The sequence below is a fragment of the Pteronotus mesoamericanus genome, unplaced genomic scaffold, assembly GCF_021234165.1.
Source record: "Pteronotus mesoamericanus isolate MK-2021 breed Mesoamerican mustached bat unplaced genomic scaffold, CSHL_Meso_final contig_123, whole genome shotgun sequence".
Classification (NCBI taxonomy): domain Eukaryota; kingdom Metazoa; phylum Chordata; class Mammalia; order Chiroptera; family Mormoopidae; genus Pteronotus; species Pteronotus mesoamericanus.
This window is the reverse complement of record NW_026555049.1, coordinates 2,532,965-2,821,322: the sequence shown is the minus strand read 5'-3', so window position 1 is coordinate 2,821,322 and position 288,358 is coordinate 2,532,965. Positions and strand designations below refer to the sequence as shown.

General features: G+C 47.4%; 2 protein-coding genes and 1 pseudogene across 2 annotated transcripts; all 3 read right to left on the bottom strand.

Moving 5' to 3' along the window:
• Positions 1-29,176: 29,176 nt before the first annotated feature.
• Positions 29,177-51,774, bottom strand: CRTAM (cytotoxic and regulatory T cell molecule). Its single transcript, XM_054587467.1, has 10 exons — positions 51,729-51,774; positions 45,137-45,298; positions 42,879-43,031; positions 41,014-41,157; positions 39,875-40,036; positions 36,835-36,915; positions 34,922-35,005; positions 33,013-33,159; positions 31,341-31,427; positions 29,177-29,484 (listed from the first exon to the last, which is right to left on the bottom strand). The coding sequence occupies exons 1-10, from the start codon at positions 51,772-51,774 to the stop codon at positions 29,351-29,353; spliced, it is 1,200 nt and encodes a 399-aa protein (XP_054443442.1). The 3' UTR covers positions 29,177-29,350.
• A 10,379-nt stretch (positions 51,775-62,153) lies between these two features.
• Positions 62,154-203,784, bottom strand: UBASH3B (ubiquitin associated and SH3 domain containing B). Its single transcript, XM_054587683.1, has 14 exons — positions 203,592-203,784; positions 104,258-104,311; positions 103,309-103,495; positions 101,866-102,064; positions 99,634-99,803; positions 95,111-95,319; positions 91,263-91,395; positions 89,599-89,719; positions 88,652-88,774; positions 77,498-77,590; positions 76,135-76,279; positions 68,269-68,375; positions 66,452-66,561; positions 62,154-65,246 (listed from the first exon to the last, which is right to left on the bottom strand). Exons 1-14 carry the CDS (start codon positions 203,750-203,752, stop codon positions 65,109-65,111), a joined length of 1,950 nt encoding a protein of 649 aa, XP_054443658.1. The 5' UTR covers positions 203,753-203,784; the 3' UTR covers positions 62,154-65,108.
• Positions 203,785-208,025: 4,241 nt separating this feature from the next.
• LOC129081882 (40S ribosomal protein S25-like) lies at positions 208,026-281,584 on the bottom strand (annotated as a pseudogene).
• Between the last annotated feature and the right edge of the window lie 6,774 nt (positions 281,585-288,358).

Sequence of the window (288,358 nt, the reverse complement as noted above, 5' to 3'; positions counted from 1 at the left end):
TGAGGAGAAGGTGCCCTTTTTTCAACTCTGACAACTTCCCAGGCCCACGGGCTGTATTTCTGTTCCTTCCGGTGGTTATGGATCCTTTGGATGTACTTCCAGACAAGAATCCCCAAGCAGGGACAAGCCACGTTTTCTTCTTCCACCTGATCCAGGTGTTCTAGGCTGTGATCGGGTGACGGAGCAGTTGACAGAGGAGGGTGTGGTTCTGTGCACATGGCTGTGTTCTGTTGCGAACGTTGGAAGATCTGCTGGAGTATCCGATGGTGGAAACAGGTGCATTGTGTCCTTTGCAATTGGGTGATAGTCCCTCTTTTCCAAGGAAATTTCAACTCGTTTCTGTCATGTAGGCATGACTGAGGGAGGATAATTTTCCTCTGTCTCCAAAGATTAAAGATTCTCCGGTTGTCTCAGCTATGGCACCAAAGCACAACCCCGCCAAGGGAGCAGGCAGCAATGAAGCAGGGTGTTACTCCTGCCTCCAGTCGGGATAGATCTGGACCATTGAGAATTCCTGTAATTCAGGGGACAGCCGCCAGGGGGCGTCGCGGACACAATTAGCGCCTAGTTTCCTTCCCTGGTTCCCTGAAAGTGCGATTGTCCAGCTGGCCACAAGAGGACGGGCTGGTGGCCTTTCCTGACGCTGGGATTTGGGAAGCGCAAACTTCAGGGCCTTGGTTTTCATTGTGGTAGTTCTCAGAACAGACACACTGTCACCTCGTGGCCCCACCGAGCAACTTGGAGCTGCTGTAATAATGAGCAAAACACCTTCCTCTAGTGGCCCCGACTGCTGAACCCCGAGCTTTACCCGGGGCACTTGCCTTAGGAACCAACCACAGAACCTCGCCCTTTCTGCCCTTTCCGAGTCTTCACCTTTACTTTTGCACAAAAACTCCAGGGAAGCCATTTGCACAAAGGATCCATTTACTGAGGGCGTTGAAGCTGGGAATCAGAGGATGTTTGTTCCTTTTTACAGATTCGGGGCAATTTCTGCGCAAGATGCCCGCAGATTGAGAGACAAGAGTGAGGAAAAGGTGGGGCGAGTCTGGACCATGTTGGGGACGCTGTGGAAGGGAATTCGGGTGTGGCCATCAGGGGACCCGAGCCCAGGAAGAGACCTCCTTTTCCAGGAAGAGGTTTTTAGACTTTTATCGTGATTTTTCAGAATTACAATGTTACACCAGTAAAGAAAAACTCGAAAGTGGGATCATTAAAGGAGCATTTCCTTTAACTTTTTAAAATATTAAAATATTTTAATATTGAATATAAATATCAAATGTAAAATTTTTAAAATATTTTAACATTAAAATGTCATTTTATTAAGCTCTTTAAGATATGTAAATATTTTAATATTAAATATCAATATAAAATTTAAAAATTTTTAACATTCAGTCTTTTTAAATAGCAGGTATTAAACTTCAGCTTACTTAAACTGTATTGATTTATACCAAAACAGGAATTTAATGTTACTTTTTTTGCTTAATTGAATGGGAACACATTAGGAAATTCAAAATTACTTGTTTTTAATGAACAGTATTGCCACATTGGACACTTTGTCATGACTCCATGACAATATTGAATAATTTTTCTTTAACCTCGCATTACTGCAATGTCTTCACAGGACCCCACCTGTGGGTGCCAGATACAAGGCACAAAGCAGACCCACTGCCTGCTGCCAGAGCTCCTTCCAGGCTGGTGGGGGTTGGTAATTGAGCCCTCAGTAAAGTCAGGCTCGTGCAAACGACACTAGCGGGGGATCCCAGGAGCATGTAAGTCTTGCAGGGTCAGGGAAGGCTTCCAGGGCAAGCCGCTGCTAAGCTGGCCTCCCCAGGATCTGTTGGGTTTAGGCAGGTAGGTGCATGGTAGCCCTTTTGGGGCATGTAAAGGGCAGGTACCCTAGGGCAGCAGCTAGAATACAGGCCTCCTGTTGGGAGACGTGACTGAGTCGAGACGTACATATGGAGTCATCAGCACAGACATGACACTGGGAACCATGTGGGAGGTTGAGGCTGTATGTGCAGACGGGATGAAGTGTGGCGCCTGGCTTAGGATTTTGAGGAACCTCAACATTCCCTCAGATGAGAGGGGTCAACAAATGAAAGAGGGAGGAGGAACGGAGAAGCAGAAGGTGGTGAGGACAGAGAGGCCGGGTGGAGGTGAGGCTGCAGTGGAGGGTGCGGCCAGTGTCGGATGCTCCTGAAATGCCACCACGGCCGCCGGACGGTCGTCTCTGGCCTGGGTGTGGCGTGGCTTGCTGTAAACGGCCCCAGCAGTGCAGGACAGAGAGCAGGGAGGCTGAAGGCAGCTCGCCGTGAGCGGAGAGATGAGCTGCATGTGAAGAACGGGGGCCAGATACGGCAGAGAACGTTCAGGAAGTGTAGGTGTGAACAGAATGGCAGGCGCAAAATGATGCAGGTGGGTGCAGGACTGAGTAATGGTCGTATTTGGATTGAAGAAGGTGAAAATAAAGCATGTTTAATGTTGATCCAGCAGCCAGTCCCCAGGAAGATGTCCTTCAGTAGAGAGGAGGTACCTGATAAAGCATCAGCACCTTACTAAGGACCCTCTGCGGTCCTGCCAAGGGACCCCTCGAGGGCTGAGCCTTCGAGAATTGTCTGTCTGTGTGGTGTCACAGAGGCTTTGCACTGTGGCACCGTGCGCCACGGGGAGGTGCAGGAAGTGACTTGAGGCCTGCGCGGGAGGATGAAGTGGGGGCGGAGGCCGGTGGACCTGCAGCTCAGGCAGGTCAGTTTTCTGCAGGTGCGCTTACGGATGCTGAGGGCGCCAACACTGTTTGATGAAAAATTTAAACAAACTTTCAATAGTTCTTTAAAAATATGAAAACGGATTCTCTTCTAAAAAAATTAAAAATGTACCTGGCATACGAAAAAATTTCTCATCGTGTCGATAAGAACCTTTGCATATTCGGTGACTGTGACTTAATTTTAGTATCATGAATTATCAAAATCAGACATCAAATTGAGGTGAGTTTTGTGTTTTTGATACCTCTCACATCACATGTTAAGTCTGGGTGTGCCCACTCATGATAATCTTAAACATTTATAGAAATACATTGTACTAAGGAAAAGATCTTCAGATCAAACAAGTGTAAAATTAAAAAGGCGTTTAAACTGGATTCACCCGTGAGTTCTTTCTGTCCTTATCAGCTCCCGTCTCGCAGGTATTACGCACCCACTTTTACGTTGTGGAGCTGGCGGTTCTGCTAAGAAGCCCGACGAAACGGCCAACTGCCTCAAGAGCATCTTTCCCTGAGCCCGGAATTGAAAAGGAAAATGTTTTCTGCCTGGCCTATTCAGGGGTGGTAGGAAAATAGGTAAAAACAATTTTGACCCTGGAATCAAGTAGGCCCTTTTTCTTCATTAACAAGTGGACAGGAAATCTCAGGAATGAGGAAAGCCGTTTTAACGCTCGCGGTGCTGAAAGGCAGGGACCCTGGCGACGGAGGGGCGGGGAGGGGGGAGGCGCGTGGCCCCGGGCTGAGCCCGCTGCCCCTTGCTGACCGGGGCCCATCACAGGAACGTCGATGCCAGCACTCAGGCCAGGCCGTTGCTGCGGAGCTGCTGGCGGATCGGCCTCTCGCGGTTTTTCAAAAACTAAAGAGTAAAAATTACCTTAATGATTTGCATGGAAATGTCCTCCGTATCTTTTCATGGCTTGAGAGCTCATTTCTTTTTAGCATTAATATTCCGTTGTGTGCCTGTACCAAAATGTACTTATTCAGTCACCTACAAATTTTTTTTCTCATTCCTCTTTTAAAAAAGTTTTTTTTTCCAATTAGTTTACTTTCAATATTATTTTGTATTAGTTTCAGCAGAAGAGTTAGACCATCTTATACCCAAGTGTCCCCGGTTTTTCCAGTACCCAGCTGGCACCATACATAGTCCTTACAATGTTATTGACTATTTTCTATGCTGCACTTTTATCCCTGTGACTATTTTGTAATTACCAATCTGTGCTTCTTAACTGTACACCTTTCCACTCAGTCCTCTAAACCCCTCCCCTCTGGCAACCATCGGTCTATTCTTTATCTATGACGCTGTTTCAGTCTTGTTTGTTCGTTTTTATTTTTCTTTAGATTCCATAAATAAATGAAATAATAAGGTATTTGTCTTTTGTGACTGACTTATTTCACATAACATGACACTCTCTAGGTCCATATATGTTGCTGCAAATGGTAAAATTTCTTTTTTTTTTTTTGCGGCCAAGTAATATTCATAGTGTATAAGTACCACCACTTTTAAATCCACTTGAATATTGATAGGCACTTGGGTTTTTTCCATAGCTTGGCTATTGCAAATAACACTAAATGAGCATAGAATATATTATTCTGAATTAATGTTTTTACTTCCTTCAGGTGTATACACAGAAGTTGAATCTCTGAGTGATAATACAGTGCCATTTTTGATGCTTTTGGAAACCTCCATAATTTTTTCCCACAGTGGCTGCACCAATCCGCATTCGTACCAACAGTACATAAGGGTTCCCCTTTCTCCACAAGCTGACCCCCACTTGTTGGTGATAGCCATTCTGAGAGGTATGAGGTGATATTCCAATGTGGTTTTAACTTGCATTTCTCTGATGATTAGTGACATTGAGCATCTTTTCATACGACTACTGGTTATCTCTACGTCCTCTTTGGAGAAGTGATTATTCAGGTCCTAGCCCATTTTGTAGTTGGTTTGTCTTTTTGGTGTTGAGTTGTATGTTCTTCATAAATTTCGGATATTAACTCCTTATCAGATATATCACTGGTAAATATGTTCTCCTGTTCAGTGGGTTGTCTTTTCATTTTGTTGATGGGTTTCTTTTGTTCCTAAAGCATTTACCAGCGAGCCTGCCCCCTGGCGCCATCCAGGCTGGGACACCGGACACTCTCCCCTGCCCCGGGACTGGGCAACCTGGTCCTGTCCCCCTCAGCACTGCTGGCCGGGCCCAGGCAGCTTCTGTTCCTGTCTGACCCCAGAGCGGCCCCTGGTTTCACAGATGCCGAGGGTCCTCGGGGCAGGATTTACTATGGGGAAGATAAGGTGACACCCATTTGGGTGGATCAGGGTGAGTCTGAGGCCAGTTAGGGAGGCTTTCGGTTCTTAGTTATGCCGTCCACCGGGTGAGAAAACATCAACTTCAATTTCTGAGAACCTTCACAGACACGGTAGCTCAGCCTCTTGATGGGAACTGTGAGGCAGGAATTACGTGGTTTGGTTCAGAGATTAGGTACCTTGCCTGACATCCCCCATCCAGAGAGCAGTGGAGAGTGGCTGCCTGAGACACCAGTCGATGTTTGGAGGGGACATGGGGTGATGGCAGGGACACAGTGAGCATTTGAAATTGAGATGCCCTGGGCACACCACCCCCGAGCCTGCTGGTCTGGGGGCAAATCCCAGTAAGACGCCGCCTTCAGGACGGTGGCAGCTCTTTACGGCAGGAGGAAGGCAGCAGCGGTAACAACCAGGCCCTGCTCAGGGCGGCCTCCGGGCGGCCGGAGCGCTGGTTACTGATGGAGAGGATGGCCTCCGGGCTGCCTGGGGGTGCCCCTGGAGTCCAGCTCCCCGAATGAAGACTTCCCACCTGGCCCCTCTTCTCAGCGCCAGGCCTTCCGCGGCTCCGCTGATGTCAAGTGCTTCAAGAGTCCTCAGCAGTTCTGCGGGGCCGCCCTGACCCTTGTCACCGCTGTCCTGCTCTGCCAGCCCTTGGGGGTCACATCAGTGCTGCTAAGCCAGTCACCTGGGTTCCATGGCCTCCTAACAGTCCGTGAACTCTCTCTGCTGTCTCCCTTGTCTTTGTGTCCCTGTCATTCTATGAGGACTTGGGGAACTGCAGGTGATAAACACATGGACCAGTCAGCCATGGCACAAGGGGCCAATGCCGTCACTGGCCTGCCCGGAACAGATGCCCGGCCCAGGGTCAGAGGCAGGGCTGGGCTTGGGGTTTGAGGCCAAGACCTGACAAGCCCATGAGGTCGGGGCCAGCAGCCCCGCATCCTCCCCGGGACCACACACCATGTCCAGTGGCTGTGGCCCTCTCCCCGACAGCCCCGCTCCAGGGGGAGCAGCAGTGGGCCAGGTGGAGCCATGACCTTCCCTTAGCCTGCGCGGGCAGCGGGCGGCCGCGGAGAGGTGAGGGAGGCCCCTCCCACTGTGGTTCTCCAGGCCGCATCTTGTGGGGAGAGGCCCTTTGGGTTTTGCGCCCTGGGGCGCAGTGAAGGGGGAAATGGAGGCCGTGTGTCCAGCCCTCGCTTTAAGGGGTTGTCGCACCTGTGCTGGGACCTATGCGCATTGATTTCATGGCCTAATTCTCAGAGAAGTTTCTCAGACGTGGGTTCTGAGTCTCAGAGGAACAATGGAGTCCCTGAAGCCCTCCGGGCGAGCCCTGGGCTGGGCCAGCCCTCCTTCACGTGGGGCGTTTGGGCCAGGTGAGCTCTCAACACCTGCAGCCGGGACGTCCACACTGACAGGGCCCAGAGAAAGCCCTGGAGGAGGCCTCCCTCCCTGGCGGTTTCCCCAGCTCCTGAGTCCCATTTGCCTCATCTTCCCCTAAGGAATGGAGGTGTCAGGGGTGGAGCGGAGGCTGTTCCAGGAGGGCCAGCGAGGGCAATGTGCCACCGGACCCTCCACCTGTTCACGCAGGCCAGGCCTCAGGTGAGCACAGCACCGGGCGCTGCCCTCACCCCTGTCCCATCATTGATTGGGAAACACAGAGGTTTTCTGAAGCGCCTGATGCCCAGCAGGCAGACAGCGTTGGAGAAGGAGAGAGGACCCTCCAGCAGAGGGGTGACACAGAGACCCCTCCCCCAGCCCTGGGCGCCCCGGCCCCTGCAGCCTAGCCTTTGCTCGGAGAGGCCCCAGAGGGCCAGCAGATTGCCATGTGGCCCGCTGAGCACAGTCACAAGCTATGTATGCCCGCTCTCCTTTCTTTGGAAGTGTCACCTCTCAACCTCATGGCAGAGAGTCCCCATGAGGGCAGAGACCCAGAGACAAAGTCCCTTGTCACCCGAGGACACTGGGAAAGCCGTGGCTGTACAGAACCTGGAACCTGAGACTGGGTTCAGGCCTGGGTGCTCGGGAGGTAGCGCCGCAGCCTGGATTGCCAGCCCCCACGTGTGTCCCGAGTCCCCGCACGGCTCCCCTCAGTGAAGACTCTGCTCAGGACCCTCCCACGGGACCCTCAGGCAGCTGCAGGCCAGTTGCAGGGTCAGTCGTCCAGCTTTCCCCTAAAGCATCGCTCCAGGCAACACACCTATGGAACTTGCTTCTGGAAGCTGATGAGCTCTCGAGCCACTCCACACAGAGTGTGGTCCGAGACCCAGCAGTGTGGGTATCACGCGGGGCCAGCTGGCCGTGCAGACCCTCAGTCCCCACCCCAGACCCACAGCATCGGAACCTGCCCTCAGCAGGGGCCCAGGTGACTCGCGGGCACCACAGTTGGAGGGGCAAGGGTATCTTCAGCCACGACGCTCGGGTGGGAAATGAACGTCGGGTGGCGCACGTGCCCACCGAGCCTCCCAGTGCTGGGATCTGGGAGTTCAGAGGGTGCTGGACGAGGTCAAGGCCTCCTGGCTCCTGCAGAAGCCAGGCTCCCACACAGCCATGGCCACGCTGACAAGCTGGTGCTGGGAGAGAAGGATATGCCAAAACCCCTTAGGTGTGGGAAGCCCCCCATGGGACAGGATCTGCTTCATGACGTTCCTCTAGAGGTGGGGCCAGAGCTGGGGCTGGGAACAGGCAGCCCCATGGTGGGAAAAGCTCAGAGGGAGCCTTGCAGAGCGGGCAGCAGGCAGCAGTGGCACTGGTGGGTGGAGACAAGGACCTGGACGCTGGCTTCAGGGCAGGGGTGGGGGAGGGCCGAGGCTGCGCCTGTGCTTCCCCAGCCCTCACCTGCTGCACCACCGGCGCCCAGTGAGACTGATGGCAGCTCAGCAGGTGACAGGGCGGGCATTACCCACTCCCGACATCAGGGGGAGCAAGAAGACAGGTTGCTGAGACCCACCCGCTGTTTACTGGGCCTGAGGCAGGTGGGCCAGGGCTGAGCTGGGGCTGGGCTTCCCCTGCGGGGCTCAGGAAGAGCTTCAGGGGGAGCAGCCTGGTGTGGGAACAAGGCTGCCGGGATCCCCTCCTCAAAGCCCTGGGCACCCTGGCGTGGCAGGCCCTGGGTCTCCCTGCGTCGGTCCGCACTCCTGTCCCCACAGCCCTCCTGTACAATGGGCTCTGTCAGCGTTTGCTGAGTGACTAAGCGATCTGACAACTGGGCCAGGGCCCCCACCCGCAGAGGAGCCTCAGGCACTGGGTGCTGCCGCCCCCTGGTGGCCGTGGCCGGGAGGCCGTCCCGGGCTGGGCTGGCTGCACCCCTCAGGTCGCCGGGAGCCGGTTTCTGCGCCGCTGGGGCCTCCGTCACACAGGAGCTGCCTGTCCCGCCCACCTGACAGGTGGGGAGACCGAGCCTGCGGGAGCACCGCACTCTTCGCGAGCCGCCCAGGCTCCGGAGTCTGAGCTGGGTTGCCGGCGCCCTGGACTCGGAGGCCTTGTCAACAGCGCAGGCAACTAAATTTGAATTTCAGATGGACAACAAGGAATCCTTCCGGATCCACGTGTCTCAGGCGGTATTTTCTGTCTGACGGGCTGTCCCCGGCCGCCCTGCCTGTCAAGCCGTGGCGCTGAGCCTACATGGCCCCGGGCAGGTCAGGAGCTGGAGGGGCAGCGCCCAGGCCGCCCCCAGGGCCGGGGCACGTGGCCCCCTGGTGGAGCCGCCCCTCGTGCCTGAAGACTGCGCCCCAGGCCAGCTCCTGTCCCTTGGGGGCCCTGGGTCCCCGCTCAGCCCTCAACGCCAGGACCACCGTTGAGGAAGGTCATCTCGACACAGGTGCCACCTCAGCAGCCCCTGCGGCCAGCGGCGCAGGCTGCCCGTCATGACCTGACGTCACTGTGTCCCTGGGGCTGTCCCTGGAAACCCCCAACGAAACTGGAGGGGCGTGGCTGCGGGGGGTGGTCTGGCAGCGGGCCAGCGGGCCGGGGGCTTCAGGAGGGGCCGCCCCACGCACCGCCCGACGCCCTGCAGGCCTGCGGCCACGAGCACGTGGCCCGCGAGCTGCCCCGACTTCCAACGGCCGCAGCTCCCGGTCCCCCAGGAAGGAATGAACGGAAACTCAAACCCGAGGGAATAAGTTCACCAGGATTGTCACAACCTTGGGAAGGGGGTCCCCCAGCCACATCGGGAGCAACACCAGGCGGAACTGGCCACCGGAGGCCAAAGGGCTGGCGTGTGGGGACAGGGTCGAGGGACAGGAGGCACGTCCTCGGGTGACCTGTCTGCAGTCGGAAGCTCTCCCGCCGAGGCAGCTCACAGAGTGACAGCTGCATCTCTGAACCAACAATTCACACGCGGGTTTTGACAAAAAAGGAAGATTATTTTTCATTGGTGAATTTATTTGTTTGGGATGTCCTAATGAGGTGGAAGGAATCATATGTATCACAAGGTTAATGAATCAGTTTTATTATAAAAATGAAATTGTATGGAATCGGAGAAGAGCCCTTCGTCACTGAACTCCTTCAACGCGCCTGCGCCGCCTGCTCCCCTGGGGCCTCGCTGCGCCTGGGCCTCGGGGGCGGGGCCTCGCAGGCCCGTTTCCGGTGCCGAGAGGGGCTGAGAGGCAGGCAGGCGAGCTGGAGCGGCGCTGTGCTTGGGGAGAGGCACGGGCTTAGGCGCTGCGACTGGGTGATAGGGACGGAAGATCCTGGTTGTCTATCGCGGCCCTAACACATGGCCTCAGACGCCACGAGGTGTGGCATCCATCGCAGGAGCTGTGGGTCCGGGAGGCCCCTTCCCCTGCTCAGGCGGTGCCGGCAGAAGCCGCTCCTTTCGGGACAGCTGCCTCCCTTGTCCCTGCCAGAGCCACTCCTGGATTCCAGGCACCCCGAAAGCCTTGGCCCGTGGTCCCTCCATCCAGCCTCAGCTGGTTACCTTGGCCCCCCTGGGTCACCAGGGACGGTTCACCTCCGTGACCTGTCTCACCATTGTGACCTGTCCTAGCTCTGTGACCTGTGCAGGGAGATACCCCCCAATGGTGGGTTGGGACCTCGGCCGTCACTGCCCCACAGGGTCAGGGAAGGGCTCCCCAAGATCTTAGCATACTCAAACTCAGACTTGGCTGTGGAGACACGGCTGGCCACGTGGACAACTGGGGAAGCCTCCCCTAAAGGGACAGCAAGTGCCCCCAGGGCAGGGACAGCCAGGCTGGCGGGGGGGCAGGGCCGGGCGGGTGGGTGGATTAGGGGCCCTCGGATGGGCTGAAAATGCTATCACAACCGTGAAGGCTTGTAGGCATGAGAATGCTAGCATCTGATTTTTATTATTTAAAGATCACGCTGTGATTTGACATCTAAAATCGTATTTGAGATGTGTCCTGAGAGCACAGGTAGGATTTAGACAGATGGGGACGGTGAGACAAGTGCTTCAGGGACAGATACCTGAGCACGCGGCCCAGAGGCAGGAGACATGAAGACCAGAGACCAGAGCACATGCCAGGAAGAGACCTGTGAGTGACGGACGGGGCAGGGGAACAGAAGACCCTCCATGGAAGGGACAGGGAAGAGTGGGTAGAGGTCTCTTCATGAGGGGGGCAGTGTTGGGGGATATGGGACCCTCCATGGAGGGAGCAGGGCAGGGGGACAGAGGACCCTCCTTGGAGGTTACAGGGGAGGGGGCAAGACAGAGGGTATAGGGGACCCACCATGATAGGGCAGGGTGGCAGGGGTCTCTCCATGGAGGGGGCAGGGCAGTGGGCCTAGGGGGCCCTTCATGACTGGCATAGGGTAGGGATGACAGGGTCCTTTTATGGATGGGAAAGTGCAGGGGATGGGGGACTGGTGACAGGAGATACTGCCCCATCCATGGAGGGTCTGCTGTTTCCTCTTCCCTGTCCCTCCCAGGGTCCCCTGTCCCCCCTGCTCTACCCCTCCCCAGTCCTCTGTTCCCCTGCCCTTTTTCCTCCATGGAGGGTCCCCTGTCCCCCTCCCTTAATCATAGAAGGTCTTCTGCTCCCCTGCTCTGTCCCCTCACTCACAGGCCTCTGTGGGGCGGCTGCCCTGGTCTGCTGGCCTCATCTCTCCGGCCCCCTGGCTGCATGTCCACTCTGTAGGTGAAGCACACCTCACCCTCTTCATCTGGGCAATTTTCTTCCAGTGTGCCACGCAGGTTTTTAAAACATGAATTACCTGACTATTTAGTCAGGGACACTGACCTTTTTCCCTTAGACTGTCAAATTTAAAAAATGACAAGCAGGAGCCTAAAGAAACATCTTTCTGCTCTGGCTGGTGTGGCTCAGTGGACTGAGCGCCGGACTGCAAACCAAAGGGGCACAGCTTCAATTCCCAGTCAGGGCACATGCCTGGGTTGTGGGCCAGGTCCCCAGTTGGGGGCACATGAGAGGCAACCAGACATCGATGTTTCTCTCCCTCTCTCCCTCCCTTTCCCTCTAAAAATAAGTAAATAAAATCTTAAAAATAAAGAAATGTCTTTCTATGGTCTGTTGGCCATTTCAGAACTTAGGAAATGTAATAATGGTCAATTCATTAGAAACATCTAAGAAAAAAGAGAGAGGAAAAAAGGAGAAATGAAAAAAGGAAAGAAAAAGAAAAGAAAAAATGATAAAAGCCTTGAAAAGAGACCAGTGCCCCTGACTAAATAATCAGATAATGCATGCTTTAAAAATTCTCGCAGCACACCAGGGTGCCGCGGCACACCCGTTGAAAACCACTGGTCTAATTCCTACCTACTCTCCAAACACATCTCAAATATCATTTCACATGTCAAATCAGAGTGATCTCCAGAGGAGAAGGCAGGGGGGAGTGGAGAGGGTACAGGGGAGAATAAATGGTGGCAGGAAGAGACTTGGGGGTGTACAGATGATGCATCAAAGCATTGTACACCTGAAACCTGTATAATCTGATTAACCAATGTCACCCCAATAAATTCAATTAAAAACAGATAAAAGGTCAGAGCCTGTGATAGTGATTAGATCATGAGGGTGAAGCCGTCATGGATGGGATTCATACCCTTTTAAAAGAGACCCCATACTAGATATTGGGGGGACCACTTTGTAAGTTTTATAAATGTCTAACCACTATGCTGTACACCTGAAACTAATATTGCATGTCAAATCCTATTTAAAATTTAAAAAATTACTAAAAATATAAAAATAAATGAAAGAAAAGAAATAATAATAAAAATATATAAACAAAATATATAAATCAGAGTCATCTTTAAAAACATAAATCAGATCACGTCATTCCCGTGTCTGAAAGCCTTCCTGGCTCAGCAGGAGTCACCTGTGCAGACGGACTCCCCGCTGGGATGGACTCACACTGCGGGGACAGGAGTGACCTGTCTTCTCCCTCCTGGTGCCTCCGTCACTGTGCTGGTGGCATCTGGCTGGGGTGCAGGCAGGACTGTGCTTCCTTGAGCGTGTGCTAAGCATTCACTTTGGCTGCTCAGGTCTAGTGTGGGAGAAGACACACACACACACACACACACACACACACAGATTTTCTTTAAAAGCTTTAACGGTTCTGAGAGCATTATGCACCCACCCCAGAAAACTCCGTGTGCTCCCCCCCCCCGCACCCCCATCCTCCCTGGCAACCCCGGCCAGCCTGGCTCACCCAGCCCTGGGGGCGGAAGGCCATGCCGGTGCTGCCCAGGCAGCCAGGGAACACGCATCTGGTCGGATGTCTGAACAGAACTGCTGTTCTCTAGGAAGGAAACGGAGGGAGGCACCTGCTAGAATCAGCCACACAGAAGGTGATTAAACTTTTCATGACACAGTGACAGGATTACAGCAGCCTGACCCCACCAGACTCTCATTCCATTGCCGCATCCCAGGGGACCCGTGAGTCGCCCACAGCGGAAGCACCTCCCTGGCCTCTGAGAACCCACGGACCCTCTGTGGAGCCCCGGAGCTCCCACGGCTCATCTCAGACTACGGGTCCTGGACACCTTATGTCCTGGGATGTGGCCTGTTTCAACCTTTCAATTCCACTCCTACAAAGAAAGCCAGGTCTGGGACCTTGTGTGCTGCTCAAAGATGTGTGAGCACCCAGCGGGGGGCAGCTAGACCCTGGACCATCTGCTGAGGGTCTTCAACACTGACACCGAGTTCAAACCTGTATCAGTGTGGTGGACACCACTCGCCTCTCCCTGGTGGCTCACTGAGAACCTGCCTCATGTAAGCCAAGTACTGCCAGGGACTCTTTCAGGGACTGGGCCTGACAGGCGGCCGGCAGGCGGGGGCACATGGAAGCCGACCTTGAGGTACCTCGGGACATCTGAGCTGCCCCAGGGCCCGGGGCTGGTAAAAGCCAGCCATGGTGCATGGCTTGGACCTTCCTGCGCTCACGCAGGCCCAGCAGAGGCAGCCAAACTGTGGACTGCTTTGGAGCTCAAAGCAGGTGGCCCAGGGCCAGGCACAGGAAGCACCTGCCATTGGCCAGCACCAAAGTCCACCGCAACAGGCCCCAGAACCAATGCACCCAGTGGCCAGCTTCAGACATCAGAGCAGATCCAATTAGCCTCACAAGTGGCACATCCAGAGGAGGCTCAAGACAGACACTGGACTTCACTGAGGCAAATTCTGCTCCACGCGGTCAGCACCTGCACAGCAGCTCATACACTGTGGTCAGTGTTGAGCCTCACAGTCAGCCAGACTGACGGTCGACCCCGCACGTGAAGCCAAAGCACTCAGGACTCTCTTACAACAGGAGGGCCCACGTAACCCCCATAAGGGCATTCCTGGAGCACCACTGGATCCCACGGGACACCTGCTACATTAGGCCACCCTATCAGGACTGGGAGCCCTGGCAGATCCACTTACAACATAGAAACAAACACAAAGAGGTAGCCAAAATGTTAAGACAAAAATATGTGCCTCATATTAAAGAACAGGATACACCTCCAGAAAAAAAGCTAAACGAAGAGGAGGCCAGCAATTGATAGATATAGAATTCAAAGCAATGGTTATAAGGATGCTCAAAGAACTTGGGGGACTAATGGATAAGATCAGTGAGATCATAAACAAAGGGCTGGTAAGTATGAAAAAGGACAGAGAAGCAATAAAAAAGAACGGGTCAGCCCTGGCCAGGTCACGGGTTTGATTCCTGGTCAGGGTACACACGTAGGGTGAGGGCTCACCCTCTGGTCAGGGAATGTACGAGAAGCAACCCATCAGTGTTTCTCTCTCACATCGCTATTTGTCCTTCTCTCTCCCTCCCTTCCCCTCTCTCTAAATTCGGTGAGCATGATCTCGGGTGATGATTAAAAAAAAAAACCCAAAAAACCAGAACTAAAAAATACAATATCTGGATGAAACAGAGGATTGAATCAGCGATTAGGGAGACAAGGTAGCAGAAGGCACCCAATCAGAGCAGCAAAAATAAAAAGTAAAAAGTAAAAAAATAAAATAAAGATGAGGACAATTTAAAAGACCTTTGAGATAACATGAAGCATAACAACATCTGCATCACAGGGCTGCCAGGAAAAAGAACAAAGTATTGAGAACCTATTAAAAGATAATAACTGAAAATTCCTCTAACCTGACGAGGAAAAAAGACAAGTCCAGGAAGTCCAAAGAGTCCCAAACAAAATGAACCCAAAAAAAGCCCACACCAAGACACAGCATAATTAAAATGGCAAAGCTTAAAGACAAACAATCATCTTTTTTTAAGATATTTTATTTATTTATTTTTTAGAGAGAGGGGGAGGGAGGAATAAAGAGAGGGAGGGAAACATCATGGGAGAGATACACTGATCAGTTGCCTCTCTTACGCCCTCAACTAGGGGCCCAGCCTCAACCCAGGCAAGTGCCCTGACTGGGAATTGAATGTTATTATCCTTGCTTTTCCAATGGGAAACTAGAGGGAGAGAGAAATTAAATTTAACTAAAACTTACTCAAGGTCACATAGCATATATGCAGCAGAGTCAGGATTTGAACCCAGAAGTGTGGTTCTAAATGTTTGCCTTTAAAACCACTTTACACACTGATTAAACCTGAATGTTATTAATAAGAATACATAAAACATGAGAGGCAAGGGAGAAATTAACATACCTTTTATTTAATGAGAAATTCTTACACACAATGCCATAATTTGCTCATTAATTATAAAACCCTGTGGATTATTTTGAAAAATGTAAATGCCAACTATCTACATAACAGGTACTTCCAATCGTTTTGTTTTCAATTTTACCTTATAAACATAGACAACCTATATTTTAGGTCTTAACAGCACCAATGTGTGCTTTTGTGTAACTATATGAATAACCACTTGCCGATGTAAAGGTCATCTGTTCATCTCCCTTAGAAATAAAAAACACTTATAATACTATTTAAATGCCACTTTTCCTCTTCATAGCATTTTACTCACAGTAGATAATTAATTTTCCAACACCCCATGGAAGGCAAGTACTATTATTTCCACTGTATAAATAAGGAAGCCAAGAAGGTGATTACTAGCCCAGAGAGCATTCAGTTTCAGAATCCGAACTCAGGCTGCCCAGCCTTTCCAGCCCCTGGCTCAATTTAAGCCTCCTTGTGAAATTCACAATATCCAGAGCTCGCCCCTGGTTCACACAGGCAGACAGGAAACACACCCCAAGAGGCCCAGCTCACCTCAGAAGGTCTGCCAGGGGAACTGGCTCTTCCGGCCAAAGTGGCAGCAGAAAGCAAGTGTCTTTGGCACAGTCCCCTTCACAACCCCCTTTTCCTTTCGTAGTGTATCCTCGACTCCATCGACTCCATCGAGAGACCCAGAACAGAGGGGGGCCATTTCTGGGGGGATGAATGGGGGTTTTAAAAAGTACAGGTAACTAGTGTGGAGAAGAAAAGGAGAAAAATAATGAAATCCAAAGGGGCATTTTAAAAGATGTTAAAGGGCTCTGTCCGTGTAGCTCAGCTGGCCAGAGCATTGTCCCCAAATGCCATGGTTGTGGGTTCGATCCCTGGTCAGGGCACATACAAGAATCAGCCAATGAATGCATATATAAGCGGAACAACAAATTGATGTCTTTCTTTCTGTCTCTCTCTCCTTTCTTCTCGAAAATCAATAACTTAAATATCTTAAAATCGTGTTAATTGATAAAATCTTTATAAAGACCAATTTAGCAAGAAAGCCATGATGGTTTAAGAGGAAACTGTCCAAAAAGGCAACGGTTGATTCCTTGTGGGAGTTGAATGGACTTGGATACTAAAGAGAGATTCGGTTTTAATTTTTCATAGTGACACAAGCAATTTTTCGAATAAATAAAAGGACACACCATTACAAAGCAAGGCACAGGGTGTGCCACTGCCTGGACCAGGCCCCAGCGTCCCTGTCCCGTCCCTGTCCCGTCCCTGAGGAGCTCGGCCACCGCCAGCCGAGGCGGTGCCCCCTCCCAGTCCCGCCCCCCCCCCCCGTGGGGGGCATTTCTCTCCCCTCCCTCGCTCGCTCAGCACTTACCCCCCTTGTTCTCCGGGCCACTCTTCTGGGTCTCAGCGAATGACGGGGAACAGCGTCTCACCCCTCTTGGGACTTGCATTCTAGTACTGGGAGACAGTCAATAAGCCAGAATATGATGACAGTTGACGGACGGTGGTAAGTGTTACGTGGGAGAACAGCCCCCCGTGCAGGCAGTGGGTGCTCATAGAGGCCGCCCTGGGAGCAGACCTGAAGGGGGGCAGAGCGGAGTCGTGAGGATGTCACGGAGAGCCCAAGGGCAACAGCAGGCGTGAACTTGAAGGGACAGGAAGGAAGCCGGTGGGGGGAAGGTGTCATGTGGGAGGGGACCGTGGGTGACCATCCAGGAGCGAGTGAGAAAGCACAGCATGCAAGGCTCCATAGGCCCCGATTTGGGCTGTGGATTTGATTCTCTGAGTGTGAGAAGATTCTGGAGACTGTGACACAGGGAGCCACGTGCTCCGATTTCTGTGTCCACAAGGCCCCGCGGCGGCTGCGGGAAGGACGGCGTCCAGGGCGGGCGGAGCGGCCCGGGGCAGCGGCGCCGCGGGGAGGCCGGCTCGGCTCCGAGCACGGCCCGAAGACGGAGTCGGAAGGGCTTCACCACTCAAGTGCTGGGGGGGAATTCTGAGAGAGAAAGTGAAGGCAAGCAGGAGTCTATGGGTTTGGGCCTGAGGAACAATAGCGAAAATCCATTTACTAAGACCAGGAAAATGGCAAAAGAGCAGGTTGGATGAAGTAAACCAAGATAACAGGGGTGCACGTGGTAAGTGTAACATGTTACTACACGAGCAGACAGAAACGTTGCTTAGGTGACTGTGGAAAGGTCTGCAGCTCAGAGGAAAGGAATTTTAGAGTCATCGGGACACAGCTGGTGCTTTAGGCCACAGGTGAGAGTAGAGAGCAAGCAGGACTAGGAATGACTCTGAGCTTCTTGGACGAAAACTCTCTTATTCCTCAAAATCCCCTTTCCCAGATCTGGCACGCCCTTTCCGGACAGCGTTTATCGGTGACTGAACTGTCCCTGTCCCTGCCCGCTTACTGTCCAGCTCTGCCCACGGCAACCTGAGCACCTTGAAGACAGACAGCCCTGCCCGCCTGTGTGTCCCCAGTGCCCAGGACAGGCCCGAGCACACAGCGGGAGCCCAAGAAATACTCGGTGATGGACAGATCTCGCAGTTGTACTTCTAAGATTGTCATCCTAGTGAAACGGCCTTTCAAACGTGCAAAGATTCAGGTCAAGGCATGTTGTAGCAGCCCTGCGTATAATAATAATTTTTTTAAAAAACCAGTTAAACAACCTAGGTGACAGAGTTAGACATTTAATTAAATAACTCCAAACCATGGATACGATGTGATGATATCTGCAATGTTTTAAGTCAGCTGTCAAGTAGCTTCCCTGGAGGACCCCCAGAGAACTGACTTGGAAAAGCCGGGCGCCTCTGTGTTCTAAGAAGCCCTGCAGGTGTTCTGACGGATGCTCAAGTTTGGGGTGACTGTTTTTAAAGATATATAGGACATAGATTGCCATAAAATATAGAAAATATTACGTTAAGATATATGTAATAGTATGTACATAATAAACATGTAGGAGGTTCCAGCTAAGAGGGCAGGTTGAAAACACACATTCTCTGCTCTGTTTCACTCCAACAATTACAAAGGCAATTTGAAGAGATAAACCCAAGAATAACTAACCTGGAAGCGGAGACAAGAGCAATAAAATTTTAAAAGCTGGAAAGCATACGGACAGGTGATTCCTGCCTTAGCCGTCCTGAGGAGCTGGAGCAGGGCCAGCGGCAGGGAAAGCCAAAGCCAATCTCATTTGGCCCAGGGGAGCTGTAAAGAAGGCCCAGGAATCGGTTAAACACGGCACCCCTAGACACTGAGTGAACGTAGGGGCAGCGCCAGGAGGGTTGCTTGAAAGTCTGATTATGAAGCAGTTAGACACTCAAATCACTACCCCACTCCATGCAGCCAAATAACTGCCCCTCCCTCGTCTTGGCAGAAAACGGGAAGTTTCTCCTCTAGGGAAAGTAAAAGGAAGGGTCTCTGGAACACGGACCCCGAGTCACATAGTTGAGAGCAGGGGTGTCCTACTGAAGACAGGAGGGGCATGCGAAGACTTCACACATGGAGTCTTGAGACCACCCCACTCCCGGGCCCCCTTCCTCCTGCCCGCTTCCCAGGACGGCCCGGACTGCACCCTCCGACCAGAAGGCCCCAAGAGAGTTCTCTGGAAAATCTGAGCAGCTCGAGGGGAAAAAGATGTCAGGATGGTAATGCTGGAGGTTCTCTAGGAAAGCACCCCAGCTGGGTCACCCTCGCAGGCAGAGCAAAGGTGACAAGGTTCACCGTGGGGACAGCGTTAAGTCGCCTTTAGTCTCCATTCTTAAACAGGACTGGACATTTGAAGTAAGCCTCTGATACGGTCACATGTCACTTACCAAGGATGTGTTCTGAGAGATTCATGTCAGGGGAACATCATAGAAGGCCCTTACACAACCCCCGATGGCAGTCAGCCCATTGCACACCTAGGTGGTGCTGCGGGTGGGGGAGGGGGTGGGGGGGGAGGCGCCCTGGACAGGGGAGTGAGGAGGGAGGGGGGACTGAGGAGGGAGGGGGAAAGGAGAGCGGAGATCCCAGGAGGCCCAGAGAGATTAAAGCTTGAGACAAGAAATAATAAAAGGGAGAAAGAGACACAGAGAGGCAGAGAGAGAAGAGAGAGGAACAAGCCTTGGAGGAGAGAGAGAGAGAGAAACAGACCTGCAGGGAAGGGGAGGGAGACTGGGAGCAGGGTGTGCAGCAGAGGGCGGAGTGGGTAGGCTGCCCCTCCTCCCCAGCCCTTCCTCACTGCCTCCAGGTCTGGGGCTCCGCCTCCGCAGGCCCAGGCAAGCAAGCAGCACCCTGAGCCACAGCCTCCCCAATTTAAACCACTCGGAGCTAGACGTCAATTCAGGATCAGAGTTGGTGGCAGCCTTTCTCTTCAACACTGAAAACCTTTGGCTTACAGTCCATTATAATCATACGGGACCTCGGAGCATGTTCACCAAAATGTCGAAATGTCATTATGCAGTGCGTGACTGCAAAAAAGCAGATGTGAAAACAATCCAATTGGGGGTGGGGAGGATATCGTTAATATCCTCAGCAAAATAAGAAGACGCTCCACAAAAATGAGGGAATAAGCCAGACAAGATGAACAGAGATCAAGGAAATAAGGAATTTAACAAATGAGAGGTGACCGAGTGGTAAAAAGATCCCAAAGACAGCCGTGTCGCCGGTCCAGAGAGACATCAGTGTAGATCGGAGCAGGCCAGGAGCCGCAGGAGGACTTCCTCCAGAAGATCAACTGACAGGGCACCTATGGCATTGAGAGACCTTTCTTCAGAGCTGGGAGGAAGTGATATATGACATTAGTGATACGTTATAGAACAGTTATAAACAGATAGAAAACTAAACAAAGGAGACAATTAGTAACAGTACAAAACCAAAGGATACACAGAAAGTGTAACCATGGTAAGTTATGTGGCTCAGTCTGAGTAGCACTTATACACTTATAATAGTTTCAGCACTAAATATTGATCTAGTTAAAAATTGTAATTATGCCGGGAGGACAGAGAATGAGAAATGCAGAGTTGTGAGCTGTGACTAGTGGGAGGAGGGCCGTGAGGGACGTGGGGAGGAGCGAAGACTTGATCTTCCACAGAGGGAACTGAATAGCTAAGGGCCCCAACCAGACATCACGATGCGGCACTAGAAGAACGACACAGAGCTACGGCGGCTGCAGACAGACAGCGAAAAGCGATATTCCTTCCTGAGGGTAGGCCATTTAGGGGAAACAGGAAACAACAATTTATTTTTACAATTTTTTATAACAAGACTTAAAAATATATTTGAAATACATACCTGTAGAATTTTGGTTGAAAATGTAAATAATGAAGAAATAGTTCACTTTTTTGTACAAACAAAATAATAAAACTCTTTCCCTTTCTCTCTATATCTACATGAAGAAGAAACTTTCTGGAATGATCTACTACAGCCATAGTGGTTATTTCTGGGTGGTACAATAGCTGCTGATTTTATTTTCTTTGAGACTATCTGTATTTTGTACTTCTGTAGTAAGAGTTACATTGTACTAATCGATACTTTTAATGTAAACACTAAAATACAGCTCTAAGGACCGCAACTTGCTAGAGAACAAACACAAAAATTAAACCTAGGTAATGCATCAATCCATCTTGATGCTTGAAAAGGCCTGATGGCTTCAGAGTCACAGTCCCCTGGGAACGTGTGGGGGCAGGCTCGCAGGAAAGCACGGAGAGGAAGCTCCAGGGGCTCACAGCTGCCCAGGAACGCTGTGAGGCAAACTTCACTTCTTTGGACAGAAAAGTAACTTACCCAATATCTTGAGCTCGCAAAGAAGGGGTCCTTACAAGAAATGTTTAGCTGATGGTTGTAGCGACCACACCTACCCAGAGTGCAACAACACCTGGCCCCAGAGGGTCGGGAAGCCAGCTCCTCAGCGACTCCGCAGTGCACCCCAGCGCTAGCACTCCACCCCACAGCCTGGCCTGTCTTCTGAGGTCTGTTTCCTACCTTGGTTTCTTTTTTCTTTTTTCATGTTGTTTGGAAACAACTAAAATTATGAATAAATGCTTTGTGAAGGTCTATCAGCTGTAACCTTCAGCAGACCCCTTATCTCTTTTAAATTACACAACTAAATCAGAAAATAACATGTGTAGTATGGTTTTATTCAGCTGGCCCTGGCCTATGCTTAGAAATTGGGCATGTCGTCTTTGACTCTTGCCTACCTTACCCTTGGGCTAAGTTCTAGGCTTTTCTGCTGCAACTTTTCTTTGGAAATTCTGAGCCCGTACATACATATGGTCTTTATTGAGTTGGCCTCCTCCTTTCTGGATCCACTTACTCTTTCGCTCCCTTGAAACATCACACAGAAATAATCATGTGGAGACAATGTACCTTCTTGGAAATTACACTAAGATTTCATTGAACTTACCTTTTTCTTAGCCATGTGATTATGGTAGGCGAACTTCCTTTCCTTGGAATATGAAGAGCTCAGGCTACATTATTTTTAAGATGCAGGGCCAGCTTTCAAGGTCTAGGTCGCAGTCTGTACCTCCCTTCAGGCTGACCGTGACGCTTTGCCAACGGGGAAAGGCCGAGACTCTGCTCCGCCGTCGGCAGCAGAAGGGCAGCTGAAGTCACTCGGCAGCTCAGGCTCACTGTCCCAGCCTGAACGACCTGGATTAGCTCCCAAGACCTATCTGCAAAATAACACAAACAAAGGGACTGCAGGGGAATTTAAAGCTGCAGTTCATTCCCTGAACTTAACTCCTGACCTTCACAAACACCATCCAGAAGCCACTCTTGACAACTGTCCTGCTCGCTGGTCCCCTGAGACCCAGACACCTTCACCTGGGCCACGGCGGGCCCCCAGCGCTGCTCAGTGGAGGGCCGCGAAGGGGGCGAGCCAGGACGCCCAGGTTTCCCTCTCCCTGGAAAGGCCGCCTCTCCTGTAGCTGTAGTTTCTACACCTACAGAAACACCCGTGTCCACGATGACTCCAAGCACAGTGCCCGCCCCTGATTCCCGAGTCTACCTGGGGCACCTTTGCTGACTCCATGGCTCCTGCCAGGATCCTCCTTCCTGCTGCACCTCTCCAACTCATCCGTGACGCTGTCACGCCATATTCCCAACAGCTCTTCTTCAGTGAGTTCTCATGCCCTTGATATCCTGTGGTGCTTGCTGTTTAAAACACTTAATGGAAGGGGTATACTATCTCATGCCCTTGTTTAAATTTTCACACACGTATTGGTGAATGGTGGGTAACGTGTCCCTGGGAAGGGTCAGCCGGCTGTGGACCTAAAGGTCTCATTAACTGAAATGAACCTGGGAGGAACTGATCACAGAAAAAGGGACATGCTCTCAGCCTTGCATGCCAAGAAACTCGATCTCATCAAGAAGAGACAAGACTTGTGTTAAGAAAATTCACAAAAGAATAAAGAAAAAAAACACAACAGGGAGATGATGCCTGTGTCCTCTGTCAAGCACATCCGCTCTTTGAAGGCAAGCAGGTGAGATGCAAGGTGCACTCACAGCGGCAGGTGAGCACGCACTCCCCGGGAAAACTGAAGTGGTCAGAAGGAAACGTCCACAGGCTCCTGCAGGCAACTGCCTGCCAGCCCCTGACCAGGTACTCCCCTGTCTGACTCTCCCGCTGGATGTCCAAGCTTCCTCTGAAGCCACTTTCTTCCTTTATTGCTGCAGCCCCATCCTCTCTCCACTCACAGCTTACCATTCACTTGTACTCTCTCCTGCATCACTCCTACCAGTGCACAAACATGCTCTCATTTATCCCACGGAAACACTTCCCTGGACTCCAGCTACAATGTGATTTCTTTGTACAGTCAGACTTTGTTATATTGCATTCTGCTTTATTGCGCTTCACAGATGTTGTGCTTTTTACAAATTGATGGAAAGACCCTCCACTGGCAAAAAAGATTATAGCTCGCTGCGTATCAGTGGTGTGGAACCAAACCCACAGCATCTCCGAGGAATGCCTGTGCTCCTTTGCAGCAAAACGCCTAGAAAGCGTTGTCCAGACCTGCCGCCCCGACTTGCTCTCCTCCTGGTCTATCTTAAACTCCCATTCCAATAAAAGTTTTGATCCCACTCTTCTGCTCATCGATTCTTTTTTTAGCCTTATCTGAGGACATTTTTTTCATTGTCTTTAGAGAGAGAGGAGGAAAGAGAAACATTGATGACAGAGAGAAGCATTGATCGGTTGCCTCCTGTATGCACCTGGACTGCGGCTCGAACACACAACCTAGGTTTGTGCTCTGACAGGGAATTGAACCTACAACCCTTTGGTTACTGGATGACGCTCCAACCAACCGAGCCACCAGACCAGGGGCACTTACTGATTTTTCGCCCCCTTCCTTTCTACCCAGGCGGCAGCATTTCGCACAGTTGGTCGCCCCCCTCTTCTTGAAAGGCTTTGTTCCTTAGTTTCCAGAATGCTCCCCTCCCTCCCTTGGCTTCCTCCTGCTTCACCAGCTGTTCCTCAGACTCCTTTGCCAGTTCCTCTTTTATCCCGGGCATCTTAACTCTCTAGGGGCCCAGAGCCCAGTTCTTGGTCCTCTCCTCTGTCTTCACTCCTTGGGGATGTCATGTCATCTTGTCTTGTGGTTTTCAATGCTATCTACTATACTGTTTTCAATTCTATAATAATGATGCCTGTTGCAAATGATGGCATTATACATCGGATGATTACATTCTCAACTGACAGCCACCAAACGTATGCCTCCTGCCCAGACCCTGCTCCTGCACTGAGGACTTGTGTATCTAGTGAGTACCTGGCGCTTCCTCTTGGATGTCTAATGGCCCTCTCACACTTCACCATCCCAAGATGAACTGCTGTCCTGCCTGCCCCGCCTGCTATTTCAGTGCACGGTAACTCCTTCCTCCAGGGTGCTCAGGTCAAAATCCCATGGGGTCATCCTTGGTGACTCTCTGTCTCTCACCCTGCATCCCATCCATCGGGAAATTCTGGTGGTTTTATGCAGAGATGACCTAGAATCCTACCCCTTCTCACCCCCGTGCTGATCACCTGGGCCCAGCAACTATCCCTTCTCATCTAGGGCTGTGCTTCTCTAGCCTGAGTGCAGAGAGGAAGCTCCCAGGAACTATGCTACCTTCAGACTCTGACTCGGTGGCTCTGGGTGAGGCCTAAAACTGCCCGTCTCCCCGAGAGGTCCTCCTGGCTTGCTCTCTGACTTCCTTAAGACCCCTCACCAGGGACACCCCATTTTCTATCCCCCCACCCTGATTCATATACTTGCTTGTTTGTTTGCTTTTTCTGTAAGTTTTAAGTACTTTCTTTAACCCAAGATCACACAAGTTGAAAGTGGTGGAGCCAGGTTTCGGATGCACTCCTCTTGCTACTCTTGGAACAGTTATATCCAAAGCACGAAGAACATATTTACTCAACATTTGAGAAGACTAAGCTTCTACTTTAAAAGCAATTGTTCTTCTTTTCCTTCCAAAGTAGAGCATAGCTGTACTCTTTTGATAGAATTTATATGACCAATTTATATATATATATATATATATATATACTTATATATACTTTATATACTTATAAATTGGTCATATAAGTTTCATCAGACTTCGATGTCTGATAAAACCTCTCTGGGCCTCAGTTCCCTCCTCTAAGATACAAAAGAATTGCTCTGAATCGGTGTTTCCCAAATTGTGTTCTTCAGAACATTAATGTTCCCAAAATAACTATTTTATAGTTTGGGAGCTGAACGTAATTTAAGATCCAGTTCACATGGCTTAGACAGCGACAACACGGGGCTCTTCATTTCACTTGAACACGCAGCAGTGCAATGAAGCCCTCAAGGGCTCCGCCCGGTCTGCCTCTTCCCTGCGGCTCCCTCACCACCTTGGCTGGGGTTCCTCAACAGGAAGAAAACGGCGGGGGCAGTGAAGCAGGGTGCTTTCAGTCTGAGTGTCTCCTTTTATTGTTTAGAAACATTTTCCTCAGGTGTCTGCTAGGAACTCCCACCTCAATGGCCAGCCCTGCTTTCCACGCCCAGGCCGGCCCTTACCACCTGCAAGGGGAACCGGACCACCACTGGTGCAAACCAATCACGAGAGCCCCTTGCGGGGCGGAGGGGGGGTGGTGAGGCCCACCTCCCCTGAAGCACAGGATGAGAATAGGGGGATAGGGGGCAGGTACTAGGACACACTTACAGATCCCCTAGAAAGCAGAAAGACAGCAGCGGATGGCGACTGGGCAGGCGATGACCACGAATCGCTCTGGATGTCTAAGGCTGAGCTTTGCCGGGTTAGACAAAGCTGAGCAGGTTCCCTTGTGAGAAGACCTCGAGGCCTTTGCTAGGCTGGTGCGCGCCACCGCTGCGAGGGAGATGGAGTGCTCAGCACAGCTCAAACTGACTTAACCATAAAAAACTCCCCCCCCCAGAACACCCGTTAACATTTCTAGCCCATGAGTGTTCCCCAAAATACAATCTAGGAGATGCTTGAGGTGAACTCTAAGATCCCTTCCAATCATAATATTGTGCAACTATGTAAAAAATTTGATTCAGATTTGTTGAGATGCAAGAGATCTACAGATATTTAAGTAGCTCGCATACTGATGGGGGCCTCTGAGGGAAACCGGCGACACCCCCAAACTGGGCAATCTGAGATTTCATAAATGAGCTAGTTAACAAAACTGTGGAACCACAAGAGAGTGCGGGATCGCTCTAGACGTGACGAGGTGAGGGAAGCAAGTAGATTCCAGAACCAGAGGCGGAGAGCTGCCTGACAGGGGCTGTGACGCGCAGTCCGGGGGCGCGGCAGCCGCGAGCCCCTTTGCACACGCGCCTTCGGCGGGCGCCCCGGTGCCCCGCAGCCGCACGAGAGCGCGGCGGACGGGCCTGGGGCTGCGGCCCGGGGCGCCGGCCCCGCGGCGGGCGGAGCGGGCGGAGGGGGCGGGGCAGCAACGGGCAGAGGTCGGGCACAGCCGCCCCACGCCCCCTGCCCGCGGTCACCCTGCTCCAGCGCTCGCAGGGGAGCAGCGCTGAAGCCAGGCAGAGGCCGGCCAGCGTCTGGGCTCCCGGAGCCGTTGTGTAGAGTTCGAAACATCTCCAAGTGTCAAACGTGCACAACAGCGATCCTGCGAGATCGCTACGGTGATTGAATCAGATTACCCGTAAAAAGCGTCTGGCTCAGAGCGGGTCCTCCAGGAACGTTGTTTTACTCTGTTCCGTGTCCCCGACCCACCGGAGAGGCCGGCGCAGGCCAGGCGCTCTCTAGGCCGGGGGTCCTCACCGCAGAAAGCGCGGGGCCTGGGCCCGCGGGCGTAGCGCCGCGGCGGGCGGACTGGGCGACTCACGTTCCTGTCTCCAGGAGAATGCAGTGTTTCTAAACACTATTTCTAATTCAGCTTTAATGACACCATTTCTACTTCAGCCGGGATTTTAAAATTTTCGTTTGTGCTCCATCAGGGCCCCCCAAGCTGTTGGAGCGACCCAAGGAGCTTTAAGGCGCGCAGCCCCCGACGCCCGGCCCGCAGCCCGCTGAGCGCGGCCCCGAGCACCAGCCGCGACTCCGCGCGAAGCCCCGCGGGCGCTCGCTCCGACCGCGGCCGAGCCGCCGGCCTCCCGAGCGGCCTGCGGACGCCGACTCGGGCGGCCCCAGCCGAGGCACCGCGCCGTCGGCCGCCACGAGCTCCCCGGCAGAGCGACGCGGCTCCGCCCTCGGCGTTTAGTCAGGAACACACTGGGCGTGTGAACGGTCTCTGCCTCGGAGCTGCTACGAAAGCTTGGCGGCCCGCGCCACCTGCTGTCTTCGTCCAGGAAGACTCCCCTGGAAACCGGGGCGCCGGCGCACGTCCCTCTCCGCACACCGTGCGGGCCCGAGGGCACCGGGGCGGGGCGTCCGGCCGGGGCCTCCGCGTGGGCGTCGGGGGGCGGGGCGGGGCCGCGTCCCAGGGGAGCGGGGAGCCTGGGCTGCCGGGCAGCGGCGCGGGGGCAGAGCCCGAGCCCGGGGCGGGGCCCTCCCCTGGGGGGCGACAGGCACCGCGGGGCGGGGCTGGGGCAGGAAGAGGGGGCGGCAACGCCAGGAGAACGGCGGCGGCGGAGCCGGGAGGCTGCTTACACGCCGGGCGAGAGCAAGGGCGGGATGTGTTAAGAGGCACGAAAGCCAGGCTTCCCAGAAACGGTGCTTACAAGTACAGAAAGGAAGATAGCCTAATTGGTTTTCAACAGATAAATTTAAATACTGTATACACACACACAGGCGCATTTATACCTGTATGTATAACTATATTTCCTAGTTTTCTCTACTGAGATGACTTGAAAACAATGATACTTCAAAGGCAATGAGTACACCCAGCCCTTGGGTCTTGCCTTTTCCATACCGTTTTCCAGTCAGTGGAACCAGGGGCCTTGGAGAAATGGCTGATTACAAGGCAGGAGCAGGGACAATCTAAGATAAGTCTGGAAAATCTTGTGCCAGAAAGTAAGAAAGTGCTCGGAAATTGAGAACAGGACACAAGGGCCTGTTTCCACAATGTGATCAGCAATTAGCAACAGATTAATTTGATAGTAACAGATGGTAACCCACTGAGTGACAGAGGAAACCAGGACTCCATACAGATAAATAATACATGAATAATGTGAAGTTTGATGAGGAATATGGTATCTACGTAGTTTTAAAGCATCACCCCATACAATATTGTCTTGGAGGAGAAAAGAGTAACCATGTGAGAAGTCTGGCAGACACCTTAGTCAACTGATCAAAGTACCCATCACCAAGACCGGGATAGATAAAATGCAATGTGAGGAGACATTGCTTCTTCAATAGTCCTGTCAAAATTGCATGACCTGAATATAATCATAAGGAGCCATCAGACAAAGCCACACTGAGGGGCAGTCTACATAATAACTAGTCTGTAATCTTCAAAAATGTCCAGGTCATGGAAGTGAAGGAAACACTGTGGGACTGTGCCAAAAAGTGTGACACTAAAATGAAATGGGGTTCTCCAGTGGGTGCCCTGGGACAATGGGGGAACCATGAGCGGGGCGGGGTCTGAGGGCTGCTGCTAGAGATTCCGCTGTGCTAACTTCCTGATTTCGGTGGTTGCCTTGTGGTCCCACAGGACAGGATTCTCATTGGTGGGAAGGACACACTCTCATACTTGGGGAGTGATGGAGCATCGTGTCAACTTACTTTCAAGCCGTTCAGAGGGAAAAGTGCTTTGTCTCTTTACATCTTTCAGTAATTCTGTGATTGTTAAAAAAAAGTTATCGAGAAAAAATGAGCTCAACTGGATCTGACCCTGTAACAAATTACAGACTCATAATATGAGTATGTGTGGTAGCTTGGGGGCGCATATTAGCATATTATTTTAAGATTAGTTTATTCAGATCTAAGCTATGAGAAATGTCATAAATGTCAGATTTTACTCTACCTTAAATGATAGGGGAAAAAGATATGTCACTTTCACATGTGAAGGTCAAAGTAGGAAATAGAAGGAATACAGCCAGTAGAAAAACAAATATATTCTGCTCTTTGTTAAATAATTTTTAAAAAGCATCCATTAGGTTAATAATCATTTAATCAAACACATTATTTTTCTTTGGACATTTTTGTAATGAAACATCATTTAAAAACTGTCACCAGATCAGCTTCTGTGATGCAGTGAGAAAGCTCGAGGGGGTGGAACCTTGGGGCCCACCTTGCACTCACACGTGTCTTGGGGTGCTCCTGGGCGCCTGGCTCACCCGCTCGCAGGCACTCCTGGGCGCCTGGCTCAGCCACAGGTACGGCCCCTTCTTCCTGGCAGAGTACCTGCTGGTTCCATCCTAGAGTTCATCTCGAAACCAAGCTCCGAGGACTGGAGACAGTTTTTAAGACCTTTTCACCTCAGAATTCTTTATTTGGAGACCAGAAGGAAAGATTTTCTTTTAATTTTATTTTTTTAAGGAGTTCCACCAGTTTCATCTAAAAACTGCTGTTTCTTTCACAGTAACATGTTAGTGGGTCACGTTGACCCAGAACCCGGGGTTCAGTGGCATCTTCGTGCTCTGAAGTAGTGTCAGGGTAACAGGTTATTTAGTTCTTAAACTATGAAGCTTTATGTCCGGGGTTTAGGCCTCATCTTGCTGCCCTGAATCTGGGGCCGATGTCTGTGGAAGGACACCATCTTGTGCTGCAGTCAAGGCATGTTTTTCTGGCACAGCAATCGCGCTGCTTCCCACAGGCTGTCCACAGAGCGGACGATGTGGTTGCCCTGAAATCACGTTTTCTCTTGCGGGAGGCACTACACAGTGCTCTCTGGTATGTGAGCAGCATGCTGTCCATTTAATTTTGAATGCGGTGCGTTTTCCTTCCTTTTTGTTTTTGCTTCTGAGTACAGCTGTGTGATGTAGTCCATGCAGCTCCTAGAACGAGACGCTGAAAGAGAAACATGTTGAAGATGAAAATTTATTTTGAACAGCATCGCACCCCTTTATTTGAAACACTGCACATGGTATTTTTAGGCCTACATGTTAGTCTTAAAAATTGAATCTTAAATTCATGGATCTGAATGCATTGTTATAGTCTAACTTTTTTTTTTACAAGATTTTATTTGTTTATTTTTAGAGAGAGGGGAAGGGAGGGAGAAAAGGAGAGAGAGAAACATAATGTGAGAGAGAAACATCGATCGGTTGCCTTTCACACGCTCCCCTACAGGGACCAAATCCCCAGCCCCGGCGTGGCCCGGGCCTGACCGGGAATCTAAACGGGGACCCTTCGCCTTGCAGGACGATGCCCAGCAACCTGAGCCACACCAGTCAGGGCTATCGCCTAACCTTTCAAAAGTCTTTTGAAATAAAAAATATATTCACAAACTTGAAATAAAATATACAGACATTTCTGCTATAAAATAACATGGGTCGCTGGGGAACAGATACATTGTCTTCAGCAAAATTTCAAACTGTAAGTAGCAGGGCTTATGGGGAAAATCACACAGGGCTGGACCTCTCACAGCCTCTGCGACTCTCTCCACAGACTGAACGGTGCCAGGGGGCATCTCATAAAAGGCAAAACCTAATCTAGTTGAAATGCTGGGTCTGAGGCACGGAGAGCGGGGGAGGGTGAGGAGGGGGAGCGGAAATCAGAGCCCAGAGGAAAGGGAGCCTCCCCCAGGCCTCTGGATGGAGCTTTCTGAGGAGCAGGTGCTCACTGCAAATGTTCTTAAGGCTGAACTGCAAGGACTTCTGCTTGTTCGGCAGCTGCACTGAGGGCTGTCCTTTTCCTGCTAAAGGCTATGATTCTACTGTTTGGGTTGGCCTTGCCTAGGAAAATGGACCCGGGAAGCAACACAGCTCACACATTATGCTGACATCATTCTCCTGCTTGCCAGGCGAGTGTGGAGACATGGGCGACAACACGGCAAACGTGTGTGGCTCACACACATTTTCTCCTGCCGCCCTCAGGCCCCACACAGTCCATCCCGGGCCCCCTCCCTGCTGGTGCAGCCATCTCCTTCCGTTTCCCGCCCTGCCAGGTCAAAACAAGGCAGCAGTGCTGTGAAAGACATGTTTCCTACAAAAACCTCAATAAAACCCACAGAAACTAGCTGCGAAGCTCGTTGCATTTCTCACAGCTAACTTGCATGGAGGAAACAACATGGTTGGAAGGTATAAGATTATTCCTTTACATCCACGTCTGTCTGCTGGGTCTCTGTCGAGAATTCTCTCTTTCTCTCTCTCCCCTTTCCTGTTAGGCCCTTTAAAATTTTTTTCTTTACATAAAACTTTTCTTTCTTTCCCTGAGAAATTGCAATGAAGTCATCCCAAAACTGACACATTTCTGCTTGAGTTAGTTAAGCCTTACATTCATTTATTCAATATAAATTAATCAAACGCTTCCCTTGTGCCAAGCCCTGTGATAGGATCGGGGGTGCACAGAGAGTAAACCCGCCGATTTGCCACCTGAAGGTGTACTGTCGCAGCTAAACCGATACGCCCAAAATGACAGCGAGGCGTAGGGCTCCATGGGTAAGGACGAGTGTGGGCCACTCTGGGGCACGAGAGGACACCGTACAGAGCTGTGCCTGTGTGTCGGCGAGGCCTTGGGGGTGGCTTCCAAAGTCGTCGGCTACGCGAACTGAACTGCTCTTCTCATTGTTTAAGATGCGCCTCCTTAAGTTCTACAAGGCAGTCGACTTTCTAGAGCTAAAAATCAAACTTTGATTTTTACCCTCCCCCTTAAAGATAAATCAATGAAGCTTATTTTTCAAATCTCAGGTCACAAGGTTGACTTACTGTGTCCATTTTTCTCTTGGGATGATGTTTCTTCATTATTTGATCTTGATTTATAACTTTCTAGAGTATGTTCTGAAATTTCATTTTCTGCAAGAAAAAAAAATAATTCATTAATTTCAGGTGCCACAGATATCATCTATATGTAGAAATGTATGTATGAATAATATACCCTTGTTTTTATACAATAGTGGGCTTATCATTCCCCCTCCCATACCTCATGTCCTCATTCATTCAACAAATCATTTTTTCCTCTTTACTATGAGTCGTCCAGGCATGTGGGCATGTGCTAGGCAGTATAAGAATTGTGGACATCAAAGAACAGCAGTTAGAATCAAATAGTGTCCTCTGGAAAGGAACTATTTCAATAGCCCTTGAAGAACTCTGGGGATGAAGCATTAATGGGATGTCAGGAAACCACACTACAGCATTTCCTATTGTGCAGGTGCACCAAAAAGCCAGACCCTGTTTCTAAGTCTACTTATCATGAGAATATTAGTCCTTCTGAATATCTAGAGAGATTGATCTTAAACTCCGATAAGTAGTACTTTTAAAAGGATTAGAGCTATTCAAAGATGTAATGTTTTGCCTTGAGACATAATGAGTTCTCGGTCAGAGAGGTGTTGGAGCTATGTGACGCTGAGTCAGCACTGCCTAACAGCACTATAACGCAAGTCACACATGCAACCTTAACTTTCCTAGCAGCCATGCTCAAAGAGGAAGACGAAGCAGGTGAGATTAAGTTGGTAACACATTTCATTTAACTAGTAGACCCCATATATTATTATGAGATATATTATGTTCTTGTGTACGTGTGCGCATGTGTGTATGGAGTCTTCAGAACTGGGTGTGTGTATTATCCTTATGGGACATCTCAAGAGGGACCAGCCACGTTTCAGGTGCTCAGCAGCCATCCTGTGGCTGCTGACCACAGAGGGCTAAGTAACTGCTCGGAATTAAAGAGGGGACTTAATCCTGACACACGTTTATGGAACAAATTAAGTAGATGGGCTATTGTGGATAGCTTCGAAGGTCCCTTCTAGCTCTGATCAATGTTGAGTCTATGTATTTTAATAGGTATTTTCTATGCTAGTTACATATATTTTTGTATCTAATAACAACTTTTTAATCAGTATGCTTAGGAAAAAAATTACATATTATGGTTGAGGGAAGTCGAGTGCATCCTTTCAAAGTAAAAATTGGGCTGAAACAGCCCATTATGGTGGCCCTTTGATTGACCACTCCTAGAATTGGAACTTTGAGAGTAGGGGCCTGGTCTGTCTGTGGACAGACAGATCCCCAGGGCTTGGGAGAGTGCAGGGCTTGGAAGAACCACGGCTCAGGGAATGCGTATTGGGTAGATGGGTGGATGGGTGGGTGGATGGATGGACAAGCTCTCTATTTTGGATCCTTTTGTGAACAGAAGATTTTATGATATAACTCCAGTTCCTGGAGCTCCTCTAATTTCTCTTGGTCTTGCGCTCTCTCCCTGTAGCTCCTGGAGGTTCACATCCCTTGTCTACTGTAAAGCAAACAGCTGCTTATTTGAGTGGCAACACTGAGCAAATAGATTTGTGCATCATATAACGGAAAAGTTTTAGTGCACAGAATTTTCCTCTTTGCTCGCCAGCCGTTCTGCATCCTGTGGCCTCCATCTGGTTCTCTGCCTGCTCACCTTTCTTCCATACCATGTGTGCTTTCCGAAGCTTCATGATGAAGAGCTGGACGATGATGAAGAGTATGAAAAGGAGGATGGACACAAGAGAGAGCAGCAGTACGCCACTTTGCGTCTTCATCAATGCTTGAAACTGAGGGTTTGCGCCTATGAGGACAATGAAAAGAGTTTAGATAGTTTGAGGTGTTTTCTCTGCTCACTGAGGAGCATACCCGATACTTCCACAGTGCAGTGCAGGCGAACACACGGCCTGGATGAAGAGATGAAGAGGAGCTTTACCCTGAAGGTAAAGAAACCCATCCTATTCAGTCTCTGAAAACAAGACTACAAACAAAGCCATTTTGTGGGATGACTTGAAAAAGGTTTTCAAGTTATATAGATATTGAGTGTTATTTTTCATTTATGAAGAAAATGTGAGAATATTGACTTAAATTATAGTCAGGGGGTTCAAAACTATAAGGAGTAATTTTCTCTTTTTAGCAAAGTGTTGTTTAGCAAGAGAGGTTGTTAAGAAGTTTGAAAAACTATGCAAATAAAGTGAATATTTATTGATCGTGGCTAAGTTAAATGTGGTCTCACACAAAGGCTTTTGGAAATAGACTAGTCGAGCCCCTAACAGTCTTTCTGAACCCAGACTTCTGACGCCTTGGGCTCTGGCTTTGCTAACTGCCCTGGCTCCCTCACTTCAGCTTCACGCCCTCAGGGGGAGCCAGCCTGTGGGGGACATCAAGCTTGGAGCTGCAAATGGCACAATCCCTGTTATTTGGGAATAGTTCTCTCTATGAGTAAACAAAGAGATGAATGAAAACAAACAGAAGGTATCTATGCCAAATTTTAGACCCACGTGTGTTAATATAATAATGTGTTCAGGGATTCAGAGCAGGACAGGTTCCTGAGTTGGTCAGGAAAGTGTTCCGTGAAGATACCGACATTTAAAAAAGGGGTAAGAAGAGGACTGAAGAGGACTTTCTTTTCATTGGGGCCAGTTAGGATAAACGAGGGCAGGGCCATCAAAATGAGGTGACGTTTTCAGAAACAGGCGTTCTCGCCGGGACTTGAGAGACAGAACGGTGGAGGGGGCTGGTCGGGTGCACCTTAAGGGGGGTGTTAAGGCTCATGCTCTGCATCGTAGACTACGGGCAGCCACTGCGGTTTCCTGAACACAGGTGTAAAGAGTGCCACGGGATGTCTGGATGGTAAGGGGCTAAAAATGCACTACAAAAGGAGGCGCGGAAGTCACAGTTCCGCACGCCGGAGACGAGGAGGGTCTGGGTCAGGGCGGTGGCGCTGGGAGTGAGCAAAGCACCTGGAAGCAAAGACTCAGAAGTCCTTGGGGACTGACTGACCTCACGGCGTGTGCAGGCGCACACGTGCACAGGCAGCAGTGAAGGAGGACACCGAGGGGTGGGCCTGCTTTAGACAAGCTGGTTTTGTGGGAGAAGACGCTGTTCGGTTTTTAGCAATGTGGGATTTGAGGAGAAACAAAAAATTCAGCTAGAGATATGTAGGAAATGGAATGAAACAGGGACTAATGCTCAGGAGAATGTTCTGGAAATACAGGTAAGACATCTACTGCCTGACTGCAGCAGGCGTAATCTTAGGAATGGGTGCGCGCTTTAAGAATTCAGGAAACAACCAAGGACCAGCAAGTGCAGTCAGAAGCACATGTGTCTATAAGCAGCGAGAGGAGGAAGGGAAGTTTGCTCATGGACACAGAGAAGGAGGGGTCAGCAAAAGTCACAGGACCAGCAGAGCGTATCACAGAAGCCAGGGGGCAACGAAGTCATGGAGCGAGGGAGTGATTAACCAGCAGAAGGGCCGAGGGAAACAAGGACTGAAAAACACTACTGGACTTAGTAAGAGGTGGAACCCTCAAGTGTTTACTCTAAACGCGGAGGGGGACGCTCACCAGTGGTCAAGGCCGGTTGTGGAGTGGTTTGTTCTTCCTTTTCCTTGTCAGTCTCCGACGTCCCAAAATCTTCCATCACCGCGACTGAGGAGAAAGAAACAGGTGATCTGTACACACGACTGTGCATGCACCGTGTGTGTACACAGAGTCATCCACAGCAGCAAAGCAGCTTGGGAAACCAAACTAAGTGATCCTCACAAAACAACAAGGTCCTTTTGGAACTCCTGACTTCTTCCAAAATTAATTGTGAATGGTCTGGCTTACTTCCCTTATTTTTTAAGGCAAATGTTTATTGGACATTTACTCTCTTCCAGGCCTGAGCATTTGGTATATGTTATTTCTCACCACAGCTCTGGGCAAACAGTTTTGGAGAAGTTAAGCAAATTGTCCAAAGTCCTGCTGCCAACAGTGGCAGAGCCAGGAAACTCAGAGCCCGAAATTAAAGCCATCGTTTTACACTTCGCTCCGGAACCAAGCCTCTTAGAGAGAAGACCCTCGGGAGGCTTTGAGATAACAACCGAACAGTTAAGAAGGGCATCCCGAGCTTTAGGGAAGGAAGCCTACAGCCCGAAAGGCACGGAGCGATGATTTTTATGTTGAGGAGAAGGCTCAGCTGTCATTCAAACCTCTGCTTGTCCCCTCCCACCCTGCCCCAGGAGTGGGATGCACTGTGATGTTTTTGTTACATAAGAAAAATGATAAACATCACACAATTTTTTTCTCATTTTGTTGTTTTCCTCTATATTTTTTTCTGTTGCATGAAACCACCCATCTTCTATTGAAAATGGGCATTATTAGCAGAAATAAAATTGTAGAAATTAAAAGCTGAAAGGAATTTTAGAAATCATATTTTAAAAACCTGTGTTACATATGAAAAGGCAGAGCAGATAGCTGAGTTGTTTGGTGATGGTATAAGCCAATTTAAAGACAGCTAGAGTTTAAACATTTGTAAAATACTGGATTATTAAAGCAAGAAATGTGGCTGTTTCACTTCACAGTATTTTCAATTTCCATTGTCCTTCAAAAAAGCATATGGTACATATACCTATCAGTTTTTAAAAACTCCAAACATTTACTTTTAAATATTATTCAAGATAAAAAATGTTAAATGTGATCTGATACTCAGAACAAGGGACAAGGTAACGACATGAAAGCCCTTGTCCCACCGCGTCAGACTGTTGCCGAGACTGTGCCTGGACGGGGAGAAGGGCAGGCATTTCTGCCCCCTGCCGGGACCCACAGTGCGGCTGCCAGCGACGGGGGTGATTGCGCCCGCACTGCATTTTCTGAGTGCCGGCCGGTGCTGGGGACTGGGCTGGGTGAAATACAACTACAGATGAAATAGAGGATCGTTGTCCTGGGTTCACTGTCTGAAAAACTGGGATTATAATCTCGGCCTTCTAAATTGTTCTGCATTTATAGTTCAATGCTGTCATCAAAAGCTGCCTGAGTTCTCACAACCAAGTAACTGATGAAATTTCAAACATGAGTTTGTGACAAAAACATCAAGTCTCCAGGTCCTGCTTCTTTGCTCTTTGTTGATACAAAGTCTTTATTTTTTGTTTGGTTTCTTCTACATGGACAAAGAAAGAAACAAGTCTCCCCATCAGTGACTTCTACCTTGCCCTTTGCCACAGTGGAAACGGCAATGTCACCGTTGTGTGTGTGTGTGCGAGAGAGAGAGAGAGAGAGAGAGAGAGAGAGAGAGAGAGAGAGAGAGAGAGAGAGAGAGAGAGAACTGCTAATGAACCCCCTGATGGTTAACTGTGGCGCTTCTCGAGGTCACCACAAGGTGGAGGGAGTCCTGCACCGTCTTGGTACAAATTAAAAGTGTCTTTAAAACTTAGAATTGGAAAACTGGCTTCCCGAAGAGGCATGCTTTTTTAAAAAGTGTTGATGACGTCCACACTTACCGGTGCTCATGGACGGCCCGGGGTCTCGCAAGGACGCAGAGCTGTTCTCCAGGACGCCCGAAGCTGTCTTCTGAGCAGTCACTAGGAAAGGGGAAAGCCAACATTTTGCAACTACAGAGGAGAATGTGGCTCACACTGTGCTCAGTACAACAGGTTGGAGAGTGGACTTGGCTGCCACCCGCTCCTGGAAGTTTTGCAGAAACTTGCCAACTGCGCGCTCTGCGGCTCGGGCCGCCCTGGGAGCTTGTGCGCTGCTGCTGCGCGTGCGCGGAGCGGCCTGGCTTGGACGCACCGCTCTGGGACCGGGTGGCCCTCAGCCAACGGCTGTCACTGCCCCTCCTGCCCCAGCGGTCCGTCCCCTCACGTGCCTCGCTGCTCTAGCTGCCAGGTGGCTTTGCAGTCAGGCTCAGGCTGGGTTGAAATCCAGTGCTGTCACCTGCTTGCTGATGAGTTTGAACGAGATACCTAATCGCCCCAAAGCTCATTTATTTTTAATACCTGTAATATGAAGATACTAACAGCACTAACCTCTTGGAATTCTTTTTGTGAAAAATTAATGAGTTCATTCATACAACATGGTTAACACAATGCCTGTCTATTTACTAAGCACAATGCTTACTAAATGTTATTGGATGATAGAAAACAATCCTTGGAAATGTTTCCAAAGGTTGAGCTTAGCACAGAGGAGAGCAGCTTAGGAAAGACTTGCAACCAAGGAATCCATTGAAAGGTGCCTGCGCATTTGCAAATATTGATACTGATATGTGATAGGTGTGTAATGTTTTTATAAAATTGGTGAATACTTCTCAGCTTTTTCTTTAAATTGCTGTGGTTTTAAATTTATTGTCTTAAAATTTTTTTGAAAATATAAAAAAGCCTGAATTGCATGCAGGAGCTCTGAGAAAGGAAGAAGAACTAAGGAAACATTGGAGAAATAGTAAAATAGATGAGCTCTTCTAGAATAATGTACTCTATGTAAATTTAGATAATTATATATTTATGTACAAAACTGATTGTATGTAACTACATTATATATGCTGTTGGGTATATAATGTAGTTACATACAATCAGTTTTGCACATAAATATATAATTATCTATATTAAAATCCAACAGCATATATAATGTATGTATATGAGTATATATAAGCCATATATTGCATATTCAATATATTTTATAATATATATGTTATTTTAATGTTTTATACAAAAGTGTGCGTGTGTGCGTGTGTGTGTGTATCTCACTAGAGTTTGTATCTGCTCTGCTTCGCCCTCTGCGCTGACTCGGTGCACCCGCTCCGACTGCCGCTGTCATCGGGCGGATGCTGGAGCGTTGTGACGGATTTATCTTTCGAGTCGGTCAGGATGTCACAGTCCTCTGCTGTATCAGTTTAATGTCTACCAGCTACAACGACTATTTATAACCGCTAAATAGCAAAGATTTATTAATTTTATAAATGTTAAATAATATTAAAAATTTAGCTCCACAGTTGCTGAACTTTTTGTTTGTATTCCCTCTTCCAATAAGCAATAGGAAAGCAAGACCCCTGGTTTGAAACACGAAAGAGATGAAACCAATCACTGCGAAGACCGTGCCTCACGTCTCCTTTCTGGCCTCGCACGTGGCGCGTCAATCAATGTTCTTGGCTCTCTTATTTAACGACCTGCTTGTCCTTCAGACGCGCCAGATAAGTCAAGTCTCCTTTTCCTCTTGGTGACCCTGCCGTGTCCCCTGTGTGCCCCACGTGCCCCTCCTCGGGTGCGGGCGAGGCTGGGAGGCCTATACCCTAACAAGGCAGCGCCTTTCGCGTCAGATCGCAGCCTGGCCCGTCTCCGCGTTGTGAGCCCCTACCTGCAGCTGCCTCGGGAAGTGCCCGGGTCTCGGGGGGAGCGGAGCCGTGGAAAGCCCGCGGTAGAGATGGGGGACGACACAGGGCCCAGCAGAAGCTGCGCCTGCCGGCGTGGGGTTGCCAGGGTAATAATATGGGTGTGATGACTTACAGTTTTAATTTGAACATTTCACCTGAAATGTCACATGGTGTGCTTGAGTGTGATACTATGTTACAGAATTACATGCTTATGACTTTGTAATAAAAGGTTTTGTATTAAAAAAGGGGCGTTGTTTGTGCCAGACCCTGCATCACCAGAGCAGGGGAGCCCGAGGCAGAGCGGGGACTTCTGACCAGGGCAGCAGCAGCCCGGGCAGCCCAGCAGCGTCCCACGGTGAGGTGGACGGGCAGGTGCCTTTCACGGGCAGCTATTCCGTCTGACAGATGCTCTTCCAGCAAAGGCACCGCCATCCAACAGGCTCCCCCTTCACTGGCGTGAGAGGGGGTCCTGCACTTCGGGAAGTAGTGACAGATGTGGGGTTTGTGCTACTTACAGGACGCTTCTCAGCTCAAAAAGTTTTATGTAGTTTAAAAATGATTTCTTTCGCTTATGGTGAAGGAATCAGAGAACAGAGATTCTGAAAATGGAAGCAACTCCGCATTTAATACTTGATGTGTTGTTCATTTTTATTATTTTGTGTTTTGCTCAGAATATTAGCATGGTTAAACCATTGTAAAACCTTCAAAGCCGTTTTAACAAGCTATATCTAAAGAACAATGATGACCTAAGGTCACTGAGTGAGTGCTTTAGGTTAACATAAAATGATCGAGACAAGTTTAGTTAATATTATCTCCTTTTCAGCCAAATATAAAGATCACATGCTTCACATGATCTCTCCCCAAGCAAGACTACAATAAGACGATGTAAGGCCAAGTTCTGCTAGCTGCCACTCTCAAAAAGCAAGCATGACACCGTCTGCCCCTGACACTGGGCTCGGCGTTCTGAGCGACCAGGCTTTTTCTGAAGGCCGGAGCAGCAGCAAGCCTGCTGCCCGGCTGGAGGAATTTCAATCATTGAAAGAGTTTGCTATTAAGGAGAGTTTTGTTGACAGTAATCTCACTCTGAAAGACTTTCCCGCTCTATTTAATTTTGTGTGATAGTGTAATACTGAGGTAAATTAAAAATGAGTGTAGATGTCATCAGTTGTTCTTACCCAAATCTTCAAACCGGGAAGATGCTATCAGCCTCCGTCCTTGGAAACCCGGGTGTCGGACGATGCAGCCCACGGTGGAGTCTTTGCCATGTGCGTGGACTCTGAGTGTGCTGCTGCTGTTACACTTCTTCCCGTCAGCTTCAAACTGATGAGACGTTTCACCTGTGGGGCAATTTAGGGTGGTGCATGAGGTTGTGACTATTTGACGCTATGGGATGGGTTTGGTTCTTCAGAAACCAAGGGCCTTGACATCTTGGCAAACCTGTTAGATTTCTAACCTCATCCTGAGCACAGGCAGCTGCGTGGTATGTACCTGGCCCTTGTCACAAAGGGAAGCAGGCGAACAGTGTGGATGGGTTTCTATAAACCCTTCACGACTGAGACAACAATCCCAAGCTTGCAACAATATGCACGAGGGACAGCCTGACATTGTTGTGAAGTGCAAAGACACAGGTCACTCTGATTTAATAAATAAGGCAAATTAAAGGGAGATCTTTAATGTTGTAGATTTGACCCCGGATGAGAACCGGATCTGGATTTTAGATGTTTTCTGTCTAAACTCCATTTGACCTTTGGTTTCCTTAACAACAAAGGATTCCTCCCAGCTCCAAGGACCAATGATTATGTAAAATCAAGTGTAACGTTTATTAAAATATGAACAAATTATAGTTTCCACACATAACAAATTATCTGCTTCAAACAAAATGTTTAGATTCTTTGTTACCATAATATTTGTATTTGTCATTGAGGGTATGACACAGTGCTGCACTCTATAAGAAACATCATGTATTAAGTTAAATGTATTTTCAATTTTAAGCCTACTAAAAAGTTGATGCTCAGAGTTAATGGCTCTATTTTATCTTTCATTTCATAAAATTTTGTCAGGTTTTAAAGGTAATAAAATAAATATTACATTTTAGATTTCTACTTTGTTTTAAGTGAAACAAGTAATCATGTTATTTGAGATTAGCCTTTCAAGATTGAGAAGTAATACTGATTGGCCATAAGAATAATTTGTCTGGAAAAGAACTGATGGATTATTGAATGGCATTGTCTGCCACCAGAGGGTGCCAGAACATTGAAAAATCCTCTGGAAATTGAGGAAGGAACACGAAGGAGAGAGCCCTTTCTCCACTTACCATAGAGCTCCACGCCGTTGCCCAAGAGCCAGGTTATCTGAGGAGGGGGCTTGCTTCTCGTGGTGGCGCACCTAAGGATAACATGTTCTTCTCCGCTTTGCGTTCTGATGACTGAAGCTTCCAGGCTCGACTTGAAAGGAGTTGCTAGGGGGGGAAAATGGATTTTTTTGTGCTTACTACGTTGGTTTACGTATCCCAGCAAAGCACAAAGCCTAATAATCTGCAGGGGCCATTGCAGGGAATGGTCTAAATCACAAGCCTGTTTTTCACTTCACCTTTCCCAGAACCCAGCTGAAGGGCTGTTCGGTGCCTGTGAAGCTACTTCAGCTATAGTGAGAACGTTTGTTACCCAGTGTGCGATTAGTCCCTGAAAATTCCCAAACTGTTACAAAGCACTTTTTACATTTGATATATGACTATATTTCATTGGTTGAACACTAGGTAAGGAATAGGGACCTGAATTCTAGCTCCACCTTTGTCACCAACCAATTGTAGGAACTTGGTTTAGTTCCCCTATTTCTTGGTTTATTGCTTTCTTTGTCTGACATGAAGAAATTGGCTTATGAGTTTATCAGCTCTAAACCTTGTGAGTCTATGATTCACTTCGAGGGAAGTTACTTCTGTCTTCTCCCAACATCAAAACTCCATCTGTCGTATAAAAGAGTTGATCATTGATCAAAGGGGTCATTGATCCCTTTTTCTCCTACTCTTGTGTTGGAAATACTTTTTAGTTAGACTTCTTGCTCCTCCCCATTCTCCTTCACACTGCGGTCCAGACCTGCACCCTCCCACATTTCTGCACAAATCCACCTGCTGTGGAGACATTGTAAAGCAGGCTCCACGCGTGCACTAGATGTGTCAAATGCTGGCGATATGAACATGGAAAAAGCAAAAGCCTGTTAAAGAACTAGGAGCCTGGTGATAGACTTGGCCCCTGAAGTGTTCATTAAAAGCCCGTGTGCTGAAGTGCAGTGAGGGAGGCATGCGCGTGCATGGGTGTTGCGGTCGCCCGGAAGGGCACACAGCCAGCCTGGGCCTGAGTGCCGGCAGGGGAGGCCGGGGGTCGGGCAAAGACAGCCCCTGGGCTGAGTGACGCTGGTTCTCAACCACCTCCCGGGCCCACGCCTTTCCTGACACTTGGTCACCGTGTCATTACTTTGTGGAAGGCACCACATTGTACTACGATAGGAGAAATTTAAGGAACTCCTGTGTGTGGTATGTGGAATTATGTTTTTAAGTGAGCCGTTCTGCCACAAAAAGCAAAAATGTAAAGATAGTAAGACTTGAGCAGAGGCAAACTGACCGTATATACAGAACCTAGCAAGTTCCAGCCAATCAGGAGGCTGCCACCCCCTCCCCTTGTCTCCCGCCCCACCCCCACTCCCAAAGGAGGAGAGGAAATTGCTTGGGCAGAGGATGTGAGCTTACTGTCCAGCACAGTTACATGTGAATTCCTCTGCCTTAGGGTGTGCTGCCATAATGTCCTACCTTATTGACACGCATGCTCGGCCTCCCTAAACTAGTGTGCGACCTCCTGATGGTCAGAGGGTGGGCAGAGGTGGCGCCGCCGTCCCCTCGATTCTCCAGGGCCAACGCGGTGCTGGCACGTAGGCCCGGGGCATCAAATAGTAATTCTCTCTTCTCAGTTCCTCAGAGAGAATATTTACTTGATGCCTAAGATGAATTTCACGAATTCACGTTTTAATCTAGGGCTTGCGACTCAAAGTGCTCCTCTCTGTTTCCTTTCAACAGAAGATGGCAGAGGTGCCCAGGTACTAGCTTGATGGAGGTCACATTTTTAAACTAAAATGTCAAGTGTAACATGCGACCTCAGGCTGCGGCTGTGCCGGCGTCGAGGCCCTTACCCAGCACAGTCACCTTCACTTCCTTTGTTCTCACGGCGTTGCCGTACTGCAAACACTTGTACACGCCTTCATCCTGCGGGGTCGCGTTCTGCAGGCTGATGGAGAGCTGGTTGGTGGAGTAATGAAGAAGCTGGTATTTGGTACTTTTTAAAGCTGTAGGGGGCGGAGGGAAGAGTTGTTATGAAAAAAGGCATCGGATGAACGCAGACTCTCAGCGGAGCGATTACTCTCAGGGACGGCTCTTGAATTCCACCTGCTAAAGGACACAGGGCACACCTTACACTGAGTTCACTTACTAAGTGCAGTTCGCTTACTAAGCACAGAAATGAAATATTTTGATGCTGGTTTCTGTGAAATAAACAATTTGCTTCATTTGTGTTTGTAGGAAATTAAGCATACTATGCTGGGGGAGGGTTCAGGTTGCAGGACAATTTTAAAGAATTTATTTTTACATTATGAAAAATGCCCCTCTATGGTTTACTTTTTTTGAAATCTGATTTATTTGATGTTGTCTTGTCAGAATGAATGTAAAGAATGGAATATAAATGCATTGATATTCATTGCTCCAGCTGGTGCTTTTTATTTCTAATTTTTAAAAGTTCATTATTATTTGAAGTTCTCCCAAGATTATGACTTAGTCTTTCCAGGTATTAGCCAATGGGGGATTTAAAAAAAAAAGAAAGAAAAAAGGCAAGCTCCGGCCAATAGCAAGTGTTCCTCTTGATTCTCTATTAACCTGGGAAGTTCATCTCAAGTCAAAGGTCCCTTAGCTAATCCTCCCATCTTCTCTCCCTCCATTCCTTCCTTTTTTTCTTTTCTGTTAAGATTTACAATATGAGCAAGCCTAAAATAGTTAAAACCTTGAATGGCTGATCAAGGAAGGCTGTTTCTCGTCTGGAACCACGGTTGTGTGTCCCAATGTGACATGAGCTAGAATTGCGGAAATCTGGGCGGCAGCACCGCTGACCTCGGGGTCCGTGCCTCCTGGCTGCGGGCGCTGCTCGGCGCGCTCTAAGGTGTCCAACGCGTTCCTGGCCTCTCCGCTCGCTGGGCGGCGCCGGACCCCGCCTCCCCTCCGCTGCTCTCCAGCTACAGCCAGAGTCACCCTCGGCCGGAACCACTGAGCCAGGTCCAGGCATTCGGCTATGGACACTTGATCATGTCCATCTCCTTTTAAAGTTTAAAAAAAAACCCAAACAAAACAAAACAACAGAAAGCATTATATAACAGAATGCTTTCTCCTTAAAGGTTTTCTGTGAGAACTGTTAACAATTAGTATCGATTGTACTTTATTGTGATCTAGTATTAATAGTTAATTTAGCTTGAAATAATTATATTTAGTTATTTTACATGTAACATAGCAATACCTAATAACGTTTTCAAAACATTTTACATTTTCTAGAGACTCTGCTTTTTAAATGCAAGATGAAATTTGCTGTTTTGAAGACTTTCCAAGTATGTGGCAGTCAGACATACTCAATGGAGAAATAAAATGATCTCATTATGCAGGGGAGGGTGTAATAAAATCCTGCTCAAAGCGATGAGTTAAACAGACTTTTAAGAACCGTGCAAGGAAAAAAAAAAAAACCAAAACCAACAAAAGTAGCTACGCGGGGGTAATGGGTGTTAACTAAACTTTTTGAGGTAGTCATGTTGAATACATACATATATCCATTCCTTATGGTGTGCATTTAATGTTATGTGTCAATAAGATCTCAGTAGAACCGAGGAGAAAGGCTCCCTTCCCACCTGGTAAGGGAAGGCGCGTCCGTGGGGCGAGGGGCCGGCCTTCCCTCGCAGGGCGCCGAGGGCTGCGCAGCGCCCTGGGTTTAGCGCAGGCCTCGTGGACAGAAAGCAGCGGGCGCGTGGCGGTGGGGCTAGGGGTGGGGGTGGGGGTGGGGGTGGGGCTGCGTGCGCGCACAGGGCCGTCAGGGGCCACCCGCCACCACTCGCCGCTTCACGGTCACCGGGACTCAGGAAGCGACCTGCGGGCACGGTGGGGGCGAGACGGAGGCACGAAAAAGTGCCTTGTAATGGGAGCCCCCTTCCCTTTCAGGCCTCCCTTCCAAAGAAGGGGCCGGCGGCGAAGTAACAGGGGCGGGGCGTCGGGGGGCAGGGAGTCAAGTGCGCCGGTCGGTGGGGCCGAGCACCCCCCACCCCCGCTCGGGTGACTCATGCCGGCTTGGAGTCCCCCCGCTGGCCGGTCTGGAAACCCCTCGGGCCGAGGCCCAGGGGCAGCGCGCTTCGCCCTCACTCACCAGGACGCTCGTTCAGAAAGATGGTGAACCCCGACGGGGCTACCCACTGCAGCGCCTCGGTGCCGGCCCGCGCGCCCGCGCAGCGCAGCGCCGCCGCCTGCCCTTCCTCCACCGTCACCGTCTCCGTCTCCGTCGGCTCCGTCGGCTCCGGGACGACCGCCTCTGCGGGGAACAGCGGGGCGGTCAGCGGGCCCGGCCCCCGCCCCTGCCCGCCCCCAGCGAGCGGAGGCAGGGCCGTGCCTGCCCCCGCCGCGGTCACTGATTCCAGCGCGTACCGCGTGTTTCTTAAGCAAACAAGACAGGAGCCGACACCGAGCAGCGCGAGGCGCGTGGGAGCCGCGGAGGCGGCGTGGAGGGGTCTTGAGGGGAGGAAGGGGGTGTTGAAGAACGTCCCTGGGCACTTGCTCTGTCATATGCCGGGACCCTTGTCAGGTCCTGTTACCTGCATTTAACTCTCCAACTGACCCTACCTACAAAGGAAGAATTATTTGGCTCAAGTCTGCTGGTGAGGGCCGAGAAGCTCAAGGTCACACAGGTCTTGGAGCCGGGGTCTGTGTCCAGGCCTGTGGGCTACGAAGTCCATGCCCTTGTAACTTGGTTGGACTCGAAGTGATGACACCCCCCGGAACCTGAGCCTTTCTGGCCTTGGTTAATAAAACGAGCGCCTTGTGCCTCCAAGTACAAGTCTAGGTGCCTAAGACAGAGCGTCACAGTCACGGGCTCTCGGGAACCACGGCGCTGCCCTTCGGAGGGGCTGCCGCCCACAGGGAGGGCGTTCTCGGTCCCTCCCAGCCTGCAGTCCACCGCAGCACTTTCTCCAGGCAAACGTGCAAGTCACAGTCCCCAGAGGAGGGTAAACAACTGATTTTAAGTAGTTGCAAGTTCATTTCCCCAAAAAGGATAGCGATAAAAAATTAAATTGGCCCATTTATTATTTCTTCAAGTTTCAATTAAAAAAAATTATTTTCTGAGGTCGACAATTCTTATCCATGAAAGTGCAGAACGCTTCCATAAACATGGGAATACTATGGGGTTAGAAATTGTGAATAACAAATATGATGAGTTTTACTGCATTATTTTACATATTAAAAAAAGAAAGAAATGAAAAGGGAGTTATTTGTTTGTGATAAATTTCAAGTATTAGGAAAAGTACTTTTGGAAAGCTCTGGAGATTAATAGCAGACTTTTTAGGTTGTTTCACTCTTAGGTCATTGATTTCAATCCAGCCTCTGGCAACAATAACTCAATTACTGTATTGTATTCATTCTGACTTTCCTGGGAAAACAGTTTGCCTAAGTCCTAACGGAAAAATACTCTTATCATCAGCCAATACTATAAATGAACAACAAACGGTCAATAAAAGAGTTTGTTTTCTCAAAAAAGCATTGAGGCATAGGGCCAGAATTCTGCTTAGGTTGGGTCATTTAGAAATATTCTAATCTGTAAAATCAACCCATAATGGAGTAGTAAGAATAGTAGCAGAGAAGTTTTAAAATGAGAAGAATTTTTTTGTACGATTCAACAGCTTCTGAGTCTAGAATTGGAATCTAGAACTAAGTTCCATCATTTCCATAACCATTTCATTGTAGTTCTTGCTTTGCTCTCTAACTCCTGTGCATTATCTTGCTTCCCACAACAGACTGAAGTTTCTAGAGGGCAGTGAGTATGCTTTATATTTCTCTAAAATTCATCCCTTACAGAAACTGTCACAGTGTGAGCCTGAAAAGTAATGGTTTGATGTCAGTTGTCATGATGGCACTATAAACCTTTGCTCTCCTGCAGTTAATAAGAATACTGAGAGTCAGGAGGGAAGTTACTACATTGAATCAATAATTGAATAAAAACTAGAACTAATCAACGTGCCCTGATTTCATCCTTTGGGTCAGAAGTTGATACTTGGAAATTTTGCCAATGTTCTTTCCTTTGGTAAAATGCTTGTCTAGACAGGAAGCCTGCCTTTGGGGACATGGGCGTGACAAGGCTTATGCGCCGCCTGTTTATGAATAAATTCCTCTCATTTTAAAGATGTGTATCTTTACAATCCTCAGATGTATAAAGATATCATTGTCTTTTTCTTGGGATGCATGCTTATGAATTACACCGTGTCATCTAATTCTTCCAATGTCTTAAAAATTGTGATGAACTGTGGTATGTATGGCTTTTTAGCATGTGCTAAATAATTGTGCCTCCTAAGATTGGCATTTGCTCTTGCTGCTGTTCTTCAGCATCAGGCTCTGGCCGGGCTGACCACATTGCAGATGCCTGAGGTTAGAGAGAGGGGCTGTGCATGAGGCAGAAAATTCGTTTTCTTTCTGCTTTGCTCCAAGCCTTGCTTCTGGGTGTACAAGCCTATTCACCTGGCAGAGTTATCTTGTAGACCCTGTGTCTGGTTGAGACACAGGTAATCACTGTGGAAAGGAAGACGAGCCTGCATGAGAAGCCACTGACCCGCGTGGCTGCAGCTGCAGTGCTTGAAAATAATGCTCAGCGTGTCCAGGGGATGTCAAAGGGTGAAAGGCGAGAGCTGCACCTAAGTTTTGACGGCACACCTAAATAAAAGTTCCCCGTGGTCCTCTCACTGACATTGAAAACTAAACTGGCACTCATCTTTCAAATTGTTTTTCACCTAAGTTTGGAGTCAAATTTTTACCTTCTTCTTCAGAGGGATGGGGTGCGGGGCATCCTCTCTGCCCACCACATCCTCCCTGCAGGCTGTAAAAACACGTACACCTTATTCACCCTTCCTTCCGTAGACCCGAGAGCTGTGCCTGCCTCTTCGTGGTCCCCAGCTGAGCTTCACAGTTCCCGCCCACAGAGTCGCTCTGCGTGGCTCCGCAGTGCTGGGCAAGCGGAGCTCAGCAGTGAGTGACTGTGTAGCCTCTGTTGGAAGGTCAGCTCACTAAGTGGGGCTATTGATTTCGGGGCTCGGTTGCTACTCCACGACTGGATTCATCCATCCATGCATGCCATGTGTGATGAGGGTGCTCATGGAGTCTATGAGGGCTGTGGACTGTGAGTGCTTTGCGCATATGGAACCTGCGATCTTCAGCACTCCCCGCCCCTCCCCCCATTAACTAATTGTCCTAACAATGGAGTGGCTTCACACCAAAGCACATGCGGCCAATCCTCAGGCCACAGGGCAAGCAGCCATCACAGCCATGTACACATAAGTAAAACCTAGGCATTTCTAACGATTCCTTGGTTTTTCCCAAGGTTTGGGGAGTTGCAGTGTATGGTCTCCACCTCTACTGTAGGTCCTCACAGGAGACTGAAAAAAGTATTCTTTCTTTTTTCTTTAGTCACTTAAATTTGTATATGATAAATTTAAAAGCTCCAGTAAAGAGCCTGTCCTGCAGGACCCTACACTGGCCACATACAGTTGGAATGCATTACTTCTCTGCTCCTTGTGTTATATGCACACCTGACACAGAGAGACACCTGCCTCATTCCAACCTTTCCTTGTGTCTATGGATGTCATCACCAGCCACTGTACACTGGGTATCTGAGAGTCACCTTCTCTCTCCAAGCCACCTCTTTAATCAATTTATTCCTCTTAAAAAAAAATTACTCTTGCTGCCTTAGTTGAGTCCTCCATTGTTGCTCGCCTTCCTGGACCATGGCAATAACTTCCTTTTAGTCTCCACTCCCTCTAAGTTATCATATTCACCTGCTTCTAGAATTACCTTTTCAAAACATAAATTTGATTGTGTGTGTGTTCCTTTATTAGACTATTTGTTAAGGCTCCCATTGATTATAAGAATCAGACCAAAATTTCAGGCTGTCTTCTCCTCCAGTATCATTTGCTTATTCTCCTATTCAGACATTCCATGCAAATGGTCATTCACTGTTTCCAGAAAGTTCCAGGCACTTTGCTTTGGTCCATGCTGTTCTCTTGGCCCAGACGCCTTGCTTATCTCCTTCAAGACTCAACTCCCGTCGCCCACCTTCTATCACACCTCCCCAGAGGAGTCCTTGGGCTGCGTCCTCTGGGCAGTGACTCACCCACTCTCCCCTCCAGACCCCCGAAGGCTTCGAGGAGATTTCTATTATAGCACTTAGTACAGTGCTTTATAATTATTTGGTTACAGATTAATGGCTAAAAATGAGTAACTGTACAATGTATATATTCAGTAATAAGATGCTAACTTTGTCATTGTTATATTAAGTAATGAAGACTAGTGCTAAGTTAATTCTCTAAGCTGACAATGAGTTAAGTCTCAAACCAGAGCCTTATTTACATGACTATTATAAGGTAGCAGGCAATATGTGCTTCTATCAGAACGTTACAAAAAAGAAGAATTATTATTTCTAGATAGAATTAATACACAAAATTACAAATATGAAAATGAATCTTTGTCAAAATCAAATTATTTCCAGTACAACTTTAAAGAAATTGTCTCAAATATGTGTCAACAAACATGTGATTTCTTCCTTGTCCAAAGAAGAATCTACAAGAACCTGCTCAATTTACAACTGGTCTTTCTGTTTCCTGTACCCTACTGTCCACTGAACAACTAGAATAGAGGGTGCAAATTAGTGGATTTTCATCATCCACGATGTAGGTCAATGGGATTAATTTTGAAAAAGCTTTTCATTCTTACTGTGTTTTAGCTATCCTAGTAGATATTTATGCCAATGGTAGCCTTGAAAAGAGTGTAGGCTACAAGGTCATGGGATTTTCTGGTTTATAAATTTTTGGCAGCCTTAGAAGTTGCACAGTAGAAGAAGGTAGAGTGATCTTCCCATAATTCTATTAGCCAAAAGCAGCGGATGATTTACTGCAGTGCCAGAATTGATGATGTGTTGCCTTTTAACCAACAAGAAAGCAACATGGTCTGCTCCTTTCTCATTTGGGGCTCTGATGGGCCCAGGCGAGGTCAGGGCGGAGTGGGCAATCCCTGCTCCGGCACCGAGGCGACCGGGTGCCCTCGGGGCGGCCCTCAGGGTGCCCTTTCACACTGGGATCTTTCAATAATGAATCTTCCAAGTCCTGTAAGTCAGTGCCTTTCAAACTTGTGATCCACGTTAAGAAACACGTTTTCTGTCACAACCCAGTGTGCGCACACACACACTCACAACTTCATGAGAAAATACTTTTACTGTGTGCTTTGTGGGCTGATATTTATATTGTTACTTACTATTTGTGGAGACATAAGCAGGTATCTAACTTCTTTAACCTCAAATTTTCTCATATGTAAATTAGAGATATTAATACCTACCTTTGTATCATTGCTAAAATTCAATGTAATGAACAAAAAGTACCCAGCGCTATGTACTACATAATAGATATATTTCTGTTTTCTTTATAAATAACATTTGATTATATTTCTAAAAAAAACCTGCCTTTGGTCTACCATTAAACATGGTTATTGCTGTTTCTATTTAAAAACTTGTTTTTGTGAGGTATTTTGATGAAACAATAACTTGAATCCTGGAAAAGTTAAGGTCAGTTGAAGGCTTTACACTTTAGAATAATTGAAAGCATTCTAAAGCTGTCAAAATTTATTTTTTTCCAAATAGTAGCTGTTCTTTAAGCCACTTGTTAAAGAAACTAATGTTATTTATTACCAAAATTGAATACTTATCACACGTTTTAGGGTACAGGGATGAAACCACAAGGCACAAATTGAAGTGTAGAAAATAAAAAATTGAAGTACTATGTAAAATAGGAAATCTGGTTTTTAAATAATATCTTTCTGATGAAATTCTATGGTGATGCAGATTTAGAAGGTTAGGTGCATTGCCTGAAACAACTCCAGGCTCAGTACTGGGAAACGCGCACACACGCGCACACGCACAAACAACAGGCAAGCCATCCATTGTGTGGTTTCCTCTGCCGAGTCGGAGTTGCGATCAGATCTCCAGGGACACCTGTACCCCTGCCCCCGCTTTTGGGTAGGAATGATTTCACCTGTGCTCTGAAGGTAACTGAGCCTTTCTTTAATCTCCATATTGCTACTTCAGTATTAAAAAACCAAAAATAAAATTTGAAAATTATAATAAAATGTATAGCTGACTGTTAAGAAATAAGCACAAGGTTTAGTTTGGCTCCTTATTACCTTTAAACTAATTAAGAGCTGTTTGGCATTTGGTCACTTTCAAAGTGCTTTCATGCTTGAAATTTGACTCATAACAATCCAGGGAGTTTCGTGGATCAAACATTGTTATCACCTTAATTTCAAGATGGAGAGACTGAGTTTCAGATAAATTACATTTTTTGGTTAAGACTTAAGACTTATACAGAGCAAGGAAATTTTTAAAATCCCAAACTAATGCTCTTTCAACTGGTACACTCTTAAAAGATCCAGAAAGCTTGTCACATTTTTCCATAATATAGACCCCACAGAGATGCACACTGCAATGCTCCTTTGTATACTCTTTGCTAATTGAACAAGAGATTAAACAAATGCAGTAACATCCCTCAGATGTGTAAATTTGGTGTGACTTGGAATGTATTAGGAGTGTAAATGAAACCAAATTTACCTGGTTGTCCTCTGTAATAGGTCCTCTGAAAATGCAGTTGATTGACTGGTAGATTTGACAAAACAGTAGGTCAACTGAGCAGCAAAAAACATGAGCTCGGAGTGCTTACCTTGTAAGGGTAACCAAATCAGCAAGCTGCAGACTCTCCACCACATTCTGCGCCGTGCCGCTGTCACGCTTTGTCAACTTCCTCTAGACTCTGAGGCAAACGGGGCAAAGTGGTCTCTTTTGAAGGGGGAGAGGCAGAGGCTCTGTGACCTCATGTGTCTCAGCTCCTCCACCTACTCTGGAAGGCCCCTTCGTTCTTAGCTGCCCCCAAAACACCTCCCGGTGGAACATTTCGTGGACCACATGTGTCATCTGCGTTGTGGAGAAGTGTGAGTGATGTGTTGGTAGCACACATCATTCTATTACCCGTGGGCAGTACTCGTAAGCCATGTAGTTGCAAGGCTTCGGGGGAGTGGTGTGGGAGAGAGATTAAAACATCCCTGTGAAGCAATGCCGCCTCATTTTTACTTTTCTAGTTTATTAAATAATTATGATCAGACAAGTTTTGCTGAAACCTTGGGAATATTTTATATTTCTAATTCTGGCAACAATTTATAACGATGGCCAGAATTCATCCTAGATCAGAATTCATTCATTTACATATTTGCTCATTAAAAAAAAAATCTGTACATCTTCCCATGCATGATCTACCCATCACACATCCATCTATCCTTTGATCTGTTCAGCCATCTAGCACACATTATTTTAAGATAGAATCAGACACAACAGATAAATCCTTGTTTTTAGGAGAATGTGATCTAGTGGGAGTGATAATATACAGATGAACAATTTTGGTATTTAATCTTTAATAATCGGACAAATTGAGGTACACTTGATTTCACTTTTCCAGGGACACACAGCAACATACTAATAAGCTTATGTTTAGAAAATACAGGCTAATCTGTAATGTTTGGAAAATTGTAAAGGAAATGATATTTACTGGTTCTAATTGACATGAGTGTTAATATTCTGTAAATGTGTCAATTGTTTGGATAGGAAAAATTCTGTCCATCAAAAATGTCTTTAAAGTATTTTACCTATTTCAACGGGCAGACGGAGAATAAAAAGAGAGAAAATGGAGCTTTCTTAAGAGGTTTAGCACCATCTAGTATGTCTCATATTGTATGGCGACGTGAATGCCTTGGGACTTTGGCTGTAAAGTGCAGGTTGCTGGCGTCAGCCTGGATTGCTGAAGTTGGAATCTCACTGGGACGAGGAGCCACCTGTCCGTTCAACAAGCCCTCTAGGTATCACGAGGCAAGTTTGGGCCATACTGGCTGTGAATGTTCTGGAATAGAGACCGAGGGCTGTGGGAGCGAGACCTGACTCTGCAACCCGCGAGTGTGGCTAGGATCACAGAAGGTTCTCCTAGGAATTTGTTGACTATATTGAGATATATCGACTTGCTTATGGAAGCAGAGAGTGAGTGTGGCATTGTACCATTTTTAAAGTAAAGAATTACAGAGTTCACCTGAGGTGGCACAATGAGTCTGTGGCAGAACTGAGAATAGAAACACTTTTGAGTCTTCTGTGTGATTATGATTTTTTCCTCATAAGATTCCACTCCATGGACTCTAGTTTTTATAGTTAAGACTCCATGGGTGTCTGAGTGTTTGATTTTCCTGCTAATGCTGTGTCCTTGCTTTGGGGCAAGGCCTTATTTCTGTACCCTGTCTCATTTCCCCTTAAGAAAGCCCAAGGACAGGGCACATGCAGTGTCTCTCTGCACCTCTCATGGGAGGCGTGAAATGACCACGGCTAGTAAACAAGCTCTCACATTTGCGCCTAGGAGAGTGCTGTTCTCGAAAGGATTTTCTAACACTCCCAGTCAGAGCACAGGAGGAGGGGCGTCCCCTCCAGAGCGGCTGGGTGGGGCGTTGGGGGTCCGCAACACGCCTGGGCAGAGGTGTTGGTTGGTGCTTCATATCTGGAGCTTATACAACTTGAATCTAGAAGGAGAAAAATAAAATAACTTTTACAAGAAAAAAATTAAAATGCCGTCATGGGACTTTTTGTTTTAAGCCAGTGGGGGAAAAAGTTGAACCAATTTTGAAGTAAATTCAGGTAATGGGCCTGCAAAAGGGTCCCTTTGCTTCTCTACTTCTAATTACGGTTTTCTGAAAATTTTCTGTTGGGTAAAAAATGTATAGAACCATAAGTGAAAACAGAATGAATACAGGACTCAGGGGACCAGAGACTGAAATATTCTGAGACTGAAACTTAAATTTACAGTGCAATCTATCCCAAATCTATTGATTTAATATGGTTTCAGTGCAATACCTATGAAAGATTCACATAAAATTTGCCAGGTGTTCATTTAACTGCAGGCAGGTAGACTTTCTCTTATATTCCATTCTCTCTCTAAAACTCAAATTTGATACAATTCTTCTACTCAAAACTCTCGGTGGTTTCCTTCTGCCTGAGGGTTACAGCGCAAACCATTAAACAAGTCACTCGCGGCGGCTCACGCCCTGGCCTGCCCGCCCGCCCACCCCACTTTCCCGCTCCCAGTGTGGGCCCCCTGGCCAGTTCTTGCCACGTTTCAAGCACAGTTGTAGGCACACTGTGTTGTAACTCACAGGCCCTCTTGGCCAACAAATGGCCTTCTCTTCCCGGGGAGATTCGATTCATCCTCCAAGGCCCAGACCAAATGCTGCACTTCTCGGAGTGTAGCAGTAACTAGAGAGTACGAGGATGGATTCTGGAACCACAACCTCAGCTTCTTCACCGGTGAAATAGGTACAATGACAGGCCCCACCCATCAGGCTGTTAGAATTAAAGACGTTACATGTGCTTTAGTGACTGGCACACAGTAAATGCTGTATGAGTTAGCTGTTACTATCCTATATACTCCCAGAAAAAAATAAGTTCTCTACTTTTTTTGCCCCCACAATAGTTTCAATTGTAAGCCATACTAGTTTTTCTTTTGGTTTGCATTATATTTAGTTGAATATACATCTGTCTCCTTTCCTAGCCTCTGAACTCCCTGAAACCAATTTGTTTCCTATTTACCCCAGTGTTCCCAAGGCCTGGCGAAGACACATTCACACTGGAGTTGTTCTTAAAATAGCTTTATTGGCATCTGTTTGACAATGACCTGCACATATTGGAAGTGAACAATTTGGTAAGTTTTGACATATGCGTATACCTATGAATTCATCATCATAATCAAATAACCATCACCCTCGAAAGTTCTCCCTTTCCTTTGTATTATTTTATTATTATTTTAATTGAATTTAATGGGGGTAACATTGGTTAATAAAACTACACAGGTGTCAGGGGTTCAGTTCTATAATATACTGTCTGTACACTGTGCTGTGTGTTCACCACCCCAAGTCAAGTCTCCTTCCATCGCCATTTAGCCTCCCTTTACCCTCTTCTAGCTCCCCTGCCCCCTGTCCCTTTGGTAACTCCTGTGCTGTCATCTGTGTCCATGAGGGTTTTTTGGGGTGGGGGGTGCTTAATCCCTTAGGCTTTTCACCCAGTCCCGCAACCTCTTCCCTTCTGACAACTGTTAGTCTGTTCTCTAGCTAAGATCCCGTCTCCTTCTTCTTTTTCTTTTAAATCCTCACCCAAAGATATAGCCATTGATTCCGGAGAGAGAGGCGGGGGAAAGGGGGGCGGGGAGAGAGGGCGGAATCCCGTAAACTTTCAGTTTACAAGATGCCATCCAACCCACAGCCACACCGGCCAGGGCCTCACCTCCCTTCTTAAAATGACCACTGATCTGCTTCTTTCATTATAGATTAGTGTTGATGTTGCAGAATTTTACGTAAGTGGAATCGTACACTATGTGTGTTCTTCTGTCTGGCTTCTCTCACTCAGCACATGTGTTTGAAGCTCCATCTACGATGCAGCGTGTGCAGAGGGCTCATGCCTCTCTGTTGGTGAGGAGCAGTTCCGTGAGGACTATGCAGCAGACTGTTTACCCATTCACCTGTACATGAACTTCTAGGCTGTCTACCATAGTATAGTTTTAATACCTGCTTATTAAACTAATCAATTGTAGGAAAACTTTAAATAACGGGAAAGGGGTATGTTCCCACATTTGCTTTTCATGATACTCCCCTAACTCAGAAAAAGGTCAAGGTTAGCAGGAGCAGTTAAATCTAACGCTGGTCCTTAATTGGCGCTTAGGGTATACACTCTGATGTATTGCTCAGATTCTCTCTTGATCCCTCAGAGGCTGGAGAGATGAGACAGGTCAGCGGGGTTCGTCTGAGAATTCAGTGGAGGAGGACCAACTCACCCAAGGTGGCATGTCCTCCATGGGGCACCCAGCATGGAGCTTAAGGTCCTGTCCCCTTGCCTCAAAGAGGAGCAACTCTGAAGGGAAGATTCCAACCCAGAGCTCCCACGAGATCCAGATCAGCTGAAGTGTTTGTTGTGACTGCATTTCAGTTCCGCTCCTCTCTCTGCCTGATCTTGCTTCCTTCACAAATATTGTCCCCAGGGCAGCCTGCAATAGGCTCCCACACGCAAATCTCCCTCTCTGCACCTGGCCCTGGGAGCCGGACCCACAGCAGCACTTGACACATGAGTGAGTCACATGAGTGAGCGAATGAAAGAGTGAAGGAATTTCCATTCGAGATATAAACACTGCTCTTTTTGCTCTGAAACCTAAAAGGTTGCCTGACTTATAATTCTTCCAGAGCATTAAATAAAATCTTACTTTAAATTTCTCTGGGCAATGATAAGTATATCTTTTTCACCCATGGGTATGATATGCAACTGGTCACAAAATTTGATAAACGTCGCGAGAGTTTATTGGACTCAGAATAAAAACGGGCCGTGGAGGAAATGCTGCAAGGCAGGCTCGTGAATGACATACACTTGTGGTTTCCACGGTCTTTCCGACTCTTTCATCACCCACACTTCAGCCTGCAGCGCACGGTGGGTTTAACAGGGGCAAATGGTCAATGTGGCCGCTTAGCAGAGAACAATGACGGGAGGGAACAATGACGTCGGAGCACAGCGGTCAAGGAGGGACCTTTCACCGTTTCCTAATGGAGAAATGTCCATTGACCACCTCCTCTGGGGGAGGCCTTGTAACTGACAGCTAGTTTGTCATTTTGATCCCATTTCCTGAAAGTATCCTTTAATGGGGTGGTGGTGTGCGGACGGATTTTACAGAAATAAGCAAACACGCTCTTTGTCTCCTATCATCACCTTGGTCAACATAGATTGTCAGGAGGGAAACACTGGAAAAGTAGACGCTTACTGAGTAGGTGAAACGCTGACTGTTTTAGGGGCACACAAGCTAGGGGATTTCCTCATGGGTAGACGCCGCTGGGTTTTCGCTGCAATTGTGAGAGAGAACTAAACTTTCTTCTTGCCCTTTCATGGCTTCTGTGAAGAACCCATGGCCTTTCCCAAGGCCTGGGCAAGAGGGGCCTCACCTGCATTTCCCAGCAGGTGCTGACAACGGCCAGTTGATGCCCAGGCCTGGGGTTTTTCGGGCGTCACTGCAGCCTCACACCAAGTGTCAGTGGAGTTTCTAAGCCAAAGCCCTTTGCGATTAGTCATTGGTTGAGAAAAAGGCTTCCTAGGGGCAGCAGAGCTTCAGGGGGATGCGCATGGGGGTAGGAGACAGGCCTAGGCTTGTCACCTGGGCCCTGTCGCTAGTAGCCGTGTAGCCTGAGCACACGGCTGGCCCCAAGGATCAGTTTCCTCTTATGTGAAATGGGGTGAACAGTTACAGCACAAGGTGATTGGGAGATGTGGATTAAACATAGCACCCAGAGATCTCCGAACGTTCATCTGAAGGCCTCAAATGCCTGGAGCGGGTCATGTCCCCACAGGAACCGGGTAGGTCAGATGTGTCTAGAAAAGGACAGAGACTATACACTTTTGTTCTTAAGGCTTCTGCCGAGAACTCAATCAAATTAAAACACCCCTGGTACGAGCTGATAGCACAAGGACACTGTGGTGTGGGGGATGCACCACAGGACAGCAGGCTCCAGCGTCAGGGCTCGCTCCTGCGCTCTCCCGGGACACGCCCGTTTCCCCAGTGTCTCCATCACAAAGCGGGGGGCGGGGCATGAGAGCAGTGTGTCCAAGCCTTGTTCTGAAGGACGCGGGCACCCCCAGCTGCCTCAGTGTCCTGCAGTATTTTCTTTAAAATTTCTTTAGGAAAATATTTTAAACTATTGATCCAGGTGCTAGAACCAGGCTGACAAGGCTCAAATATCAGCTCTAACGCTTATTAGCCATGTGACTTTGAGCAAATTGTTGAATCCTCCTAAGACTCAGCTTCCACTTTGTAAAAAAGATTTTTATTTATTTACTTTTAGAGAGAAGGGAAGAGAGGGAGAAACGGGGAGAGGAACTCAGTTGGTTGCCTCTCATACACGCCCTGACCAGGGACCAAATCTACATCCCAGGCGTGTGCCCTGACTGGCACCGAAACTGGTGACCTTTTGCTTTGTGGGATGAGCCCAACTGAGCGGCTCCAGTCAGATCTTTTTGGTAAACTGGGAATAATAATAGTGTCTACTAAATAAGGGTGATGAGGAAATTTGAAAAGTGTGCACGTGTAAAATACTTAGAAAAGTGCTGGTGTCACTTTGCCAGCCACTGGCCACCACCAATCTACGAATTTGTTGTGCTAAGGAAAATGGTTTCTCTGCCCGACTCTTTGGACTTAGAACAAAGCTTAAATGCTTCATCCTCATCTACAAGAGAGGTCAGCAAACTTTTTCTGTGAAGAGCCAGGTAGTAAATAGTTCAGGCTTTCAGACCATACGGCTTCTATCACTGACTTCTGCTCTTGTATCTTGAAAGTAGCCACAGGCAATATGCAATTGAATAAGTGTGACCATGTACTAATAAAACTTTATTTATAGAGATTGGAATTTGGGTTTCATATGATTATCATGTGACATAAAATAATATTCTCTTTTTGATGTTTCTCAATCCTTAAAATGGAGGGTCTTACAAACACAGGCAATAAACATTCTTTGCTTGTGGGATGGACAAACGTGAGCTGTGGCCCACGTTCTGCTCGTGGGCAACAGGTTGCCAGTCCCTGGTGCCCGGGGCCGCATGGCTTTGCGTCCCTGCAGCCTCATTTCCTCTGCTTCCTGCCATCCTCACTGAGCTTTAGTCCTCTGAGCCCTTCTGTTCTAAGCCACTGGCTCCTCTCTGCTTGGGGACTTCTGCACTCCCTTCTTCCTGGAGCCTTCCTCATTTAGCCCTTCAGCACGACCAGCTTCCATCCAGCCTTAACTGTCAGTTTAATTGCCGCCTCCTCAGGGACGCCACACCTGACCATGAATTCTAAGGTATTGCTCCTGTCTCACGTATCTCTTTATCATAAAACCCAGGGTATTTTTTTTCCTATACAGCATTGATCAACAGCTGTGATTTTGTATCTTGTCTATTTGTGTGTTCATCGTCTCTCTCTCTCTGCTGCATGGGAGCAGGTATGTTGCTTTTCGTATTTGCGGAGGTAACCCCAGCCTGCCGCCCTGCTAGGAGATGTTCGGTGAGCATCGTAGGATGACGAATGAGTCCACAACCTCCGTATCTTAGCCTCATACAACGAGTTAATGATAAGCATTCACCTCCCTATCTTGTGAACTTGTGATGAGAATAAAACAAGAATGTGTTTTTAAGATTCTATGAAGAGTCATACAAAGGGAAAGTGATAAATCATTAAGGCAGCCTCCTCGACAAGCCGCAGAACTCAACCAACACAGCCACTTTCACCACAGAAGCTAACTTATGGGGAGAACAGTAATATTAGTTTGAATGAGGCCATTTTCGTTCTTTGTCCTTGATAGTCCCCATAAACAAGAAAATAGCTATATGTGTAATTATTACCTTGGCCTTAGCAAAAGCTCTTATTTATTAGCATGTAGTAGTAGGTATTTTATATTCATTGTCCCATTCGATAGTCACAACCAAACTGTAAAAAAATCATTGTGTGCCCATTGCGCAGGTGAAACGAGTTTAAAGTGTCCAGGAAGCAGCTGAGCAGGACCCTCGCCAGCTCCGCCTGGCTTCTCTGGGACTGGATCGGACTTCCCCAGCGATGCGGGCACCTTCCGGACTGCCCCACCAGCATGCTGGCCACCAGGTCGCCAGGGGAACCTCGGTGTCTTTGCAAGGCCAGGAGCAAGCCGCCTGGGCCGGGGTGGCGGGCGGGGGGTGGGGGGGGGGGCCGCGGGCGGGGGGGGGGCGGTGGTGGTGCACGTTGATTTCTGGCAAAATGAAGTATTTTGTATTATCTTTCTTCCAAAGGCGTTTTCGGTCCTCGACTTGAAAAGACATTTTGTTGAACAAATCCGAAGCCCACTGATTCATTGTCTCTGGATGTTTGCAGGCAGCCTTTACATGTATCGGAAGGGGGCCAAGCGAGTTTGGGAACCTGTCAGGCAGACCGCGGCGAGCCAGCCGCGAGGCTAAAGCCAGCTCGGCCCGCTGCCGGCCTGGGCTTAGCGGCTAGGCTTCCTCAGGAAGTTAACCTGCCAGGGCGGGGGTGGCCGAGCCCGTGACAACCCGCACTCATTTCCCGGGCATCGGTTTTCCTACGTGGTTTATTGAAAATCTATTCGATTAACATATCCATACTTTAAAAGCCGGGCCTGTGTAGGAAATGCACAACAATAACCAATGCTGAACTAGAACAGCTGTAACAACACACTGCAGTTAAGTTGCACGGACAGGAGAGCAGCCGGCCCGCGGCTCCGGAGAGCGGCCCAGTGCGGGGGTGGGGGGGGGGGGGCGGGGGGATGGGCTCCTTTCCCTCCCACCCACGCCCTCCCTCTGCGAGGGTCCCTGCCGGCCTCGCGGGGCAGGGGCGCACGAAGGTGCGCGCACGCGGGTGGCGGATGGGGGCCTCGGGAGCTCGCTTTCCACTCCCGGATCAGGGGAGGGATGCCTGGCTGGGAGGGCCCGGGCCTCAGGGCTGCCCGAGCACCGCCCCCCTCCTTCCGTCGCCGCGAGGGCCCCTCGGGGAGGAACCGTGCTCTTGGTGGACGTTCGTGCAAGAGTAATGACCACAGTAATGCCTGCAACCATGGTGTAACTAGAGACCACTCAGAATTTAGCGTAGGGTCGCTCTGGATTAACTGAGGACAGTTTCTCTTCATTGACTCGCTGACCAGCCACGTGGACGGAGCTGCTGCTGGGATGGGACGAACCCATCACAGGGGGCGCGAGCTGCGGCCGCGACGGGTCGCCGCCCGGACAGCACAGGCGCCACGGGTGGTTCACAGGCACCTCGGCGGTAGGAGTCGGCGTAGTTTCTCGTTCACGCAGGCTTGCCTCTTCCAATACACTCGAGTAACGTAGGAAAAAAGGATGCAATAATAGCCTTATAAAGGAGAAAGGAACCAATATACCTCCAAGAACCGAAGGTTTGGAATGGCCTGCGCGTTACTTGGATGGTGTTCTCGTGCCGAGTGGCCATCAGAGAGGGAAGCAGGACGGTTTCCCGCGCGTTTCCCGTGCGTGTCCTGCACAGAGTCCAAGCACATAGCTCAACAGCTGCAAAACTTCAGTGTCTGCGGGAGTAACGGCAGCTCAGTGGTGCCGTGTAAAACATTCATACGAACTGCTTGTATATTGTTTGACTACTCATCACTTTAATTTTAAACCTACATGCACTGAACATAATAGTACATGTATTTAAAAATCAAGTTATTTCCTCTGTATTACAGAGGCAATTTTTTCCTTCCCTCGACTTGGTGTAATAGCTAGTCACTTTCCTAGGAAAACTCAATATGCTGAAGTATTAAAGAGAAGCAAATCTCATTTTAATCCCTTGTTTAAAGATGAAAAACATCTGCCATCACCTAAGAAAACATTCCCCCTTCCCCTCTGTATTAACCTCCATAGGTGCTAAATCGCTCCTTTCCCCAGCCTAGCAGGCCAGTTTCACCGTTTTGGGCAAGGCAGCCAGCAGCTCTAAGTCCTCACCTGGGCAGGACTACACTTCAAATGCAAATAACCTTGTGCCTCGTTATCCAAGAAGTTCTGCACGCACAGCCCTGTTGTGACAGAGCCTGTGAAAATGAGGGGAGGTTCATCTGCATTCTGACACAGGCTCCTGTGAATAAACGCAACGGAGCAACTCAGCACTGCTTTCCAATTCAACACAGGGCAGCCGGGCGCCTGGGTCGCCAAGGAATGTCTCCGTTTTCACTGCACAGGGGCGCCCTTCTCAAAGGCAAGGAGACAGGAACTTCCCTCATTGTAGCTCTTCAGCCAGTTCCCAACAAGGAAAGAACAGGCTTTAATACAAGCAGCTAGTTGAGTAGAAGAGATACACTGTGGTGATCCCGAAGGCCACCGCAGGGCCACCCGTAGGCATCCAAACATGACGGACAGGAAATGACCGTATGAGCCTAAAATGCAAGACATTAGCAACGGCGATTTACCAAACTGACATCACTCCAGAAAATATTATTTTTTATTTTTATTTTTAGTTTTGCAAAATCATCTTTCAAATATAAGGTTATTTTAAAATAATTCTTTGGTTAAAGTATAATTCAAATAAAAAGTAGAAACTCCTGGAAGCCCTTCCTACAGGGTGGAAAATACCTCCCTCTTTCAGCCACCAGATGGCCATTTAATCAGCCACTCGGACTCTATGAATCCAAATGTCACGGAAAACACTGTGCTCTGCAGTCCAGGCCGGGGCGACACGCTGAGCTCCTAGCTACCCCTGCAGCGGGGGCGGCCGGGCCTGGAAACCTACAACTCTAGTTTGTGCATGAAAGTGTGCCGATCATTCTCGTCCAGTGAGGAGCAGATGGGGCATTTTAGCCTCACGGGAGCCGAAGTCCTAGCTCTGGCTAGTGCCGGGGTGAGAAGACCGACGTGGCGCACCGGCGCATGCGGTGAAGTGTTCCAGGCTCTCAGTCCCACCTGAGGTCCCCGAGGCAATTTCACCTCCGTTTGTCTCAGATAACTTTCCACATTAAAAAAAAAACCTTCTCTGCAAGAAAACATTGGGTTTTTGTTAGCTGGCATTTCCTTCCTCCCTTCTTTCTTCTCCCCTACCCCATCAACATTTATTCCTAATAAGCATCAGGCTCAGATCAAAAATAGCCAGTCTGAACTTAAGATTGTAATAGCAATCTAGAATATTTGGACAAGTATGGAATCATGTTTCTTTTATTATTCAACATGATTCCCAAGGAATTTCTCATTTGGAGCTCAAGTTTAGTTGTTTAAATAGGTAGATATGAAAAGAGAATTTAATGTGAACTCAGATATTCAGGCCATTTTGAACAACAATCTAGGTAATTCAAGCACAGGAATAAGTTCTTGGTTTACTCAGGGTTTTCCACCTAAATTGTTCAGAAAACCACTTCCGACCTCTACCTCCTTTTGCTCACGTAGACAATCGCCCAAGGCTCTGTCTGCACTGGACTAGGGACCACGGACAGTAGCCCAGCTACACTGACCTATCAGGTCACCATGGGACGCAGACAACGCAGAGGGAGGGAGCGGGGCAACCCATTCTGAACTCTGTTCTGTGTAAGTACAGACACAGACCAGAACATACTGCTATTATTTTCAAGGAAATTGCATCAGAGGTATTCAAGCATGATTCTGAGCACTGAAAGCCCATGAAAATTTGCGCAGAATCTAAGAAACATTATAGATCTGATTCACTTCCTTGTAGATAAAAGAATGAATGGCAGCAACATTACATGAACCGTAATGTGATGTTTCTCTGAAACCCTTTAATGAGAGTGTTTCACCAATTTTAAGGTTAAAACATTTATATTAATCAATGATGTCAGCACAGAGTTACTCCTGTACTCAGAGCCGGGTGGTGTTTGTGCAATGCCAGGTGAAATCAAGATTTGTTCCTTAAAATGTAAAATGCATGGCACGTTCCTTTAAGTGACTTTGAAAACCCCTATGATCTCCTTGCCGATCAACACTCATGAGCAGCCTCCTTTCGCTCCTCTTCCTTCCAGGGATCGGCACATTCCCATTTCCAGTAGGCACGCAGGCCTCTTTTTTATACACCACATTTTATGCATCTGGGTTTTGAAGCTTATTCGATGCTACGATATATCTCGATTTGCTTTACACCAATGCTCTTTAAGTGGCTGGGGTTCCATGGTGCACACACCCGCTGTGCGTCCCAGAGCAGGCCCCTGTCTGCTGCTGGCAGCGCTCAACTCGTCACAGCATTAAGCAGACATTGATAACTGATGTTTTGGCGTGATTGTCATTTATTTTCTTTAACTAAACTCCCTCTACGTTCAGGAAGCAGGTCTGATGGGAAACCACAGGGTGCACTTCTCCCAACTCCCCTTACGTGGCCCTGCCTACGTGTTCACAATTATTGTAGAAAAACAAACACAGGAGGACAGCGCACGCGGCAGTGCCGCTGTGACTATCATCGTTTCGGTTCGCTCCCTGACCTCGTTACACACCCCTGGTATGACCGGTGCGTTTGTGGGTGTCCTGTTATGACTGACATGTGCTGTATGTAAGTGGACGATGACCTGACCCTTGGTATGGTTTCTAGATGTCCGTATTGCACAAGAACGAGCTTTTTGCTGACTCAAATAATGGATGTCACGTACATCCTTTGAAAAGGTCAACTGCCTTAACCCATTGCCATAGTCCAGACTCTAGGGCCAAGGACAAGCCACCACGGTGATTGAGAAGTGCGGTGGCTCTTTCAGTCGCAACATGGATACTTTAGAGTCACTTTATGTTTTGCAAGTTCTTTGCTCCTACAATTGAATACTTCACACATTTATCTTATTTTCCTCCTGAGTAGCCGAAAGTGCTTTGGAGAGCAAGCAGGACTTGCCTCCCCATTTCACAGACAGAGGCAGCTGCTCTGGAGAGACCTGGCAGCACCAGAGAGAACGTCCGGGTCGCAGGCCAGGTGTCAGGAGCCAGCGGCACGGCCGTCACGCCGCGAGCAGAACTGGGTGTGTAACCCAGGACAATGCTCTGCAGGGCATGTTTTCTGAGAGCCTGGAAAGAATCCTTCAGCGTGGCTTTGTCTGACCAGAACGTGGAGTTAAAAAGAAAATCCATCCCCAAGTTGGCAGCTTGGTGTTGCTGCAGCTGGAACCTGGACGCCCTCCTCCTTCCTGCATCCTTCCTTGGGACAGCGGGCGCCCCCACGGGCAGACTCTGGGGCCTTGGTCGCGCAGGCGGGAGGAAGGATACAGCCTCTGCCACTGTGGGTGTGTTAACTTAGGACGATAATCCTCGAAAGCCTTGTTAGCTAGGTAAGAGTCCAGAGAGAGAGAATAAATTTTATCCCTGAATCAAGTTTGTTTCTTATGCACACAGTCTCATCACAAGAGTTTTAAAGCATCAAAGGAAGTATGCAAATTATTCTTAGCTGTCCACTTATAACGGGGTGCAGACTTCTTCACTGTTCTAAACACACAAAAAGACACTTCTCCAAAGGCTTTATCAAGCCCCTTTCCTTGTTCACTGGTGTGCTTCAATCTTGTAGCAAGGTCTCCCTCCAGTTGAAGCCCCCAGTTGGCCCATGGGTGAGAGGAAGGATGGGTGGGTCTGTCAGCTGCCATATTCCAGTTTCTCCCAATTCTTCACAGGAACAAAAGCCCAAGTATGGAATCTGCAGTAACAGTAGTAAAGAAACAGGAAGTAGGAAACAGGTTTAATGCTTCAGCTTTTACCTAGATACAGAGAGCTGCAGGTGGCCCTCGAGAATCAGGAATATCCATAGGTCTCAGTAGGGGCTTGACAGACAACCATCCCCCCAAAATCCATATAGAAAATGAAATGGGAGAAGCTGATAAGTGAGAGGGAAGAGTATTTACATTGCAAGAGGATTCAGCAGATGGACTCATTAAAGGGCGAGCTCCTCTGCCTGGTGCAACTACTTGATTAGAGCCGGCTTCTTAACAGGGAGGGGGCAAAGAGGGCAATGGAGGGCTAAGCCGCTGCGCGTGATCTCCTAACTTCCTAACTGCAAGTCAAGCTAAAGCTGCTGCTCACACATTTCTGACATGATACTCAGACAGTGGGAAAGGCGACTCAGTTTTTGAAGGGTTGTTCATTTGTTTTACCCAGCTTCATTTATTTACTTATTTCCACGCGCATCTGTAACATCCAAAGTGGGAGCTGTGGCCTTCTTCACCTCAGTGTTTACGGCATCTAAGAGCTTATTTTGTGTGTGTCCTGAGCTACATTTATAAACAAGACACAAATCTCTGCCCTCAAGCAGCGTACAGAGTAAAGGGAAAGAGACGCATAAATGAGCTTTTAAAAAGTGAGAAAAGAATTGCGATCGAGTTTGAGCCAGCGTCTCTGGGGGCGCCTGGAGGAAACGCGTCGGTCAGCCCAGAGGGAGGTGAGTGGGAGGGCGGCTGACAGAGGAGAGCCCAGATGCGCGGTCGGCCTCGGCCTCCAGGCCTGTGGCTTTCTGCCCCGTCCTGGGTTTGCCTCTCAGTCTGACATTTGAAACCGCTGCTTCCTGGGGCCCACCAGGGACCCACTCCGGATGAGCTGTCAGAGGCTGTGCTTGCCCCGCCCCCTTCATCCAATCCACACTCAGGCAAAGCCAGGCAATTTGCTTTTAATTTTTAGCTACTTCCTAATTTTTAGCTCTAAGAAACTAGAGCTAGGTCAAACATGTCTTTTTCCCTTAGACAAGGCCTAAGAAAGGGCCTCACACAGAGCCCATCTTGGCTGAGTGAATCAGTGAGGGCGCCTCCCCGGCTACCAGCACATGCTTCAGGGAACCTAGCTGTCAGCCAGGCCCTGAGCTGCGCCACAATGCCCAGGCACCGCGGGCCCCTGTCACACAGGGCGAGTTACCTTTCGGACCATCTGTACAAAGTCCCTGGAGTTCTGAGGTGACAGGCCCTGAAGCTGGCAGGTACATGCTTCAAGGGAAGATGCATGGGCCACAATCAAGATGTTATTTCCTGTGGTAAAAAAGCAAGGACTGAGAAGACCATTTCTATACAGACATATGTAAGCTCTCTGAACCCTGGAAGCCAAATGTTCTGTGGGGGGCAAACAGTCTCAAGAAGGAGACAATTTGGCCAAACGATATTCTGAAATGCTTTGTATTGTTAAGGCAGCCTCATGTCACTAAAAAGCCCATTAATCTTAAACTAATTATAGATCCATAGGAGGTTATAAATATAGGTCACATGTATATATATAAAATTACTGTTGGCTCCTGAACGACATGAGTTTGAACTGTGTAGATCTACTTAGATGAAATATTTTTCATTAAATATTGTAAATGTATTTTCTCTTTCTTATAATTTCCCTGATAACTTTCTTTTGTCCAGCTTATTTTATTGTAAGAATACAGTGTACAGTACATAAAACACAGGAAATATGTGTTAACTGGCTGTTTGGTAACGCTTCCACTCAACAGTAGGCTTTTCATAAAGTTTTTGGGGAGTCAAAAGTGACAGGTGGGTTTCCAGCGATGTGGAGGTTGGCGCTTGCAACCCTGTGTTTGTCCAGGGTCAACTTTACGTATTGTATATGTACAACACAACTGTATATGACACGTGCCATTTATATCAGACTACATATACATACACATGGTGTGGGTGTGTACACAGGGCAGGCACGCTACATGTACACACATTCCAGGAAGGCCCCATGAGCCCTTTGCCCAGTCACCGCCAACGGCAGCGTCTTGCCTCACTGGCACGTTATCACAGTCAGGAAACGGACACTGGGACAATCTACATGGCATATTTAAGTTTTACTAGGTTTACTTAATTCTGTCACATGTGTAATGTTTTGTAAACACCAACAGAATCAAGATACAAAACTGTCTTTGCCTAAAGTTCTCTCTGCTACGCTTAATATAGTTTTCAGTGCTTCCATGTGGACCTGTGAGCACTGGCGACTTTCTGGTTGGCGCCACCCACTGGGGATCATTACAGTAGGATCACGGACGGGTAGCAGTGTGAGTGCCTTTGGGAGTGGCTTTGGGAGCCGCAACTCACAAACATCCACAACACTGTTGACCAGGGGTCTCCACTGTTAACATTTCAGTGCATATAATTCCAGGCTTTGCTCTATGAAGATACATATTTTAACTTAAAAAAGCAATGGGAATGTTTATACTCTTTTGTAACCTGCCTTTTTACTAAAAATTTTATAGTGAATAGTCAGTTTTACACATCATTAACTATTGGAGTTCAATGTTTATAAAATTCAATAGCAAACAGGCTGGAGCCTTCTAGAACACTTCTTGGTTGGTGCTAACAGTGGCAGCGTGTGTGTTTGTGTAGGTGTATTTGTGTGCAGATGTTCATGCTCTGGATCCATATGAGAAAAACAATGTTATGTTAAAGAACTTCTAGAAATTGTAGCAGGGAACCTCCTTCACAGAGTGCAAGATAAATAGCTGTCATGCCAAAATCTAAATTACTTCATTTTGAAACTAAATCTGGTGTATTTCCATGGAATACCTACCATTTTAGATATTCAAGAAAATATTACAAATTTAACATGAAAGTATCTACAAGAGGGGCCTGGAAATATTTTTTATTTACTAAGCAAGTCTGGCAAAGCAAGTTGAAACATCTTGTATAGCCTATTAACCATGATGGAAAAATGGTCACCTATTTAAACACAGAGTCCAAAATAATACCACTTACCTTTACTTTTACATTCACTTATTATTTCTTTTGTTACTTGAAAACTTCTATTGATATAAGTGTCATAGGATTCTGAAACCACTAATTTGCTGACTGGAATGTGAGGTCTGTAATAGAAAAATAAAGAAAAAGCAATAGAACACTTTGAGTATAAGACAAAGCAATTAATATTACTCTGTTTCATTTCAAGACCCTTCTAAAGTTTCCCTAATTCTCTTTATCCATTTCCCTAGAAAGGAAGGACGTAGAGCACTTCCACTATATAGACATGGGGTTGAGTATATAAAAATGTACAGAAATAAAGGCCATGGGGCAGAGTGTCAGAGTGACCAGTTGAAAAATGAAATATTTGGTGCACGTTTTACATGCAAGATGATTCATAAGCAGGTCATTATATCCAATAGAAAGCAGAGCGGAAGTCAGATCTTACTATCTATTTAGAGCACCAGATATTTCCTAAGCCTCTCTTCAGTAGCTTTACAAACAATAACCTATAAGGATAGGCTTTATTTTTAACATTTTTCCAGATTTACTGTGATATAATTGACATATAATATTGTGTACAGTTAGAGTGTACAGCATGTTCATTTCACACACATATATTGCAAAATGATCATCACCATAGCCTTAGCTAACATGCCCAACATGTAACACAATTACCATTTCTATTTTTGTGGTGACATTTAAGAGGTACTTTCTTAGCAACTGTAAAGTACATAATATATCATTAACTATAATCAGCGTGCTGTACATTAGATCCCCAGAACTTATTTATCTCATAATGTGTAGTATGCACCCCTTGACCAACATCTCCCCATTTTCCCCCAGTCCCTGGTAACCACCATTCTACTGTTGGTTTCTCTGAGTGTGGTTTTCGTAGGTTCCACATAAATGATATGTACACAGTATCTCTTGTTTGGGATCCTGTTTTCATTTCCTTTGGATATATACCTAGAGGTGGAATTGCTGGATCATATGGTAGCTCTATTTTCAATTCTTTGAGAAACCTCTGTTCTGTCTTCCATAGAGGCAACACCAATGCACAATCCCAAGAATACTGTAGAAAGGTTCCCATTTCTTCACATTCTTGACAGAACTTGATAGTTCTTGGGTTTTGATGATAAGCATTCTAACAGGTGTGAGGTAGCAAGCAGCATACTGTTTTGATTAGTATAGCTTTGTAGTGTAGTTTGAAATCAGAAGTGTGATACCTCCTTTTGTGGTTCCATACAAATTTTAGGATTGTTTTTTCTACTGAGTGAAAAATGTCATTGGAATTTTGATAGGGATTGCATTTAATCCATAGATGCCTTGGGTTGGTACGGGCAGTTTGACAATGGCGCTTAACAATGGAAGAATATTAATTCCAGTTAACAATGGAAGAATAATAATTCTTCCAATTTATGAGCATAAGATCTTTTCATTTGTTTGCGTCTTTAATTTCTTCCATCAATGTCTTATAGTTTTCAGTGTACGTATAATTCATCTCCTTGGTTAAATTCATTCCTAAATATTATATTGTTGATACTATTGTGATTGGGACTGTTTTATTTCTTTTTCATATGTGTCATTGTTAGTGTATAGAACAATTGATTTCTGTAAGTTCTGTAACTTTACTGAATTTGTTGATTAGTTCTGACAGTTTTATGGTGATGTCTAGGATTTTCAGTATATCCTACTATCTGCAAACAAAGACAATTTTACTTATTCCTATTCAGTTGGGATGCCTTTTATTTCTTTTTCTTGCCTTATTTCTCTGGCTAGGATTTCCAGTATTATAATTGGAATGGTAGGAGTGGGCATCCTTAATCTTGTTACTAATATTAGAGAACAAGCTTTCAACATTTCACCATTGATTATGTTAGCTGTGGGTTTGTCATATATGGCCTTTATCATGTTGAGGTATGTTCCTTCTATACCCAATTTGTTGAGCATATTTTTCATGAAAGGATGGTGAATTTTGTCTAATTTTTTTTCTGTATCTATTGAAATGATCAAATCATTGTGATCATCCTGCTAATGTGGTCTTTCATGTCTATTAATTTTCATATGTTGAAATACCCTTGCATCATAGGGATGAATCCTGCTTGATTGTGATGTATAATCCTTTTAATACGCTATTGAATTTGGTTTGTTAATATTCTGTTGAGGACTTTTACATCTATATTCATCTGAAATATTGGTCTCTAGTTCTCTTTTCTTAAGGTGTCCATATCTGGCTTAGGTATCAGGGTAAAGCTCACTTTATATGATGAGTTGGGGAGTTCTAAAGATGGTTTAAAATGCAGATGTAAGGTCCCTTTACTATTTAAGAGTTTCTGGTCTGTGAGACGTTTATCTTATTTTGGAGTACAATTATATTTTTTGTTTTCTTATTGTGTCTTTCTGATATTTAGGGCACCGTAAGTGAAGGTGGTAGTGAGTTCTCAAAGTGAATTCACACAGAATCTTGATTAGAATACATTACTCGGTGACTACTACAAAGTACACACTAATAGTAGGGAATTTTAACACCCCATTGTCAAAAATGGACAGATCTTCCAAACAAAACATCAACAAGGATATTGTGGAGCTGAATGACGTACTGAATCAAATGGACTTAACTGACATATATAGAACCTGACATCCCAAAGAAGCAAAATACATATTCTTTTCAAATGTTCATGGCAGTTTTTCAAAGATAGACCACATGACAGGACACAAAGTAAGCCTCAGAAAATTCAGGAAAACTGAAGTAATACCAAGCTCTTTCTTGGACCACAAGGGCTTGAAACTGGAAATCAACCTCAAAGAGAAACCTCAAAAACTTGTAAACTCATAGAGACTGAACAGTAGACTATTAAACAATGAATGGGTCAATAATGAGATAAGAGAAGAAATCAAAAAGTTTCTGGAAACAAATGAAAATGAACAGACAACAGTCCAAAACCTATGGGACACAGCAAAGGTGGTCCTGAGAGGGAAGTTCATAGCAATGCAGGCCTACCTCAAAAAGATGGAAACATTTCAAATAAAAGACCTAACACTACAACTTCAAGAATTGGAGAAACAACAACAAATAAATCCCAGAGCAAGGAGAAGGGAGGAAATAGTCAAGATTAGAGCAGAACTGAATGACATAGAGACAAAAAGAACAATTCAAAGGATCAACCAATCCAGGAGCTGGTTCTTTGAAAAGATAAATAAAATCGACAAGCCTTTAAGCAGACTCATGAAGAATAAAAGGGAGAGGACCCAAATTAATAATATCAGAAATGAAAGAGGAGAAATAACAACTGATACCACAGAAATACAAAGGATTGTCAGAAACTACTACGAACAATTATATGCCAAGAAATTTGAAAACCTGGATGAAATGGACAAATTTCTAGAAAAGTGTAATCTTCCAATATTGAAGGAGGAAGAAACAGAAAGCTTGAACAGACCGATAACAGGTGGGGAAATTGAAGCCGTAATCAAGAAACTCCCAGCACACAAAAGCCCAGGGCCCAACGGTTTCACAGGAGAATTTTACAAAACATTTAAGGAAGAGCTAACCTCTGTCCTTCTCAGACTATTCCAAAAAATCCAAGAAGAGGGAAGACTCCCAGACTCCTTCTATGAGGCCAGCATCACCCTGATCCCAAAACCAGATAAAGACTCTACAAAAGAAAGAAAACCACCAGCCAATTTCGCTCATGAACATAGACACTAAAATCTTCAAAAAATACTGGCAAACTGCATCCAGCCATACATTAAAAAAATTATCCACCATGATCAAGTGGGATTCATCCCAGGCATGCAGGGATGGTTCAATATACGCAAATCAGTAAACGTGATACATCACATAAATAAAAGACAAACACCACATGATCATCTCGATAGATGCAGAAAAAGCATTCGATAAGCTACAGCACCCATTTATGATCAAAACACTCAGCAAAATGGGAATAAATGGGGCATTCCTCAATGTAATAAAGGCCATATATGAAAAACCTACAGCGAACATCATACTCAATGGGCAAAAACTAAAAACTTTCCCACTAATATCGGGAACATGACAAGGATGTCCGCTTTCACCACTTCTATTCAACATTGTATTGGAAGTCCTAGACAGAGCGGTCAGACAAGAAAAAGAAATAAAATGCATCCAAATAGGAAAGGAGGAAGTAAAACTATCATTGTTTGCAGATAACATGAGAGTGTACATAGAAAACCCTGTAGACTCCACCAAAAAACTACTCAACCTGATAAGTGAATTGGGCAAAACAGTGGGATACAAAGTCAATATTAAGAATTCAAAGGCATTTTTGTACACCAGCAATGAAATAGAAGAAGAAGAAATCAGAAAAAAAATACCATTTGATATAGCAACAAGAAAAATAAGGTACCTAGGAATAAATTTAACCAAGAAGTTAAAAGACCTCTATGCAGAAAACTATATAACATTGAAGAAAGAAATTAAGGAAGACACAAATAAATGGAAGCATATACCGTGCTCATGGATTGGAAGAATTAATATCATCAAAATGTTCATACTACCCAAAGCAATTTATAGATTCAACGCAATCCCTATTAAAATACCAATGACATATTTCACAGAAACAGAACAGACATTTCAAAAATTTATATGGAACCATAAACAACCCCAAATAGCCGTAGCAATTTTGAGAAAGAAAAACAAAGTAGGAGGGATCACAATACTGGACATCAAACTATATTACAAAGCCACTATACTCAAAACAATCTGGTACTGGCACAAGAACAGACCCATAGACCAGTGGAACAGAATAGAAAGCCCAGAAATAAAACTAGGTCTATATGGGCAACTAATATTTGACAAAGGGGGCAGAAGCATAAAGTGGAGTAATAATAGCCTCTTCAACAAATGGTGTTGGGAGAGCTGGACAGCTACATGCAAAAAATTGAAATAGGATCATCAGCTGACACCATACACAAAAATAAACTCAAGATGGATAAAAGACTTAAATATAAGTCACAACACCATACAAGTCCTAGGGGAGAACATTGGTAGGAAACTCTCAGATATCCCACGCAGCAATTTTTTCACCGGAATGTCTCCTAAGGCAAGGGACATAAAGGAAAGAATAAACAAGCGGGACCTCATCAAAATAAGAAGCTTCTGCATGGCAAAAGAAAACGTCAGCAAAATGAAAAGGGAGCCAACTGTGTGGGAAAATATATTTGCTAATGATATATCAGATAGAGGCTTGATCTCCAAAATTTATAAAGAACTCACATGACTCCACTCCAAGAAGACAAATGATCCAATCAAAAAATGGGCAAAAGACCTGGACAGACGCTTTTCCAAGGAAGAGATACAGAGGGCCCAAAGACTTTTGAAAGGATGCTCAGCATCACTAGCCATCAGAGAAATGCAGATCAAAACCACAATGAGATACCACCTCACACCGTTCAGAACGGCCATCATAAACAGATCAACAAACAACAGGTGCTAGTGAGGCTGTGGAGAAAAGGGAACACTAGTACACTGTTGGTGGGAATGCAGACTGGTGCAGCCATTGTGGAAAGCAGTGTGGAATTTCCTCAAAAAGCTGAAAATGGAACTGCCTTTTGATCCAATGATTCCCCTGCTGGAACTATACCCTAAGAATCCCAAAACACCAATTCAAAAGAACCTATGCACCTCAATGTTCATAGCAGCACGATGTACAATAGCCAAGTGTTGGAAGCAACCTAAATGCCCATCAGTAGATGATTGGATCAAAAAATTATGGTACATTTACACAATGGAATACTATGCAGCAGAAAGAAAAAAAAGAACTACTATGCTTCGCGACAGCATGGATGGAACTAGAGAGCATTATGCTAAGCGAAATAAGCCAGGGGATGAAAGACAAATACCATATGATCTCACCTATAAGTGGAACCTGACCAACAATACAAAGATGTAAGGAAAATAAGACCAGCAACACTGAAAGGAAAGAAAACAACAGAGACAAGAGGGAAGGAGGGAGGGGTGGGCGGGGGAAAAGGAAGGGAAGGGGCAAGTCAAGGAACATATAGCAAGGACTCATGGACAAAGCCAAAGTGGGGAAGGATTGAGGGAGGGAGAGGGGGAGGGGAGCAGGGAAGAGTGGTGGAGGCAAGGCAGAGACAAATGTATCTGGAAAAATAAATTAATTAATTTAAAAAACCCACAATGAGATGTCACCTCACACCCACTAGGATGACTAGAATCAAAATCTCAATTATAACAAGTGTTGGCAAGGATTTGCATAAATTGAAACTGTAAAAAAAAAAAAAGTTTCTGGTCCGTGAGACATTTATCTTGTTTTGGAGTTCAATTATGATATATTTTTTGTTTTCTTATTGTGTCTTTCTGATATTTAGAGCAGGGTAAGTGAAGGTGGTAGTAGGTTCTCAAAGTGAACTGACAAAGAATCTTGATTAGAATACATTACTCGGTGACTACTACAAAGTACCCATTGGCCCCCCGCAAATCTATTATTACTACAAAGATTTACTGAGACGTTCCCATGGGACAGGCTCTGTGCAACGTGCCTCCTTGCACTCTTTGAATGTAGCCCTTCTAGCAACGCTTTTGCAAATCCTGACTTTACAGATGATAAAAACGAGGCTCAGAGAGGCTGCCGAGGACTTGCCTATGCTTTCACCATTAGCAGCTCTGAGAGCCTGGATTTGAGATCAATGCCTGTAAACATGTTCTCCACTTTGGACCACTTTTGACAGCATCCACCACACGGCTGCCTCTTTGTGCACTTGGGCATATTGTCCTGAGAGAAAGAATGCTGTCCCGTTTGAAGGAAACTTGCCCTCATCTATACAACATTTTCTCAACAAATATACCTCCTAGGAAACAGCCTTCTGAATCTCATGAAACCTGGGGGCTAGGGAGAGACATGGATTGCCACTTGCTAAGGACGTGCCTCGTTTCTCTGCAGCAAACTCTTTCTCCCCACCCAAACCTCTCATCCAGTTCTGTTATCACTGATGTCATTGGTCTCACAGCTGTTCCCCTCTCCCCTGTGAAAAAAGTCCTTTTTGTATGGTCCAGAGAGTCATTTCAAGAGTGAAACCCTGCTGTAATGTATGAGCTGTTGGTATCCAGCTCACCCTGGCCGGCTCTTGCCTTGGGCAGTTCTTGGCTTCAAGCTGAACCTATGAATGTGTTCATATTTGAGCCACCAGGCCTGATGGAGGTGGAACAGAGCCAAAGTTTTCTTACCCCTGTCAGTGGCATGTGTCACACTCTAGCCACACCTGCAGGACACATGTACTGTACTCGGAGTCAGCTGGGCCTCCAACCTCCAGCCAGACCGGGAACCCTGAGCTCTGGGGGCTCAGGAACCATCTCTGGAACATTATTCTTCCCAGTAAACTCTCCTCCTCACCTGCTTGGGTCTAGGCTTCTGCCTTGAGCCCCACAGTGAACTTTGATTCATTGCCCCTCTAACACACCAGATCCATGTCCTCTCCACCCCCGCCGCCCCCCACCACTCCCCAGCGCACCCAGTCAAGACCCTATTCCTAAGCTCCCTCTGGCTGGGGGGTGTGTGTGTATGTAAAACACTGTCATTTCCTTCATCTCCCAACTGCATCACCAGCTGCTCCCGGAACGCCAGGTGGTTTTGTTATTCACTGGAAGAGATAGAACATGGTCAGGAAAGGCCAGTGTGGGGGAGGATATCATCTACACTAAGCTAAATACAAGGGAATGCTGGCTTTCTCCAGTTTGAGTTTTAGAAACCATAGCTTGACTTCCAGTCACATGGAGAACCGCCTGTGGGCGATGCCTGGTGCTGCTCCTCCTTCAGGAGCTGGCCCTGGTGCAGTAAAGTACTTCCACGTGGGCCCCCGCACGCAGCAGAGCCAGAGGGTTACCTGTAGGTTGTATCAACACTCAGGTTGGCTGCAGCTAACTCTGATGGAGGTATCCACGCAGGTAATGTGTTCCCAGCAACCCACTTTGTCCACTCAAACAAGCCAGGCTCTACACGGATCTTCAAGTGATTTTCCTGTTGTAAACCTTAGAGGTAAGACAAAATGAAGATGAAGGAAATGCCACTATGTTCTCAGTGGAAAAGTTAATTAGAGCCAAACTGTCATAAACATTCTGGTAAATCATCTATACTCTTTTCAACTATATGCTATAGAGTGAAAAGGAAGTGGAAGAATGTGGTTTTGGACCAGAGTTTTAAATTTTTGTGTGTTTCAAATTTATGACCTTAACACTCTGGCCACAGCACCAGGAGAGGATGTATGTGGGTTAAGGAAAAAACCACAAGTCATTACCCCCATAATTTGTGGAGTTCTATGACTGCTGCAATTCCTTTTTCTAAAGTAAGCTCCAAGGCTGCCTCATGAAGAAACTTGAGAGATTCTCTCAGTATCCACTAGTCTACAATAGCTTACATCGTACGTGAATATCAGGTAAACTACTCATTTTCTCTATCAGAATATGCAGGGTTGAATATTTACAAGTGTCAGTACACAATATTCCACTCTTTATCGCTGTGCAATGACCCTCGGCATCGGAACTGTCCCTGTTTAACTCTCTTTACAGCGCCTTAAGCCAAGTTTTTCTATAATGCATTTTAACACATAAATGCATTCTGGTTTACTTAAGATTAATGAATAGCAGTCTCAACTACAGTGTAGATTCTTTGTTGGCTCAGCTATTTCTGGCTCATTTGTTTGGTATGAGTAACAGCCCAACGTTGTTTCTTCTAGGTTTCTTTCCAGTGAAATGAGAATGGCGATCCCTAGAACTCAAGTTTCCATGGATTTTAGGATGGAAGTTCAGTGTCTTTATAGCAATGGTGTTTTTAAAGCTATTCCACTAAAGAAACTAGGATAATTAAGAGTGGCAGACACCTCAGAGCATCATTGCTACTGTAAACAAGAGGCAAACAGAGCAGAGTGGGAGGATGTGACTTCACTGTTTCATGAGACATGCTCTGTAGGTTCTGAATTATTGCCAGACAACAATATTTTGCATGCTTACAACTCATCCAAGGAAAAATTATTCAAGAAAAAAAATTATTTGTATACTTCCTTTCATCATGCTTATGCTGCTGGAGTATGGTTTTGGGACTTTTGTAGAGATATCTTCTGAAAGAATCGCTGCTAAAAACCCCAAATTTGAGGCTTTCCCTTGGCTAATGCCCCAGGAGTCTACGGTAATTTAAGTGCAGTGCTGCCTGGAGACACCGGGATGGACTGGCTGACCTTCATCAAGTCTTACCTTTCAAGATGTTGTATGCCGTCTGAACACAGCGCAGGGATGGGGAACAATAGATGTGGTCAATAATGGTGTTACTTTCCAATAAAGCTTCACCTGTAAAGAAAACCAAAGGATGATCAATCTGATGGGCTCGGCCTCAGCTGGACACTCCCTGTGGGCAAAGATGCAGTCAGGCCTGCGGACCTCTCTTTGTCAGCAAGGGATCACACGGAGTCAGCAGCCTCAGCCCTTTTTGTTTCCAACAAATCCTTGATAAAGAGAGACTTATTTCTAGGAAAAGAAGCCAAATAAAAGAATCTTTCTTGTTTTTTCCTTTCCTTCTGCTTGGTGCTAACAAGTGGCAAAATGTCTACCTAGGAGAAACCTAGAAACACAATAATGCTTTGATTTCAAGTTTGTAATAAAAGTAGGAGTGTTTAAACTGTTTTAATTGTATGCTGTGCTAAATAAAATTTCAGTTTGTCACATTCTGGGTAAACCTCAACACCGGATACCACAACACTTTCCTCATGGAATCCATGTCTTTCCTCTGCTGAATAAAGTCCAAACACTTTGATATAGAGGTCAAGGTCTTCCACAAACTTGTCTTTATTCCTCTTGCCAACCTCATCTACTGCCCTACTCACAATCTATGCTCTACAAACAAGATAGTTGTTTCCTGTGCACTCTTGATGTGGTTTCTCATGCCTACAACTTTATGTTGTTCTTCCCACTGAGAACGCCCTTCCCTCTTCCTGCTCCTTCTCACCCGGCTGACTTTGACTTCCGGTCTCAGCTTACTTTGCTTCTCTTATGTCTATTTTTCTGCTCCCATACTTCTTCTTCTTCTTCTTCTTTTTTTTGAGTTAGAAGGGTGAAATCAATGTAGGGTTTTTAATTTTTTTCAATTACAGTTTATAGTCAGTATTATTTTGCATTAGTTCCAGGTGGTGGGGCTTCCATTCAAGATGGCAGCATAGGTATACACAGCTCACCTCCTCACACAGCCACATCAAAATTACAACTAAACTACAAAATAACCATCATTCATAACCATCAGAAATCAAGCTGAATGGAAGTCCTGCAACTACAAATTAAAGAACCACACTGAGACCATAAGGAGGGACAGAGATGCGGAATGGGCTAGTCCCACAGCCACATGGGGTGGGCAAAAATTGGGAGGGATAGCTTGGGAGTAAGGGGTCCCAGCCGCACACCAGGCCCCCAAGCCCAGGGTTCAGTGCTAGGAAGATAAGTCCCCATAACTTCTGGCTGTAAAAACCAGTGGGGATTGAGACTAAGGAAGACAAACTACTAGAGTCTTAGGCAGTCGCTCTTAAAGGGCTCATGCACAGACTTACTCAGACTCACTCCTCCGGAGCTTCAACATGGGGGCAGCAGGTTGAAAGACACCAGAGAATATACAGTGAGGAACTGAATTGCCCAGCATCAGGGCAAGAGCTGGTGGAGGCAGGGGCGGGGGCAGCTTTCTCCCATACAGAAATGATGGCAGAGGCCATTGTCCCTTTTCTGAGCACTCCCACCACAGGGTCACAGGGCTGGAAGGTGGGTGCCATATCTGAGACTCCATCAACCTGGCTCATACTGTTTTCCCCACCCTCGTGATTCCCTGAGGCTCCACCCCACCCAACTTTCAGGGCCAGGCTGTTTCCAGTGGCTTTTACAAATATAAATGTCTTGTCTTGGCTTATGCTTTAGATTTTCTTGAAATCTCTCAAACAGCATCTGGCCTCAGCATGCCCCAAGTCTATTGCTAAGTGGCCCCAGGTTCGACACTAGCAGCAAAGCAGCTGGCCTTGGTTCACAGCTTGGACTCATTTGGGCACCTCCAAGCCTAGCACAAGTAGCAGCCAACTACAGATTGATTTGTAGCTTATTTGGGTAGCCCTGGACAGAAAACAAGGGTGGCTGATCTTGGCCTGCCATTCCCAGGAGGCGCCAGAGCCTGCACACCCAGAACAGCTGCTGACCACATCAGAGCACCATCACCCAATCACCTCCACAAGCAACACACTCAAAGGGAAGACTCAGTGGGCACCAGCTGTGCTGAAGTAAGTCCTGCTCTGTGGAGCTGTGCCCTGCACAGTTGATCCGCCAAGGTGGTTGGAAGATGGCAGTCAGTGGTCAGTGTCATTCCTTACTGCTGACTGGCCTGGCTAAATCCCTCCCATTGACCTGCGAATGGCAATCACACTTTGCTGCAGGATGGGGGTATACACAGCCCACACAGTGGGTGCACCTCGAGTGCCCAGCTTGGGTGACAGAGGAGGCTGTGCAACTAGACCATATGGGACACTTACTACATTAGGCCAGTCAACCAAGCTGTAGAGTTGTAGCAATGCTACATATTATGGGAAAACAAACACTGGGAGGCTGCCAAAATGAGGAGACAAAGAAGCATGGCCCATGAAGAAACAGAGCAAAACTCCAGAGGGAGAACTAAACAAAATGAAGATATGTGGTCTGCTAGGTGCAGAGTTCAAGACAATGGTTATAGGGATGCTCAGTGAACTTAGTGAGGACCTCAGCAGCATAAAAAAGGGCACGGAACCATGAAAAGATCAGTCAGAAATGAAGGATACACTAACTGAAATGAAGAACAATTTATAGGGAATCAACAGTAGAGGGGATAGAGCCAAGAATCAAATCAGTGATTTAGACTATCAGGAAGCAAAAAAAACAAAAAAAAAACCAAACCCCAAAAACAAAACAAAACAAAAAACCCAATCAGAACACAAGAAGAAGAAAGAATCCAAAAAAATGAGGAGTGTAAGAAGCCTTTGGTACAACTGCAAGCACACCAACATTCGCAACATGAGGGTGCCAAAAGGATAAGAGAGCAAGAAATTGGAAACCTATTTGAAAAAATAATGACAGAACGTCCCTAACTTGGTGAAGGAAGTAGATATACAGTACAGGAAGCACGGAGAGTTCCAAACAAAACAAACCCAAAGAAGCCCACACCAAAACACACCATAATTAAAATGCCAAAGCCCAAAGACAAAGAGAGAACCTTAAAAGCAGAAAGAGAAAAGCCATTAGGTACCTATAAGGGAGTTCCCAGGACACTGTCAGTTGATTTCTCAAAAGAAACTTTACAAGCTATAAGGGATTGAAAAGAAACATTCAAAGTGATAAAAAACAAAGACCTACAACCAAGATTATTCTATCCAGCAAAGCTATCGTTTAGAATCAAAGGACAGATAAAGAGTTTCCCAGACAAGAAAAAGCTAAAGGAGTTCATCGTCACCAAACCAGTGTTATATGAAATGTTAAAGGGTCTTTTCTGAGAAGATAAAAAATATGAACAATAAAATGGTAATAAATACATATCTATCAATAATTGAATCTAAAAAACAAAATAAATGAACAAGCGGAACAGAAACAGAATCATAGATATAGAGAATGTTTTGATGGTTGCCAGATGGGAGGGGGGGTCAGGGGGATGGGCAAAAAAAGTGTAGGGATTAAGAAGTAAAAATTGGTTGTTAAAATATAGTCATGGGGATCAGAGTACAGCTTAGGGAATATAGTAGCCAAAGAAAATATATGCATGACCCTTGGACATGGACAACGGTGTGGGGATTGTCTGATGGAATGGAGGTGCTAAGGGGGGAAAATTAAGACAATTGTAATAGCATAAACAATAAAGTATAATTTAAATTAAAAAAAAGAAAAATTAAAAAAGTAGTTTCAGGTGTAGAGCATAGTGTTTAGACCATGATATACTTTACAAACTGTCCCCTGCGCATACTTTCGGTACCCACCTGGCACCATAAGTAGTTACTACAATATTCTTGACTACATTACTTATGCTATACTTTACATCCCCGTGACTATTTTGTAACTACCAATCTGTACTTCTTAATACTTTCATCTGTATCACTCAGTCCCCCAACCTGCCTGCCCCATGGCAACTATAAATCTGTTCTCTGCATCTATTGAGTCCGTTTCTATATTTTTTTTTGTTCATTTATTCTGTTGCTCAAATTTCAGGTATAAGTGAAATCATATGGTATCTGACTGACCGACTTCACTTAACATAATAATCTCTAGGTCCATCCATGCTGTCCAAAAAGTAAAATTTCATTCTTTTTTATGGCCTAGTCATATTCCATTGTATATATGCACCACCTCTTTTTTATCTACTCATCTACCAATGGGCACTTGAGTTGCTTCCACTCTTTGGCTATTATAAATAATGCTGCTTATATTCTTTCAAGTTAGTGTTTTGCATTTCTTCAGATATATTCCCAGAAGGGAAACTGCTGAGTCATAAGACAGTTCCATTCTAAATTTTTTGAGCACCCTCAACATTGTTTTCTACTGTGGCTGCACCCATCTGCATTTCCAAAACAGTACACAAGGGTTCCCTTTTCTTCACATCCTTGCCAACAGCTGCTTGTTGATTTACTGATTTTATCAATGAAAGTCATTCTGAATTCTGACTGCTGTGAGGTGATATCTCATTGTGGTTTTAATTTGCATTTCTCTGATGATTATCATCATTGAGCACCTTTTCATATGTCTATTGGCCATCTGATGTCCTCTTCAGAGAAGTGTCTATTCAGGTTCTCTGCTAACTGGATTTTGTTGTTATTTTTTTCGTGTTGAGTTGTATGAATTCTTTACAAATTTTGGATATTAACCTCTAATCCCATGTATCATTGGCAAACATATTCTCCCATTCAGTAAATTGGCTTTCTGTTTTGTTGATGGTTTCCTTTGCTGTGCAAAGACTTTTTAGTTTCATGTAGTCACATTTGTTTATTTATTTATTTTAAATCCTCACCTGAAGATATGTTTATTGATATTTTAGAGAGAAAGGAAGGGGTGGAAGAAAGAGAAACATCAGTGTGAGAGAGAAACATTTTTTGGTTGCCTTCTCATACATGCTTCTACTGGGGATTGAACCCACAACTGGGGTATGTGCCCTGACCAGGAATCAAATGGTGACTATCCATCCATAGGATGACACTCCAACCAATTGGCCCACACTGGGCTCCTTTATCAAATATTAATTGACCATATAGCTGTGGGTTTATTTCTAAGCTCTGTAATCTGTTCCATTCATCTACATGTCTGTTTTTATGCCAGTACATGCTATTTTTATTACTATGGACTTGCAGTGTATAGTGTGGTAACTCCAATATTTTTCTTGTTTTCAAGATTTCTGTGGCCATTTGAGGTCTTTTGTGGTTCCACATAAATTTTTGGTTTGTTTGTTCTAGTTCTGTGAAAAAATGTCAGTTGGTATTTTGATATAAATTGCATTGAATCTATTCATTCCTTTGAGTAGTATGGACATTTTAGTGATGTTAATTTATCCTATCCATGAGCAACGCATATACTTCTATTTATATCTTCTTTAATTTCTTTCTTCTTTTTAGAATTTTCTGAATATAGGCCTTTTACCTCTTGATTAAATGTATATTAAATGTATTACTAGGTATTTTATTTCTTTGAGTCAATTGTAAATGATATTGTTTTCTTAGTTTCCCTTTCTAATATTTAATTATTAGTGTATAAAGTGAAACTGATTTCTGAATATTTATTTTGTATCCTACTACACTACGGAATTCATTTATCCATTCTAGTAGGTTTTTTGATGGGCTCCTTAGGTTTCTCTATATAGAATATCATGTCATCTGCAAATAATGACAGCTTTACTTCTTCCTTTTCAATTTGGATGCTTTTTATTTCACCTTCTTGTTTGATTGTTATGGCTAGGACTTCCAATACTATGTGGAATAAGAGCAGTGAAAGCAGACATTTGTGCCTTGTTCCCAATTTTAAAGGATATGCTTTTAGTTTTTCCCCATTGAGTATGATGTTGGCTGTGAATTTGTCATATATGGCCTTGTTTATGTTGAGGTATGTTCCCTCTATGCCCACTTAGCTGAAAGTTTTATCAGACATGGGTCCTGGATTTTGAAAAATGTTATTTCTACATCTATAGTATGATCATGTGATTTTTATCCTTTATTTAGCTTATGTGGTGTATGATGTTAATTGATTTGCAGATATTGTACCAACCCTCCAGAAATAAATCCCACTTAATCATGATGTATGAGCTTATGCTGTATTGCTAAACTAGGTTTGTCAGTATTTTGTTGAGGATTTTTGTATCTATGTTCATCAGGTATACTGGGGTATAATTTTCTTTCTTTGTAGTGTCTTTTTCTGGTTATGGAATCAGGATAATACTGGCCTTGTAAAATAAGCTTGGGAGTCTTCTCTCCTCTTGAATTTTTGTAATAGTTTGAGAAGCATAGGTGTTAGTTCTTTCTTCTTTGAATGTTTGGTAAAATTCACCAGTGAAAGCATCCTATCCAGGAGTTTTGTTTGATAGTTTTTTTTATTACTGCTTCAGTTTCATTAGTTGTTATTGGTATGTTCACATTTTCTGGTTCTCCTTGATTCAGTCTTTGCATATTGCATGTTTCTAGGAATTTATATATTTTTCAAGATTGTCCCATTAATAGAATGTAGTTGTTCGTAATATTTTCTTATAATACTTTGTACTTCTGTGTTATCACCTTTCCTCTTTCATTTCTGATTTTATTTATTAAGGTCCTGTCCCGTTTTTAAAATGTGTCTGGTTAAAGATGTATCAATCTTGTTTATCTTTTGCATTTTTTTAGACTCTATTTCATTCATGTTTGTTCTGATCTTTATTATTTCCTTCCCTCTACTCACTTTGGTCTGTCTGTTCTTTTTCTACTTCCTTTAAGTATAACATCAGAAATTTTTTCTGTTTCTTGAGGTAGGACTGTATTGCTATGAATTCCCCTCTTGGACTGCTTTTTCTGTATCCCATAGATACTGGGTTGTTGCATTTTCATTTTCATTTGTCTCAAGATATCTTTTAATTTTTCCCTTTATATCATTGTTAACTTTTTTTAGTAAACTGTTAATTTGCCTTCATGTGGTTGTATATTTTTCCATTTTTTTCTTGTAATTGATTTCTAGTTCCATATCATTTTGTTCAGTGATTTTTCATATGGTTTCAATCTTCTTAAATTTATTGAGATTTGTTTTGTGGTCTATGTGGTCAATCCTGTAAAATTTGCATATCCACTTCAAAAGAATGTATATTCTGCTTGTTTGGGGTGAAATTATCTGAATACATTGATTAAACTCATCTGGTCTAGTGAGTCATTAAGGTCACTGTTTCCTTTCATTGTCTTTTGTCAATGGGGTGTAAATGTACTGTACTATGGCAGTATTACTGCTGATCTTTTCTTTAAGTGTATCAATATTTGTTCCTGTGTTGTTCCATAAATGGTTACAGGGATTATATCCTCTTGTCAGATTGAACCCTTTATCACTGCATCTTTTCTTGCTCCTTTTAAAAAATATTTTTTATTGTTCCAATACTTGTCTCCATTTACCCACCACCACTCTCCCCTGCCCCACCCACCTCCACATCTCTTATATCCTTTGTTATAAAGTTTATTTTTTAAAGATTTTACTTATTTTTAGTAAAATAAGGGAGAGAAACATCAATGTGAGAGACAAACATCAATCAGTTGCCTCTCCAATATGCCCTAACCAGGGACTGAACCTACAGTCAAGGCATGTGACTGCAAACCAGCAATCTTTCACTTTGTAGGATGACACCCAATGAAGTGAGCCATACCAGTCAGTTCTATAAAGTCTGTTTTGTCTAAGTATTGCTACCCCAGATTTTATTGTTTGTTTGTTTCCATTTGCATGAAATACTTTTTTCATTACTTTCAGTCTGTTTTTTGATCTGAAGTGATTAAGCTATCTCTTGAGGACAGCATATATATGGGTCTTGTTTTCTTACCCATTCAACTACCTTATGACTTTTTATTGGGGTATTTAAACCATTGTCATTTAAAATCATTATTGATAGGTACATATTTATTGCCATTTTGTTATTTATATTTATATAACTCTTTTTTCTTTCTTCTCCTTTTAGAAGTCCTTTAACATTTCTTGTAATACTGGTTTGGTGATGATGAACTCCTTTAGCTTCTTTTTTGGGAAGATCTTATTTCTCCTTTAATTTTAAAGGAGAGCCTTGTTGGATAGAATGGTTTGTTTGTAGGCTATTGTTTTTCATCACTTCAACTACTTTGTGCCAGTCTCTCTGGTTGGCAAATTTTCTGTTGAGAAATCAGCAACAGTCTTATGGGATCTCCCTTGTCCGTAACTGTTTTTCTCTTGCTGCTTTTAAGACTCTCTCCTTGTCTTTAACCTTTGGCATTTTTGTTATGCTGTGCCTTGGTGTGAGCCTCTTTGGGTTCATCTTGTTTGGGACTCTCTGTACTTCCAGGACTTGTGTGTCTTCTTTTTTCACCAGGTTAGGGATGTTTTCAGTTATTATTTTTTCAAAGAGGTTCCCAATCTCTTTCTTTTCATCCTGGCACTCTTATGATGCAGATGTTGTTACACTCATGTCCCAGAGGTCCCTTAAACTATACTCATTTCTAAAAATTCTTTTTTGTCATTGCTTCTCTCATTGGGTATTTCCTCATCTTCCAAATAGCTGATTTGATCCCTGCTTCATCTAACCTGCTGTTGATTCCTTCTAGTATATTTTTCATTTCAGATACCGTGTTCTTCATTTATGAGTGGTTCTTTTTTGCTTTTTATGTCCTTTTTATGCTACAATCTCTCTTCGTTGAAGTTCTCATTAGCCTCATCCATTCTTCCCCAAAGTTCCTTGAGCATCCTCATAACAATTATTTTGAAATGTGTTTCTTGTAGATAGCTTGCCTCTAATCCATCTAGTTCTTTTTCTGGGGATTTCTCCTGTTCTCTTATTCTGGGTATGTTTCTGTGTCTCCCCATTCTGAGTGTCTTTCTATATTTTCCTGTGTATTAGGTAGATCTGCTTTTTCTCCCCGTCTTGGTAGTAGGTGTCCTGTGGCACTCAGTGGCACAGTCTCCCTGATCACCTGAACTAGGTTTTCCCAAAATGTCCCTTGTGTGGGTTATCTGAGCCCTCCTGTTGTAGTTGAGTCTCAAATGTTTTTGGCCCATCTGTGGGTGGAATTGACCCTCAGGATGGCTGACTGTGAGGGTTGACCTTGACCACACTGTACTAACTGCTGTGCAGGGGCTGAGCCCATGAAGCAGATTTGCCCCAGCAGGGTCTGCTGTTTGCTGAGATCTCCATTTTGGCTGTGCTACGTGTGGAGCTAACTGGTTTGTACTCTGATGTCATTTGAAGCCTACTATTTTGTGTGTTGGTTCTGGGGCCTCTTGGGAGAGACTCCAGTACAGGTCAATGTCACACCTTGGACTTCCTGTTTGGAGCTACAAAATAATCCACAGTTTGTGGCTTCCTCTGATGGACCTAGGTGTGCATGGGAGGGGCTAAGCAGTACACCAAGACCACTTCAACCATTATCGAACCCTGGGGAAGGTCAGCAAAAAGCCCAAGTACCTTCAGATCTGGCTCCACCTTCCTTGCCTGCCAACTCCCTGTTAGGCTGAGTCACTGAAAAAGCCTCTAGCAGTAGGTGAGGTGAGTGGCAGTCTCAGTGAATCAACGGGTAGGTGCAGTTGGTGTTTATCAGATTGAAACAGATTCAAACTTGGCCCTGGTGCTGCATCAGAGGCTACTTAGCAAAGGATACAGGGTATACCACGAATAGCTGCCAACCGCCGGGTACCCGCTGACCTTTTTATTGGGTTGTAGTCTCGGGGTCATAAGGGTGAGGCCAGCAGTCATCAGGCCTGAAGAAAGATTTGCCCTGTGAAGGTAGGACTCTGCACAGGAACATAGCACCAGTGGGCGTGTGAGGGAAAACTGGCCCCTGCCACAGAGCCACAGAACTCAGCATCTCCCCAAGGTGGCCCGGACCTCCTCAGCGCCAGCCAAGAGGGTCTGCACTGAGGACTGCGGCGGGCCTGAGCTCAGCAGCCTGGGCCACGGGGGCCAGGGGCATCAGACTATGGCGTCTCCCCAGGCTGATGGCATCTGGAGGGAAGTGCTCCACCCAGGAAAGGTGGCCTCTGCGGGTAGCGTGGGAGAGGGACTCAGCACAGGGACTATGGTGACTGTCCCTTCAGCCCTCTCTCCGAAACCACAGCCCAGTCTATCCTCACACAACTGCAGCTCTGAGCCACCCTCCTGCTGTGGGAGCCCAGGGTGAGTGGCTGAAAATGAGCTTTTGTGTGTTGCCCCTTTAAGAGGGTTCCTGCGTCCCTAGCAGACTCCCCTCTCTTCTTGGTGGACAGAATCCTTGCTGATTTTCACAGCCAGATGTTATGTGGGATCTTCTTCCTGGCTGTGGTGCTCTGGGCTGGAAAGTCCAGTATAGGGTGGAGGCCCTAAACTCCTCAGGGGCGACCTTGGCAGCTCAGATAATCCCCCAGATTCTCAACTGCCATGCATGCGCGAAGGGCCAGACGTTTTTGCCTTTCCACCCTTCCTACTAGTATAGATGTAGCTTCTTCTGTAAAACCTTGGTTGTAAGACTTCTGTTCAGCTAGTCTCCAGTTGGTTTCAGGCTCATTGCTCCATACTTCAGTTGTCATTCCAGGCTGGCCCTGGGAGGAGGCGACTGCAACGCCCACCTGCCATCCGGGCCCCCTGTGCTTCCACAGCGCCGTGCACACTGTTTGTGTTGTTTTCCTGTGTGGTTTTATTTTGGATACCAGATTGTAAGGTATTTATGTACTTACAAGTTTGTTGCCCTGTGGGTGGGGAGTCATGCTTGGATCCCCAACACTAGCACGGTCCCTTGCACAAAGAACCGATCAATCGACACACATTAGCTAATTGAATAGGACAAAGCTGCTCTCTCTGTGTTGCAGGTTCTCTGAAAAGAACTGGGTATCTTCAGAGGATTCATGGGCTTCCATACATTTGGCCGCTCCAAGGTTCCCTGCTCCCCACCGTGTGCCAGAAGCTGATCTCTCTGCCGCCCCAAGCCTTACCTCGCCCCATCAGTGGACCATATGCCCTCAACAGAAATCACACATTTTGGTAAACCAGCCCTGTGCCAAGCACAGTGTCCTGAACTAAATGGTTACATAAGAAATCCCTTGAGGAAATTTACTACTTGTAGAAAAGTTGTAGAGTCTCTTAGGAAGTGTCTTGTCATGCCCACTGGAACCAGAGCTCTCAAGATGTGGCCCGGAGTGGCTGCGCAATTACCCCCAGACCCTTACCCACTAGTCGTGCTTGCATACATCCAAACACAGTGATCGGAGCATCTTTCTCGTAGTCCCGGAAACCACCACTCCGCTGAGGTAAGCTATGAGGCATGTTCAGGTTGGTGCGTATGTAGCGGCCTAGGAAAAACGTCATACAAAGGCTATGTGAGTTTCTTGTTTCCTTAGGACTTCTGCTGATCCTGACACCCTCTCTATGTCCATAGATTTTTGGCCAAAGGGACTAAATTGAGCTTTCTAGAAAATATCAAGGCTGACACTTTTCCTTTGTTAGAATGTCTTGGAATCTACTCCTCTATTCTTCTGACAAAAGTGACACGAGATTTTTTTTAAAAGATTTTATTATTTATTTTAGAGACATGGGAAGGGAGGGAGAGAGGGAGAGAAACACTGATGTAAGAGAGAAACATTGATCAGGTGCCTCTTGTATGCGCCCCAACCAGAGACTCAACCCACAGCCCAGGCACGTGCCTTGATTGGACCTTTTGCTTTGAGGGATAATGCCCAACCAGCTGAGCCACTAGTCAGGGCAAGAGAGTTTTTAAGTAGAAATAGCAAGCAGACTCTCTGAAGCAGGGGGCTTCTCTCTGATATGTAAGCATCCCTATCTTCAACAGGTTACTCAAAGGAAAATGGAACCAAAATGAATCAGGGTGAATTCATGCTGGGAAATCTGCCCCTGCGTCTGATGTTGCCATATGACCAGGGGCAAGACATTTACCTTTGGTACCCAGTGTCCCAGTTTATAGGACGCACACAAGAACACTCTCCTCTTCCCTAGCACTCAAGGCAATCAGGGAAGGACTTATGAATGTAATACATTACAGGCTTTTCTACCGCCCACCTAACCATAAATTACTCCATCTAGATAAATGTAGCTTGACTGTGCCCCCTAGAGGCCATGATAGGAACAGCAATGCTGAACAAGCCAACCAGCCGCTCACCTTTGGCATCAAAGCACTGGGACAGCCAGTACTTCCCAAACACCACATCCATCCTCTCACCATGCCGACACACAAACAGGCATCTCTTTTGGGGGCCAGGCTGGCTGTTGACCCTCAGAGGCTGCAAATACAGAAAAGTTATTAGTTGGGAAAACATGAGAAAGTAGACATGTCCTGGTACCAGGTACCAGGGGAGCCGAGTTCTAGAGCAGGCTTTGCTAATGTACGATATGACTTGGCCTATCTGTAGAATGGGGGTAGTAGGACTCATCCTACAGACCCCAAGTTATTTTGAGGTTCAAATGAGATGAACTGCAGGTGTTTTGAAAAATAAGAAGGGTTATTAACATGGTATTATCATTGCTATTGCTGTGGTTAGTAAGAGTAGTGTCTGGCCAATACTAACATGAACACCACTCGAGTTACAGCTCAGAGGTAAAACTAGCCAGCATGCAGAGAAAGCCATGTAGTGGGACAGCGTAGCGTCCTCCCCTAAAGAGAGGCTCCATCGACTTCTCAGGGGGCGAGGACTTTTACTATCACAAACATGCCTGCCTTACCTCTCTAATGTGCGGTGGTTAGACCACATGGTCCAATGGCCTCTTCCAGCGATGAGGCCCTGCTTCACCTATTCTAATCATAGTTTAGGCTCTGTCATCAAACTACATACATGTTGGCGTCCCCAGAAATGGTTCTGGGGGGACAGCTGCCACTCCGGGGCGATGAGACAGGCAAGTCTAGTCAAAGGCCTGTCCGGATGACCTTGGTTTCTAAAACTGCCTGTGGCTCGTTATAGATGTTTCCATGTCTTCTTTCTGACAGAGTCAGCTATTCTCAGTTTCCTTAGTGCTGCCAGCTCCGTATTGGCAGCATTTCCAGTAGCTTCCAGCTGCCCTGAGAAAGTTACTACGTGGGACGTGGCAGGGCCTTTCCATCTCCCCTTTCACTCTCCCCTAATTCAAGCCCTGGGCTCCAGCCAAAGCGACCTAGTCTCTTGATGCCCAACAAATCTGAACTTTCAATTTGCCTTTGTATTGTTCAAACTACTCTGACTCTTTGTTCTGCAATTTCTGGCGATATCAAGCACACATACACTAAACACTCATTATCCACCAGCTACTATGCCAAGAGCCTTATTCTTATTATTTCCTTTACAGTATTTTTCATGAAAATATAGTGGACATACAATATTATATTACCTTTAGGTGTATAACATAGTGCTCCGACATTTATGTACCTTATGGTATGATCACCATGGTATATCTAGTAACCACCCGCCACCAAACAAAGTCATGATATTATTCACTGTATTCTCTGTGCTTTGTATTGCATTTCTATAACTTATTTATTTTATAACTGGATTTGTACCTCTCATTACTCTTCAACTTTTTTTTCACCCATTCCCCCACCCTATTTCCTTTAATCTTCACAATGACCTATGAACTAGATAAACTCTTACTATTGTACAGGTAACATGTTCTCCTCTCTGCAGAAGAGCCCTCCTTACCAGCCTAGGCCCAGACGCTGGGAGTCATCGTCACAACCACCCACCTGACTCCTCTAGTCTTGAATTTTTGTATCTACAGGCTTCATACTAGCCAACGGGTGCTCGTCTTGTGAACCCTGAGTGCAGCCGAGGACGGGACGCCGGCGGTCTGCCTTACCTGCGCAGGCTGGCAGATGACAGTCAGGGGCGCCATCTCCCCGGGGCCCTGGTCCTCATACAACTGCCGCTCCAACATGCCTTCACCGAACGAGAGAGCGGGGGAAGGTGCTGTACTTAAGATCGAGTAAGAACTGCGGGGGAAGGGAAGGAAGAAGTCAGTGGCTCTGCCCAGGAGTCACCAGCACGTCACGCTGGACAAACAGGGTATGGAATCGGCGGAGACGCCCCCTGGGCAGTGCAATGGTTGGGAGAGTGGGCCTGGGGCGTACCTTCCTGGCGAGGGGCGCCTTGTTTTATTCTGAAGCCCTGCAGTATAATTAGGGGTAGATGGACTTCCCTACTTGGATTAGATGAATTCATCCCTCTGGGCAGGGACAGGGCGTCTGAGTTTGTGCTTATTAGGATGCCACAGGCATGGCTGGCACCAAAGTCACATTAAAGAATAATGAGGGATCAGTTTTGTGCCATTGTTTCCAGCTACTTTTCTGCTCAAAAAAAAAAAAAAAAAATTCCTGTTGCCTTTTCTCTGCTCTATGGTGACTTCCACCTGAACGCACACATCATAGGGAGCGTCTGCACTGCCTCCGCGGCTTCGCCTGCGGCCCTCGTGGCCCAGGAAGCCTCGCGGCCATTATCCCCTGTTCCACCTTCTTCATCCTCAGCACCGCCTCCAACGAGATCACTAAATACAGAATCACTCCAGAGACAACGCTCTCACGAGAGGTGCAGAGCCGCAAGCCAAGCACCCATTCCTGGGTGCAGCACTGTAACTACAGAAACCCCAGGGAGGTCTTGCTAAACGGGAGGAAGCAAATGGTGCCATGTTTAAATCATTTTGATCAGTTAAGGCCTCCAAAAAGCTTCCTCGAATAAACACTGCAATTTAAGTACGGTTGTTAGGTGAATCCTGTGACTATCTCCTTCCACCTCGCTGGGCAGCAGCAAGGGAGAATACTTAAGTTTTAGATTTCTCGCTTCTTTACAACTAACCAGGGTGGCCACAAGGCCCAGTTTGTCCAGCGCAGTCCTGGTTTATATCCATTTACCCAGGAATCTGCAGTTTAACATCAGTTCTGGGTTGTTTATTTTTAACACATTATTCTTAGAATTTTCATTTTAAAAAGAACTTTTTATAGTCACCGATTTAATAAAGCTAACTGGTTGCTAATAAAAATTTTTCAGAAAAACTGTATGATTTTAATAACTTCAGCCCCCTCTCACTCTCTAAGGTGTCCCTTCCTGTAAGTGTGAGGAGAATCACCCTGCTGCCGCACAAAGGTCGTGGAAGCCTCGAACCCTAAACAAGCGCTGCCTCAGCCGTGGCGGATGTGGGAGCCCGCAGGGAGATCTAAGGAATATGCATGCCGCAGGGCCCACTCCTCCTGGGTTACGATAGAGCAGGTCTTGGGGCAGGACCAGGAATCCAGTTTAACAAAGCTCCGTCAGTTAAGTGTGATGGGTGGCCAAATGGGACCTATTTTGGTAAAATTAAGTAACTATAAATAAAGGAAATCTTGTGCCATTTACACAGTCTAATAGACTCTGGCTGTTCTCTTTTGTTTTAAATTGAGACCCTCCGAAACATCACACAGTTAAAGAAAATTCAATTTCACTCTCTGACTCATCAAAGATTTAGGGCCTGAAATGTCTGGATGGAATTGTCCCAACATCGTGCTGTACCTGCCCCTTAATTTCTTCATTTATCATCGCCATGAAGACACTGAGAGAATCCCTTCTCTCTTTCCTTCTGCTCAGCTGGCAAGGAGAAAGCCACCCCCTTTCCTTAACGGTCACTGTGAGCAAATGACCTGACTCACTGTGGGCCGGTCTGGACATCAGCTCCAGTAAGACAATAAACAGTCAGATGCTTTGTGTCAGGAACAGAGGAAGGAGGGAGCCGACCCTGACACCCAGAACACCTTCACGAGGACCAGGGAGGCGGTGGCATGGCCCTAGGACACACCAGCCCTGAGTACCGGCCCACCCCGATTCAGAGCACACGGTGGGCTCACCAACGGGCAGATGTCTAGGGTTACTCAGAACCAGGCAAGATGCTCCAGGAAGGGCGGAAGGACAGAACACCCTTGTGAGGTAACTGCAATTAATTATCATCTTCATTTTATGGATTTACAAACAGAGGCTCACAGAGGTAACGTCACTTGGCTGAGGTCACACAACTGGTAAGTGGGAGGGTTGGAATTTGGACTGAAGATTATTGGAATAAAAAGTCAAATTCTTAATTACAATGTCTAACACCTAATGTTAGTTATTTCCCCACTCTCAGCAGGTGGGCTGTGGAAACCGATAGTTTAATTTCAGACATGGTTCTTAGGAAAACAGCATCACTAGTAACCTCTCGAAGTAACAGGAGACGACACACAGCTCTCCCTGTGATGGGGGTCTGCGCTCAGAGGTTCCCCCGTGGCTCGGCCTGAGCCCTCCCGTGGGCAAGGGTGGGCTCGGGCACCGTGGTCCGACACCGGCCAGCAGAGCGTCTCAGTGCTCTCCTGCAGGGAACCCTACTTCTAAGAATGCGAGCTAAGAGCTGCACATCGTCAAAGAACCTTCTAGCTCTCAGTTTATTCATGTGTGTTACACTTCACTTGTCTTCATAGGGATAAAAGAGTAACTTTGGAAACCCAACTATTTATTTCCATAGTCAGAAACATTTCTGAAGAAGCAAATGTTTGGGGAACATGAAACAGTTTCGCACTTCCAATCTGTGCCGCCAAATGCTGATGTTCACTGGGTAGGGGTGGGAGGTGCCAAGGAAGGAAGGGGGAGTTGCTGGGAACTGAGTGATTCAGGAAGGAAAAAGATGTTCTTTTCCATCTCTGGGTTTGTGGTTTGTCTGCTTGCTGCTAACCAGGGTAGGGGAACTTCTCTTCTTTCCTCCCTGCAGGCAAAACGCTCCCTGAAATCGCCCTTCTCTGCTTCTCCTTCGTGGGGACAATAGCAGCGTTAGACACATGCAGCTGCCGCCCAGGCTCCCAGCTCTCAGCCACGGCGGCACATGGCAGGGACACCGGGGAGGAAAACAACCAGCATGTTCACGCTGCTGAGCCGCCTGTGTGTGCCAGGGAGGAGCTGGCCTTGCATTTCTCTGCTTAAGAAAGAGAAGGTGCCTTTTATTTCTATTTTGTTTACTGGGACAAAGCTAACTGTACCACACAGGCCACCTGAACAGGGAAGCAGTTTGGTTTCGGGAAGGATCGCTGGAAAGTCATCACTCTAAAGGTGCCTGGGGGACCAAGAGTCTCTTTAGGGGTCTGGCAGTTGCCCATTTCCTTAAACACATTCCATGAATGCAAATATCATGCAAATACCAAGTCTGAGGACTTGCTCAGCGCCACCTCTTAAAGGAGGGTGTTTAGGCGTCCTGACACTTGCCACCCCCTTCCTCACTGGCCTGGCTGGTGTGGTGCCAATCTGCCTGGATGCTAGGCAGGCGGGCGGGGGGCGGGGGCGGGGCACAGGACCCCTCTGAGCAGTGACCCAGCACAAAGTGGACAGAAACCTGAAAGCCATTTAGACTCAGCGCTAGGATGACCATAAGAGATGGACCCTGAAGCAGCCCCAGCGTAGTCTCCAATCCGACCTCAGCCAGACCGTCACGTGGGCTGGGGCAGGCAGAGTGAAGCGGGGCGACCCTTGGCTCACTGCTCCTAAGCCCCACATCAGCCCTTCCCGGAAGTCACGGAGCAGCAGAGCTCTCCTCCCCATGGCCTCTCCTGACGGTAACTGCTGCCCTGTGTGTCTACAGTCAAGTCCACGTCCCCCCCCCACCTCTGAAAGTCTGCAGTGGTTTTCAAAAAACAGCAGGCAAAAAATTTGGCATCCGCTCACCTATGAAATACCCAGGTGCTACATTCATCAGCCTTGGTGATGTAATTCTCAGGCAGGAGTCCAGAGCAGCCGGTGGTTAAGGACGTGCCGTAGACCCAGCCCTCACTGGTGCTCGTCTGCTCCATGGGGGACATGAAGATGAAGTCCCCAGGGACCAGCTCCAGCTCATCATCATTCTGTGGGGTGTAGGGGTAGATCACCTGCAACGTCTGAAAGAGAGGATTCGTGAGGCCCACGTCCGGCCCATCCGCCCCAGTGCCGCCAGGGCAGACCTGCGCGTTCCGCTGTCAGAGCGCCCACATCCAGAGGCAGGCATTCGTAGGGCCCCTGAGGGCCACAGACTCCGAGCAGATTTGGATTCAGATTAGAAAGCATTTTCTTTCCTTCCTTCTTCTTCTTCTTCTTCTTCTTTTTTTTTTTTTGTAAAGTGGGTGTGTGCCTGCTGTTACTGGATGGTTCCAGACTTTCTTTCTGGCATATCTTTGCTTCTTTTCAGGGTTCATAGATGGTTTTTAGAAATATCTGAAAGCCCGTAGGCTCTTCTGTAAACTGCTGTACAAACTGCTGTACACACTCCAACCTGGTTTCCTCTGCTCAGTGCCAGGCAGGCACTGTAAGGGACACTTGGGACCAAGCTCATGAAAAGTCAGTCTTCCACGAGGGGGTTATGGACGGGCCAGAAGCAGAGGCTGCCCGCAAGCAAGGCTGTGGGAATGAGCACTTCCCTTTCTGTGTAACTCAGCTGCTTCAACAACACTGGGTGCCCAGCCTCAAAGCTTTCTTTAAACGTGCACCTTTAACAAAGAGCTTGAAAGGAAAATCTCTTTTGTAGTCATCAGCGTGTAAGTCTGTGTAACAGCTTTCACCAGGAAACAGATGAAGACCTCCTGTTCCTTTTCTGGACTCAGAAAAAGCCCCCTGAGCCAACCGGAGGCCATGCTGCTCAGTGGCTCCATTCCGCTGTTTGCTTCCTTTCCTGGTATATGTAAACATCATAGGCACAGGCATATGATACTTCAGAACACATTCATTTTACTATTTTTTTTATCAACCACCAGAGACTTCAGTAGTAAGGAAAACACTTCCCATCCCATTTGCTTCACAAGGGACACTAAGGCGGAGATTCTGTAACAGCCTTTCCTATGGCTCTGAAGCCACTCGGGACGACCCTATCTCCTGGTTCCACTGTCAGGCATTTCACTTTGACTTCAGCCGTCTCATCTGTAAAATAATGCCTGGACAGTAAAAGTCAAAAGAGACCACCTAAGAAAACGCCTTAGCACAGAACCTTGCGCCCAGAAGAGGCCTGACTGTTTCTATGGAGCCACGACGCCTCCTTTTCCAGGTGCCGTCTTCCCTCCTGACCGACCTGCCCCAGACCCCGTGCTGGGAAGGCCTGTGAGTGATGCCGGGACTCGTCCGAACAGGCTTTAGAGGAAGGCTTTACTTCTGGAACCCTCGACCGCAAGGGGCCAGTAAAAACGTGATTTTTCTCAGAGAATGAAAGTGATGATGCACAGAACTCGACGGCACCACCGGTTTCTGATTATCCTTTTGTTCAGGGTGCCATTCCTCTCCCCATGCTGGCACCCGTCAGCCCTACGTCTTCTTGGCCCTCCCCGATCACCTCTCCACTCCTTTCCCTTCCCACTGCCTCACACACACGCCAAACCATGTCCACAAACTACCCCGGGAGGTTTTCTGCTAGGTTGTTAAAACAGCTGAAAGAAAAAAGGTATTCAGGAGAAACCTCTGAGTCAGGTATGGGATGATCCACCCAAAGGGTCATCCTTTCCCTGGAACAGGGTGAAGCGAGGCCCCGGACCATGGGGAGCAACTCCAGACTCGCGGTCCTTAGATGCTCAAGCACAGCAGAGTCTTGGCTAAGGGTGCCTGTGGCCCCTCCGTGCCTTTTCTCTCAGAAATTCTAAATGACTTCAGAAAGGACCTCACTCCAGGGAAATGTAGGGGCAGCAAAGGAGCCTCAGAGACCGGGTGTTCTAGGCAGAGAGTGGACAGACAGAAAGCAGATTTGACGTACTGGATAAGCAAAGAAACAACACAACACAACATGGAGGCATTGCAGCAAATCTAAAACTGTGAGTGGTGTGCACGCCCCTCCTCCTCCGAAGCACACACACAAGAGGCAGTCTGAGTTTGAGAGATCAGAACGCAGGCGTCGATTTCCTCTTTGGTTTGGTATCTGTGTGTAAGAGTTCTTGAGTCGGTCTCAAGGACGCTTCATCTCCCTTCCCACACAGGGACTAAGCACACGGGTTGTGACTGGGCTCGCGGGAAGGACAGGAGCAGCCCTGTGTGATGGCAGACACTGAACTTCTTTACCTTCAGAGCCCTTTTTCTTAGTAACAGCAATAGCTGCAGCTTCAGTCGTTGCTGTTGTTGCACCTGCTCTGTGTCAGGCCTTCCCACAGATCCTTTTATTTAGTCCATGCAACAGTCCAGCAAAATACCATCATTTTACATGTGAGAAACTGAAGGACTGGAGATACAGAAATTGTAAAAGTGACTCAACAACTGCGGGCTGACAGAGCCAGGATTTGAAGCCACGTGTGCTGGACTCCAGAATTTTTTTATGTACAAGTCTGTCCTTCCTCTGGATTTCTGTTGCTCAGCATGTACAACTTGCTTGGCCCACGTGTCACTACGATGGCATTTCCAAGTCCCAGTGGAGGGAGACTCCAGACGGCAGCGGGGTGAGACGCAGCAGTTGTCCTGTGTATCACTGGCTGGGTGTACTTGCCTACACCACTTTCTTTTCTGGGCATCGTTAGTTCATTGGAATGACCTAATGTTAGTTCATTGGAATGACCAATCAAACGTGCCACCCAGGAACAGAAGAGAAAAGGCAAGAAGAGGTTTACGTTTGCAGGGGCTGAGGTAAATCCAAATGACCTCAGAGAAAGAGCTTGATCAGAGGGAACAGTAACAAACGAGCTTTAACAAATAAGAGATAAAAGAGGCCAAGTTATTTTTAGAAAATAATTCATGTGCATGCTCGCTGCCTGCTTCCCTCAGTGCTGATTGAGCACAATGTGGGTCAGGCAGAAAAGCAATTACCCTTTGGGTTAACTGGAGGACAGTGTTGATTAGAAAAGATTACTTGTAAAATTCCATTGCCACCTTCCTTCTGCTAGAAAGACCACTTCTCGGAGTCCATTTGGATGAATGCAACCCTTATTTTTTTTCTTTGCTCTCAGAAGGGAAGAGTCCAATCAGCCAAACCTCTTGTTATATTTAGGGCTCATTCTCAGTAATTCCAGGAGAAGTCAGAATTCTTAAGTAAGATCGAGCCCAGGCTCCTGTGTCTTCACAGAAACTTTCATCGAATGACTCAGAAGGAGGACACAGCATTCCTGCCAGCAGAGTCGGATGAAGCCCCTGTCCCTGACACTCACAGGCCCCACAACGAGGCCTGGGCCTTGGGTGCACGGCTGGCTCTCCCCAGCACTTCCAAATCGATGATGAAGTTGCCTGGTCTAAACCCTGAGGTTCTATTTTTCATATTAAAAGAAATACCTAAAAGAGATGTTAAAAGGCTATGTAAACTTTAAAAAGTCAGTTCTTCAGTTGAAAAACTAAGAAACAAATATGTGTTGTTTAATAAAGGTAGTTAAACTGGATGACAAATTTTTCATCCAACTATGAGGTCCCTTTTGTGATGGACTGTGCATCTTTATTGGTCTGCATGCCCAAATTCTGGCTTCAGCACTGGTCCTAAATTACTGTTTAGCTTTGAACCAGCCACTTAATCTCTTTGTGTCTCAGCTTCTCCTTCAGGGATCAAAAGGACTATGTTACCTTTCAGAGATGGCACACGCTTGTCCTGGAATGCAACGTGGGTCCCCTCCAAACAATAATGCAAGGACCATGCCAGCCTTTCCGCCTGCACTGGGATTCAGATTTCCCGCTCATGCCTCCCGTGTGACGCACTGAGACCCTCACGGTGTTTACGCTGTGCTGTCATTTCACGCGTGCCTGTTGTCTCTCCCCTGCTGCACTCAAAGCTCCTTGAAGACAGCACTGCACTTTAGAATTTTAGTATGTTCCATGGTACCTTGCATGTTGCAGATAGTCAGCAAATATGTGTTGATTGTGCGTTCACAGATTTTTTTTTTTTTTTTTTTTACTTATGTGCTCTTCTTCTCACCTAAGATCAGGATGATGTCTGCTATTACCACCATGAATTGCTAGAATATTTAAAATTTTCCAACCTACTTTTCCACCTCCTCTCCCATTTCAATTCTGTGTCATTCCAATAAAATTGGCTGGGCAGGAGAACCATGGGGCTAAGACACAGATGGGCCGCTTGGCACCCAGAGAGGAAGGATGCAGGCTCACAGCTTCCTACTGCATCGCACAGAGTCCTGGACAAAGTCCTGGGCCACAGGCATCTCATCTGGTCTTGCCTCACGGGCTTGCTTTGGGGCCCACGTCCCTGCCGCAGTGAGCTGCTGACTGCACCTGTGGTGCTGGGAGTGGCGGGGGCCACAGTGAGACATTACCTCATGGTTCGCAAACCGGATATCCCGAGAGAATATGGTGGCCACCCAGTCGCACCCTAGTTTGACATCGATGTTCTGGGCAAGTTTCTCTAGGGTAGGCAGGTGGCTGGCCTGGAAGTGGTAAGCCAGGGTCACATGCAGCTGCTTCTTATGAGGTTCCACGTGGACTTCTGGAAGAGGAAGGAAACAGCCAGTTACTCGGATGCGGGGATCATGGCAACAGGGGAGGCTTCCACAAGAGCATGGAAACCGGCTCCCCAAGAACAAAGGACGGGGTCCACTGTCAGACAAAAGCTGTTTCTCTCCTTCACAGCAGCAGAATAAAGGGGGTGGGTGGGCAACAAATCCTGAGCCCACCCACAGTTTGAGAGAGAAAGAGCAACACTTCTGTAGGAGCCATGGATCAGCCGAGAGGTGATCATTCGGTTTGGCTCCTCCTCACAACAACTCCGATGATCCCCATCCCTACCATTCAGATGCAGAAACTGAGGCCTGAGGCGGCAACAGATTTATGCAGCAATAAAGAGCAAATTTTGTAATCATGTGATTCCCAAAGGTACACTGCCTTTGTTTTGAAATCAAGTCTCTTAGCTTCTGGGTGGCTCTGATGGAGAAATAAAAGAAAAAGAATATTTTCAAAGTTTAAAACAGGATTCTCAGAGCATTTGGGTCAAATAATTATTTGTTGTGCATTGCAGGGCCTTAACTGCCTCTGTGGCCTCTACCCACCCAATGCCCATAGCACCCCCCAGGTTGGGACAACCAAAATGACCCCAGACGTTGTCCATGCCCGTCCCCTGGGGCAAGACTGGCCTGGTTGAGAACCACTGGTTTAAAGTAGACAGACTGTTATTCTAAGGCATCCTCAGAAAGAAAATAAAGCCAACCAATCTACCCTCAGAGGACCAGCTCTTATCTCTCTTTTGTACATCTCTGCTGTCCAGGCTGGACACAGAGAAGACGTGGCCAGAGGGAGTGTGGGGAATTTGAGAGATAAGGGGCTTATTCAAGTCACTCAGAGATGGAAGCAGAGGCTGGTCCTTTTGGTTCCGAGGGCTTTTTCTATTATACTGCATTGTATTTCTTTGGTGTGAGCTCCAAGAGGCAAGGGCTTTGGATCTTGTTCACGCTGTATCCCAGGGCTAGCACAGACAGGCTCTCAGTACTTGTTAAATAAACAAAGATACACGTGCGTGAATCTCCTTATAGGACCCAGGATGGAGGATAACACTCAGTCCACTTGCTGAAGCGACCTGGAATACCAAGGCATAAGGTGCAGGGAAACGCCAGAACGGCCTCCTCTCAGGCTGGAGGAGCCAGGCCCGCGGCGCAGGGCGAGGCCGGGCCCCCAGTGCTCCCTGCCACCACCAGGGGGCGGGCGAGGGCGGAGAATCCAGCCTGCCGCGCCCGGAGCCTCGCGTCTGGGCTGGGGAACCGCGCCCCCTTCCCGCAAGGAAAGCCTGCCGGCCCGCCTGCCTCTCCCTCAGCAGGGCCTGGCTGAAAGCTGTTTGACTCATTTTGAGTGAAGAGTTTGGGTTTTGTGGCTACAACGTTAGTTTTGTTTTTTGGAGCGTTGTAGTGGTTTTGACAGTAGCTGCTGGGGGACGACAAAGCCCTTTCCCTGAGACACAGAGACAAAAGCAGGACGTCATTTCCCTCCTGCGATGCCATTCTCTGAGCAGCAAGCTCCTGCGAACCGACAGGCTCCCCCGAGGCCAGGGGGCGCTCGCGCGCCCGGAGAAGAGCGAGCCGGCGAGGGCTCTGCACGCCCCCGCCCCACACAGAGGCCGTCCTGCAGGCCTGCAGGTCATCCGGAGCAGAGACCTCACCAGCTCGCTCAGCGATGCCAGGCTTCGCCACACCCTCCCCGCGGCCCGGCCCCGTTTAGGGCTTTCCTCGCCAAGAAGGAGGCAAAGCAGAAGCCCCTAGATGGGGATGAGAGAGGAGCAGAAAGGGGCACAGGCAGGTGAGGTGGAGGCCTAAGGTCAGAGGCAGGGACACGGCAGGGCTGCACTCAGGCCTCCCGTCTCTGCGCCGGCTGCGCCCCCTGTGCTCTGCAGGCCCCTATGCTCTGTGCGCATCCTGCTCCTCCTGCCTGGGCCCCCAGCCCGCACCCCGCGGCCTCCCTCCGCCTGAGGACGGAGAGGCCCCACCCCGTGAGCGAGTCGCCTTCCTGCGGCAAAGGGGAGCCCCCGGCCCCCGCAGCAGCACGAGGTCGGGGCTGGCGCTCACCGGTTTTGGACGCAGCCTCCGCAGCAAAGTCAGCGGCAAACTTCTTGAGACCCTCGGCGCTCTCCTCCTTCACGAAGAGGCCGATGAAGTTGGACGAGGTGTAGAGCTCCAGGGGCAGCGGGGAGGAGAACTTGCACCGCCAGCGGCCGACCGTGGTCTGCAGCGCCTCCGCCAGCGCGTCCACCTTGCTGTCCTCGCACTGGGGAGAGCGGCAGCTCCACTCAGAGGCGGGAGGGCCCACGGCGCTGCGGCGCCGCGTCCTCTGCCCCGAGCGGGCTGCGAGCTACTGAACTGTCGCCTCTGCCCAGGAGGAGGGAGAAGAGCCGCCAGCCCCCAGGTATCTGGAAGTGGGCTACCTCACTGGTAAATTAAACGCGGCAACGGCCGACGCTCCGCTCCCTCCCTGCCCCGCCGTGACCCTGGGAACCCCGCCTGACCCGGGCTCCGGTCCGCCCAAAGAGAACGTCCTGGGAGAACACACAGTACCCTAGGGTACCTTCTTATGTGTTCTCTACTCTGGGCATCATCCATGCTTTTCCCGCCCCTCCCAGGTGGTCGGGGGTTGGCTCTGCTTCCACTCCTGTGACCGTGGGCGGGGGCAGGGGGCGGGGGGCGAGCTCACAGAGCTGTGGCGGCCGCCCGCACCCGGCTCCAGGGCGCTGGAAGGAAGACTGAGTGTCTCTAAAACCCTGAAAGGTTGTCACACAGCCAGGGTGACTAAGAGGAAGTGATAATCATTTTAATTTTTGAGTGAATGGTAAGAAAGTGTTAGGAACATGTTTTTATCTAAGAGAGAGAGGGAGGGGACAAAGAGAAAATAAACAAAATATTAAAGCACTACCATTCTGCCTTGTCTTGAATATACCTGTATAAATCAATCCTTTCACATCTCCACAGAGAGCTAAAGTAGATTGATGCATTTACTATCGGGACAGGGATTTAATTTGGTCATCAAATAAACTTTGTGGTAGCTGGGATTATGGGCTAGGGTACGGTGCCAGGTGAAAGGTATCTGACATCTCTAGAGAAACCTACCGAGACAAAAGCTGTGGATGGTGGCCACGTGGCTCACATGGCTTTCTCTGTCTATAGACTATGTTTTTCGTTCCTAGCTCCCTAACTTCTACTTTCCTTGTTGTAAGAGGGAAAGGCAAGGGCGAAGTGGCTCAGTGAAGCCATTCCCATGGTGGCTGCCAGACCAACGTGTCAGCAAGTGGGCCAGGTTTGTCCCTAGGGTCTTGAGGCGCACACGGCATCCTGACGCCACACGGAACCCAGGTGCCCTGGCCCCAGGGCGTTAACAGGAGGAGCTGTGGGCCTCACTGATTCCCCGAAGGCCCACCCGAGGCTGGGAGCCCATGGCTATTTCTGCCGGATTCCCGAGAGTCTCCCGGCTGGGGCTCCAGGTCCGAGAGGCAGGCTGGGATGGGGCTCCAGGCTCACCATGAAGAACTGGCAGAGGGTGATGTGGGGGAAGATGTTGTGCGCCTTGTTCTTCCCGCAGATCTGCTTTGACTGTTGCCAGAAGTCGGAGAGCTTCTGTGCCAAGGGGCCCGTCGGGCGGAGGTAGAGCACATACTCCCGGGGCAGGGGGTCATCCAGGAAGGGGTCACCCACGTGGGAGAACAGCCTGCAAGGGAGAAGGAGAAGAGAGCTAGGCGGGCCTTGCTTGAGAATGATGGAAGGGAAGGGAGACTTCACAGAGACAGGCCCGCCCTCTGCATGAGTGACACTCCAGACACTGCAAGGGGAAGGGTTTCATTTTTGTGCTTTTACAAAAACCTAGCCCTCGAAGCTCCCACTTGGTAACCAGCCCTCAGACCCAACAACCTCTTTCCTGCCTGTCTTACTGCATCTGCCCCCCACAACTCCCTGTAAGAACCTGAAGTCATTCTATAGGAAGCCTTCTCAGATAAACCCCCAATCCTTTCCTCGTCCACCAGTTCATTTTCAACCTGGCCTGGTCCTTCGGTTCCATCTACAATTAAACCCATGTGCCTCCACAACACAAGGGAAGCTTGGGAGCGTCACCTTGTAGGTGGCCTGCATGGCGATGTCCTGGAGGGTAAGTAGGCTTTTTCTAAATTGATTTGCCCAGCAGCCTCACACTTAAGTGTATCTTTAAGTGGCTGGAGGGAGGGCAGATTTCATGACAGGGACTCTCCTTAGAAGTACTTTGAACTTCCATAACCATTGCTAAAGGGAAGCACGGTCTGGGGCCAGGGCAAGAAGGCCTCTGCCGGACAAACCGTCTGGTCACATGGCCTTTTGACTCAGCGGCCCCCCTCAAAAAGCCCCCTCCCCCCAGGACTCATTAAAGAGGGGCTGCTCATCCGCACATACTTAGAGTTGATTATATGCTATTTTCTCAACTTATTTATTTTATACTAACCAGTCACATGCTGCCTGAACACTTCTTCCTCCTGTGGATGCCAAGGCTTTTTGTCTGGAAGAAATCAAATTTCTATTGTTAGTATTTTTAGCCTCGTATCAGCTTTTCTCATCACAGTGGCAAGAGCTGAGTGTGAAGCGAGAGACATCCCAGCCTCCTCGGCGGTGGGGGGAGAGCGGGGCAGCGGACTCCCCCCGGGTCCCAGCTGGCATAAGGACACAGCACTTGGAATTAATTTCCCTCTGATTAGCCCTGGATCTGCTTGCAGCCTGACAGCCCCTGCAGCCCATTTTCAGCAGGTTCCACAATAGTTTTATTTCTGCTTCCCTGAAGGTCGTTGTGTCTTGGTTTCTCCTCCTTCATTTTCATCCACCCGCCCTTACGGACCCAGATCCCTTAGGGACCCAGATCCCTTACGAACCATTGTTTGTTTATCAGCAGCCCCTTGGCAAAGTGTGTCAGAACGCGGGGCTGACCGCCCACAAGGACATTTGGTTTGGTTCAGTTCGGGGCCTCCTTCCACCCCCCTCCCAGCACCACCGCCGGTGTCAGGCTGCATCCATCATCTCCAATACTTTACAGACCTCTCTGGGGTCACGGCCAGGGCTGCCGTCACCCCACTGCTGGAGAAGCAAGGATGGTTCAAGAGCAAGACCCTGTGTACAAGCACAGCAGAGCACTGTGGAAAGTTCAGGCTGGTCTCCAAGAGCCAGAGGGTCCTGGGTTTGTAACCAACTTTGCTGTTTGCCCATCCATTCATACATTCATGCTTATGTTTATTCAAGAAACACTTATGGAGTTGCCGTTACTTTGTCAGCGCTGTGCTAAGCTCTAGGAGTTCAGCGTAAAACAAGACTTCATGGTCCCTGCCCTCCTGGAGAGTTCAGCCCAGAGTCATGAAAATGCTCATTATATAGGGAATTAGTTAATTACATCTGTGGTCAGGGCAAGGAAGGGGAAGTACAGGGAACCATATCATAGGACAGGGAGACCTAACTTAGGCTGACAGGTCGGGGACAGCTCCAGTAAGGAGGTGACACTGCAGTGAGACCTGAAGGTGTAGACTCCTCTGGGTAGGGACGGGTGGGGTTTGCATGGGGGCTGTGGCAGCGAAAGACACCTGCTTGTATGGTGCGTGACACACAGGAGGTGACCAATGCACAGTCATCCCATCCTTTCATGCTACACTGATTCTGGGTCCCAGGGAGAGAGGAGGGAGGGGAGGAAATTCTAGTTAAATCAACACTTTCTCAAAGTCTCCTTCTCCTAATTGGCTGCTGAACCCAACTCCTCTCTCCTTTTCCTGGTCCCTCTATGGCACAATGGGAACGGCGATGCTGTGAGGATCCTGGAGGGACCTCAGAGGTCATATGCAACCCAAGTTCTTCATTCTACACAGGGGTGGGGGAGGGAAGTCAGGTAGCTGCCCAGAGCGAGGGCCAGGCTGCGCCGCTCCGCCCCACAGCCCGCAGTAAGTCCAATGGCTTCCTTTCCCCCCTGGGAATCTGAGCACAAGTCCCGAAGGATCAGGATGAAGAAATCCGCACAGCAAAGGAGAACAGCGTCACGGAACAGAAGCCTGTCTACAGCAAGAGGGAGAATGAAGGAGCCAGGTTGACGCCATGAACCCCTCAGAACAGAAGCTGCTGCGGAAGAGACTGGAAAACAGATATTCCTCCTCCCCCACTCCCACATAAGGTGCTTAATGGCAGCCCTGTTGCCAGCCCTGTGTCCTTTACTGTCTCCTCGGCAGGCGGAGGCCACACACCTTGCCTGTCTTCGGATCCAGAAGCCACACACCCAGCAGAAGAATGCAGATCGCAGTGTTTCAGAAGTTAGAATCTCTGAGGGATTGAATTAATCAAAAAGACTTACCGATTCAAAAACAGTTGAGAAAAGGAAAACTCATCTGAGGTACAATGTGCTATTTATACAAAGGATACACTTTCTTTTTTTCTATGCCCTTCCCCCAATGAAATATATCCTGCTGAAATTTGCTTTTCTTTTAGCACTAGGAGTACCCTCTGGAAATGAAAGAGCTCATTAAGTCATGGTCTTTCTAACTCAAAAGACAAGTTTTGGAGAGGGTTCAAAACTACAATTGAGAAAGATAACAAAAGGTTTGGGTAATAAGGCTATGATACAAGTTTATGGAAATCCAAATTCTCTCTGAAGGAGAAAAGCTAGAGAGATCTTTAATTTTATGGAACTAATGCCTATTCTCACACTATTTCAAAAAATTCAAGAGGAGGGAAGCCTCCCAAGCTCATTTTATGAGGCCAGATTATTCTGATTGCAAAACATGACAAAGACATTACAAAAATAGAAAAGTATAGGACAATATCCTTGATAAATATAGATGCAAAAATTTTCGTATTAGCAAAGCAAATCCAACAATACATTAAAAAGATCAAAATAGCATGGTACTGGCGTAAAAACACACAGGTCAATGGAACAGAATAGAGAGCTCAGAAATAAACCCACGCCTACATGGTCAATTACTATATGACCAAAAAGGCAAGAATATACAATGGGGTAAAGACAGTCTATTCAATAAATGGTGTTACAAAAATTGGACAGATACATGCAAAAAAATGAAACTAGACCACCTTCTTACACCATATACAAGAATAAGCTCCATATGGATTAAAGAGTTAAAAACCATAAAACTCTTAGAAAACATAGACAGTAAACTCTCTGACATTTCTCTTAGCAATATTTTTCCCTGAAATATTTCCTTGAGCAATAGAAACACATCAAACTAAAAGTTTTGCACAACAAAGGAAGCCATCAATAAAACAAAAAGACAACATGCTGAATAAAAGATACTTGCCAATGGTACATCTGATAAGGGATCAATAACCAAAATTAATATAGAACTCATACAACTTAATACCATAAAACAAACCATCCAATTAGAAAATGGACAGAGGACCTGAATAGACATTTCTCCGAAGAGGACAAACAGATGGCTAATAGACATATGGAAAGATGTTCAACATCACTAATCATCAGAGAAATGCAAACTAAAACCACAATGAGCTATCACCTCACACCTGTCAGAATGACTATCATCAGTGTATCAAAAACAAGTGTTGGTATGTGGAGAAAAAGGAACCCTTATGCACTATTGGTGGGAATGCAGATCGGTGCAGCCACTGTGGAAAGCAGGTTGGAGGGTCCTCAAAAAATTAAAAATGGAACTGCCTTAGGACCCAGCAATTCCACGTTTGCGTATATGTCCAAAGAAATCCAAAACACTAATTTGAAAAGACATATGCACCCATGCTCATTGCAGCATTATTTACAATAACCAAGATATGGAAGCAGCCCAAGTGTCCACTGACTGATGAATGGATACAGAATATATAGTATATATGAAATAGAATATTACTTGGTCATAGAAAAGAATAAAATCTTACCATTTGAGAACAACATGGATGGACCTAGAGGGAATTTTGCTAAGTGAAATGTCAGGGAAAGACAAATACCATATGATTTCATTATGTGTGGACTATAAAGAACAAAATAAACAAAACAGAAACAGACTTGAGATATAGAGAACAAATGAATGGTTGTCAGAAGTGAGGGAGTTAGGAGATGGGTGAAACGATGAAGAGATTAAGAAGTACAAGTTGGTAGTTACAGAGTTGTCACGGAAAGGTAAAGTAGAGCATAGGAAATATAGCCAATAACATTGTCATAGCTATGTATGGTGCCAAGTGGGTATTTGAATGACCTGGGGATTCACTTTGTAAATTATCTAATTGCCTAGCCACACTGCTGTATATCTGACACTAATATAAAATAATATTGAATGTCAATTGTAATTGAAAAGAATAAGGTTAAGTAGCCCTGGTCAGTGTGGCTCAGTTGGTTGCAGTGTCATCCTGCAAACCAAAAGGTCGTGGGTTCAATTCCCTGTCAGGACACATGCCTAGATTATGGGTTCTGTCCTCAGTTGTGGCACAAATGAGAGGCAACCAATCGGTGTTTCTCTCTCACATCGATGTTTCTCTACTTGTTTCTCCTTCCTTTCTCCTCTCTCTCTAAAAAAATAAATAAATATCAAAATATCAAATAAGCATGTCCTTGGGTAAGGATAAAAAACTTTTATAGAAGGTTATTGTGCACCATCTCTAATAAAAGTTAGCCAAAATAAAATAAGCTATATCTGTAGCTCAAAGGGCTCAAGTTAGTTATCAGAAGGAACTTCTTGGCAGTACGTGCTATAAAGCTGTTCTGTTTTTCGTTTTGAAAGTTTCTGGAAAGCAGTTCCCAGTCTGAAGCAGAGGTGTGTGATTCCCTAAGCAGGAGGTCCTGGGAGGTGAGAACCCCAGCTCCTCTAAGGAGCCAGGGGAACAGCTCTCCTGCTCCTTCACCCACCCTCAGGCCGGGGAGATCCACGTTCATTTTGTTCCCAGAACTCTGCCCACAGAACATACTGGCCATGGTTGCCACAGAACACGTCTCCCTCTTTGCACCTTGCTGAGGAAAGACTGGCGTAGAGAGTCCGCCTCCACAGTCCATGCCCACAGGCCCCAGCCATGGGCTGTGGGGTGGGCAGGGTGAACCCAAACATCAGGCTGAGCCTGAGTGGCTGCTAACCTTAGAGGGACTCAGAAGTTGGCTGAGGCTGCTGGGGACCTTGAAGAGATAAAAGAGGCGTAGCCCTTGAAGCCCAAAGCTGAGAAGTCCGGCCGTTGAATTATAGTAGCTAATCATGTCAGTAGGACCTCGGTAGTTAGACTCAGTGAGACATATGAACGGCTGATGTCCTCTCACATGGGAGCGTAAATTTGACTTCTGATCCCGGTCCTACCTAACCTTCCAAATTATGTTTAGGGTTTATTCTTAGCAGAATGTGAAAGAAAAATAATGCAAATTTTCATCCCCTGCTAATGATTAAGAAGAACAGCACAAAGTAGGTAAAAGTAATTGCTCATCGAAAACTCACGCAAGCAGCTGCAAGGAAATCAGCCCAATGGGAAAGAGCAGCAGCACCTGCAGGGTGGTCTTGCTCCCCTTGCTGGGAAAGCTGGGTTGCCTCCGTGGTTTGCCCTCAGCTCTGTTCAATTTTGGTCCCAGGCTGGCCTGGTCCCAGGGCCGCAGCTCTACCCAACCACCTTCTACAAGGGTAGAGATGCCCTTGTGACTTTAAAGGAGGTTTGAAAAGGAAAGCTCCCGTTCCACTCAGCACAAGACACTTCCCTCTCTCCCTGCTTTCCTTCCTTCTTTTCATTCTTCCTTTCTTTCCTCCTCTTTCTTCTCTCCTTTCCACCCCCCTCCTTCTCTCATTTCCTTCTTCCCAATCTCTTCCTCCTTCTCCTCACAAGAAACTTTTACTACGAAACCAAATGAAAGTCCGAATCCATCAGCTACAGCTTTGTGATCTGAAGGTGGTGCCCCCGGAGACAACAAGCCCCTGGCCGGATTCCCTAGGCTGGACTCACGCCCGACGGGGCAGCTTCAGGTGGTCCTGGTTCCAGGTCCAGCAGAATTCTCACTCCCTCTCTAAACCACAGGTTTTGAGCTTGGCTGGAATTTCCTGTTTAGTTGTCATCCAAGCTGACTTCTTGTGCAGCCACCCTAGTTCCCTGGGGTCCACTGTGGTTCTGACCCTCTTGGTAGTTCAGTTCCTCTGAGCTGAACACCAGCTGTATGCTTGATGCTGTGTTATCACTGGAGATAAATAGAAAGGGGAAGAAAGGTGCTTGCCCTTATCCAGGGGTGGGCAAAAGTAGGTTTACTGTCTGCAAAACAGTTGATTTTTGTACCATTATTTATTAATATCATATTATTTATTATTAACCTGCTTTTGCCCACCCCTCTAGAACTCAGAATCTTAGAGGAAGAAGCAGACACGAGAGCAGCTTCATGCTGTGATGGCTGCGACCGAGCTATGCTGAGTGAGCTGAGGTGGCTCAGAAAGGGCATCCTAACTCAGCGAGAGGGTCCCTGGGGTGGAGGTTCTCAAACTGTGCACGAGGCTACTCCAGCTCAGGGTGCCACAGCAAACAAAGAGGTGCCATGTGGTGCTTTACATTTTTGAGGGAAGCATAGCAAATACTCATCATCCGTTGGGCATCCTATAAACTACGTGCTCAAGGCAGTTACAGTTTCAATATTAGGCTGTGTTGCGTTCTGCCTGATGTCTCATCTTTGTGAACTGGGGCTTGGCAACCGCTGTGATGAGAAGCAAGTGCCCGTGAATGCTCACGCGGAGCAGGAAGTGAGAGTGGCAGTGTCCAAGGCAACCCTGAGGACCGAGCAGCTGTGCAGTGCCCAGAAGACACGTACCTCCTGCTAGTAAGTATTAGCTGTGGTTATTTAAAAATGAAATGAAAATACTACTTTTCTTTCACTTGTATTATTTTTTCACATGGCCCTTAAGTTGTTAGGAGATGAATCCTTACTAAGTTATTTGGATCTAACTACTAAATGAACTATTAGGCATTGGTGTTGACCTATAGTCTCTATCCAAAAATGACAGAGACACTCAGGATGCTGTGAACTGAGAAGGTTTGGGACTCTGTCCTAGAAGAAATGCTGCTTGATCTAGTTCTGAGAAGCAGATTGAGAGCTGCCAAGAGGAAGAGGGCAGAGAAGAAAAGGCATCTGAGGCGCAGAGCGTGGCAAGAGCCAATGCACGAGGGCAGCAGACAGCCCTGCGTGTGCTGGGGGGTCAGGGGTTGGGGACGCTGCAGCCAAGACAGTCAGGCTGGGAGAAGGCAGAGATGAAGCTGCAGGGGTCGGCAGGGGACCGCTCACGAAGGTCCTGTGCTATTTTAGAGAGCTTGGATTTGATTCCCTCACATAGCGGGGAGCAATAAGGATGGTGTGTCGAAGAGCGGCAATCAGATTTGCATGTGAGGGACGGTCTTAAGGGGGACTACTACTATGGGAGAATGTTTACAAAGACTTGTCAGTGTCAGAGTGGGGCATTGAGAGGTTGAAGTATAATGAGGACAAAATGTTGGTGAGGATGTTTGGGTTGTTGATTGAATGAATCTTGGAGATTGAATGAGAATTGTAGCTTGAAGGTATGCATGGATGGTAGGGATGCCCCTGGGTGAGAACATAGGAGTACAGGCAAGCTTGGGTTTGGGGGGGGGTGGGCGGGAATGACTTCAGTTGTTGTTTCATGGAAAATCCGGGGCCGTGGGCTAACAGCTAGAGCAAATGTCATTAACAGACAACCGGCCTGCTTCTGGGGTACTATGTTCCTAAATTTTCCTGTAAGCTTGATTTTGATTCCTAGTCTCTTTCTGTTTGTAAGCCAGATACTTTTCTCAGACTACCCGTTGAGCTCCAATCTCCTGTCTAAGGAATCCCTTCAGGCCTCAATTCAGTCACTACTGAGGTCAGAAAATACTGAAGCCACCCCTAGCTCAGGTGGGTAGGTGAACACAGACCCCCGGGGGAGACCACGACACACCTCCCACGTGCCTTCAGAGGACAGTTCAGTCTCTATTTTATGGAACTTGGCAAAACCCAAGTATCTGAAACCTGAAGTAAAAAGCAATAGGGAGTATATACACTGATAGAAATCAAAGTATATTCCCTCAAAATAGTAGGACTTTGATTCAATGAAGTAGAAAACCAATTTGTTGGGCTTTCCAGTGATTTGAACCTGTTCTCTCCTTGGCTTTGGGTTGTTGGTAAGACGTGTACTCATGTAGCCATGGCTGCAGGGCCACCCTTGCTCTGAGCACTGGTTCTCTGGCACCAAGAACTTGTCTGTTCTTGCAGGAAAAGAGAAGATGAGGGTCAAGTACAGAACCCTCTGAGCGGAGGAAGCTCCCTACACAACCACAATTACATATTACATTTCTCTCATGCAGCTAAGAAAATCTCAAATTTAGAAGCATTTAATGCTAACTGTAGGATTCTTAAAAATGTTCTTAACTTCTAGGATATTAGTTGTTAAATTTTCCACATCTCATACTGTGCATTCAATTAAAAGACTACCTAGTTATTCAGATATCTTACTCTTTTCCCTAGATCTTCCCTGGGCTGGGGGGTGGGCAAACTTAGGTAGCACCCAACTCCTGTTCTTCCTGGTTGGCATGTTCAGTCACATAAAGAGGCCGCTGGGACCACTAAGCAAAGCCAAAAGATTCTTTTAGGGTCCATTTAAGTAACAGATGCTATTTTGTACGGTGGTTTTGAGTAGGAAAAGCAGAGGCTTTCACTGTGTTCACGGGGTAACATGAGGCAGCGTCTAGGCCGTCCTGAGGTGACAGCTGTCCCAAGAGCAAAGAGCAAGCGCTGGCCTGGAGTCGGTTTGTTCCCCCAGCAGGAGCAGCACAAGAATGAGGAAGGTGGTGAAGTCGGAGACCCCCACGCCCCCGGCACTTACAGACCGGAACCCTCGGGACCATCTGCGAAGCTGGCGCCTCTCAGGGCCTGGCTGGCTCCACCCTGTCAGCTGTGCAGCCTCCTCTGTGGCCTTGCCCATCCAGGCTGGGTGGGTGGGTGAGTGTGTGTGTGTCTCTCCCCCGCACCGCTGAGCCCAGAGCACCTCCCTGAGCCCGGGACACACCCTAGCGAGCGGCCTCCCAGCGGCCTCCTCTCTGGAAGCCCAGGGAGAAGTGGCCCCTGAACTTTCCCGGGGTGCCATCACGGACACCGGCTCCGGACTCCTGGGGCGCCGGTCGGGCTGGTGGGGCTTCTCGTCAGGAGAGAGCGCCCCCGGCGCGCGGAGCTCCCCGTCGGGAGCAGTGGGGGCTGCGGATGGAATGGACAAGCACAAAGGAAGGGCAGGTGCCAGCCGGGGCTGCGGGGCTTGCAGGGCTGCGGCCCGGCAGCTTCCGACGCGGGCACCTCCCCCTCCAGGGCCCGTGACGCCCGTGCAAGTCCAGTGCCCTTTAAACTGATGGCCAGAGCCCCACGGATGTGGGGACGCCTCTGAAGCGCTGCCGAGAGCCACACAAGCCAGCGAGGGGCCTAGGCGGCGTCGCAGCTAAGCCTTCCGGGCTCAAGTAAAACCAGGGACTGGCCGAGCCCTGCTGCCCAGAGGGGCCTTGCCGCAGTCTCGGCGGCGGCCTGGTTCTCGGGTGCCCTTCCCTGAAGGGAGTCGTTTCTCGATTTGGTGCTCTGGCTTTTTCGTCTTCAAAGAGGAGGAGATGAGTGCGCAGACAAGGAGGTGAGAAAGAGATATGACATTTGTAAAGTGTTTTGGGGTCCTCAGGAGCAATCATAAGGGATAGAAAACAAAACAAAAAAATAACAACACTGTGATCTGCGGCCGCTGAGGAGGCTGAGGCCGCCCTGTTCCTTGCTCGGTGCGACCAGAGCAGACGGCGGCCCTGCAGGTGGCACCCGAGGGGCCCTCCCTGTCCTCGCAGGCGCTGCGGAGCGCCGGTTCCCGCCGGTTCCCGCCGGTTCCCGCCGGCTCCGAGGACTCCGCGGGCTGGCGCGCGGGAGTCTCCCACCTGTGCCCACACTCATGCTGCCTGCTCCGCCCCTGGTGGAGTTGATCACTGTTTCCCTGTTGACAAAATAATGTGTCCTGTCACGTTCACACGAGGAATCCAGCGACTTTTGGTCACCAAGGCCAGCGAGGTGGGCCTTGCCCATCCGCTTCACGGTGTCGCCTGCCGGCCTCGGCCCTCGGCCTCCCCTGGGCGCAGGAGGCAGGGAGGGCAGGCCTGTCAGTCAACCGACCTGCGAGGGCCCTGCCCCTTCCCTCAGAGGAAATGGGCCCAATGGAGAAAGATGTATCGACCAGAAAGACCCGGTTCCAGGGTCCGACTCCCGGCGGCGAACCCTCTTAGTCGGCGAAGCTGATGGCTGCGCACCCACCGCTGTGGCCGCGCATCCACAACTAACAGGGCGCCGGGCAGCCCTGGCTCTCACGTGGGCGGCAGCGACCGGCCCACGGCAAGGAAAGGGCTGTGGGTTTCATTTTGATTTTTAATAATAAAACTAATCAGAGAAGGAAAAAATGCCGGGCTATTTGGGAGCTGAAGAACTGCCAGTCGAGGACAGCCTGCAGCGACGCCCCCCCCAACCCCCAACCGCCACCGGTAGGGCGGACTCTGCTCCACCCTCCCCAGCCCCCCGGGCCGGGGGGCAGGGACTTGCGTGTGGCCGGCAGCCCACAGCCTGTGCCCAGGGGCCTCGTTCTGCTCCCGCTGAAAAGGCGCTGGAGCCCTGGCCGGGGCTGTGGAGGCGGCAGCGTGGAGCGCGGAAGCCAGCCGTTAATAGACCAGGGACGGTGAGCTATGAAACCCGTCCACTACTGAAGGAATCCAGGGGAAAACAGAGGCCCTGCGGGGTGTCTGCAGCCTCAGGCACGGGGAGGGCCGGCCAGGTCCCCTCTTCCCTCTGACAGCCTGGGTCTCTGCGCTCCCTGAGGGGCCTTTACTCCCCACCGTGCAGAGTAATACCATCTCCTCCTCCCTGAACTACCTCCCCAGGAAACGGATAAACGTTTCAAAAGTTCAATCTATTTATTCTACATGATGAACTATTATTATTATTGCCTGAGAAACAGGATCAGAAGCTGCCTCTGGCCTGAAGACCGCAGGAAACTGGGAACACAGGGACCCCCGATAGATTAAATGAGATCAAGAGCACTGCGCTGGCCCTCGCTTGGCACAGGGCCTGCGGGAACGGGGGCTCAGTAAAGAGGGCTGCGCTTCTGTCCTGATGACTGTCTCCTCTCCAGGACGTTGCCATCTCTGCGTGCTTTCCTGCACTTTTCCTCCCCCAAGCAGCACCCGAGACGGAAATGTGGGTGAGTGCTCTAGCTAGCAGCTCAGTTCAGTTTCACGTTTAAGGCATCGGTCCTTCGACTCATTGTCAGTCCAGGAGATTCTGTGTCTAGGTCTCAGGTTCTATAGAAAACCACGGACCCTGAAAGAGTGGTGTGTCTACTGTGCAGAGTCTCTGTGTCCCTGAGGAGGAAAGTCCAGCTGGTCTGGGGGCCAAGAAGTCCACGGAATAGAAGAGGCTCTGTCCCTGTGAAGGCCTCTGGGGGCTGGGGTGGCGGGAGGGTTAACACAGAGACACAGGGAGTCCCAGATGCTTTCAGGCTGGTGCCCATGTGGAAGTGCTCCCAGGTGTGCAGAGGGCAGGGGAGCCAGGTGGAAGTGCTCCCAGGTGTGTGGAGGGCCGGGAGCTTCGGCAGGAGGACACAGAAAGCCGAGAGGTGGTGGCTGCATGCAGAGAGGCAGGATGCGCCAGGGAAAAGGCTGAGCTCACCGGCAGAAACGGCGCGTAGCACGAGCACTGCTCCTATATAATCATTTATAGATCCTCCTGAGCACAGTGAGGGAGGCAGGACATCACTTATTTTTATTTCACAGATGAGGAAAAAAGGCAACAGAGAGGCTAAGAGACTTGTTCAGCTCATAGCATAGCCCGAGGTGACTGAACCCTGACCTGCTCGTTCTTGCCCAGAAACCTGAGGGACATGGGTCTCGGGGAGGGAAGGACAGGCAAGGGTGCGTGCAGTCAACCTCTGCTGCAACAACTGGCAAGTGAGGTTTAGACTATAGGACTATGGTGGGGGGAGGGGTACTCCCCTCAAAGGATCTGGGAGAAACAGGTGAAAATAAGGAGTCATTTCAGGTTCCAGAGACTAATTTCTTCCTCTTCCCATTCCCACCTCCATCCTCCCTGAACTGCTGAAATCAGCCAAAAATACTTAAACATGAATGATTTTTAGTCCTTCTGAAATGGTTTTAGCCCAAAGCTACAGGAAAGGCTCTCACTCACAGCCATGATGGGTCAGGGAGGAGTACCCAGACCAAGCAGAGCCGTTGTCACCATTCTGCACCTTTTCACACAAGCAATTTATTAGTTGATATGGATTGAGTGTCCTGGGGAGGCAGGCCCTGTACTGAATGTCTTAAATAAAATGATCTCATCCAGCCTTGCTCAACCCTTTCAGGTAAGCACTGTTATTTCCCTTACTGAACACGTGAGGAAGGCAGGGCTGAGAGAGACCACAGAACCTGGCCCAGGGCCCACATCGTCCTGAGCAGAAGGACGGAGACCAAGCTAGCAAAAGAATGGCGCAGTCTGCATACACGCGTGGCCTTCAGAGCTCGCTGAGGAACTTGCTGCCACCCTGGGCTCGATGCAGGGCACCCCCCTCCCTGTGAGGACCTCTAGCTCCAGAGGCTGTCAGCCCCTCCCCCAGCACCGTGGGCCCTCCGTGGCCTCCCTCCTGTTTGCTCTTCAGCTTCGCCACCACACACTCTGTTCCCGGGCTCTTGTCTCACACTCAAACCTTCCTTCTGCTTGTCACTTTGGCTGCAAGGCCCACGGCCCCCTTGGTGACCTGCCTCTTCCAGCTGCTGGAGCCCCTCTTCTTCAGAAAGCTGTGACTGCCCTGTCCGGGCTCCTGGGACAGCCTACCTGACTGTCGCACGCCTCCACAGGACAGTGAACAATCTGTCCTCCACAAGGGACTGGGAGCCCTGAAAGTACAGGCCACCTCTCCTTTGTGTAGTCCTACTTGCTGGCATAGTATTTAGCACATAGTAGGTACTGATTAATTTTTTTAAAAGTGAACTTTATGAATATGTTGAAGGTATAGACCAGTGTGGCAGACAGGCCCTAACATCCTAGTGATGCTGCCCCCTGGATTCAGTCCTCTGTGCCACCTCCTGGATTCAGTCCTCTGTGCCACACCGTGTGCTGGAGTGGAAGTGACAGCCAAGGTGTGCCTCTGTCCAACAAAACACGGCAGAGGGGGCAGAGGTCAATCCTGCGGTTCCACCGTGACACACACATGAGGCTCTAATGATTCACCGTCCTGCTGGCCCAGCTGTGACTGGTCCATGGAGCCTCTCATCAGGTAGCCACGGGGGCCTCCAGCACCTGCAGGTGGTGGCTAGCCACTGCCCAGCAGAAAGCCGGGCCCCTAGTGCTATCACTTCACGGTGCGACTTCCGCCAGCGACTTGGGGGTGGATCTGAGCCGGGGGCCCCAATGAGAAGACACCGGCAATAGCTGCCTCCAGGCAGGCTAAGAAGTGACCCAGCTAAGCCTGGATCCCAGGCCCACAGAAACTGTGAGGTTATTGATGTGTGAGTTCTACGTCACTGAGTTTCTAATGTTGACCAGTGGAAACAGACACAGCCTATTTTTCAGGAAGGGCAAATGGGCAGAGAAAGAGCACTGCCAGAGCGCTGGCTGGCAGGCACTGGGGAGACAAGTCTCCGCATTAAGGAGTAAAACAGGCCTTCAGTGCAGGAGATGGGAAGGACCAATCCCAGACCCAGCTGAGAGGGGCTGATCTGATTTCCTTATGAGGAATACACCCTCGTCTCATTCCTGACACCAGTTAAATGTGACTGAGGCCATTTGTGGCTGAGAGTCATAGCTTGGTACTTGGAGGCCAGGGGTGTAGAACACAGTGGCCAGGATAGAGACTTGGAGTCAGACAGAGTGGGTTGGAAACCATAGCTGCCCCCCTAGAGCTGTAAGACTCTGGGTAAGAGGCCTGACTTCTCTGAACCCATTCCCCACCTGCATGACTGAAGGCTGATTACCCTGCTCTGTGTATCATGTGAAATGGCATAAAGAAGGAGCTAGCTCGGAGCCTGGCACAGGTCTGCCTTCCCCAGACCCAGCTGCCCCCATAGCTGCCGGCCCCGACTTTCCCCAGCTCCAAGGCTAAGCCTGCACTGGGATTTTCTGGGAGGAAATCCCTCAGTGACACAGCTCTTGGCTGGCTGTTTGGAGGTTTACGCTGCAGCTGAAATCCCAGGAAGTTCTGCCCTACCTACCTGTTCAACACCGCTAAGTTGCCGGGGGTCAGGCTCGGTTTCCTGAAATGACTTAACTGCTTCCTCTTTTATGGGGCACTTTCTCTGTTATCAACGGGGCTTTACCAAACACAGCGGGAAATGAGAGAGATCCCAGGCTCTCCAGGCCGCCATTTATCTATGGTCCTACTCTAGTGCCCCAGGTCAGTGCCCCCATGCCACATCGTCTCCTCCCCTACTCCTTCGTCCCTGGAACTCAGGGAGTCTGGCCTCGGCAAGCAGCAAACACGATGCGTCCCTTGTCAGCCAGGGACCCTGAGGGTGCCTTGTTCAGGGGAGTGGCTTTTCTTTTCTTTAATAAGTTCTTGTCTTCCCACTGGGCTTCAGAGAGCGTAGAGGTCCCTACACCTCAGAAGCCCTCCTGCCTTCACCCGAGGAGGGCAGGACACAGGGGCCGGAGGGCAATCATTCCCTTATATTGTGGATGGAGCATACAGCTTACTTGTCTGATATCCCACAACCTGCAATATCTAGATTTATCAGATGTCTCTGAGTGGCCACCCCTTCGTCCGGCCCCTCTGAATGTGCTAGTGTGCCTGTGCACATGTGGGTCTGCCATTTCAGGGTGTGCTAACAAGACGCTCACAGGATTTCACAGCGTTGAGATCAAGATCATGCCCTTGAGGCCAGGTTTCCTAAGTCCCCAAACTGTGTCCCAGGCATGTCACAAAGCTGGGCCTGCCTTTCCTGCTTAGACTGTGCTGCTTAATTTCTTTCTATCTAGTGCCCTTCCTGAGCCTCTGGGCAGTGCCAATTTGCTGAGAGGTCTAGAGACCCTCTTCATAGGGAGCAGCACCTAGAGACAACCTTTCAGTTTCCCGTGGGTCCCACAGTGTGACCCTGGTGGGACAACTGATGTCCTGCTCCAAGGCCTCCTTTCTTTGGCCTCCTCCACACTGAGTGTGCCAGACCCTACCACTGGCCTCCACACTGGGGCACTACAACCTCTGAGAACAGCTAGATTTATGAGAACGCCCATGATGTGAAGGGAGGGGAGTGTGCAAACAGCTAGCCATGTCCCCTTCCCTGAGCTTTGGGAACTGGACAGTGAAAATAAATGGGTGCAGTGGGAATGAGGGGGGACAGGAGGAAAGTGTATGGAGTCCTGAGGCAGCTCTTGGTGACTCTGCATGGGCTTCAAGGCAAAAAGCCAGTAAGTCTTTTTCACACAGTTCATTCCTACTGCCACATTCAAATGTCCCCATGCCCTCCAGCGACTGTAGTGGGCCTTGAGTCCTCTTAGGCCAACACATGGCAATGCTTATGCCTAAATGTCAAGCTTGACTCCTTCCATCCTAACTACCTGACCCTCTCGTTAGCCACCTTGTGAGCTGCAAAGAAATACCTTGTCCTGTGTCCAGCACCACCCTGGTGGAAATAGGGACTGGACCTGCGGTGTTTAGATACAGATGATTTTTGCAACAGGCCCCAAGCCCCATGAAATAGACAATCAAATTAACCAGTGAGTAAGGAAACCGAAGCGGATGACAATTAATTACCCATGTTTAGACAAGGTTTGTCTTTAGCCATTAGATTTACAAAAGAGCTTTTTTTCTAAATACAAGTCCAGTCTTAGAATTGTAGGACCTGGAGGCAAAGTGGACAAAGGCTAAGTTGAGTTGTCGCCAGCTCAGAGGAGGATCCTACAGTAAATGATTCATGTCCTGCCTGCCTGCTTCCCCTCAGCAGATAAGGCCTCCCTCTCGGGGTGGGCAGGCAGCCACAGCTGGACTGAGGCCACTTTGGCATCAAGCAGGAGCAGAGGGCATGTCTTGCTCTGCAGAACAACTCCCACTGACATCGGAAGCTTTTCTCAACCTGGCTGGGGAGAGTCCCTTGGTGCCAGACCATCCCCCCAAGTGGCCACTCTGGGCCTCATTACCTCCCACAAACCAAAACCTGATCTTCACTTTACTTAAAAAAAAAAAAAAGAGTGAAAACGGTTCAGGCCTTTTCCACTGAAGGCACCAAGTGGAAAGGTCATTGCCATCTGGTTTATCCGAGTCCTTGTGGTGGTGGGAAGCTGAGGAGTAGAGAGGAAAGGGCTCATGAATTAGGCTGAATTCAGTGGTGTGCAGTTTGAGGTGACAGCAGGTACTGACCTCATTAAATGGGCATCATGGAAACCCATGCAAAGATAGTTGCCACTGGACTGGGAAGGGAGAAATCATGTGGTCTAACTTCTCCATCTCAGAGGACCAAGGCTTAGAGAAGGAAGACAACTTCTTTCAGGTTGGGATGAGTTGGTGCAGGGCTCAACTTAGAACCCAGGACTTGCAAATCCTTGGCTTGCCCTACTCCATCCTTTCAGCCTTGGTTTCTTCCCACCCCATGCCTGGTGTGCAGTCCTGGGAGAAGGACCAAATGGAGGTGCGGCCGGGTTCTAGTCCGGCTCTGTCAGTGACCCTGAGCAAGTCCCTTAGCTTTCTGGGATCCTGAAAAAGCAAAAGGGACTTACAAGGATCTCAAAGGCCCCTTCTTGTGAGCATATACTGTGGATTCTCCCCTCTTTCCATACCCCGGGGGCGGGGGAAGTCACGCTGTTTCTTTACCCTTAGAAAGCAATGAGGGACACAAAAAAAGATACCAGGCATTATACTAGGTTTGGGCTGATCATGAAGTGTGCCCTGCTAGGGAGGCAAGGAGAGGTCATGGACCACCCTCAGTGGGCACCGATGCCACAGGCCAGAGCAGGAGTCATACTCGCAAAACCCAATGCCACGTCAAGTGGTTATTTTAAATGGCAGCCTCTCCACAAGCTTCATCCCAGCCTGAAGGAACGATATACTCTCTGTGTCCAGACCAACCCCTGCTTTGTCCAGTCCCTTCACTGGTTCTCCCAGATGCAACACAGGCCAAGTTCCCTCAACTACTGTTCTGTGTTCAGTAGTTAAGACCCAAAGAGAATAATTCTTCAGGACAAGGAGGTGCCATTTTTGGCTTATAAGGAAGACAATTTCCTTGAGGAGAAGAGAGAGGGCCAAAAGTCCCATCTGCACCTCTGGAGTGGTGGCGGTGTGCCAGAAAGGGACTCTCCAGCATGCCAAGGGAAAGACTTATTTCCCCTAAAGTTTGCCTTTCTTAGTGATTGGATTTAACATTTGGAATCCCCCTCTTGGTTGTCTATAAAACCATTCTATGGGAGCTGCAGCCAATAGCCACATACTAAATAAAACTAAAATGTTGGCTATGCAGATATGAGCATGTTCATCATTACAGAACATTTGCTTGGACAGTGTTACTCTAGAATGTAAGCTCCCCAAGAGCAGGGACTTGGCCTTACTTGTTTCTAGACCTTAAGGACATAGAGAAGTGCCTGGGACTCGACTCGCACTTAATTTACTGAATGCATCTATTGAATCATGGGTAGGCATGTTAGAGGGGGTACAGAATACAGTACTGTCAGTACATTTTTGAAAGTAATTAAAAATTGCACAGCAGACTTCTTCCAAGAAACCAACCTCTCCTGCTGTTCATTCTCTAAGAAGTTTTTGAGCACCCAATGGTCCTTCCCTAGGCTGGGTGCTGAGGGATATGAAGGATAACAATAAGAAAATAGGTAGTTGAATGTGTTGGAAGGGAGAAAAGACTGCGAAAGAGAAGACTCAGCTCACTGAACACAGCCCAATCAGAAGGGCAAGTGGGGCTGAGTCCGTTAGCCCCTCTGAGTCTTGGTCTTTTCAGCTGTAAAATGGGAGTAATAATAGCATATCCCTAAGGAGTTATGTGTATGAACCAAATGGTATAATACAACTATATTATACCCACTTCAAATCCCACCTGCCATTTTGCAGCTGCCCCAGGAACGCTGGTGTTCTTAGCGCCTGTCTTCTCTTGTACATTGTGACATGTTCTCGCCACATGGCCTACTCTCTGGCTGTTTTGTGTCTCATTTCCCCTACAACACTGCACACCACTCAAGGAAGGTGACTGTCCTTGGGCCGGGGCTTGGTACCTTCAGGGCACCTGGGATGGTTGAACAGCTTTCCAGGCCTGGGCTGAAATGGGGCCAGGTGTGCAGGGGACAGGGAAGCCAGGAAGAAAATGAGGTTTGAAAAGATAGCCCAACCAGCTTCGTGTATTTGGACAATGCTTTTCCTACAATGGATTCCGTGGTTTAATATAAAACATTCCAAATATCTGGGTTTGTTGAGTAATAATTGATTCATTTCCCCACTTTGTTGTACTTTAGGTTGACATACTCTCAGCCTGAAGGAACAACAACTGTTAGTTGAGGCTCTGCTTGAGAGTCTTGACTCCTTTCGGTTTCCGTAACTGGTTTCACCCTGACTCAGACCTCCACGGCTCCACCATTCACCTAGGGCTCCTCACACAGCTGGAGGAGGAGGCGGCGCGGCAACGAGGGCTGTGCCGTGGAGCCCCGTGTCCTCCAAGGGCGTTCTGAGGGAAAGCGGAGCGCCAGCATCCAAGATTGCCCCGGAAGCTAAGCCAGCACCCAGTCCGCTGCAGAAGGCTGGGGCGTGTGTCCCGCCTTCATCCCCCTGTAATAAACACCGCCTTCCCAGGGGAGGGCAGCGCTGCCGACAGGGCTGCAGCCCGGCCTGGGCGAGGACTGCGGGAGCGCGGCACTTCTGACTGAGCTCAAGCAGAGCGCCCAATAAAACCCCTACTTCCAAGGCAGGCCGGGAGCGGCAGGTCAGGCTCTGCTGCTGGCCCTGAGGCCAGCTGGCAGCCGAGCTGCCAGCCTCCCCAGATCAGCCGCCGGAGGTTTCAGACTGGAATGGACCTCCCTGAGGGCCGACGCGCCAGAGGGTGGGGAGGGCAGACGTCTGCAGGAGGGAGAAGGCACGCTCTGTCGCTTCATCCCTCCGAAGGCCTCCTCCCGAAGAACAGCGAGGCAGCTTCCCGAAGCGCCAAAGGGGAAGAGGCTCCTTAGTGCGAGAGAACCGGGATTTCACTTCCCTGGGACCCAGCTGCCTCTTCTCCAGAGTGGACTATCTAATCACAGCGTTACTGTGAGATACATGCTGCCAGGAATAACAGAAAAGCTCTTCGCTCTTGACTAAACTCCACAATTGATTATATTCTTTCCCCAAAAGTGGGAGGCAGGGACGTGTGGGGAACAGCAGTGGCCCAGAACCTCCTGACAACCACAGGTGCTCCCGCCTCTTGCAGTCACTGAAATGTTGATTCCCACTCAGCTCTACCTCACACATCGCACTGTCAGTGCTAATATACCTCCCTCAGGGATTCTGAGGGTAAAATGAGTTTCTGTGCTACCTTTCCTCCTAGGATCTCAAAGCGCGGTTCACATAGCTGTCTATTATTCCCACCTTCCTAAAGAGTTGGCTGGAGAGGTAAACGCCTGCATGTTATTGGTGGGTAATGGGGGCTCTCTGTTCAAGGGACTCGCCCCAGCTCCCGCAGGACAAATGAGGGAGAATCTGGGCTAGCCCCTTGCAGTGCAAGCACCGAGATCCTCTTCTTGAAGTCCATGAGGTTTGCTTTGCGGCACTGTGGAAAGTGGATGTTCGAAATAGAGAACAGAAATGAACAATTACTGGGGGAATTCCAGCGGTGCCTGGATTTTAAGCATCCTGCAATCATTTCACTGGCCTCCTTGGGGTTGCTGCTCATACTTCTCCCTCTGCACTATATTAGGATGGATGGGATTTGGTCCCGCACCTCATGGATGGTGATACAATCAGTCAAGTATCTTTAGCTCACATCGCAATGGCTTAGTGAGTGGAGGAGGCCTCTGTAGCTTCGGGGGTTTAGGTCAAAAGCACGACAATGTTATGTGAGTGTAACTGATGGCACACTGCACAGAAAACACCTTGCCCATCTCAACCAGCCTGAGCAATATGCTTGGACCGCACCTCGGCAATGGGGAGCCCGCCCTGGCAAGCCCGTTGCCTTAGCAGCCAGACACTATCCGACTGAGGGAAGGGACTTGCACCAAGAAATGCACTGCATGCTGGTCAGAGGATCTGCCTTGGGCCGTAGCTCTGCTCCTTGCTGTGACTCAGGGGAAACCTCTTTGGGCCTTGGTGTCTTATCTGTAAAAATGGAAAGATAATGATTACCTCACAGAGCTATTATTAGAGTTAAGAGACAGTGCAGCCAAGGGGTCAAAGTCATGGCCTGGAGAGAAAGACAATGGACCTAAATTCTGTTCCACCACTTACTAGATACATGACTCCTGGGTGACTTACTGAATAGAGCAAACCCCTAGTTTTCTCATCTGACACTAGAGAATGGTAACAATACTGAGAGGGTTGTCTGGAGGTTTTCACTGCCACAGGGCCCAGTGCACAATGGGTACTCGATAAACTGTCCCTGTTAAGATTACAGATCTAAGACATAAAGCACAATGAACTGCAAACAACTGTCATTATTTCCTAGGCTTTGGCAAGTGTTGCCAGCACATGCGGTGCTTTGCACATAGTAAATGCACAGTAACTGGCTGCCACATGTAATTAGCAGCAATTTCACTCCGGCATTCAGCTCAGAGATTAGTATCATTAGTAATAACTGCCTTCCAGGCTGCCAGCCCGACAAATTAGACCAACTAAGACATGCAACACATGATTCGGCGGGACTTCAGGGGAGGGTTTCCGGGTGACTTGGGAAGCGGCTAGAGATCGGGCCTGAGTGCAGCTGATGTGTCGGCAGAAGGCTCTCCCTGTGACAGCGAGGAAAAACCCTCTGCTGTGTGCGGCGTGGGCGCACACTGTGCAGGGACCACTCTGGGACCAGGAGGACACAGCTATCTGACGTTTCAGCAGCAAAGCCTTTCTCTGTGTCAGTGCAGCTGAAGTTGAGGCCCCGCCCTCTCTCCCTCCCTCCATCCCGGAGCTCTGCTCATTAGGTTCAAATTAGCGTTAAGCACTAGTGTGTGCAAGTGCCCCGGGGAATAGCCCGTGAGGGCTGCTGCTGTTTGGCCCAGCCGACCACTGACCTGCAGGACGTGAGTCCAGAATTGCCCGCACTTCTGGCATGATGGATTTCATCAGTTTTTACCCACGGTGTACGATTCCTCTCCCTTTCCTTATTTGCCACAACATATTCCTCAAGTACAGGGAGGTATTCTTTCACGTAACACTCACAACAGTCAGTTTACGATCATCATTCCCATTGGACGAATGAGGACCCCGAGGCTTAGAGACGCTAAGTAGCTTGTCCATGGCACGGTCAGGACCCTGAACAGCAGAGGCAGGACTGGGACCCGGCAGCCTGCCTGGGGGTCTCCCGGCCCCGGGGCCCCCTTTGCTCTCTCCAGATCGAAGAATCCAGTATTCTCATTGTGGCTGTATGGAAACCATTCCACCCCGCGTGTACCCCGGTGCCCACCTCCGGGCCTTCTCCGGCCTTGGGTGTTAACCACTCCACATTACTCTGGGTGCTGACCCTATCGTTTCTAAAAAACTTGAGAATGTCCTGTTATTTTATTCGGACAGGAGTCTCAACGCAGCCCAGGCAGGGCAGACCACTGTCCATGGTCGCAGAGCCGTGGCGTAGCCCGGGGCCCAACACTGACCCTGTTTTCTCCTTTCCTGTCTGCTGTCACTCCCAGGTGTCCTGCTGAGTGCCCTGCAGGGCCAGTGCGAGAATGACATTTCCCACAGATGGAGCCAGCCGGCCAGTCCCACTGCCGAGGTCCCTCTGGGTCCAGTCCTCTGTTCTACTCTCCATACATAGGCTCTTACTTAGATGACTTGAGAGGTTCTCCTGGCTGCTGGTTTCGCCCTCCCTTTTATTCCGCCAATTCCCAGCCCACCCCCCCATTGAGGCCGGAAGAGTCTTCCTAAAATGATGACCTGGATCATGCCACTGTCTTACTTAAGGCCTTTCAGAGGCCCCAGGTCCCTGGCCACAGCCTGTGCCAGCATCTGCCAGCCTGGCCGCCTCTCCTGTCATTACCCCTCCCCCAGCCACATTATCCCCACGCCCTACCATGCAGGCTCTACTTCGGTCATAGGAGCCCCACACGGCCTGAAAACCCCTGAAGTTCCCTCTATTCAACCTTTGCCCAATTTGCTTTGCCTACTGGGGTTTCTCCACACCATTTGCTTTCTGTCTGGTGAACTTAAGGAGTCACTTTAAGCCAAAACTGCATCTCTTCAGTGGAATCCTTCCAGAACTTCCTTTCTGAACCACATATCTTCCCTCACACCAACCCCCTGACTTTTTATTTCTGTATATCCCCCACTGGACTGTAAACTCTTTGAAAATAAGGCTCCACATCTGTTTAACTTTGTGCCTTTGGAATATGGCACAAAGAAAATCCCTGAAACGTTCCTTAAATAGGGAAAAATGAATGAACCATCCCCTGCTGTTCCCACCCCTGGTAGGTGTCTTATGAGGTCTTACAGAATTGTCTAACACTCTCCTAGCAGCACGTGTAGTCTTATCTCTAATTATCTTTTCTTATTTCTATCTCCCCACGATCTTAGAAATGTTCTTCCTCATTGGACTTTGATATCGTTCAAGGATGGGAGGCACCATCTTGAGCACAAAAGCTAAGCACAGGAGGTGCTTAGCTGACCGAATGGAGCCACCCCCAGGCCCGTACTCTTTCCTGGGAGCGCTAATCACAGGCAGGTGCCCTCTTACACCTCAGACAGCCTCTTCCTGAAAGCAGTGGCTTGAACTGGCTCGCACTGAAGCCCCCTTCCACTCGTCTGCCAACTCACACCTTAGGAGTCGATCCCACCGGCAGGGCCCAGAGCTCTATGTCATCGCAGACATGTGGGTTTCCCTCTGCCCTTCCTTTTCTATAATATTTATAAAAATGTAACAGAAGTGCAGACTCAGCAGCAGCCACTGTTAAAACTCCCCAGTCCCTGGGCCTCAGTCCACATGCTCCCCTGGGCTGATAGGTCTTCAGTGTCTGTCGAACATTCCATGATGGGAGTGGGGAACATCCATCTAACCACCCATCTGGCCACCCACCCGTCCTCCCATCGCCCACTCGTGTCGGACATCTGAGAAGGACCGGGCTTGTGCCAGGCTCTGGGAATTTTAGGGATAGACAAAACAGAGTCCCTGACCACAAGGAGCTCAGTTGAGACAGAACAGAAATCTGGAGCCAATAATCACAATGCCCCGTGGCACTCACGCTCCTGGTCATTTAAAGCGTTCAGGCGGATCATCAAGCGAGAGCCGTTAAGTGCCCACAGAGGGGGCGGGATTGGAGCTGGGCCGTGATGGGGGAGCAGAACCTTACCATGCAGACAAGAAAGGAGAAGGGACAGTAGGTGTGACGTGGGAAAGGCAGGGAGGTGCTAGAAGCTCCCCATGGGCCAACAGTGGGTGGAGAAGGGCAAGAGAGAAGCCTCACCCATTCATCTTTTCTCACTGGGGGAAATTTGTTTCCAAAAAACTGTGGGTCGATGTTCTCTTTGTATGTGAAGAAAGGCACATTGATTATGGCCTCCCCTCTGTTAATAGCCAGAAAAAGCCAGAAAAAGCCAGGGCCTCATCTAAAGAGCCACAGAAAGAGCTTGAAGAGAAATCTATCCTTTCATACAAAGCTAACAGCACCTGCCACATTTAGATGGGTATTCATGGGACTGCAACTGTCTTCCCTGAATGACTGAGAACTGCCTGAGACCAGACACTTGGCTTTGACCTGTGTTGACTCCCAGGAGCCCTGAGCAATCCTTGGTTCTTCTGAGCACCCATGGATTCCTGCTTAATCCCTGGGACTCCCACTACCACCAGGGACTGTGCGAGGTACTGGGGACAGAGACGTGAACTAGACACAGTGCCTGCCTTTCCAGCTAGGTCTGTTACATGATTTCGTTCCTTGGGAAGTCATTTCTGGATGGGTGAGACATTATTTCTGTTTTAAAGTTTGAAAGAAAAAGAGCTTTGTACAAGCTGAGAGCGACAGGGAAGGCCTTGGCAGCCGCCCCTGGCCCTCCTCACCGGCAGCCCTGGAAGGGCAAGCCTTCTGCCCCAGCTGCCTGCCCAGGCTGTGTGCTGCACTCACGCTGACAGTCACGCGCACACACACCGGCATCTCACAATGACACGCAGAGACACGCACATTCATGCTCATCATGCTTGGGCTCATACACACATGATCACAGCCACACATGGTTACTCTCATACAACATGCTCATATACACAACACACACAACACATGCTGACACACATCATGTGCTCGCACACATGTCCACACACCATGCAAGCTCACACATGCACACAGCACACACTTTCACGCAACTGATCACTCATACAAACGATCACACACAACACATGCTCACACAGGCTCACACACATGTTCACACACAATGCAAGCCTACACATTCACACAGCACACTCACCCACACAACCAGGTCACACATACACACAGAGTCTGAGCCATCAAAGTGGTAGCACTCACATAGTCTGTCTATTGGTGGTTTTAAAACAGGAAGCCAGAGCGAGGAGGGTGGTGAAGAGAGGCTGCGTGGAGAGGCCCAGGTGCGTGTGCTCAATTCAAACAGGCACGTCGCTGGCACCTGTCCTCCCCACTGGCAGGAGCTGGGCTGCAACGCCCAGGTTGGCCCGGCCCCTGAGCAGCCTCAGTGCCGCCTGAGGCTGCCTCTCGGTGAAGCTGCGGCCACGCAGGTCAGACAGCTGCTCTCCCTCGGCCAGGGCTTCGCGGGGAGGAAGAAGGGAGCACCCTGCACCTTCTCCTGCCTGCGCGCATGGAGCCCCGCCTCTTTCAGAGACCGCCTCTTCCAGGAGCCCTGGGGGACGAGGTGCTCCACTGACCCCTCGGGTCCCCCGCCTGTCCCCAGCCCTGCTTCCTCGCAATGGAAATGTTCTCTTCCGAGCTTGTCCCCAGCCCATCTCTACGATGAAATAAACCGGGACCTGTCCTCTAATATCAATCCTGGTAGCACTGTGCATTTTACGAAGTTTGCATAACCAGCACTTCCTTCAATTTTTAAGTCAGCTCATGAGGTTGTTAGTCTACCCACTTCACAGACGAGGAAGCTGGGATCAGGGGACTGAGTCACTTGTCCCAGGGTTGCAGGAGCAGACCCTCTGCTCCCAACTCTTCATTTGTAATAATGTCGCAACTCCCACCAGGCTTTGAACGTGAGTGTGTCTAAGATAAACGGCTACATCAGAACAACCGGTGCAAAAACTGATGGCGGGAAGGGAGCTGAAAGGGCAGGAGACTAAGAGAGAAGGGACAGCCCGCAGGCAGGCGGCGCGCGAGCCTCCAGGCCCGCTGTGGGGCCGCCCCTGGGCCCGGCCCCGCCCCCGGGCCCGGCCCCGCCCCAGGCACGTGCGCACGCCCCGCCCCGCACGCGCAGCAGCCAGCCCGGCTGGCCCAGCAGCACGAGGTGAGGGAGGGCCGCTTACACACTTTAACTGCCCGAGGCAGTTGGGGCTGAATTCTACACGTTACCAAGACAGACTGAGGGGAAACCGTAGAGAGATGGCATTTCTGGGGGTCAATGACATTTCTGGAACTTCATTTTTCCCTCCAAGAGAAGTGATTAAAAACATTCCCTCGCCCCGCCCCCACCGCAGTAGTGACCTTGCAGAGAAAACCGGCCCCCCCCCCGCCCCCGCGCTCTGAGGCTGAGGGGGACGCGCACGCACAGCCCTGGGCCCTGCACTCCTGCCAGAGGGTCTCCAGGGACGGGGTGTCGGCGGGCTGCTCCCCCAGCCAGCCTGGGAGAAACAGACCTCCTGACAGTGCTCCTGCGCAGCCCGGAGGCGAGGGGACAGGAAGCGAGACGGGGCTGGACTTTCTGCCAGGCCAGCGCTTCGTCCGACCGTGACCTCTTTTTCACGTTCCCCTTCCTCTAGGGCCTCAAGTATTTAGCCAGGGGTCCCAGGAAAAAGGAGGGTTTGGCTCAAGGGAAGCCCTGCAATCGCCTCTCCTGGAACTGTCTTTCCCAGACACCTTCAGGACGGAAGTGAGGGACCCTGGGCTGGGAGGATTTCTGGCTCTTCTTGGCTTGCTTTGCTTCTCGGGTCTGGAATATTGGCCCAGTCGTTCTCTCTCTTTCTCCCACTCCCGCCCGTTTCTTAAAAAGGATTTAGTGCTCCCAGAAGTCAGACTGTGACCAGTGGAGTCCCGCTGACTGAGCGGGGCGGGGGGAGCGGAGCCTGCGATGACCTTGGGTTCCACCAGCTCCGCAGCGCCTGCGGCCACCGGGCTGTTCCGGCTGAGGGGCGGGCAGGGCCTCTCAGGGCTGCGCCGCACCTCAGACCAGAGAGGCCAGACTTCGGCTGCGTGGGTGGTGGATGCGCCCGGGGCCATGCGCAGCTGGACTGCTTGGGTGGGTGAATTGCTCAAGGCTGGTTTCCTTGGCTAGTGAAAGGCTCCAGGAAGCAGAGCCCATGGGAGGGAAACTGGGCTGCTCACTGCAGAAGAGGCCCTAAGTACCGGGGCCACCCAAGTTCAGCAAGTTCATCTTGGTGGGGCCTGGAAGACACGGGGGCCTTGTGCAAGGGGAGCAGCTGGGCTCCGTGCTGCGGGCCTGCGCTTTTCCAAGCAAAGCCTCACTGGGACTCGGAATCCAAACGGGTCAGGGGACCAACCAAGGTTTTAACTTCGGAGTGTTCGGGTCCTTGCGCAGCTCCCATGACGTGGGAACTTGAGTAACCACTATATGAACTGACTTATCTTAAAGTGATTGACTTGAAATGAAGCCAATATGATCTCCAGTTATGCTCATCAGCTAAATTCTGACATGAACCCAAACATCCCTTTATTAGTAAACACCAACACATGTGTGCTGTTTTTGTGGTTATATTCTTATTTATTTTGGCTTATTTTTGCTTTTTGAAACACTTCATGACTATATTCAAAAATCAAGTTGATAATTCTTAAAATCCACTGTTAGGAAAAAAAGGCAGAACATAAAAACATTCTATGAAATGAAAGTAAATTGGAGAGATTTTTTTTCTGTTCAAGTTTCTACAGAAATCTGAATCACCTAACAACTTCAGTCTTTAAAATAGTTGGAGATTTAAGCCAATCTGAATTCCTTGATTTGCTTTTTAATAGAAAGTAAATTTCATTATTTTCAAGGTAAAAAAAATGAGTAATTTGAGAGTACTTTTACATTATTGGGGTTTATGTTGAAGACTGAAAATCAAGTTAGGTATTAGTGTGTATTTTTTCAGGTAAAGAAGACTCAAAATTCCTAAGTACAATTTTTTTTTAAAGATTTTATTTATTTATTTTTAGAGAATGGGAAGGGAGGGAGAAAGAGAGGAAGAGAGACATCAATGTGTGGTTGCTTCTCATGTGCCCCCTACTGGGTACGTGGCCTGCCACCCAGGCATGTGCTCTAGACTGGGAATCGAACCAGCAACCCTTTGGTTTGCAGACGGGTGCTCAATCCACTGAGCCACACCAGCCAGGGCTAAAATTCCTAAGAACAATTTGGTTTTTAAGTTAGATTTTTAATGCTAATCCTCTTGTCTCATTTACACAACTATTTCCCACTAAAGCAGGAGTTCTGCTAAATGAGTGTCTAAATTATGGGCTCTGTTTTACTTCAACAGAAATCCGATTGAATTTTATTTAAAATAAAACGGTAGAAATACATCTACCAGCCCCAGATGAGGAGCCAGTGCCGCAGAGCTGGCCTCAGCAATCTTTGTGCCTCGCCCACGCCTCATCCTCTGCGCTGCACCCAGCCCCCAGCTTGCAGATTGCGGTGGCCCACAGACTCCGAGACCCAGTATGGGGATGGCTTGTGTTCAAGTCACAGCTGTGTCACTGTGTGATTGTGGGAAAGTCTCTAAACATCAGTCACCTCCTGGGTAAAAATGAGAATAATAATAGGACCTGCCTCATATGGTTGTTCTGTGAATGAAGAAAAATAAAAACCAAAGCACTTAGCACCCTGCCTGGCACATCTAAGGTCTCTGAACATCTGCTGGCATCCAAATCCTGGGATGATAACCAACTCACTCTTCTTGGGCCAGATGTTCCCTCCCATATCACACGCTGTTTCATCAGGAAACATGTCAGGAAAGCTCATCTCCTTTCCTTCATCTGGGAAAACCAAGCTCACACTTCAAGGCTCAAACACCCGTTTGGCTAAAACTTTTTCCTGACGCTCCCTATCCCCCACCCACTTTAAAACTAGTTAGTAGCTCCTAACCACAATCTACTGAAATTATGTCTTTTGGTCTTGCTTTTCCACAAAATATGGAAGCATTTATAGTACAGAACTGAGCATTACTCCTCTTTGCACTGCAGATGCCAAGCACCAAGCAGGCCTCTATAAATATTTATTGAGCGAATGAAACAAAATGGAATCAAACGGCATCTGTGTGGCTGTTAGGATGTATGGAGCATATGGCTTTAGAGGATGTAACCCAGATTATATCTTTTCCAGAAACCAGTTATTTCTAGGTATAAATGAATTTAACCAAATCAGGTGCCATGGAAAATGGGATAGAAAGAGAATCTGGAGGAGAAATCAGGGTTTTGCCATCTGTCCAGGAAGGGCATGTTATCCATCTTGCAGGTTAAGTGCCTGAAAAGCTTAATGGGAAAGGGATACTCTCAAGCTACTGCCCACCTCCAAGTACAAAAACTCTTGCATCAAGATATTTCGATGCAAGATACATTATGCAAATAAAGCAACTAAATTATGTCAATTTGCCAAATCAGGGAGTGAAAAGAGATGACAATTTACCCTACTCTCTAAAAAAACCTTTTGGAAGAGAAGATTGTGATTTTATTTTAGGTAGGAAGCAAAGTTGCATCTCTTAAAAAATCAGGTGAGGACAAGACTTCAGGCACAGCACCGACAGTGGCTGGGGCGGGAAGGGTCGGGGACGAGGAGCGGGAAGGGAGTCGGTTGACGTGTTCACTGTATGCCAGACACTGAGGCGCTTGACACAAAATTAATGCTCGGAGGAGCCTCAGAGAAAAACATTATCATCCCATTTTATTGGTGGGGAAATTGAGTCGTGATGAGGTTAAGTGGCCAAACCAAGGTCAAACGCCCCAGTGACTTTTTTGCTCTGTAATAAAATTTCTCCACCAGCAACCACAGTATGGACAGCTCTTACCTAATCCTTCTCCCCTATAATCAACCCATCCTTCTCTCTACTGTTAGGGTATTTTTCCTAAAATGAGTCCAGTTAAACTTCCCACTGTTTTTTAAAAATTTTGAATCATTTTTTTATTGTTATCCTATTAAGGTTGTTGCAGTCTCCCTCCCTCTGCCCTCCTCTGCCCCCCCCACCCCGCGCTCCCACAGTCATTCCCACACTGTTGCCCACGACCGTGGGTCAGCCATCCGTGTTCTTTGACTAGTCCCTTTCCCTTCCACTCTTTTAAAACTGTCCATGATTCCCTAACATTCACAGAATAAAAATTCCAACACTAAGACTCATTGACTCATTACGGTAACATTCTTAGTAGGCTCAGCTCCCACTGCAGCCTGTCCTGCGTCTTCCTGACCACCACACTTGACCGTGTTTCTCACCATGCTGTGTAACGTCGCACCTGCTTCCTTGGCTCACGTCTGTCCTCTGTCATTTTGCTTTATCCTCATTGAAAGCCAATTCATCCTTCTGTATCTTCCATGTCTTCCTCCCTGCAAAGTGCTCGTTTACACTTAAACGATCTCTTCCGCATCCTCAGTCTCACTTTTCCCCCTGACTAAAAGTCACTATAATTGGCACCTCACCACTAAAATCGCTCCCCCTGAAGTCTCCCATAGTCCGTCATGTCAAAAATAATGTGAAAAGGAATGCCTAATATTTACTGAACGTTTAGATACTGTTCTGAATACTATACAATCATGCAGATTTATAGGTGAGGCTCAGAGTAAAATTAAGTACCTTGCCTCAAGGCACTTGGAGAGGGCAGTGAGAATTCAGATCAAAAAGCTTATGAATTTCAGTTTCTCGAGGCCTCCAAACAGCCTTCCGCAGACGCTGCTCCCTTTTTTTCTTCTGCTGTTTTCTTTAGCTGTTCCTTCTCAGTTTTCTCCATAAACTCTGACTCTTCTACAGTCGCATTAATTGCTTGCATTCCTCAAGAATCTTTCTTTCCACATTCTGTTCACACCTCTAGGAGAGCTCAGGGTGGCCTGGCTGTACCCCTCACCTCTGCAGGCTCATGATGCCCCAACCTGTGTGTTGCCCATTGCTTTCTCCTTAACCTCTGGGCTTCCCCAACATGTTCCCTGCTGGGAATCTCCACGTGAATACCTTGCTTGATTACACACAGGTGTTTAAAAAACAAACTCATCTTCGTGACTTCGAACCTGCTTCTCTCCAGATTGTCTTAGTTGATGACACACCACTCAATTTCCCAAGTCAGAAACGTAAGGTCAACCCTTGACTTCTCGCTCCCTCTCTCTCACCTCATACCCAAGTAATCACTAAAGCGGTCCAAGTCTACAATCATCACACCGCTCTTCTGCTTAAACCCTCAAGAGCTTCCAACTTCCTTCAGGATAAAATTCCAAAACCTTAACATGGCCAACAAGTTTGTATGATCCATTTTCTGGCCCCTCCTAGACTTCCTTAAGGCCACTCCCCCTTTTCAATATACTCTCGGCACATTAGATTTCTTTCAGTTTCTTGAACACACTACATCTTCCCACCACTGAGCGCGCAAACATGACATGTTTCTTTGGGAACAGTCCTCCATCCCTGACGCCGATGTCACTGTTCACCTTCCCTGTCTTAGCTTAAATCTTCAGGGGCTGCTTTTTCTGATCCCTCAGATGAGTATCTCAGCTACTTATCTCTCATGACACCCTGCGATTCTCTCTCCCAGTACTATTCATTCTCTTGGTCCTTACTTATTTAATGTTTGTCTTCCCTGATAGTGTACATTATGACTACTATTCTCTGTGGCGAGGGAAGTTCAAGGCACATGGCAGATGCTCAGTAAGAATGAGCAGCCTGCCTGGATCACCTGTGTGAAATTCTGAATTCTCCCAGCCTTCTCTAAGGCTTCCAGAGCCCTTTAGTTTCAGCCGGCCTTGGTTAGCGTTTCTGTTTTACCTCACTTTCTCCTCCACACACGCAGGATCTTCTTGAGGAAGAAAACTTAACATCTAGCATTGTGATGATAATGTTCATTAAATTAAAGAGGAAAGAGTATAAACCTAAGTATTCTGCATGCGGAACGTGGGATGAGGTCATGTTCCCAAATAGCTAGGGGTGGGTTACCCATTTCTGAAGAGATGGAAGAATAACGATAAACTGCAGGAACGGTGCCTTAGCAGTTAGATGTCCTTATCTATACATTTCAAAAATGGCCATGCCATTGAAATAAGTAGAAATGAGGAATCATTCTCAACTTCCCCATCTTTCTCATACCCTCTCCTTGCTCAGCGACCCTACATGTCGCTGACTGCTCCTCCTCTGCTCTGCCTGCCCGTCCTCTGCCTGGGCCAGGACATCTTCGTCTCTCACCTGGCACATCTGCTCTGGTCTCCCTAGTCCTCCTCCCTCTTATATACCAACGGCACTGCTGTCACAGTTATTACTCTGGAACTCGCATCTGACCATATCACCTCTGCCTAAGCCTTCAGAGACTCCCTATTACCCACAGGACAAAATCTTTTCCAGATGGCATCCAAGGTGCTCCACGTTGGTGCTCAAAACCCACCTTCCTAGGCTCAACCCTGTCATTTCCCTCCCATGCCCCTGACATCTCTAAAACCCTAAGCTCTCCCTTCCTTAATGCAGTCTTTCCTTCTTAGTCTTTGCGCACGCTGGGCCGTCCGCCCGGAACACATCTCCATACATGTCTGTCTTCTCCCTACTTTTCTATATCCAGATCAAGTACTTCTCTGTGTCAGGTACTGGAGTCAGCTGTTCCTACCAGGGCCTCACAGGCCTGTTTGGATATCTGTCACGCTGTGTTTTCCATTACCAAACCCAAGAAGACAGGGTAATGCCTTTTGCTTCTCTGACTCTCTGGCACCTATTATATACTAGGTGCTCAATAAGTGTTGAATAAATAAAGGATTGAAGTCCAGGTCTTTGAGTCAGGCTGGTGGAATAGGCCTTCTTGTCTATCTAGGTTTTTGTTTCTTTCCTTAATTAGAAGATTATATATATATTAATGATGAGTAGTTCTTGTTAGAGAAGAGTTATATTACACTAGTTTTCTGTTACCCACAGATCAATGGGTTATCTACTGTAAATTTTGTTGAGCATCTATAATATGTATAAGAATTACGAATGAAGGCAATTTTGTGTGCTGAAAACAAGATCTTAAGTATGTTCAAGGGCAAATTAAAAAATGGGGAATATATGCCTTTGTTATTAACTATGTGATTGCTCTAATGTAATTTTGCTGATAATTTATGGAGTTCCCCTTCTCTGTTCGACTTCTTAAGTGCAAATAATTGAAAATTGTCAAAACATTTTAAATAACTGTGACCTTCGTGTGCACTGTCAATAAGAAGGTGCAGAAAAAGTGTTGGCCTCCAAAAAGGGGAAAAGTTTATTCCTGAATAGCTTAAGAGATGACAAAATGAGTTTACATAAAGCTTGACAGGAAACAGGAAGGTTTAAAAAAAAACACTGCGATAAGGAAAGCTGTAAAGAGAAATGCTGACCCAGAAAAGACAGATCTGAAAATGACACAGATGCAGGATCATTCCTCTGAGGGATTTGTTTTTTAAGATAGGGATAAAGAAGTGAGAATTGAACTCATCATAATTCTGTAAGACAAGCATGTCTGATGAGGGGGGAAATGATTATTCACTCTACTGGAATTGCTTTAATGGAAACTTCTTGATGAAAGCTGCATCTTAAAATACTCATTCAGTGATGAGGAGTTATTTCAAGATGTGAATCACGGCAGTGGTTGCAGTGAGGTTTGCATGTGAAGCACGCCACATCTACAGGATGTTGAGTTGAGCCAAATGAGCAATGTGCTGACAACTGGCCTTTCTAGACAGCTGGTTCCCAACCCAGCGGCCTGTGAGAAGCCATCAACAACTGGTGAAATCTATGAATACCACCCAAGCAGAAGGGTGGGGTTGGCCCTTGGGCCCTTGAGCCCTTTCGTTTCTCCCGGGTAATCCCCGTCTGCCCAGGCAGTCCTTCCCAGGCTCAGCCATTCTAAACACCTTCCAGTCCCCTCTCTTCACTGTACCTGAGCAAGGCCCCCAGGTGATCTTCAGGCTTTCATCCCTCTTTTTGTGCTCACGAAAACCAAAGGTTTCGGTGCAAATCTCTAAGAGGAGAAATTAAATTTCAGCTGCCCAATTCTGCTGTCCCTGTTCTTGTGTATCATTTAAGATTGAAATCAAATGTCACCTCCTCTGATAACTCACCCAATTCTCCCACGCAGCCAGACGCTACTCCTGCATCCATACATTTCCGTTCCTGCCTCTATTGTTATATACTCTTATCGTTACTATGATACTCTGTTTACATACCTTGGATGCCTAAGGCAAGGACTGCATTTATAATCAGTCTCCCTTCCCGGAAGCCTAGCACAGAGCTACTCAGTACATGTCTGTGGAATAAATGTATGAATGAATGCACTTCTAAATGAAGGACAATCGTGAAAAGGACACTTTGTCTGTTGACGCCCACTTAGAGAAAAGAGCCAAACACGTTGGATGGCAAGAATTGCCAGCCTGGCCCTGACCGGTGTGGCTCAGTTGGTTGGCCTTCTCCTGGTGAGGTGAGGAGTTGCCAGTTTGATTTCTGGTCAGGGCGCGTGCCTGGGCTGCCCTGGTCAGGGCGCGTGTTTGAGAGGCAAACAGTCGATCCTTCTCTCTCACATCGATATTTGTCTCCCTCTCTTTCTCCCGCCCTCCTTTCCCCTCTCTCTAGAAATAAACAGAGTTGTTTTAAAAAAAGAATTGCCAATGTGAAATTTGAATTTGGACTGAGGTTTGGTGCAAGGCGCTTGAGCCACATAAAGAAGCGAACTGGCTGGCTGGGATTCGTTCCCGTGACTAATCACGGCCGTCTGTGCGGATGCTAAGGCTCCCTTTCCGAAGTCAATGCCCTCACCCCGGCACTGCCAGGATCTTTCCCTGATGCATTTAAACTGGGAACCAGGGACCTTCAGAAATAAGGGAGCTTGAAGAAAGCGCTTTGCATTTGTGATGATTTGGATTAAAATTTAATCGGGATGTGAGGTGGATTGAGTAGGAAGCTGCAAAGGGTGGTCTTTCAGTGCACAGGGGAGTGCATTTTCTCAGGGTGCGAAACCACTGTTGTTCACCCCAACCCTACACTAACCCCACAGAGCCGCAGTCCTCTCTCTTTCCTATTTAGCCCAACGGCTTTGGGTCTCTAATGACAGAAGGACAATTATATAACCAACACAGGTAGGAGGCATTTATTCTGATATCCCAAAGGCCTTTAAAACCTTCTTTTGATATTAGGGAGCTATAGTGATGGGTGTGCCACCGTACGTCAGGATTCTCAACACGTCACTTTGGCAGAGATGAAACCAGGATGGAGGGCGGGAGGAAGAAGGAAGTTTGAATTCTGACACTATTTGAAGAGGAGGCGCCCTTTTGAGAAACTATAACTTAAAAAATAACTCACCTTTTTGGGTCTTATGGCTAAAGCTATTAAATGGAGTCCAGAACACTGCCGGTCCCTTTGAGTGGACACGGGAAATTTCAAGGGAAGCCCTGCGGCCACACACGCGCGGCCTCGCTGCAGGGCTATTTGGAAATAGCTCGCTGGCGTCTGTAACTGCAGCTCGTTGCAGTGAGAGGAGGAGTGGTGGGAAGCCCAGCCAGGACTCCCTCTCCGTCGCAGACGGAGATCAGTGGTGCTACAGCAGAACTGCGCAAGCTGCGTTTTACAAGCCGCAGGAAACACCGTGGGAGAACATAAGCTTACCTAAGGGGGAGTGAAGTCCTGCTGGGAGCAAAGTTCCCTGGGTTGCATTAGGATACAGGTACCTAAAATGAGCGGGGGCCTGAGCAAGGCTGTAAAGAGAGGCCCACCGACCCAATGTCTAATGTTTACAAGGAACAACTCAAGTGAGCAAACTGGCAAATAAAATAGGTTCATCCTCCCACTTCACATATCTGCCTTCCCAATGGCCTGGTAATATTTCCCAGACTCCTTGGCATTTCATGCAAGAACATGCAGCCTGGTAAGAGACAGCAGCCGGCAGCCCCTGGCCCCTCCCTGCACCGCAGTCTGCCCCCACCCACGTGGTGCCCTACCCCTGGCTGCTCGGGGTACCAGGAGAGGCCTCACATGAACATATCTGGGCACCTCAGGAGCATGTCAAGTTCTGTCTCCACCCTTACAGACAGCTGCTCCTTGCTCACCCTCAGGGCCCGGGTGTCTATCTTCAGGAGGCTGGCACAGGGGAGGAACCCAGGAAGCAGCCTCCTAGTCATTAGGATCCCCAGCACCCGGTATGTGGGGTGTGTGGGGGAGGAGGCTACACAGACTCCAGGTAAGCTCGTCTCCCTGAACCTACGGCATCTTTACTTTGTACTCAAGGACATGGCCATAAAAAGATCAGAATGGAGCCCTCTGGTCTAAGAGCAGGGTGGGGTACAAAACCTTCAAATCTAAAATGAACAAACAAAGCAGAGACAAACTCACAAAGAACGAACTGATGGTCACCAGACTGGAGGGTGGTTGGGAGGAGGGGTGAAAAAGCAGAAGAGATTAAGAAGTACAAATTGCCAGTTGTAAAAAGAATCATGAGGATTTCAAGTACAGCAAAGGGAATATAGTCAATAATATTGTAGTAAGTATGTGGCGGTGTCAGCTGGGTACTAGACTTATGGGGTGACCACTTTGTAAGTTATATACAGGGTAGGGCAAAAGTAGGTTTGCAGTTGTTCATATGGAAAATAATACAATAACTAATAAATGATAATCCAAGATAAACTGTGCTTCACATAGTCACAACTGTAAACCGTCATTCACCCCGCCCTGTAAACGTCTGATCACTGCACTGTGCACAGACAGACAGAGGGAACACAGGCAGCTGGCGGTAGGGTGAGCGCCCGCCGGCTACTCCAGAGGGTGACAGCATGGGGGCTGCGCAGAGGATGCGAGTGCCCTGGGACCCAGGGGTGCCCCGCAGACTCCAGCCAGGGCGCCTGGATGTGTGGGCACTGTGTCCAGCACCAGGACGTGGGCTGAGGGCGGCGGCACCTCCAGGCTTCCTGACAGCGGGTCCTGCAGGCCAACAGGACTGTAGGCAGTCAGGGGGCAGCGGGGAGCCTCCGCCAGAGGCCAAGAGGGCGCGGTGGGGCGGGGGGGGGGTCTTACACTGAGGGGGCCAAAGGAAGAATGTACCGGGCCCCCGTGTGCCAAAAGCTAGAATGATAATGGACAGGGCCCAAGCCCCGAAACCTAGCGAGATCACTGGATTTAAAAAAGCCCTCCTCTCCCTTCCCTCAAAGAGCCGTGGGCCTGAGCAGGGAGGAGAAGGTCTTTGAGAAAGGAGCCCACCCTTCTCCCAGGTCGTGACACCTGAATAAACCCCTTTCCTTTTACACCAGCACCTCCCTCACAAGTTTGGCTTTTGCTGTGGCAGGCAGCCAACTCTGGGGTTGCAGGTTTTGGAGTCTCTCTGTTGGGACAGTGTGGACCTCAGCAGGTCCCGGATGGCCGGGGTGCGGGTCCCAGCTGCCTGTGGCAGGCCGACCCGGAGCAGGGCTGTGGGGACCTTCCAGCAGCTGCTCCGAGCTTTTCCCAGGAAATGCCCTGCTCTCCTTCTCCAGGTGTCAGTGCCTGAAACGCGTGGCTGGGCCCGGGGAATGGGTGTCCGGGGACCAGGCAGACTCCAAGGCTGGGTCCGTCAAACGGGCATGCGCGCCCGTGCTCCTCTTCCCCGCCACTTGGGCTTTGTGCCACTTGGGACTGGTTGGGACCATTTATAGTACTGGTTGGCAGGCTACCTCTGCTGCTTGGGTCCTGTTAGGACCAACTGCAATGCCGGTTGGTAGGCTATCCTAGGCAATCCCTGCCACTTACTTGGGCTTTTGGCCACTTGGGCCCAGTTGGGACCATGTGCAGTACCAGTTGGCAGACTATCTCCACTGCTTGGGCTTTCTGCCAGTTGGCTTTGTGCCAGCTGGGCTTTGTGCCACTTAGGTCCAGTTAGGACCATTTGCACTACTAGTTAGCAAGCTCTCTCTGCAGCTTGGACTTTGTGCCTCTTGAGCTCTGTGCCCCTTGGGTCCTGTTAGGACCATTTATGATACTGGTTGCTAGGCTATCCTAGGCTGTCCCTGCCACTTGAGCTTTGTGTCATTTGGGTCCAGTCAGGACCACTTGTGGTATCAGTTGGCAGGAGATAAGATGCTAGGATTTGCTTGTGAGGATGCATTTGGACAAGTGGAATTATGGATGCAAGTTTTGTCTATATGTTTTCACTTTATTGGGGGTCTTTCTTTGGTTGTGGTTTTGGGGTTTCCCTTTGTGCCATTGGGGGTTCTTCTATTTTGATTCCTGAAGGGAGTCCACTGAGCTAAATTTTAGTAGACTGGTCCATGTACAGCTATGATCCAATGACTAAGAAGGAATTGGCCTTCTATTGTAACACTGATTAGCCTATGTATACTTTACACTATGCAGGAAAACAGCTCCTAAATGGTTCCCTAAGTCACTATATTAGCATACAACTGGAATTGTTTTACCAATGGTCAAAGAAATGGGACAAAATCTCTTATGTCAAGGTGTTTATGTTAACAGTAGAAAGATCTGGCAAAAAAAGGGAAAAATTAATGATGCAGAGAAGAGAACTGGCTTTAAAACCCCTCCCTGATAGTAAGACATAGGAAACAAAGGAAAATAAGAAGCTAAACCTCTCTCTCTCTTTTTAAAGATTTTATTTATTTTTAGAGAGAAGAGAAGGGAGGGAGAAAGATAAGGAAACATCAATGTGTGGTTGCCTACTGAGCACCCCCTACTGGGGACCTGGCCTGCAACCCACACCTGTGCACTGACTGGGAATCGATCCAGCGACCCTTTGGTTCGCAGACAAGCACTCAATCACTAAGCTACACAAGCCAGGGCTGGAGATAAGTTTCTTTAAAATGTCCTGAACCCAGGGGGCCCAGGATTAGCAGCAGGAAGATTCTTCCCCCAACCCCTGCTGCTAAATACCCCTGAAAAAGGCCCAGAGGGGCAACAGCTGCACCTCTGTATGATGAAGAAATGGTATCCCCCTTGCAGACCCGGCAGGGTACCGAATTAGGCCAGGGAGCACCCCTACCTGGAGTGGGACAATTCCCTTTGAGGCAAGAATACCCTATTGGCAAAATAAACCCGGAAGGCCAGCCTGCTGGCCAGTGCGGGACATACTCTATTTTCCACTTCAGATCTACTGAACTGGAAGAATTCCAACACCTCGTACGGTGAGTATCCTCAGAAAATGGCAGATCTTAGCACCTCTATTTTTGCCACTCTCCACCCAAACAAGGCAGATGTGCAGGCTCTCCTTAGCATCCTGCTCATGGCAGATGGAAGGCGGCTAGATATAGATAAGGCTCATGAAGAGGCTCATCCCCTCCATCGAGAGAATCCCAATGGAACCCCAGCCCACTGGGATGATTGCCTTGATAGAGCCCAACTGGGACCCGAATTGAAGGGACCTAGCCGCCCTGGAACATGACAAAAGGTGCATATTGAAAGGGCTTAGGAAAGGGGTGCCTAGCCCTGGCCGGGGTGGCTTGGCTGGTTGGAGCGTCACCACTTGCACCGAGGAGTTGCGGGTTCAATTCACGGGCAGGGCACATACCCAAGTTGTGGGTTTGGTCCCCCGTTAGAGTGCAAGTGGGAGGCAAACAATCTGTTTCTCTCTCACACTGATGTTTCTCTCCCTCCCTTCCCCCTCCCTAAAAAATCAATAAGTACATCCTCAAGTGACAGTAAAAAAAAAAATGAAAGAAGTGCCTCAACAAAAGAGCCTGAATATGGTACAAGCCATTCAACATAAACCAAGTAAAGATCCTTGTGAATTTTTTGGAAGGCTCTATCAGGCCCATGGAAAGCACACTGATGCTGACTTATAGGCACTAGAAAATGTCCGGATGGTAAACATGACTTTTATTGGGCAAAGTGCCCCAGGTATCAGTAGGAAGCTCCAATGCTTAGACAGGTTGTTGGGAATGAATCCCTCCAGCTGGTGGGCAGAGTCTTTAAAGTTTACCATGCATGCGACATAAGGACATTAAAGCAGGCAACCATTTTCTTAGAAACAGTGTGGGGAAACCAGAAGGAGAGGTGGGACCCAAAAGGAAAAGGGAAAGACTCACTAGTCGCTAATCCATGTGCCCATTGCAAGGAGGGCCACTGGAGAAAGGACTGACCCGAACTCAGATAGGGTTCCCCCGGCCTTGTCAGAATTTAAACCCCATTACACAGAATGAGATGAGGAATGGGCTTCTCTACATGGACCCTAAGTCTATGTGGTAGATCAACACCCATGATCTGATCTTATTCCCTGAAGCTCTAGTACATCCCATCCTCAGATACCTACATGAAGGGGCCCATTACAGAAGAGATGCTTTGATGGACATCATTAGACCAAATTTGAAGGGCCCTCATTTGCAACGGGCCGCTCAGAAGATTGTCCAAGCCTGCTGTGCCCCAATAGGAAAGGGAGTACAATATATAGGGATATGCCCATTTGAGGACTGGCAAGTTCACTTTACAAGATGCATAAAACCATAGGAAACTTTAAATTTTTGTGAGTTTTTGGAGACACCATTTCTGGATGGGTAGAGGCATACTCCACCAGAACTGAGAAGGCAACTGAGTGAGCAAAACTTCCAGTCAAAGAAATAATCCCTAGGTTTGGACTTCCTTACAGCATTCCAAGTAACAAAGGACCATCGTTCACTTCAGAGCTCTCTGAAAAGATAGGACAGGCACTATAGATTCGGTGGAAACCCATATATGGGGAAGACTGAGAAAATGAACCATACAGTAAAGAAGACCTTGGAGGAAATAGGCCAGGGAACACATCTGAAATGGGACCAGCACTCCTTAGTGCCTTGTTCCTGATGAGGGTAGCACTCCAAAGCAGGTTTAAATTAAGCCCTTTTGAAATACTTTATGGGGGACTTTTCTAAGTTTCTGTTTTATGAATACCCCTTTTAGATTTAGAACATGAATCAAAAATCAAAAAAATATGTACAACATTTTGGGCATAAGTTTGCTCATTGCAGGTCTATCTACCCATCTGATGAGTCCCTTACAGCCGTTCCAGGCGAGACACTGTGTCTTACTAAAGACCCGGATGACTCAAGGTCATGAACAGCAGTTAGATGCTGACAACACGCCCTTCCCTAAAGCTCATGGGAATCAAGCCTTTTATCTACCATGTATGGTAGACTGGGCTCCACTTGAAGAGGACTCGGAGCTTGTGGCTGCTGTTGATACTACAAGGGAAAGCTGGACCAGCATTCATGAAAGAAATTTAAAATTCCTCTTTCAAAAAGGGACAGTGTCTCCCAAAGTTAAGTGACCATATTACTTTTTATTTCTTGACTATTGCTATCCTTTATGCCCATGCTTTCACTGATAACACCATTGTCCACATTTCCGAGACAGTGGCTTCCTCGGCAAACTTCTCCCGCTGTTGGGTGGGTCACCCAAGGCCATGCTCAGGGTTAGATCATGGGGATCCTTCAGTCTCTCCAGTTTCTGACTTCACTACAATTCCCCCTCCACTACTAGGCATACCCCTCACTAAGCACCTGATTGCTTGTCTACACAGTAGGGTTCACTTTGGAAGCCCATCTGCAACACCACCTCTTGAAACATGAAGCAGTCGACCAGGCTTGCCTGTTCAGCAGTGCCATCCTTTAGACACTGTCTATGCCACCTTCCAAAGACAGCAGTCCTTCTCCCTTGCACAAAAGCTTCCCTCCATCTTGACGCCCTTCTTTCTTTGGTCAATAGCAAGACTCTAGGGACCCAGGAATATGTAAGAATACATCCACTGACAGCAGAAAGAGACTATAGAAGATAAGACCTATATCCACTAGCCCTTTTAAGATTACAAGGGTCCAAGGTTTTGAAGGAGAAAATTGTCACCATAGACAGTGAGTTAGAGCGGGCAGGTGACAGCAGGTGAGCATGGGGCTGGCTCGCCATTTTGGAGGGGTGGGCCATGTGGGGGCCGCAAAGAGGATGTGCGTGTGCCAGGATCCAGGGGTGCCCCATGGGCCCCATCCAGTTACCCCTTACGTGCAGGCACCATGTCCAGCTCCAGCGGCAGGCTGAGGGCTGCGGCCTCCCCAGGCTTCCTGATATGGGTCCTGCTGCCTGCCCCCGACACCGACCCTGATACCGCAGACAGTCAGGGAGCGCCAGTAAGTCTCCCCCGTTGGCCAAGGTGGCCCGGGGGAAGCTCTTACGCTGAGCATGCCGAGAGTCAGAAAGGTGAACGGACAGGGCCCAAGCGCACCCGTCTCCCAGGTCACGGCACCGGACTAAGCCTCCTTCCTTTTGCACCAGCACCTGTCTCACTGCAGCAGGCGGCCCAGCCTGCATTTTCAGTTACACCACTAATAGAATACTGTATGTCACCTGTAATTCAAAAATAAACACTAAAAAAGGAAGTGCTCCCACCCTCCCGTGCACCCTCAAAGATAACGGGATCCAAGCCGACGGCTGCGGGGACTCTGCAGCAGCCCCTTCACCTGGTCCGCTGGCCTCCACCTGGCCCGGAAGGCTTCTCTGCGGGGCATGGAGGGCAAAGGGGCAGGCCCAGCAGCTATTTTTAAATGTTTTATTCTGAAAATTTTCAAACATATACAAAGGTAAAGAGTGTGGTATAACAGCTCCCACTCTGCATGAATGACCCGGCTTCAATAATTAAAAGGGTCAGTATTTAACCAAATTGTTCATCTATTCCTCGACTGTTTTTCTGGAATATTTTAAAGCAAATCCTAGATGTGGTAACATCTCACTCCAGAACACTTGTGAAGGCTTCTTTCTGTTTCCCTAGTGTATTTTAAAACAACCTAGACATCGGTATGCTTCTCCGATAGCTGTGTTCCCTTTAATACCACCCCTGTGATATTATATCTAACATGTACAACCATTCTTTAATAACGTTGAATAGCACATCGACATTTATTTTTCCCTGTTTGTCTCAAAAATGTCTTTTTATAGTTAAATGGTTTGAAGTGGGGCCCTGCCTTATTGTGGCAGGATGGAAAGCAAGCCTTTCTGTGTGGTTTAAGAATCAGAGCCTCTCACACACCTTGTCCTGAAAACCACAGCCATGAGCTCAACTGAACAGGGCCACAAGGTCAGCACAGAGGCGCCTTTAGCTCGAGAGTTCTGGCCTCTGAGGACGAGGTCTCAACGGGGGCTGCAGGCAGCGGGGCCCCTGCTGCCTTTGAGTAGCTCTCCCTGCAGTCCAGGTGTGAGAGGCAGTGCCTGAGCTTCCTGGCACTTACAGGGTTTAGGTCACCGAGCACCGCAGGCGTGCGCTCAAAGGGAGTTCCTGCCCTCTCTGATGCAGCCTCTACTTTTTGGGATTTGATTTTTTTAGTTAAAGGCCAAAAACAAGCTACATGGGGCGCTACGAAGAGCTGAGGGCACGAGCTCTAGACCAATTTCACTTTCTACCCATCTGACCGTGTGGCGTTGGACGCAAGTCTCTCACCAATCAGTTCCTTCACTTCCAAAGTGAGAGGGAGGCCCCCGCAATCCCTAAGACTCTGCAACTCCAGCATTCTGTCATTCTAAGCGCAAAGCCACCCAGCGACCACTGCGTTTCTGGCACCATGCTAGCTGTGCGGAGCACACAGATGCTTCTCCTCCTAGACTATAAACTCCTTATGCACGACCAGATTCTAGCCCATATTAAGCACTCAATCAATGTTATTGAATCAAGTACCTAATCCAACAACAAATTCTTGAGTATTCACAATGTGCCAGATACTGCGCTAGGCCTGGGCTCACAAAAATCCCGGGAGAGGCTTATGTTAAAATTTATTTTTGTTTTTTTAGACAGAGGGCAAAGGAGGGACAAAGAAAGAGAGAGAAACATTGATCTGTTTTTTCTCTTACATTCCCCAACCAGGGACTGAACCCAATGCCAGGCATGCGCCTGACTGGGACTTGAATGGGTGACCCTCCACTTCCTGGAGCGAAGTCCAACCAACTGAGCCACAGGGTTCAGGGTGAGGCTTTTGTTTAAATACAGAGCCACTCAGTGGAGAACGAAAGTTCTCTAATTGTGGCAGAAGCAGCCAAGGGTCTTAAATGCTCAGACCTATGATATGGACATTGCACTGTTGGCCCCAATCTGTCACCTTCTTTTTCAACTTGAGCCCCATCTGCTCCAATGGGAACACCAGAGAGTGTGGTCCTATCAAAAAAGAAAGTGTGGAAAGCTGTCCGTGCTGATCTACCAAGGGGAACATCTCCCAAACAGACCTGGAGCCCTCTCAAGGGTCAGCGTTCCTGAAGGGGCCCGCAGGAAGGATGCAGACTGCTAGACCTTCCTCAGGTAGGCTCAGCCACTCTCGCATCCTGAAGGTGGAGTCCAGTTCCCTATCAAGTGGCCAAAACTACAGGCTTTCCTGTAGGTGGGGGATGGGAGCCCTCAGCACGGGGAATGTCCTGCCTGGATGAGTAGGGAGGGCGAAGCACCTGTTCAAAGTAGTCCCTCTGGGTCCTTGGGTGACACAAAGGTTCCTTGTATTCATAAAGCCGGCACTGGCAACATTTTGAATCATGACCCAAAATTATGTATCTCATTACCAAGTCCACATCTGAGACAAGGGCCTTCTGCCCTCTCTACCTAAGAACCAACAGAAACGTACTGCCTCAAGAGAAGATTTCCGGGAAGCTTTCTGATAAAACAAAACCCAAATCCCTTTCAAAATATTAACCAGGTTCCGTGGTTATGAGTCAATGGCATCGCTGCCCTGCTTGTCCTGGTGCACATCTCCAAGCCCTGACTCCCCGCCCCCGAGCGCGCTCTGTGGGATGCTGCACTCCTCTCACTGGGACAGGCGGGCTCTAGCGACGCCCCTCAAGTGTACTGTGGGCACTGAGGAGGCCTTTGAGACCACCTCCCGCGCCCTGCGCCACAGACAGCTTCCTTCCGCGGGCCTCCCCAGCCACCCCGGGAAAGCAGGCCCTTCTCCACAGCGAGCGAAGCCGAAGCGGCGGGGATGCGCTCTCTTTGTGACCAGGATGAGTTTGCAATCCTGGCTAATTACAGCCAGCACTGGCTCGCAGCCATGCTGTGATTTGGGGGCTTAAGGCTTCTGTGCAGCTCAGCACATGTGGCAGAATAAATAGAAATCTTTGCAACAGACACTGTGCAGCACTTGAAGCCACACGTGTGGAGGCAGGAGTCTCGGGCAGGATGCAGCTTAAATCAGACACACATGGCCCAGCAGAGACCAGGGCCGCCAATTAAGGCTCAGAAGTTTTAAGATGAAAAGCTGGAGGAAAGAAAAAACCCAACAACTTGTTAACAATTAGCAGTCTACATTTTTTTTTTTTTAAAGTAGGTCCTGGGACCTGTCAACAACAGGAAATATTTCACTGAAAAATCATTAAAGCAGAACCACTGTGAGAATCCCTTCCACCAGAAAGCTCAAAGCAGATTATGAATGTGAAATTACTTATAACTTCTCCACATGGGAGTCAGAGTAGACAGAATACTGTCCTTATTTTACAGAGCAGAGAGAAAATGTCAGAGCAAAGCTTCAACTTCTTCTTATTCCATTCCAGAAGGGATAAATGGACTAGTCAGAAATCCCTTAATGACTACGATTTTTTTTTTGAAAAGGGCTTATGGATATACTGCCTGAAGAAGAGACACTATATATTCCAAAAGCATCCATACTTAGATACATACATAAGAAAGGGGTACAAAAAGAATCTAAATTCGTGCTTGCTGTATTTGCATAAATAAATGCTGGAAGGACACCCAAGGCACTAGTAAGAAAGATTTCCTGAGGGCAAAGGGGCTTGAATGTAGGTGTAGGAGCAACACTAGTAATGTGTTACTTTTTCCATCACTTCGCTTTTTGAATTATGAAAATGAGACCTATTAAATAGTACAATTAAATGCAAATATATTCTATAGAAAGAGAGCAAGCAATGGAGCCACAGCGTCCCTTCCGAGTCCGCTGCATTTTGGGGGAACAGAGTTCTGCACACGCTCCTACCTTATCTAAGAAGGAGGGTCACGGGGCGGGGGGCGGGGGGGTTACGCCATCCCCACTGAACCTGCAGAACAAACGGAAGTGCAGACACTCGCAGGGCCCTTCTTAAGGTCGCCTGGAAAGTCCTGGGCAGTACTGGCACCGAACGCCCCAGGCCACGCCCTGTGGCCACCGCCGACGCTGGCCCTCTCTGAAGCGGCGGATGACCCCCGCTCATGTTGAAGGAGGGTGAGAGGCTCAAGGGAGTGAGCTGGTTTGCTCCCTTTTCTATTGTGCTACGCTCCTGACAGCACGCAGAGGATTTCATTAAAACACACCCTTGCGCGTGCTGCTGGGCCGCCCCCAGGACTCCCAACCGCTCTCGCTTCACGTCACGTCCCATCACGTCACGTCAGGTCACGTCCAGGTCGCTTGGCATTCCCGGTTTTCCTGGCGGCGCTCGCTGACCCCTCCTCCTCCCCTCCCACCTCTGTGGCCCTGGTCATGCCGCTGCCTGCACCTGGGATGCCTCCTCCCTTCCCTGCACCCGGCGAACTCCCACTGCTCTTCTAAGACGCAGCGCGGCCCTCGCACTGCAGCCCAGGCCCGGCCCAGGCCCGGCCCAGGCCCTGCACGGCGCCGGCGCACGGCCGCCTGCGGTTCCTCCGTGGCCGTACTTCCCACTTCCCCCGACAGCTCCGCGACGCCACACTCGGTTGCTGGGTCTCCTTCCCGGTCCAGGCTGTTCTCCTTTACACCACGGCCGTGGACACAGAACTTGCTGTTTGCTCAACAGCAGCGACCAGCCAGTGCACACGAGGCACCTTCAACGTGGCCGGGCAGCTTCCACGCGCTCCACACGTAACTCACCCAATCCTCACCGCAGACCCAGGAGGTAGCTGCTAGCGTTATCACGATGTCACAGATGAGGCAACTGAGTCATCATGCCATAAATTACAAGGCTATTAAGTGGCGGAGCCAGATTTTGAATCCGGGTGGTCTGCCTTCAGAGCTCACACGTTGAACCACTATGTAGCGATGCCTGTATGCAAATGAATGATCAAACAACTAGAAATCAAACCCCCAATCTTAAGGCAAAGGTCCCCCCAGGTTCCCATGCCTGAAACGCCAAGAACAGCAACCACCTGCGGGTCTGGGCTGGGGGCGGGGGGGGGGCCGGCCACTTCCACCCCGTGTTTCACCTGCAGGGGCGCAGGGGGTTCAGGGCCTGGGACAGGAGAGCCCCGCCCTCCAGTTATTTTCCATGCTGACATCTCCCCATCCTCAAGCACCGGAAAATCCATTCCTGGCTCCCCTACCCACCCCCCGGGCCACCCTGCATCTCTCCCATTACAATGAAACTTGAGATTCTGAGGTTTCTTCACGATGATCCAGCTCCAAACACAACGTACACAGAGGGAGGAGGCATTTCCTATAACTCTGCCTACCAGGGGTTAGCAGTTTCTGCTTAGGCTCTTCCGAATTCTTTCTTGGAACTGGGCTGAGGGGTCCGAGTGGGCCTGAGGCCAGCCTATCTGCTGTGTTCCCACAGGCCCAGACGACCGGGGGCATGGAAGGTCTGAAGTGCTTGCCCCAGGCCTGCCTTCCACTGCCTTCTCCAACACGCTCGGAGCTGCCCCGGGGAGGAAGCGCGGGAGCTGGCCAGTGGGGCTGCTGGGGAGCAGTCCGCGTGTGAGCAGAAGTCAGGACGGGAGAACGAGTCTCCAAAGGGGGCTGCAGTGGGGCAGACTCGGGTTTGCAGACAAAGGCCTGAGGCCGGAGCCTGGCCCTGCCGCTCCCTGGTGTGGAGACTAAGGGTAAGTTACTTCCTTGGTCTGAGCCATATCTGCAGAAGAGGTTAACAGCTTCCTCATGTGCTGGGAGGAACAAACAAAATACTATACACAAAAGGGTTTATAATCTAAATAACGGTTTCCAAGACTGGTTAATTGTCAGAATCACCAAGATTTAAAGAAAAAAAAAAAATTCCTGAATCCTCCTCAAACCTACTGAATGAGTATCTCCAGAGGAAAAGTCTGGGAGTCTGCCTATTCAAAAGCTCCCTGGGTGCTTCTGAACCCTATCTGTAATTCTAAACCACTTTGCAAATGTCGGCATTGCTATAAACCCATGGTGGAAGGAATACCAGGTCTGAGTACTATGCTGTGAGGGTCCCCTCCAGAGCTTCCTGCCTTACAAGTGAGGATTCCTAAGGAATGTGACTTCACAATGGACGTCCAGAGAGGCAGCCCGACTCTCCACCGACCTGGAGGTTGGCTACCCCTGAACTCAGGAAGGGCAGCTCCCCATGGTTCCTTCTGCTTCTGAGCATTGTCCTAGGGAAAGAACAGTCCCAAAACACAGAGACAAAAAGACATTTCTCCCGCAGAACCTGGCGGAAGCTGTAGAGCCAGACGCAGGATGCTGCAAGCTAGAAATGGACTTCTGCAATACAAGACAATCACCAAGCATTCGGGAAGGGAGCTTGAGCTGTGCAGGGGCCACCCAGAAAACTGGCCAATACCGAGGGAGGCCCAGTGCTGCAATGGGAGAGGCCCAGAACCCACTGGACCACTAACCAATGTGAGCAAGTCGCTGCCCTCACTGTGCCCCTGTTTTCATTTGTAAAATGTGGATACAACTTGTCTACCACGGGAAGCTTCACGAGTATCGCATGAAACAACAGATGTGCAGGGCTGCAGAGCATGAAAAGCCACGTAAATACAATGTGATGTTTTTATTCTTCAAAAGTATTATGACTAATGCACTGTACCATGAATATGGAACATTCTCCAAAGAATTAAAAGTCAGTGAAACTGGTTCATTAAAAGACAAGTATCCTCTATGCATGTCATTGTTTGACTCCCCAGGGCACAGAAGTCTCACTCTCCTAGGAGACCTGCCGAAAGACTCGAGTGGCCTGTTTCTCAGTTTTGCCCATCTGGTGCTGTTGCTCAGTTTTGCCCACTAAGAGATGGAAGTGCACACTGAGTGCAGGAGGCTTGCCCAGGAGATGCAAAGTCTAAGGTTATGTTAGGTGACTTAGAAAAGAAGGGTTAAACGTGAGCAACTCTTTGGGGTAAAAAGGAAAGCAATCCTGGAAGGCTTTACAAAACCACAAAGTAACAAATGTAGCACCCACCTCCCACCCACACACCACTGGAAATAACTTTAAATAATGCATCTGAGAATGTCTGCAGAACAGGCAGTCTGGATTAAGGACTTTTAAAGGGATGGTACTCCAACAAGGATTCTTTCAGGGAAACCATCTTTAAAATCATTTAATCCTCAGGCAAGTTCATCCTGCTATGTATCCTAAGCAAGCTGGGAGCTAGAGCTGAGATCTTGGCCTGGCAATATCAGTGGGTGGAAAAGAAATTAACGTGTGGCAGGAGAGGCCCAGCGGCCCCTCAGTGCTGGGCGGCGGCCCTCCCTCCACGTGAACGCAGCTCCATAAAGAGCTCCGCTCATCGTTTGAAATCTATTTAGAAACTGAGGAAGAGTCATTTATGCTTTTAATAAATATTAACTGAACATCTGCAATGTGCCGGACATCGTTCTGGCCCTGGGGATATAACAATGAACAAAACCTACAAAAATCTTCACCCTTGACACTTTATATTCTCGAGGAGATGAATGACAATAAAGAAATGCATGCATTTCACCTCAGCTGGTGTGGCTCAGTGGACTGAGCACCGGCCTGCGAAGAACCAAAGGGTCTCTGGTCCAATTCCAGGTCAGGGCATATGCCTGAGCTGTGGGCCAGGTCCCCAGTAGGGGGCGTGCTGGAGGCAATCATACATTGATGTTTCCCACTTTCTCCCTCCCTTCCCCTCTCTCTAAAAATAAATAAATAAAATCTTTTTAAAAAATGCATGCAGTTTACAGTAAGTATTGTGGAAAAGAATAAAGCAAGGAAGGATGGAGAGGGATTCCCCCTATTTCATACAGAGTGGTAAGATAAGCTATTAAAGGAGCCAGGGGCAGGAGTGCGCCACGCACACGCCTGCGCGAAGAGCACTGCTGGCAGAGGGACCGTGTTTAGTACATTCAAGAACTGGGAGTAGATGGCGGGGCTCAGCTGAACGAGCTAGGAGGTGGGCGGTAGCAGAGGCGAGTCAGGCAGCAAGGAGACACACCGCGGAGGGACTTGAAGGGTTTGGTTTCCACTCCGTGACGGGGAAAACACTGAGCTGCGCTGTCCTGAGGAGCAGCCCAGTGACGTCACCCCCCCCCCCATTTTGAAAGTTTCTCTGGTTATGCTGAGGGAGACAGGAAAGCAAAGGCGGAAATAGGGAGACCCGTTTGGAGGCGACAGGACAAATGGGACGGAGCCATTTAGACCAGCGCGGTATCAGGGACACGGACAGATCCCTGGTGGACTGGACGCGGGGGATGAGCGACTGGGGGCGACCGCAGGGTGCTGGGCTTGAACCTCCGAGACCGGAGTTACCGTGCCTGGCGGTGAGGAAACTCCGCAGGAGGAGCTATGACTGAGAGGCCTCCTTACATCCAAGCATGTTGAACATGGAGCCGGGCACACAGGGGGGCCGGGGTACACGCGCAGGGCTTGTGGGCAGGTGGGTGATGCTTCCCGCCAGGAGTCAGGGTGAGGGGGCGAGAGGGGTGAGCGTGGGCAGCGAAGAGCGCGCGGTTCCACCGGGAGCCCTCCAACAGGCGCGAGCGCACGGGGGAGGGGTCTCCGCGGGCCGCGCAGACCGCGCAGGGCGGTAGGGGCTCCCGGAGAGAAGGGCCTCTGGGCAGCCAGGCCTCCTCACGGAAGCGTGGAGGAAGGAGCGAGGGGCGCGGCCTCAGATGCCGCCCGTGGACACGACTCGCAGGAAGAGCTGACCACTGGGTGCAGGAATGCCAAGGCCGCGGGCAGGTGGCCTCGGCAGGAGATGGGACAGGAAACCTGACTGGAGTAAGTTTGAGAAGAGGACGGGATGTGCAAAGAGCCTATACAGACATTTCTTTGAGGAGTTTTAGTCTCAAAGGATGTTTTTAACACTTTAGCTTTTGCAACAAGAGAAACAGCCCTGGCCGGTGTGTCTCAGTAGATTGAGCGCCAGCCTGTGAACCAAAGGGTCTCAGATTCGATTCCCAGTCAGGACACAGGCCTGGGTTGAGAGCCAGGTCCCCAGCAGGGGGCGCGCGAGAGGCAACCACACATTGATGCTTCTCTCCCTCTTTCCGTTCCTTCCCCTCTCTAGAAATAAATAAATGAGAGAGAGAGAGAGAGAGAGAGAGAGAGAGAGAGAGAGAGAGAGAGAGAGAGAGAGAGAGAGAGAGAGAGAGAGAGAAACAGCTGTCATGATCTCACAATTCGCTAAGATCAGCTGTCACTAATTCTGACCAGAGGCTCCTTGACTTATTTAGTGAGATCCATGCTTGGTTCTGATGAGCTAATGACACTGAGGTTTGTCACTGTCACTGTCAGAGACTTATTTTAAGGAGGAGGAAAAGGAACAATTAGGAGAGAGAAGTGAAAGAACGGGGCAAGAGAAAATGTAATACTTTCAGAGTTTCAGGTCATTTTAAGTTTCCTAAATGGTTTCTTTTTCATCCTGACATCACTAAGAAGTAACTCAAATTCCACAGACCCCAGAAGGTTCCCAGATCCGGAATTTGGACATTAGCGTGTATCTAAGACAACCAGGATCAGGAGATTGAAGCTCAGAGACAGAGTTAACTTTATGGCTCCCCAACGATCGGCTGGATGGTCTTGGGCAGCTACTTTGAACTTCAGCGCCTTAGTTAGTCCGTCTGTAAAACGGACAGTTGTGAGAATACCCACCGCCTTGGATTGTAATGAGGTTTAAGATAATCATTACGGAGAGATTCTTAGGAGCCTGACGCACGGTAAATGCTGAAGACGCATTACTTTGACTCTGCTGCACAAGTCACTCAGAGGGTTTGTGTGCTACTGGAGTAGCAAGATGATGAGGTGGAGCCATCCTCTTTCTGACACAAATCCTGACAAAGAACTTGACCCTGCCCTTGACAAAAGGCACTCCCTCCATGAATTAGCTTTTAATCTCTGCTCCTTCTGTGGTTCCTCTACGCATCCAATCTAAACGATTTTTATTCCACGCTATTAACCTTAATATAAAAAGGACTATTACTGATGAGTGCTATGTTATTTGCTTTTACATTTATCACACCTAATCATGGCACGATCCTAAGAGGCAGATTAACCACCCCATTTGATAGGTTAGGAAGCTGATGCTAAAGGTTGCCTAACTTGCCCACGGTGCAGAGCTGGACTTCAAACCCAAGTCCACAGACTCTGCAGCCTTGCTCCTTCCTCCAGCGCGCCCAGCGCTTAGCATGGATGCCCCAGGCTAAATATCTCAGCGATCTGCCAGGAGCCTGGATCTGTGTGGCTCTATTTTAGGCTGTTTTGGAACAAGAAAAGAAGCCCTGTTTGAACTGAATTTTAAACATATGACTAGGTAGTTATGCATCGACTTTCTTGGAGGTGTTTAGAACTTGGGTGAGAAGTCCACTCACAGATGAACTCATTCTCCCCGAGCCAGTGGGGCGCTGAGGGGTAGAGGGGAAGGAAACAGGAAATCATTTGCTGGTGGTTGACCAGGGCAGGCCCCTGTGACTTCTCAGAGTTACAGAACTGCCACCAACAGTTACAGCAGTTTCTGGAGAATGAGGTTCTTGGGGTCAGCCAGAAGGCACCTGTGGTGACACCGTGGGGCACAGCAGTGGAAAATATATAACACAACCTCCCAGGGGCTGTGTCTCCCTTGTGAACACAGAGTGGCAGAGGAGCTAATTATAGCCACCCCTCCCCAGCTCCTGCGGAGGGCAATTGGCATTTACAGGGGCCTCTGCTGTTTGCAGTGTTTCTCCCTCTATTGATGTGTAGCCACAGCCACGCCTAATTCATGTGGCAGAGGCTACGGGGTTCCGGCTTGGGGTGGCGAAGACATCCTCCTCCCCAGCCCCCGGGTTCCTGCCACTGCATCCCTCACCCCACACAGGTGCTTTAGGCTCCGAGGTGATTGCGTGTGAGAGTACAGGCCAGATCGCTTCCCCGGGGCGGGCGGGGGGCCCTGCCCTCACTGGGGACCAGTCCAGGGTGGAGCAGTCCCTGGGGCATGCAACCGGGACCTGGGGCAGTGGCTCCGGAGGGGAAGGAAGAGAGCATCTCCCTATCCCTGGGCTTCCCTCTCTGATGCTTTGACCCCAGGGAGTCCAGCTGTGTTTGAACAGTATTTGGGGATCTAAGGGGCAAGGGTCTCCGTCACATGGAAGGCAGCCAGGTCCAGGCACAGAGGTAGCCTTGAGGGAACCACTCAAGATTAGGCTGGTCCTAGGAGTAGCCCTGACCCCAAATGGTGGGCCAAGTCCCGCCCAGCTTGTTACCCTGTGGCCTCTGCGGGGCCAGGGGGAATTCAGGGGCTGGAGCCTGTCGGTGTGCGGGCAGGAGGGAGAAAGGAGATGAGGCTGAAACTGTCATGGATCCTTCTGTGATCTACAAGCTGCGAGGGTAGAGCAGCCTTGCTCAAAGTCTTCCAATGGGAGGGAAGGGGAGGATTTTCCCTTTGTCTCCCCTCCTGCAAACCTTCCTGTGCTCCATCCTCAGCCTGGTCTGATTTCCAAGATTTTGAAAACTGCCCTTGACTTCACAGACAAGAACTTTATCTAAGCGGGCAACGCGGCAGCTGTGCGGGAAGTACACATCTATAAGCCAAGGCTCCCTCGAGAGCAGCCAAGACCGAAAGCTCTGAGCAAGGTGACTGGGCCATCACATCAGAATGTGAGAGGGCATCCCCATGTCCCAAAGGTCCGCGTGCACAGAGATCGCCGATGCTCCCGCTCTGTCCCACAACCCCCGGCTGGCTGCCACCACCCTGCAGGAGGCCGTGCAACCACCAGAAAGTTCCGCCTCCAGGGCACCCCTTTCTCTGTCACCGCTGCTGCCTCCAACCCCACACTCGAAGGCAAGCGCTAGTGAGGCAGAAAGAGGGAAGAGGACCATTTGAACTGCCTCCATTTGGGGGGCATTTCAAAAGAGAGGAAAATGGAATTTTGACTAAAATTCAAGGGACTGAACGCCATGAGCCCTAGTCTCTGTGCTTTCTCTGTCACACAGTCCCACAGCCAGGGGGCTGTGGTGGAGGCGCAAGACTTTCTTTCCTCGTCACTTGCAGAACCTGGCAATGCTGTGTTCAGAGATGCAAGCATAAACTTTTGCTGGGTGCTCGGGATTTGTTTTAATTATTACCAGTTTGAGAGAGAAAAAAGGGTTTGCGTCCACGGGTGTGCTTTGAAGGGAGTGGGGGTCAGAAACGGATGGGGTGGGGGGAGCAGTAAGAGCAGGAGAGTTGCAGTTTTCATTAGGGACTTGCTGATCCGTTTTTCTCCGGCAAGTTCTGCTGTGTCTCTTCTGGCAACAGATGGGGTAGGCGGCCCTAGAGGACTATGCCCAACACCAGCCGCAGGGCTCTTGTGATTCAGAGCTTCCGGGCTGGTCCCCGCAGGAGCACGGTAACAAAGCCCATGCCCTGCTCTCTCCTCACAGGCCTCGACGGCAGGGCTACCACTGTCCTGAAAGAGGCAGACACTGCCCTCCCCGCACGCCACCCCTCCCCCTGCCTGCTCCACACACACTGGCAGCGCCACCCAGTCCTTCCAAAGCAAGGAGCCACACCCTGGACTGCCCGTCAACAGCAAGGAAATATATTATTTCTTGAGTGTTATTTACGTGCCAAGCACTACGTAAGCCTTTGCCATTTATCTCATTTAATCTCCAGTGTTAACAACTCCATGATGTAGCTACTATTACTATGCCTGCTTTACAGACAAGCAAAGAAGATAAATAATTTGTACCAGATGATGCAGTTAGCAGGTGAGACCGGGCTCAACGTCGGGTTTGTCTGATGCCCCTTGCTTTGTTGTCAGCAGCGGGCTTTGCTTCCCTGCGAGCGGGGCTGGACAGAGGAAGCCCATCTGCAAGGAGTTTGAACTTAAACCGCGCCCCCATTCGTACCTCCAGTTTTACTGAGGAGGAAACTGAGGCTCACAGGTGGTGTGTTCAGACTCGCGCGGCTGAGCAGCAGCAGAGCCAGCACTGGGGGCCAGGTCGGAGCCCAGTCCTGCACTCTCTCCTCCTGCTCCCTCTGGGCCCAGGTCTCGGAGGAAGGGTTCAGCCTCTCGACAGCTTCCGATTTTAAAGTAAAGGTGGCCAACGAAGCTCAGTTTTCTTCAATGCCCCGCAAATGTGTTTAGGTGGGGTTTTGGAAGACTTGAACCTAAGGGCCAGTGGACAGCAATTTCAGGGAGGCAGAGTTTTGAAGAACTTCCTAATGACCGAATATGTCCAAAGACATCAGGGACTGTCTCGTGAGGTGGAAAGGTCCCAGCAGTGGGGAGCGCAAGCAGCCTTACTGAGCACTGGGTCGCAGTCTCATAGGGGGACTTGTAGGAAGCAACTCTTGTTTTGTCCATCAAGTAGCTGAGGACCTTCCCCATGTAGGGGGCATTCCAGTGTGTGGCGGGGGAGCCCCCCAGGAAGCCAGTGGGGCAGATGTTCCCTCTTCCGGCTGCCGGCCAGAGAATACCCAGGCAATGCAGCCAATCCACTGCTCCGGTTAAGGACTGAGAACCTTAAAAGAGTGCCCCAGAGTGTCACAGGGGTGGTGGCATGTATCTGGCATTGGTGTCCTTGGCTCCTATTTCCTGCGCTCGGTTGTCCAGGTTCCAGGTCAGTTCTGTGAGCTGCCTAAAATCTGCGTCTGCTACGTCAGCCAGAGGTGGTTTCTGACATGGGACATCAGCCCCTCACGGAAGGCTGGATTAGATCAGATAGGCACCACGCTGGCTGCCGATCCGGGTTTCTGGTGCAGCTCCATAAAGATACAGATTCTGGTCCCAGGTTCACCCAGACCTTCAGGATCAGAATCTTCAGGAGAACACTCTCAATATCTGTTCTTGTAAAACTCCCCCGGTGATTCTAACATGTAGCCACATTTGGGAATAAATAAGCTCTACAGTCCCCAAAATAAAATACTATGATTCTCTGAAAAGCTCTTACCAAGGATATGATCATGGTTCTCACAAAAAAATGCAAGATGTTTACAGTTTATTTACATTTGCTAACCAGTTTATCTCATTGCACAAAAAGGCACTCCCCAGAGGCCAAACCTGTGACCTTTCTTCCACCTCCACAGGACGTCCCTGCCACGGGCTTCCGGGCCCAGGGCTCTGGCATCACCTCACCCTCCCTCGGCGTGTGAGGCCGTGTTTTCACGCGCACTCACACGATGCAGCGGCGGGGGCAGACTGTGGCCCACACACCATGGCCTCACTCCGCCCCGCCGTTAGGAGCCTCCACTGCCCCGGCCGGGGGTGGGGCGGGGGGGAGGGCCACGAACGGCCAGCTGCCTCTGCCAGGCTCATGGAGGAGGACACGGAGGCCAGGGAGGCTGGCCCACCCGCTCCGGATCCCACCCTGACGGCTCAGCAGCGAGGCGCTTCAGAGACAGACACGACCCTCGGATCGGCCCCGGCCAGGCGGCCTGCGTCCCTGCATCACGGCTGCTGCTCCTTCTCCCCGAGGAAACCCGCCCCTCCCGGTGACAAGGGCCCAGCAGCAGCTGCCCTCGAGGCCACTGGAGCGTCGTGCGATGCAGAGGGCTTTGCTGGGTCGTCTTGCTGTGGGAGGTAGGAGGCCTACGAGCCTCGCTGCCCGTCCCCTTGCCTCCCAGCACTCAGCCTTCTGGGCAGGGCGCCTTCTGCGGGGCGGGGAGCGGGGGGCGGTGGCCCTCCCGGTGCTCGGCACGGCTGGAGGATGCGGAAGGTTAGGGCCAGCTGGACCCTGGCCGTGAGAAGCCACGGCTGGGGTCGGTGTGGAAGGAGGCCTGGGGGTCTCCGGTCCCGCTCGATCCGAGAAAGCCCCGCCCAGGACGCCCGCCACTGGAGAAGCTCCCAAGGCCCCCGAGGGTGAAGTTCGCTCCCTGGGAAAGTTCTCTGAGCGCCACCTCCGCACCCTGAGGCCGCGGACCAGCCGCCGCCCTCCTCAGGCCCGCAGGCCAACGAGGCCGCCCGGCTTCTGCGCGACTGCATCCGCGCAGACCGCAAGTCGTCTTCCAGCGCCTGCCCGGCGCGCACAGCCCAGCTCTACTGCTGCCTTTGGCACTCACTCCGGGATCTGAGAAGAACAGATTCCATTTAAAAGGAAGGAACAGATGCTGCAAATCACTCCCTCATTTTCAGAGAAGTGTTTTGTTTTGTTTTTTTCTTTCCCCAAATGGCCTGAATTACTTGATGATGAACAGCAATGCAGGGAAAAAAAGCAAAGCTGCCCTAACAACTTCCAACCTGGCTCGCACCCTGGGAAGCCGCGGCTTCCTGCTCCGAGGTGGTCCCTGTGCCAGGGCATGCGCTTCCTCCCGGTGGGCGTCGCTGTGCGGGGGAGCGGGGCTGGCGGTAGCGAAGGGGCAAAATCCAGCCTGGGGTGCTTGCCCGCCTTGAGGGTCTTTGCTCACCCTCGCAGGATCCTTGTGAGGGCCATGCGCGCACACTGGAGCAAGAGCGCCCCTCTGTAGGGGGACGGGGAGGAAGGCCCAGGAAAGGGGTTTGCCCAAACGGAAGCACGGAGAATGAGCTCGGTCAGGAAACCTCGGCCCCCTCGCACGTGCAGCCGGGCCAGGGCGCAGCCGCAGGCGGGGAGGGGCGGAGGCCAGGCTGGCAGGTCCGAGGAGCATGCCCGGGAGAAACCCAGGCAGGCGGCTCCCCGGCGTCCGGCCCGGCCCAGCTCGCAGAACCCCCAGGGCCCGCCTGCCCTGCCCACGCCTCACCCCTGCTCACCAAGTCCGCATTCTGGGCTGAGTCCGGCTCTCCCCTGCCCGGGTCCTGGGGGCCTGTCGAGGGCTGGGGACGGCCACCTGGCCGTGGATGACCTGGGTGGGACACCCCTCCCTGGAGGGTGTGCTGAGGAAGGGCAAGGGAGAGGGATTTCTGAATGGGGCTCAATCACCTCTCCTCTTCTTCCTGAACACTAAGGCACTAAAAGGATGACGAGTCCAGGGCCTGGACTAAGGCTGGGGTCCCTCTCCCAAAAGAAATATCTGCTTCAGGGGCTTGGAGCCTAGAACCACATGGCTGAGATCCTCCTTTGCCGGAGGCTGTGAAGAGGGCGGACAGGGCTCCCTCTGGGGGTGGGGCTGCCCGTAGCGACAGGAAGCGGAGGGCACTCAGCAGCCTCCTTCCAAGAACGCGGCGTCCCGTCCTTCAGCAACAGGCCCCACACTCTCCAACCGCGGCACTTCACTGGGGACCTTATTTTCTAAAGTCAAGACCAATGTTCTGTCTATGGCATGGAATCGTCAACTTTTCACTTTCTCAAGTAAGAATCAATCTAAAATCCCTGCTACCAATGGTCACCCTTAGTTCATAAAAGAAAGGATATTTCGCTACCAAGAAAGTAGGGTGGATACAATTTCAGAATAAAGGGCATTTCTTCCTGAGGAAGAACATCTGGAAACGTTCCACAGGGATCCTTTTACTTTGAAAGAATTTGGGACCAGGCCATGACTGAAGAATACAGGCCGCCAACCCTGCAGATGTAGATAGAGGTGAGACATTTTCCTGTGCCTGGCCAGGTGCAACCTTCTGCTGGGTACACACAAGACAAGGTGCCGCAGAAATTCTCCACATCCGGCCTCTTTTCAGCATATGAACCAAACTGTAAGTTACTAGTTTTGTGTACATACAGGGTTGGGCAAAAAATAGGTTCTCAGTTGTTCATGAAGAAAATAAGGCATTAAGTAATAAATAATAATACAAGAATAAACTTCAGTGTACTCACAACTGTAAACCTACTTTTGCCCCATGCTGTGTATGTGACTTCTTAGTACTCCTTCCGGCCAAGGATTTCTATAACCACCTAAGAGCTGTGAACGACTTCCACTCGTTTTAGATCCCAACATCAGAGGAACAACAAGCTTTACATTCATTATTCTGAGGTCTATCCCCAAACTAGCCACCGCTCCAACACACTCTGTTATGAGGATCGTAATTCCCTAAGGGGGTCCTGTATCCAGGGTACCAGAGTAAAATGTACACTCCAACTTAACAACACAAATTGTTGGCAGCAAAGCCACTTCTTCAAGCCTTTATGGCAGGCACTTTTCCACAGCCAGACAGATGTGCAAACAAGGCCTTTGAATGCCTCTGAGTGCTTGGCTTATAGAAGCCACCAAAAGGTTTTAGCTGAGGAAAGCATTCTCAAATCTATTTTTTCACCTTCGTTCGGAAGGGGCTAGATGGAGTCTTCCAAAGAACCCACACTTTCTAAAGTCCTGATCCCGGAGGGTGGTGCTAAGAACTAGAGCTTCAGCAAAGAAAAAGGGAACATCTTTCTCTTCTGTGTTCATGGCAAACATTCTGACTCCTTGGGAACAGCCACCAGGGCACTGGGTGGCCGAGGTCCAGACCCAGTCAGGCAAAGGGTGTGCCCCAGCGCCCTGTGCGACTGGTGGGATTTCAGTTTGTCAACGGCTTCCACCGCAGAGGCAGGCTCTCTGCCTCTCTGTGGGCTGAGTCAGGCAGCAGAAGGCAGTTGTGAGTCCTGTGGCAGAGTGAGGCGCCACGGGCGGGGAGGCCCGAAAGGACCCCTTTGTAGTTGCTTTCTTGATCCACTCGCCTAGTCACAAAGCCTCCCTATGAGCAAACCGCATGAGGTAGCTCATGGTGGGGGTGGCCTGTGCGGCAGGTGAGACCCAGGGTCACTGGTGAAGAAGCTGGTGGGCTGCACAGGCACCTCGGGGGTGGTAGCCCCGTGGGAGGCAGTCTGTCTTCATTAGGCCTGGAAAGCAGGCCTTGCCTCTCCAGTGTCCAGGAGGCATTCCCATGGCGTATGAAAGGAAGGAAGGTCTCCCGCCTTCAGGCAGTGGATGGTGGGCTCTGGGACTGGTTAACTGGCTGTAGTGGAAAGGATTTTAAATTGCGGCAGATACAACCTCAAAGCCCCTTTCCTTTGGAGCTGGCGGGTCAGGCTGGCAGTCAGGAGGACAGCCTGTGTCTACGGGGGCAGCTGCTCTCTTGCTGGGCCGGGAGGCTGGGATATGGCCAAACATCTCATTTTGGCCAGGTTAGCACCTGCTCGCTCCCACTGTTGAAGTGACTAGATTTGGAGCCACAACACAGATCCTTCTCTAACCACAGGCCTTTCATCTGGGTGACTTTCTTTTCCTTTCTTCCAACCCGAATTAAAGAAAACATGAGAGTTGGTTATTTCTATCCTCTGCTCCCTCTAGAAAGTGCAGCTCTTAAAGAAACCCTGAAATGAAGTTCTCTATTTAAAAACTAATAGCATAAGCCATTGCTTCCAGAGACATCTGTCCATAGTCTCTCCGGGATAAGGGCCTCTCTACCATCCCAGCAGCCTAAGAACAGGACAATTCTGTTAGTATCTTCTGCAGCTGAAGCTTCCTCAGTCCCCTGCAGTCAGCCCCCTGTCCAGAAACTATTCTCATACCCGGTGGCGTGCCTGACCTTTTACAAGGCAATCTGCAACCAAGATAAAGGGCAGCAGGTGTTTGCAAAACTGGAAACTATGAACTTCTTCCAGCCACCTTCTCAGATGAAGACCCTGGGCAGTTGTGAGTCAAACACTCCGGATTTGGCTAAATTAGAACATGCAGCTGATAGGTTCAGGATCCCCAAGTCAAGGACTCAGCTCCCAGAGAAAACGCCAGCTACCTCTGGCTTCTCTGAGTTCACCCACAGCCTGCAAAGCACTCGCTCCTATTGGCAAAACTTGGCTTTGGTCTCCACGGGCCCTGTAAAGTCGGGCTGGTTTCCAAATTGAAGTGAGTCATTCTTGAGATGACTGCTGGCCCGTAAGAGACAGGGGCCCCCAGGCCAAGAGAGCCTCTTGGCCACTAAGGTAGGGAGGAACAACGGCTCTGAAGCTGCTCGGGCACATTCCAAGGACACCAGTTCCCAAGTGCAGCTCCCAGGGCCCGTGCCATTGCTGACCTCCCTACTACGCCCGGAAAATGTGCTTGTCCATCACCCCAAACTAGGACCAGGTCTCCAAGTCCCCTTTCCCTTCAGGACTGCTCAGTCAGGCACTTCTGTGTCCTGGGAGGAAGTCAGCTTGACCTCACAAAATAAGAGTGTTAGAAGGACAATAAAACAATGTGTTTATGCCAAGAACCCCGGAGTCTCAGTTGGCCCCACTTATTCTTAATGTCTAAATGTTTCTATTCAGATGCAATATAAATTTCCTTCTGAAATCAATAAACTGCCCAAGTTTCAAAAGCTAGTCTATGATGGTTAATCAGGCAGAATTTTCTCTTATTTTCTAAGGGGATAAGCATTGTTTGACTGATAATTATTTTGAAAAGTAAAAAGGAAAAGTAATTTCAAAGAGGTATGTGGTATGTCTGCAGCCAACCCAGTTCAACAACCACATACTAAGTACCTACTGTGGGCCAAGCTGTGGGCCGAGACAGAGGGAAGAGGGGGTCCTGAAATGAGCCAGGCAGGGCACGCAGCCTCGGAGGGTGCGTTTAAAGGGCAAGTGAATAAATGAACAAATGAGTGATGAATACATGCAAAATCAGGATTGGCAGTAAATTTCATGGCAATTTCTCTCCTTCAATTTAAATGCATAAATATAGTCCAAAGAAGAGTAAGTGCAATATACATTTTTTCTGAGTTAAAATCTGATGGTTCTTCTCCCTGCTTAATATTTTATCTGTTTCCCTAAACCCCCAAAGACATTTCAGGTTTTTAGAATCTCTTGTAATTTGGGGATCTCTGAAGTCTCCAATCTGACCTTAAATAATGAAAGCAAGGAGTCTCCGTGCCTCTTAGGGACAGAGTCCTGTGTTTTATGTGATGGTGTTCCCAGAGCTCATTTAAATGCTTTCAACAGATCTTCACTTCAGACTCTCCCATCTCTCCTCGCTGATGTCAGCAGCGTTTTAGATGAAATGTTCCCTTGCACATAACTAGGTTGGACTTAATTCATTATTAAAGCAAATAATTCCATTTTTAGGGAACTAATGGCGCTTTTCCCCACAGGGTATTCACTGATCATCTCTCCTGCTGAGCGCACACTTCCGTGTCCACAAGGCCCGTGTGGGGCTAAGGGAGGCAGGGCCTCCGCCCTCAGAGCCGGCGTCTCCGCTGGGCGGCAGGGCTGGCGCCTGGGGAAGAGCTCTGTGGCGGCGTAAGGGCTCCTGCAGGCAGAGGCCGACGCACGCCCGAGGAGTTCAGGGGCGGCACATGGTTTGCTGTGGGAAAAGCTCTCAGGACAGGTTTGAGCTGAGACGGAGACGGAGACGGAGATGGAGAGACATCTCCAGGGGAACGTCGGGGGAAGAACTGGTCTTATGCTCGGCCCTCCATCCCTCCTGCTCTGAACACCCTCAGTTACTCACGAGAAGCACAGGCTGGCGAGCAGGTGCTGTGGGAGCGCACGTGGGTGCACCCCGCCAACGGGGGTGAACCTCTGTGCCTCCACAGAGCCCAGGGCCCCGGGCCGGGTGTCAGAAGGAAGAACAAGCCCCCAGTGAAAAGCCCACAGAGGCTGGAAAACTGAGTACCACCCGAAAGGCAGCTGGGAAAGGCTCCCATGCCATTGAGTGGGACTTGTCACTGCAAGCGCCTCCCTCTCATTAATAAGACTTTACTTTATTATTTCCATGTATGTGGTTTCTCCCACTGCCTTGTAGTCTGGAACATTTAATTTTTTGCACTTGTGTTAATTACTCTGAGGACTTCAAGCTACAGTGCCCAATTTAAAAAAAAAAAAACACACACACATTAGAACATTTCTTACTGTCTCTTTGTTTCTTTGTAATCCAAAAACCAACTGGTAAATCCTTAGACCCTCCCAAGATACAACTAGATGTGTTACTGTCCTCGGACAAAGAAGCCAAGAAATTCAAAGCAGATGGAGCAGAATCCCCCAACCATGGGAACCAGCACAGGACTGCGGGGACTGGGAATTTTCAATATAAAACAGAAAAGATCACCCGTGGCGCTCATGTCTGTTTGTGATGAAACTTGCTGATTCTGGTTGCACATGGGGCAGAGTGCCTCTTCTGGGACTCTCTGGGCACACGAGCGCTGAGCGGTGCCCTGAGTCTCCCAGGGCAGGTCCCCGCCGCGGAGCTCCGCGCACGGGATGCCTCCCTTCACCTGCTGGCACTGCGCTTCCCAAGCGCCCCCTGCGCTGCAAGCGGCCACATCAGAAGTACGGGCCAGAGGTTATGAGAGTGAATAAGATGGGCACAGGACAATTTTCACTGAAAAAATAAAATGAAAAAATTAAAAAGAAAGGTTAAGCTTATCCACCAAACTATAAAGCTTAACAAAAAAATCCTAAACTTGGAGAATTATTTTTTTTAAAAAGTACTCAGCACCTGTGTAACTCTTGTCAGAGACAGAACCAGAGGAGGAGACAACGCTCTCAATATTAAACCATCCACTCGGCACTGGCAACTTTGCAGTTAGTTTAAAACTTTAAGGAATCAAATTTTGACCCAAGTCTGTGAAGAATAACTTGTGGGTCTCCACCCAACCTCCAGGCACTGGCTTCTTCCTCACTCACATGCCGGGGCTGGCCCAAGGTAGGTGACCACTGCCATGGTGTCTCATGGCCTCCCAGACCCACGCCCACTGGGCCTGTGCTAACACCCACCCCTGGCCTCACACCACACACCTGCCCACCAAGGGAGTCAGGTGAATAAAGCTCCTGATTGGCTAATGGCTGGTTCCACCACTGGCCTGTGGGTACCATTGTCAATGCCTTGATCAATTTTCAGAATTAAATAATACCATTTACGTAGAGCTTAACAGGACACAAAACATTTTAAATCTGTCATCTGATGTGTTTTTCACAATAACTCTGGAGGGCAGACACTGCTATGTGTAGAACAGGCGACAGCACAGAGAGATTGAAGGGACACCGAGAGCACACGGGCAGCTGCGGAGCCAGGACCAAACCCAACTCTGTGGCCCCACGTGCCACGGTCTTCCCAGCTCTGCGCTCTCTGAGATCAGGGGTCACATATTCTCTACCCTGTAAGATGTGGAAGGCGGAACTCTGCCACGTGCGATGCAGAGCGAAGTGTACAGCGTGTGTGCTCTGGAGAGAAGGCTGGATTCTGGTCTTGGTTCTGCAACTTGCTGGCTGGGAAACCTTGAGCAAATGGCCTGCCCACTGTGACCCTCTTGGGCTAACAGCCCGCAGTGTTATTATTATGGGAGTTAAGGGAAACAGCTTCCATAGAGCAGACACCCAGAAAGTGCTAGTTCCCTTCCATGAGACCCCCTCCACCTCTCCTGCCCCCGAGGCCCTGTCGGGCACCAAGAGATTTAAACTAGCCCCCGTCTGTGGTTTGCATACATTACACATTTACACTCACAACTTCAGGTTAAATGAACACCAGTGGCAGCACTGAAGCAGAAAGATTTCCACAGGAGTGGGGAGTGCAGGGTGCAAGGTGAGTAGAGGGTGCAGGGGCGTGGGAACGCTGGGGCTGGCAGGCCGGCCCTGGGCCTCGGTTGTAGTACCTTGAAACTGGTGCCCACCTAACACTTGCCCGGGGCCCTCACATCACACTGTGGGTGCTGTTTCCGCGGCGCGATGCATCGCCTTCTCTCTGTACTTCAGCTTTATGGAAGCCTTATTTTTCTATAGTCTCAAAAGCCATTCCCGCCTACCTTGTTGTAAGGTAGGGAGAAATGTACAGATCAAATGAGGTTACTTGTGCACAACTTTCGTCAAAGCCTAGTCGGGGTGTCCAACCCGTGGCCCTCAGGCCGCCGGTAGCCCAGGACAGCTGTGAATGTGGCCCCACACAAAAATCGTAAATTTACTCAAAACATTATGAGATTTTTCCGTGATTACATGTGGCAATGTATTTAATGTGTGGTCCAAGACAACTCTCCCTTTTCCAGTGTGGCCCAGAGACGCCCACAGGCTGGACACCCTGGGCCTAGACGATGGGCAGGGAGGGTTCTGGAAGGTAGAGAGCAATGGAAGGTAGAAGTCAGTGGCTGCTGTGAGTTGCAGCAAAAAACTTCTCATGACTATGGGGCATAGTAAGGAAAGAGGAGGTCGCCTGCAGTGCCAACTTTCACTGGATGGGACAGAGGAAACCCCAACCCCGAGGGATGAGGCCGGTGGGTGTGCTGCGGGGAGGCCCCGGATGGCGCGGGGGGGCCCCGCCCTGCCTCTGCTGAGCCCACAGCAGCCATTCCCCTGCTCTGGTTTCCTCGCCAACAGAATGTGGGGGCTGGACTGGGCTGGCTTTGCAACGAGACAAAGCTAGGTTTAAATTCAGGTTCCGCCACTTACTGGTTATGCAACCCTGGGCAAGTTCCTTTGTGTCTCCAAACTCCAAACACCAAACACGTCTCCAGAAGCGGGTGGAGGATTCAGGGAGGAGACATGTAAATACATACCCTCTCGCATGGGGCAGGCTCATGAAGCTCCCTGTACAGCAGCTCCTTAAAACTACCTTTAAATTGCTGTAAACTTATGAATCTATAGTGCAATGCAATGAGTCAGTCCCCAATTATCTTGCATGCCTCTGTTGTACCCCCTAAACGTCAATCAAGGCACTGAGATGCTATATGCCGAAGCAGCAAATGGAGAACTGAATCTGAACAAAAAGACAGAAACAAGTGTGAAGCAGGGTAGCAGAGGGAAAAACCCCAGAACTAGGAGGCAGGAGACGTGGCTTTGGTTTCTAGCTTCCAGTGACCCTCAGTCACTAGCTATAAAACACATGACTTTGGTCAAAGTTTTCTTAATAATTCTGAGCTTTTGGCTTCCTCGTCTGTCATGTGGGAATAAATCCTACATGTAAAAGTGCTTTGTGGATTGAAAAGCACAACTGGAATGTTAGTGGTCAATTGCATGCTATAATTCCTGGAAATTGACTTGAAAAGCTGTCTAATTATTTGAGTTTGAAAATGTAGTTTAAATGTTTTGAGTGCTACCTACTGTGCCTTAGCAGTCAAACAAAATTCCAAGTGTCCCCAAACCCTAATCTCCAAAATCAGATGTCTGTTATGGCGGTGTTGATGGAGCCCCAGAAGGGCTTGGCTGGTTTTTCTTTGCAATCAACAAATCCCTGTAGGGACCCACTGGAGTCCCAACTGCTGACCTGATCTTCAGCAAAAAACAACATGATAAACCACCCTCTTATTTTAACAGCTAGCACAGGGCAGGGCAGGAGGAACCCCCACCCACGCTTGTTCTGAACAAACGTGAGTAGCAATTGATGTGAAAACAAGATAAGGGGCGAATGTGTCAACAGACCCACCTCCCCTGGCGTGGGACAGCTCTCTGTGCTCCCGCAGCAGGACCAGGCCTCGCAGGCTCCTGTGCTGCTGCTCCGGTGTGGCCCTGGCGCTGGACACAGCCCGCGGGAGGGCGGCCAGGCAGCAGCACGGCGCTTGCAGCTGGCTCAGTCAGGCCTGTGGCTGTCTTTGAAAATACATATTTAGTGACACACTGCCTTGTGGAAATCCTCATTAAGGTTAAAATCCTGCCTGGTTAGAACCGGGGAATTAAGAACTGGTTGTCGGGCCAGGCACCACACGCCCACCGTGGCTGTTCAGTGACTCCCCAGCAGCTCGACAGTGTGGGAAGCTCTGCGCTACGAACAGGAGAGCTTCATTTAACACCCCGCCCCCTGATGTCGCTGGGATGCAGGGGCCCGTGGACAGATGCGGAAGGGCTGCAGAGCAGTGCTTTCCCGCCCTTCCTGAGCATCACTGGACCTCCAGGGAGAGGGTCCAAGCAGCACATCCAAAGTGCTAAAGGGACTGTGCTGTATAAAACATGATGCACATAAATGTTTATCATAGTGAAAAAAATGTAAAGAAGCAGGAAAGAAACCACAACGTATCTTAGAGCTACTGAAGTGGCGACAGTATCAGGCACTTACCCCCATCCACCACCTCCGGTGGTCATCTCTGAGAATAATGGGGTGACTCTTACAGGACCCAAGGAGCTGGTCCCAGGAAGGATGAAGTGTCATCACGACACAAAGTGGGGAGGACCCGTCACGTCTGCAGGGGACCAGGCGAGCATGCTCTCCAGCCCGACCCTAGTACGGAACTCCTATCCATCCCAGGCTCCTGTCAGACAATGCCAGAGCTTCCAGCTCCTTCCAAGCATCTATGCATTTGAGTGATGACCCAAGTGAATGGAACGGAAAAATACATGCAAGTTTTGGGTTTTAAAGCAGATCAGTTGTGAGCACCATCCCCTGGGAGATCTGAAATTAAGCACATGCTGAGTGTCAAGCTCTCTGGTAGGAGCTGGGACCTCAGAACCAATCAGGTGTGGTTAACTCTGGCCCCAAGACACCCCTGGTCAAACATGAATCTTCTGCTGCTCCTCCTTCCTCCGTGAAGACTGAGGTTTCCCAGCGGCGGTGGCTGTGCCTCCTGGGCTTCGGCCACTTCCTTATCCGCACCTTCACTTTGCTCTATCTGCATATGTACTGTGCCGTACTTCAGTATTTTTCTTTAACTCATTTACTTTAACTCAAAATACATTTTAAAGCAAGTTTTATATGACTTCTATACATGAAAAACTAGTACCATGTACCATGAACAGAAAATATCCAATAATTAAAAACAAACAAACAAACAGGAAGCAAAACAGTCTTACTAAATTCTAGTTATACACTCTTGCCTGCCAGTGTTCTGAGCCTAAGGCCTATAGCTCTCTGTTACAAAGACAGATGAACAAGTATTAGAGAGGAATTAGACATCGATTAGCTAAGCTGAGACTCTCCGCCTTGTAATCAGAATTGAAAACTAAAGTGTTCACCACATGAGTCACTGTTTTCTTAATGTCGTGTCGGCACCACACCCAAATCAGTCCCCAGGGTCCACTAATGCCACCTGTGCCACCAGCCCACGTTGTTACTGGGCCTAGAACCTCGTGCAGGAACACTGTGGGTGCTCAAGACATACTTGCTGAGTGAATGGATGCATGCACATCTTAGCCTCATCGTGTCTTTTGTTTTGCCTCATCATTCTTTATTCCAGTCATACTTACAGGTATGTTTTTCTCAAGTGACCCATGCCTACTCATAAACCTCAAGGCCTTGTTCATTCTGAACATTTTATGGAATGGTTTTCCTTCGCCCCCCAGTTTCTTCCCACTGGTTAACTCTCCAATCTGCCAGTCATAGGCTGTGTCGTGTTCCCTCCATGGCTTTCTTCAGGTTGAGAAGAGCAATTACTTTCAGGATGCCCGCGACACGAGGACCTCGGTAATCACTAGTTCGCTTGTCCCTCTCTCCCTATCAGTCTCTAAACTCCTTGCAGGGAGGAAATGTATCTTCTATCTCTGGCCTCTGGCTATTTCCCCATACGCTGTGGCTGCACCAGAGAGACTCTGCCTTCCCTTCCCTTCCCTTCTTTGCATCTTCGCGCGGCCTCGCTCCTTGCCTGGAATGCCTTCGACAACACGCAACCTCCCTTCCCCTCCATGTTTCGGCCTGAGAAGCCTTCCCGTGCTCACTCCCAAGCCAGCCGTTCCCACAACCCTCCTCTATCCCTGTCTTAGGGCAGCGTCTACCCCGTGTCAGCACAGCTCTTTGTTTTTGGTCGCTGGGATTCGGAACACTACAAGCTTCTTGTTTTCATGTTCCCGAGGCCTGCGGAATGCCTGTCATCCTGTGAGTCATCACTAAATATCTTCTGAAGAAAGAAATGAATGTCTAGTAGAAAAATATTTTTCTATTGACCTCTCTTCTCTTATCAATTCCAAACGTACCTGAACTCACAATCAGTAAAAACATAAAAGTATTAAATTGATTGTTGACATTTATAGATTGTTGACATTACTATCTGCCAAGTACTTTATAAGCATTCTCTCATTTATTATCTCCCAAACTTGTGAGATAGGCACTTCTATTGACACCACTTCGCAGGTGTGGATATCTGGGCTTAGGGAGATAAGTCGCTTATCTAAGGTATCATAAGGGGCAGAGCCAAGAAATGGACCCAGGTCCAAAGAACTTCAATATTCTGAACTACAACTGCGGCCTAGTCTGTGGCCTTACTCTGCCTGACCTCTGCCCTCCTTCACGATCACAAGCCAAAGGGGTGCCTCGGGCGGGCCCCTCACGAGCACAGCCGGGCCTCCAGGCTGGCCCTGCTGAAGCCCAGGCCCAGCCGCAGAATGGCTGCCGTGGCCTCCAGCTGGGTCTGTGGGACTCGCAGAATCACCATGTCCACACCCACCAGCATCAGGCAAACGAAGGCAGCCTTTCTCATTTGCACAATAACCCACAATTTGACATTTCATAACTATCCTGCAAGTGTTAGGCGGCTATTGCAGTAACAGATGAACCAGTGTCTTTGAAAGCTCAATAAGAACACTTTTTAAATAAAGATTTTAAACTTTGAACTGACCAAGGAGCTACGTGCAAGCCCAGGAGTACCCAGAGGAAGGAGGAGCCTCGGCACGGTTCTCACCACTGCGCTCTGCACCAGCCGGGCCTCGGCCGCCCGTTCTCCACGCCGAGGCCTGGGGGGAACGTGGCCGAGGTGTCAGAGGCCAGTTTCCTCTACTTCACACCCAAGGAAGAAAGAGAAATGCTCTTTGGCCGCAGACGTTTTTGTGCAGAAAACAGTGACTTTGTCCTACAAAAATCGGTTTCAAGTATTTGTATGAAATTTAGGAAGGGAGAAAAGAAAGAAGAGTCACCAAATGAAAGTTCCTTCCTGCTTCTTCATGATGGTAACAGCATCAGCGGCAGGGAAGGTGGCCTGCAGGCAGAGGGCAGAACACAAGAGCCTCGCGGTCTCGGTTTCCAGTGACGAACCTCTCAGGATAGAACGGCAGACACGCCTGCCCGAGTTAACCCTGACCTCTAACACTGGGTTCCTTTTCATTGGCTTGAAATAAGCATGGTCCAGGGAGAACATTACGGTGGGGGCAGACCCAGAACACCTGGGGTTTGGTTTGGGCTTTGCCACTTACAGTATTTGTTTTATGACCTTGAACAAATCATTTAAACGCTCTGGGCTTCAGCCTTTCACAGGCCAAATGACCGCTGACACTCCAGGGTATTAGGTGGCACATTATACAGAAAAAGATGACAGGTGCGAGTCACTGGCAGGGCATCACACCCACAGCGAACCCTCCTCCGGGAGCTGCGATGATGACCCTGAGCCTAGTGCACCGCCCTCGGCCGCCTTCCCTTACAGCGAAGGCCCAGAGATGCACCGTGAGGGGCAAGGATGAGGTCCTGGGGAGGGGTGGCTTTCCGTGGCCCGCGCCGGCTCTCCCGGGCATGCATGTGAACTTCAGCAGCTGCTGGGCCACGTAGGACACTGGCAGCCAAGGAGCCCGGGCCTTGGTTGGGGTGCTCCGGAGAGCGGCCGCCTGACTGCCGGGACCCCCCGTGTGTGCCCCCGCCCCGTGCGTGCCCCTGCCGGCAGCCTTCAGCCGCGGCGAGCTGACCAGCGCTTCCACTGGACTTCAGACAGACTAACACAGTGAAACCACGCCGCCCTCAAAAACCGTGAGGGTAAATAATCAGGCATAAAGTAAGCTAATAATAGCTACCATTTATAAAGTGCTAACTACGTGCAAGGCACCGTACTAAGTACTTTATACACATCATTCTACATAATGCATAATGTTGAAATGGGTATTGTTACCTCCATTTTACAAAAGATAAAACTAAGGCTTTTAATCTCAGTCTGCTATTCAGAACACAGAAATGGTATCTGCGAGAATGTTCATCACAACCAAATGACCTAGATTCTCAGAAATAGGGAATTAATTACATGTTATATCATTTAATGGCATATGAGAAATGCTTGAGAAATCAGGTTGGGATAATTATGACGTAGGGAAATGTGCACAACCAATTGCTAAGTAATAATCCCAACTTTGCTTAATTTCCATATAATTATATATAGTATGTGTAATATGGTATTTGCTTGTTCTTCTTTGTATTGTTTCTATATTTTACAAAATTAGCACAATGAGCATATATTATTTTTTAAATTGTACGGCTATTTAAAGGCCCATCAGAAATAACCAAGAGCCCATCCCAGTTCCTTTTGGCGTCTGGATCCTGGAGAAGCATCAAAAAGATTCAGCTTCTGTACGTGTCCCCAGTCGGAATCACCAGGGCCCCTCAACTGCGCCCCTTCTTCCTGCAGCAGGGGATGCACGAGTGAGGAACTGGGAGGAACTTCCTGGCAGACGAACAGTTCTCTCTCTAAGGTTGCATCTCTGTCCGCACCAGTGGGCCCAGATCACTACGCCCTAAAGGAGTCAGGCAGAGAACCCAAAACGGGCCATCTAGTAAGACAAAACTAAATCCATGAACACTCTTTCTCTGTCCAGCTATGCTTCGTATTGTTACCATTATTAGTAATAGTTAATGCTTATTTATACGAGGCGTTCGTGTCAGGATAGGGAGACGAGACGACACACAATTGGCTTCATGACTTGAATAATTCTCACAGCTTAGAGACCGGGGGGCACCGGGAAGATGGTCATGAAGGGGTGGCCAGACGCTGGGGTGTGGTGGGGAAACACGGACTTGGAGGTGGACACGAGTTAGACTTCTGATCCCGTCTACTGACTGAGTGACCCTGAAAATTCGTAGCTTTCTCATCTGTAAATGGGGTTTAAAGGGGCTATTGAAAGGAGTACAGAGAGCATGTAAAACGCGTGGCAGAGGAGGGGACAGCAGTCACAGCTCACGGCCTTCCCCAGGCCCCTGCTTACACATCCCTTCCCCAAAGCAACAAACACCCGGCATCCACCATCGCGTTCTAAAGGGCCAAAAAAGCGCCCGTCTGCACCCCCTCGGATGGAAGGTTTGAATCGGGGCCCAGCCATTTAATCAGTCATTATTGCCAAATGAGATTCAGGCAGGATCCCAAACAGATGACAAATTGCCACCTACGCAGACCCAAATACGCCCCGACCTGGCCTCCTGTGTTAGACACTCAGGCAGCCTCCGGGGTGCTGGCAGCAAGACCTCCTGCCATTGGTGTGGCTTAGCGTACACTTCCCATTTTTCATATCTAGTGTATCCTTACCTCACTGGAGGCCTAGAAAAACATGAAATAGTTTCGTTTTACTTAGGGAAACATAGGGCTCACTCAGGTGGGTTGATTTGCCTGCGGTCTGCTGGCACATGAGGGGAAGAAGGGAATTTCAAGGGAAGGAGCCAGGGCCTGGGCCCTTCTCCCCGGACAGCATCTCCGGCAGGACAGGGGAAGGGGACCGCACATGCCGGTCTCGACTCCCCGCTGCATTCCACGCCCGTCTTGTGCCCGGGTGGCCTTTCTTCCCAGGCCACGTTCTTTCCCTGCACGTCATAACCAAGCGCTCTCTTCACCCTGCACAGATCCAGCACCCCTATATTTTATAATTGGTTTATCAACCTTTAATGGCCCCAGCACCATTTCAATCGTTCCTCGAAGTCTGCCTCTGCACCGCCCACGGCCTCCCTGGGCTCCACCAGGAGAAAGGCCGCGGCCCGCTCCAAGCCGGGGGGCAGGCAGGGCCCTGTGCCTCCCGCACTGAACGCAAGGCTTGCCGCTTCCACACTAGGTCACGTGTGACTGGTTTTCTTACATACGCTGCCTTCGTGGACATTTGTCTCTGACTTGACGCAACTCCGCTTGATGGAGAAAAAGTCTGCTCCTCTGGGTCCACCCTAGCCCCATTGGGCAGACTTCCTGCTGGGCACTAAAGTGGCCGGGGACTGTGTTCCCTAAAGATCCCCAAGCCACGGAAGGCTAAAGCTTGGGTCAACATTCCCACAGGGCTCCCTGAGTGGCCTGGGATGAAACCTGCTCTTTTTGGTCTCCATTTTTCATGGGCGGAGGAAGGAGGTGGGCCTGGTGGTCTTGCAGACTGCTGTGCCCAAGAGGGCACTGGCTTAGGGGCTGGGGCGGGCCTGGTTCCACCTGGCACCCGCGTCCCTCCTCCCCGGCCGCGGGACCCAGTGCCACTCGCTTGGCCTCTGAGTGCTCCCGCTTCCTCTCCATCAATGGTGGTAACAGCACCTGTTCTGCCATCACCTCAACAGGGCTACTGCGAAGATCAAGGAAGACAATCAGAAGAGAAGTGCTTTGTAAACTGTCACGTGCTGTATGAACAGGAGGTGCGTCCCTATCACAAAATGTGTCTGGTTAGGACTCTTCGCATGTTAATAAGCCTATTTCTGCATACAAACTGAAGCACTTGCATTAAGAAATGTTCAGAGGGAAACACAGCCCCAGGCGAGAACAGGGGTCAGGCAGGGAAAGATGCATTCATTAACTGCGCAGTATGCGGCGACCTCTTCCAAACAGCAGGCTCGGGGGCCCGAAGGAGACAGTCAAGGTCCTTGCTACCAGGAAGCTCATTCTAGTGGGAGGGCAGGCAGAGGAACCTGCAGGCCTGAGAGAACACTGCCTCTGAAGACATGCGAGCCCTTTGAACTGGGAGAAGGTAAGAAGAGAAAGGGCCAAGTCATCTAGTTCTAAGCTTCATATTTTGTTGTGTTATGTGTCAATAAAATCGTGGTATGTTCACCTCAAAAAAAACATCGTTCATACCACATCCTTCATAACACGTGATCACCTCCTCCCGAAACCTCCCGTCACCCAGCGACGTGCAGCCCCGCGTTCCCACCGCGCGCACCTCCCTCTCCCCACGGTGCTCTCACGGTGCACCCGGCTTGTCGGTCTGTCCCTCCGAGAGGACAAGCATGCCCAGGCCAGGACTATGCTTCATTTGACTTTGAATCCCTGATGACTGGTATCGGCTACTCAGTAAATGCTTAGTCGAGATCACTTCTCATTGGTCAATGTTGCGTCTATAGCCAATGTAATAGGTGGGCTGAATATGAACACTAACTCCAGGATACACTTTGCAAGTTGGTTTGGCAAGAAAATACCCTAGGACTTGTGCTGTGTCTGCTGCCTTACCAAGAATTTGTGGTCAGGTGAGGCTTTGATGCAAGTGAAATCTACGTTACAAATCAAGAGTTCCCTCTTGTTTTAACTCTCAGTTTATAAGAACTGCCAGGAAATGATGTTCCATGACATCCTGGGCTGCCATGAGCATGACCCAGACTATGGGAAACTGTAGACATGTGACCTAGTTTCACAAACAAAAAAATTACAAATAAAAAATAAGAGAAGGGCAGGAAGGGAAGGGAGCTGCACTGGGACACACCTGTCAATTCAAGTATGAACTTTATTTGAATCCTGGTTCACACACAAAACAATTATTTTAAAAAAACATTATAAGACAACTGAGAAAATGTAATCACCAAATGGATATTGATGATATTATATATTATTATTTTTCATGTGTGATAATTGAGCTACGGTTATATTTAATAAGTTGTAAACTTTTAGAGGTACATACAGAAATATTTACAGATGAAGTGATATGATGTCTAGGATTAAATCCCAAATAACCTGAAATATACAGGGAAGTGCATGGTATAGATGAAATAAGACAAGGCAAGAATTGCTTAATTACGTTGTTTTGTTATGCTATTCCTACTAGCTTTATGTTAAGTGTGAAAATGTTCATTAAGTTTTAAAAAATCAGGAGTTTATTAAATTTCCTTTCACTACAGGGCGACTCTGGCGAATTTCATAGAGCAGATCACCCGTGCTGCCCTGCGCTGCGCTGGCCGCTGCGCTGCGAGGGTCGGGCGGGCTGCAGGCCGCTGGGAGCAGGGCTGTGCCTCCAGTCCTGCCAGAGCGCCGGTCCCTGGGGTCCACGTCCCCCTCAGAGAGGCTCCTTGTCAGAGTGGCTGGGAACCAATAAAGGGAAAAATAAAGCCCTGGAAAGGCAGACCACAAAGGATATCGGATTTCTGAGTCAGAAGTGTTGAATTCACTCCTTGTCCAGCAGCTGGAAGTGAACTTCTCAGTGCCTCAGTGTTCCTGTCTGTAAGATGGGGATAGTGCTACCCCCCATGTCACAGGACTATTGGGAAGGTGGGTGAGTCTCGTGTGGGAAGGCGAGAGGTCGCACGGTGCCGTGGGCCAGAGGCTGGGGTCTGAACCGTGGTTCTGCTTCGCCATACACATAAATAAGTGAAAACTGTTACGATTAATTATTTAAGAAAAAGCAATTTGTTCAAGGCCTCAGAGTGAGTCAGCGGGCTCCTACTACTCAGAAGGAGGGTTTGCACGCCGCTGTCCTCCCCACGAACCCTTTGAGCCTCCCTTGCGGCTCTTACACGGGCAGCTGATTCACAGCCAGTTCTTTTCTGACGGTGCAGGGAAGCAGGAGAGGAGAGGGCCGATCTTGTTCTGAGAGCTGGGCTGCCCTGGATGGCAGTGGTCAATCGGCCTACCTGCTGCCACGCTCAGCACACATTCAGCACGGCCTGACCAAGCCACTGCTGTGCGATGGCAGCAGATGGCCGTCTCCTTGTGCCCCACCCTCCCCCGTGCACTCAGTGACTTCACAGGCTTCGCCCAGCCCCCAAGCAGGGGCACATCTTTCCCAACCCTGCAGGAATCAAGCTGGCGTCCAAGCGTGTGTGTGCGTGTGTGTAAGAGGATGCACGCGAACCTGTGCCTATCTCCTCCCCGGGCAGCGCGCCATCCCAGTGCCACAGGGGAAGGACAGGGACGGGAAACAGCACACCCAGGCAGTGGGTGACCGGACCCCCACGGCCTCAGGCCCAGCTTTATTTAGAGATGCGCTCCTCTGTGCCCCTGAGCACCTGTCTGGCATGTGATTCAGAGTCGAGTATTGGGTTTGGCTTTTCCAGAACCTATATTCTGAATGTCACCATCATCTGAGTCCAAGACAAAGTACAGGCAGCACAGAAAGGCAAAGCTCCATTTCCTCTGTGAGCAACGGCCTGTTTGACTAAGGAGTCGGGCTGGGAAAGAGAAAAAGAGCCATGGCCAGGGGTATGTGTTACTGAGCAAATAGAATTTACTGATGGCTTATGTTTTTCATCTGCAACATCTTGGATTTTGCTGTAAGATTCCCTAAGGCTTCCTCTAGTTTTGGATATGAAAACAAGTGGAATACATGATTCATTCTAGTATGCTTTTAAAAAGATTATAATGAACAACTCACTAGTAACTATGAATGAGAAAAGTTTAAATAAAAGCACCCAGGTATAAATGAAAGAATTGCTAGCCAAACTTCATTTTTTATGGAGTAGCACCTAATCTCACTTTTATTGTGCTAAGTGAAAAAGAAGCTTTGACATCTTATTGCAGGTGTTGAAAAGTCTTGGGTCCCCCTCTGCACGTTTTCCCAGCACAGGCTGCTTATGGCATTTTGACATGAGGAAGCTCTTCACTAACCATTCACGTATCAAACAGAAAAGGTTAATTTGCCTTTGAAACACTCCTTACTCTGTTTCAGTTGTGGAAAAAAGATGGCACTATAGTCCCCCCTCAAGTTAGCTGCACGTGGAGGGGACCAGTGTTTGCTCGAAGGAGCCGCCCACATACGTTGCTGTGCTGCTGTGAGCGACTCACTCCCCCTCCGGGCCTCCATTTGCCCATCTGAGGAGTCGGGGTTGGTCCGGCTGCACCCCCCAGCTCATCTGATTTTCGCTGTAAAGCTTAAGGGTCAGGAGTGTTACTTGAAAGCTGAAGAACAAAATCCTACAGCTCAGCGGTGAGCAAGTTATAGTCCGTGGCCAAATCCACCGGCAGCTTACTTTTTTACAATCTGTGAGCTAAAAATGATTTTCACATTTTTAAATGGTTGAAAAAAAACTTTTTAAATTATTATTATTTTGTGACAGGTGAAAATGACATAAAATTCAAATTTCAGCATCCACAAATAAACTTTTATTGGCACACAGCCACCTCATTTGTTTGTACATTGTCTGCTTTTGCAGTACAACGTGAAGCTAAGTGGTTGCTACAGAGACCATGTGGCCCTCAAAATCTAAAATATTTACTCTCTGGTTTTTCACAAGGTTTGCTGACCCATATTGCAGCTCACTATGCCTCCAACTTTAATGTACACACTCATCACCCGGGGATCTTATTGAATGCTACTAATTTAGTAGGTTGGGGTGGAGCTGAGACTCCACATTTCTAACCAGCTCCCAGGTGGGGCCAAAGCTGCTCGTCTGGCGACCGCATTTGAGAGGCAAGGCCAGGACTATCGGACCAACTGGCGATGCTGTGAACTTGGTCAACGCTGGCTGGCGCCGTCCGGAGCCTTCAGACGCTTTGGTGTGCTGCTTCTTGCTACACTCTCCAGCTTCACTGCCCACCACACACCCCAGAGACACATCCCACGCGCGCACACGTGCTCTCCCACTTCCTGAGGGCCTGGGTTTTCGCATTCACTTACTTGTGACATCCCCTTCTCGCTGTACCCCTCCACCCTCAACATGTGCGACGGCCCAACTCCTGTCCTTCATGCCCCAGCTCACACGGGCCTCCTTTGAAAGAAGCTTTCCTAGGCCCCCTGTGGCTGCGTGGAGTGGCCCTTTAGTGAGGCCCCTTAGGACCTGTCACCGTCTTCACAGGCCGAATCACTTGGCATCAACACTGACGTTTCTGAAGCACAGGTTGTGTTTTTCACTGCTACACACCCACCTCCCAAGCCCAGCGCGTGGTGCTTGGCAGGCGCGGGAAGCGTGATATCTGGGATGGGACCGACGAACTGCTCAGGATCACCCAGCAAGTCAAGTGCAAAGCCGGGACTAGAGCCCACACCTTCTGAGTCCTGGTGTGAATTTTCGTTTCCCTAAGCCTTGCCTCAGAGACGGGTGCTCTGTTCTAACAGAGGAAGGAATCCGTTCTCGGGCACTTCAGACGGGGGAATTCAGGCTGTGCTCTGAGACCGCCTGAATGTCTTGGGGCGGCAGCCCCTTCCCACAGCTGGCCACTTCCTGGAGCACAGAGAACTGAGCCAGGGGGCAGCGCCTGAAACACACCTGTGGCCCTGGTGCCATGGGTGCTGGCGGCAGGGTGTCAGTTATTCTGGGACTGACCCCAGGCAGAGTGCTGACAAACCACGCAGTGAGAAACCTGGGGAAGAGAGGCAGCCTTCGCCACGTTCCTTCCCTGAGGCTGCAGGCGCTTCCCTCCTCATTTCTTGCGGCTCCTATTTCCTTTTTCGGCACCTGGACCCAGAGGAATGTGGGTCAGCCATACAGACCCAAGCTGAGTGCCGCCCCAACAGCGAGCAGGGCCGCGAGCAGGACCCCACTGTCAGCCCCTCCAGTGAAAGGGACGCGCAGGATGCACAGGGCGCGCTGGGGCGGGTGGAAGGGGAAGGTGCGCAGGGAGCTGTGACTTGCCCTGAAATATGCCCCCACCTGCTCAACGCGGCATCTTTGCCACCCCTCCTCCACCTGGCCTAAAATTCTCACCATTAAATCCACAGAGGTATTCTCTGTGACGGTCATAGAGGGACGCAATGGACTGAACTGAATTGTGTCTCCCCAAAATTCTTACATTGACGTCCTAACCACCTAAGTGAGGGAATTGAGAGATGAGCCTTTGGAAGGTAATTAGGGTTTGATAAGGTCACGAGGGCAGGACACGGATCTGATAGGATTCTTGTCCCTATAAGAATGACACGGGAGAACTCACCTTCTCTCTCCCCACAAACACCTGCCCAGGGAGGGACCTGGGAGGACACCGCGAGAAGGGGGCCATCTGTAGGCCAGAAGGGGGCCTCACCAGACGCCCACCCTGCTGGAGCTTGCTTCTTTCTCCCGATCTGTGAGAAAGCAAATTTCTGCTGATGAAGCCCCAGCTGTGGTACTTTGTTATGGCAGCCTGAGCTGCCTTCTCTCACAGGTAAGTTGATCCGTTTCAATTTCCTCTAGGGAATTTTAATTAAGCTCATGAAGGCAGGGACAAGTCTAGCTTTGCTTGCCATTGTCTCTCTAGCACCCAGCACAAGGCACAGCAATAATCAATGTTAGTAAAGAAAGAAGTGAACTGAGTGCTGTGTGCTAGGCAGCATGCAAAGTGCTAGGGAAATAGGGAAGAGTCACTATCACTCCAAGGAGAACGATGTAAACCGATTACGATGCTATGATACGTAAAGTATGGGATGCGGTACAGCCAACGTCCTTGGGCAGCGCCCACAGACACTGACGCACGCATTCTGCTTTGAGATGGGAGTGGAGACAGGTGGGTGGGGGAGTGAGAAACAGGTAACACACTCAGAAGTTTTCTCAAAGGAGAGTGTGTTTGAAAAGAATGTATGTGATCTCACCTGAGAAAAAAGTGCACCCAGGGAAAGACATTTGTTGATTCATTGATTGATTAGCAAATTTGAACAAGACCCAGAGGTGTCAAAAATGCAGAAACGTGAGTGATCAAAACCAGCTGAGTGCGACAGAGGACATGGGGCAGGAGAGGAAGGCGGGGCGGGCGGGCTGGAGACAGCAGACTGTGGTCGCCCCCTGGCCGACTGAGGCCCAGAACCTCACGGCCGGAGCAGAAGGGAAGGGGCAGAAGGCATCTTGACGGCAGAGGGAGGCTGCGCTGTTGCGATCTTGAAACTGTCTCCTGAAACCTCCCAAGGCCCGTTGTGGTGAGGCAGAAAGGCAGAACGGCTCTCTGCGGTCTCGAATCACACGTGGAATCGATCGGCCTTGCTTTTCCATTGTGTCAGGATTGTAAAGGGGAAATTCACACATAGTAGGCTCACAACAAATAGGAGATGTCACTAGCTGTTTGTCTCTATTTAATTACGAAGTTCCAAACACCCTGCATTCCCAAGAGTGTCCTTTGAAAACTTGGAGGAGACTCCTCTTCAGCAGGATGTGAACCAGGAGAAAGAAGATACCTACTTCTGAGAAAGAAGAAGGGCTTCTGGAGGCTAACTGGGCTCAAATTAAGAAACAACAAAAAGTAAAATGCAGACCCGTGCAGCCATTTCTGCACACAGGGCTTCATGCAACTGCACTTCATAGAGAAGCCCGCAGGGGACTGCCGCCCGCCGCCCAGTGCTCCTGCCCGCTGCGCAGCCCTGACAAAGCAGCTCCTGGACCCTATTTCAACCAGCGGGACTGAGGCTTTCCCCATCCAGTCGGAGCCGTGCAGCTCCAGGCGGAGTGGCTCTGTTCTGACCAATCAGGAGAGTGGCTTTTGAACCAACCAAACTACAAGGATTTAGAGTCCTCATTTGCAAGAGGACAGACCCATCAGGGACCAGGGGAGGGGACTTCAGTCCCTAGAAGGCAGCTCCCCCCTGGCCCTAGGAGAGCCCTTTCACATCTCGCCGAGATTAGAGACTGCCTCCTTGGCTGCACTAAAGCACCGAAGGAAGATGTCCCGATGTCCCACTGAAACAGAGCAGAGCCCAGGGCAGGCCGCAGCAGACCGGCACCACGGAGCAGACCGGCACCACGGAGCAGACCGGCACCACGGAGCAGACCGGAGAGGGGCCCGGCCCCAGGGCCGCCTGGCAGCCATGCTGCCTTCACAGCCTGCTGCATCTCAATGGGGTTGTTTTGCACTGAATAAAGTTTCCTTCTTCACCACACTCCAAGCTGGGGATTCTTATCGGCATTGGACGGGCACCAACAACCATCGATTGATGAGGCCTATCTCCTTGTTTGGTGATTCCCTCTATCCGTCCCCTTCCGATCTCAGGGATTCACAGAAGCCAGGAATGCATCCTGTTTGTCTTGGAGGCCCGTGGCTCTGCACAGCGCTTGGCTCCCTGAAGGTGCTCCCCGAAACTGTGGAGAGCTAAACGGCACGGGCGGGCAAAGCAATCGTAAAGCGTCTTAGCCAAGCACAGGACCGATCAGCAGTGGAGCTTATTCTAGAACTTGGACTCCACAGGCAATGGATTTCAGGGCCACATGGCCTCAAACCAAACACTCTACCCGCACCCAGTGACATAGTCCCTTCCCAGTTGCCCCAACGCGGGACCTGCCACCCGATGCTGACCGGCCACGTCACCCTCTTCTCTCTCAGAAGTGGCTCCGCACTTTCTCATGGAGACGCAGACACAACACTTGAAATAACTCTTAAAACACTTTCCTGCAATGTGGTCTGTAAACACAGGAAACAGCAGCTGGCTGGGTTGCCAGTAACGCTTATTTGCCAGTCAGGGTGCTAAGCTGTGTGCGTGAATTTAAAGCTGGGATCCAGGAATAAAAATAAACCAGTAAAGCAGAAACTGAGGCAGCAGCCTGTCTATCGCCCTAATGAAGAGGCTTTTACAGTCAGGAAAGCTAGAGCTAGAAACCCAGCTCTGCCACTTATTTACGATGCGTGTTAAATAACCTTGTGGACCTCTGTTTCCTCATTTTAATTGGGCGTATTAATACTGATTGCACAGGTTTCCAGTGAAGAGTAAGTTGCATAGTCTTTCTGAGGTGCTGAGGCTAGATACTGGCATGTAAAATATGATTAAAATGGTATTTTCCGTCACGCTCCCCAGTGTTTACTCAAAGGAGCTGAAATCTTACATCTACACAAGAACCTGCACAGACATGCTGATAGCAGTTTTTTCCATAACTGACAAGACCTGGAAGCAACCAAGATGTCCTTCACTAGGTAAATGGACAAATAAACGGTGGTACATCCAGACAATGGAATGTTACTCACTGCTAAAAAGAAGCAAAGTTTCAAGCCATGAACACATGGAGGCATCTTAAATGCCTATTACTCAGTGAAAGAAGCCAAACTGAAAAGACTACAGACTGTATGATTCCAACTGCGTGACGTTCTGGAAGAGGCAAAGCTGTGGAGATGGTAAAAGTATCAGCGGTGGCCTTGGGCTGGAGTGGGGGAGGGTGACGAGGCGGAGCACAGCATTGCGAGGGTGGCGACGATCCTTTGTATGATGCTATAATAATGGATACATGTCATTATACATGTGTCCAAACCCATAAAGTGTGCAACCCCAAGAGTGAACCTTCAGGCGAACTGCAGGCTTTGGGCGGTTAGGATGTGTCAGTTAGATTCGCCACTGTAACGAAGGCCCTGCTCCGGCACAGGGTGTGGATAATGGAGGACACTGTGCACGTGTAGGGGTACAGGGGTAAATGGGAAGTCCTTCCCCTCAGTTTTACTATGAACCTAAAACTGCTCAAAAAAAAAAGCTTTTTAAAAGGCATTTACCTTCCATATCTTTGAGGACTTGATATGAATTCACTTGACAACAGCCAGACCTTTGGAGGAATTCGGGGCCCTAAGTGGGGACAATCGCTTCCCCCTGTGTGACTCCACAGCCGTTTCCAGCTCCCTGCTTCTGGGCACGCAGCACAGCTCAATACGCCGACGTGATCACGGGTTTGCCTCCCGTCTTCGACGCTAGACTGGGAGGGCCGAGGCCGCTCTTTATTCTCGTTTGCTGCTCTCGATCCTAACAGGGGGCAGGCCCAATGCCTGCGTATTGGCGGGGCGCGGGGGCGGGGGGGGTGGTTGCTGTGGAGCTATTAGTGGATGGGGGTAAAAGTGGCCTCCTGAACCCTGACATACAGCTTTAAAATAATGCCCCACTATGTTGGCAGGACTCCAGCGGTAAGCTAAGAAAAGCTGAAGAAACATGACAGTACTTCCTCCCTCACCACAATCATCCTCTTTTTCTTTTAAAAAAGGAAACTCCCTCTGTAGAAAAGCAATTCCGGAGCAAAGAGGACCAAACAAGGAAATAGACTTGGAGTCTTTAGCAAAGTGTTGCAATGTACATACTGACCATTACCAGAAATTATGGTGACAACAGAAAGAACAGTCCTTCTGGAGTTTTCTATTTTAAGGAGTTAAAGGCTAACCCAAGGCTGTTCCTCTTACTGCTGAAACCTCAGCACCCTAAGTATATGACAAGCTTAACAGCATCCTCACTCCCCTTCTCCTGGGCTGAACAGCTCCCTTCCTTCCTCCTGAGGGGGCTGCTCTGCCCTGGCTTCTCACGCTGGCCCTGCTAGCCGACCTCCTCACGACAGCTGGCACATGGCTGCCCGAGTCTCTACCCACTCCCTCCGTCCCGCTGCTGGTACCAGCTCGCCGTCCGTCCAGAGCCCAGCCAGTGGCTAGTACCCATCAGCGAGTGCTTGCCCAAACGCTGAATGCTCCAGGCGCAACCCTCTGAGGCCCTCACTCACCCCCTCAGTCCAACTCGACCTCTCCCTTCAACCCTTGTGTGTGGATAATTCACCCCCAGCCAACCCTGGTGGTGCTACTCCAAAAGGTGATGCCTAGAAATTCGCTGTGCAGAGAACCCCAGAGACTCGGCACCAAGGCACTTGAAAGAGAGCAGGTCTGGGCCCTGGCCAGGTGGCTCAGTTGTTAGGAGCCCCGTCCCAATACGCCAAGGTTATGCGTCTGATCCCTGGTCAGGGCTCATACAAAAAGCAACCAATGAATGTATAAATGAGTGGAACAGCAAATTGATGTTTTTCTCTCTCCTCCTAAAAATGAATAAATTAAAAAACACAACAATGAACAAACAAGGACAGCAGGTGTAGAGGGGAGGGCCGCACACCCCAGGCGGGGTTGCTCCGACAGCCCTCTCTGGCCTTGGCTGTGCAATGCCCCAGGGCTCAGCAAGGCCTCTCTGTGGACTCTCCACCCGGACGCTCGCGGTTTGGGGGCTGCTTAGTTGTGCTATCGAATAGCTTTGTGTGCATTCACTTCTGGAAGCTTCAATTTTAAAACAATCTCTTAAACAAAGAAAAATCTCTGTTCCACTGTCAGAGCAGTGGAGGGAACCATGCGTGTGGAAGCACCTGCCCGGAAGCTTGCCCACGAAGGACACCTCCAGATGCCGAGCCCTTCCCTCCCCACAGACCTCGGTCCCGGCTGGCCCGGCTAAGCGCCCAGGACCTTCCGCTTACACTCGGTCACAGCCAAAGGCGGGAAGCACAGCCTCCGGAGGCAGAGCGCACTGTTGCAGGGCTGCTGAGTTTCCGTGGCTGTTTTTTTCTGGTAAACTGGGATCTGTGCTCCCAGCAATTGTAGCCACCCATCGAATTCCACAAAACACCCTCTTTCACGCAAGAGCCCTCCCATGATTAAAGGAGAACCCCTCCCCTCCCTTTCTGCCTGATCGCCTTATACAGAAGTCGTCTGCTCACGTCTGTCTTCCCCAAGAGCTTGGAAGCCACTTGTGGTCAGAGGCTGCGTCACTTGTGCGCCTTCTGCACTCAACACAAATGCCCGGCGCCTGGCACACGGTCCCTGCTCAGTGCAGTCGGCTTGAACTAACAGGCCTCTGCTCTGCCTGGGCTGCTTCCTCACCCCTTGAGGCCCTCTTCAGACTAACCATATCTAGCCTCACACTGCCTGCTGCCCAGGTCAATGCAGAAGAGCAGTAGCTAGTTCCCCAGGCTGCTTAAAAGGGAAAGGAGAAAGTTTTAAAAGCGTTAAACGAGATTTTGCCCCCCACTCCCATCTTTCACCGCCAGCTGCCCAGCCAGCTGCTTCCTTCCATGTTCACTCCAGTCCCCGTCCCCCGAGAATCATTCCCTTGGAAAGCCTTCGCAGGTCACACGTGATTCGGGCCGCCCTCCTGAAGCCTGGCTGTGGTGTCCAGCCCCTCGTCCTCTGCTGGGCCACCTCCCCACTCCACCGGCCTGCAGGGCTGGCCGCCGCCAGCCTTAGAAGGACGGCCACACTTACCAGCCCCTGCCACGTCTGGATGGATGAGGTGAGTCTCAGCGATCGGTGGTGCCTGACACAGCCAGATGGCAAGGGGTGGGCCGCCTGCCTGGCCTCGCAGCTGTAAGCCCCCGACCTCACATCCACCAGAAGGTAAAAACTCCAGGTGTCCTCAGTCATGACACACGGAGTTGCTGCAGGTCCGAGTAAGCCCGGATCCCCACGAGGCTCACTATGCTCAGTCAGCTGATTTTCAAGACCTACCTACCCACTGACTCTCCCGGGGCCGTTGCTGCCATTGCCACGCTGCAGCTCTGGGCCCTTGTGAGGCCGGGCAGGAGGCGGGGTGCAGGGTGGGGGGATCCCCAGGGAGCCATTCCACGTTCCCACGCAGCTCCGCTCCCCGCTGTGCCCCTCCCCAGAACGCATATCCACTCAACCAAACGCTCCTTAAATGATCCCTAAGCCCAGGGCTGGAAGACGTTGGGGAAGAAATGAGGCACATGTTCTGACCAAAGATGGAGAATGACTTACAGGCTTGTACCCAGAGGGGCCCCCATGCCCCACACGATGACGCTGTGATTCCAATGCCGGGATCCGAACCACCGTATCTACCACTTAGGCACTTAAAAGTTGATCTCTGCATTAACTATTTTATATGTTTATATTATCTCATTGAATCATTATAGCCATCCCTTGAGGCAGATCTCATTACCTTCATTTAACAGATGAGAAAATTGAATCTTAAAGGGGTTAAGTAACTTGCCCACAGTAGAACAGGAATTTGAATGTATGTCACTCTGACCACAAAGTCTAGTAACAGGCAAACCACTGCGCACCTGTCCAATGAGCCTCTCCTTCCAATGCCACAAAAACAAGAGCTCCCTTCTGGCTGCCACTGCGAGGGTTCAGTTCGCAGTGGCTGGCGGGGGCTGGGTGAGGTGGTCGGCAGGAGCTTGGTGTCCTCCTGACCCCTGAGACAGCCTTGCTCCTGCCTCCTGATAGCTCAGGGTAAGATGGGGAGCACACGCACACTCTCACACACACACACACACACACACACACACACGCAGGCACACATGCTTTTAGGAAGGGTGAGAGCGCTGTTGTAACTCCAGACCACAGCCCTAAACAGCCAACCACACCGCAGTTCGCTGAGGCCCAGTGACAGACCAAACCAGTGGCCCCAGTCTTGACCCCAGTCTGTGTAATCTAGGGACATCACATCATTTCTTTGGACCTCAAATTTCTTTCCTTCTGCTATTCATCAAACTTCACTAAACACCAGCTATACAACACCGCGGATGGCGGTGAAGGACTCAGATTTGAGAGTCATTTTGCCTGGAGTTTAATCCTGGTTCTACCACTTTCTAGTTACATTATCTTGAGCAACTGACAAAACCCTATGCCTCATATTTGCCCATGTTATGACTAATAAGGGGTTAATATCCAAAATATATAAAGAACTCGTACAACTTTACACTAAACAAGAAAAATCCAATTAAAAAATGGGCAGAAGGCCTGAATGGACATTTCTCCAAAGAGGAAACACAGATGGCCAGAGAATATGAAAAGGTGCTCAATGTCACTCGTCATCAGAGAGATGCAAATTCAGACCTCAACGAAATATCAGCTCACACCTGTCGGAATGGCCATCATCAGTAAATCCATGAACAAGAGTTGATGAGGGTGTGCGGAAAAGGGGCGCTTTGTGCGCTGCTGGCGGGAATGCGGACTGGTGCAGCCACTGTGGAAAACGGTATGGAGTTCCCTCAAAAACATTAAAAATGGAACTGCTTTATGACCCAGCAATTCCACTTCTGGGTAGTTATCTGACAAAAATCCAAAACATGAATTTGAAAAGATGTAGACTTTCCTATGTTAACTGCAGCATTATTTGTAATAGCCAAGATACGAAAGTAATGAAAGTGTCCATTGATAGATGAGCGGATAAAGAAGTAGTATGCATACACAATGGGATATTACTCAGCTAATATTATTCTTTTCAAAAGAATGAAATCCTACCAAATGACACCATGGATGGACCTAGAGGGCATTGTGCTGAGTGAAACAAATGACAGAGAAAAACAAATGCCAGATGATTTCACTTATATGTGGAACCGAAAACAGCAGAATAAATAAACAAAACAAAAACAAACTCATGGAGACAGAGAACAAACTGCCATATGGGAGGGGGTTGAGGAGCAGGGTGAAAAAGTGAAGGGGCTGAGAAGTACCAACGGGCAGTTACAAAATACTCATGGGGACGGGAAGTGCAGCACAGGGCACACGGGCAAGAACATCCTAAGACTCCACGGGGCGTCAGCTGGGTCTTAGTCTTGCCAGGGGACTCACCTAGCAAGTTATAAAAATGTCTCACTCCTTTGCTGTACATCTGAAACAAATAAAATATTGAATGTCAACTGTGATTAAAAATTTTAAAAAAAATTAAAATCTCTGTGCCTCAGTTTTCTTATCTGTAAAATGAGGATAATGATTGTTCCTGTCTCATCATGCTGTTATGGAACATGCACAAAATAATGCACATGTAAAATGTTTAAAGTATTTGCTGGCACACAGTGGTCCCTCGGTGAAGGTTCGCTGTGGACATCGGGTGCTGGGGTGGGAACGGTGAAGGCGATAAGGTGGCAACAGGAAATGCAAATGAGAAGCAGCCAGTAAACCTCTCTTCTGAGAGCCATGCCATGAACTAACTAAGGGGAGATGCAGAGCGAGTGCTAACACACACCCCGAACCTCCGGTTTTCATCAGAGCCACTTGCCATTCTGCAGAAGACAAAATAATGGCTCCCCGACAATGCCTGCATCTGAACCCCCAGAACCCATGCCCATGTTACCTTCCACAGCAAAGGGACTTCGCAGGTGTGATGAAGCTAAGAGCCTTGAGCTGGAGAGATGCAATCATAAAGATTATCATAAGGGAAAGAATGAGGCAGGAAAGTGAGAGGCAGACAGGAAGGACAGCTGGTGACTGAAGCAGGAGACGGAATGACGCGTGTTGAAGGTCGAAGAGGGGACCACTAGCCGAGAAAAGCCGGTGAAGGGACTCTAGAAACTGCAAGTGGAGGAGGTGGATTCTCTCCTACAGCCTCCAGAAAGGTCAGAGTGCCTCCGTCATGCTGGTTTTTGTCCACTACACCCACTTTGGACTTTTGATCTTCAAACTGTGAGAGAATCACTTGTGCTGTTTTCAGCAATTGAATTTGTTATAGAGCAGCAATGGGAAACTACACATGCCTTTGGTCACATGTGCTATGTTCCACAACACCTCTGGTTTGCACAGACGCCACTTGCTAACACATTATGACTCATCCCTACTTCCCAAACGAGGTGAAATAAACATTGAAGCCTTCAGAGGGAAGTAGTTGCGTCGGGGGAACTGGCCCCTCGGGGGGCCCCTCCTGTTCCTCACTCTGACGGAAACACCCTCCCCAGAACAGGGGGGCTGGGTTAGGGTGGACTAGGCAGAGCCGCTTGCTAAACACAGCACAGAACCCAAGTGTTCGCAGGCATCCTGGAAGAGTCTCAACGCAGCGTGACCCAACCGTTCATAATAAATAATAGTATCACTTGATGTATGTATGACTTATTGTGGTTTTTATTACTTTTATATACATTGCTTCATTTTGATTCACCTAACTTATAGAAATAACTTGCTCAAAACTATATCCTCAGAAAGTGACAGATCCAGGATTTGGACCCACTCTTTTGTCTCTAAAGCCAGTTTTCTTTCCCCATAGCAGACTATGACTTTTGTTCATACCTTCCTGGGTGGGTGACTGAGGCATCTAGGGGTCCCCTCCAATACCTACTCTACCGCTGGTGTGAGACTTCCTCCCTCACCCACCCCTCCCACCCTCCTCAGAGGTAACCGTTCCAGCCGGCCTCTCGACACGTCAGCTTCATCTTCCACAGGCTGAAACACGAATACACAGTGGGCAACAGGAGGGAAGGAGGGAAAGGGAGAGAAAAGAGAGAAGCTCAGGTTAATCTGACAATAGACCGGCCCATTCCTGCAGGAAACAGAGCCAAAACCTCACTAGAAAACTATGTATTGTTAGAAAACTGTTTCTTGGAGGCAGAGCCTGGCCTCAGGGAAGCGGCCTGGGCCTGGTGCAGGAAACGGGACCGTGGTTTCTGGGGCAGAAGGCAGGAGGCCTGGGCTCCGCTTCTGCCCACGTCCAGCAGCTGGTCTTAAAACAGTGACTTTATTGCTCACCTCATTTTACTTACAGGAAAAAAGAGGTAAAAGCCGGACTAGCTAACTTTTACTAGCAATTCCAGCTACACATTTCTGAGCTTCTATGTCTGCAGGGTTTTTTACAAGCAGGAACACTCTCTTTTACCAGGTACGGTTGAGTTATCCTAAACCTAGGGCAGAAATTTATGAATTTTTTCACCCTGAAGTGAAACCTATCTTCCATCATACATAACTCAAGTCAGGAGCAAGGGGTTGCTATTATGTAATTTCATATTAGGAACAGTCTAGGAAATAAATAACGCTTCTTGAGCACCTTAATTTAAAGCTGTATTTGCTGTTTCCATTTCCAGTGTGTACCACCTCTCAGAAATCTGACTCCCCCACACAGCCTGCCCGGTAAGGCAGAGCTTCCCTTCCTTTGGGGTGCGTGCACTTTCTCCCACCTTGACCTGGGGAACCCCAGCTCAAGGTCTTTCCCCGTTTCCTCCTCCCTCTTCCTCCCTCTCTCATTTCCTTCCACAGCACCTACACATCCCCCCCAGCCCCCGGCCGCTGTTCCTATTTCACTGTCCCTCTCGTCCCCAGGTTGCAGGTGGGCGTAGACAGATCCAAGTGTGCAGGACAACGTGCGATGACTTAGGAAACTGGAGACAACCTTTGCTCAGGGACACGGATGTTGCTCTGGCCCCTGCCCACCAGCCCCCTCAGGCGTCTGGATGTCACCGAGACAGAGCACACATGCTCAGCTTTCGCTGATGAGCTATTTCTGATGCAGAGGTGGTGGGGGCAGGGACCTGCTGGGGACAGAACGCTACAGAAAATGAGCTTTGCGCATGGCATGCTGAGATCTCAGCATCCCGTGACCAAAAAGAGGAGAAACTGAGGTTTCTCAGTGCCTTTCCACAACGCTGAGTGCACGGAGGGGCATGCGGTAAGGATCGGGAAAGGCTGAGGGAACGATGAATGGCTTCAGCAAGGATGGTCAGGGGGCCTGCCCGCGGCCCCCAGTAAGGGCAGGTCAGCTGGGTGGGGCGGGGGGTTAAAATCTGTAAGTGGAATTTAGCACTGGGGGGATTCCAAAAGGCAGGTGATTCTTACATCGGAGATTCCGAATAACCTGTGTGCTCACAGTCAGAGCTCAGCGAGCAGTCTGCGTCCCCGCCTTCCTGCAGAAGGAGCTGCCACAGACCTCCCTCCGCAGGCTCCCGGGGCCCTGGGGCCCCGCCGTCTGGGGACCCCCGAGGCTTTGGAATCTTTTTCATCCAGGGACATTTAATTCACAACCAACTGCATTCACAACCAATGACTTTACTCATTTTGGAAATGCAAAGAAAAAGAAACATCTGGCTGACCTGAGTTTTTTCATGAAGTCGCTTCTTCCCCATCTCCTCCAGGGACGTCTCTCGTTTCGCTCCTTCCTGCCTCTCCGACCATCCCTCTCCGCCTCCTCCGTCTGTCCTCTGGCAGAGACTTGTCCCTCAGGACTCCTCCCCTGGAAGCTGGCTTCCCGTCTCTTCTTCCCACTCTCCCCTCATGCCTTCTACTGCCACCAACTCCCAAGTCTCTATTTCTAGCCCTAACTTCTCCTCTGAGCTCCAGATCCCTATTTCCAATTGCATCTTTACATGTTTTCAGAACCTAAAACATGGCTCAGACCGAACTTGTCACCTCATCCTCTAAATCTAAATCTTCCTCTAAAATTACACTATTTTCTGCATGTCCTGTCTTGGTAATATTGTCTGTACCTTCCCAGTTTCACCAGCTGTTAATCTTCAGCTACCTTTTTATTCCCCTACTCTACACACTCGATTCAACATCAAAAATGTCTCTAGAATCGGGCTCTTGTGAATCTTAATTAATCTTTCACCTGGACTATCACCCCCACCTTCGTCCCGGCTCGTGCCTCGTTTTTCTGTGCTCCACTCTATTCTTTAGACGGCCTTCAGGGCTTTTAAGCGTTTTTCTCTGTCCAGGCCCCACTCGGTCTCCGCCCCATTTCTCAGTCCCTGTCTGGCCTCCTTCTCACCGGGCCTCAGCCCCCTCGCGCCTCCCTGCTCTCTGAGTCCCAAGCTGTCCTCTCCGATGGCCTGCCCTTCCGTCTGCTACGCTAGAAAGGCTCTGCACTGTTCAAGGTCTTTCTTGATTGTCACCTTCTCTGCATTCCTCAACCTCATCAAGTCACACTAACCACTTTTCCTGTGGTCCCTACGGAGCTTTTTCAACCTTCCACCATGGTATCAATTGTATCACACCGCTCTTATGGTTTGTACGTTTTCCTCTCTTCCAGAAGGCTGAGCTCCTGTAGAAGAAAGACAATCCTCAAATCCCTAACAAGGCCCTGGCATAGAGTAGGCACTGAGTAAATGTCCAACGGAAGAATGAATAAAATAATGGCAAATCTAAACTTAGGCCCAACTATGGGCTGGCAGCTTTTTTTCCCTGTGGTAGCCAAAATGTGTCCTTTTCTTTGTAAACCAGACAGTAGCACTGTACCCAAGGTACTCATCTAGTTGGGGTGCAGGGACCGGTGGCAAGAGGTAAGGGGACAAAGAGCCGGATGATTCCAGAAACCCAAGCTTAAGTTACAATCTGCCTCCCTCTTACCATTCTGGTAGAACAGTGAACCACGTCAACGGTCTCCTGATTTTCCCAAACTCGCCTGCCTCTTAAGCTGAAGAAGAGTGTTGCTTGTCTGCACTTTGACATTTACTTTAGAGCTCTCTCTGGTTACATTACCCCCTCGTCTCCTCACACAGTTACCGCATCCTTCTTTTGTATCACATTTACCACATTTATCATTAACTCTCTTATCTTCCAACTAGTTTACCAGTTCCCTGAGGGAAGACTTTATATCTAATCATCTTTTTACTCCCAACTGCTATTATAGGTTATAATGGTTGCCTATAAGTATAAATATTTATGCATTAAAAAAAGTGGCATTAGCCAGAGAACTTGCCATGGAGATAAGACAGATACAATGTTTGTTTGTTTGTTTCCTGTCTTGTTCTTCAAAGATTTCTACTGTGCAGATAAAAGGCTCCAAAGATAAAAGATCACTGTGGGTAGAAGTGGCTAAAGAACTCTGTACCTTTGTAGGCCCTATGGGGCTGATCCTCTACCCTGCTTGGCTCACAGGGTGAAGCTTAGGAAGGCCTGAGGGAAGAGGGCAAGAAGAGAGAAAAGGAGGGGAAAGAGACCGGAAGGAGGGCAGGGAAGGAAAGGGAAGGCAAGCAGGATGAATTCCGGTCGAGCTAGCTCTCCAGGACGAGTGAAATCTGATGAGGCGAACGGAGGGGAAAGGACGGGAGGCAGGCAGGCTCTCCAGGCCAGGGTGGTGGAGACAGGAGCCGGCCTGGCCCGGCCGGGGGGCGCCGGGGTTAGAGCGCCCACCCCGTGCGCCAAGGTTGTGGTTGGGTCCCGGTCAGGCCACACGCAGGAAACAACTAATGGGGTGTGTGGAGGCGGAGAAGGGTATAAGGGGAATAAATTGTAATGTAAAAAAAGTGCAATACAAAGATATACTATTTTAAAAATAGAATAAAATAAATCTTTTAAAAATTTGACTCTAAAATGTGAATAAGGCAACTTGAATACACTGAAAGCCTTCATATCCCACTATTTGAGTGATACTCTTAAGGCCTCTTCTGTGAGTTTCAATTATTTTTGTTACTTACCTACTTATATACAGGGCAGGCAAAAGTAGATTTACAGTAATACAAAAAAAAAAAAAATCAACTAACAGAAGAGGCTGACAGCAGCCTGGGGGGACAGCTTTAGCCACAGAACGTATATGCATGACCCACAGACACAGGCAGCAGTGTGGCGAGGGCGGGGGTGGGGGGCGCGGCCTGCGCGGGGGTGGGCAAAGCGGGGAGCGCGGGCATCTGTAATAGTGTCAGCAAAAAAAAATAAAGCGAAGAAAGGATCGGCTAACGGATACACAGACAAGTGAAACAACGAGTTGATGTCTTTCTCTCCCCCCACCTCCCTGCCCTACCCGTCCTCTCTCTTTAAGAAAATGAGTTAAAATTTTTTTTAAAAAAGATATTTTTTAACCTTTATTATACTTTTTTCCATTACCATGTAGTCCCCTATTCCACTCTCCCCCCAGCAGTCACCGCACTGGGGTCCACGTCCATGAGTCCTGTTTCCTTTTTGCTCAATCCCTCCCTCCACCCTAGCTGTCATCTGCTCTCCATCTATGAGTCGGTCTCTGTTTTCCTTGTTAGCTCAGTTTGCTCATTAGATTGCACATATGAGTGAAATCATATGGGATTTGTCTTTCTCTGACTGGCTTATTTCACTAACTGTAATGTTCTCCAGGTCCATCCATACTGTTGCAAAAGCTAAAATTTTTTTTCTTTTTTACGGCCAAGTAGAGTTCCACTGTATAAATGTCCCATTTTATCCACTCATCTCTTGATGGACATTTAAAAAATAAAAATAAATTTAAAAAAAGGAATGAGACAGCAGCTGCTGCTGGCTCAGAGCTCCGGCAGCCCCTCCCTGGGGCGTCCGGTCGGCGACCCGCCCGCCCGCCCGCAGCCCAGCGTGGCTGTGACTGCAGCCCAACACAAAATCGTCACTTTACTTAAAACATTAAGAGATTTTTTTGTGTGTGATCACATGTCACCAGGTATTGAATGTGGCCGAAGACAACTCTTCTTCCAGTGTGACCCAGAGACGCCAAAAGGTGGGACACCCCTACGGTACAGAAAAGCAGCCATTGGAGGCAGATTCTCTCCCTGCTCTCCAAGTGCTTCTGACCCGAGATAAGAGAGTAAACATTTAGTGAGCGCATGCTCACAGTGACTATTTCTGAATGGGGCACAGTCAACTCGGAAGTAGAATTCTAAACAATGCTGTTCCCTGATTTATGGAGATTTACCCAGCAAAACCCGTAGAGAAACCTGAACCACTTGGCTGCCTCGAGCCACCTGTGCTGTGGGCCCCGCAGCGGGTCCGCCCCCCCCCCCCCACCGTGAGCTGCGAGAGGCATTCTTTCAGCTCGGCGCCCCGTGGGGCAGCAGCCTGGGTCCCGGTGGAGCTCAGGGCCACTGCTGCTATTTGTGCGGGAATGTTTACGTTTCCACTGGGACAAGGAGACACAATGGGAATTGTTACACAAACCACTGGTGACCCTGCAGGAGGGAAGATGTCCCTTTAATTACAATGGTGCCCATGAGCAATTTCTCTGCCCCAGGAGCTGGGCTCAAGGCACTAACCTCCCCTTCTCATTTAACCAGCACTTAAGTCATTTTGCAAGAAAGAACATTATGTAACAACTTGAAATTATACTGATGCAAAATAGTTAAACTGCCCGCTGTTGTAATCGCCTCATATCTTTTTCCTTCCCATTTATTTTCTCTAGAATATCAACAGTCCTAAAGAGTTTTCTTTAAAGAGAGAAGAGCATTTGATAATAGAGCTCTGGGGGAAGCAAAACAGCTACGCACTCTGAAACAGAAAAGTATTCACGAAGCAATGAAAACACCTTTACGCTGCCCCAAAACATTGTCTATGTCATGTCCAAGTCACCAGAACTGCAAGGACCCCTTTTGCAGGTGGGGGCACTAAGGCCAGAGAAAGAAAAGTACATGCGTGAGTCCAAACAGCTAGTAAGTGAGAGCTGAGAGTGCACGAGTCGGGGGCCGGTAGCCAGGGCTTGCCTTCCTTGTGTGTCACCGCTGAGCTGTCCCCGTGGGGTGGGTCAACCCCAGAGCTTCTGGCTGACCAGCAGTGTGCCCTCGCCCAGGCCGAGGACAGGCAGGCTCACTCCTCAAAGGGCAGGTCCCCGTGCAGGTTGACAGGGTGCAGCGCCGCCACCTCACAACAGCCCTCTGAGTGGGCGCTGCTGTGGTCAAGGCTTTACAGGCAGGGAAACTGAGGCTCGGTGGGTCCCGCAGCTTGCCCAGCCACCCTGCCGACGAGGGACGGGGCAGGATCCACACCCGGGCCGTGTGAACCGCCACCGTGCGGCCAGCCTTCTGGGTAGCAGGCCGACAAGGGCAGGGTTTCTGCAGCGCACAGTTGCCAAGAGGAGGGGTGCCGCCTCGCACACACACCGGAGCCCCCCTGCGATGGGGCTGGAGCTGACAGCTCCGCCACCGCTGTCCTTGGCAGGAACAGAGCCGGTGGGGGACACAGGATTCCCTCGTTTTGTTGTCTGTCTGAAAAGCAAAACCTTCAGCTCTGAGAATTATTGTCTACTCCGTGAAAAGCGGCGGTTAGAATTTGAGAAAGCTGCGGGCAGGGTGGTGACAAAAACCAGAAGATAGAGTCATAAGACAGGATGCTTGCTCTTCATTCTCTGTGACACTTAATCTTCTGAATCTCAGTTTTCTCATGAAATCATCATTCTGAGACTTGATAGTGACTACATATATAAATCTGCTTTTTAGTCACCAAACTGGCCTAAAAATCTAAGGTATTATTAGAATGTAACAGGGAACTTGCATAGGAGCTGTGTACAGGGTTATAATTATGTTACTTGCACATTAAAATACACCGAGACCTGCTCAGGACTAGCGGGACAAAGCACGGACGCGCGCCTCGTGGGCGAGCCCCGCAAACGCCCGATGGGAAGCCGGCAGGCCGAGTGTGCGCCGCTGGGGACCGCGCGGCGGGTCTGGCCACCGCGGAGTCCGCGGTGGTGACAGGAAGCAGGCTGGCGCTGCCCAGGGCCGGGCGGGGAAGAGTGATGGCAAAGGGCACAGCTTTCAGGGGTGATGGGCACGTGCTGTGTCTTGTGGTGGCAATTCTGGGTGTTTTCAAACGTCAAAGCTGATCAACCTCTAAATAGGTTGATGCATCGCACATGAGTTGGACCTCGAGAAAGGTAAAAGAAGACCACATGTCAAAGTATTTCTCTTTGAACGAGGCCGGGCCTCCGTGAGGCCTGGAAAGGTCCCAGGACTCCCAGTGTTAGCCCAAGGCTGCACGGAGACTTGGTCGCGTGCCAGGTACGTCCCGGAGCTCCTGGGAGCCTCAAGTCTCATTTTTAAAATGGGGCTTTCATCGTGTACAGGACTGCTGTGTTCATCAAGAGGCATATTTAGTGCACATGAGAGCAAGTTTTCAAGTGAAAAATACCACGAATTCAGGAGTGCTGTGTGGGCATGTTGGTCATGTTGGTCATGCTGGGCGGTGAGAGACTTACTCGCCCTGCCCACCCATGAGATCCATTCAGCTCCAAGTGGGCCATGGTTCGTCTTCTCTTTCTGCCCAACGCCCCTGGGGAAGCAGCTGTAGCCTCCACCCAGAATCAGCCACATTTCAGAGACGCCACGTTGACTAAGTACTTTTAGAGAATCCAACCAATGGCAGTCACCAGGTAAGCTGGAGAAGGCCAAAGAAACTGGATATTTTAATTTATGGGCTTCTCCACGTTGCCTCTCAATTCCTTGTGTAGCCGGCTTGGAGCTGCTTTTATCTCTGGGCAGTGAGGCATAGCTAACACAGCTTTCCATCCAGAGCAACGTCAAAGGCACTTCTTCCAGCTCTTTCCTTGTACCACTGTCTTACTCTTTTAACTAGGCCTTGCCCAGATATTCTCAGTAGGAGAAAGGACAGCCTAACAGCACATGTGAACCCTTGCTGAGGACCTCAACGGCCACCTCATAGCCTTCATTTTCTTCCAATCCAACACGATAACCGTATCTGTCTTGTGTCCAGATTATACTTTTAACTTCCCCAAGTCCTTTCCTGTCCTGATATCATTTTCTCTTGACAAAGCCTGGTGAGCTACACAGGACAGGCACTGCCACGCACAGGAGCCGGTCAGGATGTGGATAAAAAGAGGTTGAAGAGAAGACTTAAACGTCAAGAGTCAGTCATCTGATCCCTGTCACAGTATCCTCTGCAAGACTCAATCGTTAGGAAGCGTTCTAAAGCCAACGGGCCACACAGGAAGTACTAGCCACAGGCAGCCTCAGACAAACCCCAACCAAAACAAACGAAAAGGCAGGGCTGTATCAGCCAGGACTCCCCAAACTCATTGTTCAGTGACTGGCTCCCACGCTTGGCATCAAGCTACTCCGCCCCCGCCGCCCCCGCCACCCCCGCCACCCCCCGCCAAACCGCAGAGGCCAGCAGGCGGCAGCATAGAGTCAAGTAGGGTCACTGAAAGCCAGGAGTCTACCGGGAGCTGGCCCTGCCTTCCCCGGTGATGGACGCCCCCCTCTCCCGGCCCCCTGCGTCCTCTTGCTCAGGCCTTTGCCCTGCACACGTTCTTCCTTTTCCTTCCCACCATTCCAGTCTTGACAAAGCTGGACCTTTATTTTTAGAGCTTCTGGAACAGAGCAGAGCTATTGGACACAGAAAAAAAAGAAAAGAAGGAAGGGAAAGACTCTTTCGGTTCCTTGAAAGTTTTCTTTCTGAGGCCTTCCTAACACTCCCTCACCCTCTCTGCTTGCTTACACACAGACAGACAGCCACACACATGCCCCCCCCATAAAAGTCCCCACTCCTCCATCCTTCTCCAGGTGGCAGGCTTTTCCACAGCAGAGTCTAGGTTGACACAGAGGTGGGATGGGAAAAATCCAGCACGGCTCCCGGGGAGTAAGGAGCTGGAGGACACACACCCTGAGGTGCCCTACCTGCTCAGCGCTTTCCCGGCGGTGGCTCTCCTGCACTTAAGAAGCAAGTGCAGATTAACCCTGTCCCCCTCGAAGGGAGTCAGCAGGGCCCAGCGGGGTTACGTGGCTTATGAAGGCCACAGCACTGCACACGCTGGAAGGGGACCTGGGCCTTGCTGGCCTCTGAGCTCTCTGCCGGCCCACCAAGCACCCAGCAGAAGGCCCCTTCTTGCTGCTGCGCAACACTAGACCCAGTTACAGCCAGAGGGGAAACGGAGCTGCGGGCGCTGCTGCCACTGTTCTCTCGTTAAAGGGCCGTGTTCCAGACCTGGTCTCATCCCTTTTCCCCATCACAGCCAAGTCATCCCGATCCCAGGAAGCCATGCCTGCTCTCTCCTGCTTTCAATTTTGTCATGCTCCTTCCTCCAGAGTTAAGACCTAAAAAGAGGCTTTTCAGAGGCTAAGCCTGACAAAATAAAGCTGAAACTCTGCTCTCTGAAATTTCAGATGGCCCTGGAGAAAGGTCCCCCTTCTTACTGACCTGAGTTGCTATTAAGGGGAAGGCTGACTGCACTGGCCTTTCTAGGCTGAGGCAGAAGAGATGCCGGTCTAGGGAGGGAGTGGAAACAGGTCAGGTCACTGCCAAGGGCTCAGCCCATCTGAGGCAGAGAACTTGAGGGAGCAGAACAGCAAACACAACCTTCCTCCCACCCAGGCTATTACATCATGACCCACTCTATCACCGATTCAGCAAAGAAAAGCAGTGCAAGCAACAATTACAGAAGCTCTGATAGGCAGAATAATGGCTCCTCAGAAGATAACCGTATCCCAGTCCCAGGAACCTGCGAACATTATCTTATAGGGGGGGAAAGGGAGTTTTCAGATGTGACTAAGTGACGAATCTTGAGATGGGAAGATCAGCCTGAATTACCTGAGAAGGCCCTAAATGCAATCACAAGTGTCTTTCTAGGAAAGAGGCAGAGGGAGATTGGATGCAGACAGAAGAGATGGTAATGTGACCGCGGAGGCAGAGACTGGAGCGATACAGCCACAAGCCCAAGAGTGCCAGCAGCCACCAGGAGGTGGGAGGGCCAGGCACGGGCTCTCCCCAGACCCTCCGGAGGGAGCCCGGGCAGCCCCGCTGCCGCCTGGACTTCAGCCCAGTGGCACTGGCTTAGGGCTTCTGGGCTCCAGAACTGTGAAAGGATAAACGTCTGTCGTTTTCAGCCACCCAGTTTGTGGTAACCTGTTATAGCAGCCGCAGAAACTAATAAAGCAGCTAACACTCAACGACGACCCACCGTGCGCCAGGCCAGACAGCGCACTGAGCTGTACCCCACATTAGCTCGTTGCCTGACGGCCCTGGATACGGGCCTGTGCTGAGCAGGCTCACCGCCTGGGACTGAACCCCAGCCTCACTGCTTGCTGCTGCGATGCTCAGCGAGCTATGTAACCTCTCGAAACCTGTTTCCCAATTCATAAAATGGGCACATGATTACCTTTCTCATTGGATGGCTAGGACGATAAGATGACTAATAGGCAAAGTGCTTAGTACTGTATGTAGTAAGCACTCAGTAAATGCTAGCTATTGTGAGATCTCAGGGGTTGTGAAGTCAAAATTAGACCGTCATTCTAATGTGTCAGGACATGGAGAAGGCCTTTTGGACCCTTTAAAGTCCGTTTGCATAGCAAACACGATGGTCTGAGTAGTCAAATACTTCTTCCCTTCATTAAACAACTTAGGTCCTAGCACTGGCCTCACTTCTTAAAGGGAAAAAGCCTTGGACTGTGCTAATTCTGCAGCACTGCCCAGCAGACGCCGACCCCTGTGACCCTTCTTAAGGAGAGCTGTGCCGCTCAGCATCCGTAGGAAGGACCCAGCCGGCAGCACGAACACCTGACATACCCCTGCGAGGCCCCCGTCTTTCTGCAGCTCCCGCACCAGGAGCCCCAGTGCTTGGAAGCCAGTGGGGGACAGGAAGGACAGTCCCTTTCAGGCCTTCCAAGCAGGCCGGGTAGGAGGAAAACTAGGGGTCGCTGTGATTAAGACGTAGCAGCCAAGTTAGTAAAGAATAAACGGGGTGCCCAGAGGCCAGGGAAGGGAACCCTGAAAAACGGGGGAGAAAAAAAACTTGTACTAACTTTGCCTTTCCTAATAAAGTTTGCCCAACTTCCCCTTCAGGGGATGCAATTCCAAGAAGCAGCACCACAGGACCCCAGGCAGGGTGACCCCACCTGAGAAAGCTGCAGGCGACCAAGGGGGAAGCGCCCGGCCACAGGGCCTTGGCTTCCTCCCAGGCGAGGTTCCAGCCCCGCCGCCTCCCCAGCCCGGCTTTAGAAGGCTCCTGCTGCCTCTTGCCGGCGAACAGGCCTCTTCGCAGCAGGCTGCAGGGGCGGCCACCGGCGCCCTCTCGGCCATTGCCTGCCTACCCCACCCTCCAGGGGGAAGGAGGATGAGGGAGGACAGCGCCCCCTCCTTAGTCTCTCGCACCCCCAGACGGCTGCCGTCACCACTGACGAGAACCGAGAACCCAGGTCCCCTGGAGAAACGGCTTCTCCTCCCTCCCTATCAATGAACACGCAGCAGCACCCACGCTCCTGCCCCTCCTACTCCGGAGGGAGACAGAACCCGAGCGCGGTATCCGGAGCTGGAAGCCGCTGCAGTGGGAGGGCCAGCCTCCCTGCCCGGCGGTCCCCGTCCCTTTCCCAGCCAACGAGAGGATCTGCAGCCAGCCTAGCTCCGGATCCAGAGGGTGCCTGAATCCCCAGTGGGGCCCGCCTCCCCAGGGCCCGCGAGACCTCGGCTTAGCCCCACGGCGGAGGCCTGGCGCTGAGCACGGTACGGGGACTCGAGCCCGCTGCCCTCGCCTGGAGGCATGCCTCCCCTAAGGCAGCCACAGCCAAGCCCCGGCCAATCGCTCCTGCGCGGGGTCTGCCCTGTACCCCGCCCGAAGGCGTGAGCGCCAGCTCCCGCGCCCCATCCACTCGCAGCAGGACTCGGGCAGGGGACGCGCGCCGCCCGGACGGCGGGCGCAGGAGGCGAGCCGGAGCGAAGCCGAGGGCCGGCCCTGGGGCGGGGCGGGTGGGGACGGGTCGGGGGGCTGCGAGCACCGGCACTTACGCGCGGGCTCTGGGGAAGCCCATGGACAGGAGCACGTCCAGCGCAGATCCATGCTTGACGGTGCCGGGGCGCTGCTGGCGGGCCCTCCGCGGGGTGACTTTGCTGTACAGCTCCTCCCGCGCGGCCATGCCGAGCGGGCCAGGGGCGCCGTACTGAGCCATGCTCAGCGGCCAGCCATCGCCGGGGACCCTGGCTGGGGCCGGGCGGGGCTCGGGGCCGAGGGCCGGCGGGCGGTGGCGCGCGGAGCTCCGCGGGTGTCGAGATTCGGACGCTTCCTGGTGAGGCCCCCGGAGTCAGACGGCCCAGGAGCGGCTCCGGCCGGCCGGCTCAGCGGCTCGGGCCTCCGGGGCGCCCAGCGCGGCGCCCGCAGCAGCTCGGCTCCTCCGCCCCCTGCCTTCTCCTCTCCCAGCAGTCCGGGAATTTGCAATGAGTAATTTTTGAATGGATCAAAAAGGACTAGGAGCCTGTGGGCTGGCCTCCTGGCCCGGGCCGGCCCCGCCCCTCTCTTAAAGCGGCCGCGCGCCGAGGCAGCGGGAGGCGGGCCGGCGGCGGAGTCCCTGCTTCAGGCTGGGGTTCAACCCTGGAGGCTACCTTGCGGGCGTCGGCATCGGAGGGCCGCCCCCAGCGCCCCCGCCTTCTGCGAGGCTTGCACAGGGGCCGCCTGGGCCTCAAGGCACCGCATCAACCCAGCTCCAGCTTCCTGTGGTCCTAGATGGGGTTAATAATGGCAACTGAGCGAACTGATGGATGACATTAATGAACCAGAAGGCCAAGCCAGAGACCCAGATAAAAGGTTCTACTTCCGAAAGACCCTGCACAACCCAGAGGATTGTTACAGCCACTGAAGACCAATTCACTCCCCTCGTCCGACGCGCGGCCACACTGGACACCTACCAGGCTCTCCGAGACAGAGGCGGTGACGTCAGGGCCGAGCGGGACCACGGGCTGTCGGGGCTGGGGGCGGGGGCGGGGGGACGAAAGGGGGAGGCCGGCGCAGAAAGAGGAAGAGGGAGGGGAAGATGAAAGGAGGAAGGAGGAGGAGAGAGGAAGTGGGAAGTGGAAGGAGGGTGGAGGGAGCCGGAACGGAGAAACCACACTTTCTAACTGTGCGAGTGTTCACTCACGTGTCATCAGAGAACGAGTGTCCGGACCCTACGAGGGTCCGGAGAAAGACTGGGTCATCACTGGTCAGCAGTGAGGAATACGTGGATTGCTTCCTAGGGTGGACAAAACTACGCCCACCTCAAAAAAGGTGGAATTCCTACCCACCCCTCCCCCACGCCCCACACCAGGAGCCGGGCTGGCAGCGGTTAAGGCTCCTGCATTCGGAGATAAAACTTATTTTCCTGAGTCAGGGACAAGGGGCCCACGTGGTGTAATGGAAAAGGCACAGAATAAACCCTAGCTGCTCCTCTTTTTCAGGTAATGATAATAAAACTGTCAACGTAAGAAAGATTTGAACCTGCAGAGAATTGTTGGTGAGTTTATTTGAGCCAAACCGATGACAGTTGCCAGGAAGCAACATCTCTTAAGAATCGAGAAATGCTCCCCAGAATGAATGGCCGTTTAGCACCTTAGGTTGTGTATTACAGTCAAACGAGGAGGCCTAGGGGGTGACGTGAAACCCGTTGGTGGTAAATTAGGGAGGTGAGAGACAGCAGGGCTGGGCGAGGGTGTGGCTCTGGGTTTGGATAAAAGGTAAAATGATAGACTCGTGTTTTCAACAGTGAACAGTGAACAGGATAACAATAACAATGAGGGGATTTGTGGTCTCCCCCTGCACAGTGCCTGTACTTTGAGGGGTCCTGAAAAAAGAAATTTGACTTTCCAAAGATATGTTACCGTAGGTGCAAAAAGACAAGCTCAGCTAAAGTAAAGATTGGCCTTTGTTAGGGAAAAACACCAGCCTAGGACAGGACTACCCATCGTGACCGGCTTTCTAGTGAGAAAGTTTTCACTTCAGATCATCCTGTGTGGTTACTTTGGGGTCTGAGTTTGTAAGGCCACCACGCAGCCTCCCCTGAGCTCGTCAGGTGTCGTGTGTGGCCTCTCTTTTTCCCACAAAACCTGACATTTATCATACTCTTGGATGTGTTGACCATTGTGCTAAACGTAAGACATGAATTAACTCGTTGAATTTTTACAAGGACCCTATGACATGGTTATAATTATTATTGTAATTTTACAGATAAGAAAACTCAGCTCAGAAAGGCTGACATCAGAGCTGGTTAAGTGTAGCCGGAGCTTTTACCCACTGGTGCTCTGGGTGAGTTGCCTCCTGCAGCCCCAGGTCTTACCTGCATGCATCATGGTGCCCCCCCACCCACCACACACACACACACAACTCCTTTCCCTTTATGGAGTGAGGGAGAGGGATGGCGACCAGCACTCACAAGCCGCTTTTTAATGTTGCTTTATAAGGCATCTAAAAGTTTTACCAGGGGAAATGACAGTTGAATTCTCATAGCCCAGCATTGGCGTTTCAAAAAATATCCAGTGGTATCTGAAAGTGGGGAGATAAGGACTAGTGGGGTTTAAGCAACAATGTGCATAATTCTGCCTCCTCTTGCTGTGTAAGGGATAAGGGAGAGTTCATGCTTCCTGGGTGGCAGCCTCTGCCGCAGCAGAGGAAGTGTGCTGGAGCCTTGCAGAGTGCTTTCCCAGGGCACGGGGCAAACCGACCGAGCGGGGCCGGGCGAGCCATACCTAGGAGACCTCCTCTGTGGGATGTGTTCATAAAGGATGCTGGACCTCACCCAACAATATTCTGAACTTCTTCCAAATGCCTGGGCTTAAAGTCAAGATCTGGAAGCTCTTTGTAAACCATAAGCACTACACAAATAATAACTCAAACTTATTGAGAACTTACTATATGCTAGTGCTGTTCTTAGGTTCTTACACATATAACTCATTTGCTCTATCACCAAGGCAATAACGTAGGCACTACCATATTATCATTGGTCACTTTACGAATAATACTGAGGCAGACAGAGGTCAAGTATTTGGTCCAAAATCATGTGGCAATTAAGTGGTAGAACCAGGATTTGAACTCTTAAAATTTGTCCAAACAACCATTTACTACCATTTTTATGAAGACGAAGAGACGCCAACCATTAAAACGTGGTCGCCTTTTGACTGCTCTTATGCCCCTTGACACAGTATTGCTGGATTTCTGTTTCTCCAGAAAAATTGAATTAACTGTCTTTGTCCGGGAGGAAGAAACATGTCTCTACCCTCAAGTTTCTTTCAGCTGGTCTCATAATCAAGTGCACATCAACTGCTGGGCAAGAGAAAATAACCCAACTCAGTCCATATGCGGGCAGGGGACTCTGTCAGGGAGGCCCCACTGGCAGGAGAGGTTCAAAGACAGAAATGGAGGCTGGGTCTCTGAGGCCCCCTGGGCAGAGCTGAGGTGAGATGCCTTGAGGGCCTCAAAGGGTCATTGCAGGACAGGAAGAAGAGCAGATGTTCAGTCACTGGAAGTTTGCTCTTTCCCATTGATAATCTCTTACTGTGGGCAAGGCCCCTTATTCAAATTCTTCTAGGTAGTTACTGGTGAGCGAGGCAGACATTTCTCGTGAGCCTGCAGCTAGAGCTAAAGTTGCCTTAAGCCCAAAACAATCCGCATATCACAGAGGCCAGTCTTGGGGTGACTCTGAACCCCTACCTCTTTCTCCCTTCCTCTAGGCAAACTGTGAGAGGAAGTGATGGATATAAAAATAGTTTTAGGTGGCCTGGAAAAAGCACTGTGGAAAGCCAGACACCTTAGATGGAAGCAGGTTTGTCTGGGGCACTTTTATACGAGGGCAGGGAGTGGGAATCCCAGCCCCACTCCCTGGCCTTCCTTCAGCTCAGTGCCAGCTCTCAGACTGTTGCCATTTGTTTTGCAAGAAGTAGGGGGCAGGCAATTAAGATGCATTGTGTTTTCACCGTACTGACTTTGAAAAGCTAGGAGAAGCTTTACGAATGTCCATATTGTTATTTCACAGAGAGAGAAGCGACTGTGCATCTGACAGGCTAGCTGGCAGCGGTGGGAGGAGACAGGCAGGAAGGGCCTTGCCGAGCGAGGGAGCTGACAGTTGCCTTGAGCTGCTTCCTCCGGAGGGAAAGCAGGTTGTCACGTACCCCCGCAGTGAGTCACCTCGTGTGAGCTCCGTTTAACTGCACCCCCGTTTGTCTCAGCCACTTTCTTGCTGTGTTAGCCCTTCTGGAACGGGCACAGAGATGCCCAGGACGCACCCAGGTCACTGAATTCATGATTTCTAAAGTGCGTCCTCTGTCTTTCTCCCCTGGGCCCTTGAGAAAAGCCTGTGTGACTGCATTAAGGACAGGCAGTGAACTCTGCAGGATGTCCCCAGTCCGGAGGGTTGGGATGCGGCCTTGGCAGAGGGAGGTAACGTTTGAACCCCTGGGAATGCCATTAGTGCCCAGACTTCAAGGGGATCCTCCCAGCCCAAAGATTCGGAAACCGTGTGGTAAGGAAATAAAGGAAAGAACTTGAAAGGGCTCCAGAACAGGGAACCGCGTTGACTGTGACTGAAACATGCTGTCTGCCCCCCTCTGGGTCTCAGCCTCCTCACCTGCCTCATGAGGGGCTGGCTTTGTCAGGGAGCTCCTAGGACTTTGCCAAGGGACTCATTACGGGCCGGGGTTGGGGCTCCTCGCGTGGACTTAGTGGGTGAGGCGTGGCACGTCTCCTTTTTTCAGAGCCGGTACGCTCTACCTGCTTTATGGGTGGTTTTCTGTGGGAAGATGGTTCGGGGTGTCCAACCTTTTGGCATCTCTGGGCCACACTGGAAGAAGAAGAGTTGTCTTGGACCACACATTAAATACATTGTGACACGTCTTCACAAAAACATCTCATAATGTTTTAAGTGAATTTATGATTTTGTGTGGGGCCGCATTCACCAGCCATCTTGGGCTTCTTGCGGCACGTGGGCCACGGGTTGGGCACCCCTCGTAGAGGTTGAAAAAACATTTTGCAAAGCAGTAGCAGGTGATCTTTAATGCCCAGTTTAGTTTTGAGAGACCACAATTTAATAAAAAGGAAAGTAAAGAGGAAGGGGCCAAGGTTGTGAGAGGGGGACAAGGCAGCTGGGGAGGGCAGGGCGGGGCGGGGGGGGCTGGGGAAAGCAGAGAGGGCCTTCCACGCAGGGAGCTGTGCCCCCGTGAGAAGAAGTTATAATTACGGGACTCGGAATGCTACAGAGGTGTCATGTGGCAGCATAAATATATCACATCAATGTGCTATACACTTTAAACTCACACAATGTTTTATGTAATTAGACCTCAATTAAATTAAATTAAGCTAAAAAACCAGCTATGTCATTCCCACCCTGTCCCGGTACATGGTTGTAACAGATCTATGGACCTGAAGGCTGGCGACTGCTTTACAGTCAAATTGGTCCCCAGGACTTCGCACGGTGCTGGGGACAGAGGAGGTGTGCGGCCGCGTCTCCATGGTTGCTGATGGGTGGCTGAATCTGTGAAGCCGTGCCACGCAGCAGGAAAAGCGAAGGCTGAAACAAAGTTTGCAGCATCACTCCACACCAATAACTGGCTTATATTTTTCACAGACATTGAGAAATTAAGATTTCTCCCAATTGCAAAAGCAAGAGAGAAGTGGGAGAGTGTCTATTTTTCTTTCTTTTCGCCCATCTCTGAACAAAACCCCCAGCAGGTCTATCTGGAACGCCCACAGGAGACACCCCTGGCCCTGCTCTCCCTGGAAAGGCCTCCCTGCCCCAGGGCGGGCGTGGGCCTCCCAGACGGGCCGCATAACAATGGAGGTGTTGTGAAGTAAACAGAACGAGCTAAAAAAAACTGTTTTCCTCTTCTCACACAACTTCCTTTTTTATACAAAAGGAACTGTATGGGCAGCATAAGGGGAAATTTTATTTCTAAGAAATAAAATAGAATTAAGTAGATATAAAAAGCTAGATATGGAGAAAAATACTAGATTTAATAGAGGGGAAACAACGCCATGTCTGGGAATTGGCATCAGGACGTGCTCACTGGGCAGGGGCGGAGCGGCAGGAGGAAGCACAGAGGCAGGGTGTCTGCCCGCCTCTGTGTTCACGTCTCCGCGATTACCATTGATCTGTGCACCTCTCTTTTGGCTGCACTATAAGAACAAATGTTAAGTAATTCAGTGGACACTTGCTTCCTTGCTAATATTTTAAAAGTATAGATCAGATCATGAATTCTCTTAGAAGCATTACACTTTGTATACTTTTTTGCTTTATGTCTCATTCTTAACTGAACATTAAAGGAATGTAGTATTTTAATGGTTACTCTGCCAATATTTTTATCTAGGGGCCTGTTGCCATTTTTGTCTTTTATGAAATATTTTTGTCACCATAAAAGGAAGAATTATATATTTTTTTCTTCCAGATTCAGCCGGTGTAGTGTATTCTTCTATCAAAACATGTACCAAAACGAGGCAGAATAGTAAGAAACTAGAATTGCTTGGCGAGTGGAATAGGGAAACTGAGACAGAGCTAACACACTGGCCGAGCAGTTTACAGCCAGATACAGGTCACCTCCCTGGAGAGGACATCCAGGCCTTAGCTGTATTTCAGCCCCAGGCCCAGAAAAGCAGCAAAGCCAGGCGGGCCACCCCAGGACCAGCTGCAGTGACTGAAGGCCCCCGGCCCTGTCACTGGCCAGTCAGTGGAGCCCAGTAACCTGAAAGGGCGCCTGGAACACTGATGCATATTCCGCTGAAATTGTCCCCAGAGACATAAGATTCCCACCCGCAAGAGAGAGGTAAAAGCCTCAAGACAGAGGACCCAGCGTAGGCTCCCTCCGGGGAGCAGGCTGATCCCTTGCCTCCGCTCTCCTTCCCCCACAGGTGAGCACCTCCCAAACTCTAAGGGTCCTTGCACCCAGGGGAGCTATGGGCAGGGTCACTCTTCCCAGGCTGACCCCCTGAACCTGTCCCCAAGGCCCCTTTTCTCTGACTTCCCCGTGAGCTAAGGCAGCTCAGCGTGGGCTCTCCGGCTGCTTCTTCTATCCGAAGCCCTTCCTTTGTCTCACTGTCCCCGGCTCTAATGAACATACTCTCAAAACCACCTGGACTCGTGCTGTGCAGTCTTTCCTACACAAAGTCAAGAACGACACACGAAAGCTGGCCCCAGGCAGACCCGCTCAGGGCCAGGTTCCCTTCCGGTAACAAAAATACACATATACCTTTGGGACTTCGAAATGGTGAATGTTCATGATGTGTGAAAAAGCATGATACACAATTGTATGATCTTAATGACATAAAAACATGTTTAGTTGTGTCGGTGCCCACGGGACCGAGGAGGACACCGCAGGTTGTGAGCTGCTTGTGACTGTGGATGACTTGGTTCTCCACTCTGCATTTTCAGTTTCCTATTATACACATATTCACTTTTTAACAATGAATGTTATTTTTAAAACATGGGAAAAAGTTAGAGTGGTCTCAGAGCTTGCAAGGTAAAATCTTTGAATATTTCTTTTTAAAAATGTGGAAAAAAAATGTATTTCAGGGAATCTTTATGGAGCTGTGTACATTGATCTTATTTTTCCAAATCATGCATGATGTGCAATGTAAACACAAATAACTTATAACCTATAAGAGGAGTGGAATTTTTGTTTTGCCAACACAGGTCGAATAATGCTCTGGCAGTGACACGCCTTCCGTCTACTTCCAGGAACTGAAATATGAAAAGTACCTGTTGCTGCCGCGCACTCCCGCTCAGCTGCCTGCCCTCTCCTCTACCCAAATCGTGGTAGACACTGCTTAGTGACACTTTGTGACAAGTCCCATTCTAGGATTAGGCTGTAGGTTTGGGAAAGTAAGTAAAATAATGTACTCATCTTTAAAATGGGAACAGTATGTAACTCATAGGGATTTTTAAAAATATGTTTATTGATTTTAGAAAGAGAGGAAGGGGGAGAGAGAGAGAGAGAGAGATCGTTTGCCTCCCGTACGAACACTGACTGGGCAATGAATGCGTAACCTTTTGGTGAATGGGCGATGCTCCAACCAACAGAGCCACCCCAGCCAGGGCCCCTGGAGGGTTTCGTGGTAAGTAAGTGAACCGAAATTTGAAAGCATCAGGGTAGGTGCCGGATGCTTGCCGAGGGCTTAATGGAGCCGGTTTCTTTTCCCTGTGCAATACTCACCATCCCATTTGCATGACAGTTGTTCCAGTAATTTCTTTGTTTAATTAGACATGGGACAGCAGAATTAGATTACTTACAATTCATGGTTCACATATAGTTCAATTTTAGCTATTTAGATAGTTATTTAATCAGTTCATTTTTAATGATACAATAAGGACACACAAACCCTTTACCGAAAACGAGTCAGAACAATAACTATATCTTAGCAGACAACCACTCTGCGATCAACAAAAGCCCATCCCTTGCCTCCCATACCCGAGGTGTCTTTGTCTTGTGTTCTATGTCCATCATTCTGTTTTCTTTTTCATATAATTTTAATTGAATTTATAAGTAGTCCTAATGAGTATTACTTTAATTTTTAAAAGATCTTTTTAGTATCATAAGAGTATAATGCTATTTGTAATTTTTGTGGATTTACCATTTTTGATCAATCGTGTATGGCTAAGGTATATACATACTGTGGAATACTGGGTCATTGATTGGCTTTATTGCTGTATGATAGTCAACTCTCCTGTTAATTCCTGTCTGAATTAGTTCCAAGTTTTTTCTTTTATGATTTTAATGCTGTGAAAACTCTTCACATGTCTCCAGCTGTGTGTGTGCAGGAATAACCCTTCTGTAAATCATAGGAGTAGAATGGTTGGGTCATCTTCAACTTAGAAGTTGATGCAGAAATGTTTTCCAAGGTAGTTATAGCAACTTATCTTCTGACCAGCAGCACATAAGGGATCTCTCTGCACTGTGGTTGCCTGTGGCTACATAACTGTTCTATAGTCCAGACTATTGTATAAGCCACCTGAGGATAATTTGAGGTGACATAGTTAGAGAGTTCAAACAGTACGGGCTGTTTGTTTGACGTCTGTTTTCTTCCTTATTAGTCATGTGACCTTGAACAAATTCACTCATTCAACAATTATTCACTGAGCATTTACTATGTGCTGAGGACACAGAAATTAGCAGGATAGAGCCCCAGATCCCAAGAACCCTACATTCTAGTAGGGAGAGATAGGCAGTAAATAAGGATAAAGTCCATACAATGGTCAGTGCCATAAAGAAAGCAAAACAGGACAATGTGCTAAAGAGTGACTGAGGGCGGACAGCTCCTTTAGCAAAAGTGGGAAGGGAAGGTCTCCTGTGCGGAGGGCACATCAGAGCTGAGACCTGAATGACGAGGAGGAGGCAGCCAAAGGAACAGGTGAGGGGCAGAGTGTTAGGAAGAGGACAAGGCAGATGCAAAGGCTGTAAGGCGGGAATACTCAGGGGAACAAGGAGAAGGCCACAGGAGCCGAAGCACAGCAAGGGCCGCATGAAGACAGGCGGTGGCACGCCGCAGCCAGCTCCCTCAGCAGGTGAGAGTGCGCTGCGGAGTTCTCACGAATGCCCGAGTCCGTTGTTATACCATTGGTAGCTGGAAATTAGCCATGGTGGGGGTATTTACACCGTGAAAATTGGCAAACACTTCCTCAGGGTTTCCCCTGGCTCTGAGAGGTATGCGTGAGGAGGAGCAGGGTGAGAGGAGGGACCCACACTACTAACAGGTAAAATTTTAAAATGAGACATGTGCATCAATAGACAAGAGGATAAAACAGCTGTGGTATGTTTACACAATGGAATGCTACACAGCCATAAAAAAGAAGGAAATCTTACCCTTCGTGACAGCTTAGATGGATTTAGAGAGTATTATTCCAAGTGAAATAAGTCAGTCAGAGAAAGACACGTACCGTATGACTTCACCTACATGTATAATCAAAAAAATGAAATAAAAAAAATAGAAACAGACTCATAGAGCACAGACTGACAGTTGATGGGGGGAGGGCAGTTGGGGGCTGGGTAAAAAAGGTGAAGGGATTAAGGAGTACAAATCTGTAGTTACAGACTAGTCACAAAGATGTCAATTTTAGTATAGGGAATAGAGTCAATAATATCGTAGTGAATACAATTGGGCCGGGTAAATACTTGAAATACTGAGGGGACAACTCTGTAAAGTACATGATTGTCTAATTACTATGCTGTACATCTGAAACTAATAAAAAATAATATTGAATGTAAACTATAATAAAAAACAGTTAAACAATAAAAAAGAAGCATGTATATGTATTTATACATATATTAATCAGTCATAAGAGATTAAATATTGCATTTATGACAACATGGATGATCTTGAGGGTATTATGCTAGGTGAAATAAACCAGAAAAGGACAAAGAGCTATTGTATGATTTCACTCATGTATGGAATATAAAAAAAAGTAATGAACTAACTAAGCAAAACACAAACAAACTCTTGGACACGGGCAACAGGATAGTGGTTGCCAGAGGGGAAAGGGGAGGGGGAAAGGTAAATGGGTAAAAAGAGGTGAAATATATGGTAATGAATAGAAACTAGACTTTTGGTGGTGAGCATGCAATAATGTATACAGATATCAAACTATAATCTTGAACACTTGACATTTATAGAATATTATTAACCAGTTACCTTGATGAAAAATTTTAAATTTTTAAATTAAAAAAGAGACAGTTGCTGGATCTCTCAAAACCTAGCCTTGAAGGGTTGCTGTGAGAACTGCGTGCTTGTCTGCAGGTGAAGCACGGGCGCAGGAGGGGCGCTCAGTGACCAATGCCCACGCGCCCACGCCTGCCGGGCTTCACGCCCCTTCCCCAGCTTCCCTGCCCCAGCCTGTCCCCGATGGTCCTGGAGAAGAAAAGACAGGCACATGCTAAGCGGTCACTATAGTTAGGTCTTTCACCTATCCTATAATCATATAATGGTTATTTCATGCCGTTAGCAATACTGTCAGGCAGATATCAATATGGACAATTCACTGGTAAATGTGTTGAAGTCCAAAGACGTCATGTAGTTTGCCCAAGGTCACACAGCTGCTAAGTGCTGAAACATTGATTAATACTTTTAATACCTTAATTGATTAATTAATGCAATTAAACTTTTTTAATAGGCAACTCATTTCAGTGGATACTTTATTTGGATGTGCGCTTTTTTTTTTAATTTAATGAAGTTTTATTCTTCAAAATTCATAGTTGGTGGGACCTGTTGTTCATGCGTCTTCACAACAGCTGGGGCCTCCTGACCTTTGGTGTTTCCAGTGTAAATTACTTGAGCTCTGTGCTTTGCAACTGGCTTAATAAGTCCTTTCCTAAGGAGCTCCTGCAGGGCTGCCCTGGCCAAGGAAGCGTGGATCTTTAGTTGCTCAGAAACAACAGCTGGGGTTATAAGCTTGTAGCTGGGAACTTCCTTACAGAGTTTATCGTATGTTGCTTTATCAAACAAGACTGGGTTATTGGGCTGGCCCTAAACTTCGCCTTTGGACCACTCTTCTTTCTGACCTTGCCCCAGGTTTGCTCCCTGGGTCTTTGTCTTTCTTGGCCGGCTTTCGAGCATCCTTCTTTTCTTCTTGTCATCCTTGGGTGGCCCAGCAAGACTCGAGAAGCGCCGGCTCTCATTGCTACCTGAGAAGATGTCGGACAGAGAAGAAAAGTGGATGTGCTGTTAAATGAACCATGGGGCTGCTTGAACGCACAGGTCAAAAGTGTTTGAAGGTACATGAATAAAAAGAGGTTGCAGCATATCCGGTGTTGAAGTAATTTTTGCTAAACTCATCAGATGACCAAGAGACTCACAGGTAAAAGACAAAATTCTTTCTTCCTCTCTCCTTTCCTTCTATAGTAATGGAATACCCAGTATATCTGGGCATTGGGCTCAAAGATAGAGGTGGCTTGAAGGGGTGCAAAGTCTAGAGAGAATGACAATAATGATCAGACCACAACACCACAGGATGATTGAGAGACATAAAAATTTGCCTAAGTTGCTACAGGGGCAAAATGGGGAAGTATAGTTTGGAAAGTTTCCCCAGAGAAGGTGATGTTTGAGCTGGATGTTGGAACATGAATAAGAAGTTAATTTGATGAGGAATGAGACAGTATGGATGGGATGAAGCTGGGAAGAAAGAAGCATGTTCCAGGCGGAGAAAATACTGGGTGCAAAGGCCAGAAAGGAGAGAGGTCAGGTCATCTCTGAAGACCTACATAGTAGAAACACAGGTTTGGGGAGAATGGAGCAGGTCCAGATACCAGAGCAGGGTTGGATAATTTAGGTTACTGCAAGACCAGACTTACTTATAGGTAATATTTTCCGAGCTGATGTGTCCCCAGCTTTGACACTGTGTTGAGAAATTCATCATTACCCAATGACTGGTCTAGCAGTTCCAAACCACTTGGAATCCAGGGCGCTATGAATTGAATGTTTCTGTTTCTCCAAGTTTATAAGTTGAATCCTTAACTCCCAATGTGTTGGTGTTAGAAGGTAGGGCCTCTGGAATAATTAGGTCATGAGGGTGGAGCCCTCATGATGGGATTTGTACCCTTATAAAGGACACCCCAGAGGACTCAGGTAAGATGTATTCCAGGGATGCAAGGTTGGTACAATGTGCACAAATCAATAAATGTTATATACCACATAAACTAAAGGAAGAATAAAAACCACATTATCATATTAGTAGATGCAGAGAAAGCATTTGATAAAATCCAGTACCCATTTGTGATTTAAAAAACTCTCAGCAAAGTGGGAATAAAGGGAACATACTTCAACATAATAAAGGCCATACATGACAAATCTACTGCCAACATCATACTCAGTGGGCAAGGACTGAAAACATTTTCCTTAAGATTGGGAACAAGACAAGGATGTCTGCTTTCACCTCTCTTACTTATTCAACATAGTACTGGGAGTCCCAGCCACAGCAATTAGACAAGAAGGAGAAATAAAAGGTATCAAAATTGGAAAGAGAGGAGTAAAACTGACATTTTTTGCAGATGACATGATACTGTATATAGAGAACCCTAAAGATACCACCAAAAAAAATACATAGAAATGATGGAGTCAATAAAGTAGCAGGATACAAAATAAATATCCAGAAAAAAATAAATATTGGTGCATTTTTATACACCAATAATGAACTATTAGAAAGGGAAACTAAGAAAATAATCCCATTCACATGTTTCACAAAAAATAAAAATAAAAAACCTAGGAATAAATTTAACCAAAGAGGTAAAAGACATGTACTTGGAAAATTATAAGACATTGAAGAAAAAAATTGAGGAAGATACAAATAAGTGGAAGTACACACTGTGTTCATGGATAGGAATTATTAACATTATTAAAATGTCCATACTATCCAAAACAATCAATAGATTCACTGCAGTTCCTATCAAGACACCAATGGCATATTTAACAGAAAGAGAACAAGTGTTCTAAAAATTTATGGGGAACCAGAAAAGATCCCAGATAGACACAGCAACCTTGCGGGGGAAAAAATGAAGTTGGAGGAATCACATTACCGGATATCAAACTACTACAAGGCCATAGTAATCAAAACAGCATGGTACTGGCATAAAAACAGATCTATAGGTCATTGGAACAGAATAAAGAACCCAGAAATAAACCCATGCCTTTATAGTCATTACTATTTGACAAAGGCAGCAAAAATGTGCTATGGAGTAAAGATAGTCTATTCTATAAATGTCATTGGGAATATTGGACAGATATGTGTGAAAAAATGAAACCAGACCACCGTCTTACACCATACAGAAGAATAAACTAAAAATGGATTAAAGACTTGAAGGTTAGACTCATAACCATAAAAATCTTAGAAGAAAACATGGGCAGTAAAATCTCAGACATTTCTTACAGCAAATTTTTTTCTGCTATATATCCTTAGGCAAGGGAAACAAAAGAAAAACATAAACAAATAAGAAGACATCAAACTAAAAAGTTTTTGTGCAGCAAAGGAAACCATCAACAAAATGAAAAGACAACTTACTGGAAAAATATATTTGCCAGTCATACATCTGATAAGAAGTTCATATTCAACAAACAATCCATTTAATAAGTGGGCAAAGGACTGGAATAAACACTTCTCCAAGTAAGTCATACAGATGGCCACTGTTGTACACTGGCCACATTTGAAAAGATGCTCAATGTCACTAATTATCAAATTAAAACCACAATGAGATATCATGTCACATCTGTCAGAATGGCTATCATCAGTATATCAACGAACAATCAGTGCTGGCGGGGATGTGGAGAGATGGGAATTCCCATGCACGGCTGATGGGAATGCAGACTGGGGCAGCCACTGTGGAAAGCAGGATGGAGATACCTCAAAAAATTAAAATGGAACTGCCTTATGACCCAGTGATTCTATTTTTGGGAATTTATCCGAAGAAACCCAAAACACTGATTTGAAAGAATATATGCACCCTTATGTTCATTGCAGTGTTATTTACAATCACCAAGACAAGGAAGCAGCTCAAGTACACATCAGATGAGTGGATTAAAAAGCTGTGATACATTTACACAAGGGAATACTACCTGGCCATAAAAAGAAGGAAATCTTACCTTTTTGGAGAGCATGGATGAACCTGGAGAGCATTATTCTAAGTGAAATTTGCCAGTCAGAGAAAGACAAGTAACACGATTTCTCTCATATGTGAAATCTAATGAGCAGAATGAACTAAAAAGAAAAATAGAAACAGACTCATAGATGAAGTACAGGCTCACAGCTCTCTGGGGTGGGGGTGGTGGAGGAATAGAACAATATAGAAAAGAAGAGAAAAATTTCATGGACACGGACAACAGTGTGGTGATTGCCAGGGAGTGGGGGAGGGGTGGGGAAGGTGGAGGAGGGTGTAGAGGGGATAAATGGTGATGGACGGAGACTTGACTTGGAGTGGGGAACACACAATACATTACATAGATGATGTGTTGCAAAATTTTGCACCCCAGTGAACTAATTATAAAAGGAAAGAAGAGACCCTAAAGAGCTCCTTCACCCCTTCTACCACGGGAAAATCAGAGTTACAGCTCAAAATAATTCTCATTCTTCAAGGCTCAACTTGAAGTCCTGATATTTCTGAAAAGTCTTTCCAGGGCCCCCAGCTAATAACTCTCAGAGCACTTTTAAAATCCTAAAATCTCATGAATAATTTACAATATGCTGTCTTTTATTTTTCCTTTACTTTTTATTTTCTCTCATGTAAACATTTTTTAAAAAATATATAGTACCAATACAAGAATATATTTTTATCATAGAAGTAATGTAAAAAAATGAGGAAAGAAAAACAATCACTTTAAATAGACACAATCAATGATAACTTTTTAGTGCACTTTCTTCCATTGTTTTTTTTGTTTTTTTTTTTGTTTTTTTTTTAGTAAAATTGATGATCAGTGCTCTGGCCTAGTCAAGTTAATTATAAATTACCTGAGAGTGGGGATTATGTACTATCACTATATTCTTTTTACCTCTTTTAAGAACCCCTTAAATATCTGTCACTAATGGAAACAATACTCAATGAATTATGAGCTCTAAGCAGGTTGGAATCATGGTATATGCAAGCAGAGTGTGTTAACGTAGAGTTGCTTGAAAATACGTGCCCTGAGTGAGCAGTGCTGTGAAAAGGCCAGAGGAGATGATGACACAGTCAGCCTTGTCATCTTCAGATATCCAGGACGGGTCTTCGCACGTGTGGTTCTCCAGAGGCAAGACCGCCCGTGTTGGCTTGTGGGGGTGCTGGACTCATACCCCAGGCAGGTGGCCAGGTTACTACCTGAGAAATGAAAGCAAAATGAGTGAAGTAGAGAAAGATCACTGTCTTTCCCTCTTCTCTCCCTCCTTCTTACAAAAGTCCAAGGGGCAAAACAGATGCTTGCTCTCTGGATAAATCTGATTGTTATTAGTTTCTGCAGCTGCTATACAAACTGGGTGGCTGAAAATGGCAGACGTTTATCCTTTTACAGTTCTGGAGCCCAGAAGCCCTAAGCCAGTGCCACTGGGCTGAAGTCCAGGCGGCAGCAAGGCTGCCTGCGCTCCCTCCGGAGGGCCTGGGGAGAGCCCATGCCTGGCCCTCCCACCTCCTGGTGGCTCCAGGCACTCTTGGGCTGAGGTCCACCCCACTCTGATGTTTAAGACAGCAGCTTCATATCTGTCTTTGTCCTGTCTTCGTATCACTGTCTTCTCTGTGTCTCTCTGAAATTTCTTTTCTTTTGCTTCTCCTTTATAAGGCCTTGTGATTGAATTTAGGACCCACCCAGAAAATCTAAGATAATCTCATCATTTCAAAAGCCTTAAATTTATTACACCTGCAAAAATCCTATTTTTCTTCCTTTAAAAATTTTTTTTTATATTTTAATTGCAGTTAACATACGTTATTATATTAGTTTCAGGTGTACATTCCAGTGATTAGACATTACATAACTTACTGAGTTATCCCAATAAATCTCACATCCATCTGACACCATACAGTTATTAGAATATTTTTGACTATATTCCCTATGCTATTCTTTACCTCCCCCTCATCATTCTGTAACTACCAATTTGTACGTATTAATTTCTTTACTTTTTTCACTCATCCTCCTAAACCCCTTTCCTGCTGGCAATGGACAAATGTTCTCTGCAGCTATGAGTCTATTTCTGTTCTTCTTGTTCATTTATTTTGTTTTATAGATTCAATCATTAATATGTATTTACTGCCATTTTATTTGTTTAATTTTTTAATTTCTTCTCCTTCTTCCTCTTCTTCCTAAAAAAGAGCCTTTAACAATTCATGTAATACTGGTTTGGTGGTGAAGAACTCCTTTAGCTTTTTCTTACCTTTGAAGCTCTTTATCTGTTCTTCGATTCTAAATGATACCTTTGTTGGGTAAAGTAATTTTGGTTTAGGCTCTTGCTTTTTATCGCTTTGAATGTTTCTTGCCAATCCCTTTTGGCCTGCAAAGTTGCTGTTGACAAATCTACTGACAGTTTGCTGGGCTTACTTGTAAGTAACTAACTGATTTTCTCTCACTGCTCTTTTTTATCCTCACCTGAGGACATTTTTTTTTTTTTCATTGCTGAGAGAGAGAGAGAGGGAGAGAGAGAGATCAATGATAGAGAGACGCATCGATTAGCTGCCTTCTCCTATGCACCCTACTGAGAATCGACCCTGCAACCTGGGTATGTGCCCTGACTGGAAATCAAATCTGCGACCTTCAGTCTATGAGACAATGATCCAACCAACTCAGCCACACTGACCAGAGCTCTCTGGCTGCTTTTAAGATCTCTCTTTGTCTTTAACTTTTTGCATTTTAATTATGATTTGTCTTGGCGTGGGCCTCTCTAGGTTCATCTTGTTTGGGATTCTACTCTGGACTTGTATGTCTATTTCCTTCACCAGGTTAGGAAAGTTTTCTGTCATTATTTATAGGTTTCAGTTTTTTCCTCTCTCTCTTCTCCTTCCAGCACTCCCATTATGTGAATGTTGGTATTCTTGAAGTTGTCCCAGAGGTTCCTTACATTATCCTCATATTTTTAAATTCTTTTTTCTTTTTACTATTCTGATTTGGTGTTTTTTGCTTCCTTACATCCCAAATCACTGATTTTATTCTCGGCTTCATCTACTCTACTGTTGATTCCTTGTAAATTATTCTTCATTTCAGTTAGTGTATCCTTCATTTTTGGCTGGTTCTTTTTTATGCTGTTGATGTTCTCACTAAATTCACTGAGCATTTTTATAACCAGTGTTTTGAACTCTGAATCTAATAGATTGCTTGTCTCCATATTGTTTAGTTCTTTTTCTGGAGTTTTGTTTTGTTCTTTCATTTTGTTCTTTCATTTGGGACATTTGGAGTTTTTTGGTTTGTATTTTTTTTTTGTCTTCTCATTTTGGCAGTCCCCTGTGTTTGTTTCTGTGTATTAGGTAGAGCTACTATATCTCCCAGGCCTAATGTAGTAGGTGTTCTGTAGTAGGTGTTCACTGGCACAGCCTCCCTGATCACTTAAGCTGGGCACATGAGGCGTGCCCCCTATGTGGGCTGTGTACACCATCCTCTTGTAGTTGAGCCTTGATTGCTGTTTGCATGTTAATTGGAGGGATTTACTCCCAGGCTGATCAGCTTCAAGGCCGGACCACCAACCTCTGATCACTCTGGGGAATCAGCTTTGCTGGAGCTCACGCCACCAAGCAGGACTTACTTCAGCAGGGCTCTGATGCCCACTGAATCCACCCCTAGAGTGTGTTGCTTGTGAAGGTGGTTGGAAGGTGATGCTTTAATGTGGTCTGAAGCTGTACACTGAGTGCATAGCTCTGGTGCCTCCCAGGAAGTGCAGGCCAAGGTCAGGCACCACCTGTGTTTTTTTTTTTTAATTTATTATTTATTAATCAGAGAGAGAGAGAAACATCAATTTGCTGGTCCACCTATGTATTCATTCTTTGGTTAATTCTTTTATGTGCCCTGACCAGGGATCGAACCCACAACCTTGGCCCATCAGTATGGCACTCACCACCTGTGTTCTGCCTAGGGCCACCTGGCGTGAGCTACAGAGTGATCTGCTGATGGCTGCTACTTGTGCTGGGCTTGGAGGTGCTCATGAAAAGCCACGCTGCACACCAAGGCCAGCTGTTGCTAGTGCTTGGCCTGGGGTCACTTAATGAGAGGTATAGAGCACACTGAGGCCATGTGTTACTTGTTTGAGAGATTTTAGGAAAATCTAAAGCATGAGTTAAGACAGGCCATTTTTATGGAAAAGCCACTAGAAACATCTTATGTGGGCTTGCAAGTTGGGTGAGGCAAGGTCTCAGGGAATCACTAGGGTGGTGTGAACAGTGTGAGCCAGGTTGATGGAGACTCAGACGTGGCACCTGCTGGCTGGCTTTGTGGGAATGGGGCTCATCAAGGGAACAATGGCCTCTGCCAGCACTTCTGTCTGGGTGGAAGGTGACCCCCAGCCCCAGTTCTCATGCTGATACCGGATAACCCACTTCAATCCTGTGTGTCCCTTGGGCCTTTCGAGCTGCTTCCCCAGCACTATTAGTCAGAGGGAGTGAGTCCAGAGTAAGTCCATGTGTGGGCCCTTTAAGGGCAACTGCCTGCAACTCCCGAACCCCTCTGCCTCATTCAGCCACAACCCCTGCTGATTTTTACAGCCAGAAGTAATGGGCACTCCTTTTCTTGGTACTAAAACCTGGTCTGGGGGCCTGGAATGGGGCTGGTACCCCCTGCTCCTCAAGGGTGACATCTCCAGCTGAGATATCCCTCCTGATTTTTACTTGCCACATGTGGGTGAGGGACCAGCATGTTCTGTTTCTTTGCCCCTCCTACTAGTCTTGATATGGCTTCTTAATTCCCTAGTTGTACATTCAGCCAGATGTCAGGCAGTTTTGAATGACAATGGCTCTGTAGTTTAGGCAAATATTTTCTAACCACATCAAAATTACACCTAAACTACAGATGAGTGCCACATTTACCTACACTACCATTTTGACCAGAAAGCATTCCTATTTTTCTCATAAGGAAACATGTACAGTCTCCAGAGATTAGAACCCGATGCACTTGAGCGGCCATCACCCGCCCTACTGCACACTAATATTCCTTAAGGCAGTTAATCTTGAAGCTGGATGTACTTCAAGATTCAGGAGAAGCTTTCTCAGATTCATGATTTGGGTTAAGTGGAAGAGACAGATCATGCCAATGGGCAGGAAATGAATAAGTAAATCATTCCTTCCTAATCCTTTTGGAAAAAGCCACTCTCTTCAGTTTACACTGTTCCCTCTGCCTGGAACTCTTCCGTCCCCGACCTCCTCTAAGGAGATTTTCCTGGCTTCACCTGTCTTGCTTGCTGATCCTGCAGGGATTAAGTCTATAACCATCTTGCCCTCGGTGCCCCCTTAGCACCAGGCATAGTGAAAGGCATATTGTATATTGAACACTTCAGGCTTAACCGCCAGAGGAGAATGTGGGCTCCACAAGGCTCCATGTGCCTTACCAATAGCTGTGCCTGCAGTAGGTGCTTCATAAATGTCTGTTGAACTGAGCTGAATTGCATTCCAGCTGAGATAAGAGGCGCCCTGATAACACATGTGCAATTACATTTCCTCCCTTCTCTGATTTTGAAACCGAGGCTGAGACTCTCCCACCCCACTGGCTGAACTGGCTCCGAGCACTCCCTCAGTTTCTTTGGTGATTACACAGACTTCATCTTTAATTCATGTCTCTGACGCGTAAGTGCAGTGAGTAGTCTGTGTTAAAAGGTCTAAGTGATGGACATCAAACGCGGCGCGCCTGGGACTGGCAGCTTGCGGAGGCCACAAAGGCAAAACGGCCCTGCTTAGATGGCTGGCCCAGGCCAGGAGGGAAGGTGGTATTTAAGCGAATCTCCAATGTGCAGCGGGAGGAGCACTTTGGGAGACACGTGTCCCTAAGTGACAAATGACTGGTTTTTTTAAGGCCCCAACGTGCACCTTAGCCATTGCCCTCCCTGCAGGCGGTCACAGGCCAGTGTCCAGTGTGAGCGTGGCAGGCCCGCAGACCGCTGCTCGGGGTCTCCTCGTGGCCTGCTCTCTGCTCGCTAGTTGGAAGCTCCTGTAAGGGGAGCCCAGAGAGTAGAAAGGCCAGTCCAAACCAGCCCCACCCTCCCCATAGAGGCTTTAAAGAGCTGGGGACTGAGATAGTTCTCGAACTTCGATTTCCTGTGCCACTGCTGCCCACCTGAAATGCTGTGCTCTTGTTCAGTTTAGAAATAGTGTTTGCATAGCTCTTTACAGTTTTCCAGCAGTTCCAGGAATAATACCTTGTTTACTTATTATCCCTCTAAGAAAACAGAACACTGTGAAGAGGGTACATTCTGTACATTTTTCTAAGGAACACACACATGTCTAAAACTGAGGCTCAGAAAGATTATGTGACATACCCATGATGATACAGTGATGCAGGAGAGAGGAAACCAATATTAAAATATGGGCTTTTCAGAGATAAAAGCTGTTCTAGAAATATTTTTTTCTCTTTCTTGGTCAGGTTCCCCAAGTAACTTAGGACTTGTGTAAACCCTGAGGAAAAAAGGACACCTAACTAAGAAGGGCTCCTGGTAGCTACCTAGTCTCACATTTTTTTAACTAAATACGGAGCCAGCCCAGTGGCCATTCCTGCAGAGGGGGCTCTCGCACAGCTGACCTTCATGGAGAAGCCAGTGCTGAGTCGCCTGAGTCTGCGCTGAGCTGCCTCTGCACTTAGCCTGTCTGAGCTGTGTGTGTGTCGCTAAGCCAGCGCTTATCAAAGAGGTCCTGGAATCTTATTTCAACCAATCAGAGCTGCACAGCTCCAGCCAACCAGAGTGGCTCTATTCCGAATAATCAGGACAGTGCTGTTTGGACCAAACAGTGAAGGCTTTGAGTCCTCATTTGCATAAGGATGCACCTGTCAGGAGCCGGGGCAGGGACTCCTGTCCCTGGGGGCCAGCTCCTCTCTGGCTCACAGAGTGCACTTTCCCTTCCATCAGAGAGGAGCACTGCATCTCCCTGGCTGAGCTGCAGCCTGAAGCTGTCTCACAGCTCAAAGCAGAGCACAGCTGCCGAGCGGGAGAGGGCCTGGCCCCAGGGCCGCCTCATACCGTGCTGTATCACAGTTGAGCTGTTTTGCACTGAATAAAATTTTCTTCTTCATTGCACCCCAAATTGGGGATTCCCGTTGGCACTGAAGTAGTGCTAAAGACCATGGGTTGACACTTGGCACTTTTATGAGGGTAGGGTAAGTTGACTAAAGCAGTATAGGCAAATCTTTTGGGTAAGCCAAGTGAAGGCTTGGATTACCCCTCAGCTTCCAAAATAGAGATTCTCTCAGGAAGAAGGTTTAACAGCCCTCTGGAATCACGCTGTATTCCTGGTCACCCTCATAATGCCTCAGGACTCCCAGGACTGGATAGCAAAGGCTTGGAAATGCATCAGGTTAAAACTGCATTTTAAAATTGCAGTTGAAAGCAAACCTAGCACATAGATTTGCTTTCTAATTAGTATTTTGTCTTTATTTGTATTTTTTAAAGATTCTATTCATTTATTTTTTATTTTTAAAAATTTTTTAAAAAGATTTTAAAATTTATTTATTTTTAGTGAGAGGGGAAGGGAGTGAGAAAGAAAGGGAGAGAAACATTGATGTGCAAGAGATACATCGGTCAGTTGTCTCTTGCATGCCCCCAACTGGGAACTTGCCCGCAACCCAGGCATGTGCCCTGACTGGGAATTGAACCGGCGACCTTTTGGTTTGCAGGCTGCACTGAGTCCACTGAGCCACACCAGCCAGGGCTGTAATTAGTATTTTCTCTTGAAATGATCAGGGCTCCACAGAGGGGTGCTGACCCTGAGTCAGAGGCAGGGAAAACGTGAGTATGGCCTGGAATATCCTGTGCTCCAAAGTAGGGGACTGCCACAGGATTCCTGGGATTATATGATAATAATATAAGAACAAGCTTGAAGGAGCTCCCACAGCCAAATCTAACTGGAACATATGCCTCTGCCACCTCCAAAAGCTGAAAGGAACGCATCTCACAGACCACCTACTCATCACAGAGGGCAGCGCTGCTTCATTGCAATGGAGTTGGCTGTGGTCTCCACCTCGGCCAAGAATGCAGCCGCCATTGCCCGCTGTGGGGCGGCCTTACTTGTGATTCCTGAGATAAGATGCCGTGGGGGGTGCCCATTATAGCCTATGTGCTGTTCTTGTCAGAAATGTCTCCTGGGCCTAATTCCAAGGAAATACTCTTTCCTCTAGAATGTGGGAAGTTTGGTGGGACAAGTAGCCTCAGCTTGTTAAAAGAACCAGTACAATGAACATCAGAATAAAAGAGTGGAGTGTTTATAATGCACTGTAGACCTTGATCAGATCCTGGATTTAGTAATACCCGCTATAAAGTACATTTTGGGGACAATTTGGGAAATTTGACTATGGACTTGTGGGGAAATGGAAAATTCTATTTTTTTCCTCCTCTGGTCCTTTTTACTGGCCAAATAATCAAATGAACAAGAGACAGATTGACAAGAGAAAATTAAATTTAATTTCATATGCATGGAAACCCCACATATGTGAGGTGTTCAGAGAGAGAAAGGGAAAATGGGTGTGTAAGACCTTCTGAGCGAGGGACGAGGTAGTGCGTGGCGGGGCCTCAGAAAGCCACCCCAGGGAGAGCGCAGGCTCAGCGATGCGGAGCTCGCCCTGCCACAGGGTTAGGCCACAAGAGGTGACCTTTGATAGTCTCTCATAAAGGGCAAGGCTCCTAATTCAAATTCCTGTGGATGATTGGGGAGGGGCCGCAACAGCAGTTTGCCTTCAGGTCGCAAGGACGCACGTGCCGCTGAGGCACACCTTGGAGTGGCTCGTTCTGAGCCCCAGCAGACTCAGTGTCAGATGCTGTTACTGTATTGATGTTGATTTTCTTACGTGTAATACTGATGTTGTGATTATGGAGAACGTTCTTGGCTTGGAAGGTGCAAACAAAATTTTAATGCGGAAATGTCATGATTTGGGAAGACTTCTTTTGGCTTAGCAAAGGACAGTATGTATGGAAATAGAGAGCAAAGTTAGGTGGTTATGAAAAGAACTTGTCAGCTGGTGAATGTAGGTGAAGAGATAAATGGGTATTTGTTGTATAATTCCTTCACCTTACCTGTGGGTTTGAAAATACTCAAATTAAAAAAATAAGAAATTGTGCTTCAGCCTTTCAAATTACAAAAGACTTTAGGTTTCTCTCACTAGTACTGATGCATTTGCAGAAATATGGCAAATATGAACAGGGCTGGTCCATGGCCTTGGGGCAGAGCTCGCTTGCCTAGGGATGAAATTGGAGATGCGGGTGTTTATTCCCATGAAAAGTGCCAGCACAGGCAGCAAGGGCCTGGGGCCCCAGCCATTCTGGCTGCTTGGCCTCCGGGCTGTGGCCGCTCCTTTTCACAGACTTCTCTCTCCTATCTCCACGGACAGACCAAGCTGGGGAGACTGGTTAAGAATACCAATGCGGCTGGCCGTGGAAATGTACGTGAAGTGGTTCTTTAGGATGCTTGCAGTCAAAGCAAATTTTCCTGAAAATAATGGCTCTTGAGACCATCTCCAGGGAAGTGCTACTCCCTGAAGTAGGGCTGCCTCGCTCCCAAATGAGCCTTGTCACTCACCACCCTACTCTCCCTCAATAAAGCTGGTGTTTTAAACCTCTCTTTAAAAGAACGCTCTAGATATTTGTCATTCCTTTTCTGGTCTCCTTTGTTTTCAAGAATGTCACTATCTCTTTACCTCCCGTGACTGATACCCACCCTTCCTCAGGGCCAACACACTTCCCACGTAGAAGGGGCAGCTGGAGAAGCTGCCAGCAAGTGCTTCTCTGAGCATATCTGGAAAACCGCTGGTGTGGAGGCTCGCTTCTTTATCTGTCGGTCTATTTTTTAAAACAGTAACTCATTCACGCGTTCAGGATGAGTAACAATCCATGATGAATGAATAAAAAAATGGTTGATTTCATTTCCTGTGAATGGCCAAACATTCAGGGTCTGACTGGTAGAGAGAAGCATCCCAAAAATGCTGTGAGCCCATCCGGCTCGGTTAGGCCAGGCGGAGAGCTCCCCCAGCTGAGGCGCTCCCCTGGGCAGCAGTCATGGAGACGGAGCCTTCCAGTGTGCGCAATGCAACAGCAACTTTGTTTTTATTTTATAATCACATCTCGTTTGTGAACTAATAAATCATGATGAACACAGGATAGTGGGAGGAGACTAAAATTTACTTATTGCCAATAGCACTAAGCTAGGTAGTTTATATGAATTGTTTCATTTAATCCTTGTAACATCCTTGTAAATAAAGTTTTCTTTTCTTCATTTAACAGATGATAAAAGCAAGACTCAGAGGGTGAAGAGACTTACTCCGAACACACTGTAAGAAGTACCGGGAGCTGGAATCCATGATTTGTCTACTATCTCCAGTCATTTACGGTCAGCTTCTATACCTGCAGGTCTCAGGGGACAGTTAGGAGGCTTTACATGGGTAATTTCCTCCCCCCATCCCTAATATGCATCTGGGCTCTGTCTCCTCCATGAGCAGTCAGCATAAGCTCTGAGTGAAGTGCTCTTCAGTGAAGTCAGCAGTGAAGAAGTGTGTGCATTTTCTTTTCTTTTTTAGAAAGCTTTTATTTATTTATTTGAGAGAGACAGGAAGGGAAGGAGAGAAACACTGGTTGCCTCTCACACGCCCCCTACTGGGGGCCTGGCCCACAACCCAGACATGTGCCGTGACTGGGATTCGAACCGGCAACCCTTTGGTTCACAGGCTGACATTCAGTCCACTGAGCCACACCAGCCAGGGTAGTGCATGCATTTTCAGGCCAGATATCCATGATGCCTGCACTGGTGCTTGCCTCCATTTGTCTGAAAAACATACTTGAATCATTCCATTATTATACACATCAATCATGTCATGGATTCCAGTAATTCTCAATCCTCCTGAAGCTGGTAGATACTGGGATGTCACCAATTTTCTGTGATGTTATAAAAGTTATACATTAATTCTGAAACAGAAATAGCAACAGTGACAAATACCCTTGATCAGAAAATAATCATGTAGCACTTTCAGGAGACATTAGCCCAGACTATGAAAGTGCGGCCATTGCAGTCAGATGTCCGAACCCTGCTACTCAGAGTAACTCTGCTAAGCGCTGGTTAAACTTGGAGAGTAACCAAAACTCGGCACACTTCAGTTTCGCATGGGTAAAATAGAGGCAGAAGTGATGTTAACTTAATAAGGCTGTTGTGATCATTTTACTGAAGAATGGAAGTCAAATTCAGACAGAGCCTAGCGCATAGAATAGCTTACAGACTTAAAAATAGCAACAGATAAGACTGTGCCAAAGAGCAGTGATGATAAATGAGGTGAAGAAAATAACACAGGTGAACGGGAGAGTGAGAGAGGGAGGGCACTTGCGCTGGGTGGGCGAGGCCGCCGGCACGGAGGAGGCGCGCCCCTAGCTCCGACCCAGATGCGCTGCAGAGGCTAGACGTGCAGAGGGGACGCGCGCGGAGTCTCGGCTTAGATAACGAAGATCTGAGTTGAAGTTCCCACTCGGCTGCTTCTGACTCGGTTCGCTGTAGCCAAGTCTGGATCCCATATTTCCGATCTACAAAAGGAAAACAATCAAAAGGTACTTGCAGGGACGGGAGAATTAAAATAAGGAAGCACATAAGTGTGCATTGCAGACTGCAAAATCTGACAAACTATTATGTTCATTTGTGCACTCGCTGATCCTTACATTCCCCCATTTTCTCGTTCATTCTGCAGGGCGGATGCAGTCCTGCTAAGAGCCTTGACCCGGACAGGCGTTGGGGCAGCGCTCCTCTCCGTGGTGCTTTCCAGTGACTGCATTCGTTGCCTCACAACGGTACTGGGAAGTCTGCAGTGTCGCAACCATTAGACAGGTGAGGAAAGGGGGACTCGCCTTCAGCGACAAATGGCAGCGCGGTCTCCACCGCCAGGTGAGAACCCCTCCAGGGCAGGGATGTCATTAATAAGATGTGGACTGTGGATGATCCTTTAGGGATCATTCATCTTCTTAGCCTCTACTCGCTCCGAACATCCCTACACACTCCTAGGGTGCTAAGTGCACACTACAAAAATAGAGTCAAGAATGACATAACCAGGCGTTTTTCCTCAAGAAACATATGGTGGTAAATGAGCCTTGGTAGGTGCCAGGGAGAGGTATGTGGCCACTAGAAACAAAGTGACTATATTTTCCGAACCCAGCATCGGCTCACATGACCTGACAATAGGACACAACAGTTAGAGTTGGACCATCCCTAACAGCGCAGGGTTGCCAGGTGGTGTCCACAGAGAGGAATGGTCCTTTACAGTGGGCTTGGGCGTCGCTGACTTGCCGACTCCCAGTAATACTGGGGTGAGGATGGGAGGGAAGTGGCAGGAAGAACAGGAAAAGGGGAAGCAAAACAGGTACAGGTAAGACCAGAGTTTAGGCCTCTCCACCTCCACACTCATGAGTCTTCCTGCTTTTACTCATTAAAACCTGGAAGGATGCCGCTTTGTGTATCATTAACCTCTCTGGGGTAGCACCTCAAAATGAAAGCTGGAGCTAGTTTTGCAGGGATGATCTGTAAGAAGTTAAAATAAGTTAATCTCTGGAAATGCCTGCAACTTCAAACCTCCTGGACTGAGTAGAGGCGCAGACCCCGGCTCCAGAGCCCCACTGTGAGCCTGGGGGCCTGTAAAAGCCGTGAGGCATTCAGAAGGCGGGTTGGAGGAGGGCTGGGGAGTGTCCGGGTGGGAGAGGAGAGAAGCGAAGGCAGGCGGCGGCGGCGGCGGCGCCGCGGGACTGGCCCCTGACGCCTCCTCCCGGGGCTGCCGGGGCTGGGCACTGCCCGGTCTGTGGCAGCACGCAAAGAGGGCGGTGCTCTGTGGGCGTGAGAGCTGCAGCTGGGCGCAGGGGGTGGCGTGATGGATGCTCTGGGGACAGTCGGCAGAGGACAGGAGGAAGGAGGAGAAGAGCTGAGGGGCGGCGGGATCAATGAGACCCGTTTCCCCGCCCGTCAGGCCCGCTCCCTGGCTTCCCCCTCGGCGGGTCCAGGGGCTCCGGCCCCAGGCGCAGGTTGTGGCCGTCTGCTGCAACCCCTGGGTTCAGCCGCTGGGCTTGACACTGGGTTTGGGTGCTACCGCTTTTAGGTAGCGAGCCCTTGGGCAAGCCCCCTCGCTGGCCTGCAGAATCTTCACCTGCACAATGCGGAGCGTCCTGCGGAGAGCATAACCTTGTTGCAAAGAAATGAAGTGCCTTGCACACTGGTGGGGGAGGGCCCCCAAGAGCAGCGTTCTGGTGTGACATGCCCAGCTAGGCCACCCCGTCCCCACCCTTCCCCTCACCTGCGTTTTCCTGCCCCTGCCCCCTTAGTGGACAGCGTAGGGGATAAGTGACCCCCGCCGTCACCGATGCGGCCGCCTGGCAGCGCCCCCCCCTCTCCCGTCGCCGCTCATCCCCGGCGGCTCTCGTCTTTCATCTTCTCACCGGACTGCAACGCTGCGGGGGGACCGGCAGTGCCAGCCTTTGAGCACTTTCCTTCAGTGAGGCAACACGAGGGCGGAGGAGCGCTGGTTTTCCTGTGACTTATCCGGGCTGAGCCTCTGCTCTGCTGCCCCTAACATCTTCCCCCAACGACTCTGTGTTTGTGAACTACCCCAGGGCTCCTGGTCCTTCATCTTCTTTGGCTTCTCTATTCTCATATCGGTTCCTCTTCCCCCTCCCCTCCCCTCCCCTCCCCCTCCCCCTCCCCTCCCCCCCCCTCCCCCTCTCCTCCCCTCCCCCTCCCCTCCCTTCCCCTCCCCTCCCCTCCCCCTCCCCTCCCCTCCCCTCCCCCTCCCCCTTCCCTCTCTTCCCCTCCCCTCCCCCTCCCCTCCACCCTCCCCTCCTCCTTCCCCCTTCCCTCCCTCTCCCCTCTCTCCCCCTTCTTCTTCTTTTTTTTAAAAGATTTTATTTATTTATTTTTAGACAGAGGGGGAGGGAGAAAGAGAGGGAGAGAAACATCACAGTGTGGTTGCCTCTCACACGCCCCCTACTGGGGACCTGGCCTGCAGTCCAGGCACGTGCCCTGACTGGGAATGAAACCAGCGACCCTTTGGTTCACAGGCTAGAGCTCAATCCACAGAGCCACACCCGCCAGGCTCATCTCAGTTTCATCTGTGCTGTGCAAATGGGGAGGAGAGATAACGGAAGAAATTATGGCAATTTCATGAGCATTTGAACACCACATTGTAGTTTACAGTTGTTTCATGTCTGTGCACTAGCGTGAACCCAGAAAGTCTCCTGCTGCTGGTAGCCCATTTTACAGGTGGGATACTGAAGTGCACAGTGACCTGCACGGAGGGGTCACACCGCTCGAGCTGGGGCTTCATCCTAGGGATTCTGACTCTCAACCTTTTCCTTCTCCTCTGTGTCTGTCTCGGTAGAACTGGTGAGCGTGGGTAGGGGGAAGAGGATAATTTTCTGATAAAATCTGCATGTTGACAGAATTGGAATAAGAATTATTTACAAAATGTTGAGAGTGTTCCCATACAAACCACACTCCACTAACCAGGCTCAACCCAAACGTCTTTAGTTCCTCCAGGGAATTCAGAATCACGCTGCTGGAAAAATGATAAGCACTCCTCAGTGCTTTGGGCTCCTATGGAGGTGCTTAAAGGCCATTTGAGAGGTGAATGAAGGTGCCTGGCTTCTCTGCTTGGCCCCATCCCGGGCGCGAGGCGGGCACAGGCCCATGAGTCCCGAGTGCTGTGCCTTCCCTTCTCCCAGAGAGACGAAACTAGGAAACGTCACAGTGTGACTTCAAGTTCAATAGGACAAACATAAATTCAACTGTCCACAAATTAGTCCACTTAAAATAGGTTTTTTTACACATGGTCTAAGACATGTAAAATGACCCAAAGTCAAGCAAGAGTCTAGCGCATTATTGTTAAAAGGGTTATGTTATCAATTAAATTAGTAACAGACCAGTAGATAATAGTGTAGCAATACAAGGAGGCCTTCTGAGAATTTAAGAAAAAGGGAGACAGAACTGTGGGATTTGGCATTACCGGACCCTTGTCTGGAGGAGAAGACATCCTGGTTTCTAGCAGAAATACTTTGAGATCAAATCTCACTTGCCTGGACCTCTGTCTTAGTCTGTTTGAGCTGCTATAACAGTACTGTGGTCTGGGTGGCTTATAAACAACAGATGCTTATTTCTCAGAGTTCTGGAGGCTGGAAAGTCCAAGACGGAGCTGCCAGCACATTGTGTGTCTGATGAGGACCCACTTGTTTGTTCTGAGGTGGCTGTTTTCTCGCTCTGTCTTCACGGGGCAGTAAGGGCGGGGGGCTGTCTGGGGCCTTGCTCGTTAGGACACTAATCTCATGTGTGAAGGCTCCATCCACCACTTCAAGTCCCCACTCTTAAACAGTTGCACTAGGGAGTAGGTGTGAATATGTGAACCTTGGCGGGGGGGTTGGGGGTGTGTGTGTGTGTGTGTGTCCACAAACATTTAGTCTGTAACAATCTCCCAGTGTATCCTTGAGATAACGTTTAAATTATTTTTTATTCCCTGTGAATAGAACCTTAGGAAGACCCCAGTTTCTTCTCTCTAGGCCTTTGCCAGCTCAAATGTTACTTATACCATGAAACCTCCAAATTCCCCTCTTTCTCTCTTTGTTGGAAAAAAATCTCCCGCTTCTCTGCAACCCACAGCCACTGGACTCTGGTCCTCACAGCAACCGGAAGTGTTCCACCCGAGGCCCCACGGCTGGCTGTAACTGACAGGAAACGCTCATTTCAGGGGTCCTGACTCTAGACCATGTCCTTTGCACCATACTTCCTTATCTGCAAGGACTCCTGTATGGCCCCTATGAGCACATCCACAGATTAGTTATACACATGCTATTGCAGAACAAGACCCTAAGGACCGAGAAGCCGTCAGCTCTGGCAGACGGTCAGGAATCAGGAGAGACCTAGAATGTGAAACGCCCAAGAGCAGAGCAAGCCAGGTGAGAGGGGTGGGGCTGGGGCGGGTGGAGTGGTCCTGGCTGTCACTTGTCCCCTAGGCTGTAGGTGAAGTGCTCTTTCTAAAATCAGGTGAGGAAGTGTCGTCATGGCTTTCCCAAGCTACAGACTCTTTAAAAGCGTTCTCCACTACTTTCAGGATAAAGTCCAATTCCTTGACGGGGCCCTCGATTCACGTTCTTCCTCACTCTGGCCTCTACTTTTCTCTATGACTCCATGTCATGCAACTACAGCCACCTCTTCTGCTTTTACCACCCCCAGTACCGTGTGTAGCCTATGCGCCACCTCAGAGTAAAAGTGAGCACAAGTGGCACAGCATCCCTGCCTTCGAGGTGCGCACTAGTGTCCTTGAAGGCAGACTGGTTGGTGAACAAGCCACTACAGTGCGGGGGGTCACTGCTGTTACTGCGCAGTTCTGGGTTTTGTGGGAACTCATAGGATGGACACCTGGGCTAGGTTTAAGAGATCTGGGAAGTCTTCCTGGGTCTCTTGATGATAATAGATCAAGAGGACTAGGAGAGAGAGCGTTTCGAGCAGACAGAATGGAATGTATAAATGCAGGAGGCAAACGAGGACACAGAGCTCAGAAGCCAAAGGAGGAAGTGGTGCTTAGTGGGATAGCAAGAGATGAGGCTGGAGGCAGGCAGGGACTGGGGCACGCCACGGCCCTCTAGGCTTTCCCAGGGAGCCTAGGTGCTCTGCAGGCTGTGGGGGGCCAGGGAAGGGTTCCAAGCTTAAACTGCAATGAACAAGGAATTGAGGAGAGGAAGACTGAGAGGGAGAGGGGAGAGGGGGGCAGGAAGCTTTTTGCTCAATCGATGGGCACGTGTTGATAGGAACCACAAAGAGCTCCATGTCAAATTTCATAGGGAACACACAGAAAGAACACCCAAAGCTTTCTCCTAAGAATCTCAGTTTGGAAGGAAGGATTAGACAAAAATTAAAACAATAAATAAAAAACAAAGAAACTCCCATAAAACCAGGCAGAATATTACAGTTGTGATAATAGAGGTATATAATCAAATGTTACTGAATTCAGGACAGAAAGTAATTTAGCTCAGGTGGAGCTTTATTAAAGGCCTTCCAGGGAAGACGCTCTGTGAGGAGGACTGTCAAGAAGAAGAGGTGGGAGTGCGGAGACAGGCTAGGCTGCCCGAGGGCCGAGGGCCAGGCGTTGGCGCGGGCGAGGTCCAGGGCCGAGGGCGGGGCAGGAAGGAGGAAGCAGGGAAGCAGAGAATAGCCCCTCAGGCTCTTTTCTTACACGCTGGGGAAGACACAGTGGGGGAAAAGCCAGTAGGCTGAAACGTTTTTAAGATCAGAAAAATCATGATAAAAATTTGAAGACTTACTGGCCAGATTAATTGGCAGGAGTGTCTATGTACCAGTGTTACTCAGCTGGGGGTATAGAAATATTCTCAGTGCTCTGAGAATTCTACAATAATTTTAAAATTATGTGTTTTTATCCTAATTAAAATCTTTTTTAAAAAAATTAAAGTTGTTCAGTTACAGTCATCCCACCTTTTACCCGCTTAAATATTAGAATATTCTGGAGTATTTGACCACATAACATAATCCTGCCAGTCAAGTTCAATGCCCCTTTATTTACTCAAAATGTTAACTGAACATTTACTATGTGCCAGGCACTGTTCCAAGTACCAGGCACAAAGCAGAAGACAAAAACAGACAAAAGTCTCCCTTTGCAAATTTGTACACCACTGGCTAAGAAATTATTGTTATTTTTTTAGGCATAATAATGTTAGGAGATTATGTTTTAAAAGAAGGTCTTACATTTTAGAGATACATACTGAGATATTTATGTATGAATTTACATGGTATCTAGGATTTGCTTTAACATTGTCCAGTGGAGGTTGAGGGTAGAGAAAAGTGGGTGAGGCTATAGATGAAACAAGAAGTTGATGGTTGTTGCAGCTGGACAAAGGATACAAAGAGGTTCATTGTACCATTTTCCTCACTTTCATGTTTGCTTAAGGTATTTCACAAAAAGCAAAGAAATGAAAAGAAGAGAGAAACCCTCCCCTTATGGCATTTGCTCTCTGGCCTTTGAATCTGCTTACAGTGGCACCGACACCAAGGCAACACCGTGCCACAATTCCAGGAAAGAACAGCTATGAAGCAGGTTCAATAGGAATGAGTGAGGAAATTGAGGCCTTACCTGGCGCGTGAAAGTACAGGCATCCTGGATTCCAAAGAACCAGTTCAACACCTGAGACCCCTTGGGAGTGGATGTTTCCTAAGCATCCTGTCTCTGTACATTTTAACCTGCAACTGTTCGTTAGCAAGTAAATAAGAAAGCATTAAAAACATTTTCTTCAAATTATGGGGCACATCATTCAAAACCATTGAGAGTCAGTTTCAAACATGCTTATTGTTAAATAAACCATGTGACAGGAATTTAAAAAGTGGTCCATCACACTCAAAATCAAAAGAATTCAGTTAATAGCAAGTAACACAAAACACAAATTTACCTTTTTAAAAACTAGTTTCACTAAAACAAAATATTGTCACTTTATGTACTTTTGTTTAATTAGTTTTGCATGTCTTTAATTTAAGGTAAAATGTTTTAGTTATATAGTGTAAGAACTAGAGGTAAAAATCATTCATAATAATTTTATGGTTGTATATATTTAAATAATATTGTAATAAAAAATAGGTTACATCAACACTGAAGGACCATAGGAGTTTTCTCCCCCTCTGGTAAAAAGTCAACTTTTTTTTTCCAAGGACATAAAGACTGATTATGATGTTACAAAAAAAAAAAAAAAAAAAAAAAAAAAAAGACCCAGAGGAAGAAATTGTTTAAATAGGAGGTTGGCAGTGCAATTGAAAATGAAAAATTAGATTAAAGAGATATTTTGGAGGTAAATCTACTGCTTCTAGAAAATTGAAAATTACATAGATATAGGAGGTGAATTAAAAATGTTTGCGTATAGAGGATTAAGAAAATGCTATTCTCAGAAATTGTATACTCAGGAAGAAAAAATAATTTAGTGGCAGGAGAAGTGTTTGTCAAATTCATTTTGGATATGTTTCATTTGTAAAGCCAGCATGGAAGCAAGCTGGAAAGATGACACTGGAACTTTGAAGATGTTAATTTTTCTCCAGAACCAGAGGGCACCCCACTGTTACTGTCAGTAGTTCGCTAGTTATTAATAAAAAACAAAACAAGACAGGGAGCAAAGGGAATTAGACATCGAGCTTAATAACCTGGGGAGCATAAGCCAGCATGCTTGGCCAGGAAGCTGTAGCGCTGACAGACTCACTCACTCACTCACTCCAGGGGACCACTGCTGGGGAGACTTAATCCTAAGAGCACTGGAAGCCTCCCCAGGAGCGCTGTCCACCCTGTTACCAGATTGCTGAGGTGTGCGAGAGGAGGTACTTGACCACAGAAGCCTGTCAAGTCTGACTGGGGCGGGGGGCGGGGCGGCGGCGGTGGTAATCCTATAAAAGCTCACCTAGGTAGTTGATTGATTCTTTTGAAAAACCATCTGGTCATCCCACACCCGAACTAATGTAATCCCAGGGGAACAAAGAATCAATCTCTCCCTCTCTCTCCCCCTCTTTTTCTCTTTCTCTTTTGCCTGTGACCATGGACGCATGTCCCCTCCATAGCCATGTGGCCTCGGCAGCCATGTGGCCAGTAGCCCTGCAGACCCCATGCACAAGCTCCAGGAGGGAACCTCAGCACAGCAACAGACTGCAGCTGGGAGCACAAGATAAACTAGCTGGATGCTGGACTAAACTGCGCTCTAATATGGCACAGGATCTCTGGAAATTGACTCTATTTCTGGCCCTGATTTTTCATGGTGGGATGGAGGGAGATGGGGCACTGGAAATCCAGGGGAAGCTCCTGTTTTCACTTAAATAAATTTTGCCACAGCACAATCTCCCGTGTATGGGTCCTTGGAATGCTTTGCTTGCAATCCCATGGAAGAGCCTAATCTCCACTGACAACACCACTCCACTTGGGCCCCGGGACCTCTGCACGATTCACGCTGTGGGTTGCGTTGACTATGAAAACCAGACACAGAGCCTAAGGCAAGGCCAGTTCTCCAGGACCAGAGATGCACCGTCACCTTCAGCCAAACCCTAAACTGGAAGGCGCTGTGGCCTGTAGGACGGTAGGGCCCAGCCCACGTGTGGGGTGGGGCGAAAGGCCCAGGGCTCTCCCCTCCTTCCTGCTCCAAGCCAGAGGGACCTACTGGTACGACTTCCAGCCACCAGTTTTGTGAGTTGTCACTTGGAGGCAGTTGTATCTGCCTCCTGTTTTTGGTTCAGATTACAAAAGATAAACAACCAAAAAAAGTTTCCAGTTTGGAAATAGGAGGCCATCTGTTTTTAATTCTTTTTCCTCTCTTCTCTGGATTCCTTTTCTCCCTTCCCTCTCCCCTACCCTAAGGACACACAGCTGAGCTGGGAGCATGCTGACCTTATTTGACTACCTTCTCTTGAATGAGACTGTTAACTTGTTATTGGGATTAAACTAAAGAATTCCTGGTTGCCACTCAAAATAGGGGCCTTGGACTGCTTACTTAAAAATAATTTGTTTTTTGACATCAGAAGAATGGTGGCGTGAGAGCTTGCCTTGGCTTCTCCCCTTGAAGTGACAACAAATTTAACAGCCATAACTCCACAAAGGATTCCGCGCTCAACACAGAGTCTGAGAGATCGGCACATTGAAACACCTGAAGATGGTTGAATCAGAGCCAACAGGGAGGAGGGGAGGGGAGGGCGCAGACGAGTGTCATGGGTGGAGCCGGGAGCTCACGGAGGGTCTCAGGGATGGGGCGGAATCAGGTTGCAGCCTAACTCCCTGTAGCACTGGGTAGCAGAGAGGTACAGTGGGTCCTCCTGCCCGAGTGGCCAGCACACACTGCAGCTGGCCCAGTGGCGGGGTGCGGACAGAGCTCGGTGTGGTGCCGCCACTGCCAGGCAGCGAAGCCAAGTCCTGGAGCCTCCCCTCCCCCCCGCCCTCCCAGAGCTAGCAGTGGGCCCCAGTGAGGGTCAGACTACTGAGCACACTATTTGCAGCCCTGAGTATTGGAGGGGCAGATGCGCGTGGCGGCTGATCCTGGTGACAGCGGCGCAGGTACAGAGGTGCGGCAGCTGAGTCGGGCAGTCAACGTTGACCGGGGCCGGACTTCCCAGATCGCCCCGCCCCAGCTTATTATTGCTGAGCCCAGAGGGTTCCGTTTTCTTCACAACCTCTTATTATTACTTGTCTTTTTTTCTTAAAGGATTTAATTAATTTTTTATTTTCAGAGAGAGGGGAAGGGAAGAGAAAGAGAGGGAGAGAAACATCGGTTGCTGCTTGCTTACTGCAACCCAGACATGTGCCCTGACTGGGAATCGAACCAGGGAACTTTATGGTTCACAGGTCAGCACTCACTGCACTGAGCCACAACAGCCAGAGCCCTTGTCTTGTTAATAGCAGCCAGTCTAACAGGTGTGAGGTGGTATCTCATGGTAGCTTTGCTTTGAATTTCTCTAATAGCTAGTGAAGGTGAGCATCTTTGCATATATCCATTGATTATTTGTATGTCTTTTAATGAGAGGTGTCTCTTCAGGCCCTCTGCCCATTTTCTAATTGGATTGTGTGTGTGTTTGTTGTTGAGTTGTATGAGTTCTGTATGTATGTATCTTTATTTATGTAATTGATTACGCTACTGCAGCTGTCCCAATTTTCCCCCTTTGCCTCTCTCTTCTCAGCACCCCCCACTCCCTCAGGCATCCCCCTCCGTTGTTCACGTCCCTGGGTCATGTGTGTCAGTTCTTTGGCGACTCCATTTCCTATCCTGTACTTTACATCCCCTTGGCGATTCTGTACCTACCTATTTGTACTTAATCCCCTCTCCTCTTCACCCATTCCGCAACACCCCTCCCACCTGGCAACAATAAAAACATTCTCTGTATCCATGATTCTGTCTCTGTTCTTCTTGTGTGCTTAGTTTGTATTTTAGATTCAAGTGTTGATAGATATGCATTTATTGCCATTTTATTGTTCATAGTTTTGATTTTCTTCTTTTTCCTAAATAAGTCCCTTTAACATTTCATATAATACTGTTTTAGTGATGATGAACTCCTTTAGTTCTTTCTTGACTGGGAAGCTCTTTATCTGCCCTTTGATTCTAAATGATATCTTTGCTGGGTAGAGAAATCTTGGTTGTAGGTACCTGCTTTTTGAAACTTTGAATATTTCTTGTCAATCCCTTCTAGCCTGCAAAGTTTCTTTTGAGAAATTAGCTGACAGTCTTATGGGGACTCCCCTGTAGGTAACTGCTTTTCTCTCACTACTTTTAAGATTCTTTGACTTTAACCTTTGGTATTTTAATTACGATGTGGCTTGGTGTGGACCTCTTTGCATCCCTCTTGTTTGGGACTCTGTGCTTCCTGGACTTGCATGTCTATTTACTTGACCAAATTGGGGAAGTTGTTTTCCCTTATTTTTCCAGATAGATTTCCAATTTCTTGCTCTTTCTCTCCTCCTCCTGGAACCCCTATGAGGTGAATATTGGAATGTTTGAAGTTGTCCAGAAGGCTGCCTATATTATCTTTGGATTTTTTTTTTTTGGATTCTTTTTTCTTTTTCTTGTTCTGATACATTGTTTTCTTTGCTTCCTTATGCTCCAAATCATTGATTTGATTCTTGGCTTCATCCACTCTATTGTTGTTTCCCTGTAAATTGTTCTTTATTTCAGTTAGTGTATCCTTTGTTTCTGACTGGATCTTTTTGATGCTGTTGAGGTCCTCACTAAGTTCCTTGAGCATCCTTATAACCAGTGTTTTGAACTCTGCAACTGATGGATTGCTTATCTCCATTTTGTTTAGTTCTTTTTCTGGAATTTTGATCTGTTCTTTCATTTGGGTCACACTTCTTTGTCTCCTCATTTTGGCAGCCTCCTGTGTTTGTTTCTATGTATTAAGTATAGCTGCTTTGACTCAGTGTCATGGTAGTGTGACCTAATGTAGTAGGTGTCCTATGTGGTCTGGTGGCACAGCCTCCCCTATCACGCAAAATGGGTACTTGAGGTGTGCCCTTTGTTTGGGCTGAGTACACCTTCCTCTTGCAGTTGAGCCTTGATTGCTGTTGGGAGGTCAATGGGAGGCATTTATCTAGGCCATCAGTTGCAAGGACGGGCTGTGACTGCTGACCACTAACCTCCACCCTCTGTGGAGGATCAGCTGTGCAGGGGCAGGATAGTAGTGCTCCTATGTGGTCTGTAGCTGTCCACTGGACGTGCTGGCCCTGGGTTTTCTTGGGTGGTGCAGGCCACGGCCAGCTCCCACCTGTGTTTTGCCCAGGACCACCGCGCCTGAGCTTTAGAGCAATCTGAGGTGGCTGCTACTTATGCTGGGCTTGGAGATTCCCAGGTGAAACCAAGCTGTGAATCTAAGCTCGTTGCTGCTAGTATCCTTCCTGGAGCCACTCTTAGCAAGAGGTATGGGACTTGGGGACTCACTGAGGCCAGCTGTTGCTTGTTTGAAAGGATTTAGGAAGACTTGTATGAGTTCTTCATATATTTTGGATATTAACTCCTTGTCAGAGCTATTGTTTGCAAATACCATGTCTCATTCAGTTCCTTACCTTTTTGTTTTGTTGTCAGTTTCTTTCACTCTGCAGAAGATTTTTGGTTTGATACAGTCTCCCATTCATTTATTTTTGCCTTTACTTCCCTTGTTTTTGGAGTCAAATTCATAAAATCATCTCTATGACCAAGGTCTGTAAATTTAGTACCTCTGTTTTTTTCTATATAATTTATTTTTTCAGATATTTTATTTAGGTCTTTGATCCATTTTGAGTTAATTTTTGTACATAGGGACAAACTGCAATCTAGTTTCATTCTATTGCATGTGGTTTACAATTTTCCTAGCACCATTTATTCAAGAGGATTTCTTTTCTCTATTGTGTATTTGGGTCATTTGTAAAAAATTATTTGTCCATACACATGTTTTTGTGGGGGTTTTTTTGTTTGTTTTTTTCTGGGTTCTCAATTCTGTTCCATCAAAATTAACGTTTTGTTAACGTGGTGTATTACGGTGACCGATTTGCGTGTGTTGAACCATGCTTGTGCCCCTGGAATGAATTTCATTTGACTGCGATGTATTATTTTAATGTATTTTTGTACTCAATTTGCTAGTATTTTATTTAGTATTTTTGAATATCATGCTAAGCAAAATAAGTAGGACAGAAAAAGTTAAGAACCAGATGATTTCACTCATGTGGGTTATAAAACTGAAAGCCAACAAATGAACAAATAAAAAAACCCAACCAAACAAAATCTCATAGACACAGAAAACGGTATGATGGTTACCAGAAGGAAGGGGAGGGGCTGGTAAGGTGTAAAGAGGACAAAATATATGGTGACGGAAGGTGATTTGACTTTGGGTCATGGGTATGCATGTAATATAAAGATCATGTATCATAGAATTGTATACTTGAAATTCATATATAATCTTCATAATCAATGCCATCCAATAAATTAAATAAAAAGAAAAAAAATGTGCCTGAGGCTGCTTTACTCTGGAATAGTCTCAGATCTAAAATTTCCTTTATGTAAAGTGGGATCTGTAAGTTTTGCTTCCTTTTAACATTTGGAACGCTATGTAAAATGTTGCCGTTCTATTATATTGCTAATAACGTACCCATCTCTGATTTGATTTCTTAAATGATAGGAATACCCAGATGGAGTGAAAAAAACAATACAAAAGGATTTTGTGCAATGACTAAAAGGTAAAACACTGTTAAGTTTCAAGAATAAATACTTTCAACCAAAGCAGCCTTCTGCTTGACTATGCATTATGGAATAGTAAACCTTAGGATTTTCAATATTGGAATCTAAACTGTCAGGCAGGTGGGGTCCTGGGGTGATACCATTTGATCTTTTCTTGCTAACTGAAGATGTGGCAGTTCTTTAATGTATTTTAAAAAGTAAATATATATTACTAAGGAAAACAAAGTTATTTATAATTGCATTGTTATAATTATTAAGGTGTTCTAGAGGCATTAGCATACAATGTAAAGTAATTTAATTTCACTCTACTGTCTACACAATGATTCCTGCAAAGGTAAAAGGAAAATAAAAGTGTATTGCATAAATTTTTTAAAAATTAAGAATAGAGTTACCATATAACCCAGCAACCCCCTTTGATATCTACCTGAAATATCTGAAAACATTTATTCTCTAATACATATGTACCCCTATGTTCATTGCAGCATTATTCATGGTGGCCAAGACCTGGAAACCCCAAAGTATCCCTTCGCAGAGGATTGGATAAAGAAGATGTGGTACATATATACTGTGGAATACTACTCAGCCATAAAGATGAAATACGTAAAGATGAAATACTGCCATTTGCGACAACATGGATGGATCTGGAGAGGATCACACTAAGCAAAATATGTCAGACAGAAAAAGCCAAGGACCAAATGATTTCACTTACATGTGGGTTATAAAGCTGAAAGCAACACATCAACAAACAAGACAAACAAACAAAAACCCATAGACATGAATAACAGTGAGGTGGTTACCAGAAGGCGAGGGTGTTGGAGGGAAGTGGAAGAAGGTAAAGGGATCAAATACAAGGCGACAGAAGGAGACCTGACTTTTCGGGTGGTGGACACACAGTACAATATACAGGTGAGATATTATAGAATTGTGTAGTTGAGACCTATATAACTTTATTAACCAATGCAAACCCCCCAAATTTAATAAGCAAATGATATTTTTCATGAATATAAAGTTTCTTATTTAATCTAAACAATTAATAAATCTAAATGAAATAAAATAAAACCATGTCTGGTTAAATCAAATGCACTTTTGTTGAAGGCAATGTACAAACTCCATCTAAATGTCTTATTAACAGACTCATTAAATTTAATGAGAGGATAATAGTTGACTTCACATCAGTTAAGGATAAAAACCAAAATATTGAACTGGCTGCACTGGAGGCAGCCACTGTGTTTCCAGGGCTTCTGCCCTCTGAGGTTCGGGAGCGGACAGGCTTTCTTCAGCGTCTGTGTTTTCCTGTGGTCTGGTGTTCCAGGTCCCTCTTGCGTCGGTTGTTAACACTGTCCTGCCTCTGTCCCTAGTACCATGACAGGAGGATTCCACAACGAGTTCACCAGCGTATTGATGGCCGTCAGTGTCCTCCTCCTCATCACCAGCACTCACTCCATCCTCAGCCCCTTCCTCAGCATCCCCATCAGCACGGACGTCTCGTAGAAAGAGGGTGGAGGGGCGTCTACAGTCATGTGCTTTGGAAGCAGATCTGATTTGTATTCTTTACTCTCCACTGTGTTATTTTGGGGACTTACATCTTTGTATTTTGGTTCTGCATTGATTAAGGAGAAGTAATAATGATACTCACATAATTGTTTTCAGGAGAAAACAGGATAAAATATGTAAAGTGACTGGTGTTGAGGCTCAAAAATTTTATTCCCTTCTCCATTCATTTCTTCTTTCTTTAAGGAAGGCAGAAGTTCTTGCACGGAGTTGAGATGTAACTGAGGTGGAGAACAAAGAATACAATGTACAGGTGGTTTATTATAACATTGTACATCTGAAACCTATATAATTTTATTAAGCAATGTCAGCCCAATAAATTTAATAAATATAAATTTTTTTTAAAGAGGTAATTAGAACAAATTGGACATGCTGGGAATTTATTAAAAGATTTAGAAATCTGTAAGCTACCTACATAATTACAAGGCCCCACATTAATAAAATGAAAAATTAGTCAGTAGGTTTCTTGCTTATCGTTATGCCCAGGAGGAGACCCTTTGCCCAGGTCTTGTGTTCCCCACTGTCTGCTTTTACTGTCACCACTTAGAAAGGTGAAGGACCCATCTTTCCTTTAGTTGTTGACATCTGGCACCTGCCTATGTCTTCTGTCCCGCTCATCTCGAGTCCTTCGCTCAAAATGCAAACACATTTTCTTGAGATTAGTTAGGAGAGTTATGTGTACAAAGTATTCAATGAGGCATCACTGCTTATACATAATTATACTCCTGCTCAAAATAAAGGATTTCAAATTCTTCTGAATTCATAGAGAACTTAAGCAAAAAACTCATTTAGCCCTCACCACATGCCATGTTGTTGCTTTTTATTACTTGCTCTAATGTGTGCATCTCCAGGATCCTTGGGGGCTGTATCAGTTCCTCTTTGGAGTCCTACCAGTAAGCACAGAATTACCCACAAAGTCAGCGTTAATAAATATTCATTGAATTAAACTGAGTTGCGCATCGTGTTTGCCCAAGGACACTGGAACTATTTCAAAGACAAGAACTTTATTCTCTACTTCTTTGTACCCCTCTTTCCTCCACTCTTACCGCACCATGATGCTCAAAAAATGATCAATAAATTCTTGATGCTATTTCCAGTGAGCAGCAGAACAACAAAGCAGAGCTAGAACCCGTCACTGCCCCAAGTCGATGCGGAGAGCCAGCAGACAAGCAACCACACGCGTGAACGGGAGCGTCGCCTGAGGCCTTGCGCCCAGCCTTCCTTGTGCGTCACTGCTGCTTCCCTTCCACCCTCCAAATTTTATCAAAATTTCCCTTGAGGTCAACCTAACCCAGAACCATACGGGGAAGGGAATTCTGAGAAACAACGTTTTGAGTTAACTAACACAGTACAAAATGACCACAATATCTTAAGAACTAGTGAGAGGTGATTGTTTCAACATGTCAAATTCCAAGCACTTCGGAGACCCTCAACAGTTATTTCAAAAAATCTGGAGTAGATCCAGTGTCCTTCTCTTTTGATCTGAGACTGTTGGGTATTAGGACTCTAAGCAACAACATCACGTTCTCAATTGTGTGAGTCATGATAAAACAAACTCTCAGTCAGAGTTTATATCAGACAAAAGAATGAAAGGCAGAAGATTCAGCATCATCCAGCAGGTCCCAAAGCCTGGATTCCTGACACTGAGCTCAGCCTTGGTCTCTGTTCTCATGTTCGGTATGGAGGGCCCATCGCCCTTGCTTCAGGGAGGCCTGAGGGTTGAGAGTGCTGCTCTTCACTGCTCTGGCTGGCACGGTGAGGCTGTCAGGGTGCGGGAAGGCACCCAGAGCTCAGACAGTGGTGGCGTGTTGGGGATGGGAGTGTGAGGAAAGGACCCAGAGAAAATATCACTCTTCTGGGTCTGGCTTGTACCAGAAAGTGAGCTGGACACTTTTCCTGTGGTTAGACCCCTGAGGGTACCAGTGATACCAGCTGGGCCACCAGAAAGTGGTGATTCCCACAGGTTTTGGCTGTGACCCCGTTATTGCCCCTCGCCGGCCTGGGCCCAGCCTGACCCTCCGTGCTCCAGGGGCTGCCTGCCCCGCGCGCTCGGCTCCTCGCCTCCGCCCCGCCACGCCTTCCTGAGAGCTGTACCTTGACCATCTCCGGGTGGTTGGTGGCCCCTCTGAGGAAAGGTGACAAAGGAGACAGAAGCTCAAGCTCCTGTGAGATTCCTTCAGAATGGAGAATGACACTGTTGGCTTGGATTGCGGATGGATTTTGTTTGTTTTATTGTGTGGTTGGTTTACAAAGTTAAAAGTTTGTAGTATTGTTCTACCAGAGGGGTATCTGCAGTCTGACCTATATCTCACTTTCCATTTATTTATTCATCAAGTTATTACTTCAATAAATATTTAAGGCATTGGGGATACAGATATGAATATAACACACTTCCTGTCCTTGGGTCAAATGGGTGGCAGGAGACAGAAGCACATAGTACATTTATCTCAGTCATTGTAGTACAGTGTGGTAAGTCAGGATACAGAGTTGTACAGGGTATCAGTGTATTATCAGGAAGGAGCATTGAAGTGTGGAGAAATTAAAGAAGGCTTCCTGGAGGAAGTGGTATCTGAGCTTAGCCTGACTTTGAGCTATTACTAAATGTGTGCCAGTTATTGTGCTGGGGCAGATAGAAAGGGGTCTGCTCAATTATCTATTGTTATGCAGTAAACCACTTCCAAAATTCAGTGGGTAGAAACAGCAACGACATTTATCTGCTCCCGATTCTGCAGTCGGGGCGGGGCCTGGCAGGGCCGGTGCGCCCCTGCTCCTGGGACACTGGCTGGTGCAGCTCAGCTAAGGCTGGACGGTGCGCGGGGCCTCTCCCGCCTGTCCGGCGCCTCAGCTGGAGAGGCTGAAATGGCCGGGGCAAGGGGGACCTCTCTGTCATCTCCCAGGGCTCTGCTCTCTCCACAGGCCTCTTTCTCCAGCAGGGAAGCCAAACCACTTCACAGAGCAGCCGGCTTCCCGGGGGGCGAGAGAGGAAGCTGGCCATCCCCAGCGGGTCTAGGACCAGGAGTGGCACGGTGTCACTTCCACCGCTCTCCTGGCCACCGCACACCGCAGGACCCATGCGGATTCACGGGAATGGGAAACAGGCTTCACCTGCGATGGGCAGGCAGGAGAGCTGGTGGCCACCTTTATGGATGTTCTACCGCAGGGAGAAAGACTGTGAATAAGACCTTGCTTCTTTGCTCCAGGAGTTCGTGGTCTACCCTGTGGAAGATGAGCACATACTTGGAACAAGTGGAACCAATCCCTGAGGTCTAAAGTCTGTTCCCACAGGGAGCGGCGTGCAAGACTTGATCCCATGTGGTCCTGTGTTCAGCCATGGGTTTAGGAAGAGCTGGGTTCCCTGAGGTGGACTCTCAGGATAACACAGCCCTTTCCTTGGAATGTCGTTCCTCCTTGCACAATGCTTGCAGCACTGAAAGAACAGAGTTGGAAGGGCTCGTTGGCTTTACTGAACAAGTTACAGGAATTGTTCTCTGTCACTTTGCTTTTAACTGGTTGTTAAATAATTTCTTGTATGTATTTGATTTGAGGCTCCATTTCATTTTAATTTGGTAGCTAGGTTGTAGGGGAGCAGCTAATTTTCACCTTCTTTAAAATTCCCCAGTGGCTGTGACTTATTCAGAAAGGACCTAGGAGCTGTGTGGGGCTTCTGTGGCGCAGCCGGTTTGCAGCAGGCAGTCTCTCCTCTCCACGCGTGAGGCCCGGCCTCCACGCCCCCGCCTCACTCATCTATGGTCAGTGGTGTTTTGTGTCCTAAACCCAATTTCACCTGTGCACAAGCGGGTTCCCTCGTACGTTGCCCGGGGCCCTGCGTCCCTGGCAGCTGGCTCCGGTGGGAGCGCCTCTCCCTTCCTGTGCTCGATGCCGCCAGTCCGTGGGAGGCATGGATCAAAGAGAACAGTCCATTTGCCAAGGGAATGTGTTTATGCAAAACATATCTCTCCGCACACTGCTGCACCGGGAGGAAAATCACAGCCTCTGCCAACCCACAGAGCCTGCTCACAGCTTTTCCCCGCACTCCTCCCCCTCCCGTAACAGCGCTCCGGGTACTCCAATCACAGCCACGGCTTTTCAGGGGAAGAAGAGCACAGGGCTGCCTCGGCCATCTGGTTGAAGAGCTGATTTGTACTTTAGCAGAAGATGAAAAGTACGGGCAGGATTGGCTGCAGGGAGCTGAAAGCCTAATATGTTTATGTTTTTAAAGAGTTTTTATCTAGCACTCTTAACTGAGGAAATCTGCCATAAATATCAACCCAAATACATAAATTAATATTCAATGGTAGTGAATACTATTTAATAAAACCCATAGCACATACTTACTGCATATTCATTGCACTTAATGAACTGTGTTACAGATGATGTAGGAAATTTAGAGGTACTTTTATTGGGGTCTGGTTATAGTTTTGGCCCCAAATGAGTAGAGAAAATGAATGTTGGTGATTCATTTGGGTTCCTTGTGGATCCTGTGGTGCTGTGACCTGTTATTGAGCTCAAGATTTGGACCAGTTGATGTATATGGGGCTTTATTTATTTTAAAAATAAATGTGTCTATTTGTTTCCTTATATTCATTCATTTAATATGTTTTGGTCTCCAGTCGTAATTTATTTATTGTGGTAAGGATATTTACCATGAGATTTACTCTCTTAACAAATGTTTAAGCGTGCAATACATATTGTTAACTATAGGTACAACGTTGTACAACAATCTCTAGAACTTACTGATCTTGCTTAACTGAAACTTGGTATCCAGTGACAACAGCTTCGTATTGCCCCTCTTCCCAGCCCCTGGCCATCAGCATTCTACTCTCTTCTTCTACGAGTTTGACTATTTCAGGCACTCAAATAAATGGAATCGTGCAGTGTTTGCCATTCAGTGTCTGGCTTGGTTCTCTTAGCATAGAGTCATCCGGGTTCATCCACGTGGGTCTACACAGCAGGGTTTCAAAAGCCACTGTCCTAAGACCCACTTGGGAGGGTCCCACTTCACCCCAGAGGAAGTCTTCCTCTTGGCTCCTTCCTTTGTCCTGCACACCTAGGTCGCTCGGGGCTTCAGCCGACGCGCCGCAAGCCTGAGCCTGCCTACGGCCAGTTCCAAGCAGAGGACGAGCTCGGGTGCAACCGCTGGCAATGGGCGTTGGTGCCTTCATTTCAGTCTTTCTACTGATGAGACACATTGCAGCTGACTCTTTTACTGGTCAGCCTGTTAAATAAGAACGTCCCTGTAAGATAAATGTTAGGTTTTTCCCTAGAGACAATATCGCCTAAGTCCATACCAAGGAAAGAATGGCTTTTCCCATTAGCAAGACCCTGCCTGTCTTAAACAATTGTTTTTGTTATGATACAGAAACACATTTGGATTTTTTTCCTGCTTCAACGAAGAGGCCCTGGGAACATCATGAAGGAATGGTGTTAGCTTTTAATGGTTCTCTGTTGCTGTTTTCAGGGAGCGATCCTTGAAAAGCCCGCAGGCTTCAGAGCTTCACTTAGATGGAGGCATGAGGCCATAGGGGATGTTACTGATTCCGCCCCCTGTTTCTGTTTCAGAAGCAGAAGAAATGCGGGAGTGGAGCAGGTTCTCCTCAAACAAGTTCTGACCAGGGATCCCCTTAGTGACGTGTTTTCAGGGAGGCTGGGACTTAGGAACGGTAGAGCCACACCCGCAGCCAAAGCCGAGAAAACGGGCCAGCGTTCTGGCACGAGGGAAGCGGGGCAGACCGAGGGCAGAAGCCCACACCTGCGTGCGGGGCCGGGAGGAAGGAGCCCTCTAACTGTGCTCACCCTGCCCCCACTCTCTCCCCCCGAGGAAGGAAGGGCGGGAGACCGGGGCCTGCCGATAAGTAACACAGGAAAAAGAGTTTAGTCACAACTGAAACTGTTGGGAGCATAAGGGTTTTGGAGCCCTCAGGCTTAGAGTCCTAGGGAGGAGAGTGACCAGGGCAGCAGAGAAGCGGGCTCCTGCTACCACGGCCTGGCGACGTCCCTTCTCGGGCTCCTGCGCCAACCGCGGAGCCAGCGCTCTCTCCACCCCTCCCCCGCTGCCTCTGAAAACAACCCCTCGGCTCAAATCCTTTTCCTTTTCCTAGTCCACGAGACACGCCCACGAGGGAAAGGCTGTCCCCTTTCTGCCTTTTGTCCTCGCTCCTGTAGCTCGCAGGCCCTTCCCCTCCAGCGCGGCGCTTCCCCTCATCCCTGCGGCGCTCACTAGCAGCACCCGCGCTCCTCGGGACCGGGAGGAGCACGCGGGCCGAGGGCCTGGCGCCGCGGCTGGGGGTCCCGTCCCCGCACGTCCGTAGGGCCTCTCGCGCCAGTTCCCAGTGGCAGGGCTCCTACAGCGCACCTGTCCTGAAAGACCTGCATTCTTGTGTCTGCTGACTTTGGCTCAGGGCCTCTCAAGGAACCTCTACCCCCTTCTCTCCTAGTATTCCAGCTGCCTCCAGCTACACCTCTGTTTCCTTCATAGATACTGGCTGACTTGGACTAACGCAGTTCTGTTCCCCTGGACGTGAGGCTCAGCTATGATTCTGAGAGAGTGCCAGGACCTCTGTTGTTTTTCTCTCTGGCCTCAAGGCCTCTGATGAGATTGAATGTCCTGGGGAGGGGACAAATTCTCCTCTAATTGTAATTCTCCACCTTGTAGGTACATCAAGATTATAGATTGGGATAGTACTTTGATTTTTATAGAAATTTTGACTTACTCCATTTTAAGAAGCGAGACAGGCCCTTCGTGCTCATTTGCCTGAAAAGAGTTGGGTTTTTATCAGATCAGCTTGTAGAAGTTGCTTGAAAACATCCTCTCATCCTGTTCTTTGGGAAAATCGGAACTTGTTATACAAGGTGTCCCTGGGGAAGAGAAGCAGAGTTCAGAGAAGAGAGCACAGGGCAGAGGAGGTTTCTCAAGCCCAGGGTGGGGGAAAGTGGTCCACAGATTCTGCTGACGTGGAGCTTGAGCCTTACCTTATTTTGGGAGCAAGTGAGGAACAAGTAAGGGGCTCTGCGTGGGGCAGGAGTGGCTCTGGGGGCTGCAGCAAGTTGGTGCCTGGCATCGGGCTGCTGCTCCGCGCTCTGAAGCCAGCTGGTGCTTGTTAGCCGTGCCTGTGTCCCAGGCTGTGGAGCTCAAACTCACCTGTGTTTCTCCCCATTCTCTCATCCTTCTGAACACAGGGTCCCAAGGATGGTCCTCAATTCCCATGCCCTAAGTATGGCATGTAAGTAGCAGAGCCGGGCAACATCGGGCACCATGTGGGTCAGGACAGTGAGGATATTGGCAGCCATTGTTAAGAACTGAACACAAAAATTCTTTCTTGGCCCACATCAGCCTCCTGGATCCTCGTGCAGCTTAAGGGAGAAGATGGAGTCTTGATGATGCATGAAATTGAATTCCCTACCAGTCTGGTAAATGAGAGTTCAGAGTGAGACAGGATTTGTTTTTTTGTCATACAGTTTTTGAGATATAATTCACATATCAAAATTTATTCTCTTAAAGTATACACTTTAGTGAGTCTTAGTATATTACAGAGTTGTGCGATCACCATCTAATTGAGAACGTTTTCACTACCCCCAAAACCCCTCTTGTACACATTACCCGGTGCTTCCTTCCCCCCGAGTCCCCGACAGCCACTAAGCTCTTTCTTGCTTCTATAGATCCGCCTGTTCTGGACACTCGAAATCAATGGAATCACATAGTATGTAGCTTTTGGTGTCTGGCTTCTTTGATGTAACATTTTCAAGTCCATCCGTGTTGTAACATGTGTCAGCACCTCACTGCTCTTTATGACTCGATGCCGGCCCATTGTGTGGCTGCACCGTGTCATTTGTCCATTTATCAACGGATGAATATTTCGATTGTTTCCACAGGTTTACTTTTATAAATAATGCTGATATAACTATTCCTATACAGATTTTTGCATGGATATAGTTTTCAGTTCTTTTAAGTATACATATAGGAATGAAATTGTTGAACCATATGGTAACTCTATGTTTAATTTTCTGAGAAACTACAAAACTGTTTTTCAAAGAGACTGAGCCACTTTACATTCTCAGCCATGTATGAGGGTTCTGATTTTTTCATATCCATGCCAGCACTTATTATTGTCTTTTTTTTTAATTATAGAAATCCTAGTGGGCATGAAATTGTATGTTGCGGTGTTTTTGATTTGCATTTTCCTAAAGGCCAATGCCATTGAGCATATTTTTATGTATTATTTAGCTGGTTGCACATTTTTCTTGGAGAAGTGTCTATTCAAAATTTTGGTCATTTAAAAAAGTGGATTATTTGCCTTTTTCTTACTGAGTTGTCGGAGTTGTTTACATACTCTGGGTATTAGTTTTAATTTCATTTTGATAAAAGAAGGAAACCTAGCATGTCTTCTGCTCTTGACTATGTGGACTAAGAGTCATACATATTACATTGACTCTTATTCCCTTATAGCACCATTTTTGTAATTTCCTTTATAATTATTTGCTTAATATTGGCCTTTCTACCTAAACTATAAGTTACATGAAGTCAGGACATCTCCTTTTCTCTTTATCATTCCTTTTCTAGACCCTTAAATATAGTAGACACTCCATATTTATTAAAATGAATGAAAAGAAATAAAAGACTAAAGGATGATTGAATAAATGAAGGGATGAAAGGGCCTGGCCAGTTTATTTCTGGGCTGTCTATTCTGTCCCACTGATCTATGTGGCTCGTCTATGCCCGTACCAGGTGGATTTGATTGCTACGGCCGTTCAGTAGAGTTTGATATTAGGCAGCACGATTCCTCCAACTTTGTTCTTTCTCAGGATCACTGTTGCTTTGCGGGGCCTTCTGTGGTTCCATAGCCATTTTTGAAATATTTGTTATAGTTCTGTGAATTATGTTATTGGAACCTTGATAAGAATTGTGTTGAATCTATAGATTGCTTTAGGTAGAATGGATACTTTAATGGTGTTAATTCTTCCTATCTGTGAATATGGCATGTGCTTCCACTTATTTGTATCTTCTTCAATTTCTTCCTTCAATGTCTTATAATTTTCCATGTACAGATATTTTACATCCTTGGTTAGATTTATTCCTAGGTATTTTATTCTTCTTGAAGCAATCAAGAATAAGATTGTTTCCTTAATTTCATTTTCTGATAGTTCATTATTGGCATATAAAAATGCAACTAATTTCTGGTTATTAATTTTGTATCCTGCTGCTTTGCTGAATTCATTTATCAGTTCTAGTAGTTTCTTGGTGAAATCTTTAGGGTTCTCTATGTACAGTATCATGTCATCTGTAAATAAAGGCAGTATTACTTTTTCTCTCCAGTTTGGATGCCTCTTATTTCTTCTTCTTGTCTGATTGCTGTGTCTAGGATTTAAATAAGAGAGGTGAAAGCAGACATCCCTATCTAGTTCCCAGTCTTAAGGGGAACGCTTGCAGTTTTTGCCCTTTGAGTATGATGCTGGGAATGAATTTGTCATATATGGCCTTTATTATATTTAGGTACATTCCCTCTGTTCCCACCTTGCTGAGAGTTTTTATCGTAAATTGGTGCTGGATTTTATCAAATGTTTTTTCTGCTTCTGTTGATATGATCATGTGGTTTTCATAATTCATTTTGTTTTTTGTAGTGTATCACATTTATTGATTTGTGAATGTTGTACCAACCTTGCATTCCTGGAATAAATCCCACTTGATTGTGGCTTATGATATTTTTGATGTATTGCTGTATTCACTTTTATAGTCAATAAACATTCAATAGAGGAAGGAAGCACATATAATAAGCTAAAAATAATTTACTCAGTTAATGGTGTTGGGAAAATAGGACAGGTACATGCAGAAAAATGAAACTAGACCACCTTCTTATACCACACATAACAATAAATTCTAAATGGATTAAAGACTTAAGTGTAAGACCTGAAAACATAAAAATCCTAAAAGAAAATATAAGCAGTAAATTCGTGGACATTGCTTGTAGCAATATTTTTTTTTCTGATATATCTCCTCAGGCAAAGGAAATAAAAGAAAAAAATAAACAAATGGGATTACATCAAACTAAGAAGTTTCTGCACAGCAAAGGAAAAACATCAAGAAAATAAAAAGACAACCCACTGAATGGGAGAACACATTTGCTGATACATCTGGTAAGGGGTTAATGTCCAAGATTTATAAGAACTTGTAAAACTCAATACCAAAAAAAACCAAACAATCCAATTTAAAAATGGGTAAAGGACCTGAATAGACACTTCTTCAAAGAGGACACACAGATGGCCAATACACATAAGGAAAGATGCTCAATTTCACTGATCATGAGAGAAATGCAAATTAAAACCACAATGATATATCATTGCACACCTGTGAGAATGGCTGTTGTTAATAAATCAATAAACAACAAGTGCCGGCGAGGACATGCAGACAGGAGAGTCCCTTTGTGCTGTTGGTGGGAATGTAGACTGGTGCGGCCACTGTGGAAAGCAGTGTGGAGATACCTCAAAAAATTAAAAATAGATCTGCCTTTTGACCCAGCAGTCCCACCTCTGGGAATATATAAAAAAAAAAAACCCAAAACACTAATTCAAAAGAACAGAAGCACCCCTACGTTTATTGCAGCATTAATTACAATCACCAAGGTCTGGAAACAGCCCAAGTGTCCACCATAGATAAGAGGATAAAACAAACATGGGACATTTCTAAAATGGAGTACTACTTAGCTGTAAAAAAGAACATTTTACGCTGTGTGACAGCATGAATGGACCAGCAGGAGGACCTAGGGAGCATTATGCTAAGTGAAATAAGCCAGTCAGAGAAAGACAAATACCATAGGATTTCACTCATATGTGGGATTTAATAAACAAACTAAACTAACAACAAAACCGAGACAGACTCATAGACGGAGAGCAGGATGACAGCTAGGGTGCTGGGTAGGTTAGGGGGTAGAGGGATTGGGTAAAAAAGAAAAAGGCCTCATGGAGTGGACAACAGTATGGTGATTGCAGTGGGGGAGGGGGTATAAGGGGGATAAATAGTAATGAAAAATTACAATAAAAGCAAGAACATGCCTATCAGGCTGCCACTGCCAGCACATGACCTTTAGGGGAAGTGAACTCTAATTTTACTTTGTCCTTCGTTCTGTGCCCTCTGGGTGGCAGCCTGTCGGCAGTCCTTCCTGGTGTTCATCCAGACGCCGTGCCGGCCCTCCCCGCTCTCAGGGCCTGGTTGGCTCGGGCTGGCACCTGCACAGGTGGAACCTGAGACCAGGCTGCGTATCTGTTTTGAAATCAGACGGTGCCTGTTAGCTGATGCCTGTGTTCCTGGCTGTGGAACTCAAATCCACCTATGTTTCCCCCAATTCTCTCATCCTTCTGAACATAATTTAAATTCACCTTCTCCTGAAGACAACTCAAAACCATTCCAGACTAAAGAATTTCCTTTCTCTATCACTTTCTTCCTAATAAGCAATAAAATCACATAATGAAAAGACATAGGTGAGTCTTCCCTCACTGATTCGTGGCCCACCACTGTTCAGAGTGAACCACTGTTAACATTCTCTTTGTTATCCTTTCAGAAATACTTTTTATGATATAGAAGAGCACATGCATGTTATCCCGCTTTTTATATGTAAATGGTAACACAGTTTTTTTCCTATATTTTTTTTAAAAAAGATTTTATTTATTTATTTTCAGAAAGAGGGGAAGGGAGGGAGAAAGAGAGGAGTAGAAACATCAGTGTGCAAGAGATACATTGATTGGTTGCCTCTCGCACGCCCCCAATTGGGGACCTGGCCTGCAACCCAGGCTGCGTCCTGACTGGGAATTGAACCGGCAACCTTTGGGTACAGAGGCTGGCACTCAATCCACTGAGCCACACCAGCCAGGGCTGTATTTTTTATTAATATTGCATCTTCAAAATCTTTCCATGGCCATGATATAGCACCACTTTATTCTTTTAAAAAGCTATATAATATTTCTTCATATCGCTGTATCATTTTGTATATAATTGTGTGCAGTCTGTATACTACTGAAGATGCTGAATTAATATTCATGTACATACATATTTGAGAGCATACTGTATATATCTGAGGGATCAGTCTTAGAACTGAAATTTTTGGATCAGGAATATAAACATTTTTAACTTTTGATATATATATTTCTAAATTTCTTTTTAAATTTGTATCAAATTACACTCTCAATGACAAAATATAGAAATTTTTATGCTTTTACTAATACACTTATTCAATTTTTCATCTTAGCCAACCTGAAAAAATTAAAATAATGTCTAATAGTTTTGATTTGCATTTATTTTATTTGGAAAGGTAATAATAATAATAATAGAACTAATGGTTAAATAAGAACTTTCTAAATACTTTGTACATATTTAAACACATATTTAAATACTTAAAAGGCATTTGTAGTTATTCTGTAAATTGTGCTTTCATCCTTTGTCTACTTTCTATTAAAGAAATTAGGCTGTGTATAATTGAATTGAAACTATTTTTTCCCCCAGCTGTAATTTGTTTTTCAACTTTATGGCACTTTAAAAATGCAGATTTTGGGCTCTTGTCAAGAAGACAGATTAGGTATATATTGTGCTCACCTCCTCCTATGAACATGCCAAAATTACAACTAAATTATAGAACACTCAACCCTCTGAAGACCAGAGGAACAGAAGTCTGATCTAAATGTCTGTTTTTATGCCAGTACCATGCTGTTTTATATCGCCTTGTATTATATAGTTTAGTACTGGGTAGTGTGACAAGTTCAACTTTGTTCTTTCTCAAGATTGCTGTCATTGTGTTTACATTTTCATTTGGCTCAGGTATGTTTTGATATCTTCCTTGATCCTGTTTGTTGTTTAGTACATGTAATTTAGCCTTCTTGTTTTTGTTTATTTTTTTTCTTGTAATTGATTTCTAGTTTCATACCATTTTGGTCAAAGAGGTTGCTTGTATGATTTCAATCTTCTTAAATTTACTGAGACTTGTTTTGTGGCCTCACATGTAGTCTATCCTGGAATATGTTGGATGTCCACTTAAAAAGAATGTATATTCTCCTGCTTTAGGGGGAAACACTCTGAAAATATTAAGTTCATCTTTCCAATGTCATGTAGAGTTGATGTTTTCTCTTTGATTTTATATCTGAAAGATTTATTCATTGATATCAGTAGGGTTTTAAAGTCGCCTACTATGACGGTATTACTGTTAATCTCTCCCTAAAAGGAGAGTTGTTCATCAAGATTTGCTTTATATATTAACTGCTCTTCTGTTGGGTGTATCAGCGTTTACAAGGGTTATATCCCCTTGTTGGACTGATTGCTTTATCATTATGAAATGCCCTTTTTTTATCTTATTATTGCCTTTGTTTTAAAGTCATTTTGTCTAATCTATGTATTGCTAATCCTGCTTTTTTGTTTTCATTTGCATGACAAATCTTTTTTTCTATCTCTTTATTTTTGGCCTATGTGTGTCTTTCAATCTGAAGTGAGTCTCTCACAGACACTATATGTAAAGGCCTTTTTTTCTTATCAATTCAGGCATCCTATTAGAGCATTTAATCCATTTATGTTTAAAGTGATTATTGATAGGTGTGTAAGTATTACCATTTTATTATTCATTTTTAAGTTCTTTTCCCTCTTTTTCTCAAAGAAGTCCCATTAACATTTCTGGTAATAGTAGTTGCATGGTGATAAACTCTTTTAGCTTTTTCTTGTCTGGAAAGTTCTTTATCTTTCCTTCAATTTTGAATGATAGCTTGGTAGAGTTGTCTTGATTGTAGCTTCTTGCTTTTCATCACTTTAAATAATTTGTGCCATTTCCTTCTGGCCTGCAAAGTTTCTGTTGAAAAATCAGCTGAAAGTCTTATAGGAGCGCCCTTGTAGGTAACTAACTGCTGTTCTCTTTTTGCTTTTAAGATTCTTTTTTGTCTTTAATGTTTTCCATTTTACTATGATATGTCTTGGTGTGGGCTTCATTGGGTACAACTTGTTTGAGACTCTCTGTGCTTCCTGGACTTGTATATCTATTTCTTTCACTAGGTTAGAAAAGTTTTCAGTTATCATTTTTTTAATAGAGTCTCAATCCCTTGCTCACTCTCCTCCTTCTGATAATCCTATGAAATAAATGTTGTTATGCTTGATATTGTCCTAGAGGTCCCTTAAACTATTCTCATTACAATTTTTTTTATTTGTTATTCTGATTGGTTGTTTTCTCCTACCTTGTTTTCCAAATTATTAATTTGATCTTCTGCTTTATCTAATCTGCTATTGATATCTTCTTATGTATTCTTTATTTCAATTTTTGTATTTTTCATTACTAACTGGTTTTTATGGTTTCTATATCTTATTTTATGCTTACTGTCTCTTTGCTGAAGTTCTAACTAAGTTCTTTGTGCAACCTAGTAACTATTGTTTTGAACTCTGTATCTGGCAGATTGCCTGCTTGCATTCTATTTAATTCTTTTTCTGGAGTTTTCTCTTGTTCTTTCATTTGATATGAATATAATTTCACCTATATGTGAAATCTAAATGACAAAAATAAATGAACAAACAAAACAGAAACAGACTCATGGGTACAGAGAACAAACTGATCGTTTCCGGAGAGGAAGGAGTTGGGGGCTGGGCGAAAAAGGTCAAGGAATTAAAAACTACAGATTTGTAGTTATAAAACTGTGATGAGATGTAAAGTACAGCATAGAGGGTATAGTCAATGATATTGTAATAACTGTTTATGGTGCCAAGTGGGAACTTGAAATATCAGGGGATCACTTTGTAAGTTATATAATTTTCTAAGAACTATGCTGTACAACTGAAACTGATATAAAATATCAAATGTCAATTGTAACTGAAAAATACAAATCTTAAAACTATGTTTAATTAAATGAAAATGAAAATACAACTTATCAAAACTTGTGGGATGTAGCAAAAGCAGTACTTAGAGGGAGATTTATAGCATTGATACATATATTGGAAAAGATTTAAAATCAATAATCTAAATTTCCACCCTTGGGAACTAGAATAATAAGATCAAATTAAAGTCCAAATAGGCAGAAGAAAATAAAAATTAGAATAAAAATCCATGAAACTGAGAACAGAAAATCAACAGAGAAAATCAATAAAACCAAAAGCTGCTTTTTTTAAAAAAAAAGAGCAATAACATCAACATGCCTCTAGCCAGGCTAAGGAAAAAAGAGAGGACATAGGTAACTAATATCAGAAATAACAGAGAGGATATCATTACAGAACTCATAGACATTAAATGCTAATAAAGAAATACTATGAACAGCTCCATGCCCCCAAATGTGATAACCTAGATTGAATTGTTTAAAAGGCACAAGCTGTCAAAATTCACACAATATACAAACTGAATAGTTTTGTATCTATTAAATAAATTGAGACAATAGTTAATAAACTCCCCAAACAGTAAGCACCAGTTCTGGATGGGTTCACTTATGGATTCTACCACACAGTTAAAGAAGAAATTATATCGATTCTCTGCAATTTCTTTCAGAGGATATAAACAGAGGGAATTCTGTGAGGCCAACTCCATTCTGATACCAAAACCAGACAAAGACATTATAAGAAAAGAAAATTACAGACCAGTATTTCTTGTGAACATAGACGCAAAAGTCCTCCTCAATAATATTATTGAATCCGAAACGTATAAAAAGAATTATACACCATGACCAATTGGGATATACCCTGGCTATAAAAGTCTGGATCAACATTAAAAAGTCAATTAATGTAATCCGTTATAACAACAAGGTAAAAAAATTCACATGATTCTGTCAATAGGTATAGAAAAAGCATTTGACAAAATCCAACACCTGCTCATGATTAAAAAAACAGAAACAAAAAAATACCTCTCAGTAAATTAGGAACAGAGTGAAACTTCCTTAACTTAATAAAAAATATCTACAAAAAAAAAAGACCCCTATAGCTAACGTCATATTTGATGGTAGAAAATCAGAAATGTCTCCATTAATTTCAGGTGCAAGACAAGAATGTCCCCTCTTACCACTCCTTTTCAACATCATACTGAAAGTTCTAGCTCATGAAATAGGACAAGAAAAGGAAATAAAAGATATACATATTGGGAAGAAGAAATAAAACTGTCTTTGTATGCAGATGACATCAAAATCTAAGAATTCACAAGGGAAAAAAACCTCCTGGAACTAATGAGTGATTATAGTAAGGTTTCAGGATATAAGGTTAATATACAAAAGTCAATTGCTTTCCCCTATACTATTAATAAGTGGAATTTGATATTAAAAACACAAAACCATTTACATTAACACCCCCAAGATGAACTACTTACCTATAAATCTAATAATATATAAAATAATAAGAAAACTACAAAACTCTGATGAAGAAAATCAAAGATTAAATAATTGTAAAGATAGTCCATGTTCATGGATAGAAAGACTCAATTTGTTAAGATGTGAGTTCTTACCAAATTAACCTATAGATTCATCCCAATAAAAATTAGCAGGTTATTTTGTGGATATTGACAATCTGATTCTAATGTTCATATGGAGAGACAACAGCCAACACAATATTGGAGAAGAACAAAGTTGGAGCACTGATACTAACCAACTTCAAGACTTACTTTAAAGCTACAGCAATCAAGACAATGTAGTATTGATGAAAGGACAGAAATATATCAATGGAACAGAACAGAGGACTCAGAAATAGACCCATATAAGTATGGTTAACAGATCTTTATCAACAGAGCAAAAGCAGTGTAATGCAGCAAAGGTAGTCTTTTTAAGAAATGGTGCTGGAAGAACTGTCCATTCACTAAATAAAGCTAGACACAAACTTTAAATAAACCCTTTACAAAAATTAACTCAAAAGGAATCATAGACCTAAATGTAAAAATATGAAACTATAAAATGCCTAGATGATAACATAAAAGAAAACCTAGATAACCTAGGATAGGTGGAGAGTTTTTAGATACAACATAAAAGGCCCAACTCATGAAAAAAATAATTGAGAAGCTGTATTTTATTGAAAAGAAAACTTCTGCTCGGAGGAAGACAATGTCCAAAGAATAAGAAGACAAGCCATAGAGTAGGAGAAAATATTTGCAAACGACACCTCTGATAAAGAAAGGACTGATGTTCGTTAAGTCTTAAAGTTTAACTATAAAAAAACAAAGATTCCAACTTAAAAATGGCTCAAAGACCTTAACTTTGTCAAAGAAGATATGTAGATGGCAAAAAAGCATATGGAAATATGCTCTACAACATATGTCATCAGGGAAATGCAAATTGAAAACCAATGAAATACCAGTATACACCCATTAGAGTGCTCCAAATCAGGAACACCACCATAAACAAACGCTGGTGAAAATGTGCAGCAAGAGAAATTCTCATTCATTGATTATGGGAATGCAAAATGGCGTAGCCACTTAGGAAGACAGTTGACAATTTTTTACAAAACTAAAAGTACTCTCCCTATATGATCCAGTAATTATGCTTAATGGTTTTACCCAATGGAATTACAAACTTGTTTACACAAAAACCTGCACATTAATGTTTATAGCAGTCACAGCTTTATTCATAATTGCCAGAACTTGGATCTCCTGAGACATCTTTCCATAGGTGAATGGATCAATAAACTGATGCACAACTATCAATGGAATACTATTCAGCACTAAAAACAAATGAGCTCTCAAACCAGGAAAACACATGAAAGAAACTTAAATACATATTACAAAGTGAAAGAGGCCAATTTGAAAAGGCTGTACTGTATCATTCTGCCTCTGACATTATGGAAAGAGTAAAAACTGGTTGCCAGGGGCTGGATTAAAGGGCAGGGGTGAATAAGTGGAGCACGGAGGATTTTTAGGGCAGTAAAAATACTCTTGTATGATATTGTAATATTGATGCATACCATTGTACATTATACATATTTCCAAAGCTACAAAATGGATAACACCTTAGGTAAACTATAGATTTGGGTGATTATGATATGTTAATGTAGATTCATCAATTATAACAAATACGCTGCACTGGTGGGGAGGTTGGTCATGTCTGTGAACAAGGGACATATGGGATCTCTCTGCACTTTTTGCTTAATACTGCTGAGAACCTAAAAAAAATATGGTCTTAAAAAAACAGTTCAGAGCTTCCAATTAAGATGGTGGCATAGGTGAACATGGCTTGCCTCCTCACACAACCACAACAAAATTAAAACTAAACTATATGAAAGCCATCACTCAGAGCCACCAGAAATCTAGCTGAATGGAAGTCTGAAAACTAAAGAATTAAAGAAACCACATCCATCTAGACTGTTGGAGGTGGTGGTGAAGATGTGGAGCAGCCTGGTCCCACATCAATGTGTAGTGGATACAAATTTGGGAGTGATATCTCAGGAGCAAGGAGTCCCAGATCCACGTCAGGTCCCCCGGCCCAAGGATCCATTGCCAGGAAGATAACTCTCCATAACTTCTGGCAGCAAAAACTAGTGGGTATTGAGTCAGTGGAAGAAACTTCTGGAGTCTGAAGCAGTTTCTCTTAAAGAACCCACACATGGACTACCCAAACTCACTCCCTCTGAGCTCCAGCACTGGGGCAGCAGCTTGAAAGGCACCAGTGGCATACAGGGAGGAACTCAAGTGTCTAGCATCAAGGCAAGAGCTGGGGGACAGCTTTCTTCCAGACATCAAGGCAGGCAGAGGTCATTGTCCCTTTAATGGACCTTCCTTGCTCAGAGCTGGCAGGTGGGTGCCATACCTGAGACTCTATAAACCAGACTAACACTGTTTGCCCTGGCCAGATCTCATGAGACTCCATCACACTCAATTATGGGTCACCCAAACTGTTAACAGTGACTTTTCCATATAAATGACTATCTTGGCTCATGCTTTACAACTTCCTAAATCCTATCAAACAAGCAACAGCTGGCTTCAGTAAGCCCCAGTGGCAGCCAGATTAGAGCCATGGCTTGTCTTCACCTAGGAATCCCCAAGCCCAGCACAAGTATCAGTCATCTCAGATGGCTTTACAGCCCAAGCAGGGTGCCCCAGGCAAAACACAGGTGGGGGTTGACCTTGGCCTGCACCACTCGGGAAAACCCAAGGCCAGTGCACCCAGTGGAGAGCTACAGACCAAGTTGGAGCACCACCACCTTGTCCTTGCACAGCTGATCCTCCATGGAAGATGGAGGTTGGTGGTCAGTGGTCACAGCCAGTCCTTGTAGCTGACTGGCCTGGTTAAATCCCTCCAATTGGCCTGCCAATAGCAACCAAGGCTCAACTACAAGAGGAGGGTGTACTCAGCCCACACAAAGGGCACACCTCGAGTTCCCAGCTTGAGTGATAGGGGAGGCTGTGCCACTGGACCCTGCAGGACACCTACTACATTAGGTCACACTACCATGACATGGAGTCAAAGTAGCTCTGCCTAACACATAGAAACAAACACAAGGAGGCTGCCAAAATGAGGAGACAAAGAAGTGTGACCCAAATGAAAAAACAGATCAAAACTCCAGAAAAACAACTAAACAAAATGGAGATAAGCAATCCATCAGTTGCAGAGGTCAAAACACTGGTTATAAGGATGCTCAAGGAACTTAGTGAGGACCTCAACAGCATCAAAAAGATTAGGTGAGAAATGTAGGTACACTAATTGAAATAAAGAACAATTTACAGGGAAACAACAATAGAGTGGATGAAGCTGAAAATCAAATAAATGATTTAGAACATAAATAAGCAAAAAACAACAAATCAGAACCAGAAGAAGAGAAAAGAATAAAAAAATAACACCCAAAACCAAAATGAGGATAGTGTATGTAGCCTGTAGGACAACTTCAAGTGTTCCAACATTCGCATTATAGGAGTGCCAGAAGGAGAAGAGAAAGAGCAAGATATTGGACATCTATTTGAAAAAATAGTGAAATAAAACTTCCCTAATTTGGTGAAGTAAATAGACATATAAGTTCAAGAAGTACAGAGAGTCCCAAACAAGATGGATGCAAAGAGGCCCACACCAAGCCACATCATAATTAAAATGCCAAGGCTTAAAAATAAAGAGAGAGAGAGTCTTAAAAGCAGCAAGAGAAAAGTAGTTAGTTACCTGCAGGGGAGTCCCCATAAGTCTGTCAGCTGATTTCTCAAAAGATACTTTGCAGGCTAGAAGAGATTGACAAGAAATATTCAAAGTCATGAAAAGCAGGGACCTACAGCCAAGACTTCTCTACCCAGCAAAGCTATCATTTAGAATCAAAGGGCAGATAAAGAGCTTCCCAGTCAAGAAAAAACTAATAGAGTTTATCATCACCAAACCATTATTATATGGAGCATTAAAGGGACTTATTTAAGAAAATGAAAATCAAAACTATGAACAATAAAATGGCAATAAATACATATCTATCAACAATTTAATCTAAAAAACAAACTAAGCAAGCAAGAAGAACAGAGACAGAATCATGGATACAGAAAGCATTTTGATGGTTGCCAGATGGGAGGACGATATAGGGGAATGAGTGAAGAATTGAGGGTGGTAGTAAGAAGAACAAATAGGTAGTTACAGAATCGCCATGGGGATGTAAAGTACAGGAAATGGAGCAGCCAAAGAACTAATATGCAGGACCAATGAACATGAACAATGGTGGGGGGATTCCCTGAGGGAGCGGGGGTGCTGGGTGGGAGGGGACAAAGGGGAAAACTGGGACAGCTGTAATAGCATAATCAATAAAACATAATTTAAAAAACAGTTAAGGCTCTTAGGTGTTGGTTTTTTATGAGAAAGATTAAAATGTGACTTTCTGTATTTTCAAGTTACCTTTTTTTTGTCTTAAAAACCGCCATTTAAAAAGATTTTCTTTACTCTCATAAAGTGTTTTCATGGACAAGTGAGCTAGCAAACCCTCATGCATCAACATGCCCCTTTTTCACATCAAGGGGAACATGAGATTAAAGAAATAAATAAAGCAGATTGAACAGATAGAAAAAAGGTGATAAAAAGGATGGATATAACATTGTGCTTGATTATTTTCCTATGTCATAGGACAAAATATTTTGCTGCAGATTGTTAATTCTTCCTCTTTTCTATTTAAGTCTAAGTTACTTATAATTTCACCTTTACATTTAAATCTGTGATTCATGTGGATTTTTTAATATACAGTCTGAGGTAGTTATTTGTCTTGATATTTTTTTCTCAGCATCTGTTTCAGGGAGATATTTTTCCTTCTGATTAGAAGTGCCACCTTATTACACACCAAATTACCAAATCATTTTAATGTTTCTATACTTTATACTGTTATACTTATCTGTTTGCCTTTTAAGGTTTTATTATTAAACTATTTTATTTACTGTAATAAATAATTATATACTCATAATATATTTTAGTAGTTATTAGTTCTTATTCTTCCATCAAATTTCAGAATAGTATGTACATTTTTTCATGTGACTTTTCAGAATCAGATTGTCTAATATTAAGAAAAATGCTTGTTGGTATCTAAAAATATTTATTCACTTATTTAATTTTTTAAATATAGACTTTAGTTTTTAGAGCAGTTTTAGTTACAGAAAAATTGGGCAACAAGTACAGAGTTCCCTTATACTTCCTTCTTTCCACCCCACACCTTGCTTTATTTTTAACATTTTGCCTTAATCTGGCACATTAGTTATAATTAATACACCAGTTTTGGTACATTATTATTAACTAAAGAACATAGTTTACAATAGGGTTCATTCTGTTGTAGAGTTCTATGTGATTTAATGTTAACAGTCATAATGTTATGTATCCATCATTACTGAATTATGCAAGATTGTTTTACTGGTCTAAAAATTCTCTGTGCTCTACCTAGTCATCCCTTCCCCATGCCCTCCTCCCACTTAAACCCCAGCAGCAGCTGATTTTGGTATTATCTCTGTGGTTTTGCATTTTCCAGAAGGTCATATAATTGGAATCATATAGTATGTTGCCTTTCTGACTGGCTCTTTCAGTTAGTGATTTGCATTTTTTTCATGGCTTGATAGCTCATTACTTTCTGCCTTGAATAACAATTTATTAAATGAATGTACCACAGTTTATTTATCCATTTACCTATTGAATGACATCTTTGTTATTTCCAATATTTGGCAGTCATGAATAAAGATGCTATAAACATTTACATGAAGGTTTTTGTGTGAACATACAATTTTCAACTCACTGGGGTACACCTTTAGGAATGAGATTGTTGAATCATGTAGTAAGACAATGTTTAGTTTTCTAAGAAGCCATCAAACAGTCTTTCAAAGTGGCTCTAACAGGGGATTTCAAGATGGCGGAGGAGTGAGTGGAAGTCACACTGACCTCCTCCCAGGACCAACCTGGAATTACAACTAAATTGTGGAGAAATCACCTGGAACAAACAACTGAACAATAGCGAGAGAGGATCTTTGTATCCTTGGAGACAGAAGAATCAGCTTTAGCACAACCTAATAGGTAAGGAGTGTAGTAGAGACTCAAGAAGGCAGGCGAGGTGCCCACAGGCGGCAGCACGAGAAGGATATTGAAACGGCCAGTTGGATCCCCCGGAGAAGAGTGGGGTCTAAACCAAAAGCAGGGATCTCTAGCCCGCAACACCAGAGACCAAAAAGTACACAGAAAACAGCCAGCTGCGAAAAGCACCAGTATTGCTCTTTGCCAGAGACAGGCGGCTGGAGAGGTAAAGAACTGTTTAAAGGACCAACGCATAAATTTTTATTTGCAGCCACAAAGGCGGAGGGAGAATGGGCTAGAGACCCTGAGGAGAGACTGGGGAAGGACACTTTGGGGAGAGAACTGAGAAATAGCCGGCAGGATCTTGGGGCTGATTCATCCCCCATGCGGCAGCAGCCATTTTGCTCAGGAAGAGACCACTGCCCCTGAGCAGCACCAGCATCTAAGGACCCAATAGCCCTGTCCCCAGGTAGGATTCCACTCACCCTCTGCTGTCTAAGCCACCTGCTGAGTGCAGAGTGGCAGCCACAGACAGTAGATCCCTGGCTAAAGGGGGCACAGAGAGATCCAGAGACACTTGAGAACAGACTGGGACAGAGGCTTTTGGGAGAGAACAGAGAGAGTAGCTGGTGGGATCCCAGTGCGGACTCCCTATCCCCACCTCAGCATCAGGGTGAGAGGACCTAATAACCCCACCCCCAGGAGGGTCTCCGCCCTGCCCTAAGTGGTCTAAGGCAGCCTGCTGAGTGCAGAGTGACTAGATTAACAGCTGAAGGAGACAGCCACAGACAGTAGATTCCTGGAAGTCTCAAACAGACTGCCTAAGGTCAGACAGGGATGATTTCTGACATCATTAGAGGAAGATCCAGAAAGTAAAAACAGCGATTTCCAACCATAGAAGTTCACACCACAAAGTCAGGAAATCAAGACAGATCAACTTAAGAATCAGAAGCAAAAGAGAAGAGTCTCACAAATAATGGGAAGACAAAGAAGTATGCCTCACTAGAAAGGAAAGGAGGATTCCCCAGAAAAAGAACTAAATGAAATAGAGGCAAGTAAACTATCAGATATTGAGTTCCAAACAACAGTTCTAGAGAAGCTCAATGAGCTCAGTGAGCTCAGAGAAAACTACAAAAAACTACAGGGAAACTACGAGGAACTTACTGCAAACTATATCAGCATGAAAAAGGGCTTAGAAAATATCAAAAAGAGACAAGAGGAAATGAAGAATACAATTTCTGAATTGAAGAACACAGTAGAAGGAATCAAAAGATGAAGCTGAGGATCGAATTAGCGAGCTGGAGGACAAGGTAGAAAAAAGCTCCCAGAAAGAGCAAGAAAATAAAAAAAGGCTCAAAAAGAATGAAGAGGCATTGAGGGAAATGCAGGACAACCTGGAACATAATAATATCCGTTTAATAGGGATACCAGAAGGAGAAGAGGATGAGGAAGAGAGAACCTGTTTGAAAAAGTCATGATGGAAAACTTCCCTAATTTGAGGAGAGAAAAAGTCACTCAGGTCCAGGAAGCAGAGAGGGTCCCATTCCAGAGGAACCCAAAGAGGCCCACTCCAAGACACATCATCATTAAAATGGCAGATATCAAAGACGAACAGAGAATCCTAAAGGCAGCAAGGGAGAAAGAAGTAGTAACATATAAGGGAGCCCCAATACGGATAGCAGCTGACTTCTCAACAGAAACGCTGCAAGCCAGAAGGGAATGGCAAGAAATATTCAAGTCATGAAAAGCAAAGACCTGCAACCGAGATTGCTCTACCTAACAAGGCTCTCAATTAAAATGGAAGGTGAAATAAGGAGTTTCCCAGACAAAAGGAGGCTGAAAGAATACATCTCCACCAAAGCAGCACTGCAAAATATGCTAAAGGGACTGCTTTAAAATAAAGAAAAAGTTTCTATGAATACCCAGTTCCTTTCAGAGTTGCCAATACTTGATATTACCAATATTTTTAATACTCTTTAATCTGATTGTGACAATGTTATTTTAATTGTTCCTTTAGTATTTGTTGAAACTAAACCTGTTTTAGTATATTTCTTGCCTATTTCTTTTTTTTTTAAAGCTTTAAATGACTTTTTGGTATTCTTTATTCGTTTATTGATTAAAGATTTGTAGAACTTTTTCCCCTTAAAAAAACCTATTAACCATATTTTAGACGTGTTGCAAATATTTTCCTATTCTATTCCTTGTCCTTTAACTTTTTTAATATGTATATTACTACATAGTCTTAAATGTTTAATATAGTCATATTGTCAATATTTACTTTATAGCTTCTGGGGTTGAATATTTAACTTCAGGTCACGAAAAATATTAGTTCTATTTTCTTCTAAAACTCCTTAGATTCTACATATTGATTTTTAACTCATCTGAATATTTCTTGTATAATGTGTGAAATAGGGCTCTATATTTGTTTTATTTCAAGTAATAGTGGTCCATGCACCTTATTTGTTGAATAAGCCTAATTTTCCCCATTGATTTGAAATATAACTTAATCATATATTATATTGTTAGACAGATGTATACATTTGTCTCTAGAAGCTCATTATATTTCATTGATCTAATTGATTATTTCTGTACTGGTGTCATGTTGGTTTAATTGCTGAGACTTTATAATGGTTTTAAATTTTTTTAATATTTTATAATTAACTTTGACATTTAAAAAATAAATAAAATCAATCTGCATTTAAGAAAGAAAGAACGAATGAAAGAAAAGAAGAGTGAGATGGAATTCCTACCTTTTGCAACAACATGGAGAATATTAAGCTAAGTGAAATAAGCCAGTTGATGAAAGACAAATACCATATGATCTCACCTATAAGTGGAGTCTACTCAACAAAATAAACTAACAAAGAAAATAAACCACAGACATGGAAACATGGAGGAGACTGATAGTGACCAGAGGGGATGGGGAAAGAGGACAATGGTGAAAAAAAGGGGAAGGGACTGGACAAAGAACATGTGTGAATGACCCACGGACATGGACAACATTGACTCTGGGAGTGGGGGGTAAGGGTGAGGTGGATGGAGGGGGGTAAAGGGGTAAAAATTGAGACAACTGTAATAGAATAAACATTATTTATAAGTTAAAAAAATAAAATTTAAAAAAAAAATTTAAAAATGTGGCTGTAACATTTTGCATTCCCACCAGCAATAGAGGAGAGTTCTTGTTGCTCTATGTGTAGTATTTAATTGGAATAGCATTAAGTTTATAGATTAATTTAGGAGGACTTGGCCTTTTGATTATGTTTAGTGGTATCCAAGAATAGAATAGATCTGTCAAAGCATGTAACTTTCATTTATTTCCCCAAATAACATTTTAAAGTTTCTCTACATATGTTGAATGACAGTTCTCCATGGGTTTCTCATGTTTCTGTTGAGTACATGTCTTCTGTTTCTGCCTTTGCTCCAGACAATGTTTTCAAGAGAGATTTAGTGTCTTTTTTTTTTTTAAATAAATGGCAGGAATGCTTAATGCCTAACAAAAGACTTAGGTTCCTAAGCTCAGGATTCTACTTCAGCGTTGCAACCCACTGCATGCACTGGTGTCACCTGGCCCTCCTCTGGGTTGTTCTGCGGGACCTAGGGCTCAGGAAATTGGCCAAAGAAAATGATGACACCCTTGATTACCATGAATAATTAAAATCCCTGTCTCTGGCCCAGGAGCCTTGCGTCTTCTGCCAGCATCCATGAAACTGTGGCAGACTTAACTGTTAGTTTTCAAGTAAGGTAAAATGTAATAGCTGTTTAGTAGAAAAATGTGTTGTTTATGTATAAAAAAGCTATTATTACTAATAAATGTCTTTTTAACTTCTAGTATTATCAAAAGTCTATTATTTTGTTACATTGTCACCTCATTAAATTCTCTTATTTCTTTGAATTATTTTATAGTTAATTATATATAATCATATAATCTGTAAAAATAATTTGCTTTCTTTTTTATATATACTTTTTGTCTGTCTTGCCCAGTACCTCCCAAAATATATTAAATAGAAGTAATGACAATAAATGACCTTGTTTAATGGAATTGCTTACATTACTTCCCTATTAAGTGAAGCCTGACTTTAGCCTTTGACTAAGAGTTTATATAACTATAAAGGCAGATATAGATACAGATAGGCATGGACACGTGCATTTTGTTAAAAAATAATTACCTAAAAATAAAAAAAATAGTCCTGGCTGGTATGGCTCAGTGGATTGTGTGCCAGCCTGCGAACCAAAGTGTCGCTGGTTCAATTCCCAGTCAGGACGCATGCCTGGGTTGCCAGCCAGGTCCCCGGTTGGGGGTGTGTGAGAGGCAACTACATATTGATGTTTCTTTATTAAAACAATTTTTAAATTTATTTTTATTTTTATTTCTTTTTTCATTGCTCAAGTACAGGTGTCTCCATTTTCCCACCACCACTTTCCCCAGCCCCACCCATCCCCACCTCCCACCCTCAATCCTTCTGTACTTTGGCTTTGCCCATGGGTCCTTTATACATGTTTCTTGACTTGACCCTTCCCCTCCTTTTCCCTGTTACCCACCTCCCACCTCCCCTCTGGTTGTTGTTGGTTTGTTTTTTCTTTCAATGTTGCTGGTTACATTTTTCTTGTTTGTTTGTTTTGTTGATTAGGTTCCACTTATAGGTGAGATCATATGGTATTTGTCTTTCACCACTCGGCTTATTTTGCTTAGCATAATGTTCTCCAGTTCCATCCACGCTGTTGCGAAGGGTAGTAGCTCGCTCTTTCTGCTGCGTAGAATTCCATTGTGTAAATGTACCATAGTTTTTTGATTCCCTCATTCATTGATAGGCACTTAGGTTGCTTTCAGCATTTGGCTATTGTAAATTGTGCTGCTATGAATATTGGGGTGCATAGGTTCTTTTGAATTGGTGTTTTGGGATTCTTAGGGTATAATCCCAGCAGTGGCTTTGCTGGGTCAAAAGGCAGTTCAATTTATAGCTTTTTGAGGAAATTCCAAACTGTTTTCCACAGTGGCTATACCAGCCTGCATTCCCACCTACAGTGTACTAGGGTTCCCTTTTCTCTGCAACCTCACCAGTGTTTATTGTTGATTTGTTTATGATGGCCATTCCGACCTGTGTGAGGTGGTATCTCATTGTGGTTTTAATTTGCATCTATCTGATTGCTGGTGATGCTGAGCATCCTTTCATTTATCTCTGGGCCCTGTTTATGTCCTCCTTGGAGAAGTGTCTGTTCAGGTCCTTTGCCCATTTTTTAATTGGATTGTTTCTCTTCCTGGAGTGGAGTCATGAGAGTTCTTTATATATTTTGGAGATCAAACCCTTGCCCGAGGTATCATTGGCAAATATATTTTCCCATATGGTTGATTCCCTTTTCACTTTGCTGATGTTCACTTTAGCTGTGCAGAAGCTTCTTATTTTGATGAAGTCCCATTTGTTTATTCTTTCCTTTATGTCCCTTGCTCTAGGGGACATACTAGTGAAAATACTGCTGTGTGGAGTATCTGAGAGTTTTCTGCCTGTGTTCTCCTCTAGGACTTTTATGGTGTTGCAACTTATATTTCAGTCTTTTATCCATCTTGAGTTTATTTTTGTGTATGGTGTAAGTTGGTGGTCAAATTTCACTTTTTTTTGCATGTAGCTGTCCACATCTCCCAACACGATTTGTTGAAGAGGTTATTTTTACTCTATTTTATGCTTCTGCCCCCTTTGTAGAATGTTAATTGACCATAGAGGCATGCATTTATTTCTGGGCTCTCTATCCTATTCGATTGATCTATGTGTCTGTTCTTATGCCAGTAACAGACTGTTTTGATTACAGTAGCCTTGTAATATAGTTTGATGTCAGGTATTGTGATCCCTCCTACTTTGTTCTTCTTTCTCAAAATTGCTGCAGCTATTCGGAGTCATTTATGATTCCATATAAATTTTTGAAATGTTTTGTTGTGTATCTGTGAAATACATCATTGATATTTTAATAGAGATTGCATTAAATCTATCAATTGCTTTGGGTACTATGGACATTTTGATGATGTTAATTCTTCCGATCCATGAACACCTACACATTGATGTTTCTATCTCTCTTTCTCCCCCCTTTCCCTCTGTCTAAAAATAAGTAAATAAAATCCCTTAAAATAAAAAAAAATATGTTTAATTTTATCAAATGATTTTATAGCATCTTTGGATATACATTTCCTTCTTAAAGATTTTATTTATTTATTTTTAGAGAAAGGGAAGGAGGGAGAAAGAGGAGGAGAGAAACATTGATGTGTGAGAGAAGCATCAATGGTTGCCTCTTGCATGCCCCCTACTGGGGACCTCTTCTGCAACCAAGGCATGTACCCTGACTGGGAATTGAACTAGCAACCTTTCGGTTCATAGGCTAATGCTCAATCCACTGAGCTACACCAATGGAGCCAGCCAGGGCTACATTTCTTTTACTTTGATCTATTAATAGGCTAAATTAGTGAATTACATAAATAGAATTCCTAGTGTTTAAGTATTCTTTTTAGGTTTAAACTCTTTATGTGGTTTTGGTATATTATGTTTTTCACAAGTTGCTGAATTATATTTTTACTACTTTTTACTTAGGCCTTGTTATATTCATATCTATGAATTAACCTTTAAGTTTTGATATTATTGTGATATATTTACTAAATATAGTATCAATATATGCTGACCACATAAAAAGTATTAAGAACCTTTATTTTTTTATGTCCTGGGATAGTTTACTAATATTGGAATTTTATATTCTTTAAATAGTTATGAAATTAAATTCTTTGGGTCTAGTCTTTTTAAAATGAAAATCTCTTTAATAATATTTTCAACTTTTTCTATTACCTTTAAGGCACTTATACCCAGTGCCACTTTCATGTGAGCTTCACGATGCCACCATGCACTAGTCTAAAATATTTTGTATGTAGCACTCTTATTTCTCAGGTGCATTATAGTGACCACGTTGCCTCCTAACATTGGGCACATTCCACTTTGCTTAGGTGGACTTGTAATGGACTAACTCACTCCTTGAATATTCCTAACAAACAGACACCTTCAGTTTACCAAGGTTATGATCCTGAAATCCATCAAGTTTAATGGGTATTTTGTGAGAAATGTGCTATATGATCAAACACATTTTATAAACTCTGGCTTACACAAGGGACCACTGTCTTTTTTTTAACAGTACATTTTATTGATTACGTTATTACAGTTGTCTCACTCTTTTATCCCCTTTATCCCCCTCTGCCCTGCACCCCCGCCTCCAACCAGCATTCTCCCCCTTAGTTCATAACCATGGGTCATGCATGTAAGTTCTTTGGCTTCTCCATTTCCTATGCTATTCTTAACCTCCCCCTGTCTATTTTACCAATTACGCTTCTTATCCCCTGTACATTTTCCCCCCATTCTCTCCACTCCCCCTCCCCACTGATAACCCTCCATGTGATCTCCATTTCTATGATTCTGTTCCTGGTCCAGTTATTTGCTTAGGGTTCCCCCCCCACCCCCGCCAGAGGTTGATAGTCATAAGTTTGTTGTCACTTTACTGTTCACAGTTTTGATCTTCTTTTCCTTAAGTAAGTCCCTTTAACATTTCATATAATAAGGGCCTGGTGATGATGAACTTCTTTGGCTTTACCTTGTCTAGGAAGCACTTTATCTGCCCTTCCATTCTAAATGATAGCTTTGCTGGATAGAGTAATCTTTAATGTACGTCCTTGCTTTTCATGACTTTGAATACCTCTTTCCAGTCCCTTCTCGCCTGCAAGGTTTCCTTTGAGAAATCAGCTGAGAGTCTTATGGGAAGCTCCCTTGTAGGTAATTGTCTCCTTTTCTCTTGCTGCTTTGAGATTCTCTCATCTTTAATCTTGGGTAATCTAATTATGATGTGCCTTGGTGTGTGCTTCCTTGGGTCCAAATTCTTGGGGACTCTCTGAGATCCCTGGAGCTCCTGGTAGTCTATTTCCTTTACCAGATTGGGGAAGTTTTCCTTCATTATTTTTTCAAGTAAGTTTTCAATTTCTTGCTCTTCCTCTTCTTCTGGTGCCCCTATGACTCAGATGCTGGAATATTTAAAGTTGTCCCAGAAGTTTCTAAGCCTCTCCTCATTTTTTTTTTTTGAATTCTTGTTTCTTCATTCTGTTCTAGTTGAATGTTTATCTCTTCCTTCTGCTTCAAATTATTGATTTGCGTCCCAGTTTCTTTCCCTTCACTGTTGGTTCCCTGTGTATTTTTCTTTATTTGACTTTGCATAGCCTTCACTTTTTTCTCCATTTTGCAACCATACACAACCATTTCTGTGAGCATCCTGATTACCAGTGTTTTGAACTCTGCATCTGATAGATTGACTATCTCCTCATCTCTTAGTTCTTTTTCTAAAGTTTGATCAGTTATTTTTTTTCCTAAAGATTTTTATTTTAGAGAGACAGAAAGGGAGGGAGAAAGAAAGGGAGAGAAAAATCAATCTGTGGTTGCCTCTAGCATGCCTCCTGCTGGGGACCTGACCCACAATCCAAGTATGTGCCCCAGTTGGGAATCAAGCCCACAGCCCTTTAGTTTGCAGATCAGCACTCAATCCACTGAGCCACACCAGCCAGGACTGATCCGTTCTTTCATTTGGGCCATATTTCTTTGTCTCAGTGCACCTGTTACATTGTGAGGAGCAGAGCTTGAGGTATTCACCAGGGTAGGGCAACCCAGGTCACTCAGTTGTGATGCTGTGTGTGGAGGACCGGTCAGAGAGGGTGCAATGCTGCTTGCTCGGCTCTCACCCTGTTTTCAGTCACTTTCCTAGTTTCCTTTCAGGTGCTGATTCCTGAGTGGGTGGGCTTGTATATATTCAAGGATCTTGTGGGCCCCTCCAACAGACTCTCTTGTGAGGCTGGGAGAGTCTTCCTACTGCCACATCCTCCATGGGTTTTTACAGCCAGAGGTTTTGAGTCTTTAGGTTGTATGGTCTGTCTCACTCCCCAATTGTTCCACCTGGTTTATCTGCACATGAACATGGGACCACCTGGTCCACCAGCCTCAGTCTTGCCATGTGTCCTCTCCATCCCAGCTGCCCATCTCCACCCCTCCTACCTGTTTGGATGAATGTTTCTTCTTTAACTCTTTGGATGTCATACATCCATACAGTTCGATTTTCTGGCAGTTAGTTCTGTTTTTTCTGTTGTTGTTAAATTGGTTGTTATCCTTTTTTCAGTTGTGCAAGGAAATGAAGCGTGTCTATCTACACCTACATCTTGGCTGGACTGTACATGGGGGCCAGTGTCTTTACTACAGGATATCTCAGAGCTGAGGGCATGCAGAGATTCTGAGAGGAGGACACAGTAGGCACAGGTGTGTTTTCACATTTACTTGGCCATAAAAGTGCCCCCTGGCCCCTGATGGGAGAGGCTCATGTATTCTGTAGCAATATTACTCAGGGTGTATTTTGTAAGATTTTTTAGAAATTTCATTTTTCAAGTAATACATTTTTATTGTATGTTACAAAAATATATATGTCATAGCTTGAAAAATAAAAAAAATGTTGCTCACCACAGTTTGAGGAGCACTATTCCACAGCGTACTTTTTGATTTGCTACTTATAAATGGCACACAGCTTTGACATCTCTTCTGATTTCTTTGCTGCAGCTTAAATTCCTTTATTGCAACTTAAAAGTGTGAAAGAGTTCATTCTGCAAGGAGTGCATTTTGACCAATGGGAGACTTGCGTTGGCAGGTGCAAGGCTGACTGATTCCCTGCTGTCTCCTTTACACAGCCTTCCAGGAGATATTCCGTGTGCCAGACCGACACATCTGCGAAGATCTGCTCTCTCTTTGTGGCTTTCATGAGCAGTAGCCAGAATGCTAACACACTGTCTGCAATCATCGTTGCATTTTCCCTATTGTTCTTCCCCTAGATTTGTATCTCACATACAAGATAGCGGGCTTTGTTTTCTAGAGAATACCAACTAAACACTACCATAGAGATATTGTCTAAGCAGCTTTCAGAATAATTTTTCCATATGTAAGGATAAGAATAAGAATGAATAATAGATATCTTTGGAATGTACAAATTTAAATTCTAGGTACCATAGCAGAATTTTTTAAGAACTTTTTACCCTCAATTTATTCACTAATCATGTTTTTGGGGCCTATAATATGCTGAGTTTGATAGTAGGAGACTATGATGAGTAAAAATTAACCCGTGTGCTCAAGGAGACACAGTGTTGTGGAGGATGCAGCCAAGCACAAGGCAGAAACATTACAGTGAAGCAAGGGGGAGGGGTAGAAGCACAAACATACATGAGGGGGCACCCGAGGCTGGCAGCAACCCCCAGACTGGGACGATGGTCAGAGGAGCCTCTCCAGAGCTGCACAAGAATGATTTCCAGTGAGTTGCACAGGGGAGAGGGTGCTGAGGGGACAGAACCATTCCAGGCAAAGATGGTATCTGTGTCCAGAAGCCTGGAATCTCCATCAGGGACCCGAGAGTTTTTTGGTGCGACTGGAGCTTACGTAGGAGGGGGCATGGGTTGATGAGGCCGAAACCCACAGTCAGGCAGGACTCAGGTCCACAGGGCCCTGGGAGCTGGCGAAGGGAGCTTGAATTTCATCCTGAAGTCAAGGGGGGACAATTGAAAGATGTTAAGCAGAGGACCGGTGCCATAGTTTAAAAATATGACTGCAAAGTCTATGACACTGCTGTGACAATAAAATGATCACTTTCTAAGAAGAGCCTTGTGGTGCCAGATGGTGAGCCATGACTCAAGACCACCAGGGTAATTGAAATAAAGAAGTTTATTTTTCTTATGTCCTAAAGAAAGTATGCAGCACTCCTGGAAGGGCCGCAGAGGAAAGGCAGGGCAGGGTGCAGGCATAGATTGTGGCAGGACCAAGGCATGTGCCTTTATTAAGGACCATGGAGGGGAATGCGTTGACATTCCTGAGCTATGGCCGCATCGGGCAATTCGAAGTAGAAAGCATGGGGTTTCGGTAAGCTTGGGTCTCGCAACGGGAAAGCCCTGGGAGGTAGGGGATACTGTTGATCGCAAGGGCTGTTGGGTGTCATGTGTATCCACTTGTGACTCTGCAGGCTATTATCTAGGATGTGTGTTTGCTGAGGGGCTGATGTCCATTGAAATCTCCCCACTGGCTACTTCACCAAACAAAGCAGAGGCCGAGGCAGCAAAAACCTGGAGAGGTTTAGCTAAACTCTCAGCAACGCTCTTCCTTTCAAAAGATGAAGTCAAATTCTCCTTCTCTTGAATGTGGATGAGACTCTGTGACTCATTTCTGTTCAACAGGAAGTGGTGGGAATGACACTGAATGCATCCGGAGGCTAGGTGGGAGCAGGCCCGGTAGCTTCTGCCCGGGTCCCTCTCAGGGTTCCGGACTTCGGAGCTCTGGGCCCCTATGTAAAGAGTCTGGCTAACTTGCACTTACTGCACTGGAAGGACCACAAGTAGACACCACCTAAAAATAGGAGGGGCTGCCCAAGGAGCCCCCAGCTGTTTGTGATTTCCCGATCTAGGTACCAGTCGCGGGAGGGAGCAAGGCGAGGCCTCAGGTGATTCTAGCCCCAGCTATGGCAATCGTGGTGAGACCCCGTTTGAAACTGTCTGTCTGAGCCCAGTCAGACTCCGGGACCATGAGAAATACAATGACAGGTCATTGCTACTGCTTTCAGCCACTGTTCTAGGTTGTTTATTACATGGGAATAGATAACTAATACAGATGGCAAGAGGGGATTTCCGCTTCGACACTAACTCTGGTTTGAGGGTGCATGAAGACAGAGAGGCATAACCGCGTGGGAAAGACAAGCTGAGCTCCCCAGCCGAGACTCCAGAAATGGCTCGGGCAGTCTTCCTGGTGTGGAAGTCCTCCTTGTACCTCAGGAAGTCGCCTAACAAGCACGGTGTCTGTGGGGCTACTGGAAACCTATTTTAACCCAAGACAAACTAGCCAGGTCCAATGTAGCTCGGCAAGTTGGAATGCTTGGCCAAGACTGAGGTCTTTTTGGCTTAGACTGGGAGCTCACTGGAAGGCTGCAGCCTGCAGCTGAGGACTGTGGTCACACACAGCTCACACCGGGAAGAGTAGGGGACCCAGAGAGCAGTCAGAGCACAATAGTCCCTCACATAGCACTGGTTTCATGCCAGGCATAGTGCTGAAAGCCATACATCCCTGGTGATGATCAGTAGAGGTAAAGAGAATTAGTCCAGCATTTTAGTCACTTTGGGCTGCCCTTTACAAAGATATTATAGACTGGGTGGCTTAAACAACAAGCATTTATTTCTCACAGTTTTGGAGTCTGGAAGTCAAAGATCAAGACACCAGCAGGTTGTGTGGATGGCTGTCTTTTGGTGGAAGGGGCAAGAGAGCTCTCTGGGGCATCTCTTCCACAAGGGCACTAATCCCATTTGTGAGGGTTCCACCCTCAGGACCTTATCAGCTCCCAAAGGCCCCACTTCCTAATACTACCACATGAGGGATTAGGTTTCAACATCTGAATTTTGAGGGACTCCAACACAGAGTCCATGGCAATCAGAATGGAATGAAAGACTTGGAATTAATAGGACTAGGTTCAACATGAGCCCAGCTAGTCCCTGCTGAGAGTTTGGCTCCATATGCCGCACCTACTTACTTTTTCATACTAAGGTAGATTTGTTCTTCCAAGGGAAGATGGGGAAATGTCTAGTATTTACAGCACTTTCTCCTGGGAGAATTCATGAAACAGCCTCCAGCCCCTCCCTCCTCTGTCGGCAGCACACGCAGTGGAGCGATTGGGGCAGACGGCATTGCTTCCTTTAGGAAGGCTGACCAATGCCTTCCCTTGTCTGGAGACTAATTTTAAACTAGTGAAGGCCAAATTCAGGAATGCCTATGAGCTTACCAGTTTCTACTTGATTCAGTCCCCTCCGTCTTCACATCCGTCTATATACATGAGGTGTTGCAGCCTCACAGGATTATTGTCCTGAACATGCCCTGCTGTTTCCCATTCCAATCATGGCTTCCAGTCAGTCTGCTCCCTCCGTTCACCATGCATTTCCCTCCCTTCCTGGCAAATCAAGTTTTTGTTTTCGTCCCTCAGGATCAAATTCCAGTGACACCTTCTCTGTGAAACTCCTCTGCTCTTCTATTAAAAAATAGTTGTTCCTCAGAATCAAAATCAGGATCTTCATGAGATATTTGTACTTTTATGTTCAGTGTTCATTATTCATGTATCATGAATCATTATTAGTCATGTCCATGATCATGTTCATGTATCATTACTCAAATAGCCTAAATATGGAAACAACAAAATTGTCCATGAAGAGATGAATAAAGAAAATGTGATATATATGTATGTGTGTGTGCATATATACATATACATATATACATACACACACACACACACAATGGAATATTATTCAGCCTACAAAAGAAGAAAATTTTGCCATTTGTGACAATATAGATGAACTTGGACACTTTTATGTTAAATTAAATAAGCCAGTCACAGAAGGTCAATTAATGCATGATTTCACATATGAAGTATCTAAAATGATCAAACTGATAGAGGAAGAGAACACAAAAGTGGTTGCTCGTGGCTGGGGGTGAGGGAAATGGAGAATTGTTGTTCAACAGGTATAAAGTTTCAGTAATGCAAGATGAGTAAGTTCTAGAGTTCTGCTGTACAACATAGTGCCTGTCGTTAAATGCGGTGTTGGGCACTTCACCTTTTGTTAAGAGGGAGATCTCATGTTAAGTGTTCTTATTGCAAAAAGCAAAAACAAAGGGACATAAGAGGGTGTTGGATGTGTCTACTACCTTCACTGTGGTGAAGGTATTGGGTCTGCATATGTCCAACACATCCAACTGTACACGCAGTTTTTTGTGTATAAATTATATCTCAATGTAGCAGTTTAAAATGTAGTTCCTTTTGTGCTTACAAAGCTTATTGCTTTGTTTCTATTACTGCTCTCACTCTGACTTATTCTTTAGTTATCTGTTTACCTTCCTGTATTCCCCTACTCAACTTGGGCCTTCTTGAAAGTTTTTTTCTCATTATTTATCTTCATATACTCCAGTGCCTAGTAAAATGGAAGGCACAAAGTAAGTTGTCAATAAATTGAATTTGCATGGGGGAGCACCAGAGAAGAGAGGAGAGGGGAGGGGCTGGCTCCAGTTGTCCGTTCCCCTTGGCTCCGTGGATGAGGAATGGCTGCCTAGCTACTCAGTGTCTGTGTGGTGCCACCTGGGATTTCTCTGTGGTCAGCACGATGGCTGCTAGCTTTCTCCTGCAACACCAGTCTTATTTCTGCTGAGAAAACAGCTTTGCTCATGGTTGAGCTTTGGCTGTGATCTTAAGTGCATTTGAGAGAGACTGTTCTGGAGACCTGCTATTGTGTTGGCTGTATCTCCTTTTCCATCACTTAGAAAGGATGAAGCATTTTCAGTTTTGGCCAGCAATTCATACTTAAGTCCTCACATTACAGTAATGCTTCACTTCTCCTATTTAGCATTCTCGAGTATTTATAGTGCAGCCGTTAACCCTGAGAGAAATCATGTAAAATAGCCAGAAAATAGATTTCACAAAGCCATATCCTTTACTTTCTGCTTCAGCAGAGAGTGGAGACCCTGTCAGGCCTACTGATCCCGACACCTTTCTGTAACTGAGGGAGTTGCCTTGGTTGTCAGGTGTCTGGCGAGGGGGGCTGACCGTGGAGGTGGGCGTGAAGGGTTGCTTCTCAGTGCCGGCCTTGGGTGTGGCCACAGACAGGAAACCAGGGTGCAATCCCCAGCCAAGGGAGGCCATCTTGTTTGGTGAGAAGCACTTCTAGGAGAGAAGCACTTCTAATGCAACTTCATAAAGATAAGTTAAATCATTGTCTGTTCTTCCTTGAAAAAATAGGGACATATCTGAAATATTTTAGAAAGATTCCCACCAAATTAAAGATAAATAAATTAAGGTTATATGCATATAATGCCATAACTCTTGTTGTCCAGTCTTAGGGAAGTTCTGTGATTAAAAAGATACACTGCTGGAGTGGAAATAATTCTAAAATAATAGCATTTCATCCTGTGTCTTGTGCACATGAGGGTGAGTATGTGTCTTGCAGCAGCACTTCTAACTCTTACAATTTTCCACAAAAACATGGCCTCTTATCCCCTTCTCACTTTACTTTCAGCTTCTTTTCACGCTTCCCTTCTTGTCTGCTTTGTACCCTGACTCGGCACCAGAGTGCCTCACGGTCCTGGCCCCTCCTCCTAGAAAGACGGGAGCGCAGCTGGGCAGAGCCAAACCCTTCGAGAGGCGAGGGGTGAAAACCCAGACAACATACGTGTTTGCCTTTTTCCTCTGTCACAAAAGCGTGAGCTTCATTTATGTTATTGTTTCATACTTCCTTTTTAAAAAATGTTATTTTTTCTATTACCTTTTTGGGACTTTCTGTATACTTATTTAAAAATCATGTCGTTGTTCTATTATTTAAATTTTATTAGGATTGATTTTCTTGGCTCTTTTCGCTGTGTTAATTTTTCTTATGTGCTTTGGAAAAGAGCCAACAAAAATCAACATTTGGAAGCTGAATTCATTTTCAGTAAAGTGTAAGTAACAGAACAATCTTAGAATAATTTGAAAATGCAGGTTTCTGAACGGGAGCCCGCCTCTCTGCAGGCACCCTTCCCTGCCTGGAGTCCCCACGTTGCCTCCCCTCGCGCCCCTGGAACCTCCAGGTTAGACGTTAGGCCTCAACCTGACCGCGCAGGGCTCCGCCCCGTCGGCGGTGCCGAGGTTCCCGCAGGCGCTGCAGGTGCTTCGGCGCAGGGTCTGTGTGTGCGCCTCGCTCTGCGTCTCTCTTTCCCTCTGACCACAGGTACCTTTCACACAAGCCAGGGCGCTCGCAGCGCTCCGGCCAGTGAGCCTCGCGCTGGGCCCGCCCCGCCGTGTTTCCCGCAGGACCTGGATTCGGACCCGGAGCCAAGTGCCTGAGGCTTCAGCCCTGCTCAGAGTCCACTTGTGGCTCTGCTCACGACGGCACTCAATACGCGTGGATTAAGGAAATAAGTTCATTAGTCTTATTTTTGAGAGCAGCTATGACTCGGCTTTAATAATAAGTCTTCACTGTTGACGTGGACATTTAAAGATGGACGCAGCTGTCCGCAGGCCGAGCCGCGGTCCTCGCCTGGAACGCCTCTGAGTGCAGCTGCTTGCCCTCTGCCGACACTGACGACTGTGGCCGCACGACTGTTGCTGTGCACGCGGGGCGGGGCCGCCGCGCTCACCGCAGGGGACTGGCGCAGGGCTCGGGAAGGGAACAGTCCCTGCGACCCATCGACTGTGTTCAAAAGCCCGAAAGCCATAGGAGTTGTAAAGGAACATTGAGAGCATGTAGGACAAACTCTAGGACCTTCTAATGGATGTTCATTGAGCCGTTTGAATACTTTTAGGGATGGAGAGCTCATTGCCATCAGTATTAGGAACAGGGAATTCTTTAGGTTGGGCCTAAAAACATATCCTGGAAATTTATACCCATTAGCTTGCAAAACAAATCCACTTCTACATGGTATAAGTATGTGCCCTTGAGTTTTCTCTGTTTTGGGCAAAATACCCCGTTTTCAGTATTTAGTTGTGATTCAGAGCAGAGTCTCTGCGACTTAGCTTAGTAGGCGCAATGATTTATTTAGGACAAGGGGCAGAGAACTTTTCCCATAAAAGACCAGATCACAAATACTTTAAACTTTTCAAGGGCCACACAGTCTCTGTGGCAACCACCCGGTCCTGCAACTGTAGCATGAAAGGAACCACAGACGACATGGCTGTCTTCTAATAAAACCTTATTTACAAAAACCGGGCAGGCTGGGATGTGGGTGGTAGTTTGCTGATCTCTCATTTAGCCATGGTTTCCACACTCTCACCTGTTTGATGGACTCCCTTGTCCATCCATACCCTCCTAAAACATGGCCTCCATGTTTGAGGACAGCTCTCCAGATCAGAGTGACCAGCCACAGTTCAAGAGTCCTTGCCTCCTGATTTCAGGCAAACAGTACAGCGTGGTGGACCGACGTACAGGAGCACTAGGCCTGCCACACACTAGCTGTGCCACACGCTAGCTGTGCCACACGCTAGCTGTGTGACCTTGAGCAGCTATTCGCTTCGTGCAGAACCTTGGCTTCTGCATTCTTAAAATCCAGATCATCACACTTGTCATTCAGAATTGCTTTGAAGATCTGGAATTAAAGCAAGTAAAGTGAGTAACACAGAGCCAGGTACTTAGGAAGCAGCTTTAATTTTTAGTTATAATAAATGATAAATGTGCTATTAAGTTCTATTGTGACTAAGCTTTCTGAGTCCAAACTGAAGTAAGGAGAAGGAAAATTCCACTCTATTTAAAATTAGGTTATGGCAGTGAGCTTCTGTGCTTCTCACTCTGCTGCTCACCCCACCCTCTGTGCTCCCACCTGTCACCCAATTAACACCCTGTTAGGCTGAACACCTGTGCGGAAGGCATTAGCTGGGCTCCTTCCCAGCACTCTCACTGCTGCCTTACTAACCCAGTGCCCCTGCGTCCCCTGCCCGTTCTCCCAGGTGTTTGCCAGCAGGAAGGCTTAGGGTTTGCTGAGCTTTTCCTGGGACAAGAAATTAATGTGGTAATTAATGCAAATGTCTTTGCAGAAGCTTCTGTCCTGGGCCCTAATCAAAAGAGATGATCTCTGCATTTCTTTAACTTTGAAAATACAACTTTCAAAGTTGCATTTGTGTTAGGGGGTAGGTAAGCAGCGCTGGAGCACGTGGATAAGGGAAAGGCACAAGAAGGGCCAACAAGAAGCAGAGAAGTGACAATGGGAGAAAAGAGGGAGAAAACCAGGTCCCTAATTTGTACCAGGCAGTGAGAAGAAAGGCCAATGATACAGCTTTGAAATCTCACCTCCTTTTTTTAAAAAGAATTTTATTTATTTATTTTTAGAGCGAGGGGAAAAGAGGGAGAAAGAGAGGGAGAGAAACATCAGTGAGTGGTTGTGTCTCGCCTGCCCCCCACTGGGGACCTGGCCCACAACCCAGGCATGTGCCCTGACTGGGAATAGAACTGGCAACCCTTTGGTTTACAGGCCAGCACTCAGTCCATTGAGCCACACCAGCCAGGGCTCCTCCTTTTTTTTTAAATTTTTTTTTTTTTTAAGGCTGAGTACATTTCCACTGTGTAAGCGTGCCACAGCTTTTTTTATCTACTCATCTACTGATGGACACTTGGGCTGCTTCTAAATGTTGACTACTGTAAATAACACTGCAATGAACATAAGGGTGCATATGTTTTTTCAAATTAGTTTTACAGATATATTTCCAGAAGTGGAATCACTGGTTCATGAAGGTGGTTCCATTTTAATTTTTTGAGGTAACTCCAAATTGCTTAATCTTATCCTTTGCAACAACATGGATGCACTTGCAGAGCATTATCTTAAGTGAAATAAGCCAGTCAGAGAAAGACAAACACCATATGATTTCACTCCTTTGTGCAATCTAATGAACAAGCTGAACTAACACGCAAAATCGAGACCGACTCAGACGGAGAGCAGGCCGGCAGCTCCGGGGGCGGGAGTGACAGGGTGGAGGGATGGAGAGAGAGAGAGAGAGAGAGAGAGAGAGAGAGAGAGAGAGAGAGAGAGAGAGAGAGAGACTCACCAATGCGGACAACAATGTGGTGATTGCGGGGCAGGGGTGGAGGTGGGGGAGGTTGTAAGGGGGATAAGTGGTATTGGAGAAATACAATAAAATAAAATTTAAAAAATGATTGTACTTGACAGACTAATATAATCACGTGTTAATTTCCCCCTCCCCCCCTTTCTTTTACTGAGCAACTCAGAGTCTTTTTTCGCTTCGACTTAATCCTGTTTTTATATTTGCTCCAGGATGACAACTGGAATTTGAGATTAGCAAAGTGGGAAGGGCTCTGTTCTGAGGGGATTAGCTTGGCTGTGAATATTTAAAATGACTTCCATTAAAAAAATTGATTCAAGAGAGAGGGCAAGGGAAGGAGATAGACAGTGAGAGAAACATTGATGTGAGAGAAACATCAATCGCCTGCCTCCTGCACACGCCCCCACCATGGACCAAGCCCATAGACCAGGCATGTGCCCTGACTGGGAATTGAACTGGAGACCTTTCAGTTTGCAGGACGACACCCAACCCAGCCACAACAACCAGGGCTAAATGGACTCTCATTTCCCCCGAATCCCTCATGTTCTGCCATTCAGACAGAAGGCCCCATTGAGTGTGGACACCAACATCTCACGCCTTAGAAGAAGAACTGCACAGTTCAGTAGCCCCAAAGTTTGCTGCACATTAGAATACACCCAGGAGCTTCTGGAAATCCTCATGCCCAGGTTATGCCCCTTTCAATGGGATGTGCTGGGAGAGGCTCAAGCATTAGTGTTTCCTAAAGATCCCAGGGAATTTCAATGTGCAGCAAATTTGTGACTCACTGAAATGGAGGTGGCCCATGTCCATAAAGCAAAGCAGAAGAGGTTCTTTGGTCTTCTTTGTTGCTTCCCTGTATACTGATTTTCATGGAAGATGGTGAAGAAAAAAGAACTGCAAAAGGTTAAATCACAGAAGGTATAATGGAGGACAGAGGGTGAGGAAGAAGCTGAGGGGGAGAAGGGGGAGGGGGAGAACCCTAGAGGTGGCTGTAGCGAGAGGGGCTTTTTCTGCCTGCGTAAGAGAACTTGGGATGCCACAGAAGGTGGTGGGAGGGCTTAGGAGAACAGTGTCACTGCGGATGTGGAAGGGAGGTAGCTGCGGCACTACAGGGATCCGCTGGGGATAGCGCTGTGTTGGGAGACTCATTCTTAGTAACTCTTTAAGGGAAGGGAACAGCTCCTTTCTGAGACACTGCTCAAGTCTCCCAAGTGGAATTTATACACCAGGTGCAATTTATACATTTATTATTAGGCAAGTAAAATTTTAATTTTTCAGTATGCTTGACTGTGTACTCCCCAGGAGCTCATGTTGTCTAAGCCTAGGGAGAAAATTGCTCCTTCCTACCTGGAGGCTCCTACCTGTTGGGAAGCTTAGCGGGAGGTAATTGGATGCTCTGGGGGGAGTATTTGAGGTTTCACACGCCTCCTCGGGAATGGTCCCGCATTAGTGAGAATAGGGGGCTTTGAAGCCGGGCCCCAGTGGCTCCCAAGCACTTCACTGTGACTGTTTTCATGCTTGGATCCTCCACGGGCTGTACACCCACAAGGTGGAGGCTGCTCTTCTTGTTCCGCACTCACTCTTCAGCACCCACATGTAGATGCCAAGTGCATATTGCTGAATGAATGAATACTGTTTTTTCCAGATTATACCTGAGTACAGTTGGTTGGATCACTCACTGTCTCTGAGCTCTAGTTCTCTTTATCTGAAAAACAAGGATAATAACATTATATCCCTTGTGGCGGGTGTAGACACAATGAGAAATGCAGCGCCTTTGGAATGCCTGGCCCCCGAGCCGGTGCTTCTGTGTGATCACTGTTGTTGTCTAACAGGTGGGCGTGGAACTCGCCTCCAGCCCCATTCCCTGTGAGCCTGCAGCGGCTACCCTCCAAGTTTCCATAAGCCCTACTTCAGGGAGAGGAGAAGAGGGGAAGGGAGGAAGAAGGAGAGGGAGTTAAGGTTAGGGTTAACATCAATTGGTTGCCTCTCTCATGCCCCCAACTGGAGACCTGGCCCACAACCCAGGCATGTGCCCTAACTGGGAATTGAACCAGGAACCTTTTGGTCCTCAGGCCAATGCTCAGATCACTGAACCAGACCAGCCAAGGCCAAATATTTTTCTTTTAAGTGAAACACAGTGGACAGGTTTTGACTTAGCATGGTATGTAACTATGAGCGTCCCAAACATAAAAACATGGCACGGAAACCCAGAAGTCCACCGTGTTCTCCATGTTCTCGTGTGCTGATGCTGTTTGAGTGCTCTGTGTTCTTTAGGTGCTAACTTGTGTGTAAGTTTTTATATGCTAATACTGTTCCTCCAAAAGAACAAACTTAGACTAGTTTCCTCTGCCACAGCAGAGCTGTGCAGAGCTGTTGCAGACCCCGAGGCCTGCTGTTGGGCCCACCCTACCTCGCTTCTGCAACTCGGGGCTGCAGGACGTGAGTCTTGTGTTAAACCTTCTCACCACGTTTTCCCATGCTCATTTTGTTGCTACAAATATCAATTTTCTGATTGTTCCTAGGGTTTGGTTTAAACCTTATGTTTTCATCAGGAATACACCATTCAGAGCAAACATCTTCAGGGTTCATATTTCCATCCCAGCCGCTGGAAGGAAGGAAATTACATTTTCAATCTTGCACTTGGTGCCGGAGATCTGTGTTCTAGCTCTGGTTTTGCAGCAGTTCTTCCTTTGCGCGGCACCTAAGACTAAGAGGGTCCCTAAGACTAAGAGGGTCCGTGGACCTTTCAGAGGCCTGCTTCAGTGAACTCCCTCCTTGCCCCTCACTTCTTCAGGCAGAGCAGCTCCCCTGTCCTCTGATCAATGATCGAGTAGTGATTACCTGTTCCTTCCCTCTCTCCTTCCCTTTATTACTTCCCCCTATTTTTTGAATTAT

Excerpts from the sequence above, each read along its gene's own strand:
- CRTAM (XM_054587467.1), bottom strand. The coding sequence starts at position 51,774 with ATGTGGTGGAGAGTCTGCAGCTTGCTGATTTGGTTACCCTTACAAG. Across the intron at positions 43,032-45,136 it reads CTTTCTGAACGAGCGTCCTG|CTTTAAAAAGTACCAAATAC; the intron begins GTGAGTGAGGGC and ends CGCCCCCTACAG. Across the intron at positions 31,428-33,012 it reads ACACATGGTATGGAAGAAAG|AAAATGAAATTTCAGAACAT; the intron begins GTGAGCAGGCAG and ends TTTTTCTTGCAG.
- UBASH3B (XM_054587683.1), bottom strand. The coding sequence starts at position 203,752 with ATGGCTCAGTACGGCGCCCCTGGCCCGCTCGGCATGGCCGCGCGGGAG. Across the intron at positions 77,591-88,651 it reads TATGCAAGCACGACTAGTGG|GTGAAGCTTTATTGGAAAGT; the intron begins GTAAGGGTCTGG and ends TTTTCTTTACAG. Across the intron at positions 65,247-66,451 it reads TTGTACAGATGGTCCGAAAG|ATTCCATACTTGGGCTTTTG; the intron begins GTAACTCGCCCT and ends CTGTTACTGCAG.